The sequence below is a fragment of the Cydia fagiglandana genome, chromosome 2, assembly GCF_963556715.1.
Source record: "Cydia fagiglandana chromosome 2, ilCydFagi1.1, whole genome shotgun sequence".
Classification (NCBI taxonomy): domain Eukaryota; kingdom Metazoa; phylum Arthropoda; class Insecta; order Lepidoptera; family Tortricidae; genus Cydia; species Cydia fagiglandana.
In genome coordinates, this window is record NC_085933.1 from 18,009,545 (window position 1) to 18,297,902 (window position 288,358).

General features: G+C 38.5%; 10 protein-coding genes and 1 long non-coding RNA gene across 24 annotated transcripts in view; 6 read left to right on the forward strand and 5 right to left on the reverse strand.

Annotated features, from left to right (window-relative positions):
* The first annotated feature begins 1,162 nt into the window (after positions 1 to 1,162).
* LOC134677658 (heterogeneous nuclear ribonucleoprotein R-like) lies at positions 1,163 to 49,247 on the forward strand. 10 transcript variants are annotated; one of them, XM_063536155.1, is made up of 17 exons: positions 1,165 to 1,570; positions 1,997 to 2,202; positions 2,485 to 2,596; positions 6,516 to 6,709; positions 17,536 to 17,663; positions 22,387 to 22,628; positions 25,724 to 25,859; positions 26,837 to 26,970; positions 27,206 to 27,277; positions 30,305 to 30,454; positions 31,396 to 31,541; positions 36,690 to 36,784; positions 39,905 to 40,047; positions 40,859 to 40,918; positions 44,269 to 44,419; positions 45,416 to 45,461; positions 48,239 to 48,366. In XM_063536155.1, the coding sequence occupies exons 3-16, from the start codon at positions 2,486 to 2,488 to the stop codon at positions 45,436 to 45,438; spliced, it is 1,785 nt and encodes a 594-aa protein (XP_063392225.1). In that variant the 5' UTR covers positions 1,165 to 1,570; positions 1,997 to 2,202; position 2,485; the 3' UTR covers positions 45,439 to 45,461; positions 48,239 to 48,366. The 10 variants fall into 10 exon arrangements, 9 of the variants coding, with proteins under 9 accessions (XP_063392199.1, XP_063392225.1, XP_063392206.1 ...); XM_063536129.1 differs by lacking the exons at positions 25,724 to 25,859; positions 45,416 to 45,461 and adding an exon at positions 26,061 to 26,196 and having other exon boundaries at positions 1,163 to 1,570; positions 48,239 to 49,247; XM_063536122.1 differs by lacking the exon at positions 45,416 to 45,461 and having other exon boundaries at positions 1,166 to 1,570; positions 48,239 to 49,247.
* A 995-nt stretch (positions 49,248 to 50,242) lies between these two features.
* On the reverse strand, positions 50,243 to 185,867 carry LOC134677630 (dorsal-ventral patterning tolloid-like protein 1). 4 transcript variants are annotated; one of them, XM_063536104.1, is made up of 19 exons: positions 185,757 to 185,866; positions 141,936 to 141,991; positions 141,253 to 141,348; positions 80,203 to 80,274; positions 76,230 to 76,404; positions 74,027 to 74,053; positions 71,733 to 71,944; positions 71,004 to 71,211; positions 69,399 to 69,607; positions 68,608 to 68,743; positions 68,431 to 68,529; positions 67,863 to 68,080; positions 67,226 to 67,454; positions 66,603 to 66,801; positions 65,813 to 66,017; positions 65,229 to 65,358; positions 57,424 to 57,623; positions 54,968 to 55,065; positions 50,408 to 50,509 (listed from the first exon to the last, which is right to left on the reverse strand). In XM_063536104.1, exons 3-18 carry the CDS (start codon positions 141,338 to 141,340, stop codon positions 54,983 to 54,985), a joined length of 2,490 nt encoding a protein of 829 aa, XP_063392174.1. In that variant the 5' UTR covers positions 141,341 to 141,348; positions 141,936 to 141,991; positions 185,757 to 185,866; the 3' UTR covers positions 50,408 to 50,509; positions 54,968 to 54,982. The 4 variants fall into 4 exon arrangements, with proteins under 4 accessions (XP_063392162.1, XP_063392168.1, XP_063392182.1 ...); XM_063536092.1 differs by lacking the exon at positions 54,968 to 55,065 and having other exon boundaries at positions 50,243 to 50,509; XM_063536098.1 differs by lacking the exons at positions 54,968 to 55,065; positions 80,203 to 80,274 and having other exon boundaries at positions 50,243 to 50,509; positions 185,757 to 185,867.
* Positions 153,912 to 155,719, reverse strand: LOC134677570 (uncharacterized). The gene is made up of 2 exons (XM_063536050.1): positions 154,535 to 155,719; positions 153,912 to 154,014 (listed from the first exon to the last, which is right to left on the reverse strand). Exons 1-2 carry the CDS (start codon positions 155,717 to 155,719, stop codon positions 153,934 to 153,936), a joined length of 1,266 nt encoding a protein of 421 aa, XP_063392120.1. The 3' UTR covers positions 153,912 to 153,933.
* On the forward strand, positions 165,524 to 172,665 carry LOC134672906 (uncharacterized). Its single transcript, XM_063530859.1, has 5 exons — positions 165,524 to 165,861; positions 166,163 to 166,618; positions 168,494 to 169,018; positions 169,123 to 169,271; positions 171,071 to 172,665. Exons 1-5 carry the CDS (start codon positions 165,771 to 165,773, stop codon positions 172,085 to 172,087), a joined length of 2,238 nt encoding a protein of 745 aa, XP_063386929.1. The 5' UTR covers positions 165,524 to 165,770; the 3' UTR covers positions 172,088 to 172,665.
* A 12,739-nt stretch (positions 185,868 to 198,606) lies between the features above and the next one.
* Positions 198,607 to 212,217, forward strand: LOC134677719 (T-complex protein 1 subunit alpha). Its single transcript, XM_063536184.1, has 10 exons — positions 198,607 to 198,766; positions 199,309 to 199,432; positions 200,397 to 200,514; positions 200,773 to 200,954; positions 202,100 to 202,364; positions 203,670 to 203,922; positions 204,133 to 204,223; positions 204,638 to 204,830; positions 209,992 to 210,132; positions 210,802 to 212,217. The coding sequence occupies exons 1-10, from the start codon at positions 198,694 to 198,696 to the stop codon at positions 211,030 to 211,032; spliced, it is 1,671 nt and encodes a 556-aa protein (XP_063392254.1). The 5' UTR covers positions 198,607 to 198,693; the 3' UTR covers positions 211,033 to 212,217.
* Positions 212,218 to 213,607: 1,390 nt separating this feature from the next.
* LOC134672915 (valacyclovir hydrolase-like) lies at positions 213,608 to 218,010 on the forward strand. Its single transcript, XM_063530865.1, has 5 exons — positions 213,608 to 213,613; positions 215,910 to 216,167; positions 216,443 to 216,596; positions 217,112 to 217,367; positions 217,846 to 218,010. Exons 1-5 carry the CDS (start codon positions 213,608 to 213,610, stop codon positions 217,943 to 217,945), a joined length of 774 nt encoding a protein of 257 aa, XP_063386935.1. The 3' UTR covers positions 217,946 to 218,010.
* Positions 218,011 to 219,570: 1,560 nt separating this feature from the next.
* LOC134677745 (valacyclovir hydrolase-like) lies at positions 219,571 to 221,866 on the forward strand. 2 transcript variants are annotated; one of them, XM_063536191.1, is made up of 5 exons: positions 219,576 to 219,736; positions 219,822 to 220,079; positions 220,199 to 220,352; positions 220,961 to 221,216; positions 221,655 to 221,821. In XM_063536191.1, exons 1-5 carry the CDS (start codon positions 219,641 to 219,643, stop codon positions 221,752 to 221,754), a joined length of 864 nt encoding a protein of 287 aa, XP_063392261.1. In that variant the 5' UTR covers positions 219,576 to 219,640; the 3' UTR covers positions 221,755 to 221,821. The 2 variants fall into 2 exon arrangements, with proteins under 2 accessions (XP_063392262.1, XP_063392261.1); XM_063536192.1 differs by lacking the exon at positions 220,961 to 221,216 and having other exon boundaries at positions 219,571 to 219,736; positions 221,655 to 221,866.
* Positions 221,867 to 225,460: 3,594 nt separating this feature from the next.
* LOC134677600 (serine/threonine-protein kinase Warts) lies at positions 225,461 to 247,981 on the reverse strand. Its single transcript, XM_063536073.1, has 5 exons — positions 247,653 to 247,981; positions 246,813 to 247,279; positions 237,693 to 239,751; positions 229,147 to 229,433; positions 225,461 to 226,897 (listed from the first exon to the last, which is right to left on the reverse strand). The coding sequence occupies exons 2-5, from the start codon at positions 247,065 to 247,067 to the stop codon at positions 226,472 to 226,474; spliced, it is 3,027 nt and encodes a 1,008-aa protein (XP_063392143.1). The 5' UTR covers positions 247,068 to 247,279; positions 247,653 to 247,981; the 3' UTR covers positions 225,461 to 226,471.
* A 581-nt stretch (positions 247,982 to 248,562) lies between these two features.
* On the forward strand, positions 248,563 to 279,605 carry LOC134677580 (thioredoxin domain-containing protein 5 homolog). Its single transcript, XM_063536061.1, has 8 exons — positions 248,563 to 248,939; positions 249,743 to 249,879; positions 250,649 to 250,767; positions 262,952 to 263,095; positions 263,364 to 263,519; positions 271,718 to 271,908; positions 272,326 to 272,452; positions 278,728 to 279,605. The coding sequence occupies exons 1-8, from the start codon at positions 248,776 to 248,778 to the stop codon at positions 278,872 to 278,874; spliced, it is 1,185 nt and encodes a 394-aa protein (XP_063392131.1). The 5' UTR covers positions 248,563 to 248,775; the 3' UTR covers positions 278,875 to 279,605.
* Positions 279,606 to 279,760: 155 nt separating this feature from the next.
* LOC134677591 (ADP-ribosylation factor-like protein 6-interacting protein 4) lies at positions 279,761 to 282,634 on the reverse strand. The gene is made up of 3 exons (XM_063536067.1): positions 282,288 to 282,634; positions 280,854 to 280,959; positions 279,761 to 280,548 (listed from the first exon to the last, which is right to left on the reverse strand). Exons 1-3 carry the CDS (start codon positions 282,544 to 282,546, stop codon positions 280,419 to 280,421), a joined length of 495 nt encoding a protein of 164 aa, XP_063392137.1. The 5' UTR covers positions 282,547 to 282,634; the 3' UTR covers positions 279,761 to 280,418.
* A 3,402-nt stretch (positions 282,635 to 286,036) lies between these two features.
* LOC134679659 (uncharacterized) overlaps positions 286,037 to 288,358 on the reverse strand; it is a 2,660-nt gene continuing 338 nt past the window's right edge. The window contains exons 2-3 of the long non-coding RNA XR_010100370.1: positions 287,311 to 287,379; positions 286,037 to 287,094 (exon numbers count right to left, since the gene is read on the reverse strand). This is a non-coding gene — a long non-coding RNA (uncharacterized LOC134679659). The remainder of the gene's footprint in view (positions 287,095 to 287,310; positions 287,380 to 288,358) is intronic.

A 288,358-nucleotide genomic window follows, 5' to 3' on the forward strand; every position in this document is an offset into this window, starting at 1 on the left:
CTTACACATACAAACGAAGTACGAAGGCCAGTTTTAAATATGTGAATGTGTCTCGCTCGGCTCGTGAACACATACGGCTTCGATGATCAGCAGGTGTAAGCGAACTAAAGCAAGGGGTTATTGCGATTAACTCTTTTATCCCTTCGTTTCCATATCAAAGAGTAATGAACCTTGTTCTTCTATTGGACGTAGGGTTGCCAGATGGTCGGGATTTGGCGGGATTCTCCCGATTTTTAGCATGTGTTCCCGATTCCCGACAAAGTGTAAACGGTCCCGAAAAACAGCTTCACGTTATAAAACAATAATTTCAAGTTCCGAACTGTCGTCTAGCGAGCGAGCTGACGTAGTGCCAATAATGTAAAATATCGTTGTTTTTAATACAATTACTTTAATTTGAATGTATTTTTTTTTCCCGACTTAAGTCCCAAAATCCCGAAAAATTTATATTGTTTCCCGATAATATCGCCTTTCGATCTGGCAACCCTAATTGGACGACGTCGATTAGTGACCGTGTGATTTTTGTAATTGTAGAATAGCTATGTCGAATTAGTGGTAAAACAAACTTGTTATTTTAACTAATTTACCTACTTAGATAAGTTATAAAATTAAGCTTATAAGTACTTTTTTTCACATAATTATAGAAGATACAGAATTATAGAGTTATTATTAATTAAAGAAGTTACCTAGTGAATTAGTATGGATATCTAGTGCGTAACTTTGTTCAAAGTTATTCAAATAGGTACTTATATCTATATTAATTAACTACCTACTATTTAAAGAGGCATCCATTATTGTGATGTTTCATACTAATAAGATTAAAAAAATTGCGATACCGAAAGAACTTTCCAATTCGCAAATATATTAATTATTTTGCAAGATTCTAGTTGGAATATTTTAGTACATAATAATTTTAGTAAATAAAAATAAAGTAGGTACACTAGGTAGTTTAATGTTTAATTAAATGATCCACTGATCAAGCTATAAAAAAACACTATTTTTATCTATTTTCAGTGTACAAAACTTCAAATAAAGTGACACATAAAGAAACTGAGGTGCAAAATTTTGACCAAAGGATCTATTATAATAACAAAGGACAGTGAATCGATTACGAGTAACGAAGGTCAGAGGGTTTGCGAGTGTGCGTGTATATGCAAGTATGCAGGCGAGCTCGGTGCGGCGTCGCTGCTGCACGCCTGCACCGCGGGTTGCAACACCCTCCCCCCTTCACTCTCGGCTTCTCGCTCGCCGCCGTCTTGCCGTTGCCTGTCTCACCTCGCGGCCGGCAGCCTTGCGCGACGCGCCGCGCTCTTTCACATTCAAAATTATTCGCAACCATTGCAAAAACTCTCTGTGCAATAAAAATATCTTACTCTTGCTGCGGTCGCAAATTAGGCTTAAAACAGAGAGATTCTTTAAACTTTATAAACAAATTAAGTGCCTTTGAAACTTTGAATGCACTCCTCGTTGCATATCCCGCTCGCGTCGTTATGAGAACCCCGTATTGGCGGTCACGTTGACGTCGCGCGGTGCCGCCATATCTGTCTCGGCCACCAACTAGCAAAATTAATAGGTAATTATTTTAGTGTACAGTGTTTCCTATAGAATCATTTGTAAAGTGTTTATGTGAAATGGTGATTTAAATATTTCCGTATAATCTGCAGTGATTCTAACTGGATTCTATTTGGAAATAGTGGCGCGCGCCGGCCGGTTCTTATCGGGTGCAATGCAGTTGCACTCTCAACTTATTGCAGTTTTGCATTCAGCAAAGTTTCATGCGCGGAAAGTTTTTAGTGTTGGTCAATCGCCTCAAAAGAAGTTCTAAAAGTGTTTTATAGTGATTATTCCATCGAAAGTGATGTGTGTAGCAGTTTATAAAGAACTGTCACAATTTACTCTGATGTGTTATTTCGGTCATTGACCGCTGGATTTCGCATCCCCGTTATTGTTTAGGGACATTGTTAAGACTTTTGACATATTACCGATTTTTTGTTTTTAGGCTAAATAAAAAAGTGTCACTTCACTAGAAGAATGCATTGACCCGCGCATTCGCTATTTGAAATTTACCTTCACCCGGATGGAATGAGGAGTGCACAATCCCATTGTTTCACAGTTTCATATGTTTGAACAGCATTTGTTTTTTTGTTTTTCGGACGATTAGAGAATTGTCAATTTCTTCCAAAATTACAAAAATTACAAAACAAGGTAAATATTATTATTTGTCCAAAGTTCACATTTACACAAAGTTACATGTGTTTTTGCTTACGATTTACTATTAGTCAGCACTGCTCACTAGCGTGGCTCATTGGAATTTTGTCATATGACATCATCACCAGACCAGCAATAGAAAAAAATAATTTCTAAGTGTATTAAGTAACTAGCCTATGTACTCAAAAAATATATTTCAAGTACCCACTATTCAATTTCAAGTTCCACAATATTCAGAAACAAGTGTGTTGTGTGTACAAAAGTTTAATAAATGTGCAGAATGGCGGAGGGTAATGGAGAAATATCCATTGAAGAGGTGCCCGGAAAGGACTCCGACATTGGCCGAACACCAGATTACCGCAAACTAATTGACTATGGCTTAGACCCCAAGGTAAGCATTTTATTTTATATTTTTAATTTTACTAGGAACACATTAACTGAAGCCTGTACAGTGCTTAATTTTAAATATGAATATTTTAACTTTTCTTTTGGTAGACTCGGTACACATCGGTATCAGTTTTTGTTGTTCAATAGATATCACACCATGTTTATGATTTTTTATTTATTTACAATGCTACACAGCTAATAAAAGATTTATATATATGTACCTATCAAAATAGTTGCCGATGTAAAATATACAGAGCGCTATTTATTTTCATTCTGTGTTGGCATTCCAGAAAACAATTAAAGAATTTAGAACAAAGTAGGCAATATGTCTGTTACATAATTGGGGCCAAATGTTGTTCACCTTCGCATAATCATTATTCATCACATATTGTCTTATTAGATTCCACCTTTAGCTCCTTCAAGTAGAAACTGTAACTCATTCTAATAAGAATCTAATAAGATTTGTAGTATCCTTATCCTTGGTTTCTTATATTATATAGGTACTATGTTAAATATTGGATTTTTTTGTAAGAAACAAGTAGGTATATATACTCCCTTTATTTATTAAATTTATTTTCATAATCATGAAACAATGATTTAAGTACTTGAAACACTGTGTTGCCACTGTTAGAAATTATAACCTAGTACTTTTTTTTCTTTCACATCTGACATTGTGTTGTTATGTGGCCACTCTATAAATTATGTAGACACTACTGATACCTAATTACCTTATCTTTTGTTATTCAACATTAAACAAATTCCTACCTATTTGCTTTTGAATGGTGAAAAAAATATATTAGTTACATATCTTATTGCCACTTTTTGACAATATCCTAATAACTGTTTTATTTTAAACACAAACCAAAATAACTAGTATCCAAATGTAGTGTCATTTGTATAGCAACTTTTGTTCTGTCATAGGTTGGCAACTGTCTGAATTGTTGCACTATCTCCCTGAGGTATAACTTTCTCTTTGATACTGGGGTTAATGTTTTGACCTCTTGCCTATCTGTTTACCTGTACAACCTCAAGATACTGAAGATTGTTATTTTAAAACAGTTGCCATGTGCTGGATGACTAGAATGTTCTACAGAAAGTAAAACATTAAGATTTTTATACCTAGTGCATAGCATGTAGACTGGGTGCATATGGCATAATCATGTTTTCCTTGTCCGTGCATTGTTGAGTGACAAGACAAGCCTCATGTTGACCTTCAGTGGGCAGCAAGATCTTTAAATGCCAGCTTTTATTGTGGATCATTGAAAATTTCCACTTGTTAATTTAAAGACAACATTCCTTAAGTAGAGGTTGTTGTTTAATTTGGCAGATTTTTTCTCCTTTTTCTTTAGGATACTTAGGGGTAGGGGAGGTATGCATGCGTGTTGGTACTTATATTATGTAGGTAGGCCTAATGAATTTCTTAAAAAGATGTTTAACTGTGACTAGGAAATTATCATTAGAAGTTTACAGTAGGTCCATAGGTAGGTACCTTAATACTTACCAGTATGTAATATATATTATTTAATATATAGATAATTTGTATCTAGATCATCGATTAAAACATCCATTAGATTAGACCATTGTTCTGACTGAATTAAAATAAATTAATATTGAAGGTAAAATAGGTATGTCAAAAGTTCACTTTGACCTCCACTTTTTACCACCAAACGCCATCTAGTGAGGTCACTGAAAAACGTCAAGTAGGTACTTTGGCAGGATTTGTTTTTCAGGCGTTTCGTTTATGTTCCTAGATGCCTAGCTAAATTGTGGTAAACTTTAGTAAGGTGTCAACATTTCCCCTTAATGTACCTGTAAGTTCAGCCGGGGTTAATGCAACTATGGGATTATGGCGTCTATTTCGTTATTTCTCGAATTCGATTAGTCGTAACGCCCTCTATGTGATGTTTTATTCATCATCTAAGTAAGTTGTTTAGTAAAATAACTCAAAGCATAAGAGGCATCGTCGTCGTAAATTTAAGAGTTAGACTCTTGTCGGTGTAGCTCTCTCCATTTGACTCTATCCAGGGCCGCCTCCTTGATTTCCTTATACGATATTACAGGCATAAGAGGCATGCATAAGAAGCAATAATTACCCCGTGGAATTTACTCCGGTTGACTTTATGTATAATTGTTATAAACCCATGCATGATATATACAAAATATATTCCTATTTCATGCATGACGTGATAATTGCGAGTAGCCGTAGGGGTTACTAAATGACCCAATGCTGCAGTGAGGTGTAGACTGTTGCTATTGGGATTATTCCGTAAACGTAACGCAATTTTCTATTAAACACGATACTTAATCACTCGGTTTACATTTCTTTCAACACGCCATGGTTATTTAATCTACCAGTGTTCTTAGCTGTAGGTGTATGTTGTGAATGTGATCAAATTTCTTAGCAAACTGTTGTTTATTGTTACCCCATGAGAATCGGAAATATCCCGTGTTAAAGAGAAAACGGTATTATATTCTAAACAAAATGCTTCCATAAAACGTTGATCAATATACAATACAATTATTAATTACAACTACCTAATTAGACAAACGGCATCAGTGGTTTAGAAGATATATTATCATACCTTTGTGACTCAAGTCCAGGCACGATTAGGTAGCAAAAACATTACTTGCCAATAACCCTAACGCAAATTTATCTTCAAAAAGATTTGTGTTATGAGAAAAACATAGGTAGGAATTTAGTTTTTAACCAAATAGAAAAATGTATTTTTTTTTTAATCTTATCAGGGCGGGGGGTTTTATCGTGAGAAGCATGATGAAAGCTTTATTTTCGAATGAATATGTTGAAAAATATGTACAGGCTCTGAAATAAAATTTTGTGTCTTAAACACTTATATCATTATTATGTCTTCAATTCTGAGATGTACCGTCTAGATTAGGAACCAGTCTCCCAATTAACCCTTTAGTTTGTAGCGGCGACATAGGGTAATTCGCCAGTAACTGGCCGCTCGAAACTAAAAATGAATTCTATTCACCTACCTACATATATGTCAATAGAATACATTTTAGTATAAGGTGGCCAGTTATTAAAAGCTGGCCTACGTAAAACGTTGTACAATACACGTGCGAAAATGTTATTCGTAACTTGTGTCTATTTAAAACACTCCCTTCGGTCGTGTTTCAATTTATCGCCACTCGTTGCGAAATTCCTACTTTTCGCACTTGTATCGTAATATTCCTAATGTACTATTTACCGTTCGTATGGTGCCACTTTACCGCACTAGTGCGACAATTAGCACATTGCGGAACTATGTCGAAAATTTAAAGGGCCATATGTATTGTAAAACGTTACTTGTAGGCACAATACACGTGCGAAAAGGTAATTCGCACCTCGTGTCCATTTAAGTCAATCCATCAATTTATTGCTACTCGTTGCGAATTTCCTATTTTTCGCACTTGTATTCGTAATGTAGGTACCTACTATTATTGAAATGGAATGTAGGTACATCCTATTGTCATTGCACCTTACCTTAGTAGAATTCAATTTGGAACGTATATCTTATTAGCCTATCTACTCTAATTACTATTATCTATCTTATTAGAATTGTCTTAGGATCTCCTAACTAAAGGACAGTTCATGCATCTGTTATTATATGGAGCTATCATTGTTTCCATTGCGTATCTTTGTTTTTTAAATGTAATCAAGGAGCGTCCCCAATTCCACATACAAACAACATAAATAATATTGCTTAGTAGGAGGTGCTTGCCATTTTTATAATAACCGTAAATATACATATATAAACACATTCACTACCAGCGACCCTCTGTTCGTAGGCCCTTTTCGCTACAAAGCGAAAAGCACGTGTTATCGGCTACACTCGTAGCGCGTAGCTCACGCTGGCAGTGAATGTGAAAATTTTTATCATTTTAATTTTCCATACTCAAGGGTTGTTTTTGTATTCCAGGTAGCTGCTAAGCTCGACGACATTTATAAGACTGGAAAGCTAGCGCACGCCGAACTGGACGAACGTGCGTTAGATGCCTTAAAAGAATTTCCATCCGACGGTGCTTTAAGTGTTCTTGGACAATTTTTAGATTCAAATCTCGAGCATGTATCTAATAAAAGTGCTTATTTATGTGGAGTCATGAAGACATATAGGTGAGTTTTTATATTATACTAGATTTATAGTAAATATTTATAGTAGTAAATATAAAGCGGACTAGTAGTTACAGAAACTGAAACAGAGACTGCACAAAGCACATGGTCTTGTCTCCCATATAACCATTCCAGTCGCAGAATCATCAAAGTCGTAACTAAATGTCAGATGTGTCGTAACAGAGTCCACACAATGTGTCTAGAATTGTTTCGAAACAAAGTGTCGTCGCCGTGTGTACACTTTTCCGTAACAAGGTGTCGACACATTTGTGTGCACTTTGCGTGCGGTTTGCGACTAAATCTGACAGCAAATTTGTGACAGCAAATGTCAATATAAAATACCTCTTGAAAACCAAGGTTTGTCAAACTACTATTAGTGTCTCGTGTGCTCGTAAGTAATTCTAGTAAGTCATCATGGGCGATGCAAATGATAATAATCGACCAAAACCATATAAACACCCAACACCCGTCAACCTTTTACAGAAAAGTTTTTAAAGAAATGCAATAAGCTACTTACGTCAGCCAACGAATGCTCAAAAAAGTTGTAGAGGGACACAATTATTGACACTGTAACTTGGTTTGGACAAGTTAGGAGGTGAACATATCAAAAGTCCCCGGCCTTAGCCCTTGAGCGGGGGGAAGAGAGGGGGCTTTGAATGTCCCATTTTCCGGTTTTTCGATTATATCTCGGAAACTATGCATCTTAGCGACATGGCCACTTATACAAAATGAAAGTTAATTTAATTTGTTACAAGTTTATTCAGTCAATTTTTTCGATATGTTGAATAGTTTTTGAGATATCCGCTCTTGAAAGTTTATTTAGGGCTCTCAATTTTATCTTGATATATCTACATCAGTGAAGGTGCTAGGCCGTGTATGGTATCGTTTTCGTATAAATCTTGGTTGCTGAATCCATTTAAGGTATCACATTGAAACCATTCCACAAAATTAAAAAAATCTTTTTAGGGTTCCGTACCTCAAAAGCAATAAACGGAATCTTGCGTCTGTATGTCTGTCTGTCTGAATACACAAAATAGTTCTTTACCTATAGATGACAGGAAAACCTATTAGAAATGTGCAGTCAAGCGCGAGTCGGACTTAATGTACGGAAACCTTAATACGCGAGTCCGACTCGCACTTGGTCGGTTTTTTTTAAACTCCTCTTGACGCTTAACCGCTGAACCGATTTCGTTGAAATTTGGTATAGAAATAGTTTGCGTCCCGGAACAGGACATAGGATAGATCTTATAATCAAAATCATCTTTTGAAGGTGTGAAAAGTGGCGTGGAAATTTGTACGGGAAATCAATAACCGCTGAACCGATTTATATTAAATTTGGGATGGTCTACATCTTTGATTTAGTTAAAAATGATAAAAAAAAACATGACTTCAAACCTAAACTTAAACAGTATTAACTTCAAGAAGTCAATTCTGAATTCCTCCCTACACCTCATTTCACACCTTTGAAGGATGATTTTTGAGATAACTTATTATGTCCTGTCTCGGGACTCAAAATATATGTGTACTAAATTTAAATTAAAACTGTTCAGCAGTTTAAGCGTGAAGAGGAGTTTAAAAGAAAGTAAGTTTATATGTTTTTACTTAGGAATGGTGTCAATGTGATACCATAACTAAATTTGGTACTGCGAATTTATACGAAAACGATACCAAACATGGCCTCGTAGCTTTACTGTTGTAGAAGTCAAAATAAAATTGAGAGCCCTAAATTCTTATTACTTGACCAAACTTGTGTAGAAGGAAAAGGAAAAATAAAAGTCTTCGGCAGGAATACAAGACACAAATATAATTTTATTTTTGCGTTACTATTTCAATCATCAAATATAAACATACCTTGATTATATTATTCTAGTGAGATCCTCACAGATAAACAAAAACATTTACTTAAAAAATTACAAGGTCGAAATGTCACGGAACTTGTGAGAGTAATACGTGAAAAATAAAAACTTTTATGACAAAAAAATCTGGACACAATTTAAGAAGCATCCTATTGCGTCGAGGAATCATCTGTATTTTTGCTTGTTTCATTACCTCCTCGCTTCTTTTTTTGTCATTTGTATTCTGTAGCAATTTGTTAATCTGAAAATAAAGATAACTTGCGTCGTCACGGATGTCGATTTATAGGTTTTAGGGAGTGCAGAATTCGAAAACGATGATCATTTTATAATCCAAGATGGCCGCTACGTATTTTGTCATAAAAGTCGTCATGAATATCGTTTTATAGGTTTTAGGAAGTGCCGATTTCGAAAATGATGACCAGTTTGGAATCCAAGATGTGTGCCGTGCACTTTGTCTTAAAAGTCGTCATGGATATCGTTTTATAGGTTTTAGGGAGTGCAGAATTCGAAAATGATGACCATTTTGGATTCCAAGATGTCTGCCGTGCACTTTGTCATATAAGCCGTCATAGCTGTTGATTTATAGGTGTTAGGAAGAGCAGATTTCGAAAATGATGACCATGCCCAACAAAACGACATCCATGTCGACTTTTAACATAGTGCATGGCCGCCATCTTGGATTCCAAAATAGTTATTATTTTCGAAATCTGCGCTCCCTAAAACCTATAAAACGACAGCCATAACGACTTTAATGACATACTGCATGGCCGCCATTTTGGATTCCAAAATGGTCATCATTTTCGAAATCAGGGCCCCCTAAAACCTATAAAACGACACCCATGACAACTTTTATGACATAGTGCGTGGCCGCCATTTTGGATTCCAAAATGGTCATCGTTTTCGAAATCTGCGCCCCCTAAAACCTATAAAACAACACCCATGATGACTTTTATGACATAGTGCATGGCCACCATTTTGGAATCCAAAATGGTCATCATTTTCTAAATCTGCGCCCCCCAAAACCTATAAAACGACACCCATGACAACTTTTATGACAGTGCATGGCCGCCATTTTGGATTTCAAAATGGTCATCATTTTCTAAATCGGGGCCCCCTAAAACCTATAAAACGACATCCATGACGACTTTTATGACATAGTGCATGGCCGCCATTTTGGAATCGAAAATGGTTATCGTTTTAGAAATCTGCGCCCCCCAAAACCTATAAAACGACACCCATGACGACTTTCATGACATAGTGCATGGCCGCCATTCTGGATTCCAAAATGGTCATCATTTTCGAAAGCGGGGCCCCCTAAAACCTATAAAACGACATCCATGACGACTTTTATAACATAGTGCATGGCCGCTATTTTGGAATCCAAAATAGTCATCGTTTTCGAAATCTGCGCCCCCTAAAACCTATAAAACGACACCCATGACGACTTTTCTGACATAGTGCATGGCCACCATTTTGGAATCCAAAATGGTCATCATTTTCTAAATCTGCGCCCCCCAAAACCTATAAAACGACATCCATGACGACTTTTATGACATAGTGCATGGCCGCCATTTTGGAATCGAAAATGGTTATCGTTTTCGAAATCTGCGCCCCCCAAAACCTATAAAACGACACCCATGACGACTTTTATGACATAGTGCATGGCCGCCATTTTGGATTTCAAAATGGTCATCATTTTCTAAATCGGGGCCCCCTAAAACCCATAAAACGACATCCATGACGACTTTTATGACATAGTGCATGGCCGCCATTTTGGAATCGAAAATGGTTATCGTTTTCGAAATCTGCGCCCCCCAAAACCTATAAAACGACACCCATGACGACTTTTATGACATAGTGCATGGCCGCCATTCTGGATTCCAAAATGGTCATCATTTTCGAAGGCGGGGCCCCCTAAAACCTATAAAACGACACCCATGACGACTTTTATGACATAGTGCATGGCCGCCATCTTGGAATCCAAAATGGTCATCATTTTTGAAATCTGCGCCTCCTAAAACCTATAAAACGACACCCCTGACGACTTTTATGGTATAGTGCATGGCCGCCATTTTGGATTCCAAAATGGTCATCATTTTCAAAATTGGGGCCCCCTAAAACGTATAAAACGACATCCATGACGACTTTTATGACACAGTGCATGGCCGCCATTTTGGATTCCAAAATGGTCATCATTTTCGAAATCGGCACTCCCTAAAACTTATAAATCGACACCCATCTCGACTTTTATGACAAAGTGTTTGGCTACCATCTGCATGCAAGACATTTCTATTATTTTTACGTACAAAAATGGCCCCCTGTCAACTTCCAACCGAGATTTAATCGATAATTTATTCGATTAATGTTCAGATTAATTCAATTTCAATCTATGTTAGGTCGACTAAACTAATCGTGATTAAAATTTGAGGATTAACTTTTTTTATTCCATTAATTAGTCGAATAAACAGTTAATCTATTAAGTCCCATCTCTGACCACGTCATTTTTACACTTTGAGAATATCTGAAAACAAATGAACACAAGGAGCCATTTTGCAAATCCAGTAACTTTGTTATTACTTTTGACAGCGCGTGTCATGTGTCTATGTCGTAGTCAGATCGTATAATCCGCCGTATTACATTACGGCTAGCCGTTTTCAAAAACAGGGGCGTTTTGAAATGCGGCGGTTCGACGATTAGCCGGATTGTCACTGCGATACGTTCTTCAATAAGGCGGCCTACGTTTAGCCGCATCGTACATTGTAGAGTGACCAGTTCTTTCGGTCGCCTACGTAACCGGATTTTGACAATGTTTGCAATTTAATTTATTTCTACCATGGTCCCACCGCACTACATGTGTTTCTTTTCCAAAACATTTTCTTCACAACTTAAATAGACGGAGCCCCGCAAGCGGGGCTCCTATTTCTGGGCGGTTTGCCCTTCGGGCATCTGAAGTTACCTAACGAACCTAACCTAATTACCTACCTACGCTTTTTTCCCCAAAGTGTCATGTTTTCACGGACGTCTCACTTAATCAATAGGTAGGTAGGTTAGGTTCGTTAGGTAGCTTCAGATGCCCGAAGGGCAAACCGCTCAGAAATAGGAGCCCCGCGAAGCGGGGCTCCGTCTAGTTAAGTTGCGAAGGAAATTTTTTTTTTTAAAGAAACAGTCCGACAAATTCCAGATTTGATGGACACCCCAGCGTTTTTCAGGCAGCGCCACGAGTGTTAAAAATGGGAACTAAAAACTGTCAAAGCGGCGGCTAATGAGTCGCTGTATTACATTACGGCTAGCCGTGTTGAAGAACGTATGGCGCCGAATACATTCCGGCGGATTCTCATTCAGCCGCATTCAATACGGCTAATCGTTAAACCGCCGCATTTCAAAACGCCCCTGTTTTTGAAAACGGCTAGCCGTAATGTAATACGGCGGATTATACGATCCGACTGCGACATCTACACAGAGTCGACACAAAGTCGAAACATTTGCGACTACTTTGTGACTGCAATATTTCTCAGCCTTAAACCATATTTATACATCATAATTAACAAGTTTCGTAGTATGTAAAGCATTATTTCTGTTATTTAAGTATAGTATACGCATCGAAGTACTAAAAATGCATCAAATAATATATTTATGAACACAAGCACTGAGAAGTAAACAATTTCATTTCCGGCTAAATTAAAACAATGTGGTGGCGCGTTGATTATATTACACTTAGTTTATCAAATCACTCGAGCAGTTTAATTCCCCATGATAATTTAAGTCCTATTGTAATATAAATGCAAACAATATATAATTACGTCTTGTAATCCGTTTTAGAGATGGCGTATTAATGTCACTTATTTTTATTTAACTATTTTTCCATCTGACAGTTTCCATTTGACAGGAACAAAATGAACGAATGAACGAATGATTTTGGCATAAAGTAGTCGCAAACCCGAAACAATGTGTGCACACGGCGACCACACTTTATGTCACTTTGTGTCATGTGTCGACCCTTCCCCATTTCTGGTAACTGTGTCGACACGGCGACGACTCTGCGACTGGAATTGTGACCGAAACAGACGGTGTCGACACAAGATGTGTCTACACCGCGTCGTAACGGCGACTGGAAATGGTTGTATGGGTGACCTACCCCTAGAGAGTTTTGCAACTCCTTAGGCGCGTGGGAGTGCAGCCTTTTTGGTGATTGACCTCTAAATAGTATACACGATATACTATTTAGAGGCCAATCTTATTAATGAGCAGATTATAGAAAATATATTGCTTACTTGTTGAGTGCTGCATTATGCCACAGTGCATTCGAATTCCTACGGTAACATTACGGTGTATTTGGGGCCTTAATAGAGTGTTACTAACTATATCATTTTGCTGACTATAAAGTACGCAACCTTTATACATAACATAATGCTTCTTTGGGTTTTATATTCATTTAGTATTTCACATAAACTGGAATTACTGGATTACTTAACTACTTACGTACATAAGTTATCGAATCACATAGTGTGCTGCCTTTTTGATCGCAGCACTAAGTAAATGAAGACCCGTTAATCTTGTTTCTCCTAATTTTTAAACCTGGCAACTTGCTCGCTGGATAGATTCCAACTCGTATCGCTTATCTGGGTCACAATCTAAAAAATTGATTTGACACAATATCGCCATCCGCGAAATAAATTGTCAACTGTACATCGTAGCGCCACCTAGTTTAATTGTGTGTAATTAAGTAAGCTTCAAGCTTCATTAATCATCATATCGAACACTCGGTCGATAGCACCAACAAAATGCATTCTGCTCAAATGAAAAATAAACTTGATATTTGGTTCTAAAATAGTCGACGAAAACAAGTAGTGGAAAAATAAATGAATGATGATATTTCCCGCAAAATTTGATACACATCACGTCTTAATTTTTCCGCAACCGCCCGGTATTTAATTATCTGGTGCCATTACATTACAAGCTTTTTGCTATTACACTTCTAAAATTAAAGGAAAGGGTCCCTCATTACAGTGGTGTAATAGGATATAGGATTGACGACATCCCAGCAAACATTTTTGGTCCATATTCCGAAAAAGGCACCTATTTTAGGTCGCACAATTTAGGAGACCAAAATGAGGCACGTCGAATCGACGTCGTGGGCACGTCGAGTCGACATAAATGGGGAAAAAACGCACGTGCCGGCGACGTATTTATTGACGGTAAATTAGTGATTACAACCATTAGGTCAACACTAGGTCATGTTTCCGACGTGGATTCGACGTCGCCACGACGTGCCGCGTAGTGAAAATGTACTAATTTGGTATTCTTTACCACCTTTAGACGTGATGGCGACATATTTTTATCCATATAATTACTCTGCGAGGCAATATTTAGATGAGACGCGATGAAGAGAAAAAGAGACACAAACATTACGCTTATATATTCTTTTCACTCAGAAACAAAATGTCTAACAAGAAAACAACTTTAAGTTGTGCAATGATAATGGCGGCCACTAAGTCATGTAAAATAATTTAGGCCGATTACGCTGATGAAGAACGATGAAATCTAGTGCACAGAAAATTTTTTCGTGCAGTATGTTAGGTTTACATACAAAACTATCGATGGGCTTTTGAAATATTTAAGTTTTCAACATTTTATAAAATCAAAATGCATATATTTGCTTGTAATTGAGTGTTGTAATTGAATATTTGTGTGTGTGAGTGTATTGACTTGATCAAAAATATTGTTTTATTTTGAATATTATCCGGTCGTGTATGGAGTATTGCAGCCACCTGTGGGATGGCTCAGCTAAATACCAACTCGCCGCTTTGGACTCAGTGGAGCGCAGAGCCAGGAGGATGATTGGCGACAAGAAGCTAACGGCTAAGCTTCAAACTTTGGCCCATCGGCGGAAAGTCGCCAGCCTGTCGGTATTCTACAGGTTGCACTTCGGGGAGTGTGCTCAAGAGCTACACGAGCTCATTCCACCGTCCCCATTCTACCATCGGACTTTTAGACGCACGGCCGGTTTCCATCCTTACTTGGTAGATATTCCGCCAATTCGCACTAAGCGCTTTGCTTCTACTTTCCTTATGCGCACTGCCAAGGAATGGAATTCCTTGCCGGCGTCTATATTTCCGTGCTCTTATAACCCGGCAACCTTCAAATCAAGAGTGAACAGGCACCTTCTGGGCGAGCTCGCTCCATCGTAGGCCACGTCTACGCCTCGGCTAGTCTGTGGCCATGAGTAAACCCATGCATAATAATAATAATAATAATATTAGCACAATGAAGTACCGTGCGATGGCACCATTCAAGATATAACAACTTAAATTATGCAATTTCATATTTGGCATCTCGTTATAATGAAAGAAAATGGCGGCACAACCTTATGGTATTGATAGTACTTTACAAGTGATTTTAACTATATGGTCGCAATTTGGTATCTATTTTAAGTAACATTTACCTAAAATTAGTAGCTAAATCGACATAAAATCGACGACCTAAAGGTCTCCGTATAAGAAATAATTACGTCGCAAATACACCTAAAATGTCTTATTAGTACATTTGACCTATTGGTCAGACTTTGCAGTTAATTTTACCTAATATTTCGACTTATTTCCAACCATTAAGTCCCTGACTTCATGGTCCCCGTATAAGAAATAATTACGTCGCATATACACCTAAAATGCCTTATTAGTACATTTGACCTATTGGTCAGGGTTCGAAGTTAATATTACCTAATATTTCGACAGATTTTCAACCATTAAGTCCCTGACTTCTTGGTCTCCGTATAAGAAATAATTACGTCGCATATACACCTAAAAGGCCTTATTAGTATATTTGACCTATTGGTCAGGGCACGAAGTTAATTTTACCTATAATACGACTTATTTTCAACCATTAAGTCCGTGACTTCATAGTCCCCGTATAAGTAATAATTACGTCGCAAATACACCTAAAATACCTTATTAGTAGATTTGACCTATTGGTCAGGGTTTAAGGTTAATTTTACCTAATATTTTGCCTTATTTTCAACCCCTAAGTCCCTGACTTCATGGTGTATTTATGAAGTGAAATTTACGTTTTGTTATCCTTATATTTTGACTTGGAAATAAAAGTGTACAATACGTAAAATAATTGGTGACTTAGGACGTCATTTTCACTTAAATTGGTAAAATCTTCTTCGAGCCTAGGAAAAAATACTTAAAATGTTTGCTGGAATGGGTGCAGCAAACGGAGTGGTCATTAACAGGCGTTCCCCTCTGTCGAAAATAGGCGGCCAATGGTCAACCACATGTATGGACTGACGTTTATCTGACATGACGTACCTATACATTTGATGTGCCCCTCCCCCGCAAAAAACGACAGACTATTTTGTACCGAGAATTATAGACATGGCGTCTCCGTTGGTTATAATATATCCTCTAAGGCTACGGGCTAAGTAGCCGCGGCTCGGCTCGCTGTAACAAGATCATTTTGACGTTCTATTTGCCCTCATGTCGGTGTGTTTGCACCGTTCGTGAGATTAGATTACGGCTGGTCATTAGCCTCTGTATTGCATGATGCAAAACTTGTTTGAACTTATATTCGTCTTGCAGAGGACGATATTTGTCGAGCCTGCAAACGGCTTTGATAACGTCGTATACTTACGTTACGTCTCATTGCGTATTTTATATTGTAACAATTAAATAATACCCACCCTAATGTTGAAAATAATTGCTTATTTATTAATAGCGTAGGTTTTAACGCCCTCACACAGAGATTAGGACGGTTCTATCCATACTTTACATCCTTTTGGTATATTTTATTCGCTATTCGCGGCAGCAATGACATTTTAATTGCATGCACTAAAACGGCGCAGTTTAAAAATAAAGTTCGTGCTCGATTTACGATATGGGAGGCTCGCGACGATCCTATTGTGTTTTGCGCGGGTCACATATCAACGTCAATTCAAAATTGCCGCGCGTAACTTGTGAGTGCGTCTCGCTTTCAAGCGGGATGCTAAAACGAGAGAAATACTTAAGCATTAAAAGTCGATAGGTATACCTGTGCTGTGAGCCTCGAAAAATCAGATTATAGTAGTTTATGTGACTGGTACCTACTTAATGAGTCATTAACATACGAATGTGATGGATTTATTAGATGAACGTGGTGAGTTTTATAAAAAGGGTCACAGGAGTGTTTTAATGCGTATTTATGTACAGTCACATCGAACATTTTATCTACACACATTTAAGGTATACAGCTGTCTATGATGTGTTCAGGAACCGCATGTTACGACCGGCATTGCAGCATCGTTTTTATCACGGAACTCTCGGATATTAATATATGAGGGGTGTCTCTGAAATTTCTTGATCGCATTTTTTTAAGTTCGCAAGTATTGCTGTAGTACTAATTACAGTAATTACAAGATCAACTGCACGTCAATTGGTGGCAAATTGGTACTTAATCGAAAACTATTTTCTCCCATGTTACGCAGCCGTAGTTTTATAAAATCGATTCTGTTGTAATTATGAAACAATAATAACATTTTCACAGATAAGAAATGTGTTGTAACCAATAAGTTTATTTTATGCAGGTCGTAACTTGCGCTTTTTGAACGCATCATAGAGAGTTTATGGTACAATGTGCGTAAATAAAGCTCATTTAGCTATTAATTGTTATGTGCCTTTCTTGTTAAAATACTTTTTTACACGTCTGTAACCAGAAAGTAATTAATATTATGTCTGTCCATTGTAGGTAAACGGTCCAATTATGTGTGTCTTACAACTTTCACTACACAAGTCCCGAAATCGTGAAAAAATAGGCTTTTTCATAAAATTAATTGACGGACCGTCAGACGAAATACCTACATATATGAAGCTACCTCTACCTATATTAACACGCACTATATGGCAGAGGGTTGTAAAAATCCTTTAAGGATTCCTTAGGTACCTATTTCAAAAGGTGTGTGCTCTGCAACTTGTAAATAAGTTTTCTTCATTGTGGTTTCAGACAGAAAAGCCGAGCCGGCGTGCAAGGCGCGCCTGCGCTGGCGCCGGCCGTCCCGGTCAAGGGGCCCGACGAAGAAAAGATCAAACACATTCTGGCTAGGACTGGGTACACTTTAGACGTGACCACAGGTGAGTTACACGGCTTACACCTCACCTTATAAGGTTAAAATTAAAATATACGTTGCTGTCAAGGGACGAAAATTCAAATTATAATAACAACTAAACCTAATGCTTAAAACAGCGAGTATTAGGTTTCTACACAAAGTATATCTAGAGTAGGTATCTAAAGTCAGAGCAGCTCCTGAGCTGAATGAAACTCGAAGATCTTACCCAAACTACAGACCACAATCTATTAGTCTGAACCTATTTCAAGCGCCCTCTATGATGAGCGGTCGGCAGTTTTAACCTCTAATTCATTGAGAATGGCATATAATTGTATACCATCATCTACCTACCAGTCAGTTGATAACAACGCCATCTGTCGTCGTCTGCGAACACCTCTTGCAAGAATCTTATAGGGTTCTTATTGCAGAAATTAGAAATTTATAACTTTCTTACTTAAACTTAAATAACAAACAAATTAAATAATCTAACCATCAAAATTATAACTAGATATATAATTTCTCTTTAGGTATGACAAAAAATCTAATAAGATTCCAATAAGAAAACGTTGTATTAGAAGGTTTGAAAAGTATTCTCAATTGGAGCGTAGTTGTGTAGGTTTTTCGGAAGAATCTAATCAGAATACTTTGAGAAGTTTATACAATTTAATAAATCAAAACTGGACTTTAGCTTGGAGGAACTCACTAGACATTAACCTTGTGTGTATTTGATATAGGGATTACTGGTATGAATCTAGTTAGAAAGAGAAAATATAATTTTCGTTTTATTGGATTGACGTCATTGATGCCAATTGCTCCGCTATGGTTCAGGTAATACTAGCCGTAAAAAAACTTACATGTTCCCTACACGCATAAGGTTTAACTTTGCGCGAAGCGGCGGTGACATGGCGTGTCTAAAAACATAGTTTCACGGAGTCGTAAAATGTTTATGAAACGGTGATTATACTCAAATATCGTGCGATTCGTGCGTAGATATATTGTGATAGTGTGAGACTTCAGGGCCCAGTTTTATAAAGTTACAAGTTACAGGTTACAAGAGTACAGGCTACAGGCACCTGTAATGCACTGTGTACGGCTACAGGTGTTTTATAAATACACATAGATAATTACAGTTGTAAAGCACCACGGTCAATCTCGATTACATGTGAAATTTACAGGTGCGAAGGACATCACTATTTAAAAAAAATGTCTGTCATAGAATTCATAGATACTCTGTGCTCTACTAAATGCTGTGTTATTGTTTGCTGTTAAGTATTGGAAAAATGGCCAGAAATGAAGGAAAAATCGAGTGGTTGAGAGCGGTGTTTGATGCCAAGCATATACTTTTCGGGCCGTTTTCAGATTCAGATTAAGTTAGATTTAATGAAATATTTACCTAATAAGTAAATAAGTACTGTTTCACATTACAATGTATCGTTTCGGTAGTGGCTCAAAGATAAGTACGCTGTGTATCGAAAATTATGAATAGTACACTTTACCATAATGTGAATGCACTATACTTAAATAAAGAGACGAATGCTAATAAATCAACGACAAATATCGGCACCAATCCCTTTCCGTTTCCTAGTAGATAAAATAAAACGAATCATCAATAAAATCAATATCAAACATATTGTCACTTCATTTCCTATTTACTATATATTTCAGATACATTAACAAAAACTGATAATAAGAAAACGAATAACTTTAATTAAACTTAAGAATTACGAGCAAAAGAGCGAATCAGACACACTACAAGTAGCTGCTGTTGTGCTGTTACAGGACTCAAGACGTATGTCAGTTTTTGTTACAAGTTTACCAATCTACACTTGTAATTTACAATATTTTTATAAAACGCTTGTTCGATTATGAGTTTAAACTATTAATCTCCCATATTTTCGTCTATGGTTGAGCTACAGGCACTTGTACCTGTAACCTGTAAAATTGTAACACGCACTGAAAAAAAAACCTGGTACTGGTAACCAGAATCTGGTTAGCTGTACTATATTGTCTTGTTGTATATGTGACGACAGGACACTTTGTAAACATAACCAGACCATTCTGGTTAAATTAAATTTGTTAATTCTACGAAGCGTATAGTAGTAGGTATAAGACTTTTAGTAAACCCAACTAGCCGGTCTATTAATGGTTACTAAATAATACAGTAACATATACGTTCCTGTCCTGTTGTTATAACAAGGTATTTAGTATATGTAACTGAACGATTTGTTCGGTGTACTGGTTTTATATTGTTCACGTTACCAGAACGTACTATGGTAATGGGGCTTCTAAACGGGCCATATGTTCACTGCAATATGTAGCCGGCTACTATTGGTGTCCTCTTACTCACATGTTAGAGAGGGACACTAATAGTTGCCGGCCACATATTGCAGTGAACATATGGCTCGTTTAGAAGTCCCTTCAGCACAGTGGGTTCTGGTTACGTGAACAATATATAACCAGTACACTGCTCTTTTTGTAAATATAGACCTTTATAAGCGTGTGGTTCCACGTTATTAGAAGGTTTCTTAGGTCTTCGTCCATGTTCACAAAACAAACAAGTTTTTAAGTACACTTATTTTTTTACATTTTATTGATCAAATAAGTAACACAATATTACAGTAAAACCAAGGCACTGTGAAACTACAAATTAAAAAAAAACATTTTGTCTCCACAAAGAAAACAATAAACAATCCCTCCTTATCCACATCGGTGCGGGAGGACTTTTCTTTAATCGGAGCCCGTGCTTCATACACCTTAGTAGGTGCGATGACCCGGTTAACTGCGACAGGCTGACCGGCGACGTCAGCATATGCCCGCTGACGTGACGTCGAGGCACAGAACACCGCGGCACATTTCACTGTGTCAGCAACACGCACTTATACTATACACTTGTACTAGTTTACAATAAAATTATGGACAGGATCTACGTAAATAAAAACATCGACCGGCCGCAACGAAAGACGCTGGCGCAATGGCTGTCCAATGATGGCCCCCCGCCCCCCGCGCATACACCGTGGTGTTGGCACAACTGTTTGATTCGTTCAGAATGCAATGCATTATAGTAACCACCACATAATAACTTGTAACGTGTACACTCGTATCTTTATTTTTACATATCGATAGTTAGTGTTACGATGTATATATTAAACGAGACAAACGTTTAATATTTACAACACTTGCATCTTTACATTTACAACGAAATTGTAAGCAGTACTAAATTGCATTTAACTAGAATTAAACAGTGATGTTTAAAAAACAAGTTTTACACGATACAACATTTTTTGTTATTACTACCGGATTTAAGTAGGTATAACTATATTTTTAATTACTATGCGTTCTGGTAGTATTGTAGAAAAATATTTTTTTCGGTGCGGTACTTTTATAAAACGCAAATTGTAAAAAACGGAGGAAGTGTTGCCAGTAAACGCCTGTAAACTTGTAACTTGTAACTTTATAAAACTGGGCCCTGAACTCCAATATTAATGCTTGAATACCTAGTAAAATTGTAAAGTTTTGTATGACAATGGTTTTAATACAAAATAGGTAAGAATAACGGTTTTTGGTACCCATAGTTTGTTAAACAATATCTTATATATTTTTTTTTGTAAGATATTTATTTGAGTACTTTGTTTTTCAACTATCTACTTAGGTACAATTAATTCATAAAAAAAAAAAGATACATACCTAATTAGTTCGTGCAAGAAGTTTTAATAACTCTTTGAGTCTTTGTCCTTAAGAATTGAGATGGGTAACTATTATTTTATATTTCCTAGATAAGCTCTAGAAGATATTTCACTTTTTGACATTATACTTTGGTGCTTAGTTACCATCAGATATATTATCGGAACGGTCAAGGTGCTCATAATATCTAAACATTCACTTTAGCGTTTTGATAATATATAGTGGCTGTTCAGATATTTGTGAACACCTTGCCCGCTCCGATATATCTGATAGTGACTGTACGATCCCCTTCCCCAACTAAGATATACTCTGGCACAGCGACCTTGTCAGTAGAAAAAGGCGGCAAATTTAAAAAAGAAGAGAGACTACCCTAAGAGTTGACTACCCAATAGTTCCCATAGAAACTTTGAATTTCGCGCCTTTTCCTACTGGCAAGTTGGGTGTATTTTAGTATATCACAAGGACGTGGGACATTATGCTATGATGAATTAATAGTACATTATTGTCGAGGCTCGGAAGGAGCTACTTGCAGGCTGAGGATTCGTTTTAAACGGACGACCTTGGGAGTCCGTTTAATTGAATCCGAAGCCAGCAAGTAGCCTTCCAGCCGAGTCATATATAGTGCTTTTCTCAAAAATGGTGCAAGAAATATAAATATCATAGAAATATTTTACAAAAGCAACATTCTTACGTATATATTTTCACAGAACAAAACCCTTGCCGCCTTTTTATTTTTTTTAATAAAAAAATAGAAGTGTATTTTTCTGCCGAAAATACGCCAACCTATTTGAGACAGCTGAATAGTCGCAGTACTAATCATCTGTTTGGCTGTTTAATGGGCCTGTGCCTTCATTTGATATGGCCATTTCAACTTTTAAAAAGTTTGGAACTCGACAAATAATGGAATTTGTATGCAACATTGCAGTCCTAAAATCGAGACTGCAATGTTTTTAACTTTTTAATTTTTGACTGACCATAAACTCCGCGCTTCGCGACCTATTTTTTACACGGCAAAGTCGACTTTGACGTCCATTTTTGAGAAAAAACAATGTATCCCGTATCCCAAGGTCAGCGCAAGTACGGCGGGCCGCCGCCCGGCTGGGAGGGCGGGACGCCGGGCGCGGGCTGCGAGGTGTTCTGCGGCAAGATCCCCAAGGACATGTACGAGGACGAGCTCATCCCGCTGTTCGAGCGCTGCGGCGCCATCTGGGACCTGCGCCTCATGATGGACCCCATGACCGGCACCAACCGCGGCTACGCCTTCGTCACCTTCACCTCCCGCGAGGCCACGCAGCGCGCCGTGCAGGAGGTAACCCCCCACCCCGCCGCGCCCGACCACACTGCTCTATCGTGTCTCGCCGAGGGTCGTAGTCGGATCCAGGGTTTAGTTCCTTGTTTTACGGTGCTCGGCCACTTACGACAACGCACGAATATGTCGATACCCTTGTCCTTACGTGGCCGCTCATTGAATAACGATTCTTGTTTCTAGTGAGACATTAACCTGGACTGGAGGCTACTTTGATCTTTGGGTGAATAATTGCTCAATGATTAGCATCTTAAAACGGGCCACGGGCACCTAGTTTTCACAGGATCGTAATAAGATTTAACGAGCTGATATTGGCACTGAGCCAGCTATAACTACTGAAGCGGTTACTATGACGAACAATCAGTCATATTAAAATACTTAAGCTATAGTACCTACTTACCTCTAGGCACCTAGTAAATAAATTATGTGCCTAATTGAATAAATTGGTATGTTAGAAGCACAGTTAGAAAAAACATAATTTTGAAAATATCCGCTGCGTTGTCCGTAAGAAAACTTTCCTTGGCATCACAGATTAATAAAATGCAAAATATCACCCAAAATCACTCCCTGGATCTTTCTCCTAGGTTTGATGGAACTTGGACGTTTACCACCACTTTTTATAATGCTTCTTACAAATATCAAAATTACATAAATGCGTTCATTTGAAATTGAACTTTATTTGCTTCTGGACAAAGTTGCTTTTAATGGACAAGAAATGAAAACTAAATATCTTTGTCTGGCTCCTATTTTTGGTTCGATGGAGCACGTGTTCAAGTCTATAATTGTTGTATTTTTGTTAGCCCTTGATTTTTGACCGGTGGTTGGGTCCATGTTCGAACGAGCCTGAACTGTCGCTATTGGCATTGTATCGCGTTTTCATTAATCGAATTTTAAACACGGAACGAGGTCAGATTTGATCATAGAAAATGCGATTGAGTGTGTAAAAATAGAGACCGGCGGAGTTGCAATGTTTTTGCAAACGTTAAATCTGACCGCCGCTCTCTAACGCTGCTTAGCAACCGCCAGGGCCTGGCCGTGATTTTCAATTGCAAACTGAGCGTGGGCGAGTCGTCCACTCGGGCGAGCCAGTATAACCGTGACAAGATCAGGGACAGCCATGCGTTATGCAGACGGGCGCACTATTATACCGGTTCGCTTCGCTAGCGCTCGGTAAGCAGTTGTAAATACACCTTGGTCACACCTGCCGAGTGAACGGCGCAGACTGTGTGCCTACTCGCTCGCACGCGAGCGAGCGGGACACCGTGGCGGCCGTCTCTCGCAGGCGTGCGCCGGCGCGGAAGTCGGTGGCATCTGCCGGCGGCACGGCCTTGAGGATTGGCGAACATTCGACCTAGATACCGCGCGGCCGATGACACCGACCTCTCGGCAGTACATGGATGTTACCGAGCACATCTATCCGATAGCAAAACATTCAGCACATGTGTAAATGTATCGCATAATTAAAACGATCTTAATTGGTAACACTAAATTGTTTCACAAATTAATTTCATTCATTAAACGACTACCTTAAAACTGTGATTGGTGAAATGTAAATCTGAAGCAAAATTTATTCTAATTTGACATCTACTTTGCAGGTGACTCGCCGATTGTTTAAGTATAATCCTTGAAAGATAGTTAAATCACTGCACATACCGGCTTGGCGGCCTCGTGTTCCTTGTATATCCTCCAATGTGCCCCCCGGCTGGAAGCAGCGGCCTTATCAAATGCGGGATACATAGAAATTGTCGGTAGGGGGCACCAATATAGCAAATAAATGTCATTGGTTTCGAATCCAAAAACAACTGACAATTTTCTTGTTGAATGAGTTTAACAACTTGATTGTTGTTGGCACGGCATTCTCCTGCCAGCTATGCGGTCGCGGCTGCCGCTCTCGCATTGGGCTTAATAGTCATTTGCGGAAGTGCCGTACTCTTAATATAGACGCTGTTTAAACCATCATCTTATTGATGTGACAGGCCAATGATGATGATGTGTTGAAACCTAATACCATGGATTTTGCATTAACATTATGCATTTTGGTTAGTTTTGTAAAAAATTGAGTTCTCTGAAAAAGACTCAGGTCTCTAACAAGTGAAAAAGAACGCTATTTGCGGTTCGACTTAATAGTACCTGAGTCTAAAAACTGAGTTGAGTCTTAAATTAGAGGACTTAAGGACTCTAGTGTCTCGATTCTAAACCAACACTACTTGAAGCTCACAATTTTTAGTTCCACTTTTTTATGTAACATATAGTACCTATACCCGCTGGCAAGGCTGCTGGTTCGAGCCGCGCAGCTGAGGCCGCCGAGCCGGGCGTCACTTGCAAGACTACTAGTGTTCCATCTGCCAGTATTTTTGCAAGTCTCGATCATTTGCCTGTCGATTATATTCACAGACATTTGGGAGTTTTAGATTAAGCTTCTTCTATCATTGAAAGCATGTCATTAATATCCCATTGACGGCGGCCACTTGCAATGATAATTCGTAGCAAAATATTGAAATGTTTATGTAAGAATGGTTTGTCTTTTCGATTTTTACACGTGTTTTATAAATAAAAGGTACAAAATCAAATGGATGAAAAACTGTCACATTCAAACTAAATACCTAAATAGTAGGTATCGTATTAATGCAAGTGACCGCCGCGTCTATATAATCACTGAATTGTGTAAATGTGCAATATAACACCTATAAACTGATCTAGCCTCGCTTGTCCTGAGATATCATCCCGTTCTTTACCGTGCACCTCGTTCAGTTTTAAGTTGCTTTAATTTATTTTTTGTTACCATCACACCTGTACTCGCTTTTTTTTATTTTCACTCAAACGGTCCACTTCACAGGGTTAACTATTTGAATTGGCTTAAAAACGTTCTCCGACTGAGAATGTAATGTATCTCAGGCTCTCCTCTTTGCTCAGTACAACACTTTCGGCTTATCATCGTCAGTTAACTCATCACGATTGGCTCTAACCGTCATCGCACGTCGCGCGTGTACAAAATTCATCCTCATCTCCGGAGGCGACCGACCGACGGCGAACACTCGGCCCGCCGATACCAAATTTGACCGCTTTTCAAAATTTTTCCCTTGTTATTTTTCCCACAGCTCGATAATCACGAAATAAAACCTGGGAAGACTCTGAGAATTAAGGTTAGCGTACCGAATCTGCGACTTTTCGTCGGCAACATTCCCAAGTCTAAAGGCAAAGAGGAGATACTGGAAGAGTTTGGTAAATTAACAGGTAAAGTGTCACTCGAATGATTAAAGAGTTATAGAGTTGGGTTGAGTGCGTGGGTCGGGGCTTGGTGTGGACCTTGGACGCTTGCCGCTTGTGCCTGCTCCCGCACGTCCCGTCCCTCCCGTCTCCAGTCTCCAGTCATTGCCCGGGCGCAGTGCCATCACTACCCGGTCATTGGCTATTCTCCTCGAATTGTTCTTGCAGCTGAATGATTATGAAATTCGAAAGGGGAAAAAGATTGGCGTTACGGTTTCCTTTAACAATCACCGTTTATTCGTGGGGAATATCCCTAAGAATCGAGATCGGGACGATTTGTTTGAGGAGTTTACTAGGCACGCACGTAAGTCCTTGTCGAATTCATAATAAGTGCTATTCAGATCTGGTTGTGGGGCGGCGGGCGCGCCGGTCGCGGCGCTCTCGCCGCCGTTTGTTCTCAGTCGCGTGCCTGGCCGGCGACCGAGGCCTCCCGCCTTCTTATACTTACACCTGCCTATGGAGCTGCTCCTGCCGACTTGATGCAATCCCGCGGTGTTCACCGATGCGGTCTATCTTTACCGTCTCTGCTACTTTTTATTTGGCGACTACTTTATTTATCGGGTCAGCTCGCCGGTCAGGCCGGCAGGACGCACTGATCTACTGATTATTGACTTCACGAAATAAAATGATAAGTAAATGTATATTATGTATTGTATGCGCAAACTGAGAACAAATTACGTTTGACGGTAGTTGCAAAAGGAGTGTTAACCCGACGATTGGCTTCCGCATCGAGAATGCTCATTTGTAATGACTGGAGAATCTTGCTGTTGTTCTCTAGAATAGTTCTTCAGTATATGTTGTCCTGGAATATCATTTGATTTGCTTAATATTCGTAGTGTTAAAGGAATGCTCCTAAAGCAGAAGGGTCGAGGGCCGCTTGTTGAGTATGAAGTGCGTGACAGATGTTACCCGCATCACGTCTGTACTGACTGTGTATGTTGCAGCGGGACTCGTGGAAGTTATTATATATAGTTCGCCGGATGATAAGAAGAAAAATAGAGGATTTTGTTTTTTGGAATACGAGTCTCACAAAGCGGCGTCCCTGGCTAAACGCAGACTGGGCACTGGTAGAATAAAGGTGAGAATCATTTATTTTGTTATAGTACAGTCAGCCAAGAAAGTGGTTTACCACTTTTCGATTCTATCAATCAGATGATAGAGTCGAAAAGTGGTAAACCACTTTCTTGGCTGACCGTACCTATACCTACTACATAATACTAAACGCAAATACCTAAGCATAATGCGGTAAGATTTTCTTATTCTTGCATCTAATTTTCTTGTTGTTTTAACCGTAATAAAATGTTTTTATTCAGGTATGGGGCTGTGATATTATAGTGGATTGGGCTGACCCACAAGAAGAACCCGATGAGCAAACTATGAGTAAAGTAAGTAAAAATTGTATAGGTATATGTAGTTCCTTTTTTTTTGGCATTAGCAAGAAAGTAAGCGATCTTGACATGTCTTCTAATTGAAAAACGCTTTTTTTTATCAGAAACGATTACTTATGAAAGCCAAAGAATATAAATAATCGTATTAGAGACATAATTGTTACATATTCGCCGTGACTTATTTTTAAAATGTGTTTTTTAAGTAAAAGACATCAAGATTAATAATAATTGGCCAAGCACGAAGTCAAGACTACGGTGTTCAGAGCACCGTACGACACATCCCTAGGTGGTTTTAAGTTTGGATACTAATACAAATTTATCCCATAAGTACATTTTATTGACTAGGAAATAAGAAGGTAATGTCTGGGAGCTCTGGGACCTTGGAGTTTGGACTTTTATTAAAGTCCTCTGGGCTAGTATAGGTAATGTAGAAGTTACAAAGCTTCTACCTTAGATATATTTTTTAGAGATTAAAAATTTTATTTACCACCTTGTCGGGTTGATTGTATATCCATACCAAATTACAGCTTTCTAACACTAACAATCAACCTCATCTTGGAGGTGAAAAGAGGAAAAATCGTAAGTCCCATTTCGGCCAACCGAAATCAAGAACGTTTATATAATATAGGCCTAATACCGTTTATCTAAAACGTTTGGTGAAAGCACATTTCTAGTAGAAACAAATTATTATGAATTTCTCTGTAATTTGTACAAACCATTTCGTAAACTGACATTCCGCTAAACTGTTGTTTTTACATCTTACTAGCATCCATAACATATTGAAGTATGATATTCTTCCACTTGTCTGAACATTTTCATTATTATTGATTCTTTTTTGTGAGAATGGCTTTTCCTGCCACGGCACTTTGCCAATTATTGATTCTTTAAAACATCAAAATAGTTGACAATTTAATATACGTCAGAGTTGACAGGCAACTTCGAGCATGAAAAACTAAATCCGTCAAAAATACTGGGTATACATACAACCTCATAATCTTTGATATAGTCGCAATTGTTGTATTTTAAACTTGTAGACTGGGCAGGCACGACTCAAAAAGGAATAATATTACAATTAAGTCTGTGATTCGGCATTTCTCGGTTTTTGACGTTAGGCTTGTTTCTGACTCAAAATATAATTAACGTAAAGTATTAATCAATTTGCTCATGTTTCATATAAGTCACAGAAATAAGTACCTAATAATAAATGTCTAAGTTTTAGTACAAGTAGGGTAACTGCGTCAGGTTGCCGTCCAGTACCTGTTTCCGTCCACTTGGCGGAGTTGCTACAAAGAATTGCGTATAATTTGAATATAAACCTAACTTACCGGACAATTTTGGACTTATTGTACATCAGTTTTTAAAAGCAAAAATATTTTAGTAGAACTGGAATTCATGAGTACCAAATCTTAACTGACATGTTTGTCACTCAAACAAGTTTGATCAAGATCGGCTTACTTTATATTTCGTCAACTTTACCTTTGTTTCCAAAAACTGTGAATTGTGAATTTTAATTTTTTTTTCGTAACAGAACAGTATCTAGTTGCTGCTCTCACCGATCGGTTCAAAAATATACATACTTTATACAATTAATACATAAATGTAATGGTACTTAATGAAAAGGAATAGGTACTGTTTCGACGAATCAGATACTCTCATTCTACTACTTACTAAAATCTATAGGTAGATGACGCCATAGCTGTTAATAAATATTGAATGACTTTATTATCTCTATTCTATCGCTTTACTAACTCTATGTGCTCTAATGTGAAAAAAAAAACACAACGACAGTGAAGAACGGAATTCTTAATTTAAATTTGAACTGATAAACTCCAATAATAAATATGATTCTTACTGAGCACACTGCGATAGTCCATTGGTTGGAAAGCCCGTTCGAAATTTAAACTTATTTGCTTTATAATAAGGTTGCATTTTGCAGATCTTTTACTCTCTCATACTTATAGTAGGCTATTCAGAAAAGAAAAAGAAATATCTCACAAAAGTAAGTAAGTAGAATTAAACTTTGTATCAAAGACATAAGTCATAAATTTCAATGTCAAAGTTTTAAGTAAGGATCTTTCTTACTAAATTACTTCTTAATATGAATGACCAGTGTAAGCATCAGTTAGCTAGCCCTAAGCAACCAAAGATCAGGCTGCAGTTTAAAAACTAATAAAGTTAGAGTTAACCTGATAATTTTCCCGCCGTCTCCATACTCGTTTTAGTTGGTTATTGACTGGTCAGCTGCCTGTTAGCTATAGTTTTCCCGAAAATCGCCAGGACAGAGGTGAAAATTTTTGTATGAAAACTTGCAACTTTAAATGCATTTTTTATCGAAACTATTGCATTCTAAAATGAAGTCAAAATCAGTCCATCGACTCAATTTTTTGCAAGCTTTCTAATGGTACCTCACACGATTCTTACAATTGAAAATAAAATTCAGCCTACCCCTCTTAATCCCTAAATTTCCCCCTAAAATCAGAAATAAGCAGTTTCGATTTATTCACAGTGTTAGTGATGGTACTTGCCATAACTATTCCAAATTTCAGGTACCTACATCAAACGGTCTTTGAGAAAAACGCATTTAACCGATTTGCAAGACCGAAGTGATCCCATAAGAGCACCGTGAACAAAGTTTTGTACGGTGCTCTAAAAAAACGAACTTTAGGTTTAAAGCAAAATATAACTAGAGTTCGTATCAAAATAGATTAAATCCAGTAGACGTAGTAGGTACAGTCGCCATTAGATATATCGGAGCGGCTGAGGTGCTCAAAAATGATATCGCCTTGACAATAGAGGCGTGTTCAGATAATTGTGAGTGCCTTGGCTGCTCCGATATATCTGATGGCGACTGTACCAACATTTAAGAACTTTTAATACGCGTATTTATTGCCGACAGTTTTCACTGTCACCGACTCAATTGATTACAATACTCAAAAACACTTGTAGTTACTTATTGAAATCAATAAAGCATTTCTGCCGGTAATTTATGGACATTGTTTACTCATATGTAATTTGTTTGTGCAGGTGAAAGTGTTGTACGTTCGGAACCTGACGCAGGAGATCACGGAGGAGTCGCTAAAGGAGCAGTTCGAGAGGTTCGGAGCCGTGGAACGTGTCAAGAAGATCAAGGATTACGCTTTCGTGCACTTCGAGGAACGTGACTGCGCGGTTAAGGTATCTAAGCAAATTTCGACCTAATTAAAAGTTGTTTCTTGTCAATTTAGTTGGCACGCACTAACCTGTCATTCAATACAGTCGCTCAGCAATATAAAAGCGATTGAATATATGTTAAGAAGCTATTTATCAGGAGCCCAACGGTGGGCTGTTAAGGATCATCCATTAATTACGTCACGCGAATTTCTAGGTTTTTGGACCCCTCCCCCCCTCCTTGTCACACTTGGTCACATTTTGCAAATCCCTCCCCACTTGGTGTGACGTCACATTTTAGGCAATTTTGTTTTCAAAGAAATCTGCAAAACTAACTCGGCATTATGTTTTTTATAAAAAAATATTTTTTGTAAAAGAAATATTAGTAATTTTATAACACAAAACCAATTAGGAACGAAAATTACCTACTTCCAAAACCTCATTATTTAAATGTACAGCGAATAAAAAAATATAAATTAATTTTCGGTTACTGATGAATAGTGATGAAGTTAAAATGACGTCACAATGTTTGTGACTCCCCCCTCCCCCATGTCACAACATGTCACATTTTCTTGACCCCCTCCCGCCCCGTAAACGTGTGAGGTAATTAATGGATGACCCCTTAACTTCTATAACTTTGGTTAAGCATCATGGCGTTATATCTATGGCTATGAGTGAGGGCTACGTTGGATGCCAAATGTAGAGGTAACCATATCAGACATGTTTATTTAATGTGAAACAATACTTTGAATGCAACCGCTGCCTATTATATCCGCGACTTTATCCATGGACAGGTATTTATTGAATGGTACCACATGGTCCCCACCCATTACTAGAACCAAAATGTGGTCCTAGGGCCAGTTATTGCTCGTGTTTGCTTAAAAAAAAAAAAAACTCTTTATTTCTACCCTTTAATCTAAACTTATAGTTTCATAAACTTAGTTGTAATCTGTAATAATTACACAAAGGCAATGCAAGAGCTGGACGGCAAGGAATTCGGCGGCGCGCGGCTCGAGGTTTCGCTGGCCAAGCCGCCCTCCGACAAGAAGAAAAAAGAAGAAATATTGCGCGCGCGCGAGCGTCGCATGATGCAGATGATTCACGGCCGCGGCGGGTAAGTTGCCTACTATTCATAATTATAATAGGCTTAGGGCCAGTTGCACCAACCACATTTGGCAGCCTGATCATCGTCAGCCGGCGCGCCCAGGCGCTTTACTATGAAACTTTCCATACATAAAAATTTAGCGAACTCTTTAACAATACGAACAGTTTGGTGCAACCGACCCTTATTCGTGTAGGACCACAAACTGACGAGCCGTCTGCTCGTTTGTCTGCCGCACGCAGCCCAAGCAGCAAATAAAGCGCGCGCGCTAGCGCCGCATGGTGCAAATGATACATGGCCGCGGCGGGTAAGATGCGTACGATGCTTTATATTCGTGGTTTTTTTTTAATTCCATTAATTTTGATTCGTATGAGTAGCACTAAATCCAACAGTTATGTTGTAAAAATATTAATATATTAGCAATTTACATACTGATGTTGTAGGTATAGGTATGTCACACACAATTACCATTTTTGCCAAGTACCCAAGAGACACTATTAAAAACAGTTTTCATTTCATGTATAATCGATACAAAGTACCCGTAAAACGCTGTTGTTGAAGTTTCGTGTCTGCGCCCAGAAATCTGGCAATATACTGAGTCAGTGTGGCGCCGCTGCGTTCCATAGGGCCGACTCCCACGCAGCGTAGGGCACGGGGCGGGGCCACGACATGGCCCTTCGCCGCCCTTCGATCCACTCCTCCAATTGCAGCGGCGGCAGCCGTTGCATCATGTGTAGATAAATAAACATGGGTCGTGTGGGTAGCTCTATGCAACTCTAATCGACTATGCGATAACAATTCTTTACTGTTGGAATTAAGGCGCACGTCGTATTGTGGTTATTCTATTACGGTTGATGTTGTGCTATGAATTTAGCAGAATCTGTTTGTTTTGTTTATGTTCTTAGGCTTTATTTTAAAAGCACACTTGTGATCAAGAAAATACAATGTAAGCCTTTAGGGCACTAAATGGGGCACTAAAACTTTAGGGTATTAAATGTTGACTTCAACTAAAATAACAAATATGTGACGTTCCACGGGAAAAGGTACCTTATGAGGGTTTCTAGTTTCGGAGATATGAAATGTTTTGTAAAGAGGTGAAAAAATGCTCAATTTTTTTTTATTGTTTGATCTGAAACCTTAATGCGTAACGTTTGTTTACCTGTTTTTATTTTTGTTATAAGTTAGTTATAAGCCTAGTAATGTCGTCTCAGAGTTTAGTACAAAAGGTACCTTATGGAAAAAAGGTTGAAAATTCCCAAAAAAACTAGTCAATACGGGAAAAGAAGTTTGGTAGAGAACTGTATTAGCATTCCGCAAAACTAATTTGATAATTTCAGTTCTGGTTGGGGCGCCTAGCAAATATTATAACCGTACATCGACCGACATTACAAATCCAAGTAGCCTGCTATTATACCAAAGTTACTCTCGTCAAGTCTTTCTTAACTAGAATAATCTTCATTTGGTTTGGTCGCATGCAATAAATCAGCCATTGGTTTGCTGAAAAATGCCAATACCCGACGCATTACCTTATGGAATATCTGAGGTCATTGAACCTCAATGCCGCTTGTCTTCAATGGCAACCAAAATATATTATTGATAAGAAATAGACGATTTATACCATCTTTACCCCAAAATATTATTAGTTTATCCTAACTGTTCCATCATCATCATGCCTCATCATGTAACTTAACCACAAGGTACCTTTTCATTACATACAAATTATTGGTCTTTTTTAAGATTATTATGACGAAGAACTAATTAAATTTGTGGCAGTTTAATGTAAATTAATATTTTCTATTCATAAAAGATAAACTTCAACGTGATTGATGTTTTGTAGTGATGTATTATGAGATTTATTTCCATAAGGTACCTTTTCGTAAATGTATGGAGCAAATACTGTTATTGTTATGTAAGTTTAAAGTGGCATAAGGGGTTAAATATAGTATTTAGTTGGGGTTTTAGGATTTATTTCATTTGAATGACAGAATTTCTTTCATATGTGCTCAGAAAAATTGATTGTGTGTTACATTAAAAGTAAAAATATTCAATTTTCTGATTTTATATGAAAAAGTTAATAAATAAATTTTTACCTCTAAATCGGTATTGTTTTTTGCTTAAACTGTCTCTCAGTGTCGTTTTCTAATAGATAAAATTTAAATCTTGAGAGCTCATTGCAATCAATCGTGAAAATGAAATAAAACTTTATTTTCAAGAGATTGGTTAGTATACATATAAATCAGTCGGTATCAAAGGTTTCTATTTGCATTACAGAACAAGTCGCAACGTTTTTTTAATCTCAGATATATAAGGTATTATTATTTGTAGTCAACTATGTAACTTACTTCAGGAACATAGTTTTTTAGGCGGCTAAACTTAAAACTTCTCTATCGTAAAGTTGCTCAATTCACAACATTATTTTCAAAAAATCATATCTCTGTAACTACGCAACTTAGGAGGTTGATCTTTTGTGTTATCGATAGCTTATTTATTGTAGATTACTGGGGTATGCATAACTCCATACCCGCCATAAGGTACCTTTGACCGTGGGACGTCACATATAATGATTTAAACTATGTCATCATCATCATCATCATCTCAGCCATACGCCGTCCACTGCTGAACATAGGCCTCCCCCTTTTGGGGGGTGAATGCCATAATCGCCACGCTTCGCAGGCGGGTTGGCGATCGCAGTCGAGTACACCGAGTTTGAGGGACGCTGCTGCCCGTCCACCGGTGATCTTGGACGTAGTTTAAGGACATACCCGGGTCCCTAAACTATGTATGTACCTCACAGACCAACCCCTATAGACCGAGCTTATAGGACGACTCGCGGTCACCGCACGTATGGTGTATAGGTCAAATATAAGATTGCTCGCGCGCCACTCCGATCAGTTGCGCCCAAGATTACGACCTGTTAGCAGTGTGCACGAGTCTCAGAAAATAAATCGTAAACTATTGAATTTATTCGGAAATCATGGGATATTGCAGCATAAAATGGTGTGGCAAGTCATCTAAGACTTCTACTTACAAAACAGATGGAATAACATCCCACTGGAAAGTAAAATTCATTATTTCATTGAATAATGTTTCTTGTCCGCGGGGTTCATTTTATACTGGTCACTAAGTAGAGGCGCAGTAGTCCGTCCCTTTTCGTCAACTTGAAAATGCAATGTGCTATCCCTTTCCCTTTCGACTAGTGATGTGACGATGATGGTTTCGTCAGTTGCGGAAACTTCGTGCTTCGTCATGCATGCCGTATTGTACCATTTTAGACATAATATGTAGGTAATATGTTTTTAGTATCCTCTAGGCCAGCGGAGCCGCATGTTATAAGATGGACCTGATGATGAAAGACGTGCGAGGGAACTCGGTGTTGGTTTGTAATAGACATATGTTGTATGGGTTTTTTAGAATCCTCTAGGTGAGCAGTTAGGTCTCACGTCACGAGATTGACCTGATGATGAACTTCAAAGAAGTGCGAGGGAACTCGGTGTTGGTTTGTAATAGACATATGTTGTATGGGTTTTTTAGAATCCTCTAGGTGAGCAGTTAGGTCTCATGTCACGAGATTGACCTGATGATGAACTTCAAAGAAGTGCGAGGGAACTCGGTGTTGGTTTGTGATAGACATATGTTGTATGGGTTTTTTAGAATCCTCTAGGTGAGCAGTTAGGTCTCATGTCACGAGATTTACCTGATGATGAACTTCAAAGAAGTGCGAGGGAACTCGGTGTTGGTTTGTGATAGACATATGTTGTATGGGTTTTTTAGAATCCTCTAGGTGAGCAGTTAGGTCTCATGTCACGAGATGGACCTGGTGATGAACTTCAAAGAAGTGCGAGAGAACTCGGAGTTGATTTGTAATAGGCATATGTTATTGGTCCATTTGAATATGTTTTCAATACAATCTTCTATGACCTTAATAAAAGGGACAAAAAAAAAATTATGATATTTTGGCGACACTTTTATTCTCGTATCGAAAGAGATTGCGATTCTGAGTGGAAATAATATAAAATTTCTAAACTTTAAAATTCAAGTTCTGGGTACTTTAAACAAAAATGCCCTAATATGTTAAGTAAAATTTTCAGGTACTTTGTTAAATTACTTAATGAAATATTAAATTATTCAATATAATTATTAAGTAAGTTTACTCTAAGTATACTAAATTGGTAACAATTTTACCACAATAAATTTCGGTATCACTAATAGCAGTACCCACTAACTGTAATGAACATGTCCCATCCCTACGCTTACACGTATCAGCGCGCCATGTTTGAAACGACCAATCGCAACGCCGTGAGCACCCCTCCCGCACCTCACAGTTTGGTGATTTGCGTCGGGAACAAAATGGCCAATATATTAGGTTTCTAGAGGCGGTGTTCTGTGATGTACCTATATTTCGTTTTTTAGCATTAGAATTAAATTGAAATTTTATTAAAACACTTCAAAAATAAGTCACAAAAAATGTGTAACAATTAAAATATAAATCGGATCGTCGGAGGTAAATCTTAAAACTTAAATACGCGATTAAGTCCCGTTGTGTAGTTTCATAATCAAAATATAACCAAATAGCTTTGTTGACTTATAAACAACGTAGTTCGCATGTACAGATGTAGTGCATAATTATTTTCTATCATATTTTTACGGAAACGTACGAACGTGTCTTACTAATTCAGTCAGTCTTGGTACAAAACGTACTGAGGTAGACTGAAGTTGCATGACAAATACGAACGGTATTTCTATAGGTACATCTCGTTCGCTTTACTATGTTAGTACGAGTGAGATTTATAGAAAGTAAGTTAGGTTCACGCTAGCGTTTACATGTCAGTGCCAAATTGGTGGTAGCCACACTGGTAACTGAAGAGTGTGCCTATTTTATGTATACGAGTATGTTCGTTTAGCAATAGCACTAATGTGAAACACTGATTTAAACTTTCACGATTTTTAAACATCATTAAATTGCACAACGGGACTTAATCGCGTATTTAAGTTTTAAGATTTACCTCCTACGTTTCGAGGACGGCGTTGTCCCCGTGGTCTCGGAGAACTGAGAAGACTGGCTAAAGTTGACATCAACGTCTTCTAGAAATACGCGATTAAGTCCCGTTGTGCAATTTAATAATAGCAGTAATGTGATACTGGATGTGTGTGTAACGTCAGATTTGATTGGTGCAGCTGCTCCCCGGTGCACGGCGCGCTGCGCGGCCGCACGCCGCAGCCGCAGCCTCGCCCGCCCTGCTCCCGCGGCGACTACGGTCAGTACCCACCGACACACACTTACATCACCACTGTACTCCCTTCCGACACATGTGACTCTTGCAGGACCAAATCGCACTAGTAGGAGTTTTGTCTGCCAACTATCTATCGGCCCTACTTTATACTCGTACGGTCTATCTTGTTCTGTTAATCAAAAGAAAAATGTGGTATCTATGTATATATACAGAGTTACTGCCTTTCAACTTTGAAAAGCAGTGCGAGATACGAGATATTTTCCAGTATCATCTGGGTGTACTGAGTAATTTACTATCCCTGACATAGAGAGGTAAAGTCTAAGAAAAAAGCATGAGGCTCCATATATACGATGTACATCGTATATATGGAGACCAAAGCCTCATCAGTATATATACGGGCCGGAGACCTAGTGACAAATACCAAATAGTGTTCAAAATATTAAGCAGTTATAAAAACTGGAAACTGATAAATTCTAAATGGGACGAGTATGTATTGAAGAGGTATATAGAGTTCGCTCAATTTCTGTCGCTTTTTAGGGTTCCGTTCCGTACCAAACTAGGTAAAAACGATAGACAGCCCTTGCGGTTTTTTTTTATATTTTGCAGCAGGAAAACAAATCTCCTTCATGTGCTGCTTGGTTCTGTATCACTTGATGTAGGTCCTACGTCACTACAATGTCACACATTATCACACTATATATGTATACACATACTGTTGCTTGCTAAGCACATTGAGATGTCGTTCCCGATATCCCTTATGATAGTTATGATCGACATGATTATTCCCGATGACCGAGCGACACTTGTACATTCTAACCTATAGAATAAAAAAGCGTCCAGATCTGGCGAACGCGCAACCAGCGCGATAATCGCGAACCATTTACGAAAGAATTGCTGTGCTACTGGTCGGTGCTAGTCATTCGTTGGCTCTGGACGCAGCTATAAATAATAAGGAATCTGATACAACGTACTATAAACTTATCAACTAACACCAACAAATTCCCAATTGAGACATAATAGACTGGATAAATACAAAATTATTTTGCTATGTATTAATTTATGTAAATTGGTAGGATAATTTTATTGTATTGATTATGTCAACCAAATTGGTGCCGGTAAAATATTATTTAGAGTTAGTCCAGATTTTGATTACGATTTTAAATGTATTGATTTAACGAATTCAAATTTTGGACTAAAGATCGTGGGTGGCGGACGTTAATATGACTAGTTTTTGCAAGACATTACACATTGGCTGCCATTCAAAACGTGAAAAGTATTAAAAAATTATACCAAAGAAATCTTGGAAGCTAAATTTGACCCGATTTACGATTGTGCTGAAATTTTGCATAAGTTTATGTGAATCGAATGACAATGCAATATTATGATGATATGGAGCTGATCTGATGATGGAGACAGGAGTATGCCATGGGAACTCTGTGATAAATTAACGCAAACTAATTGTGTTTGAGGTTGTTAGAATTGTCTAGATGAGTATTAGTTGCCTGTGGAAAGAAAAGTACCTACAGTCACCGATAAAAGCTTGTGCCAAAAATAAAGTTTTTACCAAGACTTTAACGTTCACTTTCGTAATGAAGGACCTGATACCCAGTTTGTTTGACTTATAAACTTAAACTTCCATAAAACCTCCACAAATTTCGCGTGTGTACGGGACACACGATTTACAGCTCCGTTGACCGCTACTACAAATAATAAACTCGGGTCACGTTCATGGCAGCTAATGTGTTACGAAATGTCTATAGAAATAAGGTACTTGCACCTAATAAGGCCCAGTTTTAAAGCTTGCTCAATTTTTAAATTTAATACTTTTATAAGTGTAAATGAGATTAAATTTCTCGCCCATGTTTGGTTAGTACCATAGACAAAATTGCAAGTTTATATCAAAAATGAAAGAAATAAAAAATTAAATTAAAAGTGGGCCTTATTAGGCGTAAGTAACTTAAATTACAAATAGCGAAAAGATTGCGAGGCTGACTGAAAGTGACCCATGCAGCTTCTTGTAACGTACTTACCTAATATATCGCTATAATCTGGTTTTATGGTCTAATGCTAGTCTGTCTAGCGTGTAGCACCCTCAGCCCTAGCAAGAGATGAGGCAAACGAGGGAAGGACTGGCTCCTTCTTTGGCCTCGCGAACTATCCTATAACACAATTTCCTACAGTTTGACTGCTACGCTGCCGGTGAAATGTATGTATTAAGCATATATTAATATTCCTATTATTTTGATTTAGACACTTGGTATACAATAACACATTTGCCTTTGTTACCTACTTTAACCTTGAATTTTGCTACAAAAAATTGCATCTTTGTCTATTTTACCGGCGGCGGGTAGTTTACTAGTGAGAAGTACACGGTGTGGTCTCCACGCGCACACTCGCACACTGCTATTGTCCTACTAACAACTTGGCCGCAACTTGACACCAGATTTGAGGATTAGTGTTGCCATCCCATAGGAATGGGTGTTACTTTTAAAACGCAGTATAAAGTGAGGTGTATGGTTGCGTCCTTAAATATGTTTCATTAACTTGCGCTATTAATTAGGCTAGATATTATTGACGCCTAAGAATAGAATCGAATTACCAATGCATGGTTTCGAAAAAAAATAGCATAAAGCAAACTAGGCTGATTAAAACGATTTAGATGGAAAGGTGATTAAATTTTACCCACTTGTAATAACAAAATTAACAATCTCAGTGCATGCTTCGAATTTTCGAGACGCATTTACAGATAACTTTATACGGATGTTTAAAATAACTCACGAAAACCAACGGTTTTTGATCTCCCATCTCATTTCACACGCTTTGTTAAGATTTTGGTGGTGGGATAGTTCATCTGCAGAATAGAGGAGATCCAAATAAGCTATTCAAAATTGCTATGTAAAGTTTGTTTGTGGGTTGATTGATGAAGGTTTTGTGATAGAGAAGTTGATGCATGTGGTGCGTGTCCCGTGTGAGAGGGCGCGTCGGCGGCGGGTCGCCGGCGCGCCGTGTGCCTCCCGTCTCGCATGTTAATCTTTTCCCGGTACGAGTGTCGTGGAGGCTCGCTTCGCGGCCGACAACACGGTAGTTTATAAGTTAGCGTTAGTTTAGCTTAGCCTCTAAAAGGCGTGTGTTGTGTGTTTATAGATTATGATTACGACTATTACGGGTACGGTGATTACCGAGGTGGCTACAATGAGCCATTTTACCGGTACGATGAGTTCTATTTTGATTACGCGGGGCCACCGCAACCGTCCGCCCTACGCCAGCCTCCCAACAGAGCGCAACCGGTGGGTCCCACACACACTCACTAATGTTATCACTCTTATTACTAGTCACTAGTCGCTGTACTCATTTATTATACCTTTCGATTTTTGATTTGCAAAATTTTTCTCATCTACTTATTATTTTTACTTGTTTTATTTTTTTGTTTAAACCCGTCCTTGAATGGAGTTAGTGACTCGGTAAAGACGGTAGTGTGTAGGCCTGACGGTGGTGATTGCATTGCGGCGGCCGGAACGCCTGTTCTCTCGAGGGAATGACTGCGGAATTGTATTCGAAAAATAGTCTAATACCTGTGTTTGGAATACAATGCAGCCGTCATCCACTCGAGATGGGCACCGCAGCCTCGGATTTGTCACTGTTTGCCGGGAAAAGTAGTAGCACGGGCGCGGGGTGGCTGGTCAGCCGATCTCACCACCAGGTCTGCATGGCCGCGGCCACTCCGACTAATCTGCCCGCTCCCTCCTGTCTGTCCCGCACCTGCCTCCCGAACGCCACGCTCGTCACTCCCCACCTAGTACTTTGCTTTATAACTAACCCACTAAACGCTTGTCGCTTTACCATCACTCTCCTGCTAATGCGCAATTTGTTTCTACAGTCGGATTGTTTCAAACTCTTATGTCTCTCTTTTGCCGTTAATTACTTACCTAGTTGATACTATTATTAACGTCCGACGTGAGAAACAGACTGCGTCCATTTATTTTGTTAAGGAATGATGTGTGCTTGGAATGCTCGAATAACATTGTAATCATTTCTCGTTGTTGCAACGAGGTAGAGAATATGTTAAGAAGACTTACTGATCCGCTTGGTAAATGCCAGGACGACGAGCTCGGGCTCGGGCCCAACTCGCTTTACTACGATCTGACCGGAGGCATTCAGGTACCCCACAGACCAACACAAATAAAACTAGTGGATGTTTCTTAGACTCGTCGATTAGAAAAGTCGTACCTAGTCGTTGATGTAGTTTACATATTGATATCAGTATATTTACACTATTGAATGTCCTTGCATTATTATCTAGTGTAGGTATTAAGTACTTTTTTAAGAAAGGAATTTACAGCTTAAGTAGGTACCTGATTGTTTCTTTTTATTATGCCGCATTGTAAATCAGCCGCTTTCTGTCACGGAACATTATCATCGAGATTAATAGGTTAAACAAAATACAGGCACATTTAAACGTCATGGCTATTTTAAATTAATAAACCTAATTATGGTTACCATTAATATGTGTGTATACTAAATATCTCGTATAATAAAATATGCGCGCTTAGTCCTACGGAAATGACAGCCGCACTTTAAATGTGTACAGTCAGCAGTAGAAGTTGCTAAGCGGGCAAGGTGTTCAAAATTACCTTGACACGCTCTTATTCTCTTAATAAAGTCGGGTCAAGATAATTTCGAACACCTCGCCCGCTTAGCAACTATTGCTGCTGACTGTATATGAACTTAAGAGGGGGCGTAATGTCAGGAAATTAGAATGAAACAATAATAGGTATAACATTAAATATAGATACCTATGTTGCGCCGCGCGAAACTTGTGACGGAAAATTTGGTCACTGCGTGGGGTTTATCTCAATTAATCTGAAAATAACCATCTGTTTAAAATTTTGTTTGTCAGATCCCTCAGCTATATTCACTAGCTATTCTATACTAAAATTATACTGCTATGGTATGCAGGGTAACGACTTACAATTGAACAAAAAAAAAATAGGTTTTCGTATTTTTCTATCGAGCCAACTTTAACATTCTGCCCTCGCAAATATAGTCGTTTCCGTGTGATATTTTTATGGCATTCCCACTTGATTAAACCGTGTAAATATTCCATATTTGAACTAATTTTGTGTTGGCCCCCTCTTAATATTATTGATTTGGGTATTATGGTATTATGGTAAAATCTAGTGTCTTACAATATTCTGGACGTCTGTTATTGCTTCTCTTATTACTGACATTATTGTTTATTTAGCATGTCAATATAGCTATGTGGTCTGTTTTCGCCAAGACTTTGTGTTATAAATAGTTGTTAATAGATTTAGAAATTAAGGTATACTTTTAGATTAGGTACGAGTATGGTATTTACGACTGTTGTCAATGTCAATTCTATCTATTCTCATTTGTCCTCGCCCCTAATTTCCTTAAGAGATAAATCAGAATAGTCAAGAAATGCATAGGTACACATGTTTATGTACATAGGTATTGGTCGGTCGACTCGCCTATCCTATATATGATATCGATAGTCTCAAGTCTTAAAAATGCTGGCAAATTAGAGTAATACATCATGTATTACAAGTTGCTTCGTTGGTATTTTTGAGGCAATTAGTATCCTTAATTGCATGTCTGTATAATTGGTAAGTTAAGTGATATTGAATACCTCTGTGATATTACAGCGTTTATCGCAACGCTAAGCATCTACCACCTATGCTTTGGCGGACGCTTTATGCCCACAATAAACTAAATTTTTTAGAGGTCTTCAGTTCTAGCAATCAGTAGTATAGGTACAAGTGGAGTGATACTGAGTTATTAGTATATAGTATATATACACGGTGTAACATAAGGAAACCGAATAATTTTAACAGCGTATTCCTGATCATATTTGGAGACAAAAATGTCCTATAAACTTTTTTGAAATTCGCCTAGTTTCAGAGATAGTATTAATTAAAGAAAAAACAAGTTTTTATTGTTAAATAGCGTGAAAGGCCTTTTTGATGGTGATGTTGCTGCTATGGGACGTAGTTTAAATATCCTTAATGATAGATGAAAGTGACAAGTAACACTTTGCAAAAAGTAGTTTTTACGAAAAAATATTGTATAAATCAATTTTAAGTGACAAGTTTACCAATAACATTTATTTTTTATGTACAAATACATTCAAAAAATTGAAAAAACAAAACAAAAAAAAATTTTTTTTTTGACGAAATTGACCTAAACTCATATTACATTTTTTACTTCTTTTGACCTCAGAAATGCGTAGTTAAAATTATTCGGTTTCCTCATGTTACACCATGTATAAAACTGTTCTCTAAAAATATATTTTCAGATAAGTCCATATTTACTACTTAAATTTTGCACGAAGAAAGTAAGTTAATTCTCCACGATGTACCCTTAACTACTTGTTAATCGTAACATTGTTGTGCGCAATTGCTAGTTCAATATGCGTACACCTGGCAGGCGCTTGTGTTAAGCGTGGCTGCCATTAGTATGCATAGATAACCAGGCTTCTTGTTAGTAAATATTTATTGAATATTTTTTATTATTCAAGAGGTATGGTTTCTATATATTTGGCAACCGAACGTAAGTTTAACGGCCTGTAGATGATTGTTGTAGCGTTAAACTTACTGAATAACTTTCAATTCCACTCTCTATCCGTAAAGTACAGTTTTATAAGGGTGATTCAGGAGACGTGAGCAGGACTTACACTGCGCATTTCGTAAATTATAAGCAACTGTTTCGTATCAGTATTAGTGGGGTTAACGTTAATTTTCTAGTCGTGTTGAAAAAAAAAGTTATTAATTTATTTACGACATGCATGGTCACCCTAAATTTAGAATACTAAACTACCGATATTCTGTGTCTAATTAAATGTCATCACTGTCATCACGGTCTGGTTACTTTTGAAAACTCGTATCTCACTCAAGTTGACAGTTTATTTTCTTCGTAATCAAAATGCTGTCATTACGGTTAAAGAGGTTTTATGTTTATTAATTAGGTCTTGTAGGGTGACCATGATTGTACAGAATTGAATTTGCCCTCACCAAAAAGTTAAAAAATAGGAAAAAGTGTGGTTGTTTCACCTAAATACGACGGTGATCGATCAATTATCAGTTACTGAGTGTGCAGGATTAGTCCTGCTCACGTCTCATGAATCACCCTGTATATAAAAAATACTAGTTACTTCTGTGGAATTGAAGTGTTGTTCGGTGAAGATTAGAATCTAAGAATTGAGTCATATATAATACAGTTAGTAAAATCCATAGTAAAATATTCACTATTTGCTAACTTTGCTTCTATATGACTCAATTGTGCAAACTTAGATCTTTATTTTTATACATGCAGTATTAAAATTCAAGCTGTAAGTAACCCGTCTTATTTCTGACGAAAGTCTGATTTACCATCTTCAAATTGAGTAGGGATCAGACTATCGTTAGAGAGATATATGCTTATTACGGTCCTCTGATCGTACATACGGTCAACAGTCGTGGTAGAGTGGTCTGAAGAGCGGTGTGTGTGCGCAGGGGGCTGGGTCATGTGGGACGGGCGGGCGATGGGCGCGGCGCGGGCCGGCGGGCGCGGCTGGGCCCCGTGGTGGTGCCCGGCGCGGCGCGCGTGGCCGGCACACGCCCAGCGCCACCCGTGGCAACCCGCGCGCCAAGCCAAGTTTACCAGGTTAGTCAAATCATCATCACTAACTACATGAAACTACTTGCAACCCAAACGTTCTTCTTGCACTTGGTGCACGACGATGTAGGAGGCAAACCAATCATGACTATTGTGGCAGTAAGACGCTTACATTAAAACAGCGCCTTGCACATTTACCCGAGTGTCGCTTACTAATTCTATTATTATGCTAGAAACTCAAATTTTGGTTTGACACTGTTTTCAATCAAGCTAGATGGAATATCATAATCATCATATCAAAAATTGGCTTCCTAGCAATTTTGGAGTAAGTACCTACCTATTATAAGGGTAGTAAATGAGCCCTAAATGTAGAGTACTGAGATGCCTTTTATACAATATCTACACGTCAATGCTGTCTAAGAAATTTAACCATCAAAAAGTAATTCACTCTTTATTTTATGATACCAAGGGCACAGTTACAGCTAGCTTTCTAACAAACTTGAGTAACAGTTGAAATTTCAATAACTATGACTGCCACTTGAAGGGATAACAATTTGTGGTATCGTCTTGGGTCGTCCCATTCGTTTTTCGTCAAGTTCTTAAATTAGTCCTATTCTGCTTTCGTCACCCATTCTACATTCATCGCAATCGTCGGTGGCTTTCAATGTAGAATGAGTGACTAAAGCAGGATAGGACTAATATGACTTGACGAAAAACGAATGGGACGACCCAAGACGATACCCAATTTGTGATACTGGTATCTATAAGTTCCCAGGTAAGCCATAAAAATGAACACAAGGGCAGATTCATTTAAATTTAAATTAATTTAACTTACGATTTAAGTGTTTTCAGATTTTAAAATCTGTAGGTTTACCCCTCCACCAACGTTTGAAATACAAACCTTGTGTTACTTTTTCTGAGGGGTCCCAAATTTTATATTAGAAAGACAAAATTCTAAATTGAACCTGGCAACATTGGACTCCTCTCTCGGTCAGCCAGCAAAGCCTAAACTTCCATACCCTAAATATGTCCGTTTTATTTCAGCATGTTTGATGGTTTGCGTGTAATCCGGATCGTAGCTTATACCTTGGTAACTATCCCTTCCTGTTTCCTCTTCCCAGTGCTTGCATAAGGAAACTGGATGCCTTACTGTTTCTAGTAAGCTGTATTCGTCACAGCATCTATATTAGGCACAGAATTACCCCTTATTCATAGAATTTTACGTGCCTGAATTAGTTAAATTATGCCTTACCCCTTTCTTACAAATACATAAGTCAAAATGACAGATAAAGACAAACTATTCGTAGCTAATTTGGCCTTATAATGCGTTTATGAATAACGCCATTATTACCGAAATTAATAAGTGAAAATTTCCTCACAAGTATTAAATGGTACTACCTATATCTTGGTTAGCCATATTTGCTGTTCAAATCTTGCATTTCTCGCTCAGTTCTAGGTATACGTGGGTAATAAAGATTCTTCTTCTTCCTCGCGTTATCCCGGCATTTTGCCACGGCTCATGTGGCTGGGGATGGGTGGGTAATACTGAAAGATTGTTTGAAAATATATTTTTGAGTTACAATATATATATGGGTCTGAAATGCATTTTAGGAATGGTGGCAGTTTGCAAATTGTACAGGTATCGAGCGTTTATGTAATTTTAGTCCCAGAAAATTTATGGTGTTTATCATAAAAAGATCACACGAGTGTTTTAAATGCCTACTCGTTCTATCTGCCAACATATCATGGGCTACATAGGAAGCATAAACGTCACATTTACGCCTCGCGCCAAATAACGGCTCCTATGCTGCCCCCTATAGTTCATGCACGGGGCACGCTCCGTATGATGTGTTCAGGAACCGCATGTTGCGACCGCCATTGCGGAATTTGACACTCTCATCAAAAACGTCCACACGACTGATAATAGAAATGAGGTCCAATACAATTCCTTTGTTTTTCAGATACCTATGTTCGTAATTTGGATGCTATTATATCGATTACCTATGTAGTTATTATTACGCAATATTATAGTAATATTTTCACAGATATTTTTTTTCTAACAAATTAGTTTGTTTATGCTGGCCGTAATTTGCGGTTTTTGAATCTATCACAGGGGTTTCATATTAATTTAATGAATCATGAATGATAATCGAGAAGGACGTTTTTCAACAGTGACGCGACGCTCTAAACTAAAATCGCAGTTGTGTGCTCAGTGATAAAAAGAAATAATAAAAATCGCATATCAATCACTAGATTCAGATAACCTCAGGTAGCCAAATGAGTCAAGTAAAAAAACTACATGTACACATATACGCGTCCGTTAACGTAAATCTAAATAAAATAAATGCCCAAATGTTCATACAAAGTGTCCGAGGACAAATTGGAAACAGTTTTTGAGACTATAGAAGCATTCTGTATGACCTACTTCAGTATTTATAGTTACGTTATTACCACATAGAGAAGGTAAATGTGCCAGGAATGAGACGAGAAATGATGCAGACGAATGTTATCACAAAAGGAGACATTGATAAATTAATATAGTGGCTCCTCTACACGATGGGCCAACGTCCGGCCACTCCAAGGGACGCAGCCATGCGGTAGAATGAGATAGCAATATCACTTGCTCCCTCTAACGCATAAATGCCTCCCTTGGAGTGGCCGGCGTTGGCCCATCGTGTAGAGGAGCCATAGTGAATGAGGCGAAAACCGAACAAGTCAAACATAAAGCTTGATCAAAACGGCTGTGTTCTTGAGGAATATGTAACAAAACAAAATATAGGAGCTGTGATGAATGCATAAGAACAATGAACAAACGAATGGAATAGAAAATAAAGATACCAAAAATCAACGATCTTAGCGTTCCTGGCGTTTCAGTCATTTATGGTTGGCATTATGAAACAGTACCTAAATCAGTTTTTTGATGCAAGTATCCAAAGGGCTACCACAAACTAAAAAAAAATATAATCGAGTGATGAGTCCATTATTGTCATTGTCACAAATTTTTTGATCCTTTAATATAGATCTACTTCCTGATATAACATAAAACTCGGCATTAATGTCACTGAATTTCTTCATCTTGTCTTTAGCATTATTTGAATGACCGACTTGAGTCCAATAAGTTTGTGGAAGACCCTTGCATGAATAATTGCCATGTACCCAGTACCTCTACCTTGTTTCCCTTTTCCTGTATGTATAAATAATTAAATGTTTATACTGGTATCCCTTAATTGACCTAGCATTAAATCGGCATAATAATGTGAATAAATAAAAATCTAGATCATTTTACTTCACTTTAGTGTCACGAAGACGCTGATGATGTCATTTGTTGTAAATTAAATTAAAAATGACTGACATGTTTCCTCTGCAAATTAGTTACCCCGTTTTAGGAGTTGACTTTCGTAAAATAGCTTTTTGGCAGTCGGTGATATCATGGCACCTCTAAGATTGTGATTAATTTAATTTTTACGCGTATTTAAGGTGTATTCTCATTTGGCTCCGCTGGGCGGAGATGGGAATAGGTGTTTTCATATAAATCTTTCCCATTTGCCCCAGCGGCGGTCACTTGGGCCGGGCACTTAGGAATACACCGTTCGTTATTAACTCGTATATTTTAATTAAATATTATTAAAATTGACGTTATGCTTACTTAATACGTACATGTCAATTAATATTATGCAAATAAGAAATTGGAGTAGGTATTAATTTAAATATGCGTACTAACATTACGCGTAACGTAAATGCGTTTTAATATAAACATTGACTTTATACTGGTTCGGGAACCTCTGCCAGGTGTTTCAGTGCCACGTTCAGTCATTTCAGATACATGTTATGATCAACTTTGTAATTAAATTGTTACGTTGGCATCAGGTAAACGTAAATTGGACGGGGGTCACCAGAACCAAGGGGGGGAGACGAAACGCCGGCTGGGCGCAGCGGCGGCGGCGGCGTGCGGCTGGGGCGCGCCGCTGGCGCAGCAGCCGCTGCCGCCCGCCGAGCTGAGCTAGACGACCGGCCGTCGCCGCCGCGTCGCGTCGCCGCGTCACGTCGCCTCCCGCCGCCGCACGGCGCGCGAGCCCCTGTCCTGGAGACACTACAAGCTGCGCAGGGGAGCCCTCGTTCGCCACCGCTAGCACGGTTCATGGTTACGTTACGTTTACGCCGATCCTACCCCTCCGTGACGGCGGGATCGATCTACTTTTTTCTTTATATATGTGTTTTTTTTATTTGATTTCAAGTTTTCAATTTTGTATCGCGACGATTCCGTAAAAAATCTTAAAGTAGGACGTTATGAAATGTTTCGAATATAAGTTTCCCGTTATGCTTACGTTTTCAAGTATCATAGTAGCCGTATATGTTTAATATATACTATATTGTAAGCGGCGCGGCCGCGGTTGCCTGTTTGCGGCCGCGCCTGGGTCTCGACCCGACGACTGTCTGTTTTTTTTAATACATGTTATTCAATATATTTTATTTCTGCGAACGCATTTTGCGATGTGATGTGTATTTTAGCAGTAATTATTATATTATAAGGAGTTTGACTGTTGTTTTTTGACATACTTACAACTTAGGATACTTGCGAATGAACTATTGGAATGAACTGGAAAGAGACGACACTAGCAACTACGGCTAAAATAGTAAAACCCCTTCAATCGATAACATTTCCCAACTGTGTTCCTGCTTTAGTTTTTTGCTTTATTTTACATATGTCCCTTAAATATATTAGTGTGAGGAAGTAGTATTGTAAAAGTTCAGGATTCTGTAATCTTTATTGCTGTACTAATTTATATTTCTACCACATAGCATATCCGTACTGTTAGAACTCTGACTTATATCAATCTTGTATCAGTTTAATATGTGGAATAAATTTGCAAAACTGTGTTTGCCTTATTAAATAACTACTTTTTTTTCCTTTAGCTACTACCCTTTAGGCCAGTATTCGATCGGCGTCGATTACTGATTGATCTGATCGATTACTGTGCATCTAGAGTTAGACCAAGACAAGTCTGCAGCGATTTTGATCACACGCATTGCAATGCAAGTGTTATTTTAAACGTCAAACTTCTATGAAATTATGAGTTATGACGTATAAAATAACACTTGTACTGCGTATACAATCAAAATCGTTGCAAACTTCTTGGTCTATTTTATTAACCTTTTGGACGCCAATGACCGATATATTCGCACCGCAGGTCCAACGCCAAAGACGGTTTAATCGGTCACAGACCACAGAGCAACATTAGACCTATGTGCATTTGCATAAAGTTCAATGTCAGTTTTGACACTTCGGTGACGTGGCGTCCGAATGACAGCTTTTGTGTTACACACGGCGTCGAAAAGGTTTTAACCCCTCGTATGCTTAGACACGGATCCGTGCGTGTGAATTTAAATCTATTGTTTTAAATGTCAAGGTCACTTTTTCAATGATTATATTTGACAGGCCGCATACGAGCGGTTAAGACTACAGTGGACGACCGCTTCTTCATACAAACCTAGCCCCATTTTCCTCTCGGGAATATTTTCTATAATATAATGATCCAGAAACGGACCACGTTTGTATGGAGAACCGGTCGTCCCCTTTCCTCTTAACACGTTGGTTGCCCACCAAACTACCACTACAGTATTGCTCTCACGCCCAATAAATATAGCCCAGCCGGCCTAGCCAAGGTTACAATCGCTATCGCTTCAACAACGAAACGCTTTGTGTCTCTCTATCACTCTTCCATATTAGTGCGACAGTGACAATTGCGTTTCGATCGCTACGGAGCGTAAGCGTTTGGCATTTTCCGCATTTTGGCTACGCGGCCTGCCCAGGTCTGTTGTTGAAATTAGTTGTATGAATTTAAAAAGGTGATCTCCAAATAAAACTAGAAATATTTTAAAATCGTGTATTCATCTATCGGTGCGTAAGTGTTCGGCGTCTCGCGCCGGCGCTTCGTCATACCGTGTCGCGAGGCGCAGCTAGGCGCGCGGCGCAGGCTTGCGGCGCCCTCGGCCGCGGTGGCGGGCGCGGCGGCGGCGGCGGGCGGCGCGGGCGGCGCCGCCGGCACCACGCCGCCGCGCCGGCCGCGGCCAGCGCCCCGCCCGCTAACAGAGCCCACCACCACGCGAAGCCCTCCACCGGCGCCTCGCCGCCGCCGCCTAGCGATAGCCGTCCAAACTATATTGCCACATACCCTACGATCACTGGTACACTACTGCACCAAATCAAATGCTCTCACAAGTGGCATTGACTCTACGTCCCTTGTTATTTTAAACTACCTACAAGATACGGTGTAAGAGGGAGTGCGAAGTCACTCTTTACCAGCTCGCATTAGGTATATGGGTCAACATTATTTTCGTTGTTTTGTTTATGACCACTCTGTCACACGTCACGCTTCTATTTTTGCCTTTTATCAAATACATAAAAAAAAGTTCTTTCCAGCTGTAGATTTTATTATAATTCTCTTGAAACAAAAAAATAAAAGCTAAATTCCACCCCAAACAAAAAATGCTCCACACCGTCACATTTTTTGGGGACAAAAACAACGGCCCGATTCGAACGTTAAGATACGTCAATTAATAGATTTAGAAACGATATGGATTAGATGCATGGCACTGTCAAATGTGAGGTTTCTTCAAACAAAAACGCCACACATCACATCTAATCCGTTTCTAGATCTATTAAGTAATTGACGTATCTTAAAGTTCTAATCGGGCGGCAAGACAACGAAAAGACTTTACCCATATAATATAACAAAGGACGGGCAAAAAATACCTAAATGGTATGAGCTCCCCATGAGTCCGACAACCTTGAGGCCAATTAAAATTTAAGTTTTGACTCCTAAATATTTATTATAATTACATCATGATGTAATTTTAATTTGGTTCTCATGCGCCCGTGCGTCTTGCTCGCGCCATTACCTGTTCAGACAAGTACGAGCGAAATGCTCGGTGCTGATAGTGATAACTAAATGACATCATTTAAATATCATTTTGATGTCAACGTATCCTACGGTCGAATTGGTCTAATTTTCCTTTAACCGTTCCCGGTATTCAGTTCACTGACTTGACGTACTATTAAGTACTATATCGTAAAAAATAAGAAGGTAAAGGTACACGTATGGTCCGCCTGAGGTAGGTCTAAGCAGGCTGCACACCATGTAAGGCAGAGTGCATACCTCTCTCCTACACCTGCGCTACACAAATAATTATACCTAATTTTAATTTTACAACAATACTGACTACTGAGACGGTGTAAGTATATGTACTGAAGAGACGCGGTCTATTCGATATGCTGGCGACCGCCACTACCGAACTTCCGATGAGACCAGACAGTCTGGGCCCGATTCGGATTTTGAAATAGACATCTATTAGATATCTTTTAGACATCACCAAGATACGATAACGATATGTTTAAGATCTAACCTGCGCGATTCTGGAGATACTCTTCAAGAGTATCGATTTCCATAGGATATGACTTAGGGTCGGTTGCACCAAACTGTTCGTATCGTTACAGAATTCGCTAAATTTATATATTGTATGGAAAGTTTCATAGTAAAGCGCCGGGGCGCGCCGGCTGACGTTGATCAGTCTGTCACATGTGGTTGGTGCAACGGCCCTTAGAGATCCAATCCACATCTAATAGATATCTTACTCTATCTAACGTAAAAGTGACATTTGTTGCCCGAATTGCGCTGCAAAAGAGAACTAGTTGATATCTAAACTATAACGTATCTAGAATGGATCTAGTACGTATCGTCTCTTGTGAATATCTTGAAGTTCGAATACCGCAGTCTGAACGGTTACATACATAAAGGTTCAAACAGTTGACGTAAAGTAAATGCCACTTTAGATAATATAATCCTTGAGAACACTTTCATTGGGTTCACAGTATTCGGTCGTGAGATTAATATCCGTATAGTTGGATGCGTTTGTAACCATCTTCATCGCGTTCAATATTGATCAATGACGTCAATATTGAGTCAACTTAAAATATAAATAGGTACGATAGTATTATTTTACCGTGATTAACAGAAAAGGGGATTGTCAATTTAAATTAGATCACGTCGTGTAAGTACTTTTTTTGTTGTAACCGGAATAAAATACGAATCTATTATTTTTCTTTCCTGAAAAATAACTTTCCTGAATCACAGAAGTTTCGGGTATACAAACGAAACAACAAAATAAGCTTACACGAGCGATAAAACCAAGGATTGCATTTTTTTAGAAGCTATACGACATTTCAGGATGGTTATTTGATAAAAAAATTGTTTGAATAAACTTAAACAGGTACTTACTAGAAATACTGAAATATTGTAAGGCTTCAAATTAGAGGTTGGTTTATATATAAATTGTTTAGATTGTTTTTAGCGTGATTTAAGACAGCTTATTACAACATGCAACAGAAATATTTTATCTATAAGTTTTAGAGTGAAAGCATATTGTGAAATTGGGAAAGCGATGGTACCGCAGGTAAATGACATACACATGACGCGGCACAAAGCGACACACCACGTTATTTGCTAACTACCAGTACCTACATCACTACAGTATATATATAAACAACTTTAGTGAACTTATGAGATTAGTCACGTATCGACGCGGATACAAGGACAAACCCAAACCATAGAACAAAAGACATCAACGAACGATAAACCGATACCCATGCACTTCGTTTCGGCAGAACTAGATACCTAGTTTGATTTATTATTTCGGTTGACTCGTAGAAATTAGCTTTCCAAATCTCGTATCGTACTTAGGCCACCAAGTTACTGAGTGACTTAACCATTGCACTCGACGAACTACTTTCAAACTGCTGTCCGTTCACGTTTACTCTTCCTAATTATGAATATCATAGTGAATACCGGGTGTGGCCTGTAACACGAGCAAATAATTAAAACATAGATTGTACTCCTCAATCGGTGACACTTTTGTTCAACAACTTTTAAAAATTATGAAGATGAAAATTATGAGTCTAAAACTCCCTATTTTTCATACAAAATAAATATTATCTTCAATGGACGCCAATGCCACGCCATATCATTGTGATTGACGTTGCTTGTCGCGCCTTAAACATAACAAAATTCGCAATACATTGCGTCTTAGAATAAACTTTAAAGTGTAATAAAAATCAAAACACAAGTTATTTTTAAAAGTCGCTGAACAAATGTTGGTCAGTATGAGGAGTACAGCATACAGTTTAATTATTTGATCATGTTACAGGCCACACCCGGTATATTGTCTTTAATGAATATCGGTAAAGCAAATGTATTCAGAGGACACGACTTTTTTACGGCGCACGTCCCGATATTGCGGAAACGCCTTACAGAAAGTTCTTAGTACCTATAAAAGATACTAGTAGGTAACAATTATTATATTATAGTTTAGGTATACAGAAACCCAAGAATCATTGATGTACCTACATGTAAAATGTAGGAAAAATGTGTCCCCGAGTTTTACAGCTGTAAAAAGATGGTGATATGTACGGAGTCATGTTTCGCGGTATCTGAATTGCCAAACTTTAACAATTAACAGTCAGAGTTACCGCATAATATAAGAATCGATACAGATTCGAAGCACAATGTCAACAGTCAATGAAACTTTTATAAATCGCAAATTATAGGACTCATACAAATTAACAGAAAATACTGCTGAATTTGACATCACAAATGGAGTTACCTAAATGTACGAGTATGTACCTAAAAGTACCTACTTATTGCACATTCAATATATACATACCTACTATATAATAAGTTACAAATAATTTAAGAATATTATGGTATACTGACAATTCTTTTTGCGTTACAATGTTAGGAACCTACGAACATATAAAATGCATGAATGACAGACAAAATGTCGAAAATGAATGTGTTACAGCAATGAACATATGTGGCAATGGCACAGAAGGTAGGTACGTTACATTTTTATATGGACATCAGTTAGCGTCGAAAACTTTTAACACATTGAGTGCCGGAAACCTACGGTGCGATTCGGGCTTCGAGCAACACCGGCTTCCAACACGGTGTTGCTCGAAGGATTCGGGAAATGAATAAGAGATTCACTAGATATGATATAGTAAAGATAATATCTCGCATAGCGCCGCAATAATACAATGGCACAGCGGCGTTAATAATAGCGTAAGCGCTAACCGCCATAAGGTACCTTTACCCGTGGGACGTCACATATCTTTACTATTTCATATCTAGTGAATCTCTAATTCATTTCCCGAATCGCGCCGCCGCTCAGCGCGTTCTCTACAAACGCTGGGGTCGGCTACCAGCAGCATAGCGCTACCAAAACGTTGGCAGTGAATGTGTTAAGCGGTGTACAGTAAGAAATAGCAAGCGATGTTTATGACTCAAATAATAACACCTTGAATTAAAGAAACCCTGCTTGCACGGTGTATTTCACAAGGCACCATATTAGTCAAAAACTGACGTGTTAGACTAAGAAATTTTGACAGTAATGAAAATAATGAAACAATAAAGTCCATTTTAAAAATGAACGTACACAACAAATCGAAGGGCACAAAAGCTCTCAAAGATGAAAAGCGGAGCGAGGATCGGCCGGGGCGTGCTTGGGGCGGGCGGGAAGGACGAGTGGTGTGTAGAGACTCACGTGTGCAGCGCCCGGTCAGTGCGGGGCGGCGAGCACAAGCGAGAGCGCGGCCACAAGCGCGCCGCGCGGCGCGGCCAGCCCGGCCGCCGCCGCACCGCCTGCGCACACGCCGCGTCAGCGCTCAGCCCGGGACCGCGCCGTCGAGAGCCCGCTCGGACGCATGCCCGGTGTCCGGTGCCCGGTCTTACTCAAGGCTTTCGCCGGAAAGGAGCGCTTTTTCGGTCGGGCATGCGATCGAGTGGAGCGGCAGCGGATGGGAGCGACTCGTGACAGCGCACCCGCGTCAGAAGGCGCTCGGATGGAGCGACTCTGCCGGCGAGTAGCGGCGCGGGCCCCGGGCCCCATAGTGCGATGACTCAATGCAAGCTTTGTCCCATTTCAATAAAAAACGGTAACGACTCCGAATAAATTGTACTAAAACATATTGGCTCTAATGATCGACTCAAAAGTACAATGAAATAGAAATTTAGACTAGGACAGCGTCACGCGCGAGATCGGAACTCTCCTGAGTCATCACAGTATTCTAGAAAAAGGTAACATAGAAAATTTAGGTTGGCTTAATTATGAAATATATAACGTGTTCATGTTAAAACATTTAGATGCGATTAAAATATCCTATGAAAGGGAGCGTACTTAGTTCGTAAATAAAAATCCGTAATCTTGCAACATAGTCAATATATTCTGCTAGTCCATCAACAATATATATTCTATCGGTATTTCTGAAACGTCGCCTAAGGCCAACTACACCTACCGTACTCTACGCTACGCAACAGCGGTCACAACACCCGGAGACAAAGATTGCATTGAACCACCGATACTGAGAAGATAAGTAGATACAGTGAACATAACATTATTTATGATTCTTTAGAAATAATTAATTATCAATACTACTACAGTGTTGAGATACATCAACATCTTATAATGATAGAGAAGAAAGCAAGAGTAAGCAGCAGCGGAGAGCGCTGGCGCGCGGCCCTGCTCACTCCACGTAAGATTCAACAAGCTACATTAATCGTTATAATATAAATAGATAGATAATTTTATAATTTCCCTAGAATGCGACGACAAATGCAACAGTGTAGATACAATTCATACATAAGTGGGTATGCAAAGTGCGGTGCCAATTCTTAGTTAACAATTAAACTTTACTATTAACATTTTATAAAATCTGTTAAATTATTAAATGTTTATACGTACCTATTGTATAATTAAATATAAACAATACTCTAAATAACACTTTCTTACATAAGTAGGTAAATACTATCTACCGACTTATCCTAGAAACATAGTTTTAATAGGTACCTATAAGGTATCTAATTAATAACATACTTAAGTTGGTGGGTAGGTATATTATATTATTACATCATTTGTGTCCATGTTTCTTGGATATGAATTTCAGTATAGGTAATGAGGCCATTAATGTTCGGATAATATTAATGTCCTCATTTTCCGATATGTTTGATTGTAAGGCCCATAGAAAACTATTGTGTCCCAATAGCATATCATGTATAGCTTTAACGAAGCGGGTTATACCATTAGGTGTACAAATAAAATATCTAAATGCTTAAGTACATAATCCTTAACATCATATTAAAGTTTAATTGGTATATAGTTTGGCACAAATGTATTAGATGTCCCCACCTGAAAGAAACCTGTTCGACTTGTGCAGAGGTAGCGACCTGGAATGCTTCTTATAGTTACGACTTACGCCATTGATCCGGTAGGTATTCCTAACTAGCTGTGGCTAGTAGTAGGTGGTGGCTGTGATTAGTCCCTAGGTACTAATGAAACCGAATCCCTTTTGCCATTTTTAAGTAGGTACCTACTTTTGACAAGGTTTCAATGGAACGTAGGTACATGTGACTAAGTATTGAGAAATTTAAGGATTTTGGTTTTGCAAAATTTTATACATTTGCAGTTTTATATTACTACAAATAGTGTAATAAGAAAACGCTGCGAATACTCCAGATATTAATTAAGTGAAATCAACAAAATTAACACTTCAAATCAACAACACTAAAAACCGAGAAGTCAACGAAGGATAGGTTGAAAAAATATGTGGGCACTTATAGATTGGTCGAATTTCACCTTAACGGAATACCCGAGTACCTATAACCCGCTTCCGACTCGTGCCCAAAGGCACCCTCCATTCCGCAATGTATTGTAAGACATGTGATCTGCTTTTCAAACTATCTGATAGGTAGCTTGAAGAACGTCGAGTATAACTGTTCTAAGTACCTATTATTACTTATATCAGAGAGCTTAAATCAATTGACAAAAAAAAACTGCTCCCGCAAGCTGTTATGAGTGTTATGTAATTTCGGTACCTATTGGATATGAACTACTTTAATCGTATTTGTAGTTAAAACGCGGAATCGGTGAGAGCTCTGGGCGCTCGTCGGATGGTCACGGGCCGTGTAGTGAGTGTGTATGTGTGTGGCGTGTGGGATACTAACAGTGCGGAGCGCGGTGGGCGGGCGTGGTGGCGCAGTGCTGCAGGCCGGAGCAGGCGGCGGCGGGCGGCAGGCAGGCGCCGGCGCACTCGGCCGGCCAGGCGCCGGGCGGCCGCGGGCACGCGCCCGCCTCGGGCACCGTCACCTCCGTCCACACGGCGCGCCAGCCCGCCGCGCCCACCGACTTGTCCGCCACTATGAACCTGCACGAGACACAACACAATACAACATTCACCACGACAAACGGGGGTTGCATTTTACAAGCGTATCACTTTTTCAACAGTTTTGCAAATGTTTGCAGAGTTTGAAAATGTTAAAAATATTGGGATTATTTCTCAACTGATACTGTTAGAATAGAGAGCATTGAGCGAGCTTATTAGTTTAGGTAATACGAATTACGGAAGGCAAGACAATATATAGCTACGTATTTTGTAAGAAAATTGGTAGTTTATTTTTGAAAGATTATGTAATGAATTTCTAGTAGCTCATACTGTGCCTATGTACATAATAATCGGCCAAGAACATGTCGAGATGCTCAGTGTAGGGTTTCGTTGTTACCATTTTTTCAAAATAGGCCAAACGAGGGCTATTAGTACGTATCATAAGGGAGTACCGAGTAGCTTTGTACATTACGTCTTTTTACTAAGAAAAGAAGTTTTTTTGCAATAACTCACAAACTACTAAACCAATCATGTTCGCTATAGTTTTCATTGAAAGTATTTATTAAGCTCTTCTTTCATAATTTTTTTCATATTTTTTGGACCCGTGGTTCATAAGTTAGAGGGCACATATATTTTTTTTCTTTCGGAGCTCATATTTCCGAAAATATTAACTATATCAAAAAACGGTTTTCGAAGACCGATATTCGTTTTGAAAGACCTATCCCATACTATCGGTAAAAAGCAAAAAAAAAATTTCAAAGAACTTTTTGTATGGGAGGTGGGAGGTACCTTTTTATTTTAGCGTTCTGTCGCCAGTGGCGGATTTGCAGTCTTTGCCGCCCTAGGCCCCAAGCCTTGTAGCCGCCCCTTTCTCAGCATCAACACCCATCATATTGATTACATTTAGATCAGGCAACAAAAAGATATTATGTGTTCCGTACTCCACATCGGATATCTTCATTGAGAGAGTAACGCGATCGTTGACCAATGATGCCGCTAGCGTCTATGTAGTCGCTCCGCCCCACGCCGTGACGTAGTTCCGCTTCCACTTCCTGCGAACCGTTGCTCGCTTCCCGCCACTCGCCACCGCCATGTCATTTGTTTCGTCGACCGTCTTGACCGATGGTCCGCAAATATTTTTTGCGTATATTTTTGCAGCATGGTGCTTTAACATTTCCGATCCAAAGCTCGGTCGATTAAATAGTGAGATATGGCAGAGATCGCCACTATTAGTCTTTTGGCGGTCTCGCGATCGAAGTCATCGAACGGTGCTTTTCGATTCTACCCACTTTTTTCTTGCTAAATTAATTTTCACATTCCATGCTGCTAAAATCGTTACCGTTAACTCGCATTTTCGAGATCGAAGTAGGAAGTGCGTCAGTGGTTTTTGTTAACAAGTGGTAACAAGTCGCTCCGCATCGGAGAGGGAACGTGCGGTCATCGTGCCTGCGGCGGCGGCGGCGGCGCCCGGGCGGCGCGGCGGCGGACGGCCTGCGCGCGCTGCTTTCGGGCGCCGCGCTTCGCTGATAAGGAGGTTTGGATTGTCTCGAACCATCCGGTGAGCCAGTTTAAGATATTCTAATTTTATTGGCGTTCAGAAGCTACTTCGTCACTCGCGGAGGGTTCTCAGGCAGTAGCCTGGGAGTACCTCGTGTTGTTAGTTGCGGCGCGACCGGGGCGCCCCGTCCCCCGGCGCGGGGGCGCGGGCCCGCCCCCGCCCCCGCCCGCGCGCGCCGCGTCTTCTGCTGTCGTCCAAGGTGACTCCGAGACACCGCGACGCTGCGGGCCACGGTGGACGCCTCCAGTCCGCAGGACTCGGAGAGACGTCACACGCCCGCTCCTGTTGCTGCAGTCGCGGTGCGGACGCCTCCAGTCCGCGGGACTCCGAGAGACGTCACACGCCCGCTCCTGTTGCTGCAGTCGCGGTGCGGACGCCTCCAGTCCGCGGGACTCCGAGAGACGTCACACGCCCGCTCCTGTTGCTGCAGTCGCGGTGCGGACGCTTCCAGTCCGCGGGACTCCGAGAGACGTCACACGCCCGCTCCTGTTGCTGCAGTCGCGGTGCGGACACCTCCAGTCCGCGGGACTCCGAGAGGCGTCACACGCCCGCTCCTGTTGCTGCAGTCGCGGTGCGGACGCCTCCAGTCCGCGGGACTCCGCGAGACGTTACACGCCCGCTCCTATTGCTGCAGTTGCGGTGCGGACGCTTCCAGTCCAGCGGGACTCCGAGAGATCCGCGTGGCTCTGCGAGACGTCACACGCCCGCTCCTGCAGCTGCGGGCGCATCGCGGGTGGATCGCGCCAAGGTGAAGGCGGACCGCTTCTGCGTCCCGACTGCTCGAGCGGAAGGAAGGTAAGTTACGTGTAAGCAGTGGAAATGCTACGAGTACAGCGACGATCGCCGCGTTGGTTGCCGGCCGTCATGACGTCGCTGGTGACCTACGCGCCGGTGGTGGCCACCACGATGGCACCGCCGAGGGCAACAGCGTCGCCGTGATGATGCGTGCAACTACGAGCCTAGCCATCGGCGCCTCCCGTGCCGGTAACGTCCGTCACGCGCACCGGCGCCTGTCGAGCTGGCCGCCACGACGGCGCCTCTCGCACCTGAGCCTGGCGACGGTGGCCGCCATGATGGCGCCGCCCGCTCGATGACACCGCCTGCCCCCCGAGCTGGCCGCCACGATGGCGCCTCTCGCATTACGCATCGACGCGGCGGCGGCGGCTGCCACAATGGCGCTGCCCGCCACGATGATGCCGCCCGCCACGATGGCACCACCACCTGCGCACTGGCGCCTCTCGAGCTGGCCGCCACGATGGCGCCTCTCGCCTCACAGCAGTGCCTCCCAGACCAGCCAGCCAGACGGCGACCGCCTCATGCACCGGTGCCTCCCGAGCTGGCCGCCACGATGGCGCCTCTCGCCGCACGCACCGGCGCCTCCCCGCCACGATGGAGCCGCCCGCCTCACGCGACAACGCCTCTAGAGCGGGCCGCCACTATGGGTCCTCGCCTCACGCACCAGCGCTTCCCGAACCAGTGGCGGCCGCCATGAGCCGCCCGGCCTCAGGCACCGGTGCAACACCCCCCCCCCCCCCCCCAGCCGGCCGCCACGATGGCGCCCCTAGCTTCACGCACCGGCGCCTCCCGAGCGGCGGCGGTTGCCACAATCACGCCGATGCTGTCCACCGATGCTGCAACTACGACGATGTCGTCCCTTGCTCGCTGGGCGCCACAGTATCAGTTTTGTCCTGTCCACATGGTTCCATTGAGGTACGCAGGCGCCTATAGCTATGGTGCAGGTATAGGTATGGTATGGTACAGCACGAACAGACCGCTAAGCTCTTGGTTTCGGTTAAAGAATCCTCCGGCGACGGCAGACAAGGTCGTAAAGAGCCCCGTCCTAGCGCGGCTCGACTGCCCGGAGTTGAAAGCGGTAAGATATGTCGATACTCAGAGGAAAATACGTCGTGTTCCCGGGCTTCATAAAGGTGCTGGTCGACTTCGCTGTGTCGCTTCGAAGCTCCTACGACTTCTCGAGGCCATGGAGTGGTCCAACCGGAGAACAGCTAGCGACAAGGCCCTGTGCGACCGCTCGAAACCGAGGTGAAAGGCATCGAAAAGGTCTGCAGACTTCACATAATTATCTCTGCTTGCTCGCGCTCTCTAGCTTAAGTTCCGTCTTACAAAGACGAACTCGTGCGAAAAGCCATAATAAACAAAATGGGACAAATAAACCCGCTGCGCCTGAACAAGCTTGAGTTTCCGGTGCTAAGAGAAAGGGGCCAGGAGGACTCCAGCAGTTTCCATCTGTCTGTATTCGACTTTATCGAAACAGTTTTGTTACGCAAAGCGCCAAAATCGATTTTAGACTTGATTTCATCAGTTCGATTTCCTTAAAAGCATGCTACTAACTCGATGCCCTATACTAACTCGATATAGGGTGTCTCTTCGGATAAAGCGAATTAGACCATCACGCTCCTAGACATCACGTGGGACACGCGGCACAACACACCGATTGAAAGTTTTCTTTTTCGCGACATACAGGCCTGCCTTGCTGCAGAGTTTCTCGCAGAAATGAGACTCAATGCCTTCTGTTCAGTCTCAAATTCGCAAACTTTAGTTCATGGAGGAAGGTGAAGCCTTCGCAGTCCCCAGCAACACGGAGCTGCCGAAAGCCTCGCACCACTTTCTTCCTCATCTTATGCAAGCAGTCCGTTACAATCTCCAATATTGGTAGACAATGTACGAGGTAAGGCCCTTTCAGCGAAGAGTAACCGTTAACGGGCCGCATCTGCAGCGCTGACGACAGAAGTGTAAACATACAACCGCACCGGTACAGTATACATAAAACGACGGCGACACTACATCCCTTCCGTTACTACGGCTGTCGCAAAAACTGCTGATGCCAGCAGATCGTCTACAGGTCGCGCTGGTTGCTTGCTACTTGCCAGGTCGGTACAACCCCCGAGGGCAACGGTTTATCAAGAAGTCACTGCGCGCCCGAGTGGCAGCTGCGCCCAGCAGCCGCCGAGACTGTCTTCACCTGACAGGCGCCTTGTTGGCCGGCCTCCGCTTTCGAGAGCCCTCGCACTGTGCCACGGTATTTCTTAACAGACTCATTGAACTGCTACCACGACCTTTGACAGCTGCCTGTGAGACTTGGCATGGATGTCTCCACCTCCCAGCCTAGTCTGTGTACTGCGACGGCGTGATAAGGAGTCTTAAAGCAGCTGTGGTAAGCTTGCAATTTACTGGCGGTCCTAGTGAACACAACGTCAGACCGCCCTCCCTTACGAGTCAACGACCTTAAGAATGAGGCGTAGCTCCTGTCAGATAGGACGCTCCAACACCGAGCTGGCGGGATCAGGAGTGACGTCCGCTACTGGCGTGACTGGCGCATGCATATAACATGCCAAGGTCTAACGCTACGTAGCGAACGAAACGCAACTGTCACTGTCTCACTAATATGGAAGAACCGGATATTCCCGATTCCGGTACTGTGTTTGTATAGAAAACAGTAACGGGAGCCCCTAGATCGTCCCCTTGTCTAGGCTGCATGTACGGCCACAATGTAGAAACGGTCTTTATGGTGCATCAAAAATAAGATCAACTGCCAGGTACCTCTATCCAGTGAAGTAGCGAGCTATCTCAGACGTCTATTTCTATTATCCATGTTAGCTTTCAGAACGATACTCGTTCATAAGCCTCTCACAAGTGCTGTGTATGAACCACTATCGGACACTATGCCTTCTTCCAACGCCATTAATAGCGAGACCAGCGCCTCCCAAAGCACCAGCTTGGGACGCGAGACATCTACTTGCCCTAATTTAAATAGCCCTACAACGTTAGGTACGTTAGAAGAAGTACGATAGAATAGCTACCGCACTTTTGCTGTTAGCATCAGGCAGCAGGGTCAATGACCTTACTCTACTACACTGTAGCCCGGGCAATTACATAGATAACTTTAACGCTATTATTTTGTGTCCGAAATTCTGCTCTAAACCAGATAACGTGTCTTACCGACTGGACTCTTAGAAGCTCCGGAATAAAGTATAGACCCAGTATAAGTAGGTAGTCTGGGTACGTCACCTTGCGAGAATTACACAAAATGTTAGGGGACACTTCGCTTATTTCTTTCAGCCACAGTCTCATCCAAGCCGGCCTCGCCTACGATTGCTTTTGATCCACGATGTACTTAATAACTAAATTGGCTGGAAAGCTATTCACTTAGCGATATTTTCGCTTATGTTAATTGGGAACATGACTCGCCGAGATTCTGCGGATCGGATGCGATTTCGAATGAGAATTCTGTTAAACCAGTTTAACGTCAGATTCGAACCTGAGATTACAATTTCAATTCTCAATTTCCTGTAATTCACATTATAACGAGTCACTGTGATTTCATGGGTTGCAATATGGTGTATACATATTTATTCGTTCTCTGAGTTCTATGACAGTAGGTGTAGCCCTATCGCTTGCGCGCCCGCTAACTCGCCACCAGGAGATAATAAACAGGTCTCAATGAAGATATCCGATGTGGAGTACGGAACACATAATATAAAAATTTTACCTTCCAATAAAATTATTATTATGTTTCCTATCCACATCGGATATCTGAGTAATGCCTTCCTGGCAGGCTACTAGGCTACTTTTATGCCGACGGTACTTCTCCTCAACAATGACATGGCGGTGGCGAGTGGCGGGAAGCGAGCAACGGTTCGCAGGAAGTGGAAGCGGAACTACGTCACGGCGTGGGGCGGAGCGACTACATAGACGCTAGCGGCATCATTGGTCAACGATCGCGTTACTCTCTCAATGAAGATATCCGATGTGGATAGGAAACATAATAATAATTTTATTGGAAGGTAAAATTTTTATATATTATAGAGGGAAATGCTTGGGACACATTTTTTACTTAGTAACTTTTTTGGACTCTTTAGGAGGTGAGGTGTCAAAAGGAGGGGGGTTTGGTTTGAAGGTCACATATTTCGGTTTTTCCTTGTGACATGAGCATAGGAACATAGGTTTTACGAAAATAATAAGCAAATACTTATTCATTTTAAGTGACAGTTTTACCAATAACATTGACTTTTTATGTACCTACAAAAACATTCAAAAAATCTAAAAATGAAACAGAAGAAAAAGATTTTTTTGCCTATTTTCTTGAATAACTGCTAAACTATTTATCCTAAAATTATAAAAAAAATTATTTGAGATTCTTACGATGAGCTCTTTAATTTTATATGTAACATGATATAGTTTGAAAAACTTTATTTTTAAATTGTCTGTTTTACCCCCCAAAAATGGCCTCCATATTTAATATTAATTTATTTTCGTTACACGTCCATCTTTGGGTCACAAACTTACATATGTGTGCCAAATTTCAACTTAATTGGTCCAGCAGTTTCGGAGAAAATAGGCTGTGACAGACGGACAGCCACGAGTATAAGGGTTCCGTTTTTACCTTTTGAGGTACAGAACCTATAAACGGGGAACAAGGCGCGAAGGCGTCAACAATATGCGAAATAGACGCCACACTCGCGTTCGCGGCTTCGCGCCGCGATTCGCGCACAAGTGTGGAGGGTCCTCCAAATATCGTAAAAATTGTAGCTTGTAGCAAATTTAACCAACTTTCATTTTGTGTAATGATCATGTCGTTATAACGCACAGTTTCCGAGATATAAGCGAAAAACTGAAAAATGTAACCTTCAAACCTCTCTCTTCCCCCGGCTCAAGAGCTACGGCCGGGGACTTTTGATATGTTCACCTCCTAGATAGTCCAAATAAAGTTAGGTACAAAGTCAAAAATTGTGCTTAAAGCATTTCCCTCTATAAGTACCTTTTTTTGAGAATTCGTTGCCTGGCTTAATTTTGAGTTATTTTTTGTTATCATCAGAGAATTTTTTGTCACAATTTGCCGCCCCTAATATCTTGCCGCCCTAGGCCCGGGCCTACTGTGCCTTATGGGAAATCCGCCACTGTCTGTCGCAATGCATGATTTATGAATCCATGCCAAATTGCAGCTTTGTAGCACTAACGATCACGGAGCAAAGCCTCGGACAGACAGACAGACCTGGCGAAACTATAAGGGTTTCTAGGTGACTACGAAATCCTAAAAAGGATTAGGTATATCAAAGCTCGATACTCACGAGAGGCGAATGGAGTTGGACGAGGATAGGTACTGCCAGCGGTCGCCGGGCGCCTTCTCCCCGCACAGCTCGAGCGGCGGCCCCGGTGACTCGTACCAAAGCCGCAGCACTGCCGCCGGGCAACCGCGCTCTGTCGTCAACCAAGTACATAATACATCACCAAAATTACCTACACTATTTTGTATGTTAAGCGCTGGTGGCCTAGCGGTAAGAGCGTGCGGCTTGCAATTCGGAGGTCGCGGGTTCAAACCCCGGCGCGTACCAATGAGTTATTCGGAACTTATGTACGAAATATCATTTGATATTTGCCAGTCGGTTTTCGGCGAAGGAAAACATCGTGAGGAAACCGGACTAATCCCAATAAAGCCTAGTTTCCCCTCTGGGTTGGAAGGTCAGATGGCAGTCACTTTCGTAAAAACTAGTGCGGTGTGCCTACGTCAATTCTTGGGGTTGTCAAGCGGACCCCAGGTTCCCATGAGCCGTGGCAAAATGGCGGGATAACGCGAGGAATAAGACTATTTTGTATGTTGATATTGATCTCATTTTAGCGACCTGTGCCATGTGTGCGGTGTGTCAGAACTTACCGGTAAGATGTCCCTCCACAGCGAAATGGTCAAAATTGAGCAGCAACCGCTTGCCGGGGCGAGCGGTGACGAACCAGTTGCAGACGCGGGAGGCGGTGCCGCGCGCGGGCGGCTCGTACGGCAGCGGGAACCGCGGCGACGTGATCGCGCCCCACTCGGCGCCGGACACGTTGCCGCCACAATCGCCGAATATTGATTTCGCCGGCTGAATATATCAAACCGACATATTATAATCTGTGACTCACTGGCATATTTCATAAGTTTTTGGAAAAAAAAACATTTTTGGTATAAGCTTTTATCGCTGACTGTACTTTTCTTACGACAGATAACTAATACTCATCGAGACAATTCTAAAAACCCCTAAGACAATTCAGCCACCCCCTGTCTCCATCATCAGATCAGCTCGATGGTACCATAATATTGCATTGTCATCCGATTTACACATGCATGCAAAATTTGAGCTCAATCGGAAACCGGGAAGTGGATCAAATTTAACTTGCAAGATTTGACTACAGACAGACAACGGGGCAGGTAGAAGTAAATAAAAGCTTGTAAAAACGTACGTTTCTGACTTGATTATTAAGCAAACAGCCTTTTAAAATAAAATTAAAACATGCAGAGCAGTGACTTTAGGAATTAAGATCTACTGATAATCTCAGCTCAATTAATGATTGCTATAACTACAGCAAGTAAGAGACCTCAAAGACCTGCATGGAACACCCCTATGGACGAGAGGAAAGACTGTGAGCAAAATGTCTGTGACCATAAAGATCGAAGTTAGCGCCCTTACCTCAAAAACATATCTCGCTTTAAACCCGGAAGCGACGTTCTCCGCGTCGGTGTGCAGCGCCAGGCGCAGGCCGAGCGCGCCGCGCGGCGAGCGCAGCGGGCCCGGCGTGGCCACGCCGCACCAGCGGCCCAGCGACACGCGCGACCCCTCGCGCCCCGTCCACCACGCCTCCACCCAGTCCTCCGTGCATGTTGCGCCGCTGTTCAATGTAACACTCTTTAATACGAGTAGATCTCATGTTTTAATGCTATCTACACCTACGATGCAGCATTTGGCTATTTGGAGGTATAATAACTATAGCAATTATTATTAAATTCGATGGGGTAAGATTGGGTGTTTTTTATTTCGTTTGACACAGTTGCTGCTGAAATGACGGTCGGTGAATTATTTAGGTTTTGGTATTTCGAAGTTAAATGGGAAATTATGCAACATAAAATTAAAAAAGAAAATTAGGATTATTTTTGTCATTTCAGGTTTAAAGTTGAATTTCCTATATGTTTAGATAATTAATGAAACATACTAATTGGGGTCAAGATTAGAGCTGATAGGTGGAAAGATAGCGCAGATTCAGGTATGAGGGATTAACATTCCTCCTAACTTATATTAAAACCATGAGCACACACCCGTATAGACCAGCCGTGGCATTCCAGGCGTCGGCCCTCATCTTGAAGTGGTCGAAGACGACGGTGACCTGCTCGTTGGGCGTGGCGTCGAGCGTGTAGGTGCAGTTCATGCGCGAGGGGTAGTTGGAGGGGTAGCGCGGGGAGTTGAACTCGCCGCGCTTGCGAGCCTCCGAGCGATACGTGAACGCGCACTCGCCGGTAGGCGCCGCCGTGCCCGGCACGCGGTACTCTGTAACATGGTGGCGGATAAAATTCTAAATAATTCATCAGTTTCATCACCCATGTCTACTAACACTACGACGTAATGCGAAATGCTCGAGATATATTTCATCAGAGATGTGGGTGACTCAATGAATCTTAACGCATTCACTGCCAGCGCGTTTTACGCACTACACCTGTAGCCAATTTTTTTCGATTTTTAGCGAAAAGCAGGTAGAAACAGAGAACCCGCTAAGCGGGTCGCTGGCAGCTGGCAATGAATGTCTTAACACATTCAGGGCCAAGAACCCGACTGTCGGGTACACTGTTCGTAGCGACTACATACGGCGAAACCGTGGCTACGCGCTACGACCGTAACATAAATTTGTTAAACTCGACGACACACAAATTCAAAAGAGAATGTGCTACGTTTACAAACCAGTCTCAAATGTGTATTTGGCCTTGAAGCCCCTGCCCTGCAGCTCGCCCGAGCTGAAGACGAGCACTAGGCGCGGGCCGTCGGAGGTGAGCAGCGGCGGGTAGGGCGGCGGGCCCGGCAGGGTCTCGCCGCACAGCTCCGCGTCGTGCTTGTCGTATGAGTCCGTGGCCTCCTGCCCGCGCAGGTACACCTTCAGGTACCCGTCCGAGCACGCGCTACTGCACACACCAACATCGACACATCAGCGAGCGTTCCAATCACCATACACTTCCTGTTACGCCGTAAACTTATCAAGTACAATACAGGCTTGGTGAATTTCACAACTGCATACCTACGTTTTTATACAATCACTTTGCCTTTGCATTCGGTGGTCAACGGCATATGTGATGCGTGAATTCGAAAATTAATGATAGAAAAAAAATATTGCACATTTATCACATATACATTAAAATTTTCGGTGTATCCGATTGATTCAGAGTTTCTGAGCATATTTACTTAATGCTTTAGACTGTTTTTTAAAAGTTTAGATATATAGGTTCAAAAATAAGTGTATGCACTAAAAACTTACTCTGGTTTAGGCTTGTCCGATTTTGGTATAGAAAAGTTTTGAAACTCCAGTCGCACCCGTTCCAAGTTTTGTGAATCTTGCATACCATATATAAAATATCTGCAAGGAAAATATTTTAATTATTAATCTGTTAAATTTATACACATTTGTCTCAATTTGCTACATTATTTTACTTACCTACAAACAACTTTTTGTATATAGGGGAATGGATAATTTGGATGGTACACGAATCCGGAAGACTCCTTCTTACTGAGGATCTTCTGGTCGCACTCGGAGCCCCTAATGTGCTCGGCGTCGTGTTTACTTATAAAATCTGTCAACATAATACATAATCATCATTAATAACTTACCTGTACCTGTCGTAACGTCAAAAATGACTTTAATCAACCGTTAAATTGCTTCTCATAAAGATTTGGCAATAAAAGAGTGACATGTGCGCCAAATTGTACCACTACTTCTACAACCTTTAAATAACTTGTGTAGGTAATGTGTAAGTAATCGAATTATCGAACGAGCGAATAAAGCAAAGTTCTTACATTCCAATTGGAAACATCTGTCAGCAAGGGGCACATCCGTGCATTTCAAAGGTATTTTAGCTTTTCATCGAGATATTCGAGACGAACTACTAAGTACTTGGTTAGTACGAAGATTCTTATAGTTGAGAGTGGACAGAATAAATAGTTACAGGCAGATACTGAAGCAAAGGCTCGACTTGATTTTATGGGCAATCAAACACTACTTGATGAACTAATGTGAGGGGATGAGCTAAGCCGTAGCACGTGGTTGAATTTTTGAGCTATGTAGTGGAAATCGTATTAGACGTTGGATTACAGTTATAGTGAGAAGCTAACGCGGTTATTACACTAATGTGGTGTGTGAACATGACACGCCCTACCCTACGTATTTTCCCACTCGTGACCGCGCGGATCACCAATGCAAAGACTCACTAAAATAATCAAAATACTGACCTAACTTAACAAAACTCTCAGAGAACTCGAAGATTCCCTTGAAGCCGCGGTTCTGCGTGTTGGCGGAGCGCGGCAGCGAGTAGAAGGTGACCAGGAGGCGCTCGTCGCTGGAGTAGAGCACGAGGTTGCGCTGCTGGCCGCAGTACGTGCCGACCACCGCGGACGTGTTGTCTGGCCCGTCGTACACCCGCACCCAGTCGAATGGACAACTACAGGCAATTTGATTAATATGTGACGTCCCACGGGTAAAGGTACCTTATGGCGGTTGGCGCTTATGCTATTATTAACGCCACTCCAATATTATTGCGGCGCTAGTTGACGTAAGCGCCAGCCGACATAAGGTACCTTTTGCCGTGGAACGTCACATATAGGTACCTACATGAAGTAGAAAGACTGAACATTAATTAGTGGACTAAAATGTTTCGTTGAATGGCAGAAATAAGTGTGTACAGGAAGAATACGTTTCAAATCATATGTAGTTGTACAATAAGTAGGGAGGTCTTATACCTACTTATACAGCTCATTTTATATAGCGCTCGTTATGGCAACCTTTGGATGCCGCTCCAGAATCGATTGTCAATTTAACAAATTGGGCTACCAACGCATTATCGTAATTTGAGAGTCACTATTTGCTTATGTAGAGGACACGATATTGATAGCAATATCACCGCTCGACATTTTAACTTAAGTTTAACATTGTATTTTCGCAACTCGAAACTATAACGCTTATACAAAGTGTTACAAAAATAGTGTGCATATTCGGTATCGTGTTCTGATTAGGAAAAAGAAGAAGAAAAAATTTTGATGCGATATAATTTTGGCCTTTGTATTGCGGGTTTGGAGATTTGGTCGACTTGGACGACCTGCCCCAGTAAGAAAAAACGTTCGATTGAAAATAGTTATTTGTACAACAAGAGATCAAAGTTTGATATTTCTTCGAGTGCTTATTTTGAGTCCCGTGCAAGCGAAAGAATCTATAATAGATTCACGAGCGTAGCGAATTTAGAATCTTGAGCGTAGTAAGGGATTCAAAAGCGCACGAGATGTAAATAACTTTGATCTCGTGTAGTACACAAAATTTTTCACCCTAAGCAGTGAGAACATACCTAGAGGGACAGAGATAATAGAACCCAAGTATATCGAACTTGTATTAGACCCCGCATGTTGAAATGACATTTGACTATAAAAGTCACTTGAATGACATTTTGTCTCACTCAGTGAGCAAAATGCGATTTTGCTCACTCATAATGTCTCACTAAGTGAGCAAAACGCGATTTTGCTCACTGAGTGAGACAAAATGACTCAGTGAGCAAAATCGCATTTTGCTCACTGTTTTTAAGAAGCAAAGTACCAAAGTTGTTCGAGCTGCTGAGGTGAAAAAAATCTTGTACTACTTTTCCTCATCAGTACACGATACCGAATATATGCCCTTAAACGATCCCCATTGTTTTGTGAAGCCTTGTATTTTTCGGCCATATTGTTGAAAATAACATAGTCATGATTGTTCGCTTCCGATAGCTGATGAGATTTTAATACATACCTATATCAGAAAAGCGTCGGGTACTCATCGAGTTCTAAGTATGGTTGTACGTAATATGTACTCACTGAGGCCCGCCGAAGAACAGGTCGAAGTCGCGAAACTCGAGCCGGATGCGCTGCCCCGGCTGCCCGACGAAGTGGTAGTTGCAGTTGAGCTCCTTGGGGTACACGCCGGGGTACGTGGGGGACAGCAGCAGACCTGTCTTGCGCTTGCTCGCGTCGATGATGAACGAGCACATGGTGTTCGGAACCGGCGTGCCGATCTCGAACTCCGCTGGAGATGACAAAAGTTCATTGGTTCGATTGCTAAACCGCCCACGCAATATGCTTTAAAAGTGCCAATGATGTACAGAAATGACAGTCATATTTTCGGCAAAATACAGGAAAGGTTTCATAAGCTCCTATTTACTTTCTTAAGCCTTATAAGGGCTTAAAATTACATAATATTATGTACTTATACATTTTTCGCACAGGAGATCCGCGATCAGTCTCTATCGAATAGGTATAACAGGTGGCCTAGCCAAGGTGACAATCGCTATCGCTTAGACATTATGTCTCTCTATCACTCTTCCAAATTGGTGCGACAGTGACAGTTGCGTTTCGATCGCTACGGAGCGTAAGCGATCGGTATCTTGGCTACGCGGCCAGCATTATAACGCTTTCTCTACCAGCGCGAGCTAAGCGCTTACGCTTGTAGCCGATAACGTGATTTTCTCGCTTTATAGCGAAAAGCTCCTATGAACAGAGAACCCGCTTAGAAGATACTGACAGTGTATGTGTGAAGGTGGTACTCACAGGCGTTGATGAACTGGTAGGAGCCGGTGAAGAGCGAGGGCGGCGTGTAGGGCTTGTCGGTGTAGAAGGAGAGCGCCACGGCGCGGTGCAGCGAGACGCGGCGGCGCGGCGGGATGGGCCCGCAGTACCGCCCGCCGAACGCGGAGTTCACCAGCTCGCCCGCCTCCAGTGACGCCATCTCCGAGTATATGTCCATGTACTCGTGCATGCATCTACGTTTCATAAACGGCTTTTTTATGGGAAATATACAACTACTTTAATAACAAAACTTCCGTGAGACACAGACATATTAAATATTTTAAGAACGGGTCACTCATGTATTTTAAGTCGTAAAACGCTCAACATGTTTCACTCCGTACCGAGGAGTGTCATCAGGAGCTTGCGTTTACGGTGACGGACCGGCGCACGGGCGCAGACTGCGGGCCGCAGCTCTCCGCGCCCGATGACTCGGCGCAGGCGCCGGTGGCGGCAGGGGGAGCGAGAAACTACCCTCGTTTATGGCATTATTGTCAAATGATGGGTTGCACACAACACTCACTATAACATATACGTCATATAATATATACGTCATTCGCTAATGGTTCGTCCATACTCCTCGTCAAGCTCCTGATGACACTCCTCGGTACGGAGTGAAATATGTCGAGCGTTTTTCGACTTAAAATACGTGAGTGACCCGTTCTTAAGATATTTAATATACAACTACAAATAAAGACTGCACTGTTTTTCCAAAAGTTCAGTATTCTTTGATTTTTATTTTTTTTGATAGGTAAGAGCGATTAGAAGGGGACTAAAGATATGGCGCCCCGCACACAACTTGAAATAAATAGCCACTACTGTGTCAATCTCTCTGAAAATATATTTCTGTTTATTATTTAATTAGATAACATATTGTTTATCATATCCCTCGGCAATATACTTAAATTAATACACGTGTATATGTAACGATTATGCAACTGAAAATTAGACATGTCTTTGTGATTCTTTTTCTATCGGCTAACTTTACCCTTTTCCGGTTTTGGTCTGCCCTTGCAAATGTAGTCTAGTTTTTGTGCATTTTTATAGTATTTGCCCTTGATTAAAACATGTTTTAAAAATTCTGTATTAAAACTAGGTGCTACGTTCGAATCGAAATATATAACTTTATAACGAAAAGCGGCTACGAAAAGAGAACGCGCCCAGCGCGCGGTTCTCTGGTAGTGAATGAAAAACATTTCAAATAACTCGACCGAATCATTTGCGACATGAATAAAAATAAATGTCACGACCAAAATGTTCTCATTGGCAGTTGAGCAGAGATCTAAACGACAGTGGGATGGATGAAGATTTTCAATTTAACTATTACCGTTACCTATATCGACCCTTGACTTAAAGACTGTCCGGTCTCTACCAGAGGCCTCGAATCTGATCCACATATTTTAGGAATAGTGTTAAATAAACGAGTATCTCAGCCAAGGTCGCGCTGTTTGACCCAGTTCCCATCCGAGACGGAAAACATGTTTGCGTCGTCTTTATTTCCGCCAAGGGTTACCTACGTATTAATAACTCTGAAATCTTTTCTCGATCAGAAATGGAGAAATATTCATACCGCCGATATTACTCGGGCCCGAATAAAAGAATAATAATAGAGGAAGCGCGCTTCCTTCGTATTGACATGGATATTGTGTTACGCTATCCTTTATGCCTATGTATAAATCATAAAGCATTTATTACAACAATCATAAGTAATACATATAAATGTGTATATACAGAGTGATTTATGAGACATGAGCAGGACTAATCCTGTACACTCGGTAACTGATAATTGATCGATCACCGTCGTATTTAGGTGAAACAACCACACTTTTTCCTATATTTTAACTTATTGGTGAGGGCAAATCTAATTCTCTACAACCATGGTCACCGTACAAGACCTAATTAATAAACATAAAACCTCTTTAACCGTAAAGTAACCAGACCGTGATGACAGTGAAAATGTTCAATTTGACACAGAGTATCGGTACCTAGTTTAGTATTCTAATTTTAGGGTAACCATGCATGTCGTAAAAAATAATAGCTTTTTTTTTCAACACGTCTATATAGAAAATTAACGTTAACCTTGATCACTAATACTAATACGAAGCAGTTGCTTATATGTAATTTACAAAATGCGCAATGTTAGTCCTGCCCACGTCTCCTGAATCATCAAAGAAATGGCTAGTAGTGCCTTACATAAACCATAATTTTATATGGTGCATGTATCTAAAATATCTAAATAAATATAGGTGAATCTTGTGGTGAATCTGTAAGGTACTTACGCTGGTAGCTCTCCCACCGCGGCGCCACTGAAAACATAAAAATAATACTTAGAAATTTATGGTATAGGTAAATAAATAGCAGTTAGTATAAACTATGTTATATCTGATATATGTAATGCATTCCGGACAGTATGACATGCTGCGAAGTTATAAACGGCTATTACTACTAGCTGATGAAGTGCATATTTCAAATGATAAAAACTGTTAAGGAAAATTATAAGATATTAGATGTACCCAAATTAAAAGGTTGGTACATAAATTAGCATTTATTAATATAGTCTTCCCTGAGACACATATGGAATAAACACACATGTAGAGTACCATTTTGTACCATTTGGAGTTGAAACTCTAAGTCCATGGGGTCCCAGCGCGTATAAGTTGTTCGCATAAATTTCGAAGCGTCTGGTTGACGTACCTAACTAGTGACTGAAGAGCTGGCGGCTACCTCGCACAACATATCAGCATTGCGATACAGCGAGGAAATGCCGCCAGCATCCTTGGTACAATGCCTCTAGGGCCTATTTTAGATTTAAGCTAATTATTAATTTCTTTTAGTAATTTCACTGTATATATATTGTTTGTAAATAAGTGATTTACCATATGGAATTTGAAAAGAACTGCATCAGTATCGCACAAAATGTTAGTATTTTATGCTGCGGCTGCCGATCCAAGAATTTTAGATAGCAAGTTTTGAAAGAGCTTATGATATTTTGTTAAAAACATCACTGGCATATTTTGCAGAATAGGTATTCGACGTAAAACTAAATGAATAACTTAAACTGCATCTCGTTGCAGCTCTGCATTTCTGAGAGCGTAATTAAAATGTCTGCACCTAAAGCCAAATCGTAGACCACACACCAGATGAGTAGTATCGACTATATGATGTATAAATAAATAAAATAAATAAATATTGGGGACATCTTACACAGATCAACCTAGCCCCAAACTAAGCAAAGCTTGTACTATGGGTGCTAGGCGACGATATATATACTTATATAGATAAATACATACTTATATACATAGAAAACACCCATGACTCAGGAACAAATATTAGTGTTCATCACACAAATAAATGCCCTTACTGGGATTCGAACCCAGGACCATCGGCTTAGCAGGCAGGGTCACTACCCACTAGGCCAGACCGGTCGTCCGAATATACGTGTTATGTGTGTGGGAAAAGATAGGATTGTTGTACCTAATTATACAGCAAACTACAGCTAGGTTGGTGGTATGTGTAGGCAATCAGAATCTGACATTTTGTTCAGTGCTCCAGAGCTGCGAAAGTAAGGTGTACTCACATTTTATTTTAACTTCTGTTTTTATATTACAGATACTGAAATGACAGTTCGATTGCACAATCAGCTATCCAATCATTCTGGTTTTATCGTGGTTAATTTTCACATTGATATAGAAGAAATTAATTTATTATATAAATTCTGATATAAAAAAAGACGAGTCATCTGTAGAGATACCCGGCCCAGGGGCCCCATCCGCTATACAGAGTTCTATGCAAGGAGGATAGCACTTTATTACAATATAAGAGAAGAGTTGTGAAATGTATTGGGTCCCATAGGAACCGTGCGCTTTGGAGGGTCTGCCTACATGTACCTAAATTGCCAAAGCAAGTGCTAACATCTACCGCTCTCGTCGGTACGTTTCCTTATGCATAGTAGGTTCTGCCTTCTTGTGAGCTACATCGGAAGCATAAACGACATATTTACGCCTCGCGCCAAAAATCTGACGCTCCCTATATTTCATGCACGGGGCCTATACATCTCTATGTGATGACACCTGTCAACCTGCCTTTCGTGATTGAAAAATATTAATGTAAGGCATACGCAGAGACCCAATGGCAGTAGGAGAATCCGAAAGGACGCCGAAGTTGAAGAACTAGCTGCTGAACCAAACATCATTGGTATGACAAAGGAGCAAAGCCTTCGGTGGCTCGGCCATCTTGAGCGAATGGGAGGTGATCGGGCGGTGACAAGAGCGTTAGAGGGAAAACCGATAGGACGCCGCCCGGTCGGTCGACCTAGGTATCGATGGGCGGATGTGGTGGACGCTGATCTGCGCGAGCTCCGGGTTGAGAACTGGCGAGAAACGGCACAGGACCGGGATCAGTGGCGAGCAGTCGTGTTGGAGGCCAAGACACACTTTGAGTCGCTGCGCCAGAGGAGAAAGTAAGTAAGTAAGGCATACGCACTCGGGGGGCTTGCCGCGCAGATCGAAGGTGCGGAACTCGATGAGCGCGCGCTGGCCCGGCGCCGCGAGGAACGTGTACAGGCACTGGCGGCTGTGGTTGTTGGGGTTGACGAGCTCGGGCGCGTTGAACGTGCCATTGGTCAAGCCGTCGCGGCTCACGAACGTCTGGTCGCACTCTGCAACACCAACATACAGTTTTCATTTCTTCTGTTCGAAAAGATCACTTCAAACAAACGGATTGAACATTATTTTTGACATTGGGCTTCGGGAAAATGGTTTTTTCTTCCCTGCAGGAGGGATGAAAAGTAAAGTGTGGTGTAACCCTTGCATCCCATTTTACTCTCGAACTATAGACGGTTGTAGAAGAAGTAACATCACATCTCATGTTCTTTCAACCCTGCGGTCACATTTTTTTACCCTTGGCTAAACAACATTGTGTCTCAACTTATCACTTAGGTACATTTCTGTATAACATTTACCGTATACATTCAAAAAAGTTTAGGGCTCAGCGAAACATACTTTAGGGATTTCGTACGTCGTAAAATAGTATTTAAAACTTATGAACAAATATTAACTCACATTTTCGTCGGGTAGTTGCACAAATCTGTTTTGACATTTTACTGAGACATCCGTTAGCCGCGACCACTACCAAAATAAAGGTAATAAAATAAATTCGCGATAGACCCTCTATAAATGTGAGTTAGTATGTCGTAAGTATAGGTTGTCAAAAAAAGTTCTTTGTCAAAAAAGTTATGATTATGAATCACCGTTTCTATTTATCAAAAGGGGCACGGAACCCACTTCAAACTCTCGGTCCTCCGCCTCGGGCGCGCTATTAAAAGTTCCATTAAATAACACTCCTTAATGAGGTTTTTAAACGCCTAACACGGGAAAAAAGTAAGCGAGAAACAGGCCGCAAGTACCGCGTCTTCCAACGTCGAGGTTTCATTAAAACTTTTCATCATGCCACCGGGAAAACAATTTAAGTACTTAATGTGAATATTTTAAATGTCGGTTGAGAACAACCGTACTCGTAAGAGTTGCACTAGTTTTAAGCTGCATGGGTCATGTGATGACAAACAGGTCAAACTTTAGTAGTTAAGTAGGTACCAACCCTACCTACGTACAAGTCCTGTACTAGTGGTATCCAGAATTAAGTATAGGCAGGGTATAGGTTACAAAAGGGATACAAAAGTCACTATCAGTAGAAATAAATTGATAACCTATTTGTAGTGACAATTGACGAATGAAGTTAAATAATCTGTACGTTAAATTCTGCGGCATCTCAAAAACAAATGAAGTTGAAAATTGAATTTTCAGATAAAGAATGTAAGGTATATGTTTGCATTAAATTTTTATTTGAGATACCGCTAATTGGCTTAATAGACAATTTTGAATAAAATTTTGAGGGTCAGCGGGAAGTGGGGCGTAAATACGAAAAGGTAATAATGCCGAAAGACCTCTTTAAATGCGAGGTGTATATTTTTCCTTTGTTTGCGGAGTCATTTTGTCCCGTAAATGGTTGAAAGACGAATACTTACATTGAGTTTCCAGAGAGTTCAGTGTGTACTATACTAAAAATCATACCTATCAACTCTTTAACGAGTGGATTATTTCAGTTTATGTCCTTAATTTCAATGACAAACGAAAAAGAACTTTAAAAAGAATAATATACAATACATAAGTCGTAGCATTTTTCCAATCGTATAATCTTTACTGAAAATGGCTGCGAAATCTATCTACGTTACAAATGTTTCATTACAATAAATATTGACGGCGACTGTTCGATTTAAGTTGTAAAAGGAGACTCACACGCCGCACGCACTTATTTAATTGAGTAGGTATAAATAAATAAAATACAATTGCTTATTGTCTTTTTCGAAAAAAAGACACGTTTAACTAAACGTTGACCGATTAAAAATGTTTGAAGTTGTTTAACATGAAATGCGACTCTACGTTGCTCATTTAATATTTCCACAATTCAACTGTAACTAGCCTCATGAAGGACGCTACGCTACGATATTTTACGCTAGGATAGATTGCTACTTTGCTAGAAGACAAAGTGCGAGTGCTCCTGACAGAAGACCATTAATTACTAGACAAAGCGAGCGTAAGTGGTTAATTTACATGTTAGAGACAATGATAAGCGCAAGAGACTTTATCTCACAGTATTAAAAGCTATTGTTCAATGGCTGGTAATGTACCGTTGAACGCGACGTGGCATAGTGGAGTGCACTGTTGGGTAAACCTTACCCTACCCTCACTTGCTTGAAACTTAAAGTGGAAAGGTGATGTACTGATGTATACGATGCTACCTCCAATATATACAATTGTGCGGGCAATTCCCTATGAATATAGTTCTTGTCACTGTTGCCATGGTTACGTTCTCCTGGACCACTCTTAAAACCTTCGTTTTATGGTATTTCGATTCAACAAACATGCATTTATATGGTAGTTATAAGCATGTTAGAAGAATCTGATACAATTTTTTTCCTAACTATGCTACTTTTGTCCCCTGGTTGACGGGATAAAATAACTACAAGAAATAGTTGATCCACGCTACGCCTAATACTAGGGCCAATGTATTGCTGTTTTCAAGTAGGTGTTATAAGTTATAATTCGACAATAAAATCGTATTAAATTATAGTGAAAACTGTCAGTAAAAAGTGGCCGTCGGCTTAATTCAGCATCGCGCCGAGCTTACTCAGAGCTGTTAGAGCAGCCATTAAAACTTCTCTAAGCGCGCGCCTCGATTAGCAAGTTCCTCGGGATTTACAACTCCGGGTGACGGAAAATGTATCCAGTGTGCTAATAGTAATTATCTGGCAAATATGTTTTTACCTATTTTAACCTTCAATAAAAATAGTATCATGATTTTCTGGTTACATCAGCAGTACCATTTCACCAATTGTTGGTTTCCGACTTACTCTAGTAAATTCACTAATTACCTACTATAAAAATACCCAAAACACTATAGGTATAATATCCGTCCGTAGATAAGCCAGACGCACGAAAGTATACATTATGAAAGCAAACGTCAAGCGTTATCTGGTGGTTGTGCAGGCGTTAATCTATGACAAAGCCCTCATGCTAAGGCTGGTTGGGGGCACGGGTAATCGGGTATTGAAACAAAAGACTATGTAACACAATGGGCCCGTTTCGATTTCGAATGCCATTCGTTTTTAAAGGACTATAAAAATACGAGGTGAACAAGCGGCCAAGTGCCAACATTTATCGAAATGGAATGTTATAATAGGTATGTAAGTACCTCGGTGGGGTGCCTATGTACCTAATAGCGGCCCGCAAAATATTGTGATGTGTGATATTTTCCATTTCCCTAATCTAATGTGTACCTTGCTGCCGAATGACGAGCTCTATACCTTATTATTAATACTTTTAATGTTCATATGTACTTATACAGGTGAGGTTATTTACTAAATATATATTAAATTATTGTGCTGATATATTTTAGAGAATAATAGGTTTTTTTAACAAAGGACATCTAATTAGTGCTTGTGCCACTTAAAGTAATATCATTCGTGCAGTGTACCGGGGTTGAGGGAGCATTCAATTTTACGCTATAATAGGATCTCTTTCTAAGATTTAAAGGTGAAATCATGATTGAGGTTAGCAGTTAAGTGTAATAGACATTTGACTATCGGCCTTCGGCCAACTTTAATTTAATTTGTATATGAATAGCAATAAGTTAAGTATTTAGTAAAATTATAATATTTTAATATAAGTCGCTTGTGGGCTAACTTTTAAGTGTTTTATTAATATTTCAACGTAATCCAGCAAACCAGATAACCGGTTGGCAAAAAAAGTACTAACCGTCCAACTGGGTGAAATGTCCGGTTGACAGGTTGGTAATAGACGATCGCTATCAGCTAGCAAAGTTCTTGTTAATTTCAAATTTGAATGTGTATAAGAGACCTTATTACATCGTTCTGGATAATTATTTATGGAAAACGTACTTGGAAGTTTAGTAGGCGAGGGGTCGGCGAGCGCGGATCTGGTCGAGAGCTCCAGCGACTCGCCCGCGACCACTGCACAGAAACAACACCACGCGTTAGAGTTAGAATGCTGCTCGCGACCACCTAACGATTCCTGCTCTCGCGGCCCGCTTCTAACTTTAAGATACGTCAATTAATAGATCTAGAAACGATATGGATTAGATGTGTCAGTGTCAAAAGTGACGTTTTAGTGTGAAGAAACGTCACATTTGGCGCTGACATATATAATCCATATAGTTTCTAGATCTTTGGGGTGCGAGGCGGCAATCCACGCGACAAGGCATTTTTCAATGAAGCACGAGCACAGCGATACTGTCATCGTGAAACTAGACTTGAAAAATGCATTTAATTCTGTCGAAAGGGATGTAATTCTACAGCAAGTAAAACTTCGCACCCCCCACCTGTATCCATTTCTTTTTCAGTGCTACGCCTTTAAAAGCAACCTTTTTTATGAGGGCACTGTAATCGCCTCACAGGTCGGAGCACAACAGGGCGATCCATTGGGGCCTCTCGTATTTTGTCTGGCAATCCAAAGTCTGATAGCGGCATTAGAGTCGCCTCTGAATGTCTGGTACTTAGACGATGGGACCTTAGGAGGTGACTCTGATGTCGTATTTAATGACGTTGCCAAGCTTTTGCCAGCACTACGAGCTATTGGGTTGGAGGTGAGTTCCTCAAAGTGTGAGTTGTATGCTTGCAGCCCCCTGGCGTTAAGCACCTTGTCCAAATTTGAATCTTTGCTGCCGGGCGTAAAGCTTATTAGTAAGGCATCTTTTGGTCTTCTTGGTGCGCCAATTTTTCCTGAAGGTGTAAGTTCGATGCTTCAGGCAAAGACATCCGCTTTGGGGTCTTCCTTTGAACGTTTAAAGCATCTATCGGCGCATGTATCTCTTACGCTACTGCGTAACTGTTTCTCGATGCCGCGCATAACTTATTCTCTGCGGACGGCGCCCACTTGGATGTTTAAGCAAGACACAGAGGACTACGACACCGTGCTCAAACAGGGTCTGGAAGGTCTATTAAACATCCAATTGGTCGATGAACAATGGCACCAAGCAACACTCCCCATTCGGTATGGGGGTTTAGGTATCCGTCGTATGCATGACATTGGAGTTGTCTCGTTCCTTGCTTCCTCTCATGCTTCGGCGGGCCTTGTGGCGAAGATTCTCTCCATGAACAGTGGCAACATCTGCCTTCCTTTCCTGCAGGAGGCCCTTGACGAGTGGTCGACTCGGTCGTCTGGAGGGACGCACCCGGACAACCCTGCTTCACAGAGACTCTGGGACGACATCTTGTGCGAGCAAACATATTCGCAATTGCTGGCTCAAGCGGGCAGGATTGAAGATGTGGCTCGGCTTAAAGCGGTGGGGCAACCTGAATCAGGGGCCTGGTTGCAGGCACTGCCTTCGCCACATTTGGGGACCCTACTCGACAACGACACCCTGAGAGTAGGAGTCGCCTTACGGCTGGGTTCCAAGGTGTGCGAGCCCCATCGCTGTATATGTGGAATGGCGGTGGAAGCGAATGGGCACCACGGCTTGAGCTGCTCCCGGGCTGCAGGGCGGTTCCCGAGACACCATGCGATCAATGATTTGATACGTCGCACCATGGTCTCGGCGAACGTGCCTTGCATTCTGGAGCCTCAAGGCTTAAGCCGTACAGACGGGAAGCGCCCGGACGGCTTAACGCTGGTTCCGTGGGCCAAAGGCCGCTGCTTGCTCTGGGATGCAACCTGCGTGAGTACTTTTGCGCCTACTCATGTTGCTCCCGGTAGCCGGCTGGCAGGCGCAGCCGCGGCAAATGCCGCGAGGCTCAAGCGATTAAAATACGCCAACCTGGAACCAGCGTACGATTTTGTTCCGGTCGCGGTGGAAACTGCGGGGCCGTGGTGTTCGGAGGCCAAGAGGTTGATTAGAGACTTGGGGCGGCGTCTACGTGACAGAGGAGGCGATCCCCGTTCAGGCTCCTATCTAGTCCAACAGATATCGCTTGCCATCCAGCGCGGTAATGCCGCTAGCATCTTTGGCACTTTTGGGCTGGGTGGGGGTCGGAATGGGGCTGATAGTGTAAGTAGGATAGTATATTAGTAATATGTTTAGATTTTAAGTTAGGAAATTGCATGTAAATTATTTAAGTAGATTTTAAGATTGACTTTGTATTTGTATTTGATGAATAAATATTATTTGGTTTCTAGATATATTAATGTCGTATCTTAAAGTTCGAATCAGGTCGTTGGCGTTTTAACACTCTAACGCGCTTAAGCTCTTTTACTATTTGTAACCTTTTTCAAAACTACTTATCTATTTTCAGACAGTTCAGTTGATGCACGGTAATAAATCTATCTATCTATATATTTATATATATAGATAGATGTCCTGACTGACTGACTGACTGACTGATTCATCAACGCAGAGCCGAAACTACAAAAGCCAGAAAGTTGAAATTTGCACACCAGATTGCATTTATAAAGTGTACAAGAGATAAGAAACGATTTTGAGAAATTCAACCCCTAAGGGGGTTAAAAAGGGGATGAAAGTTTGTATGGGGTTAAAGTTTTCTTTTAAGCGAGGAATTTGAAACTTCGTAAAAAGATATATTATTAAAATAAAAGAAAACTAATTTCAGCGTTATTGAAAATTCATCCCCTAAGGTGGTGAAAAAGGGGTTGAAAGTTTGTATGGATATCAAAAAAAATTTCAAGTGGTGGACTTGAATCTTTGTATTTAGGGATATTATTAGAAGACAGGAAAAGTAATTTCAGCGTTTTGTAAAATTCATCCCCTAACAGGGTTAAAAAGGGGTTGAAAATTTTAATCCATTACAAATGCTTTGAAACTTCGTAGAAAGGCATAATAGCCGATTACAAAAAAAGTCATTGCAACGTTTTTTGGAAATTCAACCCCTAAGGGGGTTAAAAAGGGGATGAAAGTTCGTCTTCGGGTGCAAATTTTATTTTAAGCTAGGAACTTGAAACTTTGTAAAAAAGTATCAAATTCAAATACAAGAAAACTAATTTCAGCGTTTTAGAAAATTCATCCCCCAAGGTGGTGAAAAAGGGGTTGAAAGTTTGTATGGATATCAAAAAAATTTTCGAGTGCGGGACTTGAATCTTTGTATTTGGGGATACTATTAGAAGACAATAAAAGTAATTTCAGCGTTTTGTAAAATTCATCCCCTGACAGGGTTAAAATGGGTTTCAAAGTTTAAATCCATTACAAATGCTTTGAAAATTCTTAGAAAGGCATAATAGCCGATTACAAAAAAATAAGTAATTGCAACGTTCTTGGAAATTCAACCCCTAAGGGGGTTAAAAAGGGGATGAAAGTTCGTCTTCGGGTGCAAATTTTATTTTAAGCAAGGAACTTGAAACTTTGTAAAAACGTTTTAAATTAAAATGCAAGAAAACTGATATCAGCGTTTTTGAAAATTCATCCCCTACGGTGGAGAAAACGGGGTTGAAAGTTTGTATGGATATCATACATTTTTTCGAGCGCGGGATTTGAATCTTTGTATTTGGGGATATAATTAGATGACAATAAAAGTGATTTCAGCGATTTGTAAAATTCATCTCCTAGCAGAGTTAAAATGGGGTTCAAAGTTTAAATCCATTACAAATGCTTTGAAACTTCTTAGAAAGACATATTAGCCGATTACAAAAAAAGTAATTGCAACGTTTTTGGAAATTCAAGCTCTAAGGGGGTTAAAAAGGGGATGAAAGTTCGTCTTCAGGTGCAAATTTTAATTGAAGCTAGGAACTTGAAACTTTGTAAAAAGGTATTATATTAAAATACAAGAAAACTAATTTCAGCGTTTTTGAAAATTCATCCCTATGGTGGTGAAAACGGGGTTGAAAGTTTGTATGGATATCATGCATTTTTTCGAGCGCGGTATTTGATTTTTTGTATTTGGGGATATTATTAGAAGACAATAAAAGTGATTTCAGCGATTTGTAAGATTCATCCCCTAACAGGGTTAAAATGGGGTTCAAAGTTTGAATCCATTACAAATGCTTTGAAACTTCTTAGAAAGACATAATAGCCGATTACAAAAAAAAGTAATTGCAACATTTTTGGAAATTCAATCGCTAAGGGGGCTAAAAAGGGGATGAAAATTCGTCTTGGGGTGTAAATTTAATGTTAAGCTAGGAACTTTAACTTTTTGGAAAAAAGGTAATAAATTAAAAAACATGAAAACTAATTCAAGCATTTTTTTAAATCATCCCCAAGGTGGTGAGAAAGGGGTTGAAAGTTTGTATGGAGATCAAATATTTTGTGAGTGCGGAATGCGGAACTTGAATCTTTGTATAAGGGCATAGGTACCTATTATGAGCAAACGTCGGACTATAGGGGGCAGTTTGAGGGCAAGGTAAGGTTTACAAAAAAATCTTAACTTACGTGTATTATAATGTACCTAGTATTTGTAACATAGTTAAATAAATTAGTTACCCGTTATCATTTATTCATCTTTAACACAAAATAGAAAAGTACAGAAGTCAATCACATGTATGTACTTTACTTTTCATACCTACGCTCGGCGGTCGCTCTAGGGTTGCGATTGTTGCGAACTATGACTTATGCACAAAAAACTATCGTGGTAGTGGCACTCGTATCTATCATATCGTATCTCGTATTTAGTTGTTCGATTTATTGTTGAGGATGAAACGGGAAGAATGGAAATATAAATTAATAATAACATTAATAACTCAAATAGGTATTTTAATTTTAATGTCATTGTTATATTACAAATTTGCCACAGAAAATATCTTGCGATGATTCCGAGATTGGCGAAATACACGATTATTATATTTTTAAGTGTAATAAATTCGCATTCTCATGTACAATGTAATAAATTCGCATACGCATTCTCTCTGAAACCACTGGTAGCTTAAAAAACGACAATTCACCGTTTAATGTTGAATTTAAACAACCGTCCACTGTACAGTTATAATAACTTTTTGTTTTGTTTCTCCATTATTGCACTGCACTCGCACTGGTCCCAACCTGTCCGAGATATAGTGTCCGTGAGCAGTGTCTATGTGTGCGTTGCTCGAGCGCGCTTTGTATGTAGATTGATTTCTGTACCTATTTGTTTTGTGTCTTTAATGTGTAAATACTCTTTGAAGTGATGACTGATAGCAGTGATAGCCCACTGAAGTGGCCACTTAAAAAACAAATAAATAGCTGACATGCATCATTATGACTGTTGTTCATACTTATATTTGTTGGTAGAGTGCCGTCTAATCAATAGAAAGATTTGCTTTATTTGTTACATTATAAATACTAGGTAGGTACCAAATACTAAGTACAAATACTCGAAAGTGAATTGATTGATTTGCGAACCTTACCTATCATTCTGACATGCCACGAAAATGCCCGCTGGAGTCCGACGTATGATTATGAGAATACAAGAAAAGTAATTTCAGCAACCAACATCAAAATCCACTTGACTTAAAACTTCATACAACTTGCTAAAAAAGAAAAGTACCTACTTAATTTCAACATTTTGGGTTTTAACAACAACAAATTATAGGTATTAAAGATGTAAAATGTTGAAGATAAGATTCCACGCGGACGAAGTCGCGGGCAACAGCTAGTCTTGTATAGCTCGATGAAACTGCATGGCCTAATATAATACCATATAACGCCAAGTGTCATTTGAAATTGTGGGTCGTTCAACTCAAGGCGTTAACTGGTTGGAACGTTATAATACTTATAATTGATTCCCTGATTCCGCGCCTTGCGAGTAGATATATTTGGCATCTAGTTGTAATAAATAATTGTAATTTTAATTTAGAATAGAATTAATTGGCTAGATGATGACGTTTTTATTAATAAGTATCAGTAGATACAAATAACTGATTTGCAAGACCGAAGTGATCCCATAAGTGTTCCGTAAACAAAGTTTTGTACGGAACACTAAAAACAGTAAGTTAATGTCAACCACACAATCTACGAGAACTTGATTAACGCATTCAATGCCAACGTTTTCGTAGCTCTACACTCGTAGTCGTAGCCGATTCCAGCGTTTTCCCGCTTTGATGAGGGAAACAGAGAACCCGCCGAGCTGGCTCTCGGCACTCAATGTGTTAATACATAATACTTACTATGCTTGTAATCTATTCAAGTATGTATAATATGTATGATAAAGGACAGCTCAAACTTAGGGTATAAATTATCGTAGCGCGCAAAGTATCAAGGAGTTTAAACTGGCAACAATTTATAAATAAGCGAGTGAACTTGGACAAAGTTTAGGCGAAGTCGGGACTAAGGCCGAGGCCGGCTGCAGGTGGCCTCTTTGTCAATGAGAATTTAATAAAAGCCGTCCAACTGTTTTACTTAATTAGTTTCAGTGCATAAAAGAGGCTATTATAGAGGGTGATTCATGAGACGTGAGCAGGACTAATCCTGCACACTCAGTAACTGATAAATTGATAATTGATCGATCACCGTCGTATTAAGATGAAACAAGCACACTTTTTCATATTTTTTTAATTTTTGGCGAGGGCAAATTTAATTCTGTGCAATCATGGTCACCCTACAAAATCGAATTAATAAACATAAAACCTCTTTAACCGCAATGACAGCATATTGATTACGAAGAAAACAAAATGTCAAACTTGAATGACATACGAGTTTTCAAAAGTAACCAGACCGTGATGACATTCCATTTGACACAGAATATCGGTAGTTTAGTATTCTAACAGTAGGGTGACCATGCATGTCGTAAATAAATTAATAACTTTTTTTTTCAACACGACTAGAAAATTAACGTTAACCTCACTAATACTGATACGAAACAGTTGCTTATAATTTACGAAATGCGCAGTGTTAGTCCTGCTCACGTCTCCTGAATCACCCTGTATACAAAAATAGTACATAGATAGTCGCATGCCTTTTGTTCCGTTAGATATAGTCGTACTTAAGTATAGATTTAGTGAACTCGTTTTCTCAACTTGAAGACTAACCCCCTGATTCATAAAACTTTATGGGCCTGATTTACTAGTTAAATTATGTTTTATCCCTTTCAAAATATCCCGTCAAAATGACAGATAAAGACAAACCATTCGTATCGAATCGATATGTCCCCTTAAAAGGCTTGCTACACGGTCGCCGACAAGCCTTCTAACCGTCTGACCTTGGTCTGTCCTTGGTCAGTTTTGGTCAAATTTTGTTGGTAACAACTGTCTACACGGTCCGGGACCGGCCAAGGCCACGCGGTCTGGGGGCTTGTCGGCGACCGTGTAGCAAGCCTTTAAAGAGGAAGTATGTCGTCCACATATGACTGTAATATATTTTCTAACAACTTTGTTAAGTTAGCGATACTCAATAACATTGAATCCTTTGAGCCTAACCCAGCCTGCATGCCGCCCTTCCGGTCCGAGCGGGCGACTATTTCCGTCGCCACAAACAACATTAACCTTTAAAATCTACTTCTCTCACATAACAACTATTTATTTGCGAATACCCTACATTCAATTGTGTACGTATTTATAACTAGGTATTTATTTATATATATTTAAAATAAGTACATAGTAACTTTTTACCACGTTGATAAGTAAAATCACCCTTGTTCAATCGGCTTATAGCCTGGTTTGTCGGTTTTTTAAGAAAATTAGGAGGTAAATGAGAAAATATAGGTAGTATAATATTTTGGGGCATTTCTCAGGAGGGCCGTTTTTACGTGTCCGGGGCAGTAATTGATTGAATTTACTGTTCAATAAATCTGAATTAATTTAGGCATGATCTTCAGCTTATATTCTGTCTGGGACACTATCAAATTATTTATTTATTATTTATATAATACAAGAAAAAGATATTCAAATGCCAAAAATGATGTTCGGTGGGCGTGTCCCGCACCCAGATTTTATGAAACAAAAAATTATTACTCAAGATGGGGCATTAGATCGGAGTTATTATGGGTATTCACGCATAGGGTATTAGTTAGCTTATCATATTCTTTATATCACAATAATATGCTTGCTCAACACATTGAATAAAACCAAATTTACGATGTGTCCCGGGCTAGTGACTGATATCGGTGTAATTTGCAAAACATGTCAGTACTCCTTCAAAGTTGTAGACCAGGAACTCAGTGTCTCATACATAGTATGCTTTAGTTGTGCCTTAACCGTTAAATAAAGTAGAGGTACAGTCACAGTACAATAAAGTGATTTTTTAAACGTTTTTCCGTCCTTCGCTGGGTTTGGTCCTATGTTTTTTTGAGATCGGTGGTGCAATTTCCTCCGAAAGTTTTAGTGCAATTATCGTTATGTAAGTGATTAAGAAGTCATTGAAAGTACGTAAATCCACCATTATTACATCTCCTCTGTATCGTTCATGCTATTTCTGTAATTGCTAAAAAGCGATTAATTTTGATATCGCTGGTGTTGATTTCCCTGGTTTCGGTGGATTTTTTGACCACCGATATCAAAAAAGTGATCACTGAATTCAAATCCTGCTTTGTAAACTAGTTTGTTGTACTAATTTATCATGTCTAAAAAGTGAAAGATACGTTGTACAAACGTAAAATTATGTTTGTAAGTAAATTATGTCATAGTAGGTACACAAAATCACTAGTTCACTATGAGTAGTTTTTTAAACCAGAGGTATAGACCCAATGTTTCTTTCTCTGTCTTGATATTCTTTTCCAACCAATTAAGTAAACGAACATATCGTTGTCCTCTATATCACCGGAGGCCCTACACCTCGATACCTTTAAACATGTCAGCCATGTTAAATAAATGTAGTCAATTAGATCCCACTTCTTTTAAAATAACTTGTGTATGTAAGTACTATGCAAGGTGAACCCAAGGGACAGGATGTACAGAACAAGGGATTAAAAATAAAATAGCATTCTAATGTCGAGATCGCTTCAAAGGCACTGAGCGTACCTACTGATCGATATTTCTAAAGGATAGCCATAGACACAAATTGAAGACAGCAAATGTTTTAACAATCCTCAATGTCTTATGTCTTTGTCAACAACTTTGTTACAATTTAGCTCAAGTGTTTGAGGGTGCTGGAGATCATAATTAATTGGTAATTGGATCTTCAAGCATTACTCTACTACTTCAAATATTATAGTTTTAAATTGACGGAGTTCACGCTTTTAAACTCTTTTATTAAAAAAATACTTGTTTTCCGTATTGCATCATATTGCTTTATAAGTACATTAAATATTTAATGAGCATTGAACACCACTCAAGAGTGTATTGTTTATCGGGTGCAGGTAACATAAGTTTTTTTTAGATGCGTGTGCAGTCGGATTGCGTGAAACAAACATCTTCTCCTTCATGGATATAATAATGCAATGAATAAATGATTATAATTTGCGAATTTGTGGTCGACAATGTCGACATGTCTGAAACTCGTTTCAGGACCACACATCACCCTATTATATGAGGCCAGTCATATAGTGTGGGATATCTTCTAGAGATGTTGATTTACAAGCCGTAATTTAATTATTTTAAAATCTTGAGTCTATATCTATTAAATTTATGTAAGCTTTCGAGATCATTAGCCTTGTTACATCGCTTATCAACAAATAGGATTGAAAAATATGATTAAAATAATTATATAATTGAGATATAAAACCTAAATGTGATTTTGGTGTCAGCATTATTGAATTCGGTGACGCAAATTGATTTCAGTGCCTGCACATGATTTCGGTGTTTTTTTATATCTCAAATATCTTGAAAACTATAAGGTTCTAATGGAGGCCTCCACTACCAATATTTTTTATATTAAGGGTAGATTTTAGGAAATAAACTCGCATATTATATAAGTTAAAAAAAAATTTTGGCACCGAAGTCAGGCACCGAATGTCATCTCTGAGAATCGCCCTTTGACACAACGATATGATTTTTTCTTCGACCTAGCGTTTTACCGGCCTAGCGCTACGGTCCGCTTGTAATATTAATAAATAAATATAATTGGCCCCATCGTAGGAGTAGCACGGTAGGTAGGATACGTTTAGGTATGTTCATAAGTCCAAAAGTATAAGTATCTAATTGTTAGCACCTTGTGTAGGCACGCTAGCGCGTGGTTCCCGGCGGCGGTTCCGGCGCAAGCAACTTTGTTCACATCCTGTATAGCCTAGGTACCTACTCCGACGACTGCTGATTTTTAGGGTTCCGTACCCAAAGGGTAAAACGGGACCCTATTACTAAGACTTCGCTGTCCATCCGTCCGTCCGTCCGTCCGTCCGTCCGTCCGTCCGTCCGTCCGTCCGTCCGTCCGTCTGTCACCAGGCTGTATCTCACGAACCGTGATAGCTAGACAGTTGAAATTTTCACAGATGATGTATTTCTGTTGCCGCTATAACAACAAATACTAAAAACAGAATAAAATAAAGATTTAAGTGGGGCTCCCATACAACAAACGTGATTTTTGACCAAAGTTAAGCAACGTCGGGCGTGGTCAGTACTTGGATGGGTGACCGTTTTTTTTTGCATATTTTTCCGTTTTTTTTTGCATTATGGTACGGGACCCTTCGTGCGCGAGTCCGACTCGCACTTGCCCGGTTTTTTTTCAAATATGCACAGAAATATTGTCACTGTCAAATATTGTCAGTACGCTTACCACTGCTTATTTCATTGAATAATACAAGCAGAAACTTGAATTGAAGTCCCTATAGGTTATAATAACATCAATATTTTAGAATGCTTAAGTAAAGATTTTCGTTTTAGGTACTAGATATACCAATCGCTTGGTTCGCTTTTTAGCGATAAACTTAAATACCGCGTGCTCGTTTGTTACATAATTCTAATTTTCTGTATTATTTTTACGTATTTATTTTTTAGGTATTTATTTTTATTTTACTTAAATAATGATGCAATAAGCAATATGAATATATTAAATGATACAATAAGTAAATATAATATTTCTTTTTGTATATATGTTTTTCAACAGTTTTAAAAAGAACCTGAATCCGATTGTTATAAAATCTATAATTAATTGAAACCAGCAAGTAGATTTTACAACTTCCAATCTTCATTGTTCTATTTAATAGGTATTAAAGAATTCAGCTTGATTGGACAAAAACGATTCAGCAATAATTAATAATCTTTCGGATAAGTTTCATTTCAGCTTAAAATAATAGAAAAGGTAATTCATCATGAGTTAGACATTCTTCATGGACTGTGCTGAATGGAGACCGAAAATGAGCTTTATTGTAACGGGATAAGACTGTTAATTAAAGCCCATTATTTTCTAGAGCAAACTGTACCAAGTTACTTAGTTACAGTTAGGGACTGTTGGGGTTGTTGGACAGTTGCCGATTACAGGGAGATAGATGTAATGGTCGAGTCTTGGATCAAAATGTACAATGACGAAGAAATTGTGCCAATTATTGCTCGAGCCAAAGTTTACTAATACATAGGTATGATAATTAATAATTAGCAGATAATTAGCAGTTATGTACCGAATTATTTAACGAAAATTATAAATACATTTTGAATTATAGTTTGGTACGATCTGAGTACCTATATAGGTACATGTCGTGGCCAGGATTATACAATCATTTGGTCGCATCATGAAAAAGTCAAATCTAACCTGACCAAATCATGAGGTGATCAATTCTAAAATGGCATTTCATGAAATGACCAAATTCCATCAATTCCATGATCCGGCCATAACATATACTTACTTACTTACTTACTTACTTGGCATTTATCCCAAGTAACACAACGTAGCTGAATATTGTTTGAATAATAGAGCATGCCGTACTTAATGCCGAATAAGGTAGCTGTATAACAGCTGAATAAGCGTTATACAGACGTTATACAGAAGGTTTGGGCGCAAAGTGGGCAGTGCCCACGCCGCTTATTTCTGAATAACAGTAATGTAATAGCTATATAAGTGTATGCCCACACATTGAATCGCTGAATAACACTTGTATAGAGGCTGTCAAAAGCTTATATACCGCTTTTAAACCAAAGTTATCCAGCTTTGTACACAATGAATCAGTTATTCACACGTTATGAAGCTTTTGGTTCCAAAGTGCATTTTTACAGAAAATATATTCAGATATTTGTGTTAAATCAATGATTTGTCTTCCATTTTAATTTGTGAACTCGTGTCAAAGTGTAGTTTCTGCAGTGAAAACTTACAAAATAAGGAGGACATCACCCATATATTTATTTGATGTTTACATAACTTCAATTTCATTGCGCATGCGACTTTACTGTTAATATATATATGCATTTTATTTAAAATTTTAAAGCGCCGCGTAAATAATGCACCGTTTCAAAAGTAAATATAGAAAATTTACTACTCCACATTTAAATTTGTAATTTTTCTGCGGTGTTTAGATATTTTAGTGATAGAAAATGTACTTTACAAGTTATGCTACGATAAAACTAGTTTTATAAATGAATAAAATGGGTTTTTCAGTTCATTTTCAATTCCTATATAATTGTAGAGGTTAGAAAGTGAGCAACCGTAATGGCGTCCGACTGTGCTGAATATAAGCTGCTGCCACAGCTATTATTGTGCTAATTTCTGAATAAGCATTCACATTATTCGCGTTACTAAGCAACATGTTAGATAATAATGGTCTTAACACAACAAGTTTTGAATAACATCAGTATAATAGTAATTGTTTTCTCAATCTTAAAGCCTATTAGGGTTCTATACACAAATAGTAAAAACCACATAGATCCTCACTACTTTGATGATAAAACATTATAGGTATGTAACACGGGCAATATTCAATCCTACTTCCCACTAATATTATAAACGCGATATAATATATAAGTTATATGATAAATCTGGGGGCACGGCAGTTTACACAGTTATTTTTTCCGTTATCAGTTCCGACAAATATGTAGTAGGTAAAGGTAACGCAAAGATGTACGACGTGAGTACGAAGATGTATATAGTATGAGTGGTATGGTTACGAGTATGGTATGAATATGAATATGGTATAGGTGCGAAGGTGAGGGTATATCATTCATTCATTCATATTAGTAGCGGGTATCACGGGTATGAGTACAATTAAGTATAGTTTGATATGGGCAGTATTGTTTAGGTATGAGTACGAGTACAGTGTGGGATGGGTATGAGTAGACCCACTTGAAAACTAAAAACAGTCTGTTCAAAATCGACAGGAGAATCGATTTCGCTATGAGGGTGATTATTTTATTTTTCTCATACCCAGTCCAGTCTACAACTTTTTAATGCAACAATATGAATAACTAGCATTTGACACATTGTTTGCCAACTAACAACAACCTTAAATGGCCATTGGTAAACTTTATCTCGTTGCAGTAAGGTATGAAAATGGTCAGTTAACAGTGTTTACGATGGTAACTAGCAATTGTTTTACGTCATTAAAAGTAGAGATGCAACGGATAGTTGTTTGGCCGGATTCCGGATATCCGGCCTGGACACTGGCCGAATATCCGGTATCCGGCCGCCGGATATTCGGCCGGATAGTAAAATAGTGGCCGGTTAGGCCAACCGGATATCCGGTGCATCTCTAATTAAAAGGACTATGCATCTTGTGTAAAATAACCAATCGAAGAGAATTGTTAAGAAAACTAAACCTCGATTTTTTTAATAATGGTTGGATTAAAGAATATGCGTATTTATTCTTGATGCGTTCAAAATAAAATAAAAACACGATCAAGCTCAAAGCAATCAGACTCAAGTAGCACTGTTGACCGTGTATAAAGCTACGGAACCCTCTCCACTGCGCACTTGTTGATACTAAGCAGTAGTTTGAATAGCGCTTCTCATTGCGTTCATTTTGCAGCTTTTAGCAAGAAAATATAGTATATGTGTACTAAAATCGCTATAACTTAACTATAAGTGTTGTTTTAGTATTTATTATTCAGACGTTATGACAATAAAAGCCATAATTAACCCATATATGCAGCTACTGAATAACAAATAATATGTGGATTTTATTACAGCTTCCAGTAATAGCGTCCACCTTTATTCAAAAACTAGCGTGTAAACAGAAACTGCAACCGCTTTTATACAGTTGAAAGTCCTCACCGACGCTTCTTTTCAGCATTTAGTATCCACTATCACATTTTTCTTAATATTGTCTGCTTAAAATCATACAACACAGAATATATACAGCTAATTGCTGCTAATGCTGCTATTATGCAGCTTTTAGTAACCACAAATGCTTTAAGCTGAATAATGTCTAAGTAACTGTGTAAGAAATAAGTATTATTCAGCTTTAATATGCAAAACCGATACTATGCAAAATTTATTCAGCATTTATTGGTATAAAGGCCCCACTAGGCCCACATATTTTCTTATTCCGAATTTAGTAATTTCCACCGCATATACACAAAATTTATGCAATCTTAATTTGAATAAGATGATAATTTTACTCTATTATCCTGCTTGTGTGTTACTTGGGATGTCCCTTAATGTAAGAAATAAATAAATCAACCACTCTTAGAATCGCTGCCGCGTTATTCTCTGATATGGAATCACGGATCACCGGGATAACATAGATTTAAAACCATGTTTAACGGTAAGTTTATAAGTAGCAAATTTAGTCACCATTCGATCTGCCATATAACCCTAATTGGTAAGAGGATCCCAGCATTCCCAGCGCTCGGGTAACACGGCAAGTATGCACCTCCCGAGCGACGGGAAAGCTCTTCAGACCGCCTTGAACAATAACGATAGCTAACATTTCCTATTGAAGGAGACATATTATTTCCTATTGTTTGATATCCCACTGCTTATTCGGAAGATTATAAATATTCTGTTTTTCTTTCACATAGACACAAGAAGACACACTTAAAAATAATATAGAATACAAGAAAATAATAATAACATAAAAAGACAATCGCAGTGTGGAAAAATAGCCCAACGAATAAGTAGCTGTTTAACTTGCTGGATAAAAGTACGAAACCTTGTAATAAAATGTATTTCGCCACACCAGCTCGTAAAGGCTTTCGTTATACTTGACAAACTTATTGAGAAAGATGCATTTCCCACAATAGTGGCAAATTAACTAATCTAATGGCTCCTCTACACGATGGGCCAACGCCAACCACTCCAAGGGACGCATTTATGCGTTAGAGGGAGCAAGTGATATTGCTGTCTCATTCTACCGCATGGCTGCGTCCCTTGGAGTGGCCGGCGTTGGCCCATCGTGTAGAGGAGCCCTAACGCAAATATTAAGATATTTCCTCAAGTTGGCTAGTAAATTGTATATTTACCGAAATCGTATCCAGATCAAATTCATGACCTATTGTTACAGCACGCCTCATAGTAAAAGAGCTGCACTTGCTGACGATGGTATTTCGCCACAGAATGGCAACAGCGCACCGGAAGCCGCGCCATCTTGATTGTGCCGGATATTGGAGTGCCTCCCGTCGTGTAATTGCCGAGATATTGCTTCTATCTCCAATACATGCTTCAGTACATTCGAAATGCCTGATAACGATTAGTTTACAATTATTTTGTGTGAATGAAAATAGCCAGCAATACTCTAGAATATAGGTACAATGCCCATATCACGCCTAGCGTTTTGTTTACCTAACACCCTTGTGATTGACAAATATAGAGATGCATTTACTCCAAATCAATTAAGTATAAAATATTTCTCATACATTTAGCTTTGGTACGGTGCAGTGCCAGCTCTGCTGTCATCCATACAATTATAACCATAAAACGCAAAATTGTATTGAGATGACAACTGTTACCGTTCCCAAGCTATGAGACAATACTATACTATAATGTCATCTCATCTATCACTAAGGCGAGGCGTGTGCCGCCGCATCTTTGTGGCTGTATGTTTATTACCATTTTTTAAATGAGAACATGCGTTTTATTATGTCTCTCATATTACGAGTATTCAAATATTTAATAGGTCCAGATGTGTTATGTGTTTATGTTTTTCTTATTATTATTTATAGGTGTAATTGTCCATCCAAAATGCTCCATAATCATGATGACTGGATGGGTTACATGACACTACCAATTTTGCCAGTTCATATTAATCATTTGGATAACAATATGGCTTTTCTCGGTTAATTTCTCTAAGTCTAATGCCATGGTATGGGTCGACTCGGCCGAAGGGACATCGACTTACGAACCCTTTTTACTTCGCTGTGACGTGCGGGATATTAATCGTTCTACCTTCTAGTTGCCTTCTTATGTTTTAAGAGTAACACTGTATTTTGTTACTGCTATTTCTATTTATTTCCTATTTCTATTCAAATCCGTACGTGGTTAAGCTCGTAACTTGTTCTCGCGAGGAAGCGTAGGGCAAAAAATTGCCCTAATTTTTTTTAAAGTTCAGTGTAAAATACGAAATCGCACAATTATACCAAAACATCAGTTGCGAATTACCAAGTAATAATTAGTTCGGTACCCACAACATGAAATAGAAAATGTTTTCCAACTAAACTCGCAAAAACTAACTATTACGAGTACTTTACCCTAAGAAATACCTTAATTTGTATTTAGCAGTTAACACAACAAAACGACAAGACATCCAAAATGAAAACTAAAGAATAATCTGTATTTATTATCCCTAACACAAATAAACTGCTTTTAGAAAGTATTAGCGCAAATTAATTCTAATATATCTTCAATTAGGTACGAAATATTAAAATATATAAAATCATGGACCATAATTATCAACGCAAGAAATAGTTAATTAAACCACCATCAAAACCAATATTAAATTTTTGAATCGCCAGCGAAATTCAAAAGGTAAATGTTAGGCGATGAAAGGTCCATCCCCTTTTATGGTTTAATCTTTATCTGGACCCATTCAACCAAAATAATTTCGGGCACCAAAAGATCATCATTATCCGACCAGATTTTTTCCATCAGAAGGGATCTCTGTGAAGTATTTTAAGAAATCTAACAGGATTAAATTTTGCGCCGTAGTTGCAGAACTGAAAATTTCAATCAATTACTTTGTAAAAAACATTCTATCAACGTAGCGGGTGAAGGAGCAACCGTTTTAATATGTCGGCTATGTTCATAAGTAGGTATCTACATACTTTAGTATCTTTGCGAGGATACTGTAACCTTTAACTTTACGCGTTGTCCATAGGTACAACGGTCGATGGCGGTCAAAAGGTTAAATAGAATGTCACTTGGGACGTTACAGCCCCAAACCAATTTCAACTGGAGTCGAACACTCGTACTGATACAGAAACACACAAAGAGCAATAAAAGCTTCGAGTGAAAACTGCGAATTTTCAGATTAAGAATTAAATTACCTACTGAAATTATAAACGACAATATTTAAATTGCCATTTGCAACTACGATAGCTCATTAACGACTTCCAAAACCGGCGGAAAATACATTTTAATTATACGCGAACATTTGTCTACCTCAGCGTCGAGATCTTATTTTAGATCTGCGATTAAACCTTAATCGATATCATTTACTTCAGACAGGGATTATCGGCCTGACCTCGCGAACATCGGCGGCAATTTGTCACTTGACGAACTAAAATATAGGTTGATCTAAAATGGAAATAATTGACATTGAATATTCATAAGTCATAACTATAGGTATGTTCGCATCACTGTTACGACCGCGGACGTTGATTGCATAAACAGAAGGTCGGCCATTTTGTTGGCGCACATGCCGAGAAGGCGACGATATTCATTAGTGAAATGTATCTGATATACTAATTGCGGATGCCTGCCTGAGCCTCATCTGTGACTTTCATTTCATGAGTTTACTGGAAATGAAATTAAAGGTAGGTTTTGAGGACTTCTGCGAAAATACATCGGCTTATCATACCTCATACTCATACTCTTTGATTGGACTTGTAGGATGTTCATGATTAGGATGTAGGATGATTCTTACCTGAAAATAAATGAAAAATTATTGTATATTTTTGTCTCTGTCAATATGAACGATTAAAAAAGTAATATGTTGCTGGTGATTTAGATTCTAACTCTAAGCTTTACGAGAATATGAACTGTTGAAAATTAAACTCGTCGAGTAAGCGGACATAACGAATCCACACAATTGGTTGCCCTTTTGTAAACAGATGGCTTTAGAGTGGCAATATTTTATGCAAAGCAGCCAGTTGTTAGGCCCAATACAGATTCCTGTTTGAAGAGCGATTGTTTTCTCCATAATGCCACCGACATTTGTGTGAAGCAAGGTCCGTCATAAATCTATCAATAGTCCGTAAAAAGTTAACCTTATTATTTCTAATTTACTAACATTCCCGAATATCAGTCCGAAGCATAAAGATAGGTATAGATACAAAAACGGGTTAGTACAATCACGCTAACGCGTTTACTTAGAGCGCGAGAGCGGAGTTTTACAACGTTAATTTCATTCATTACCTACATGTGAAGTGCTACGCCGTCATCGCCTACGTCGACTGATTTCCGTAGCTTAGCTACGCGACAGAGTAGCAGTGTTGGGCATTGTAAATACGAGCGATTCAAACAATAAAAATCTCATTGGCTCAACATTGATTATTTTAATTTACATTAGTTTGCAAATTCGATTCACACTCAAAAATAATCGCAAGTTTTTAAAAAGTTGAAATGTTTCATGAAAGAAGAACCTAATAAACTGAAATAACTTGGAAAACACACCTTGCTTACCTAAGCATAATAGCAGGACCATGTGGCATTGGCTGTTACAAAACGACGGGATAATGATAGAATTTATAGGTTCCATAAAGGGTAACATACAACGATAGCACCAACTCCTTACAGCTAACATAATAAGGTTCAGAATGTATCCATTGTTGTATGAAGCAAACAATGGAAGAGATTGATGGCAACGGCGTCGAGTTTACGACATGCTCCAGCCTTTACATTCCCATTGCTTAACGAGTCCAGGCAAGTCGAACGAACGGACGAAACGGTATACTTGATTTATATTATAACAACTAAACGTACGTGCGTCCGAGTGGCTTGCACTCGGTAGGCGATTGGGATCACCCCTCATAGTTACTGAACGCCCACGAATACAACTTGTGACATGTTATACGCTAAATTAGAATTTACGGTCCATACTCTGCTGTTTGTCTTTCGGAACTACAACTATTCCACTGTCTTTGACTTCAAGCTGTACCTATTTAAATAGGCAAACGCGCTTTATATTGATGTCGCCTGATATACGGGCGTGGGTAATTAAACGGTACATTATTAAGCTATATTTATTTGTTTAACAAGGGGGCAAAGTTGTTGTTTAACCGCTCGTGCTAATATTGATACCCGAGCAAGTGAAAGATTCCAAAATTGAAGATTCCAAGATTCGAAAAATGGAATCTTGAGCATTGCGAGGGTTTCAAAGCACGAGGGTTAAACAAAATTTGCCCCCGAGTTAAACACAGAATTTTTCACCAGACCAACCCGAAGCAAATATTAAATGTAAAATATCAAACAAAATCGAACCAAAAAAAACCAAATGAATGTTATTAAATATTTATCATCCAAAATCATCATTTAAAACTCAATTTACCAGCAAACATAAGAAAACAACTCAAAATTTGCATTTGATTACTTTGCCTCACATGTGAATAAAATGCAACTTAATTTGCTATCAGATTTTGAAGTGCAAAGTAAGCCTTTCCGAGCTGGTGTGGTGAAAAAGTCTTTGTTAAGCCATCGATATTTTTGTTTTTTAAGGCGCTAGAGCCCTTCAAAAATGGCCAAAATGGCCAAAATGGCCTAATTGACTACGCCGCAATGAGAGGCGTAGTATTCAAAACTAATATCAATTAGTCAAAAAAGCAAAACGGTCCGACACAGATAATTTCAAATTCATTTAGATTTCCAAGTTTGGATTGGTTAAGTTTTGGAGGAGGAAACAGTCGAGTACGAAACCTCGATTTTTGAGATTTTTACGCGGGATTTTTCGCCTTGTCCTTATAGCACTTCTGCCCGAATAACCACCCCGAACCCGAAACCACAGCGGCGACGCCCGACTAACAAAACGGGGACTTATTACCGAACTTTGAAATATAACAACCGAGATGAGCTGGAAGTTTTGCGGAAGTAATAAAACTGTAAGCCTTAATTTCCATGGACTGCATACTTACAAGTTTGTTACTGTCCAATGGGCCTACTTTTGATGACAATGACTGCATTAGAATTGTACCAATCAAAATACAATGTGTGTTTTTACATATACATGTGTATGTTCTTTTATTTATTTATTCTTTATTGGGGCTTTATTTTATCTGAAGGACGATAGTCGAGTACATATAATAAAATATATTATATCTTCATAGCATTTTATTGTAGGTTTTAGTTAGTCAAGCACTCGATTTGGCAGGGAAAAACTAGGTTTTGATATGATATTTATTTATTACACATAGGTAAATTTGGCCGCATGGTACTTAAATACAAATAACCCATTATTTCATCAACAATCACAAATTAATCTTATAATTATTTAAAATCAAGTTTCAATCCGCCCTTGATTGAAATGTCAACAGAAGTCGAGTCACTGTTCAACATACGACCATGAGAGCTCTCGTTGCACCTCGTTAGCGGCCGCTGAATTATTTATCGGAAATGTTTCAGGTGTCGCGGGAGCTGGCTTTAGCAAAGTTTGCGCGGCTAACGATGACACGTCGGATGAAATTGGCAGCTTAGGCGGTCTTTACGTTGGATGCGGAACCGCGCTACTCCAGTGTGCAAGCGGGGTATCGCTATTCGCTATACGAGTATACCTGTATAGTGCTGCCTTGCTCAGACACCGGACCAATATCCGCAATGTAATATCCGCGTTAGTCCTGCAAGCTCAGTAGCTTCCAGGAATTAAATTGACATAACAGCAACACACCCAACTAACAAATAATATCCATTAGTAGATTTTATCTTGTTGCAGAAATGTTTACAAAAGGGTAATGCGTGTCAACGTTTGTATATCTGTGTGTAGGTACTAGGTATACCTATTAATAACTTATGTTAATTTGTGTCTCACATTTCAAGTCGTAGAGAGTATATGTACCTATGATATTCGGTACATTAACTACAAGCTTCTAGTTTAGATATCTATTCTACTTTCACTGGGGTGGGGTGGGTTGACTGGGGTGTGATTGAATAGTACAGTCAACGGTAAAAATATGGGTGTACAAATCATTTCAAAAATATGTCCCATAACTCTTATGTCAGTGAATTAAGAACTATGGGACATATTTTTGAGTAAGTTGTCTACACCCATATTTCTACCGTTGACTTACCTACCTACATGTAAATATGTAAGTTACGTATATTGAGTAGATAAATGCATTGATCAGATATAAGGGGTCATCCATTAATTACGTCACACCAATTTCTAGGTTTTTTGACCCCCCCCCTTGTCACACTTGGTCACATTTGGCAAACCCCTCCCCCCCTAGTGTGACGTCACATTTTTTCTACGAAATCGCCAAATCGAATTAAGTAAGTACCTAAGTATTATTAATATTTTATCAAAATATTTTGACGATATAAATATTAGTAATTTTATAACCCAAAACTGCTTAGGAAAGAAAATTAAACGATTAAAAACTATTTTCGTTTTAAAAACTTGTTATTTAAATGTGCAGCGAACTAAATAATTTAAATAAATTTTCGGTTACTGATGAAGTTAAAGTGACGTCACCAAGTTTGTATCTCCCCCCTCCCCCATGTCACAATATGTCACATTTTCTTGACCCCCTCCCTCCCCCTAAACGTGTGACGTAATTAATGGATGACCCCTAAATACCCTTATAGTATTTTTGTCTCTTCATCCCTTATATAAGCAAATTACGACATTAATTTTCCCAAATAATGTAGCTCTCAAGGTACTAATAGGTATTAACGTGCGCGGCAGAATACCGGTAAAATGATAAATTTGATTTATCATTACGCCGGTGAGCGTCGCGCCCCTCCCAAGAATCATTCCAATGTCATACCGAGTACAGGCGAGGCGAACGCTCAGAAGTATAAGTTACATTGTTTTAGCACGACTGAATGATAATTATGACAATGGCTTTGTGCTCTTTATTTAAATTCAACCACCACTTGCCTAGTTTAGAAAAACTTCCGAATTATCTTATATTAAAGTTCAAGTTGTTATAACAGGCCATTAGTAATGGTAACGGTAGCCAAGCAGTCATCGTAAACTAAACTCCGACGGGGACATTTTTTTCCGTGACGTTTCTTAAACAAAGGATGCCCAAAAAGCAGCGGTGCTGACAGCAGGCCTGACCGTCGCCACCCTCAAATATGATTCCGAACAGGAATTTATATATTATATTATCGTATACCTTCCGGTAGCAGGATAAAAATACGGTTTAAATCACAGTTTTAAACCCGATTGGAGCGGAAAATGAACCTGGATTCGTTCATTCATTCGTTCTTTCCGGCTGTAACACTCAGTGATCTGGAGTGGTTTCATGCTCTACTACTTGTTTTGTTTTCCATTCAGTTTTACTGAACTGGAAATGTTCAGAGCCGTAGACATTCTTTAGGAACTTAATGAATGGAAATGGGGAATTTTTAATTACGTACGAGATGTTTGATCGCTGGTTTAATCTTTACCCTACAAACGATTATAAAAATATGTGAATAATGTTTCTTTTAGCAAATTACAAAATCCTCTCTACATTACGTTTCTTCTAAAGCTAGAGACTCAATTATACATCTAAAGTCTAGACGCTTATTCAATAGCTACAAGTTTTAATAATATGTATATCTGCGAGCGTCTATTCACTCTCGTCTCGTCTTAGGTATTTGTTCGTATTATAAGTTACATAAAATGATCAATAATTTTAATCTGAATAGGTATCTACGCCTCATAATATCCATTTCAAATTGGTTACATAATGTTACGTTTATGAATAGGTACGTCGTATTAAGAAAACAATATCTGGGAGACCGAGCTTCGCTCGGAAATTATATAAAAACTGAAAAATGCGCGTTTTCCTAGTGATAAGACCTAGCTAGATCGATTTTTCGCCCCCGCAAATCCTCCATAAATAAATAAATATACAAGAATTGCTCGTTTAAAGGTATAAGATAGGGTAAACAGTATGGTATACTGTTAAGCATCTCACGAATGTCACCTGTAACCATATTCTCATAAAAATAGGTAGCAGGTTAACTCTAATCGAGTTCCAGTAGTAACGCGTGGAGAGCGGCGAGTGCGGAGTGAACGGTAATCACTCGCGACGCGAGCGCACTCGCGCGGAGTACACTTGCGTCGAGGACTGCGCCACGGCCGATTTGTTTACAAAAAACATTGGTACCAACGAGAAATTTTACCCATCGATTAATTTATATACTTATATGCTCGTAGACTAAGTTCAATGACATGTGCAAGTTGGAAAACATTCTCAAAAATTCCGAGGTTACTGGAAATCTTTCATGAAAAAATTCTCATGCAAGTTTCCACTTAGATAGTTTCCGTTCCGATTTATTAGGTAGGCTGTTTCATTTAACATTTACGTCATTCATTCACGAGGATACTGAGGCCGATTCTGACTTCACTGTTATTTAACTAGAGTTAGACCAAAAAAGTCTGCAGAGATTTTGATAGCCCACACAGTTCAAGCGTTATTTTAAACGTCAAACTGCCGTATTCGAACTTCAAGATATTCACAAGAGACGACACGTACTAGATCCATTCTAGATACGTTATAGTTTAGATATCAACTAGTTCTCTTTTGGAACGCAATTCGGGCAACCAATGTCACTTTTACGTTTTCTTGATCTAACTCTAAATTTTAAACAGCCTCACGGTAAACAAATAATTGAATTTCCGAATGTCTCTTGTACGGTTGGTCATTATTCATTAATTAATTTTCAAATATATATGGTCAACTGACGGAAACTCTCCTTACGGTTCAATTCACCAGTTTTTATCCTAATATAATGCGTTTCCTAAATATGCGTTTTCCATTATCTTATCTGGCATCTTGAATATAATTCTGTTTAAGTATGTATTAGATACTTATGTAGGTACATAAAAACAACACGATGTATAGAAGCCGATTAAATCCTGATTCAACTCATTCACTGCCTGCAACCCGCCAGTAGTCGCTCAATCCGTAGTCGCTTTTCGCTACACGCATTTTCCATGATAGCTCGTAGCTTACGCTCGTAGCACGCGCTGCCACAACGAGAATGTTGTCAATGATATTTGTATTTATATTGTATGCATTATTGTCGTTTAGATACCCAATAAGAAGCAACCGCATCATCAGAAGCGAATAAGTGATGCGCTGATGCGGCGCACAAGGTCGAGCATTGTCGCGCATCTTTTGTCTAGCGGCCTCGGTTAATGGGTCAACAGCCCTCGCGATTAGCGCCGTGCTTGTGTCAATGTCGATGGTCCGCGATACTGACACGCTCGCCTTCTCGGCGGACCAACAGTTCAATATCGTTGGCGTGACTCATAGAAACAACTAAATTTAAACTACGTATCGGCCCGATTACAAAGTTAAAAACCGAACGAAACATTAAAAAGACTCGGGTCTCATTAATGTTTCGTTCCGCTTTTTACTTTGTATTAAATCCTGTATTTTTCAATAAAACTCATGGCGGTAATTACGGGTTGTATCATATTGGATGATCAAAAAGTGATTTTAGCGCAACGTAGTCTCAATTAATCAAAATAAATAAATGACAAATGGCGTTCGAGAAAAACCGCAGCCAAAATACGGAGTCTAATACAATAAGCCCTACCTTATTCAGTTTAAACTTTTGCGAACTGTCGAAACTTTTTAGTCTCTCACCGCTTGGGAGATTTAATATCGTCGCCACATCGCACGTCACGTACTCGCTGTGTGGAGAATACGTAACTTGTCTTCACGACTACCCACGTAGGATGAAATTACAATATATCATACCCACTTACGGTAATTCTCAAGAAGAGAACAAGAAATGAGTGGTTTGACAGTATAAAACTCTATCTATACTGCAGTTTCGTAATTTAAACAATATAAATAAATAAAACTGCAAAGAATGTGTAATTAAAGCATTATTCAGGATTTTATAAGTACCTACACTTGTATGCAAAATTGAGAAGAGTAAACTAACAGAACTGAGATTTTTTTTATTGATCTAAATATTTCATATAATAAAATATTTCAATAATAATATAGGTGTTAGGCAAACGTCCATTTTTATATTAGGTAGGTAAGTCATTCGACACCCTTCCTGTGGAAGGGTGTGAGAGGTCTCGTCCGCATTTAATGGCTCCTCTACACGATGGGCCAGCGCCGGCCAGTCCAAGGGACGCATTTATGCGTTAGAGGGAGCAAGTGATATTGCTATCTCATTCTACCGCATGGCTGCGTCCCTTGGAGTGACCGGCGCTGGCCCATCGTGTAGAGGAGCCATAAGCTTTGGTAACTGCTTCCAATCGCGCCCCACCGTGTAGCCTGGGGCGGTCAATCACCGTCTTGGTATGGACGGCTGTGCGTCAAGTATGGGCCAGCTTTATCGCAACCGGCCGTTATCCAAACCCGCGACCCCTAGCCCGGTGTTACCATTTTAGCGGGCCCGGGTTTCGTGGCAATGAAGGCGACCGGCAGCTTAGATTGGCGTTGTGCATCGTGCACAGATTGATCTGTGACGATTGATTTGTCCGTTGACGGACAAATAATTGTAATCTATAACCAAATATTTAGATCACCCGGAACTGGGTCATTGGAAAATAACGACGCAGCGAAAAATGAGATGTAGCGCAAGATGACGGTGACAACACCGTGTTGTTTAGCTCTCGCATTCGAGGGCTCTCCGGCACCAAGGGACCTCATTGTGGCATTAGGCAGGGTGATAAGCACAGATTACTTCGTCTTGGTACAGTCGAAGAATTTAATTTCCGAGCCATTTCGTACCTTGTAACAGTGACAACCAATGTGAAAGTTGCTAGAGACCTCATACTATTGCCACTGTGACAAAGTACAAAATGGGTAGGAAATTTAATTTTTTGACTGTATGTACATGATTGACTGTTGTGACTTCTTATTAAGCATTGTTCGAATCGGGTCGTATATCTTTAATAATGTACCTACATACATTTATATTTTAAGAAACACGTTACCCTTGCTACGAGACCGTTGTTAAAAGGATTTGAATGAATATGGCATTACAAAAAAGATGAGATCGCAAATATTATCTCAAAAATATCACGTTATCACAGACTCTGCTTATTAATTCGACAGAAAAATCGTAGCAAAAATTGGTACCTAAGGCATTTTATTGAGTAAGTACCTAATATGTAAGTAGACTCCGAAATTAGCTGACAACGATATTGGAAAGATGGATACCATTTACCAAGTTATGGCGCTTTTGGCGCTATAATATAAATTATTAGATGGCTCTTTAAATTCGACTGTCCAAACAAACAAGAGATGAAAACAGGTAAGGTAAATTGACTGCGGGCTATGTTTACATTGTTTACCTACACAGAATGAGCCGATTGTTATTGTAATTCGAAAACGTGCCCGTAGGCCTCCGCGCTACCCCCTGGCTACCCCGCTACATTGTAGCAATCATCGCCCACTCCTAATAACAATCAACGAACGAATCAACTTATTTCAGGCCAATTTGTGTTCTGGTTATACGATCTCGTGTATGATACTGATCGGTCAGTGTCAATAGTGACTTTCTTCAGTATCGAATATCTAAAACTCGGATTGGCCTGTTTGTTACAATACACCAAATAAACCAAGTCGTTAAACCTAACCTAATCTGTTGCAACGACAATAAAACATTATTTCACAATTGAAAGTGTCGACCAAAACTTGTTCTATAGTACAGTGCATATAAGTTGCGCAGTAAAATCAAAGCAAAAATAATGTACCTATTTTCATCAACCTTTCATCAAAAACCCTCAAAAAGTACACAAAGAGCCGCTAAATCGAAAAAAACACGGTCGCGTAACACAGTGTATAGAATGAATGAGAGGGTCATCCGGGTTGTACTATGAAGAAAGAAGTTACAAAGCGACGGTCTCCAACGTCCCATTTTTCATATTGAGCCGTAATTATATCCAAATATGTCTGTAACATACTTATATCTAGCACATTAGCTACTAAATACAAATATAGGCCATGCAATTTTAATGCCAAAAAATAATTTAAAAAAACCCGCAAAGTGCTTGTCGGGGCACGTACATATTATGAAGGGTTATATAAAAACGTCACATACAAACACAAAAAAAAAATATTATTTTACTTATCGAAACAAACTCACTCAATCGATAATGGTCAGAATATTTTTTGTGATAAGTATTTTTTAAGATTTTATTATATATTTATTGTTAGAGGGTCCACCCTATATATAAATAAAGTCTGAATTATGTATTTAATATCCTTATTAAATACATAATTTAGACTTTCTACGTGATTAGTGATTATTGTCAAAAGTGGTTACTTAATTTAAAAAAATCAGTTTTAGTTAGGTACATGTAGTTAGTTACGTATAGAGTAATCTAAATATACGGAAGAAAAAGTGACCAAGGCCTCCAGTCCTCCACGATTGGGTCTTTCATATACGTCATACATGACGTCTATTCGTTTGTACCAGTGAAACATCATTAAGGTTTTTCAAGTAGATTTCAGAGCGAAGTAACGAGTATAAAAGAGATGGGGGTGCGAAATCTCTTTCATTGAGTCGATGCAAGGATTGTATCTCAAAGCCTTTTGAGGAGCACCGCTTATCCATCTTATGAATATTTCAGGGTAATAGGTTCGCCGATACGCGGGCACTGACAACGCGAACGCTCAAGAGCCCACTGACTGTAGTGAGATAGGGTAGGTACAGTACACTTATGTAGGAACTCTATTCACCTATATTACGACTTGTGCTAATGAAATAGTAAAAGTCAATCCTACCTTCATTATTGCTTCTTTTCTAATCTTTTAATGTTTTCAACGCATTTTCATCAGTTGAACCGGAATTCCACATAATTTTTCTGATAGCTCGTGACATTGCAAGATACGAGTAATAACATAAAATTGATCATAAGCAGCATAGGCAAGCCCCTTTTCATATTTTAATACGCTTACGTCAACGCTTTTTAAATAATTAGCCACTTTTCATTTTAAGGCCACATGACTGCCATGTCCTAAGCTGGCATTAAAACAAACCGAAATTATGAGAACCTATTTAAATAACAATATACCTAATTACCTACTAACCACCTTCGTCCGACCTTCGTCTTCAGGAATAAGCAAACCGATAATTCTCAATAATTATGTACTCGTAATATGAAAGTACACATTCCTATGTCTTATATAACAAGATGGGTCAAGAGAGACGACAGGCGGACGTAAACGTAAAGCAATGCTGATGCTGCAACAAGACCGCCTATGCAACACACAACGTCCCGGACCATTTGCGAGCATGCTTATCAAATGTTTCTTTACACTATATGTTCACTACTTGATACTTAAAGTAGTTTCTAGAACTTTGTATACAAGGATGTAAAACACTAAAAATATGCTCTATTCAAGTACATACATATGTAGAGTACTTGTTTTTACTTTTAAATTACCTCCATTGGGAGTTAACAGCACTGAATGAATGTTCAAATTGTATTTAGATACTTATAAGCAACGTGAATGCTTATCCTTACCTACACAATAAGTTCCTCCACCCCAGATCCCGAAGTTTCTAATTACGCCGAAGTCAGCAATCTCCACACCAATCCCGATCTTGCTAATTTGACCCCAAGCCCTTTATACATATTTGAGGTAAACAATAGAAGCTCCAATATGTTAAGATCAAACCTAAAGTTCCCAAACAGTTAGGAAGGGTATGCAAATCGAGAGGTAGGTATATTTGAGAGGTTAACAATTAGCTACATGCGTGATTTTATTTTAATTTTTCAAATCATTATTTACATCGTTTGAACACCGGAAAATATAAAAATTATTTTATAAAGTTTCCCATTATTTTATTAAAAAATATTTAAAATGTTGAAAAATTTTGAGCGGTTGAAACGCTCATAATTTTTGGCGCGAATTCTCGATGACGCGATGACGTCACGCGTTGGACTCGTGAACTAACTGACGTTTGTTATTATTTACTGTTCTATGAAACTTATGCAAACAACTCCGCTCTTTCTGTGTTTATTCGTTGTATTGTTGTTAATAACATGGAAGAACCTAAAAAAACATTTTATACTTCTAATTGGTATTGTTTAGTACCAATGTGTAGAAACACTACCATGAATGCACCCGAGAAAACATTTCTTGATGTGGCAAGAGATGCGAAAGTACGCAAACGATGGTGTAAACTTATGAAAAGAGGAAAACTAAACCCCAAACTACTTTTCATTGTTGTAAAATTACAACAATGTTGATACATACATGCTCATAAAACGTTACTCGTCCTTTGCGTTTTCAAAGCAAAATATACATACAAAGTTTATAGGTTATTTATTATGGTAACTATACATTTGCTATCACTTTAAGCTTTACACACACACACACACAGTAAAATTCATTATATTATTATATTTACATTTCAGCTTTCTTTCCTTTCATCTCAGCGGAAACGAAATTTTTATTGTTGGCGAAATATGCAGACATCATGAAAGCATCTATGTGTGGTAGATTGTCCGATTGCGCTTTGACAAACCCGCTGTCCGTCATCGTCTCGGTGGCGTCGTTTTCTTTGATAAATACTTATATTTTCTATTTCACTTAAATTTCCACCGCTTTGTTGTTTGGATATTTTGCATTGATAAAATTGAAATGGCGCGCTTTGAGTATCCCGTGCGCATGACAATGACATGTTAGATGACAGCACTAACCGTTCAGACACTTACAAAGTTTCATGGTTATAAAAATTATAAATAAAAGATATCTTTATTATTCATGTTTTCAGAAATATCACATGCAGTGTATGGGATCTAATATGGGGTCACATGCTTAATGCGTAAATAAAATGACACTAAACTCAACGAGTGACGTCACGTGACGTTTCGACCAATGGCGTTGCGTTTCGCGGGCAAATTTTTGTACTTTTTATTTATTATTTTAAACAATTAAATGATAATTTAATAACGGAAATGCATTTGTAACATGATATAATAGTAACAATCATCCGAATAATAAATATTAGATTGAAATTTAAACTTCATGCATGAAGCCAATTACGCGGTGTATGTAGCTACATATTACATGGTAGGTACATGTTTTATCCTGTAGAACATATTAATTACTTATAACCCACGTAGGTAATAAAGTCATTAATATTTTCTTAATAAGTAATTAATACATGCCGAGATAGCAATGCACCGAGGAGAAATTTCTTAAGTTGCGAAACTTCTATGAAGAAGATTCTCTGGAACTTAAATTTAATAAACAATCTAATCTAATATAATAATAATTTAATGTATGAAATATGTAGTAGTATATTAATTATATATATTCTAGTATATTTATTTGTGTATTCTATATGTAGTTTATCAGAATTATTAGTTGTTCGTTGTTCAGTTGTTTTCCAATGCTCTAATAAATGCCTCTGTTCTCCTTGCACCATTTTTACATGTCTCTGTTTGGCCCGATGGTTGACTGGTAGAGAATGCCATTAGGCATTAAGTTCGCCATTTGTACATTATTTTTATGTTTTGTGCAATAAAGTTTAAATAAATAAATAATAAATAATCATGTCAAGACCGACGTAGACACATGCCATTTTAAATATTTCGCCTGCCCGCTTTACAACAGTAAATGATGTGGTGTGGCGTGTAATATTATATATTACACAAAACGTTAAAGTTCTCATGGGAACATTCTCACAGAGAACTTTCTAAGTTTCTTTCATGTAATTTCTCTGAAATTTCCGAGAACATTTCTGCAATTTGTACATTGCTATGCCGAGATCGTTGTAGTTGTAGTGTACGCTATCACTAAGCTGAAAACATATTAATTAAGTATACATTTGTCATCAAAAATAAAATGATAAGAATGTGAAAGAAGGTTTTTAGTTAGGTACTGTTAGGTACCTAGTGTGTATTTCAGCCAAAACGAATGTGGTATCTTTATTAGAGAAATAAATGTCAAAATAACGGATGAGGGACTCCCAAATCCAATAAGGCAGACAGACGACATGGCTTGCGTTTATTCAACCGGACGTTCAACTACCTACATAATTATTACGATGAGATATTATGTTCCTAATGTAGGATATACCGGATGTGGCCTGTAACATGAGCAAATAATTTAAACATAGATTGTACTCGTCAAACGTTGACACTTTTGTTCAACAACTTTTAAAAATTATGAAGTATTTAGACTCCCTATTTTTCATACAACATAAATATTATTTATCTTCAATGGACGCCATCGCCACGCCATATCTTTGTGATTGACGTTGCTTGTCACGCCTTAAACATAACAAGATTCGCAATACATTGCGTCTTAGAATAAAGTTTAAAGTGTATTAAAAATCAAACCACAAGTTATTTTTAAAAGTCGTCGAACAAATGTTGATCAGTATGAGGAGTACAGCCAACAATTACATTTTTGGCTCATATTACAGGCCACACCCGGTATACCTATCATGTATATTACCGAGTGGCGCCACTCGCAGTTGTGGTATCTGAGTCCTTGTTTGTACCTTGAATCGACAAAGTCTTGAAGTTCCGATAGGTACTTTGTTTTTATAAGAGTTGGAAAGCGATGACACTGTCTTACTATGTAGTTAGTAGTGTTACAATCCAAGCATATAAGTTCACTTCAATCATTTTTGAAATTAGTGTCATTCATCCTATACTGAGTATCCTCTTTTGATTTTTATTGTACCTTTCTGATGAATTAATGATAGTAAGTTTTTTAACATATCTATTACGTTCGAACCCGCTTAATACGTTCCCAATTATTACGATTTCCTAAATACGCTATTTTACACTGGTCCTTGCAAATTATTTTTATACATTTTATCATGTTTAATAGGTTTTTCCACTTGAGACGCCACGACGTTAGGGACTCTACGAAATCTTCATTTATAAGCGGATTTCACTGTATGCTATGTTACTAATACAGATTTAATACCGAACCGAACCAGTAAACAATTGCGTGCAAATTCGGGGAACAGAAAGAAACGTGCATTTAAACGTTACGAATAGGTGCGCTTTATATATATTTAGTTATTTAGTTACTACTACCCAGGGTTGGGCAAAATACTGGCTTCCACGTATTTCAAATACAAATTACAAAATACATTTTTAAAAGTATTTGAAATACCAAATACAAACTACTTTGGTGACTGGTATTTGAAATACAAAATACAAATTACAGTGTTTAAAATAATGTATTTCAAATACAAAATACAAAATACTTTTAATTCTTTTTGTCTAATCGTTTAGTTTGTTTAACGAATATCCTTTCCTAAAAACGTATAGGGTCATTGCGCTTGTTTTCGTCCAGCTCTAGTTTTCATCCACTTGACGAAATTTGAATATAAACCTACATTGCTGCAAATAGTAAATTAAAAATGAAATATATTATTTGCCTATCTGTCAAGTGGTCGAAAACTAGAGCATGGACGGAAACTACTGTAATGACTCTATCCCCTGGCTGTTGACGAAAAGTTCCGCGCAGAATAACTCGCGCATGGTACATATTTGCCCTCGTACAAGTTGTACATTATATTTTAAAAAAAAACGTTCCATTTTAGGATCATAGAATTTAATAAAATGTATTTTGTAGAAATGTATTTTGAAGCTTGAAGTATTTGAAATACAAAATACAAAATACATGTGAGTGCAGTATTTGAAATACCAAATACAAAATACTTTTCCAGGTAGTATTTGAAATACAAATACAAAATACTACAATGTATTTCAAATACGTATTTCAAATACATGTAATTGAAATACTGCCCAACCCTGCTACTACCAATAAATCCCTTCTTTTTTTTCATGTTCCCTCATAGGTGAAATAAAAAAAATGTGAATTTACAACTAAGCATTCTTGCTCTCTAAAATTCCTGATATTTTTAAGTTACCTACTTTGCATCGTTGGACCATCGTGGAGCATGAGACCATTGTGAAGCCACAAAAATGCCATATTCTGGTTTCTCCCTACACGTCACAATAACATTTTGTCTACCCTCAAACCAAGAATGAATTAATACTTAAGTACGTAAATGGAGAAAATAGCCGATCGTATCCATTCCACAACCTTTTACGTAAAAAATATTTTCCCAATTTAAACGTTAACTTAATATCCGGCATATCAAGTTTATTTATAGTCCTATCGACACTGTATACACAGAAAAGCAATAATCCAGGTGTTTCGACAACTGGGTAGAGTAAACTTAAACTGACGTTTATTTACTTGACTCACGAGCTATTTTAGCGTAAATTCAAGCTCTAAATATTAGATGAAGCCAAATTGGTACACGAAGTGCGTGAGTGCCTATATGCGGAAACGTTCTATTTCCTTTCAATTAACTACACGAAAATGAAATATTAATCTAATTTCCACACCCATTGTGCACGTTGACTGTAGTTCCTGTTACTGGAACTTCAGTGAACGTTAAAATAGCTGGAATACTCACGATCACTATATAGGTACTCGATGGCCCCTTGCCCTGGAGGTATACAATAGGGTGGTCCACAAATGTATGAAAAAAAAAATTGTTTTATTTTTTCAGGCTCCACCAGTGTTTTCTTATTCGACTATGAACGAAACTTATATGTACCAAAATGGAGCCTTCTAGGACAACGTTTAGAGGTTGCTATGATTTGGAAGTAGTAAAATTCACTGAAAAGCGTAGTACCCGCAACGGCCAATTTCAATAGTACCTAATCTTAACGAGGTTTACCCTAATTACCCTGTTTCGTTATTTGTTTCATTTCTTATTAATACTTGCGTAAGTGAAAGAAGTATTTTTTGTTGTGCTTACTTGCGTTATGATATATTAAGTATCTGGTATAAGTTTATGATAAATCGATATGCGTAATTAATTGCATGGACCGTTTGAGAACTAGTGAAATATGGCATCGACTAGTAGTTCCGTATCAACTAGGGCTAAAACACCAGCAATATTGGTCTAACCTAGGCACATGCAGGCAGGCGAAGGAAGCCCTCCCGACACTCAACCCCAATCTGTCGCGGAGGCTTCGACAGCTGAAGAGACCACAGCTCCGGCTTTTAGCTGGGGCAATAACTGGACACGCCTCATTTAACAAACACCTATTAACCCTACGTGTTACAGATAGCCCCTCTGCAGAGCATGCATGGAGGCAGAGGAGACAGCCGCCCACGTCATTCTCGAATGCCCGGGGGTGGCAAAATACCGGGCACAACACCTCGGCTCACCGGGGTCTCTCCCAGAAGTCGTCGGCAACATTAAGGGTCTGCTAGGCTTCTTGGTGGAGTTGGGTTGGCAGGAATAGTGCCGCCATCCCATCACGCAAAATAGGCGCAATAATAGACGTCGAGTTGCGGAAAACAAGCCCGCGATAACCTATAACCTATAACCTATCAACTAGGGCTACAGCGGCAGTGTGGTTAATTGGAAAACCAACAGAATCAATATCTCATGCGAGACCTCCGTCTAAAGGTGATGTGCTCAGAAGATTTCACTTTCATCATTTAGAAGAGAAGAAGTCCGTGAAACAAAGCATTAAAAATACGGTGAAATCTGTTCTAGCAATTTGGGCAAAAGCCAGGATTCCCACGCAAATAATTGACACTGCAGAAGGAACATTTAGAAAGCTCTGAGATGCATACAGCCTTTTAAAAAAATATATTAAAACTGATTTAGTCATGTCGTGTTAAAGAGGCGCTGTTTACATCTGATCTTTTAGAGCTTTTTAATATAGCTGCAAAAGACGCTTTAAACATAATGCAAAACGAAGAAGATAAGATATTTCTCACCATGCAACGAAAAGATACAACAAGCTGTAGTATGGCTGGCACAGATGTAGCTTTAGCAATGGTCGAGAGAAATCTGAAGCATTTTTAGTAAAAGACCCGTCACACTGGCACACTGATCAAACTTATGTCGATATGCAGAAATTGCAGAAAAAGGTAGGTACAACAAATGAAAGTTGTAAATGACTGTGCAGAAAGAGGTATTGCTTTGATCCAAAAAATTAATTCAAGCATTACAAAAAACGAAGAACAGAAGCAATACCTTATCCGCGTCGTCGATCTGCATAGGAAGAAATACCCCGTAGCTTCAAAATCTAACATCCTCAAAATAAGTTCTGGTGATAAGGATCCGAGTGAAGTTAGTAAATAATTAATTAATATACTAGTATAGTTTAATGTTATTTCATGTTCTTTTTTTTCATGTTCATTTTCATATAAAAATGTCTAATTAAAGTGTGCTCCTTACAAAAATGTCTACTTTTTTCTGTACCTACATTCCAAAAAAGCGTCAAATCATAGCAACCCCTAAACATTACCCGATTTCTCTAAATTTTTATACAACGCCGTTTTAAGTCTAATCAAACGAAAAGAAGCTGGTGGAGAAAGGAATTTAAAAAAAAAATTTTTTTGGACCACCCTAGTATACAATAAGCACATATATACAGCAACCTGTGAGAGCAACTAATCCCCTTTACATAATGTGACACACTTTATTTTTACTACCAGATCTGGACTTCCACAGATTAACAACTGCCAGATACCCGGATCAAATAATGAAGAAAACATAGTTATAGCAAAGTAACTAAAGGTACTTTGCTCTATAGGTATTTTAGGAGGTTAGCTATCAATCTATACTAATGTGGTTAAAACTGTGTCGAATCTCTATTTTACAGGTGTAGGTTCATAGTTACCTACAAGACAATCGAAACTAACGTACTTATTCAAAAAATATATTTTCTTTGCAACAAGGCGACCACGCTAAGCATAAAGTTTTATTGCAACGATATTATATTCATCGCTGTTTAAAAAGTTAATGAATGAGGAACGCTGGCCCAGCCGGCAGGAGCCGACGAGAGCAGCTTGAAAGTGTTAATTACCTACGCACGACGCTCTGCCGTATTCGAACTTCAAGATATTCACAAGAGAGAACACGTACTATATCCATTCTAGATACGTTATAGTTTAGATATCAACTAGTTCTCTTTTGCAGCGCAATTCGAGCAACCAATGTCACTTCTACGTTAGATAGAGTAAGATATCTATTAGATGTGAATTGGATCTCTAAGTCATATCCTGTGGAAATCGTTCAAGAGTGTCTCCAGAATCGCGCAAATGTCAAATTTGACAGGTTAGATCTTAAACATATCGTTATCGTATCTTGGTGATGTCTAAAAGATTCTAATAGATGTCTATTTCAAAATCCGAATCGGGCCCGCTGATGTCGCTGATCTAGCGGATAGCAGCCTCATTATCATTATTAAGGATATTATCCTCTCCTGAGTGCCTAAGCCTCTTGTTTGTTTGGATTATGCGATGTTCTTTGTCTCCTACCGTACAATATAAACGGGAGTACGATGTAAAACCGGTCATGAAAGCTCTTCATAAGCTATTTGATTTCGTCAAACGATTGCAAAAGGCCACAAACATGGGATAGAAACTATTTACTTTAAGAAAGACGATAGATTTCTTTATCGGTTATGCACTTTTAAATAACACTATCAGAATTATATAAAATGTGTATACGTAAGTAAAACCTTTCTTAATGAAAAAGAGTCCGTAGTCCTTTCACGAAATATTTAAGCAAGGTAAAAAACGCATTAACGGTAGGTACCTATATAAACTTTACTTAACCAATATAATATAGGAAGGGTGGCAGAGATTGATCGGCGTGTCGCCGAGTATGACGCGGTATACACCGACCACGCCATAAAGCATTTTTGCCCACAAAGCTTTTTAAACCCGCATATTCGGCCAAGCAACGCAGATTTTAGGGCGCGTATTTACCAACGACCCAGCATTCTGACAAAAGGGGACAAAACACTAAATTCTTTGTAATCCTAATTTATATTTCAGTAAACATGTCGAAAAAAGTTTCTTCGTTGTATGTTTTTTAATAAAATGACTAGAATGCTATTAAAAATTAAAGAATAACATTAAATATCTCAAACACGAAAATTGATAAATAATGGACAGTGTTGTAACCGTTAAGTAAAACATCCCTTTGAATCGTCTTCATTGCAAAATGATTCTCAGTAAATTAAACAAATCGCTAATAGAGTAGGGCGATAATAAGAAGGCAAGCGGGTCGAGGATCGTAACAGAGTAGGTAAATTAATTAGACTAGACTTGAAGCAACACCCCGCGCGATCCCCGCCGCCAATCTCCGGTTTACTTCGCAGGCTGGGGCCTGACTCAAAACAATAGATTTGCCGCGAATAAAAGGAATCCAGTGGAAAATAAAAAGGTGAGAAAAGAAAAACTTTTTTCATTTTCCATTATAGGAACAACATTCGAGATGGTTTTATCTTGTACTCCCCTTTAACAACATTTTAGTAGGGTGCTAAAAGGTATTTTATCAGCTTTCTCCGTCACATGTGATTTTAGTTTTCAACCCGAGGCATCACAGTAACACTATTATTATACTAGTAGTACATACTAAAACCAGATATAAAAATAAAATCCCGTAAAATGTGCTGATAGCACAAGCGTAGATCTCATGTAAGTACCTAAGCTTTGACCGTCCTCAGTAGGTAGGTAAAACACACCCAACTTGTGAGGAGAAAAGAACTCGAAATTCTATGGGAGATAAACTCTTCGCACGTACATATTTTAAATTTTCCGCCTCTTTCTACTGACAAAGCGGCTGTGCCAGAGTATATTACAAAAACAACAATGAATTTACCTCTCGTCCGCCTCCGCTAGGAGCCGCCCTTCGCCTCGATGTTCTGTCCGACCACAATGATGAGGATGATGAAGACCAGCAGCAGCACCAGGATGCAGCAGATGGCGACTGCGAGCATGGCCGCGTGCTCGCCCAGCTTGGTGGCGCCCCGCGCGGCGCACGCGCGCGCCGCTGCAAGCGTCGCCCCGACAACTGGCGCGCTAATGATACCGACTAACCACTTGTATTTCGAAAACCAAACCCTTTTCACTCTTTATATATATTTTTATATATTTCAATTTTAAATACCGAAGTACTGTTTTGATAAAATCTATTCTTTCTTTTATTGTCGCGTTTCTACCACACCACTTTACAGATAATATATCGGTTACTTTTATAGCTCTTTATACACGGCATACTCATTAATGGACGGTAGGTACGATAATAGATTCTTGACAGATAGTATCGGGATTTGCTATCAATACAGACAGAAATCATAAATTATCCAACCGATACCAACTGTCAGAAAAGTTACACAGAAGTTTTCATTTGGACACCTCATTAACATTCTATACGAGTTATATATTACCTATACGAGTAAAATACCTACTCCTATCTACCTATTTACTAAATGAGACCGAGGAACTATTACAATGATTAGGTATTCAGAAATTAAAATGCGCTCAGCGTAATTCAATTTCGCCTGCCATTTCCTCGACGGATGTTGTGCGTCGTGATCCCAATTAGACGGCTCGAGACTCGAAGAACAGCCGCTATAGGTCATTAAGATGGTTGGTATACGCTCGTTTTCACGCCTTGAAAACCTGCATGTACTGTTTAAAGATAGGTACTGCCTGTTTTGAGGCTAGAACAAAATTCCTCACAACGTCGCGTAATTCACGTTTGGTTTGCCATTCATTTTCTTGGGGTATTATGTAACTCATAAACACTCTTGAAGTGGATCTGGTCGCGATTATCGTTAATAGAAATCCGCAATGAAACAATGTGTCCTGTTTTAGTAATGCCAGACCATAGTCAAATATACCTATTTTATTATAGTTTTATATTTATTCGTTTTTTAAACTCGGTTGTTTTTGTGAATATTTATCTACAATCCATTGTAGCAATTTTCATTTCAAAGAACTTAGCGCTACAGACACGTTCTAATTATTCATAAAACGAGAACAAGGAATCATCAGCCGATTCTCATTTTCTCATTCACGGTCGAGTGAGTTCAATCTGAAACAGCGAAACTTTATGGTAATGCGCTGGCCGCCGAGATGCTCGTAGACAAACGCAAATGTTTTTTTCTAGGGGTCGATAAAATCAATAAACAGCCGAGTGAGAGTGACAAATGGCCAGTGACAATGCCAGTTATCTCTATAAGAAAGTTTGTGTAGTAAACAAAGATAAAAGCGAGCAGGAGTGTCGGAAATAAATTAAATGTTGTTGTCCAGAGTCGTTTACAGATTTGTTTCAATTAAATAAATTATTTTATGGCTTAGCTCAGTTATCATAACAAGAACGTGATAGTTCATTATGTAGTTAATATATTTTTCTCAAAAATGGACGGCAAAGTCGACTTTGCCGTCTAAAAAATAGGTCGCGAAGCGCGTAGTTTATGGTCAGTCAAAAATTAAAAAGTTAAAAACATTGCAGTCTCGATTTTGGGACTGCAATGTTGCATACAAATTCCATTATTTGTCGAGTTCCAAACTTTTTAAAAGTTGAAATGACCATATCAAATGAAGGCACAGGCCCATTAAACAGCCAAACAGATGATTAGTACCGCGACTATTTAGATGTCTCAAATAGGTTGGCGTATATTTGGCAGAAAAATACACTTCTATTTTTTTATTAAAAAAAAATAAAAAGGCGGCTAGGGCTTTTTCTGTCAAAATATATATGTAAGAACGTTGCTTTTGTAAAATATTTCTATGATATTTATATTTCTTGCAGCATTTTTGAGAAAAGCACTATATATGACTCGGCTGGAAGGCTACTTGCTGGCTTCGGATTCAATTAAACGGACTCCCAAGGTCGTCCGTTTAAAACGAATCCTCAGCCTGCAAGTAGCTACTTCCGAGCCTCGACAATAATGTACTATAAAACAAGACATATGTAACACACGTCCTGGAAGATGGATCTATGATAGACAATAAACCTTAATGTTATTTATTTTCGGGCCGCACAAATTTCCACGATCCGATTACCGTCGTAATATCATTACGTCCGTTACCAGGGTAGATGCTGTCAACCGCCACCGGCATTTCGCGCAGTCATGCACATGCGTCCGCAATCATATCAGTCTAATTCAATTATCACTTTTAGCTTTTAGATAAATTTCTCAACTAGTGGAGCCGAGCTACATAAATATTATTAGCTTCATAATTTCAAGTAACACAAAAGATAATATTTATAAAATTGCACCTACCCGAAGTTCAGATCCAGGGGGCCGATTTTTGAATTTCGAGTGCTTGATTTCGTGATTATCCCGTCAAAATATCTTTACTATTAGGCATTTAAAGTCCTCTAATAGAATTGAATACAACTAGATTCCCTATATATATTGCTCATATATCAAAATTTAACAGTTCGCCGTTTTCCACAAACTTTCGAGTGAGGAAATCGAGCGCTCGATATCCAAAAATTGGCCCCCTGGTTTCGAAATATATTTCAAAATTGCCAAGATTGTGAAAATTTGTATCACCAATGTTCTTTCACCTCTGGGTACGCTAAAGACAAAATAATATGTGAACGCTTAGGCACTGGTCCCACCGCGAGCTAGTAAGCTATAAGCTAGCTCACCGCACGGCGAGTAACTATAAATATCGCCGTGTCTCTTTTATTTACACGGGAGTACTTATCTTTTGTTCGTGTTTATAGCCGATAGCTCATAGCTTACTAGCTCGCGGTGGGACCAGTGCCTTAATCTGCTAACGAGCCCACTGCGAGTTGTTTATTAAGTAAATAAAGCGTGCTGCAAATGTGAACATATTTAATATCTAATGAAAACAGCTTGGGTTAATTAACATGAGCTCAGCAAATTTTGCTAAAAGTTTCGCGGTTACAGATTCATCTTCTTCAAATAGACATTTTGTAAGCTTAGAGTAATACACATATGTAAGGAACCTAATTATACCTACATGGTATATTTAAACGTAAGTCATTAGACTTTTTGATGTGATGTTTTAATAATTTGTAGCCGCCTATAGGTATAGGTGAGTATACATATATCCTTACTGAATGGTAACAGCTTCTCACAAATTGACTCGTACGTGATACGAATATATACAAGTACTTTACGAAAATATATTCATTGTGAGATGAGAAACCGATTCAGTTCTAGACGAGATGGACCATAAAATTATTCACTCATTATGTAGGAGAGAGTGGGTCACAGTGAATCTTTTTTTTGTAAAAGCTGTAGATGCGCCTAACAGAGATGTGACTTAATTGAAATACTTGTATTTAAAATGCAAATACAAAATGCAAAATACCTATTTTGAATTTTGTATTTAAATACCTTTTGAAGAAAACTATTTTGTATTTTATTTGAAATAGTTTTTGGGACCTATTTTCTATTTTCAAAATACAAAATACTTTATAGTAGGTAGGTAATGTAGGTAGGAGTTACAATCTCTTCTGATGTTACAATCCTGGCAACTCATTATTTTAATATGGAATCTGTTTAGTAACGACGCACATGACCACAAGCGTAGTGAGTGGTTAAAAAGTGGAATCTTGAGTGTTGCGAGTGTTTCAAGGCACGAGAGGAGAACAAACTTTTCTGCCCTGGTGAAACACAAACGAGACGTTTTCATCACACTAACGAGATGCATTATACTAGCTGTAAAACATTACAAATTAATGCTTTAAAAGTTGGCCGTTAAAAACCATCATCCATACATCCTACCGGTTAATATGAGCAAACAACTAGAAATTTGCACTATAGATAGAGGATTGATTTCAAAGAATAAAGAGAGTCTTTTCAACTCGGAAATTCCGAGTAAGTAATACTTTTTAATTCAGACTAGGTATTCACTACTCAGAGTACCTTTTATCGCAAAGTATTTGTATTTTTAAAAAGTATTTTGAAAATACCTATTTCGTATTTTGTATTTAAATACAAATTCAAAAACTATTATGTATTTTGCATTTGAAATAGATGCATCAAGGGAGTATTTGTATTTTGTATTTAAATACTTTTTATAAAGTATTTTTCACATCTCTGGCGCCTAATCTAAGCCTGGATGAAAAAAGATGTAAGGAAAGCTAGAAATAAAATAAGAAGAAAATCAAATAAAAGTGGAGAAAGATTCACTGTTACCCATGTGTGGGTCCCCGACAGTACGAGTCCCTCTTGCTGTTACGATTAGCTATCACGTTTTTGTATCAGTAGGTACTTTATACAACTACATGCTTCAGTTTTTTTCTTATTTATCCCTGGTTTTTGCTCCTACATTACAGGAAACATGTAAATATGTCCAACAACAATGCCTCAAATTTCAATGTAGGCTTTTGCGTTTTCAACAACAAATTATAATCATTATGTACGGCCTCGATTAAGTATTAACGGCGCAATTCGGGAAATGAATTAGAGATTAACTAGATAGGATATAGTAAAGATATGTGACGTCCCACGGAAAAAGGTACCTTATGGCGGTTGGCGCTTTCGCTTTATTAACGCCGCTCCAATATTATTGCGGCGCTATGCGACGTAAGCGCCAGCCGACATAAGGTACCTTTTGCCGTGGAACGTCACAAATCTTTAGTATATCGTATCTAGTTAATCTCTAAGTCATTTCCCGAATCGAGCCGTAAGTATTTATAGATGAGCCATTAAGAAACCTTTCCCCGTAGCCCGCTCGCAGAGCGCCACGGTAAAATCCTTTAACCATAAACCTGAGTGAGATTATAAACGAAACGGTTATTAACAATAAACCGTGTCCTCAGGCCGTATACTCCTAATTGGCACTCGGTGGTGGGTAATTAACGCAAAGTGCGTCACCATAACTTTCGTAAGTAAGGTGCGTTTCTATTTCATTTAAAAATCTATTCTTAATACCGAAGAGAATATAATTATATTCTGAAGTTAGATACGCGTCAATCAATAGGCCAGTTTTTCCAGCAATATTATTAGGTATAAGACACAGATTAGAAAGAAAGTATAACTCTAACAATTTTTAAGTTAATATTTCGCTTTTACTCAAATGTGACGCAGTTGGCAAAGTTATATTAAAAGGGCAAAGTTTTAAACTGCTACGGTATTATTAGTTCCAGTGCCTTTTTTCACAACATAACACGGCATTTTTTAGACAATAGCTAGGTATAAGAAAAAAATAAATAAATAGAGCACTGAGGATTAAATGGCACCCATTTACATTTTTAGATGAGGTATTTTGGAGAAGCGGGGCTTCGCGCACTTGACTTGTCACTAAGTTGTATTTGCGATGTAAAAACATATACAGTGCCAGCCACTTGAATAGCCTCACTCACAAAAATTAATATTTCTCATAGTAATATAAAAAGGAGATATACATTAAACATTAAATATGGAATAAAACAAGAAGCCTAGTAATAGTAAATCAAAAATGTATTGTTATCTAATCAAAGTTTTAAGAAATAATGTCAAACAAATAATTGGCCCTTCCACTTGAATAGCCTCACATGCTAAAAGATACTGTTTAGTTATTAAAACTCTTTCGTTTAATATTTTGTATACCTTCCATTAGACCTTAATTAATTCGAAAATACGATTAGGTAATGATTCATATAAAGAATGTGTGTAATCCAGAGAATCCCAAACAGTGTAAATAGCTTGAATCAGTTCTTCTTTATTACTAAACGGTCTTCCGTTGTAATAAACTTGCCGAGACAGCCAACCCCAGGCATTTTCCGTGATATTCAGACCACGGACAAGGATGGCCAATCTAGAACTTCAATCTGGTTTTCTTCAAACCACTTTGTAACTATGGCTGACGTGTGTATGGGAGCATTATCATGCTGAAAAAACATTTTTTTCTACCCATTACTTTCCTGATCTTACTTTATGTTTCTTTTAATGAATTTAAATACTTTTCAGCATTTAGTCTTTCGTCTACCACAATTAAATCAACAGTACCATAGTAAGAAATTGCTCCCCAAACCATCACCGTTCCGAGAGTTGAGTGATGACGTGATAGTACTTTCGGTTCTTTCCTTAGGTCATGAAAATAATATTTTCTCAAAAATGGACGGCAAAGTCGACTTTGCCGTTTAAAAAATAGGTCGCGAAGCGCGGAGTTTATGGTCAGTCAAAAATTAAAAAGTTAAAAACATTGCAGTCGCGATTTTGGGACTGCAATGTTGCATACAAATTCCATTATTTGTCGAGTTCCAAACTTTTTAAAAGTTCAAATGGCCATATCAAATGAAGGCACAGGCCCATTAAACAGCCAAACAGATGATTAGTACGGCGACTATTTAGTTGTCTTAAATAGGTTGGCGTATTTTCGGCAGAAAAATACACTTCTATTTTTTTATAAAAAAAATAAAAAGGCGGCAAGGGCTTTTCTCTGTGAAAATATATACGTAAGAACGTTGCTTTTGTAAAATGTTTCTATGATATTTATGTTTCTTGCACCATTTTTGAGAAAAGCACTATATATGACTCGGCTGGAAGGCTACTTGCTGGCTTCGGATTCAATTAAACGGACTCCCAAGGTCGTCCGTTTAAAACGAATCCTCAGCCTGCAAGTAGCTACTTCCGAGCCTCGACAATAATGTACTATTAAATCCATCTGGACCATCTAGATTAAACTTTTTGCATCACTAAAAATCACATTTCGCCACTCGGTTTTCTAGGAAATGTACTTTTTAGCAAAAGACAATCGACCCGCCACATGTTGTTCGCGCAAAGGAGGTTTACTCATGATTTTTTTCGTTTGAGGTGGGATGATGTTCTAATAATCCGTCGAACTGTAGAGAGAGATGCTCTAGTATTTATTCCACTAGCTATCTGCCTGGCGGTCTTGGTGGAATTTGAAGCAGAGCGTAAAATAAGTCCACGTTCTCGATCCGTAGTGGCAAATTTTGTGCGTCCTTTATACTGGTGGCCGTAATTTTCCTTATTTTTAACATAATCATTAATAACTTTAGGGCTACGATCTATTTTTTTAGGTATCTCACGATGGGATATTTTTTGAGTTAAATAAAAAATCACCTTTTCAATTTCTAAACTTGTAAGTTTCTTACCACGTCCCATAGTCACAAAAACACTGTGTTTATCGCGTTACTGCAGGTACATACTTAATAGAATGCCTTCTGTATTATCTAATCTTAATAAAATAAATTTGAAAGCGAAACTTAAATGCCCGGTTTGGACGATTATGTTACACTGAGGCTATTCATGTGGACGACCCGTATTAGCTCTTGCGTCCACAACGTTTCGTGCGTAGACAAGTTCAGACTTGTTAATGTGTCGTTCGATAAACGTCAGGGCGTACAATTCAAATTTAAGATATATTGATAAAAATTATCACGTAATAATTATAATACTCACAATATATAGGTGAGGCTATTTAAGTGGTTGGCACTGTATTAATAAGAAATTTTATTTTGGATTTAATATTAGTCACAGTGTGCTTATAGTTCTTGATAGTACATTAATTTTAACTGCGTTATCACGTTATCAGTCGCATAGCCGGGTTTCGGTGTGGCTCATTAGTTTTGATATAACTTCCAGCTCCAGCCAGCATAATCCACAAACGGTATTGATTTATTGGTTAGCGAATCCTGCTGTTAACGACCAGCAACATTAGATTAGCGCCGGAGTTATAACTAATAGGCTATGAGGAGTATGAGGCCGAGAAACAAAATATCAATAATTTACCTACTGACAATTTTATTTTTAGTAGACTTTGGCTAATTATGAGTAGGTAGGTTATGCTATATTTAGGTATTATATATAGCTGGTCAAGCAGATCTTGTCAATAGAAAAAGGCGGCAAATTTGAAAAATGTAGGCGCGAAGGGATATCGTTCTATAGAAAATTTGAATTTCGCGCCTTTTTTTACTGACAAGATTTGCTTGACCAGCTATATTTTTTAATTCCGACGAATCGCCCATAACGAATGGTTAGTTAAGTAGACAGTGGACAGTGGAGAGAGAGTTTAATTAATTTAATTTAAACTTCAACTCCAAAATCGGTCTTGCTCATTTTGGTTGGTCACGTTTGTATTAATGAGTTTTGTCATTAATATTATCTTACTAGGTGACTGGTAATGTTTCTGCTTCTACTCCTGTCACTTAATTCTTCTCAAAAAAATACACCACGATGTACAATTTTATGTTGACATTTTGTTTAGTTGCTGGGTCTCATTAGTCGAAGACTTGAACAAAAGCAGGCTAAGAACGCCGCTGGACAAGGCCGAGGGCCCTCGCCGCTGCCCGTAATTGTCTTACCTAAATATAAAACAATTCGCCGTAAGTAAATACGACAAATGTTCTTTTCATATTTTATTTTATTTACTTAAATTTTATTACGCTACTGGTTGGACAAATTTAAGGCTATCTGTTATATTTTGGTTAAAAAGTCGATAAAACCTGTTCTCATGTCTCATTTTGACATTTACGATTTTTATAAAGAGAAAGAACTCACTGTGCATTTGGTTTTGTTATGAAGGGGATGAAAATATAAAAGGTTAAAGGAAAATTTATAGTGACAAGCGTTCTAAAATGTCTACCTACATTTATTATTGTAAATGCTGTGTCAATGTTTCACACGAACACTTCAAATTATAGGTGTACTATCCAGAAATAGACATCGATCTTTCTAAATCTAGCTCCAAACGGCCCAATTCCCCCGTCTTCGTAACACATAATATATGTACGTCTATTTACAAGATATATTACACTGACAATGACATTGTCAAAAATATACCACTACTTCGTATTAAGGCTCCGTATGTTCGTGTTTTTTTTCTCACTCTCACTGAACGTAAGCGTGAGCGACATGGATGTTCATGCGCGGGACCGCGAATATCATATTTTGAATTATATTTTTTGTACGTTTAAATAAATAGAAAAGCAATCGCTATGTTCCCTTAAACATGATATTGCCGATGTTTAGAAGCAATATTCATATTTTTAGCTTTAATGTAAAAAAAAATCCGTCGAGCGAAAGTCAAAACTCAGGATTCGAATCAGTAAAGTACGAGGGGAAAGGCCTCAAGATTGTTAATTAAATTTTGGCAGCAGTATTGTGATTTAAAAAGCGCTACGACTTTTCAAAAACTCCGCTCTCTGAACCTACTGCCACCTAAATAAATCAATCTAGTGCTGATCAGGTCAAGGATCAAAATTCCTAATGTATCAACACACATAGTGGTGACAAGGGTTGACAGTCAATCGTGATGCTGCCCCGGCCTAGTCCGAATGTGGTCGAGCAGCAAATTAAATTGGAACTGTCAATAGACAATATATAGATAGTACTGCGCCTTGTCTACGTTAATAACTAAATTCAATCCATATGAATGGAAATTGAGTAAGATTTGATAGATTGAAGGTCCTGCAAATTGTAACAGGTTGAACCTTTCCTTGGTTAGACCATGTAGACATTAAATTTACATATCAGTCTAAAGGGCTCCCCCAAGGTCTCCACAACGACAACGACCAGCCTGCTGTGCTCTGTTCTTACGGCGCGATTCGGGAAATGATTTAGAGATTCACTAGATATAAAATAGTAAAGATATGTGACGTTCCACGGCAAAAGGTACCTTATGGCGGCTGGCGCTTACGCTATTATTAACGCCGCTCCAATATTCAGCCGGGGCAATGGTATCTTTTGCCGTGGAACGTCACATATCTTTACTATTTCTTATCTAGTAAATCTCTAATTGATTTCCCGAAACGCGCCGTAACTAATATTTTTGCGACCTTTACACCACCTCTAGCTGCCACGTAGGGAGGGGGAGTCTTCGTATTAATATCTTTCTGAAGACGTAATTTCCAAAAGAGAATACATAACAAATTCAGAATATTTAGTAAGTATCTCATTTTAACTGTAATAATTCTAGTTTTCTTATAACATGCGATATTTTGATAAGTCATTGTAAAATATAATATTTAAATCTTTCGCGTTTTGATAGACCCTATAGGTACATGTATATAAATGTGAGTTAATATTTCATTGTAAAGTCAAATTATTGGACTAATATGTAATAAAACTAAATCAGATATTGCCTCTTACTATTGATAGTTAGTTTTTTATATGTATGTTAAGTAATAGGCATTGATGACTTGTCACATTGTAATTATTTAAATGGTTATAATATTATGTAAGTTGGTATTTAATTAAATATTGGTTATAATTTTTTTCGTTGTTGTCGTAATTCCAGTATATATAAAAATAAGATGTCAAGACGTATCCAAATGTTTATAAATAAACATTAATTGAGTTAGACCAAGATAAGTCTGCAACGATTATAATAGCATGCGCAGTGCAAGTGTTATTTTAAACGTCAAACTTCTGTGAAATTATTATATATGTAATAAATAAGAATAACATTTGCACTGCGTAGGTACTTATGCTATCAAAATCGTTGCAGACTTTTCTTGGTCTAACTTACCAGAGTGCCGTGCCAAATAATTAGGTACTTACAGTCAGGTTTTAAACATTTGATTAACAAAAACGGTTTTTTTTTAACAATAACACTAGCAAATAACAACTATTTATAACTTGTAAACCACAATAATGATCTAAAACTACTATTTGAAATCGATTAATTATACGAACGTTACAAAAAATTCTATAAATTTTAAATGTACAGTTTATTTTATTTTATAAATGATAATTTTTATTCGATTGGCAAGTACACGGCTGGGGCCACAGTCGGTCTAGGCGGGGTGCGGCGCCCGCGGGGTCCTGGCGGGTACTGCCGCGCCGCGGCCTGCACGCCCATCTGCCTCTAGATGGATTAGCCGAAAACACCTTTTCCCGCCTACATGCATTATTTTAAGGCTTAAAAAACACCCGAAAGGAGGTAAATTACTACACGAAAGCGGTCATGGTGTTTTACTGTTACTTAAGTAGGCACCTAGTAAAACTACGTGCATAAATAATAGACCCTTTTGGTTTAAGAAGTAGGTCCATAAGATTTATTGTTTATAAGGAGTTTCAGATGAGCGATCGCTGTTACGGGAAACTTTCTATTTTGGTCAGATTGAAAACTTTTTGACTTTTAAATAAACACTTGTGCCGAGAAAGAGAGGGAGGTAAAGACAAACAAATTGGCACCGTAGGAGCTTAGTGTACACTCTGGGTGGAGGCTCGGCGGGATTAACGATAATGGCCGGGATTTGGCGATCACGACCTCTAACGTAATGCTAGATTTGGACCCACATGTAATTACATCTTATATTTTGACGTACAAAAAGTGAAGTTAATGACTTTTTCTACACATACGCTCATATAAATCCGCACACAATTGGATTTATATTACTATTTGACTCGCTCTGCAACCCAAACGCCTTATCAGATTACATTAGAAGTTCCTAACTTATAATGTAATATCTAATGTGATCTCGCTCGCGCTTATGTCAGTACGAGCGAGATGCATAGGCAGTAAGTTACAAACGTTAGCGTATAATTATGTTTTTACATACCTATTAACTTGTTTTCGGTACGTAAAAAGTAATTCCAAAAGTTGATGGAACCATGTTAATTCCACAGGATCCGGCTAACCGGAGATGATCTCTTAATTTTTTCCGCTCCGCTGTATCCTCAAATGAATCATCGTTTCAAAATAAATAAAAGATAATCTGGCTTTCAGAATTCCTTAAAGGTCTTCATCCACAACAATAGAGACGATCCGCCCCTTGAATGAAAGTCCGCATAACAAACAAGGCCTATAAAAAGTCCGTGAATAACATTCGGTGCCGCAAGTCATTTGTAGATTACAACTCAATCACGAACACAATCACACTTTTCCTTTCGAGGACACCAAGCTCTATTCGACAAAGGAAGTAAATCTGCTAACTGTAAGATTTCAGACACTTGACTAATAAGCTATGTATTTATCCCAAATTCTTGCGGAGGTTTATATTCTCTTACCGCCAAAAATATTTAAATAAATCTCAGTGCTAACTATTAGCGTCCCGAAATCACGCATTTTGATACGCGTTGAGGGTTCTTATCAATCTAAATGGCGAATTAAATTTCACCTCTACGTTATTATTGCCAGAATATTGCCTCAGTTAGTACGCGGGCTATTAACTAGGAATTTATCGTTATAAGGAATGAAAAAAATAGTGGGAGGTGGTGAATAACTGAGACTCGAAGAATGAAAATGGATGAATGCTGCAAAAGAATGAACTGTCGGAATCCGGCTGACGGCTGACGGCGCAGCGGAGAAATGTACTTATAGGTAGGTATACTCGTACAGAAATAGGATACGTTTTACCATCATGTACAAACCTGAAGAAGATTTAAAAGATTTTCTTACAAAGATTGTAACAATGCTTATGATAGAACAATCACAACAACGCTTATAGTTACTCGTACATCTTTAATAATATACCTGTACAAGGTTTTATTGAATCTTACTGGAGTCAGTTATGTAACGCTGCCATACATGACCCAAAAAATTTTTATTAAGCTATGAGCTTCATCACATCTGATATTTGAGTAATTCTAAGCATTTCTAGCCTGAAGTGGGGGGGAGGGTGGGGTACAAAGACGGCCGCCATCCGTCATCTTTAAAAAAAATCTACTCTGATCCTGGTGGGTACTAGGGCAAGTTTGGTATCATTTTCGTATAAACCAAAGACGTAGAATTCATTGCTGATATTTGTTTTTTCAATTTCATAGTAATTTTACAAGAAAAACGTAAAAAGGTGAAAAATTTGGTTGGAGATTTTTGCTACGCGGAGCCGAAACTACAAAAGATAGAAAGTTGAAATTTGCACACTAGATTACATTTATAAAGTGTACAAGAGATAAGAAGCGATTTTGAGAAATTTAACCCCTAAGGGGGTTAAAAAGGGGATGAAAGTTTGTATGGGGTTCAAGTTTTATTTTAAGCTAGGAATTTGAAACTTCGTAAAACGATATATTATTAAAATACAAGAAAACTAATTTCAGCGTTTTTGAAAATTCATCCCCTAAGGTGGTGAAAAAGGAGTTGAAAGTTTGTATGGATATCAAAAAAATTTTCGAACGCGGGACTTGAATCTTTGTATTTGGGGATATTATTAAAAGACAGGAAAAGTAATTTCAGCGTTTTGTAAAATTCATCCCCTAACAGGGTTAAAAAGGGGTTGAAAGTTTGAATCCATTACAAATCCGAGTAGACACACATTTCTTATTGCCTCCCAGGCTTGAAATGCTTAGAATTACTCAAGGAACATATGTGATGAAGCTCATAGCTTAATAAAAAATTTTTGGGTCAACTTTATAACTGCTTCCGCTAATCTCCTTCCTTTGGAGGTTCATTCATTACAATCTTAGAACTTGGTACCTACTTACAAAGGACCCCGCAGCAAACATAAGGAAAAAGTGGTTTCAGTTAAATCTCACGAAATTTTAGTATGATTTTATTTTGGCTCTCCTGATTATTTTTTTGTATGGGCACAACTCTCTCAGAAGTATACTTTTAGAAATATGTTTGCTGCGGGGTCCTTTCAAAGTAAAGTTACTTACGATAAAATCGTATAATAATTATAATTATTACGAAAGGTAGAATCCGATGAATTGTTGTCATAAGTATTTTCCAAAATCGAGTTGAAGTTGAATTATTGTGAAAAGTACTTTAGGCTATATTACCTACACACTCCAATATCATATTTTTCGAATAAAACTCGGGTGATTTTGGTTCGTTTGTTACCTACAAGCGTTAAGACTACAAATGTTCATAAATGTATAGCTGCAAGAGAACACGATGGATATTCATTACGTGACCACATTTCATACGTTATGAAAATGTATTATCATAAATATTTAATATGGCACAAACCAGCTAGACAGCCTTATTATCACATATTTTACTTCTCAACGATCCTATAAGTAGTTTCAGTATCCGATCAAATTATTTTAGATATACAAATGCATTTTATTAAGTATTTTATATATTTTTTTTTAATTTACGTTTACGTTAACAAAATACGTTTTTATGAAAAAATAACAATAACATTTTAAATAATGCTGGAATATAATTTTTGATTGAATGATGCATTATAACACATGTTTTTAAAGGTTAAGGTTTTTAGTTTGCATTATAAAGTTTGAATTGAAATCTAGGGTGAGTAATAGTACATTGTGCAACATGGGGCGTAAGTTGAATATTGCAAACGAGAGTAAGTTAAATCGCGACGGCTTGCCGGAGCGATTTATAGACTCGAGTTTGCAATATTATTACGCCCCGAGTTACACACAATGATTTTCATCGCACTTGCGATAGAAAAATTAAGTATAAAGACAAAAAACTGTTAATTATGGCACTAGAAACTTCATAACTCCCTAGGGAGAACGCTTTTTCTATAACTCCCGCTAAACCTGCGTGCAATTCCACATTTACTGAACGAGTGTGATGAAAAGTCATGAAAAGTTTAGGATGAAGAGTACGCTTGACAATGCTTCGCTGCTACGCCGGAGAGGCCGAGGTCGCGTAGCGGGCGCTACGACATAACTCTGCCGGCGGGAGTTGTTTATCAATACACAACACACTTGTGCGACAAATACAAGCTCTCTGTTTTCTCCTTCAAGCCTTCAATGGTATTCGAAATATTGGTAGGTACTGGTAAGCATAAAATTATTGAATTCATGAATGACAATGAAAATGAATGTAGTAACACTTATATTAAACTAGCTGTAGCCCGCGACCTCGTCCGCGTGAAATCTTATCTTCAACATTTTACATCTTTAGTACTTATAATTTTCATATCCAAGCAATGTTGAAATTAAGTACTTTTCTGTTTTAGCAAGTTGTATGAAGTTTTAAGTCAAGTGGATTGCTTTTCTTGTATTCTCATAATAGGTACCTATGCCTTTATACAAAGATTCAAGTTCCGCACTCACAAAATATCTGATCTCCATACAAACTTTCAACCCCTTTCTCACCACCTTGGGGGATGATTTTCAAAAATGCTTGAATTCGTTCTCATGTTTTTTTTTAATTTAATACCTTTTTTTTGCAAAAAGTTCAAGTACCTAGCTTAAAATTAAATTTACACCCCAAGACGAACTTTCATCCCCTTTTTAACCCCCCTAAGGGATTGAATTTCCAAAAACGTTGCAATTACTTTTTCTTGTAATCGGCTATTATGTCTTTCTAAGAAGTTTCAAAGCATTTGTAATGGATTCAAACTTTGAACCCCATTTAAACCCTGTTAGGGGATGAATTTTACAAATCGCTTAAATCACTTTTATTGTCTTCTAATAATATCCCTAAATACAAAGATTCAAATCCCGCGCTCGAAAAAATGTATGATATCCATACAATCTTTCAACCCCGTTTTCACCACCATAGGGATGAATTTTCAAAAACGCTGAAAATTGTTTTCTTGTATTTTAATTTAATACCTTTTTACAAAGTTTCAAGTTCCTAGCTTCAAATAAAATTTGCACCTGAAGACGAACTTTCATCCCCTTTTTAACCCTCTTAGGGGTTGAATTTCCAAGAACGTTGCAATTACTTACTTTTTTTTGTAATCAGCTATTATGCCTTTCTAAGAATTTTCAAAGCATTTGTAATGGATTCAAACTTTGAAACCCATTTTAACCCTGTTAGGGGATGAATTTTACAAAACGCTGAAATTACTTTTCCTGTATTCTAATAGTATTCAAGTCCCACACTCGAAAAAATGTTTGATATCCATACAAACTTTCAACCCCTTTTCCACCACCTTAGGGGATGACTTTTCAAAAACGCTGAAATAATTTTTCTTGTATTTTAATAATATATCTTTTAACGAAGTTTCAAATTCCTAGCTCAAAGGAAAACTTTAACCCCATACAAACTTTCATCCCCTTTTTAACCCTGTTAGGGGATGAATTTTACAAAACGCTGAAATTACTTTTATTGTCTTCTAATAATATCCCCAAATACAAAGATTCAAGCCCACCACTCGGAAAAAATTTTGATATCCATACAAACTTTCAACCCCTTTTTCACCACCTTAGGGGATGAATTTTCAAAAACGCTGAAATTAGTTTTCTTGTATTTTAATAATATATCGTTTTACGAAGTTTCAAATTCCTAGCTTAAAAGAAAACTTTAACCCCATACAAACTTTCATCCCCTTTTTAACCCCCTTAGGGGTTGATTTTCTCAAAATCGCTTCTTATCTCGTATACACTTTATAAATGCAATCTGGTGTGCAAATTTCAACTTTCTGGCTTTTGTAGTTTCGGCTCTGCGTTGATGAATCAGTCTGTCAGTCAGGACACTTGCATTTATATATATAGATAAATAAATATTATAGGACATTTTTACACAAATTGGCTAAGCTCAAGAAAGCTTGTGGTGTATATTCTTAAACTTCGTTTTTGTATCAAGAATAAGTTTTTGGCATAAATTTCGTTTTTAGGGTTCCGTACCCAAAGGGTAAAACGGGACCCTATTACTAAGACTTCGCTGTCCGTCCGTCCGTCCGTCCGTCCGTCGGTCCGTCCGTCCGTCCGTCTGTCACCAGGCTGTATCTCACGAACCGTGATAGCTAGACAGTTGAAATTTTCACAGATGATGTATTTCTGTTGCCGCTATAACAACAAATACTAAAAACAAAATAAAATAAAGATTTAAATGGGGCTCCCATACAACAAACGTGATTTTTGACCAAAGTTAAGCAACGTCGGGAGGGGTCAGTACTTGGATGGGTGACCGTTTTCTTTTTGCTTTTTTTTGTTTTTTTTTGCATTATGGTACGGAACCCTTCGTGCGCGAGTCCGACTCGCACTTGCCCGGTTTTTTTTTGGTAAAAGTTTTTACCGCGAACTGCACTTTTCAATTTAAATTTAAAAGCTTGCTCCTAATTTTTTTGGCGGAAGTGAGACGCACGGACGAAAATAACACAATTTTGACATCAAAGTGTAATTTCGATTTATCGAATCACACTGATGATATGATATACCTACTAATGTTAAGTTTGTACAGGACGTGGCCTGAAATAAAAAAAAAAACAGATAATTGGAAAAGAATTATTTAACTACACTTAAATATTCTCAAGTGCCTGTTGTATAATATAAGATGTATAATCTAATACATTTAGTTTTAAGTCATACAACCATTATAGCTTCTGCTCGAAACTTCATATCAGTAAAATGCTGATTTCCGTAAAAAAAAACCTACCCTGTTCTTCTTTCCCCAAGGACCTACTCCATCCCAAAGTTCATATAAATCGGTTCATCGGCTTATATAAGTGTAAAAAGGTGAGACAGAGAGTATGGGATGTATAATATTAGTAGGGAAGTGATATTAAACTAATGCGTTTGTCTTAAGAAATTTGAAGTTAAGAAAATCTTAATCTTACGACGATGAGAAATGTATTTCACGCGAAGTGAAACGAAGCGAATGATTACCCTATTACGCGTACACGACCAGCGGGCATCTCGTGTCTCAGAGACGGTTAATAACTAATTTGATATTAGCCAATTTGGCGGCTGAAGTAGATACCTCGCGGTGTTATATACTCAAGGGACCATTTACTTAGTTCTCGTTAGTTCACATCAAGTACTTAGAACGGCATTTATAAGCGTAAGGTAGAGCAGACGTGCTTGCGGCGTTGTTTCCTTTTTAGGGCCACCCCACATTTAGCGTCTTTCGAGCGTCGGCGTCTGGTCAACGCGATGGAAAATGATGTCACCGCGCAGTTGCGTCGACGTTGCGTCGACGTTGCGTCGAGCAGCGGCCATAGAGTTGTAGACGCCGACGCTCGAAAGACGCTAAATGTGGGGTGGCCCTTAGAGCACCGTACAAAGCTTTGTTCACAGTGCTCTTATTAATATATAAAAAAGAAATGGCAGCACTTTCGGCTAAGATAAGATGCCAACCTTAAGTACAGAAAGTAGTACAAACTACGCTGAGAATATTCGTTGTTCGAAATAGAATAGTAGCGGCTACGTTGGGTTAAAATAACAATTTTGCAGTTCCAGGCAAGGACTCCGTTCAACAATATTGTCTTAAGCAGATCTTGCACCAAAGATTACTTTCGAACTGCAGTAGACAGATGCATCCATTTCCAAGCCGCTTTGATATTCACCCTTCATACGTATACATTTCCGCAATTCGCATTTGAAAGGACGAGAATTGTCAAGCAAAAAGGGCGTAGGTATTTGGCACAGCGAACTGGTAGACGCCCCTCCAGTGGACCTATATACAATCGCCATCAGATATATCGGAGCGGCCCAGGTGTTCACAATATCTGAATACGCACTCTAAGGCCTTGACAATGAATAGAGGCGTGTTCAGATATTTGTGAGCGCCTTAACCGCGTCGATATATCTGATGGCGACTGTATTTACAACTTAAAAATCTTGTAGAATGGGAGCTGCGCGAGTTTGGAGCTGGTGAAAGCTGGCGAGGGACTTCGGAAGACCGAGCTAATAAGTGGCATAGTCTTGTATCGGAGGCCGGGAAATATTACGTGCCGATAGTTTTAATTAATATACGATATTTAACTTAATTGTTTTTTTACGGCGTCAAATCAAACTGCCGTATTCGAACTTCAAGATATTCACAAGAGACGACACGTACTAGATCCATTCTAGATACGTTATAGTTTAGATATAAACTAGTTCTCTATTGCAGCGCAATTCGGGCAACCAATGTCACGTTAGATAGAGTAAGATATATCTATTAGATGTGAATTAGATCTCCAAGTCATATCCTGTGTAAATCGTTCAAGAGTATCTCCAGAATCGCGCAAATGTGAAATTTGACAGGTTAGATCTTAAACATATCGTCATCGTATCTTGGTGATGTCTAAAAGATGTCTATTTCATAATCCGAATCGGGCCCAAAACTACGAGAATATTTTGTAACAGTTTGACCTCGATATACCTATAAGGCTAAAATGTGAGATAATTGTATTAGGAACCAGAATCCATTATAGGTACCTATATGAAACGAGGAATTTTATCTAAATTGAATCTTGGGTGTTCCAACTGCAAACTACAAGTAGAATTGGAATACCAATGGAGATTAGTCCATTACTTCGATTAGTTACTGTTATACATGTATAAACCTGTGTAAGTGTAGGTACTAATAGAATAAGCTCGTATATAAATGAACATTACGATATTGCATTTTACGATAACCATTGATAAAATATAAAAAGCGTAATTCCGCAATTTTTTTTTTGCAATTAAAACACGAGCTCTCATTTAGCTATAACATCTAAGTATAATTACGCCTACGACGTTGTAGAAATGTAAAAGCGAAAAAAATGAAAACTTGTTTGGAGGACTTCGTAATTATGCAAATGGACGGACGCAACAAAAGTGCTAAAGGCAAGTGAAAGAAGACTGGCGGCGCATATTCTTATTACGCTACGTCTTACGTAGGCGAACAACGCGCGAACGCGGCGCGGCGCGGCGCGGCGCGGCGCGGCGAAAGCGGCCGCCGCCGCGCCGCGCCGCGCCGCGCCGCCTGACATTCGCGTGCAAATCGCGCCGCACCGCGTTCGCAACGAGATCGCTTACGTAGGACACTTCTATGGGCATCAAAGGATTGATTTCGCCGCGCCGCGCCGCGCCGCGTTCGCGCGTTGTTCGCCTACGTAAGACGTAGCGTTAGTTACCCGAGCACGATTCTCGAATTTCTCGATTCTTGAGGTCTCGGTATCTGTAATAACGAATGTATCTATGCGTAAACTGCCGGCCTAGCCAAAACTCGCTGTCGCTTCGACAACGAAAAGCATTATGTCTCTCTACCACTCTTGCACTCTTCCATATTAGTGCGACAGTGACAGTTGCGTTTCGATAGCTACGGAGCGTAAGCGATCGGCATCTTGGCTACGCGGCATGGTTTTGCAAGAATATTCGACTGGCATGGGCTCGGTAAAGGATTGGAATAACGCCGCAGCGCCGGAGCGCAGCTTCCACGTGGTGCGGCGTCCGGGCGTGGAACCTACTTACGTACACAACTCCGCCGGAGACATGTCTAGGTATAGGTATATGTGCACTGTACACTTAGCTGTAGTAGTCTCGCATATGTACAAGCATTAAAAATTATCTACCATATTTGTAGAGCCATTCAAAAGCGTTTTTTTTATATGTTGGTTGTGTATTATTAATTTGATTAAGTTTCTTTTGAAATAAGGGTAGGAAAGAGGTAATGAAGCGAATATATCTACTAGTAAAAGAATATCTAATTTTATATACATGTACGTACAGCCTTTTACATAAAACAGACATTTACAAACTGGGTTATTCGTCAAAGTACTTACTAAAACTACTTTAACTTTTTTACACCCACACGTCATGTCCTTCCAATTCATAATACGAATCCTTATTGATCGTCTTACCTCGGCGAAACAGAAATACGACGTCGGCCTATATCGGAAAGAGATAGTGATAATGCCACAGTGAGCCGGCCCGAAGGGTTTCCACTTCGCGGTCCTTTCCGGGTGTTTTAATTTTGGGACGGGTTTGGGTTCGTGTCGAATGTCGATCTTCGTCTTATCGGGGTGCACTGCGTTGGACATAATGTTATTTCATTTGTTACTGTTTGACATACCTACCTACCTACTATTATTTTAGTGTGATGGACTGATGGAATATAATAAACGGCGTGAAATTACGCAACTTAACAATTAAAAAATATGATGTATGTACACAGACAAGACATCCACCAGACTGAGCATAGTCGCGCTACCCCCTCTGCCACGCATACGGTAATTTTACTCCATGTTCGAGTCGAAAGTGTCTTTGTGTGACGTCCGTGTCTTTGAACGGACCAATCACGGCACGGAACTTTGCTCACCTCGTCCCGCGCACCCCCGCATTTTTGGCATCATCGGTTGCATGAAATAATTGCTCTAAACTCGGTCTAGAGGATTCCTAGTCTATGTGTACGTAGAGGTAATACGACAAATATTTACAATATCAGGCCAATTCGAACGCACACATAACATTAGAATAATAGATATTTGAATAAATAATGTTATTTACTTATCGTACATGTACATGCCGCGTGTATAAAATATACATGTACGGACATATGGACAAGTACGAGCAAATGCAAGATATTTGAATGTCATCAGTCAGAAATGGTCAGCTCGTCGATACAACGTTTTTCAGGCTACGTAACAATCCGATAAACTTATTACTCGCTTTTCATTGATCAGAACATCGAGCGGAAATTAAATTTTAAAATGTAATTGGCTGTTCGAACGAACGGCCCTGTACTCTTTATCAACTAATTAATAATTTACTGCCGGCCAGTCGCACTTGTTTAATGTTAATAGTACAATCTACTACTAAACTAAACTTAAACACTTAAATATTAACTGAGATGTTTTATCGATATTTAAGTAACAATTAAAATGTGATATATTTAAGTATAAGTATTATACCATCATACAGTGTGCAAATCCAATACGGGCGAATATTTAAACGGTGATTAGCATACGACCTAAAAGTATATTGAGATGTTTTTCTTAAAAATGCAATATAATATGTAGGTACCCGTATTGAATTTACACAGTTTCCCCTCTGGGTTGGAAGGTGAGATGGCAGTCGCTTCCGTCAAAACTAGTGCCAACGTCAATTCTTGGGATTAGTTGTCAAGCTGACCCCAGGCTCCCATATATGTGTCTGGCAAAATGCCGGGATAAAGCAAGGAAGATTGGATTTAGGTACACACAGTAGGTATAATATCGCGTGCCATATATACTGCGTGAGTAACTAAGAAATAATACAATCAAGTAGGAAATACTTTATATTTCTGAATGCGCATCCTGCTTATTGTAGGAAAGGAAAAGGAAATAAATCGAGCATCATAGCTCTGCGTAACAATGTACAATGATGAGCTATTGTATGATAGATATGTGTGCCTTATCTTAATCCTGCAAGAACAGTTTTTTAGACCCGCACAAATGCACTGCTCAAATGAGTTAACGAGTATGTATCCATAATTCTCAAAAAAATAATTATGGCACAATAATATCAACATAACTTTCTGAAATTTATATAAACTTTTTTTGTCCAACTATAGGTTCCTTTACTTATTTATTTATCACTTATAACGTTTGTATATAATAAACCCAACTGCTAATAACAAGTCCCGAGTATATCTCGTTGTTAGGTAAGAAGGACCCAATTTGCGAAAGCTGAATCAATCAAGCCGCTCATAATGTGCGTATATCGACCCTTCGAAACTGCAGATGTGCCGATCAAACGAGCTCCGCCAAACCACTCTTTTTACCTTTTACAATTTCATATCAACGGATTGTATACTTTATCATCAGTTCATACAGTTCAATTTGCGATACAGTTTCATATATCACATAATTGTTTGAGTCTACATTTCTGGCGTAAAGCCTCCTCCACACTCGTGCGCGAATCGCGGCGCGAAGCCGCGATTCGCGCACGAGTGTGGAGGAGGCTTAGCTCGTAGCGAGTGTTACTGCAGAAATATCTAAAGCAGGAATATATTCAAGTTAAATTTCCATATCACACAAGCAATTTAGCGTTATAGTTTGGCAGTGATCGCATTTTTAATCAAAAATATATTGCCCCATTTAGTGAATCCGCCATTATAATATACTGTAGAAGTAGGACGACAAAAAATTTGATTTTCCTCAATATAATTAGTTCAATAGTCAATAGTTATGATTGTTATGAACTTATGAATTTGATTGGACTATAGATCTATTCAGACAGTAATGACACAGAATAACTAATAGTACTACCGTAATGGTAATGATTTGTAATGAAATGGTTATGGATATGATCGGTCAACTATCAACAGTGACATTTATGGTTAAACAAACTCTATCTGAATAATCTTCCTGGTTTGTTTGACACTTTTACTTTTACCCAAAAGTTTGCTAACCCCTATCTGCGATAGTTTATGATTTTCCCCAGCAAGATTTTCGAGCGAGTGAATTGAGGTCAAAGAGTAAAAGCAACTGTCCACTTTTCATGATTATTATATGGTTGTTAGAAGATATCTTGAAAAATAATTATTTATCCAATAAATTCATGAATTTTTACAGTAACGTAGGCTTTTTGTAAGCTGTTACGGGCTAAGAAGTTAGGTGGATCAAAATGTACATATGTCTCGCGAGGTATCCGTTTGAGGCGAACAGACTAGTTGTATTTATTATACCTATTTATAACAGCCATGTAAGAACTTACCGCTTGTGACTTGAAGAGTAGCGGCGAAGAGACATAAGAGTGACAGCGACAGACCTCCCAGCGAGTTGTGCCAATGTGCCGCGGCCATACTGTGTCCTAAAAATAATGGCAAAATAATGAGTAAGGGACCTAGGACCTAGGTATACTACTTATAAATAGGTACTTTTGAGTGAAGCAGGTGAAAATACTATAATATAATTTCAGAAACAAAATGAAACGATTTTCAGTAAAGTCATCCGGATTAACGAGCTTGGCATGAGTTCTTAATAACATAAATTATCCAATTTGATAAATAAAGGAACATATTTTAAAGTCAGTCGGGGTATTCGAAACGGTTTAGTATCAGAGCCATCTAGTGAAAATCGAGCGTAGCGTGTGAAACGCCATCCGGTGGGTGGCGATGGAACCACTGCGGAGTACCGCGGAGGCTCGTTTTGATCGGATGTACACATTGCTGAAAGCAAAGATGAAAGGTTTCCTTTGAAGTACTAGGGAAAATAACTAGATGGCGCTAGTGTAAACAATAAGTTGAAATAAGTCTTATTAAACAAGGGGAAATTATAAGTATTATAAAATTTTACATTTAACCAAATTAAAAATTTCCTTTTAAAATTTTGTTATGAGTAAAAATAGTGAGAAATTGGGGAAATTTAATAATAATACCTGCCCATCATATAACTCACCATATCGTCAGCATATGTGTTTGTTACGCGGCCGTCCGCTGCTCACCGCAGATTACCTGCAACCAAACAACAGTTTTATTTACCAGTATTATTGTTTAAATAACGTTTTTTATAGTAGGTAATAATATTTTCGATAGGTATAGCAAAGTCTGAACTGAACATTCTACTGTCCCTCTAAATAGTTACGTGTATACCACAATACTCTTTCTACAAAACAATAACGCCAAATGGCCAAAATTGTTAACGAGAGTAAAACTTGTTATTTCATTAGTTTCAGTATTAGTTCACAGTTCACAGTACTTAGTGATATAAGAAAATAAATCATGTCTCTTAGCCATACGGAGCAATATACCAATCCCTGCACTACTGCGTTGTAGAACACCCGTATGAGTTATGAGCTGTGATGCGAAGTAACTTATAGCAGACTGTTGTACATTATTTATAGTGTCTACATAAACGTCAATTTATTATGAAACTATGACAATTCGGGTTAATGGCAGGGTGGCAACTGTGCGCAGTTTGTCACTTCAAAATCTGTGCAGTGCATAATTATCTTGGACGGGCTCTAGTATTGCATCCAGCATCGAGGCATTACAAAGAGTTTTATGTAATATCTACACTATCTACAGTATACACCCAATTGCAAAATTGTATGACTACTTAATGAATGAATTCATTCATATATGTATCCATGATCCAGGACCCGGGTATGTCCTTAAACTGCGTCCAGGACCCGGGTATGTCCTTAAACCACGTCCAAGACCACCGGTGGACGGGCAGCAGCGTCCCTCAAATTCGGTGTAAGTACTCGACTGCGATCGCCAACCCGCCTGCCAAGCGTGGCGATTATGGCATTCACCCCCCAAAAAAGGGGGAGGCCTATGTTCAGCAGTGGACGTCTTATGGCTGAGATGATGATGATGATGATGTATCCATGCAAATTTTGCAGCTCGCTTTACAAGTAAAAATAGGTATACATACCAGAATAAGGTCAAAAATTAAAATAATATTGAGTGTGGTGTAAAATTTTCCGTATAAAACGTCATTTTAAATCTCTTCCTGTGATTTTCAGATATTATTTCACGGTTAAAACGCGTTTTTTGGCGTAATCCTTTCAGAATTTTAAGCGCGGTTCACAGTATATCTGCCTGTAGTATCCTATAGTACCCGCAACTTACGCGGGAAGTATCCCGTGAAATGCTGGACTCGAGAAAAGTAATCAAATTCGCACTAATCTCATTGCGCGCCGAGCTTAAAGTTAACGAGGATTTATAAAGAGGATGGGCGAAGAATTTTTTCATTAAAACATCATAGCTTGCAGATCATCTTTTTCAACAATGAAAGAGTGGATTTATTTCCAATAAGCGTCAGGATTCTTGGCGTCTAAAAAATTATATTTTTCTTAATGAGCTTAGTAGTGATTATGAAACCTTAGAGAAAATGTTGACCCTTTTGCTATTAAAAATATAATATTAAAATTCATACGTATAGTGCCTGTTATGTTGTTTGGCATTGGCACAATATGCAATTCCATATAGGTATCATGAAAAAAAGACTTAGTGCACCAGTACTACTGGTGGACTGTCCAGTAGGTACCTCCAAGCAGTATTATGTTCTTCTAATCACCGCAACTTAATTATTGATTATCTTCATAATGGATTGCAATAGAAGGTCAACAGAAACCCGGTGTATAAACTATAAATCGTGACCTAAGTATATACACTGGTCACGATTTTCAGGGCGGATGCCGCAATACATTTGAGGGTGTGCTTGCGCATGGGGCCAATTCTGATTTCACAATTTGTTGTGTTTGTTATTGTTTGATTTGATATTGTTACGATACGACATTTTTAATCGACGACTTTGAAATATCTCCCATCAATGCATCTCAAAGGCATTATTAAGAATAAGTGAGGGCGAGATATTTAATGACACTATACGTCCCAGTGCATTTCACACGCGCCATGGTCATATTATAACAAAACCTTAACAAATCAGTATCGGCCTCCGTATCTTAACATAACGTGTGCTACGGGGCTACGGCGGTCAGAGTTCTAGGCTGGGGCTTTATAGAATAAAGAAGAAAAATGCTACCTACGGGTGCTCCACATCCTTTACCTACTAGCAGATTTTCTCGTCTACTCGGAGCATTTTCTGAGAATCTGTACAAAAATAATGTTTTAGATAAATTCGCAATAGAACCGATTATAACCCTACTAAGTCGTTTGAAAACATGTTTTAAAATTATTAAAATAATTTATTTGTTTTTCACTAGTGGAACCCAACTTCATCTACGCTAGCACACCATTCCTTTAAGTTCACAAATAATTTGATTTAAAAACAAAGACACTCGTTGCAGATTAATCAGCTATATTTTGGGGACCCAAATAAACTTAATTTTGCCTCATTTGAGAATTTGAATAGCCAATAAAAAATCAAAACAACCACTATCAGTATTGGAAGAAAAACCAACCGTCAACGCGCCCTGCAGAGCTCAAACAATGATTTATTCCTCCCAAAGTTGATTTCAAAAGGGCCGCCGGCGGAGGGACTTTATAAAAAATTGAAGAGCGAAGACATCGCCGCGATAAGAGTAGAAATAAATTAACATGAAAACGCGATAAATATTGGAAAAACCTGCGAAACTCGATCCCGCCTTCATATAAAATTAAAGCTTCGACACGGCCCAATAAATTGAAATAAGGCATGAAAGCTTTAACAAACAAATCGGCGAAAATTAGGTCGCTCAAACAGACATCGCAGCTATATTGGGCGCAATACAGAAACTGTTCGGAATCCGGAGCCATTGGAGCGCAAATGATTTACTGTTTGATGCAGTCTATCAGATTAAGAGGAAGATGAATTCTTCTTACTTAGATTTTCAAACTTTATATATAAATACACTTTTACGTAGTAATTGTAATAAAATTCAGCCTATTTTAGATCCCACTATAAGGCACAGGCCTGCTCTAATGCGCGAGAGGCCTCCGGCTATATAGTCACAACGATGGCCGCTGGATTATTTTGTTAGATTAAAAAAAAAACAGGTAATACACACATACACATAACAACGTTACGGTAAAATTTTGTTTGCTTCCATTGCCTAGTGTATAATTACATTATTTCCAGTTTGTGTCCACTCTCTACAGTATATACTACAGCTGCAGCCAACGAAGGACCGCAATTAAGGCTCCTCGCTAATCCCGCTGCACAATGGCGCTCTCATTACACGCACACCGAGATCTATTGTCTTTAGAATTAAACCCACCGCCAGCTTCAGGAAGCCCCTGTTTTAATTTTGTCTCCCTACTTCATTCAGGACCTCCTCCAAATATTTTTACAAGGTCGAGTCTCTGCCTGTGCAGCGGTAACTATAGCAATGGGACTTCAACCAACTGGATGGTAGGACTGGACTGGGGAAAATCTGGGGCCTTTTTGTGATCATACTCTCATCACACTCTGGAACGTAGGTACACATTCCACACCATATACACTTGAGATTAGTCGAGGGGTTAAACCAAATCTGGGGTTTGAAAACTTTACGTACGAACAGTTTACCGTAAGGACAGACCGGTACTTAGTTCTAGCTTCGTTCCTGCGTTCACTTCAACACTGTGTTGTGCGTGCTGCGGCCACTTTTCTTTGGGGGGAACATTGACAACGAGTACATAAAAACCATAACATAGTAATGGTTGCTTGTACCTATACTATCGTAAATATAATGTAACAGTATGTTAGTGTTGAGCTAGCTATTATATAATAGGTATAATGTTTAAAAAGTTAGTGTACATATTGTTTTTTTATTGTAAGTGAAATTGGATTAAATCAACCCTATGAGGAAAGTGGAGGCGACCTCCAGAATTGGGTCATCTAACAAGGCTCAAAGACGCCCTTATCGAGTCGACGTTACGTGACCGCGCGAGTCAAGGACATTATTCTGATGCTATCTGCGGCCAGTGTTGCCAACTTGGCATAATTGATGCCAGATCTGGCATATTTTCACTTGCTTTGGCACCTAAATTTTCCATTTAGCATCTGGCATATTTTTTTGCATAATTTAGTCTAAGCCAAGTTTGCACCAACTTGGCAGCAACAATATGCGCCATCGCCTTATGTGGTTCATATTTTCATATGAATTTTGACTTTTGTGGACGGATGGACGTCGACGGACTATATAAAGTTGGTCAAGCAGATCTTGTCAGCAGAAAAAGGCGGCAAATTTAAAAAATGTATGTGTTTTAAGTATCTAATTACAAGTTGACATTTTTGCATTTTTTTTAGCATATTTCAAAAGACATTGGCATAATTTTGGCATAATCTAGACATTAGTCTAGCATGTTTTCAAAATCCGAGTTGACAACACTTTCTGCGGCTCGCGAGAAGCTGCGGTGCTTTGAGTTGAGTACCTATACAGTATCCTCAAATAGAGGTTTGTTTTATGGGTCAGTATAAGATTAGTTCGTGACGTGAGCAGCCGCTTTTTAAAGGTAAAATAAAAGGTAAAGTAAAATGTGTGCAACTGTTACACTGGAATCAATAAATGAAATTAGATAATATAAGGGCGATTGAAATGCGATTAAGGAAATGCTGACTGGTTCGTCCTGTTTTGAATCGAACCCCGGTATTACATATCCTATCAATTCGCCGCTCCAATTTTAATGATAGAATGGACCATTAAACGTTTTGTAATTTTTAGTGTTCCGTACAAAACTTTGTTCAGGGAACACTTATGGGATCATTTGTCGGATCGATCGATCGGTGTGGGATCGATCTTGTTAAGTAAAGGAACTTAACTAGGAAACTCAAGCTTCATGTCAGCATGTTCCAAAGGACCGCTAAAAATGCATTTGCGGTAGCGGACAGAAAAGGTGTCTCATTTCCACGCTGTGTTAATTCAGGTTTAGGGATACATGAAGTAAAAAGGACTCGCAAAAGCTGAGAGCTAGATCATTTTATTTATAATATTCATATTCATATGCGTTTCGGTCTTTATACGAATTGTTACGCTACGTCTTACGTAGGCGAACAACGCGCGAACGCGGCGCGGCGCGGCGCGGCGAAATCAATCCTTTGATGCCCATAGAAGTGTCCTACGTAAGCGATCTCGTTGCGAACGCGGTGCGGCGCGATTTGCACGCGAATGTCAGGCGGCGCGGCGCGGCGCGGCGCGGCGGCGGCCGCTTTCGCCGCGCCGCGCCGCGCCGCGTTCGCGCGTTGTTCGCCTACGTAAGACGTAGCGTTAGAGTAAACATACTACCAAAAGTAAGTAGGTAGTATTATCTATTCTGCGCTGCAGGCGGCGTGTGTGAAATATTCACCGGCGATCCGCAGCGCGCTCTAATATTCATAAAATGGACCGCGACACTCGCAAGTTCGTTCACTTTCAGCCCCTACTTTTAGGGTCCTTTTATGAGCGACCCATTTTCGACGCAAATATTTGCGTCCCTATATATCATTTAACAGACAAATAAAAAGGAACCCAACCCGGAACAAATGTATCGCCATCACAAGTGTCACTAACAATAAGTCACAAAATCTATGTATTCATTCCGTTGCACAAAACTCATAAGTCATAAGACGTGCCTACAGTTAAATTGTAATAAGTTAACAATGAAACATTTCAACAATGCTTCAGTATTCCAGTATAATGCCGATACCTAATCATCAATGATCGTAACTTTTACAGCATTTTTGGTGTAGCGGAGTGGTGTTAACGGAATCGGTATGAACAATTTGAACCCTAATTATTAATTAGCATTAATTACGTTAATATTAACCTTAATTTACTATTAACTTAAGGCAAAAAAGATCTTCAGAGAAGAAGCCAATATTTAAAACATACTGTCTGTCCACTATCATACAATTTATGATTTTTATGACAAAGTAGAAAATCGAGAGCAAAAACCATTTATCAATCTTAAAGTACCTAAACGTAAACGCATTTTAATAAATTAATAATGCACGATGTTCGACGTTCGTAATGAACTTCAATACGAAAGACCCAAGCCCTATTCTAGTTTGAAAGGGCATAAAATTCAATCCAGGAAGTTTCCCGAGTATGGGTACCTAATGTGAAAGGGAAAATTGGAAAGCGTTCGCAGGGTAGGCTCAGGAGGTGAATTTAATTAAAACATTACCCATAATATTAACTTTTGACGTAAGTGAGTTAATGGAGTTTCTCACTTATGTGTGTTAACTGGCACACCACGCCCACAACGGCAACGGCAAATAACACTCGAAAACTCAGCTTTAAATTAGATTGAGTTTTTATAAATAAACATGCTCGAAAAATATTAATAAGGTGGAGAAGGCCGGCGTCGGTATAATTTATGGGTAAGGAAGGCTGACATAGGAAAAGAAGGGGGTATTTATATACATACTTCACTGAGACAGAGTCAAAAAGGAAGAGCTTTGCTCCTACTGCTCTATCGACCTCCTGTAAGTGGAGCATGTCATGTGTACAAACGCAAGAATTAGAAGCAATTAACCCTTAAATGCATGATTTTTTCTTTTTGCCCGAAATTTATATATGTATCACAAAATTGTTTGCCGATTCTAGGAAAAATAGTAAAAAAAATATAACTTCCATTTTCACTGCGAAAACGGTGTTAGAAGTTGAATTGGCTAAATCATATTTAAGTATGTAAGTGTGTTATTTTCAGTAGGTACTTAATATACATATAAATGATTTTTTTTACTACCATTAGAAAGGTAAGTACATTACACTATTTGTGATCTACCTATGATAAAGTTTTAAAAATAAAATATTTACATACCCCGAAAAAACCGTTCAAAATCACATACTAAAAGTTATCAACTTGTGGATTTTTCCAAGTTTGCTGACTTTTCGTCTTAAAACGAATGTAATTTTTATAAATTAAAAATATTGCGTAAATTTAACCCTTAAACCATCACCCTATTACTTGACGTTTGGTACAAGCTGTCTAATGGTCTGTAGACATTTGACAACACTATGCATTTATGGGTTAAAGAACTTGTAAACTGGCTTTCCTAATAGACGGTCTTCCCGACATTTACCTCAAACGTAAATGAAAGAGCATAAATATAATAATCATACAAGATACAATTTTACAGCCATTGGCCTACTAGATTTTGTACTACAAATATGATTTTATCTTGACCCTTTTGATAGAAATCTACTTTTTTGTAAAGCAAGTTCGCATTGATTAAACATCCCATTACAAGTTAACTGTTTTCTATGTCGTAACTTTGAAACTCGAAAGAAAAACCTGAACCACAAAGTAGGTAAACTAGCTCTAAAAGAAGTTTGTTTAATTTCCTGTCCCCGTGGTATTTGCGGACGGTTCCGCTGCTGCCCGTAGCCGCAGTTTCACAAACTATTAACAAGTGTATTAAAGGTCATTGACATCAAAAACAACGTTAACTATGTGTGAACTAGAAATAGGTATCTCGTTTGTTTGCTTGCAAGCGTAAACAAGTACATAAATAAAAATAAAGTATAAAACCATAAGGAGGTACCTATCTTTTACCAAAGTTGGAGCCGACAGGCTGTAACATTCCGTCTTCGAGCTACACGCAAACGCAAACCAACTCGCTAGTAAAGTGCAGTAATTTAATTCCTCGGGCAAGCAAGCACTGACAAATGTGCTTACTCCTCGACTGCGGAGTGCGAACTGATAACAAAACACCAGTTCACCGAACAACATAAATACAAACAATAATAATCATTTTCTCCAATATGCTCGGAAATGTTCACCTTGTTGTAGCAAAAATAGTAAGTACGAGTAGTTCTTCATTATGGACTAACTTTAATTTGTAAAATAATCTAGGTATATCATTTTATTGCACCCTGTCGGTACCTACTGTTTTAACGGACGGGAACCTCATCAGTGTCATGGGACGAACGCAGAGGCAGCACCCGCCAGGGTGCGAGGACAACTCCCAAGAGAGTTGACGGAATCTAAAATGAACTAAGCTAAAAGCGACATCTAGGATGGCTCAAGGGCAACACTGGTGAGGGCGGAGAGGTGTCACAGGACTTTAAACATAGCCAACTCGTCATTTACATACGTTCGCAGCTCTTGCGACTCCACTCTGGGCAGCCGGCTAAGGCAAGCCAGACGCAGAGAATCCTGTCCCCACCCATCCACCTGCACGCACGCACCAAGCTCCCTGCGTTTTATTTTAATTTATTATTAGAGATATTAATCGGACTTTCTGCCTTCATCAAGTAAATTCATTGTGTTTGTCTACTCAAATTATTGCGACAAAACTTTCAACTACCCAGTCCTAATTGGCATTTGGCAAGCGGCAGTGCCAAAAACGATTGCATATTATGAACGAGACTCCAGTGCAGCCATCAAAGATAAGTTACTTGTTCGGTATCGTCTTGAGTCGTCCTATTCTGCTTTCGTCACTCATTCTACATTCGTCACAATCGTCGGTGGCTTTCAATGTAGAATGAATGACGAAAGCAGAATAGGACTAATTTAAGAACTTGACGAAAAACGAATGGGACGACCCAAAACGATACCACTTGTTCTTATGTTGACATTTAATAATCTGCTAACCTTAACCCGACAATTCACTTTGTGGTTTGGTATCGGGTTGCGCTAATTTCGTCTTACCTCTGTCAGCAAATGCGAACACAAATCAAACGAAGTTTTCCTTATTTTGAACTAGCTGTTGCCCGCGACTTCGTCCGCGTGGAATCTTTATCTTCAACATTTTACATCTTTAGTACCTATAATTTTCATATCCAAGCAATGTTGAAATTAAGTACTTTTCTTTTTTAGCAAGTTGTATGAAGTTTTAAGTCAAGTGAATTTTGATGTTGGTTGCTGAAATCAGGGACCGTATAACCGGTTTTATTAAATACCTGTATATAAACTGTCAAACGAATACCGGTTAAAATGTTATACCTATATTCGAATTAGAGGTATTGCTGTCATTCCGTTTTTGTCTTTATCGCTAAACTACACTAATTGACATAATGAAATACCGGTATTCATTAATACCTCAATAATAACAGGTATTCAGTATACCGGTAATGGTTATTGTCTACGTCACAAGGCGGTTAGCCCGGACTCCCGTGGTCGCGTTCCGATACTTCTCTTTCCTTTGGTGCTCGTTGCTGGTGAGGAGCGCCTCCACCGCTCCGGTGTGACGCCTCGCGTGGTCCGGTAGGAGCTAGGCCTTCCAAAGCCTGCTGTGATGCCGCTGAGGACCCTGGCCGCTCCGGCCTGGGTGGTTCGGGTAGGTGTGGCGATGAAAAGAAACTCAATGTTTCACATGCACGTATATTTTACGTTAATCTACACTTATTCGTTCGTACACTGACGCCTGATGCGTGACAATCGTGACACGACAACTACTATTCTTAGAAAATAACTATACTGAAAACACACGCGGCGTGGTCAATGGCTGCGGCCAAGTCTAGCTTCAAACCCGGCAGGAATGCAACCTACGTGCGTTCGCTACAACGCTCCGAATCGTCCTGGTCCGGAAATAGAATCCATCGATATGAAGTTTTACCATAATGAATGTAGTGACATACCATTTAAGTTACGCTTGAGCCTCTAGGAAATTGGCCTACGATTATTGCACACGGCACATGTGAAAGGTGCTTGCACTTGGCGTAAACATTCCTGCGGGGGGGAGGCCAGAGTTGAGCTGATACCTTGAAGCACAATGGATTAGCTAGTCTAACTTACAGCACTATCAAACATTGACCACAGCAAAGTGGTGACATGAAAGAACAAGTAACCAACTAAATACTTATAAAGAAACAGTACCTAGTACAGTTGCAATTAGAAATCAGTGAGTCATCTTGATATAAATAAATTCAATTTAAACAGTAGGTACCATAAGTTGTTAACATGTGACAATACCAAAACATAACTTATAAATTAATACAGTTAAGTACACTCTACTGGTAATTTACACAATTTGACAACGGGCCGGATTAAGTCGCCGCCCTGAGTTTTTAATTTAACTGATCGTACAATATCATCTGCACCTTTAAATAATTGAATCACTCTACCTCTACGCCAGTGGAGAGGGGGTGCAGTTTCATCCTTGATTAATACTAAATCATTTAAAGCCATGTTAGGAACATGATTGTACCATTTGAGTCTGGTTTGCAAATTATTAAGGTAAGTAATATGCCATTTAGCCCAAAAGTTTTGTGAAATCTTTTGTAAAGACTGGAAATGTGATAAACATGCTACATTAGTGTCTTTCCACGGGTACTCAGGTACCGATAGCAATGGTTGCCCTATAAGAAAGTGGCCCGGAGTGAGTACTTCCAAGTCACATGGGTCCTCGGATAAAGGAACCAGAGGCCGTGAGTTAAGCACCGATTCTACTTTGGTAAATACGGTTGAAAGACCCTCGAAGGTCAGTATGCGGTCCCCTAACTCACGCTTGAGTAGGTTCTTACTACTCTTGACTGCGGCTTCTACCAAGCCTGACATGTGAGGGGCACCAGGAGGATTGAACTCCCAGCGGACACCTTGGCGACGAAATTCCTCCTGGAGGACAATTTCGTTGTCAAGTAAGAACTGACTAACCTCCTTGAGGTATGAGCTAGCACCTTTGAAATTTGTACCTTGATCGCTCCTGACTAAGGCGGGCAGCCCTCGTCGACTGACAAACCGTGTGAACGCCGCAATGAAGGCCTCGGTGCTCAGCGACGAGACGAGTTCAAGATGTACGGCTTTCGTTCCTAAACATACGAAAACACACAGATAAGCTTTGAGTGATTTAGCATTTCTGAGGTGACTACTTTTGACCCAGTAGGGACCGGCAAAATCGGTTGCTACTCCTGAAAAGGCACGAGCCGCCGTGACTCGGTCCGCTGGCAAATCTGCCATAAACGGGGCCTGCGTTGAAGCGTTGAATCTGAAACACGACATACAGCTATTGATTACGCGGGATACCACACGTCGCGCCGACGGGATCCAGTAACGTTGCCGGAGTATATTGATGAGTGCGCTCGTTGAAGCGTGACAATAGGTACGGTGATAATGCTGCATCAACATTTGAGTCCATTTATGGTCTTTAGGTAGAAGGTATGGGTGCTTAGCATCGTAACGTAAGCATGAATGCCGCAGTCGCCCTCCGACGCGAATGAAGTGATTCTCATCTACGAAAACGCTGAGTTTTTGAAGTGACTTGCAAACAATCTTGCCTCCTTTCAATAACACGATTTCATCTCTGTAAGCATCCAGTTGAACGTACTTAATCCAGTGGTTCATTGCCTCACGATTTTCGTCGATCGTTAGCGTAGGGCGAACGTTCCGTTGCGCTTTCGGCAAACGAACGTTCTTACAAAATCGCAATACGTATGACGTCACATTGATAAGCTTGTTGAACGAACTGACTCGTGATAACAGAAACTCCTCCCATGACTTCTCGGCCGGCGTAATGTGATGTAACTGTTTGAATCCGGGTAAATCTGGTGACATGGTGACCGGCATCGTCGGCCACTGTGACTCATTCGTCATTAACCATTCTGGGTTCCACCAAAGATGAAACCCGATGAGGTCCTTCGCCGTAGCCCCCCGCGATGCGACATCGGCAGGGTTCGACTCCGATCTGACATACCTCCATGTCATAGGTCGGGTTGACTGTTGAATATCTTGAACACGGTTACCTTCAAAAGTCTGTAGCACATGAGGCTTTGTGTTCAACCAACATAGCACAATTCTGGAATCTGACCAAGCATTTATGCGGTCAATCTGAACTGATTCCTCGTATGCCGCTGCGACGTGGTTTAATAACTTATAAACCAGGTGAGCTGCATTTAACTCGCTCTTCGGAATGGTTTGTTTGACTCTCCTTGACGCTACGCGAGTCTTAGCTATCACTAACCGTACTAGTACATTCCCTGACGCGTCCTCAGTCCGGAGGTACACGCAGGCTCCGTAGCCGAGCTCCGACGCATCTCCAAAGCCGTGGAGGGAGTGTGACACCGCACCGGGCAGAGTGACGCACCGCGGAATCTGTAGCTGACTCAAGTGATGTAGATCTTGAATGAGTTCATTCCATTGAAGGTCTTGAGTATGGGACAGTGGCTCATCCCACTGTAATCCATCTGTGAACAGTGATTGTAAAAACAGTTTGAATCTAAATATGATTGGTGCGCAATAGCCACACGGGTCATACAGTCTAGCTATGGTACTCAATATGCTACGTTTCGTCGTTGGTTGGCCCAACGGTATGTTGAGTTGATACGACATGGAATCTGACATGGGGTTCCACTGTATCCCTAATACCTTTATGAAACTCTTGTCGTCAGTGTCAAACTGACGAGGCATCTCACAATGCTCCTGCGGAAGATCCTGTAATAATTCTCTGCGGTTAGACGACCATTTGCGTAACTCATATCCAGCGCTCCGCATGAGTTCTATGAGTTCTGATTTGAGTTCTTGGGCCTCGGTGAGTGAATCAGCCCCAGTGAGGATGTCGTCAACATATACATCTCTGCGCATGATATGAGCAGCCGGTGAGTCTGGATGCTGGGCTTCCCAGTCATCAGCTAATCGAAGTAAGGTCCTTATCGCGATGAAAGGACTGGAGCGTAGTCCGTATGTATTGGTATTTAACTCATATACCTGTACATCCTGCGACGGATCCTCGCGCCACAGAATCAGCTGATAGCGCCTATCGCTGGGGTGTATCCACGTTTGCCGGAACATCATTCTGATGTCGGTCGTGAAGACAACTTGATGACGTCTGAAATTTAACAATATTTGAGTGATATCATTTTGAAGCGGTTTGCCTGAGTGAAGGCATTGATTGAGCGATACTCCGGTGCTTGAGTTAGCTGCAGCGTTATATACGACGCGGATCTTTTCGGATCCCTTTTTGAAAATTCCGTGGTGGGGTATTACATAGTGTTCGCTCTCGAAATTAAAGTCTGATTTGGACATATGACCAAGTGCCTCATAGTCCCTCATGAATTCCTTATATTTTTCAGCAAATACTGGATTTTTGGCCAGCCTGGCCTCCAACGAAATCAGTCTACGCATGGCTAGAGCCCTAGACTCGCCCAGCTTGGGTCGGTCTGCCCGCAGCGGCAACCGCACCATGAATTGGCCATTATCTAAACGTTGAGTAGTGGAGGTATACAACCTTTCACATTCGAGGTGTTCTGGGTGTTGCGGCCGCTCCTCGGGGGGCTGCTCCACTCTCCAAAACCTTTCTAGGACGTCCTCGAGCCGAGTAGCATGGATGCCGTAGTCCTCTACTGATGTCCCGGCGGTCGGTGTTGTTAATGATGATGGGTAATTCCAAGTTGCCCCCATCAGCACGTGACCGAAGCAGGTGCCGTACGCCTCAACACCTGGAATGTTAGTGAGTATCTTTGAACCAGTGTATATATAATTGAGCACATCCGTTCCTAGAATGATGTCCACATCCTGCGATTTATCCAAGGCAGGGTCAGCTAATTCAAGTTTTGATGAATCCAAATGAGTCCTGATCTCAGTATCATAATAAGGTATGTTTCCCGTAACCCTGTACATGACTGTAGCTACTACACTGATGATAGGCACTGTTTTCCCGCGTGGTTTGAATACAAGCTTAGCAATCGTGCCTGGCACATTTACCTTTATGTCACCTACTCCAAAAATATTATTCCCAGTAAACTGTTGGTGTACTTTGAATCTTTCTACAAATGATTTCTTCACTACGGAGCACCCCGCTCCCGAGTCAAGCAAAGCCCTAGCTTTAACATAAGACCCATTGCCTGATCTGACCATGATCACAGCTGTAGGAGAGACACGAATTGGCGCCATTCGTAGTCTTTCCTCCGGTGCACCAACAGTGGCCTGATCTCATTGTTCAGGCTCAGGACTGCTCCGAGTCCCGAAGCGCAATGAGTGGAATGACTGCTGCGCCGCTTGAACACGCGCGCCTACCTTAGCCCTCGGTATATGACCGGTGGGAATCAGCTGAGCCGGCTGAAGCGCACTATGAGGTGACCCTGTCTCCCTCCTTTGGGGTTGGTCTGGTACTGACGGCTTGGGAGACTGCGGCTTCGCAGCCCTCGGCGGAGATGTAGTCCGTCGCTGGGGAGACGGCCACCGCTCCGGCAGCGTGACTGCTCTCGACGTGCTTGGCGTGGCAAGCGGCATGACCCTTACCCGATGGACAGCTGCTTCAACTGCCATGGGTGGGGCTCTCCCCGCTGCACCACCATCGCACAGCAGTGAGTTGTGTGCGGACGACTCACACTGTGCGCACCAGTTGCGCTGCATGCACTCGCGTGCATAGTGACTGCGCAGGCATCTGAAGCATGCGCCTGACTTCCTAGCCCAGGTCTTCCGCTCCGAAATCGCCAGGTTAAGGAACTTCGGGCATTTGTACAAGCTGTGCTGGTCACTCGAGCAGTATGAGCAAAGAACAGGGGGTGAATTCACCTGATTGGTCTCTTGTTCGATGGCGAAGACCCTCGCTGGCGGTCCCGGTTTCCTGGTAGCTTGACCCGACGGCCCCGCTCTTCCTCGTGCAGGTGCGGAACCACGCTGCGCAGTTGGTTGCTCCACCGCTGCTGGCGAGACCGCTTGCTGAACCCGGCACTGCTCCTCCAACAGCGCCAGTAGCTGCGTGAGAGTGGGCAACACCTCCGGATTGCCACCGTACCTCTCCTCGTATAAGGTCTTGATTCTGTTCGGTAGTTTCTGCAAAATTATAAAAACCAATAAGTATGACCACTCCGTGATTGGCTGCTTGAGCTTCTCAAGCGCCTGGACTGACTCCCGGAGCGGGTCATAGAAAGCTGAGCGTGACCCTGCACTCCAGTGCGCCACTGAAGGCAGGTTCATGATTCGGCTAATGAATGTATCCAACAGCAGCCTGTTATTCTGATACCGAGCCCGCAATAACTGTAAAGCTACCGCGTAGTTGGGTCCGTCCATCGGAAGGTGCTGTATAATGGACAGCGCCTCCCCTTGCAACGACGACCGAAGATAGTAATGTTTCTCCGCGTCGGAGATGTCCCTACTATTGACTAACGACATAAAGAGATCATAGAAGGAGAGCCACTCTGGCAGGTTGCCACTGAAGGTGGGCAGCTGCACAGAGGGCAATTTGACTTTACCTGCCTGTCCACGGGGTGTGTGTGACTGGCCAGCCTCTCCAGCCGACGCCTCGTCTAGCTGGATCAGCAGCCGGTTAACCTCGCTGAAGCACTCCTGGTATTGAAGTCGTTCCTCCTCCTCGAGCTCACCTTCGTAGGCCAGCAGTGACTCGTGGGCCTTGACGTACTCAGTATAAATAAGATCAAAGTGCCGCTTCGCCACCGACGCGGCCATGCTGTCAGGTCGTGATGTGACCGTGCCAGCATAGTCGGTCAACATTTGGTACTTGGTGCGCAGCTGCACCTTGATTGACTTTAACGACATGACGTGAATTTACTTTACGATTAATGAAAGACACTAATTTGTGACACTATTCGACTAACAGTTTACAAGTTAGGTGGCTTTGGCTTTACCTTAAAGTTGGATTTTATATTGACGATAACCTAATTAATCTATTGGCGACACTTGACGTTGACAGATAATTCTAACCTAAATGTCCCAAACTGACGTTTGCCGCGAACCGGAAATGTCCTTATGCTAAAGATGGCCGCACTCCGCACTGTACGGTCCCCGTCCGTTGCCTACGCAAGAAAATGGCGGCCGACGCCTTCCCTTTTATTACGATTTGATTTGATTTTTTCGCACTATGCCCAACCGCACCGGGCTCCGTTTCCACTGAATTTAACGGCAAAAATGAATAATGCTGACACGATGAGTACTTGAAGCGATGATTACGCTACCAATGCGATGTACCGCTGCGGTGCTCGCGTTGATGACGATGGCTTTCAATAATATCGTGCTGTAATTCCTCCCCTCTGATGGGAACACCAAAAAATGTCTACGTCACAAGGCGGTTAGCCCGGACTCCCGTGGTCGCGTTCCGATACTTCTCTTTCCTTTGGTGCTCGTTGCTGGTGAGGAGCGCCTCCACCGCTCCGGTGTGACGCCTCGCGTGGTCCGGTAGGAGCTAGGCCTTCCAAAGCCTGCTGTGATGCCGCTGAGGACCCTGGCCGCTCCGGCCTGGGTGGTTCGGGTAGGTGTGGCGATGAAAAGAAACTCAATGTTTCACATGCACGTATATTTTACGTTAATCTACACTTATTCGTTCGTACACTGACGCCTGATGCGTGACAATCGTGACACGACAACTACTATTCTTAGAAAATAACTATACTGAAAACACACGCGGCGTGGTCAATGGCTGCGGCCAAGTCTAGCTTCAAACCCGGCAGGAATGCAACCTACGTGCGTTCGCTACAACGCTCCGAATCGTCCTGGTCCGGAAATAGAATCCATCGATATGAAGTTTTACCATAATGAATGTAGTGACATACCATTTAAGTTACGCTTGAGCCTCTAGGAAATTGGCCTACGATTATTGCACACGGCACATGTGAAAGGTGCTTGCACTTGGCGTAAACAGTTATCGTATTTAATACCGGTATTCATTGCACTTGATCAAAGAGTAACCAAAAACTTTGCGACAAGAGGTTAAAGTTTTTGTTAAGTAAGTCCTCATGCTAATATTGATCGCTGTACAAGCGAAATATTTCATAATTTATGAGCGTAGCAAGTGGTTCGAAATTGCGACCGTTTCAAAGCACGAGGTTAATGAATGAATTAATGAAAAGAATTAACCCCAGAAAACATTTCCATATGAAATATGAGCGCCGCGCCGGCGCGCCGCCGCCGCCATCAAAATTTTCGCGCCGCCGCCGCCGCCAAAATTTTCGCGTCGCCGCTGCCGACACTGCGCTATCGCCGTGGCATCGGCGTGACCTTGTTAGATACTAGAGTCTGTCTAAGCTAACTTTGCACCGATTTGAACAGAACAAAGTGAGGGAGTGTTATTATAATATAAACGTCATATTTTCATAGAAATTTGACATTAACGATGTAAATATCATCGTTCATCGTTCACACGTTGTCGTTGCAAATGCTATGCAGATTAGTTTGATCGGGAATTTATTGCTTTTATATAAGGTGCTAACAAATTAGGTACCGATATTTTAAGAGATGGTACTTTATTATATAAAAACAATTAACTTTAAATAGAAACCAAGAAAACTTTTCATATCATATTTTTGTTTTATTTACCGAACAAAAAAATAAATTAGAATTATATTAAAAAAATAATTAAAAATAATCATTACGTGCATTTAACCACATAAAGAAAAAATACATAGAGTGCTCATGCTCACTCCATACATCAGTTTTGGTACCAAAAATACTATTCTTTTCGTAGTCAACATCTAGTATCGAGTAACGGAATTATCAGTACTGCTACTTGACAATAGATGTTGCACCGACCGAAATGTCTAATGCTCAACAACTTTCAGCGAATATTAAACAAGGATTAACTGGAACTTATTTTCAACTCCTTCTGCTTTAATATTAGTTGTAAATAGTTGTTCAATACAATTTTCGTGAGTCGCGACATTTGAGACATCTAGTATCAAGTAGCGGTACTGATAATCCCGCTACTCGATGCTAAATGTCAACTACGAAAATAATAGTCTTTTTGGTACCAAAACTGATGTACGGAGTGAGCACTCTATGCTTACTATATTTGTCTATGATTTAACTGACAAGATGTTTAACACTTTCTGTTTTGTCAACAATTGTTTGTGTTAAATGTCATTATCATCAACGTGTCATTTCATTTATCAACGTGAAGTGGCCAGTTAAAAAGAGGACTCATTTAATTATCTCATTAACAGGGTGTTTTTACGTAGCAAATTTGTTTTCCAATTTTCTCAAAAAAACATAAAACCTAAATGTTTCATACTTAAATATATTCCAGGAGTCGAGTATTATCAGCTGTAAAAATATTGGTAGCTAATTTGTTAGCACCTTATATTAAGTTCGGATATATAAATTTTTTGGCTAATATATATTAGACTGCATGCTTTCTCTTGTCTATGCTTAAGCTAAACATGTGGCAGTAGTTAGCGATTCGGTGGCCAGGCAATGTCAATGAATAAGAAATAGGTGATATGGAGCCTAACCTACTACGTCTATTCCAGAACATATCCTCAACAATTGCATGTAAAGGTATGAGCACGATAGTTGAAGTCACGCACACAACAACAAAATCATGTAATGACAGTGAGATTTTGAAATTAATATTCTTTTTAGGGTTCCGTATTTCGTACCAATATCAAGTTGATATCAACTGTAAAAAAGTTTCTTGAAGGTTTTTTTTATAGGCTTTTAATATCGTACGTTTAAGTCGCATTCACTCATTGATTCATTCATACTATTTTTGCGATTAGTAGGTACTCTGTGCGAGCAGTGTGTGTAATCATTCACCTCTCCTGGCGATACGTACATAACTAACCCTAAATAACTATTATATTTGACTATAGCTACCCGCACTGACTTCGCACGGATAACACAAAACCTTAACAAATTGTACACCTAAACTAAAGCTTCCTCAAAAATCTTTCTATTGATAGCTGAAATCCGCATGAAAATCAGTTGAGTAGGTTTTGAGTTCATCGTGAACATACATTCATATAGTTACAGACAGACGCGGCGGGGGACTTTGTTTTATAAGGTGTAGTGAATTAGTGATAGATTCAATTAACAGTAACCTCACAATATAAAGATGTTCATTGTGCTGCTTATCTACAGTTCATGGCATGAAAAACTTTTTTCCTACCATAATTCAATAAATAATCCTTGAAATTAAAAGGTTTGAATTATCTTCGCATAAACCAAGTTTTCAAGGCTACGCCGCCGATTCGCCGCCACCGCCAACCAATTTTGACCGGCGAACCGTCGCCGGCTAAATGCCTATCGGGCGGCGCTAGACGTGCGCGCCGGTCGAAAATAATTGGGCAACGGCGCGCCACCTAAAAATCCACGGCGGCGGCGTGGAATTTTTCAACTTTTCAATATTAAGACGTATAATGAAAAGTCATGCTTAACCCTTAAATCGACAAGGGAAAAAAAAATCTTAAAAACTGTGTTAGTATCATTTTTTTGGGTGTTATTATCTTATTAGGTATGTGGTTGTTTATTGTAGAAAAATCATGAAAAAAATCTATTTATAATAGTTTCGAAAAAAACATAGGTATGACAAATATGTTGGATGTTGCCAGGTTCGGTGTAAATAAAAAGATACGCCGCATAATGAAAAGACGTCTAGTATTTTGGACGTTGCCGAATATACAGTACTTTATATGCATGAAGTTTTTTTTTGTCAATATCATGTTTTTTTTAAATTAATATAGAATAATTGCATTTTAATTATAAATACACTTACTGATAATGTCAACTTATAAACTAAAGTAAAACCTATTATTTTTATATTTTTCCAAAAAGTTTATAGCTCGTAGGTGGTAAAATTTTACCAGTCATTGGCGTCATTTTATTAACATTAAATCAAACTTAGCGGGGTATCGTAGGATGCAGCAACATCTGAACAATGGTATACAATAATGCATGTAATTTTATCAATATTTTCGTAAGAAATTTCTTAAATGAAATCGGGTCTGTCTCTTGATGTCTTGATGAACGCACAGGAAAAAAAATCCGTAATAATATTTTTTTATCTATTTGGTTCATTACGTTGTAATACGACAAATAATGACTTAGTATGGTGTTGGTGCGACATAAAATAGTAGAAATTCAATTATATAACCAGAAAAATTCCGTAAGTACGTAATTATTGCCATTTTTAAGTAAGTATTTTACGTCAATAATGTGAGAGTTACGTACTCGTAGGAAGTGGCGCCCGCAATAATTTTCAACTATTTCTTATCGGACTATAACCTATTACATATTTTAACGCTGCATAATACTGTCTTATAAAAAAATATTCGGCGCGAATTTTAAACTACCGGTGGCGGCGGCGGCGCGCGGACTCCTTATGGCGGCGGCGCGCACGTCTAATCGGCGCTCATATCTTTGAGATTATAAACTACATACATAATAAAATACATTTAAATCAACAATAAAAAAACAATTAAAAGAATCAAATGAACGCTATTAAATATTTATCCATCAAAATCATCACCTAACAGCTAATTTCACCAGCAACATGAAAACGGGCATTCTAAGATCCGAATCTTAAGTATTTACAACTTTACAAGCGGGCCGGACAATGTCCTTGACGAGTAGCGAAGGAACGAATCGTGGTACTACTACAACCGGTATTGGGACTTACTTATTACCGGTAATAGCTTTAGGAGTAAACTATCAAATAGTGGTATTTGTTGTCAATTGGCTAAACCGATAACACTATTGAATACCGGTATTCGAATACCTCTATTCGGAGCTTAAGTGATATAAATACCCAAATTCAAATTACACCGGTTATACCTCAATAATAACCTGTAGTCAGAATACCGGTAACGGTCCCTGGCTGAAATTACTTTTCCTGTATATGCCCTTATACAAAGATTCAAGTTCCGCACTCACAAAATATCTGATCTCCATACAAACTTTCAACCTTTTTCTCACCACCTTGGGGGATGATTTACAAAAATGCTTGAATTAGTTTTCTTGTATTTTAATTTAATACCTTTTTACAAAGTTTCAAGTTCCTAGCTTAAAATAAAATTTGCACCCGAAGACGAACTTTCATCCCCTTTTTAACCCCCTTAGGGGTTGAATTTCCAAAAACGTTGCAATCACTTTTTTTGAAATCGGCTATTATGCATTTCTAAGAAGTTTCAAAGCATTTGTAATGGATTAAAATTTTCAACCCCTTTTTAACCCTGTTAGGGGATGAATTTTACAAAACGCTGTAATTACTTTTCCTGTCTTCTAATAATATCCCTAAATACAAAGATTCAACTCCACCACTCGAAAATTTTTTTGATATCCATACAAACTTTCAACCCCTTTTTCACCACCTTAGGGGATGAATTTTCAAAAACGCTGAAATTAGTTTTCTTGTATTTTAATAATATATCTTTTTACGAAGTTTCTAATTCCTAGCTCTAAAGAAAACTTTAACCCCATACAAACTTTCATCCCCTTTTTAACCCTGTTAGGGAATGAATTTTACAAAACGCTGAAATTACTTTTATTGTCTTCTAATAATATCTCTAAATACAAAGATTCAAGTCCCGCGCTCGAAAAATTTTTTGATATCCATACAAACTTTCAACCCCTTTTTCACCACCTTGGGGGATGAATTTTCTAAAACGCTGAAATTAGTTTGCTTGTATTTGAATTTGATACTTTTTTACAAAGTTTCAAGTTCCTAGATTAAAATAAAATTTGCACCCGAAGACGAACTTTCATCCCCTTTTTAACCCCCTTAGGGGTTGAATTTCCAAAAACGTTGCAATCACTTTTTTTTGTAATCGGCTATTATGCCTTTCTAAGAAGTTTCAAAGTATTTGTAATGGATTAAAATTTTCACCCCCTTTTTAACCCTGTTAGGGGATGAATTTTACAAAACGCTGAAATGACTTTTCCTGTCTTCTAATAATATCTCTAAATACAAAGATTCAACTCCACCACTCGACATTTTTTTTGATATCCATACAAACTTTCAACCCCTTTTTCACCACCTTAGGGGATGAATTTTCAAAAACGCTGAAATTAGTTTTCTTGTATTTTAATAATATATCTTTTTACGAAGTTTCAAATTCCTAGCTTAATAAAATACTTTAACCCCACACAAACTTTCATCCCCTTTTTAACCCCCTTAGGGGTTGAATTTCTCAAAATCGCTTCTTATCTCTTGTACACATTATAAATGCAATCTGGTGTGCAAATTTCAACTTTATGGCTTTTGTAGTTCGGCTCTGCGTTGATGAATCAGTCAGTCAGTCAGTCAGGACACTTGCATTTACGTAGGCAACTCTGAAAGTTCTTAGAAAAGGCTACTTAGAGATCATATAACAAAAAGAGGCATATTATTTATGAAAATATAACTCTTTATACTTTTTTTGAGGTATATGCAATTTGGTCGTTATCTGTGTTTCAGGATTGATGGCAATTTGGAAATTGTACGTCGAGCGTTATTCCAATTTCGACCTAAGAATTTTTTCGTATTACTATTTATAACGATTTTCATTGTGGGCTCAGCCAACAACAGAGTTACAGTAGGCTTCAGTTATAGTTTCATAATGAAGCCTAGTTCTTGTACGTCTGTTTATTTTTTAAATTACACATTTAATCGCTTTTTTAGTTATTCAACGGATGATCATAGAGAAGCATGTCATTCAAGAGTGACGTCAAAAGTTTACATCGCGCAGTTGGGCGGTTAATAAAAAATACTGGCAAAAAATTGTATATCAGTAGTTTTTGATATCCCTCAGTATTCATATGACACTGTTAAAAAAATCTTGCTTAAATTATTTTGTGTCAAAAAAGCTTGAATCCCGATGGGTACCTCATGAATTTCATACAAAACCTCCGAGGACCTAAAATCGCCATATAAAAAAGACATTGGAAGAATGAGCTGTGTGCGCTTCAGGGTAATCCTATCCTAATGAAAATTTGTACGCGTGGTCAGAAAGAGATAAAGCACGCATTAAAATAAAGAGTAACGTCCTAATTACTTCAGCTTTTTCTATTCTAAACACTTTCAGTTTGCCCCTCGTATATATATAGATAAGATCACTTTTATTTTTACAACACAATACAAGAAAGACAGCCACAACATAATGTTGAAACGTAAAAACCAAGAGAGCAGTCAACCGCAGATTTCACATACGTATTTTATTTGCCCCGCGGCTGCTTTTGACAATCTTTCATTACTCGTATAACTCGTATGTTAGATAGATCCTATTGAAGCTCGTTTTGATTCAATCTGCTTATACCGGTTGTGGCCTGTAACACGAGCAAATAATTAAAACATAGATTGTACTCCTCAAACGGTGACACTTTTGTTCAACAACTTTTAAAAATTATGAAGTATTCCCTATTTTTCATACAAAATAAATATTATCTTCAATGGCCAGCGCCATCGCCACGCCATATTATTGTGATTGACGTTGCTTGTCATGCCTTAAACACAACAAAATTTGCAATACATTTCATCTTAGAATAAACTTTATAGCGTACCTATCAAAAATCAAACTACAAGTTATTTTTAAAAGTCGCTGAACAAATGTTGGTCAGTATGAGGAGTACAGCCTACAGTTTAATTTTTTGCTCATATTAAAGGCCACACCCGGTATAAAGCACCGGTAACGTAAATAAGTAAATTTGCTAATTTTACGCTTTAACTGACGTATTTTTAGTCACTCGCACGACATAATTAAGAGAGCCCAGCAGTGGTATCATGGTCGCATTTTTATCAGTTACATATTTGTTAGAACGTGACAGGCCTGGTGACAAATGATAAAGAACCGACCATCTTAAGCTTCGCACACACTACACACTGCTACGGCGTAGCCCGTAGCAAAATTAGTATTAATATGCAAGGGATCTACGATCGATTGATCTACAAACAGCAACACTCCTAACTGTACACCTTATTACAAAAGACATAAGGTCCACCGATGTATAGTTAACAGCGTGGGCGATGGTATAGTGCGACATAAAATAGTAGTTTTACTTCAATATTGCATCCTCCAGATTTAATTACCATGTAGTCCGTTTTTCGACATACTGCATCGTCACACAGTTTTAGAAATTAAAAAAGAAGACATTATGACCATTCGATTACTCATTCATTCACCGACCGGTCAGTCGCAACCAATCTTGTTCATTCGTTTTTCGTGTGCAGCATCGTCAACATCGTATCCTGTTATAGTTGATCGTGAATTATAATTACACATTAAAAACTGTACGAAACATGGGAAAACGTAAACACAAACATAATGACAAGGATATTCGTCGCAAAATTCGACGTTTGGAGGATAAATTGCGATACAATAGGCGCAAAGGTAAAACTACCCGTTATTTTAACAATTTTATTGATTTGTTGTTTTTGTTACTTTTCCTGTGAATACGTTTCGTAAATTAAGTAATGTCTTGAAGTGGTAACACGAGATGTTATCCTGACAGATAATTATTTGTTTCTTGACGTGGTAATACGAGATATTGCCCTGAAACAATAACTTTTGTGCTCCTTAATGTGGTAATACGAGATATTGCCCTGGGCCAATTATTGTATGTACCTGCTTTCTTAAAGTGATGATACCGTGATATCGTCCTGAAAGTAACAATATATTATTATTATTTTAGATATGGATCGAAGATCTGACTCCTCGATGTCAGGTTCATCACAAAGCTCTTACTATGATAGACAATCACCAGATGTCGAATATGTTGAAGGCAGAAATAGCGAGTATGGCGAAGACGAGATGTTTCGTGAAGAAGCCTTTATGGAAGACGAGATTCATGATAGTACTCGCGGCTTGGCATCTCAAGTGCAGCCAGTGATGAACAGCCGCATAGCGAGCCCCTTGCCTCAGATCGCAGTGGCGCCAGCGCCAGCTCCAGCGACAGCGCCATCTTTGCCGCTAATACCTACCGTACCGCCGGAACATGCCGCTTCGGTCCAAACTAACCCCGCTCAGTCTGTACTAGAGCTCCCGATACACGTGTTACACGCTGACACGGGTACCCGTGTTCTTAAGCCCGGCGGGCTTAAGAACCCGAACTACACGAACCCGCCCGGATTCGGAAACGTTTACACGGGTACCCGTGTACACGGGTACACGGATACACGAAATAACGGATCTTATTTACCCGCCGGTTCGACCCTTCACTCTCGTGTAGCGGAGATTCGTGCTATGAAGACATACGATTGAATATGTGGGAGGTTAGGAAGATTCGATTACCTACTTTGCAGTTTTACTGGATTGATTGGTAATGTCAATAATAGGTCTAGTAGTACACTTTGTTAAATAATCATAAGATTAAAATTAACAATATCTTAGTAACCGTTCACCTCATTGATAGGTATTTAATTTTCTTCATTGATGTAGTTTTGAATAATTAAAGTAAACCTAAATGATAACCTAATAAAAAAGTAGACAGTTATGCTTACTGAAACTACAACGAACGGAATATATTATATTTTCTTTTAGCAAAATCAAATTTTGCTCACTGTTTTTAGGGCTCCGTACCCAAAGGGTAAAACGGGACCCTATTATATATCAACAAGTTCTTATACAAATATATATCGATCTTCAATCTGCAAAATGTTTTACATACTACTAGAGCCAAAAAAAGTTACATAAGTGTATGTATATATAAAAAATTAACCCATGTATCCAAAATCAACAGATTCTTATACAAAAATATGCCTATAATTTTAACACACAATTTGATAACATGCTAGGTATTTTTTTATTGGTGTCTCGCTTGCTCTTTTATTACAATTGTAGTTAGGTATAGGTCAGAAAAAATTACCACTAAATAACATTCCGACATAAACAGATAAACCACGTGCTTATCAATTGTAACAATGCGATGCAAGTACGACTCTGGCGGCACATCTGTTATCTCTAAATGCAAAACGTGTGAAGTGTTATTTTTACCTTTAAAGCATTTTTATCCTTATGATAAGACTATAGAGCCGATAATATAATGAAATTTTATGGTATCTCATAGCTGTTTTTCTACTGAGTGCATTCTTTTTAAGTGTCGATGGTTGTTAAATGCAAAAAAAGTTAGGTTAGCCATTATTTAGTTAGTGTATTTTGTAGTCTATTGTTTAAAGAAATAGAGTCGTTAATCTATAAGTACTAACATTTCAAGGCGGTTATAATCTGCTTTTACTACGAGGCGGTTATCCTAATTTGTGGTTTACCACTCAATGGTATTGTATTCTTGAGACTCTTTGAGTAAACTAGCTCAGATCGCTTGATTCACACTATACTAAGACTCTGCTGTCCGTCCGTCTGTCACCAGGCTGTATCTCACGAACCGTGATAGCTAGACAGTTGAAATTTTCACAGATGATGTATTTCTGTTGCCGCTATAACAAATACTAAAAACAGAATAAAATAAAGATTTAAGTGGGGCTCCCATACAACAATCGTGATTTTTGACCGAAGTTAAGCAACGTCGGGCGGGGTCAGTACTTGGATGGGTGACCGTTTTTTTTTTGCCTTTTTTTACATTATGGTACGGAACCCTTTGTGCGCGAATCCGACTCGCACTTTCCCGGTTTTTTTATAAGTAGCAAAGTACCCTTGTTCGAGCTGCTGAGGTGAAAATCAATTATATTGTACAACACATATCAATCACATTGAACATCCGATAAAATAAAACTGCTAAACAATCGGAGCTCCTGAACCTGAATCTTTGTTTTATTTATAACTTTATACATTACTTCAATCTCCGCTACACGCCAAAGACGGGTTAGGCCCGCGTGTATTTAAGGTCCGTTTCGCCGTGTACACGGGTACACGGGTACCCGGATACACGGATGTTAATTACACGTGTACCCGACTACACGTGCAGAACGGGTCAGAAAACCGTGTACGTGTAGTTCGGAAACGGGTACCGAACACGTGTACACGAAACCCGGACACGTCCGCGAGCCCTAGTCTGTACTACCCACAGATATAGATAAATCTACAACCGCACTCCCGCAAGAGATCCTATGTATACTGGGAGAGGCAAAAAAGCTAGACGAACCACTCGGTGAGTGTATTCCTGATGAGCTCTCTGAACGCTGGGGGAAAATATTAACGGACGGGCTGGCCAAGGAAGTGAAGCAATCTCTCGTGGATAAAATACTGATGCCTAGTAATTTTTTACTAGCCCGAGCGCCTAAGTTAAATCCGGAGGTGGCAGCAGTCATTAATGAATCAGCAAAAAATCGTGACATGCGTTTAGAAAAAGCTCAAAATCAACTGGGCCGGGGCATCGCTGGACTTGCCAATTTAGCAAATGATCTTATAAAATCAGAGTTGGATAAACTTGATATCATCAAGAAAATTTCGGAAGTTACCCAAGTCCTGCTAGACCTTCATTATGAAGAATCAATCAACAGGAACAAACTCCTAGTTCCGTTGTTAGATAAGAAGTTCTGGAACACAATAAAAGGGGTTAAAAGAGACGAATATCTCTTTGGTGAAAAACTGGGTGATAAAATCAAAAACTCCAAAGATATAGAAAAATCGGGTCAACAGATTAAAAAACCCTTCACATTCAACCCGGCGTTCCAGCATCGTAAGCAAGCGGCGCAGCCGGGAAACGCGAGAGCAGCACCAGCACCGACGACGGGCAGATACTACGAGCCTCAGTCCTCGACGTCGGCGAGGAGGACGACTTCGAGCCAGCGTCGCGGGCGTCACTACTCGAGCAACAGGGCGCACGAGCGGAGCCGGCGTTAGAGGTACCACATGCCGGTCGCATACAATATCATTATAATAATTGGTTATTAGTCACCGACGATCCGTCGGTATTATCTATTGTACAAGGATATAAAATTCCAATTGCCTTGCCGATTTCACAAAGGACCGAACCCAATAACCCTCCCTTTTCAAAAAGGGAAATGGATTCAGCAATAGCTAAATTAATTGAATTAGGAGCCATAACGAAATGTAATGAAAATACCCCTGGTCAATTCATTTCGCCTATATTTTTGACCCCAAAACCTAACGGTGATTTTAGGTTTATCTTGAATTTGAAAACATTAAACAAGTCTGTTTATTCTCACCATTTCAAAATGGAAGATATTCGCACAGCTATTAAGTTAGTATCAAAAGGCGCCTACATGGCTACAGTTGACCTAAAGGACGCCTACTTTCTGGTCCCAATACATCCATCGTATAGAAAATTTTTAAGGTTTAGATATGAGCACCTATATGAATTCAATTGTTTGCCAAATGGGTTGAGTTCAGCGCCCCTTGTCTTCACTAAGCTATTGAAACCGCTTCTATCCTTACTGAGAAGTCGCGGACATATATTAGTAGCTTACCTTGACGATATCTTGTGTATAGGAAATACTCGAGAAGCTTGCAAAGACACGGTACATGTTTTAATAGAAAATTTGGAGAAACTTGGTTTTGTTATCAATTTCGAAAAAAGTATTTTTACTCCTGCTCAAAAGTGTAATTTTTTAGGTTTAGTAATAAATTCACAAGCCATGCAATTACAATTGCCTGATGATAAAATATTAAAAGTCTCAGAAATGGCAAAAAATATGCAAGCTAAAACTTATACAAGTATACGTGACTTTGCAAAGTTCGTAGGTACACTCACGGCCGCTTGTCCTGCAGTGGCGTACGGTTGGGCGCATACAAAGCTTTTTGAACGCGAAAAATTTTTAGCCCTTCAAAAATCTCACGAGAATTACGATTCACAGATGATTCTCAAATCGTGTTTACTGGATGATTTTAAATGGTGGTCTAATATTGCGTCTAAAGCTCAAAATAAGATGCAAAAAGATACTTATCATTTCGAAATCTTTACTGACTCATCTCTCACCGGCTGGGGAGCAGCTTGTAACGGCGAAATTACTAGGGGGCATTGGTCGGCTGCCGAAGCTCAAAATCATATTAATTATCTCGAGCTTTTGGCAGCCTTCTTAGGCTTACAATCATTTTGTAAATATAGTCGTGATTTAAATGTGTTACTCAGAATCGATAACACCACTGCTATATCCTATATTAATAGAATGGGGGGTATACAGTACCCCCATCTAAACAAAATCACAAGAACGATATGGGAGTGGTGTGAACAGAGACGTATATTTATTTTTGCGTCTTACATTAAGTCACGTGACAATACCGATGCCGACCAAGCCTCTAGACATACCAATATTGACACAGAATGGGAACTTAATTATAAAAGTTTTCAAATCATTCGTAATCACTTGGGAGAACCTAACATAGATCTATTTGCATCTCGTCTAAATAACAAATGTCGAAGATATGTTTCTTGGAAACGGGATCCCAGTGCTTACGAAATTGATGCGTTTACCTTTTCATGGCGCAATTACTTTTTTTACGCCTTCCCTCCATTTGCGCTTGTTCTAAAATGTCTTCGAAAAATAGTCGACGATGGAGCAAGGGGTATCCTGGTTGTCCCACATTGGCCGGGACAACCATGGTTTCCGTTGTTCCTGTCCCTAGTCAAATCAGAAATTATCTATCTGACACCTAATAAAAATCTTTTACTGTCACCTTACAGAGAGTGTCACCCCCTTTGGCGCAGCCTTACCCTGGCGTGCGCAGTGTTATACGACAAGCCTACGTAAAACGCGGCATACCGGATGATTGTATTGAAATAATGTTACAATCTTTATCAAAGAATACTCTTACTCAATATAATGTAGGGTTAAAACAATGGTTCGAGTTTTGTCAGGTGAATAATATTGATTTGTATAATGGTTCTGTAGCTGACATCTTAAAATTTCTAACAGAAAAGTACCATGCAAACGCCAGCTATGGCACATTAAATTCCTTTCGATCCAGCTTATCCTTGATTATGGATAAAGACCGATGTAATAATGATTGTGTTTCGAGGTTCCTAAAAGGCGTTTTCAAAAGTAAACCGTCCTTTCCTAAATATAATTCTATATGGGACCCTAATTTAGTCTTGGATTACCTGTCTGGTTTCTTTCCTAATGAGTCGCTAACGATAGAAAATTTGACAAAGAAATTGGTAACTCTTCTCGCGTTGTCAACGGGACAACGTGTGCAGACGTTATCTTTAATAAATGTTGCAGATATTCAGATACAAGAGTCCCGTATTGTTATTGTCATTAATGAGATTATTAAAACATCTGCGCCTAACAGACATAATCCAAGACTGACTCTACCCTTTTTTAAGGAAAAGGCCACTATTTGTCCAGCATCAGCATTATCCTGTTACATAGAAAGAACGTGTAAATTTAGATCCACTATAAACTCGAACAAATTGATCTTGACAATCAAAAAACCTATTCACAATGCTAGTCCCCAAACTATCAGCCGCTGGATAAAGCAAACGCTAAGTAACAGCGGAGTGGACACCAAGACGTTCACCGCTCATAGCACCCGGCACGCCTCGACGTCCTCAGCTAGCCGATCTGGTATTTCCACTGATATAATTCAAAGAACAGCGGGGTGGTCGGGAAATTCTCTTTGTTTTGCCCGCTTTTACAATCAACCACTAATAAATACACAGGAAGATTGTATTTTTGCTCGAGCTGTATTAAATAGTTGAACTAGGTTCATTATCATAATTGATTAGTTGAATAATCTGTAATTATCATTAATATGCTGAATAATATTGAAACATTATTTCTGATTAACTTTGTATACCTACAATTGCATAATAATAATAATAAACTTAAATTTATTAATTATTATGTTGCCTTTCATTCTGCAACCAGCGCTAAACATCTACATGGTAATTAAATCTGGAGGATGCAATATTGAAGTAAAATTTATGGTTAAAAGAACTTACCTAAGTGAATTTCAACCAAAATTTTACGAAATATTGCATCCGAGAGATTTAATATCCCGCCAACCCCAAAGAATAAAGAACCCCATGATGCAGAATAAAAGTCAGGGCTAAGAATTATAGCTCTAAAACAAATGAACAAGATTGGTTGCGACTGACCGGTCGGTGAATGAATGAGTAATCGAATGGTCATAATGTCTTCTTTTTTAATTTCTAAAACTGTGTGACGATGCAGTATGTCGAAAAACGGACTACATGGTAATTAAATCTCTCGGATGCAATATTTCGTAAAATTTTGGTTGAAATTCACTTAGGTAAGTTCTTTTAACCATAAAAAATGTCGGCGGCCGATCGTAAGATCAGGCATATCGTGAAATTCTTAGGCATATCGTGAAACGTAAAAATCTTTGACTCGTTCCCTGAGTCGACGGAGCCCCGCTACGCGGGGCTCCTATTTCTGGGCAGTTTGCCCTTCGGGCATCTGAAGCAACCTAACGAACCTATCGTGCCTCTATATTGGTTTAATGTGACTATCGTCAAAACATTACACAGGAACATTACGATCTGCCTGATCTTACAATCGGCCGCCGACAGAAATAAAATAAAATGGGACTAATAAAATTCCATACTAAATTGTTGTCATTTTACGTCAAAAATGTTGGCACCCTCAATAATTTTCTACAATTTCTTGGCGGACTATACTAGAGGCGCATCATGAGCGTCACGTAAAAAAAAAAACATTTTTTCCACTTTGAAGATGTTCTGAATTACACGTCCTAAACATAAGCACAATTTGTTGCATTTCGGTAGGTTCATATCATTTTTACAGCCGCGTTTAAAAACGGCGCGTGACAAGTTTACGAGCCAAGATACCGGCCGTAAAAACCACCGATACCTACACTCGATCTTGGCAGAAATGCGGAACATGGAAAAGTAAGTACATAAAACAATTTATATATATACGATGTCTTTGAAATGACTTCATTTGTCGCATTAAATTATTAAAATATCTGGCAGACCGAGCTTTGCTCGGATAACATATAAAAACTCAAAAATGCGCGATAAATCGATTTATCGCCCCCAAAATCCCCCATATAGCAATTTTATCGAAATCGTTAGAGCCGTTTCCGAGATCCCTGAAATATATATATAAATAAATATACATATGAATAAATAAACAAGAATTGCTCGTTTAAAGGTATTAGATAAGAAATTTTGCTTCCAACAATGGTAAAGAACGTTTTTCTTTGCCATGTGTCATAAAGTTTTACGTAACATAAACGAAATTGTTGCGTGAATTGTCAAGCACATATCACATATCACAGATCACAATAAAATTTTAATTCCTGGATTTCCTGGTAATAGGAAAAAAGTGACCATTATTTGGAATTAGATATACAACCTGATTCTAATTTTGATAAACGTCAAAAATTAGATCCGATCGTATCGAGATCTAATTTTTGACATTTAATAATTAGAATCAGGTCGATAGTCAGAAGAGCGAGAATCATTGTATTTTTCAACCTAGAAAATGTTTAATCGTACTCTCGTAATAGGCAATGTAGAGGAAGTTTACGATATCACTGTAGCAAGCTATTCAACGCGGATCCAGCGGTATCTGCAGTATAGGAGCTAGTTTGGTACGCTTTAGATAGCACACATTCCCCTTCTAGCCCGTCTCGCCTGCATTGTGCATGCCGTGGCAGCCATGCATTCCGCGATAAGACTTTGGCCACGTATTCCCATCGCTTATGCAACGCGACCTACTTGAATGTTCTGGCTGACCAGTGTGATAATGACCTCGAGATCCGTAACTGTGCCTGGTAGGAGAGCACTCTTACATTGGGTTTGCTGAACAGTCCAGTAGCCCGCCCTAGGTAAGCGTATAGAATATCCCTGTACCGTGCAAGTTGATTGCTTTAGCGCACCCGCGCGGGATTTTCCCTTTTTGTCCCACTTTGAAAACAACACAGGGCTATAAAATAACTGCCGCACCTCGCATAACTATTCAATAACAAGCTCATGTTAAATTGGAAAACTGAAATGCGAGAACAATTGAACGGAATTTCTAATGTAAAGTGTCATTCTATGGAACTTGCTGACTATGTATACAAAAGTCAATAGTAAATTCATCATTCAGAGACAATTTCAATATGGCGGTTTGTTTACTTAGTTAGCAAGTTCCATAGAATGCCACTTTAACTACTACTGTAAATGTAACTTAATCGTAGCAGAAACGTATCATTTTCTGCACACCTTATAGAATAACAATTACCCTCTTTCAGAGCATGAGAAATGAAGAAGTTTTATAACTACCGACACAAATCGGGCAAATAAGATCATTCCTTGCATTTCAGTTCGTAGACTTGCAAATAGCGCAAATACCGTTACATTACTCTAGCTACGTTCCTAGTTTCATATCGTATTTATGCAAATGCGTATAAAAATAGATTAAGTATGTTCTTACTACTCCAATACTTATACACTTGAATTACTGTGAAGGTACTCCAATTCACAAGAGATACAGAGGTGACTCGAGTTTATTACTAACTGCAATACCAAAGTGCAAGCTGCGGCTAAGGCGATCGACTGCAGTGAGATACAATCCAATAAGCGCGATTGCTACTGGGTACATCGATACCGTGTGGACCGATAGGGGTTTATTTGTGGTAAGTAGCCTAGCAGTCTAGAAGTAGTAGGGGCGCTAACCGGACGATAAACCGCAAACCGCAACGCTTATAATGTTGATTAGGTACATAATGCTTATCATATAAATTGAACATGTTATGGAATACCTAGCCACACTAGTCAAGAGAAAGAGTGTGCATTATGTACTATGCAGTCTGTTGCATACTTACGACATTGTATTTGGTGGGTCATAATTTGAATAAGTATTTAAACTTACTTTAAATAGTTTGTATTGAATCAACATATACAACAACATTCGATTTGAAAGAGCTGAGAATGGCATTAGCATTACATATATTATATGAAATTATTGTACATGTAAATTGTTTAAGAAATTCTTGCGTAATTTTATCGTATGATACCCGAAAGTAAATCAGAACCAATACCAAGATTTGTACAGAACACACTGTACCTACATATACTGTGCCATGCAAAAATGTTTGGAATCCAATAAATGTACAGCCCTCTTTTCTCCCGTGCCACAAGATATTGTGTGAAAATTTCGAATTTGTTCCAGATCGGACTTTACCCTCTTCTCATGTTCGTTAGGTATGTACAATAGGTACAATTGTATATTAAAAGTAGATACCTCGGAACTCTTTTTAAACAAATAGCTACTTGTAAGGTAAGTAATTTATATTTTTATATATCGCCTATAAACTGAGTTAGGTATTTTATTATACATATCTACAACTACCTACATCGATTTTGGTTCATTACAAAGGTCTTGAGGAGGTGTTTAGAACAGGAGGCGGGTCAGCAAGTTATCAGTAAAAGGGTAAACTTAACGAAAAAGACAAACAAACGCGTCGTTGAAGAGTTCCGTTCTGGTTTTTATCAGCAGTTCCAGTTGCACTTCATCAAATAGCACTTTTTTGAATGCTATGATTGTTGCAAATGCTTGATTTGTTGATGAAAATCCAAAAATCGCTATAATATTTGAGGAATGTCCTCAATTCCTCCCGAATCCCATCATCAGAAAAATGGAACCAACTTGGAATTGGAACTATATATATACCTACTTTTGAACAATATAATAATTTTCAAACACAAAGATCTTGATAGTATGATTTAGAATCTATATATATAAATGCAAGTGTCCTGACTGACTGACTGACTGACTGATTCATCAACGCAGAGCCGAAACTACAAAAGCCAGAAAGTTGAAATTTGCACACCAGATTTCATTTATAAAGTGTACAAGAGATAAGAAGCGATTTTGAGAAATTCAACCCCTAAGGGGGTTAAAAAGGGGATGAAAGTTTGTATGGGGTTAAAGTTTTCTTTTAAGCTAGGAATTTGAAACTTCGTAAAAAGATATATTATTAAAATACAAGAAAACTAATTTCAGCGTTTTTGAAAATTCATCCCCTAAGGTGGTGAAAAAGGGGTTGAAAGTTTGTATGGAAATAAAAAAAATTTTCGAGTGGTTGAGTTGAATCTTTGTATTTAGAGATAATATTAGAAGACGAGAAAAGTAATTTCAGGGTTTTGTAAAATTCATCCCCTAACAGGGTTAAAAACAGGTTGAAAATTTTAATCCATTATAAATGCTTTGAAACTTCTTAGAAAGGCATAATAGCCCATTACAAAAAAAACCGGGCAAGTGCGAGTCGGACTCGTGCACGAAGGGTTCCGTACCATAATACAAAAAAAAAACAAAAAAAGCAAAAAACAAAAACGGTCACCCATCCAAGTACTGACCACTCCCGACGTTGCTTAACTTTGGTAAAAAATCACGTTTGTTGTATGGGAGCCCCATTTAAATCTTTATTTTATTCTGTTTTTAGTATTTGTTGTTATAGCGGCAACAGATATACATCATCTGTGAAAATTTCAACTGAGATACAGCCTGGTGACAGACGGACGGACGGACGGACGGACGGACGGACGGACGGACAGCGAAGTCTTAGTAATAGGGTCCCGTTTTACCCTTTGGGTACGGAACCCTAAAAAAGTGATTGCAACGTTTTTGTAAATTCAACCCCTAAGGGGGTTAAAAAGGGGATGAAAGTTCGTCTTCGGGTGCAAATTTTATTTTAAGCTAGGAACTTGAAACTTTGTAAAAAAGTATCAAATTCAAATACAAGAAAACTAATTTCAGCGTTTTAGAAAATTCATCTCCCAAGGTGGTGCAAAAGGGGTTGAAAGTTTGTATGGATATGAAATTTTTTTTCTATTGCAGGACTTGAGTCTTTGTATTTGGGGATATTATTAGAAGACAATAAAAGTGATTTCAGCGTTTTGTAAAATTCATCCCCTAAGGTGGTGAAAAAGGGGTTGAAAGTTTGTATGGATATCAAACATTTTTTCGAGTATAGGACTTGAATCTTTGTATTTGGGGATATTATTAGAAGACAATAAAAGCGATTTCAGCGATTTGTAAAATTCATCCCCTAACAGGGTTAAAATGGGGTTCAAAGTTTGAATCCATTACAAATGCTTTGAAACTTCTTAGAAAGACATAATAGCCGATTACAAAAAAAAGTTATTGCAACCCCTGAGGGGTTTAAAAAGGGGATGAAAGTTCGTCTTTGGGTGTTAATTTAATTTTAAGCTAGGAACTTGAACTTTTTGCAAAAAAAAGGTATTAAATTAAAAAACATGAAAACTAATTCAAACATTTTTGAAAATCATCCCCCAAGGTGGTGAGAAAGGGGTTGAAAGTTTGTATGGAGATCAGATATTTTGTGTGTGCGGAACTTGAATCTTTGTATAAAGGCATAGGTACCTAATTATGAGAATACAAAAAAAGTAATTTCAGCAACCAACATCAAAATCCAATTGACTTAAAACTTCATACAACTTGCTAAAAAAGAAAAGTACTTAATTTTAACATTGCTTGGATATGAAAATTATATGTACTAAAGATGTAAAAATGTTGAAGATAAGAATCCACGCGGACGAAGTCGCGGGCAACAGCTAGTTTGGAAATAAATAGTATGAGTCTCGGTTCATTGACACCCTATCGATACTAAACTGAACTCTATTAAATGGCACATGATGACATGTAGGCGCAGTCACATGTCACATATCACGTGCATACTGTGTATGTATGAGACGAGCGGTTCATCAGTTAGGTATACATTTATCAGGACGGAAGCATCCAATGATTCTGTTAGTAGGTACGAGGTTACGAGCACATACCTAAGACCTATTATTTATAACTAAAGATTAAAGAGTTGTAACAGTTAGGTATTAAATTACCTACATTTGCATGTGTACCTAACTTATTTTTGCCTGCCAGGCCACTAGGTCAGGAAATGAATGCTCAAAAAACGTTGTAGAGGGAAATGCTAGGAACACAATTTTTGACTCCGTAGCTTTGTTTGGACTAGTTAGGAGGTGAACATATCAAAAGTCCCCGGCTGTAGCCCCGGTGCTGGGGGGTAGAGGGGGGTAAGAAGGTCGAATTTTTCGGTTTTTCATTGATATCTTGGAAACTTTGCGTCTTAGCGACATGACTACTAAGACAAACCGAAAGCTGATAAAATTAGTTACTAGTTTTATTCAGTCAAGTTTTTCGATATCTTGAATAGTTTTTGAGATACCCGCTCTTGAAAGTTTATTTAGGGATTTTATTTTTTTCTTGATATCTACATCATTGAAGCTGTTAGACCATGTTTGATATCATTTTCGTATAAATCGGGGGTGCTGAATTCATTTATGGTATCACATTGACACTATTGACGACCGGTCTGGCCTAGTGGGTAGTGACCCTGCCTGCGAAGCCGGTGGTCCTGGGTTCGAATCCCAGTAAGGGAATTTATTTGTGTGATGAACACTAATATCTGTTCCTGAGTCATGGGTGTTTTCTATGTATATAAGTATGTATTTATCTATATAAGTATGTATATCGTCGCTTAGCACCCATAGTACAAGCTTTGCTTAGTTTGGGGCTAGGTTGATCTGTGTAAAGATGTCCCCCAATATTTATTTATTTATTTATTTATTTATTTATTTATTTATTCCGAAGTAAAACCAAAATTTAAAAAAAAATATATTTTTTTAAATCCCTCTTCACGCTTAAACCGCTGAACCAATTTCATTGAAATTTGGTATAGAAATAGTTTCAGTCTCGACACAGGACATAGAATAGTTTTTATAACCAAAAGCATCTTTTGAGGGTGTGAAAAGTGGGGTGGAAATTTGTATGGGGAATCAATAACCGCTGAACCGGTTTAGATGAAATTTAGGATGGTATACATCTGTGTTTAGATGAAAATGATACCAAACATGACTTCAAACCTTACCTTAAGCAGTATTAACCTCAGGAATTCAGTTTCGTCGACGAAGTTGAATTCCCCCCATACTCCATTTCACAACTTTAAAGGATGATTATTGAGATAAAAAGTATCTTAATGTCCTGCCTTGGGACTCGAAATATCTGTACACCAAATTTCAATTAAATCGGTTGAGCGGTTTAGGCGTGAAGAGGAATTGAAAAAAAAAGTTATTTGTTTAAAGTTCATATGTTTTTTCTTAGGAATGGTGTCAATGTGATACCAAAAATGAATTCAGCGCCCCCGATTTATATGAAAATGATACCAAACACGGCCTAGCAGCTTCACTAATGTAGATATCAAGATAAAATTGAAAGCCCTAAATAAACTTTCAAGAGCGGATATCTCAAAAACCGGGCAAGTGCGAGTCGGACTCGCGCACGAAGGGTTCCGTACCATAATGCAAAAAAAAAAAAACAAAAAAAAATACGGTCACCCATCCAAGTACTGACCACTCCCGACGTTGCTTAACTTTGGTCAAAAATCACGTTTGTTGTATGGGAGCCCCATTTAAATCTTTATTTTATTCTGTTTTTAGTATTTGTTGTTATAGCGGCAACAGAAATACATCATCTGTGAAAATTTCTACTGTCTAGCTATCACGATTCGTGAGATACAGCCTGGTGACAGACGGACGGACGGACGGACGGACGGACGGACGGACGGACGGACGGACAGTGAAGTCTTAGTAATAGGGTCCCGTTTTACCCTTTGGGTACGGAACCCTAAAAAAACTATTCAAGATATCGAAAAACTTGACTGAATAAACCTTGTAACAAATTTTATCAGCTTTTGGTTTGTCTTAGTAGTCATGTCGCTAAGACGCAAAGTTTCCAAGATATGAGTGAAAAACCGAAAAATGAGACCTTCTTTCCCCCCTCTACCCCCCAGCACCGGGGCTACGGCCGGGGACTTTTGATATGTTCACCTCCTAACTAGTCCAAACAAAGTTACGGAGTCAAAAATTGTGTTCCTAGCATTTCCCTCTATACCTTCTTATTGCTTGGCCTACACTATTTGCCTGCTAATAACATTATTTCAATTGATTAGTAATATCGTAAATATAGTTAGCATGGGTGGAACATAGACTAGGAATCCTCTAGACCGAGTTTAGAGCAATTATTTCATGCAACCGATGATGCCAAAAATGCGGGGGTGCGCGGGACGAGGTGCCGTGCCGTGATTGGTGCGTTCAAAGACACGGACGTCACACAAAGACACTTTCGACTCGAACATAGAGTAAAATTACCGTATGCGTGGCAGAGGGGGTAGCGCGACTATGCTCAGTCTGGAGGATGTTTTGTCTGTGGGGTGGAATTACAGTGAAGCCTTCTGTGAATCAAACGAATCAAACGGACAAAAACGTGAGGTTTTTCTTTTTAATTTTAGTTGTCCGACTATCTGTTTCCTCATGAATAAGAATCGTACGGCATTCCGTGCAACAGAGTAGAATTATGAAGACGAGTGATCTGTCCACCTGCGAGAAGACTTGACGGTTGCCCAAATTTTCAGTAAGTACCACATTTCTCATGCGTCAGTTATTCTTCTTTTGTTGACGCTACATAGATTCAAAGTAATGACTCATTATCTTTATTTTAATAAATTATTTTCTAATTAATGTTAAAATTTATAAATTTAATTTCCACTGCAATAACAAGAAAAGACATGTGTCAAGGGATAGTTTAACTTAGCATATAAATACGATGGACCCGCGCTAGATACGTGGCATAAATATTAGATACCGAAGCATCGCGGGCTTTCAAGTAATCTTTTCTATCTAATAAAGGAGCTAAATTTAGAAAACGATTCTCTTCGAGCCATCGCATACTAAGGGCCCCCCCACATCTGGCGTCTTTCGAGCGTCGTCGTCTGTCGGCGCGGCGTCGGTCCAGCGCTATGGAAAATGACGTCGCTGCGCAGTTGCGTCGACGCTGCGTCGACGTTGCGTCGACGTCGGCCATAGAATTGTAGACGCCGACGCTCGAAAGACGCCAGATGTGAAGGGGCCCTTTTAGTAGGAACCTACGTTGAAACGTTATTTATTTACTTGGTATAGCCGCATTTTACTTGTAGATGAATAGTTATTTGTACAACGAGAGATCAAAGTTTGATATTTCTTCGAGTGCTTATTTTGAGTCCCGTGCAAGCGAAAGATTCTATAATTTAATTTAGAATCTTGAGCGTAGTAAGGGATTCAAAAGCGCACGAGAAGTAAATAACTTTGATCTCGTGTAGTACACAAAATTTTTCACCCTAAGCAGTGAGAACATACCTAGAGGGACAGAGATAATAGAACCCAAGTATATCGAACTTGTATTAGACCCCGCATGTTGAAATGACATTCGACTATAAAGGTCACTTGAATGACATTTTGTCTCACTCAGTGAGCAACATCGCATTTTGCTCACTCATTTTGTCTCACTCAGTGAGCAAAATGCGATTTTGCTTACTGAGTGAGATAAAATGACTCACACTGTTTTTAAGAAGCAAAGTACCCTTGTTCGAGCTGCTGAGGTGAAAAATATTTTGGGTTTATTTATAATGTAACTATGTATATTTATTTATTATACAAAAGGTTAATGGTACATAAATAATCATACAAAATAACTTAAATAAGTATATCTAAATATTAAAATATTTTAATCTAAAAGACCTCCGCGGGCTGTACCGGGTGCAAAGGTGCCCATGAATAATTAGATTCATGAAAGTCATGAACAAACCGAATAGAGGACTTCTGTCAAGTGAATCATTAAATATTAACATATGAATAGATTCTTTTTTTCAATTTAATCTTGTCCCTGTGGGTGAGGTAGTAGGATAGTTACCCCGGACTAACCCAAATGCTAACTAGCGGCTGGTAGGTACTATAAGACAGACGCAACAGTTTCTCGCATAAATTGATTAAAATTAACCTGTCGGTCTAGCATGAGTTGCGTTCTCGCCCGCGACCCCGTACGCGTACATCTAGCGCGACTTCAAGTATGGACTCGCGCGTGAGAACGCAACTTACGCTAGACCTGCCTGATTCAAATACATGGAACGAAAGTTACCTAACTTCCATAACAAAAAAAAAGTTACCTAACTTGATTATTTTTGAATTCTAGCTTGAAGTGTAATTATAGGCTGGAAAAAGGCATGGCCACTTACGAATGAATTCCATACATAATGTACTTCAGCTCGGTGTACAAAAATGGTCAACTCGGTGCAAGATCTAGATTACCCGTCCCTTTCTTATTAATACAGTTAGAATAAGACGGTAGTAGCCTATCGCGATGCTGTTAAATATTACAAGTAACGCGCATGTTGATCGAATCAAAATTGTACTTAAAGCCGTGCAAGAGGTTAAACTTAATAAGTATAGAATTTTATTTTAACCAATCATAACTTTTATTGACCAATCACATTTTTTTTAATAGGAGGAAATAATATATTGGATAATATTCAAAACCGCGGACGGGGTATATTTATGGAGAAGGGATAACGTTTAGTATTAATATGTGACAGTCATACGTAGGTCACTCGATAAGTTTTGAGATGCTCGAAATTTGAAAATGGAACGCACCTGAATTATTATATGTTTTTAAAAAGCAAATTTATTAAAAAATAGAACACAAGTTGCCGATTCGCTCCAATTTAAAAAATGAATATGATACAGTCATTTTTCCAAAACGGTTCCCGCGTTTTTTCCTTGTAAACGATGGAGCTTAACCGCGAACATTTGCGTGCTATGATATTTTATGATTTTATTTTTGGTTTATCTGAACAATTGTGTTTGCAACGATTGCAGTCAGCGTTAGGAGATTCTGCTCCTTCACGGGCAACAGTTTTTAGATGGTTCAACGAATTCAAAAGGGGTAAAACCAGCCTCGAAGATGACCACCGAAGTGGTCGCCCGCAAACAGCAGTGACTGCAGAAAACGTGTGGACTACTGAAATGTTGGTGCGAGAAGATCCACGAATAACATACAAGGACAAAGAGAAGATCCTAGCGGTCAATTCGGGGGGCGTTAATATAATCCTACATCAATATCTTGGAGTGAGGAAGCTCTGTTGTCGTTAGATCCCGCGTTTGCTCTAACAAACTGATGAAGTTGCGATTTCTGCCTTATCGGATCAAGACTGGCAAAAATGTTTTCAAAGTTGGTTTAGATGAATGGAACTTTGAATATAGAATGATAGACCGGGAGATAGTGACACATTTTACTGGGTCATTTGTACCAGTATGGCGGTTCGTCAGGGGTCTAAGCACGTAATGAAGGGTAGAAAAATGATGGTCATAGCGCTGGTACCGGCGGCCCAATCGCGTGGGCGTTAGTCGAACGTGTCGGATAAAATACGAGTGTCGAACGATTTGTTCCACAAAAATCCTCGTATTTTCCGATAGTCCATAAAAAAGAAGTAGGCGGTAGCGTAATGCCATACTTCTCCGGTGTGACTTACAGCCCGCCATACTGAGGCGAACACATTAATTTAAAAAAAAACAATTCAACCATTTGTGCCAAGCCAATTTTTGCACAGGTGATCATCGTCGAGCAGCCATTCATGGACATTAGCTTGGCACAAATGATTGAATTGTTTATTTTTAATTAATGTGTTCGCCTCAGTATGGCGGGCTGTAAGTCACACCGGAGAAGTGTGGCATTACGCTACCGTCTACTTCTTTTTTATGGACTATCGAAAAATACGAGGATTTTTGTGGAACAAATCGTTCGACACTCGAATTTTATCCGACACGTTCGACTAACGACCACGCGATTGGGCCGCCAGTAACAGCGCTATGACCATCATTTTTATTTCGTTCATTACGTACTTAGACCCCTGACGAACCGCCATACTGGTACAAATGACCCAGTAAAATGTGTCACTATCTCCCGGTCTAGATATGATAGAGAGTATTTTGAAAAAAAATAATATATATAGTGCTAATATCTTGAATAGTTTTTCTGTATCTCAAAACTTATCGAGTGACCTACGTATACACCTGTCAACAATGTACTGATAGCTTCGCCCGTCAGTGAGGTGAGTGTAACATAAAATCGTCATTGATGTTACGTTAATAATAGGTTGTGTAGTAAATTTAAGTTAGCTAAATTGGATCTACAAAGAGCCTACTCCAAAAATGGTTTACAAATTTTGAGGAAAACTTAGATAAATACATACCTACATTGGAACATATAACCAAAGAGAATTTGAAATAGAGAGTTACTGTCATTGTAAATTATGTAGCGACAGTACATTTACTGCCATTTTTTGACATAAGATAAAATTGTTACAACGGCATTTGACTTTGATCATTATTCTTTCACTAATATGTGTTAACTTGTTAAATATTGATATTAACGCCATCTACGCGAGAGTAGGCTCAAGCTGCAAAGGTATGGTGCAATCATTTCGAGCGATGGCGCCATAACCTTTGGCCTTTAACAAATTAACCCATATCAGTGAAAGAATAAGGATCAAAGTCAAAGGGCGTTCTAACAGTTTTAATCTTCTGACAAAAGATGGCAGTAAATTTACAGTGGCTACATAATTTACTTTGACAATCCGCCTCTATACACTCTATTCTCTAAATTCTCTTTGATATAACTAACATTATAAGTTAAATAAAACCTACAATCGACGTGATTGTAATTCCTATGATGCCGGCGTAAATGTTACTTTTGAATAGCCAACGAAATTTCTCACTTCAGAGTTCTCGCTTATCGTTTTTCTATTAAGAACTTATTTCATAAATAAAACATCGAAAAAGCTGAGTTACCCACTTATTTCCATAAGATAAGCTTTCTCGAGATTATTGGAATGGGCTTCCTGGAAAGATGCGATATATTAATCAATGTCGAGATGCCAAACGGTAGCCGGAATGTCTATTAGGAACAAAATACCGAGTAAGTTATTTGAAAACTGTTGATAATAAGCCTTTTACGATTTTACTTTTAATCTTGAATACATTTTTTTCGAATCTAACACAATTACACATTAGGCGCATTGTTGAATGAGAAACTAAAAAGCGAATCAGTTTTTATTAGAGGACAACTATATAACCAGGAATAAAACTAGTTTAGGCAGAGCAGGATAACAAAACCACAAGAACAATTGCCGTATTAAACATGTCAGTACCTACTACCTATCATAAAAAGGCCTAATCGCTCGGCGCAGCATCCGCAGCTGAATGCTAAGAAAACTGCGACAACATATCTAATTGTCTCCAGGCGCGGTCTCAGAGCAGCGCGAAAATCAATAGGCATGTCTTCGAGATGGCATCTGCACTTCACGGTTTAGCCGCTCGTGGGACCCAGTGTTTTATATAATCTAAGGGTTTGTTGACAGTGGGTGGGCCGCATCCTTATCAGCCGCGCGTCGAGGGCTTACCACGCCCTCGGGATGCTGTGCCGTGGACCAGGGCCCCGTACGCGGTTTTGGTGACTTAAAGTGTGGTGGGTGGTTACGTAAGGACTTACCCGCGTGAGCGAGGTGCCAGTCGGGGCGCCATTGGGCGCGTGGCGGCGGCGCGGGGCAGCGACACGAGCGGGTCCGGGCGCAGCGACGGGCGGCGCGCGACTGACGTTGCGTGCGGGGCGCGTGCGTGCGCTCGCCGCGCGCCTGCGCCCACTCACCAACATTTGTTTTGCTCTACCGCGGCCACACTACAAAACCCTAATGTGCCGATGTAAGAGAACTTTTATCCTCACACTTCGTTAGGATATTACAGGCATGCTTGCGGGTAAGCGGATGTGAGCTGCAACAAAATTGTTCAAATTGGAAATTTCTATTGAAGTGTATACACTTGGAAATAGCAGTGAGAAATACTAACAACTCAATAGGCAATACCTATAAACGCTTGTCATTTGACCTTACTTTCATTTCTAAAGCAATTTGTTTTCCTATCTGATGCATAGCGCAGAATAGATGTATGTAGCTCTTTTATCTATTTCACTGCGTAACTCGTCAATCGCGTAGCGCTACGCCGTAGCGCGTAGTATTTATTTTCCACTTTGCTGTGAGAACTCTCCGTAGCACTTTGTAACGATGTTGCATCCGGCTCGATTCGAGAAATGAATTAGAGATTATATGATATGAAATAGATGTGACGTTCCACGGCAAAAGGTACCTTATGACGGCTGGCGCAATAATATTGGAGCGGCGTTAATAATAGCGTAAGCGCCAACCGCCATAAGGTACCTTTACTCGTGGGACGTTACATATCTTTACTATATCCTATCTAGTTAATCTGTAATTCATTTCCCGAATCGCGCCGATCGTCTACAGAGGCCGATCTGAAGATTTGAACTAGGAAGTCGGTTCCAATTTAACATTTTGTTATGGTTTTGAAATGCTTTTGATACGACCTTAAGAAGTTAAGATTAAGCATGGCGATTGGCGCGCATTTCACGCACGACTTTCACCTCGTTTCGTATTCACCAATCAGCGTGAGTGATCTTCAAGTTCTCAAAACAAGATCAAAATCGTAACAAACTATTAAATCCGAATAGGGCTCAAGTACGCGCGAAATGCACGCGTAAAAAGTACGTTCGAATTGTCCTCACAGTTTTACTATCGAATTGCAACAATGTAGATTTCCCATATCAAGGATCGTTGTATTATTCATGATCATGAATGTAAAATCAGTGCATTAAATCTGCAGATATTATAATAGTGCAACATCAACATCAACTCGAGGACAATGACTACTATTCAAATTATCTTTTGAACAATGATGATGATGAATGATGAGTAGCTACCTAGTATAGCAGCAGGCGCCGCGCTGCATGGCCGCAGTGTGAGCCACTGGATCAGGGGATAACGAATCGCCCCGCGGCAATGATCGCTCGAGCCAGGCACACTGCTGCCTAGAATACTTACCCGACACAATATTCCAATACAGGCTTCGTCACCATACAGATAGCTCATCCACCTCAGGTTTCGTCAAAATAACATGTATATACTTTCACATATCGACGCTTATCATGAATATAGGCATAAAACAAAATGAGTAAAAGATAGAATATTAAATGCAATAGCATTTCATTTTGAGTTGTGCCACTATTCATGATAAGCAACGATATGTCATCCGCAACACGCATCGTCAAATTAAGAGAAAATTGGTCATTACACACAACACAATAACAAGCCATAAACCTATATCCTAATCCGGTAAGTACCCGGCACAAACGTCCCCAATATATTCCAATAATAATATACCTAAGTAATATATTCCTATTGTGGATAAGTATGTTTATTTTTCTGGTGCTTTCCGAAATAATTACATATTAAAATAACAACATACTTAAGTATTAGGTACAGCTAATGGTGTTTCGGATAAAGCCTTATATAAGCAGCAGTTCTATGTGTAACAACAACTGTCGAGTATTTTAAAGAAAATGAAATATCAGTTTTGCTATTTTTTTGTTTTGTTTTGACAACCCAACGTGTTGACGACTTTTGAAATTGTCATGTCAAAGTTTACAAAAAAACTCTTTAATTAATATATTAAAACCTCCATACATGAACGCAATTATAAGGACGATAATAATCAGGGTAGCTGCCTCAGTTTTTTACCCCCGTACCCCCCGTACCACGACATGCCTTGTATATACGCTTGTACCAAGTGCGTTAGCGATATGAGTACCTACCGAAGATTGAGTGTACCGAAATCCGGTAGTTAAATTAAACAGTTAATTCACATAATTATGAGTTGCTAATACACGCAAACAACTGCTAATTCATCATATTATCAGTTTTCATAAATGCCCGCATGCCGGTAACACACTGTATATATATTTACTAGTCCCCAATGTAAAGAAAATCGAATGCTAGTTCTTTCACTATCTTTGGTACACTTTAACCCACTTATAATCGTTTGTCCTTACCTATCTGTCATTTTGACTTACGTATTTGTAAGAAAGGGATAAAACATAATATATTAAAATAAACGTGTAGAGTTTTATGAATAAGGGGGTAAATCTTGCCAGCAGTGTGCGCCGCCCGCGCCTTGATCCGTCGCCGCCAGGCCACGGGCGGATCTGGCATCTATCGCTTTATTAGGATTGTTGATCGCTAAGGCGTGCCGTAAATGACAAACAGGGCACCACCTAACACTTTCCCGTAGGCACTTTAGGCCCTCAGCACACGAGACGTAGGCGTAGGCGTATCGTAGAAACGATACGAGTACGAGACGAGAGGCGTAGAGTTCTGGGTTCTGGGCACCAAGCTTAGCGTAAGCGTGATCGTTCTGTTTGCATACAAGTTCTTCACGCATAGGCCACGCTTACGCTTGTCGTAATGACGACAGAGATCTCACACATACCTACGCTACGTACGACTACGTGCGGACTTGTATGAGATTGCTCGTAGCGCTCTCGTTGTACGCGCGTATTACGCCACTCTTACGCTACGCTTACGCCTACGCCTCGTGTGCTGAGGGCCTTAATCAAAGAATACGCCTTAATTACACTGTCGGGTTTATTCGAGTCACGTTGAATAAAGTTTTGACAAGAGGTATGCTAAGCAATCTAAGCATAATTAAGTATGTACAGTCACCACACGGGATTGTTATGGCATTTAGGGTTCTTGCTAAATTGGAAATTATATAGCGTAGGTACTTACAAGTTACTTCGTAATTAATTCTTTATCATGTGAACCGATTACAATAAATATAATAAACACTCGCAAAGGTGGCAAAATTGCAAATTAGTTACGAAAAAAAATGTTTGATAAATAAAAAAAAAGTTTTCAAGATAGAGGCGTGATTATAATGATTTTTCCGGTAATATAAAATACATAATAATAAAGAATGTTATGTAAATATTTCATGACCTTTTATGGTATTTTTTTACATTTTCCTTTATAAATCATTTTTTTTACTATGAAATACATTTTTGGAGTGTACAATTTAAGCTCTTTCAAACGACACCCCACTTGACCTAGTCACAACTGTCACAAGACTTTGAAATTTTGCCATAGTTGATAAAAATAGGTACAATAAAAAAAACCGGGCAAGTGCGAGTTGGACTCGCGCACGAAGGGTTCCGTACCATAATGCAAAAAAAGGCAAAAAAAAACGGTCACCCATCCAAGTAACGCTACGTCTTACGTAGGCGAACAACGCGCGAACGCGGCGCGGCGCGGCGCGGCGAAATCAATCCTTTGATGCCCATAGAAGTGTCCTACGTAAGCGATCTCGTTGCGAACGCGGTGCGGCGCGATTTGCACGCGAATGTCAGGCGGCGCGGCGCGGCGCGGCGCGGCGGCGGCCGCTTTCGCCGCGCCGCGCCGCGCCGCGTTCGCGCGTTGTTCGCCTACGTAAGACGTAGCGTAAGTAGGTACTGACCCCGCCCGACGCTGCTTGTCTTCGGTCAAAAATCACGTTTGTTGTATGGGAGCCCCACTTAAATCTTTATTTTATTCTGTTTTTAGTATTTTTTGTTATAGCGGCAACAGAAATACCTACATCATCTGTGAAAATTTCAACTGTCTAGCTATCACGGTTCGTGAGATACAGCCTGGTGACAGACGGACCGACGGACGGACGGACAGCAGAGTCTTAGTAATAGGGTCCCGTTTTACCCTTTCGGCACGGAACCCTAATAACACTTTCAATGTGCCTGGGTTAGCATTGTTCATGACTATTCCAAATTTCAAATCGACAGCTTACTAAAAGTAGTTCTCGGGATATTTAGCGATGTGACAAACAGACAGACTGACAGAGTCGCACCACAAGGTTCCTTTTGTGCCTTTTTGGTACGGAACCCTAAAAATGGTCGGCGTTTTGGGTCACGTGACATATAAATAATAAATCTACGATTTTAAATGTTAAATTAAAAATAAATTTCATGATTTTAAAAACATTTTACAAAAAAAAGAAAACCGACTTCAAAAAGGATGAATGTGCCTGGGTTAGCATTGTTCATGACTATTCCAAATTTCAAATCGACAGCTTACTAAAAGTAGTTCTCGGGATATTTAGCGATGTGACAGACAGACAGACTGACAGAGTCGCACCACAAGGTTCCTTTTGTGCCTTTTTGGTACGGAACCCTAAAAATGGTCGGCGTTTTGGGTCACGTGACATATAAATAATAAACCTACGATTTTAAATGTTAAATTAAAAATAAATTTCATGATTTTAAAAACTTTTTACAAAAAAAAGAAAACTGACTTCAAAAAGGATGAAATAATAGTAGATTGTTAACCAAGGGTTGAAAGGCACCCATTTCTGTCGAGGTAGTTTGGCGCTCGAACGCAGTGAGAGCGCCAATAGTCCGAGACAGAAATGGTGCCTTTCACCCGAGTTAAACACTCTACTTTTCATATCGAATGCGAGGAAACCAAAGAAGACAAGGCAATTCCGCAAAATCAGTAATTGAAGTACCTAATAGATCTACGGCCATGATTTATTTTCCTTAGGACTTACTTGTAATCGGAGACTTTACATGTGTTAAGATTAATAACCCCTAGCGAAAATCATTTAGATTGCAATATTTACGAAAACACACATTTTTTAACAAACTGAAATAAGTTAAACATGATTTGTTCATTATATGTAGTATGAAAATCAGCGGGTTGCCTCTTACTTTTTAATTTTATACTTTTTCGTTCTAAAAGCTGCCACAGACTGCCGGACCGCACCGCGACCTTGGTGCGCCGCACTACGTAATAACATAATAAAAGTATTTTAAATATAAAATAACAATTTAATTACGGCTGGTCGACGCCTCGGGGGACCGTAGGGCTGGTGCTTACCTCTCCCAGCGCATATCGCTGGCAATACAGAGAGGTAACGCAGCCAGCGTTATGGGCTCAATGCCGCAGGCAGAGATTTTAGAAGGTGTATTCTCTTTATAACTTCTTTTTATTTTCATATATTTTATTAGTATATTTTAGTTTTTATATAATATTATAAGTATTAGTTTAATTTTTAAGTAGTTATATTTTAATTTTAGTTTAGTTTTTAAATCTTTAATTTATAGTTAGTTTTAACGATGTTGTAAAGTATTAGTTTTTAATCTGCAGTAAATAAATATATTCTGTAACAAAAAAAAATTTAATTACTAATATAAGTAATTTTTATCTTTTATTTTATATTATTTTCATGAATATAGTGCTAAATAACATTAAAAATCAATTTAATATCATACAAACGTTTAACTGTGGCTGTATAAGATTCTGCCTTTGCTCAGTTACGCAAGTGTGAGGTTTAAAAAATATTTTTGGTGTATTCCATTTGGTTCCCGTCTTATGAAATCGAGTAAATAGAATTCAACAAAAGAAATCAAGAATAATTTGTTTTTAACAATTCACTTACATAATTTTTATAAAAAAAAGGATCAACGTGGGATTAGTAAAATTAAACAAATACCAATTGTTCCAGGCGAGCAAATAAAGACACTATTTTTCCATTTTGTTTCCACCCTGTTTTTTGTGGGACGGGGACGCAGAGGAGTACACCACTTTTCTGCACTAGAGCATAAACGTATCACTTTCTGCGCACCTTTTAGAACAACAACGACCCACTTTCAGAGCATGAGATATGAAAAATATTTTTCATATATTGTTATTCTAAAAGGTGTGCAGAAAGTGATACGTTTATGCTCTAGTGCAGAAAAGTAGTGTACTCCTCTGCGTCCCCATCCCACGAACAATTGGGTGGACACAAAATGGAAAAATAGTCTCTTTATTTCCTCGACTGGAACAATTGGTAATTGCTTAATTTTACTAATCCCACTTTGATCCTTTTTTTGTAATAAATGATGTAAGTGCATTGTTAAAAACAAATTATTCTTGATTTCTTTCGTTGAATTCTATTTACTCGATTTCATAAGGCGGGGACCAAAAGAAATACACCAAAAATATTTTTTAAGCCGTACACTTGCGTAAATGAGCAAAGGCAGAATCTTATACAGCCACAGTTAAACGTTTGTACGATATTAAATTGATTTTTAAAGTTATTTAGCACTATATTCATGAAAATAAAATAAAATACAAGATAAAAATTACTTATATTATGAATTAAATTGTTATTTAATATTTAAAATACTTTTATTATGTTATTACGTGGTGTGGCGCACCAAGGTCGCGGTGCGGTCCGGTAGTCTGTTGCGGCTTTTAGAACGAAAAAGTATAAAATTAAAAAGTAACGAGGCAATCCCGCTGATTTTCATACTATAATGAACAAATCATTTTAAAATTGCTGCAGTTTGTTAAAAAATGTGTGTTTTCGTAAATATTGCAATCTAAATGATTTTCGCTAGGGGTTATTAATCTTCACACATGTAAAGTCTCCGATTACAAGTAAATCCTAAAGAAAATAAATCATGGCCGCAGATCTATTAGGTACTTCCATTACTGATTTTGCGAAATTTCCTTGTCTTGTTTGGTTTCCTCGCATTCGATATGAAAAGTAGAGTGTTTAACTCGGGTGAAAGGCACCATTTCTGTCTCGGACTATTGGCGCTCTCACTGCGTTCGAGCGCCAAACTACCTCGACAGAAATGGGTGCCTTTCAACCCTTGGTTAACAATCTACTAATCCTTTTTAAGTCTACATATGCGTTACCAACTGATATGTTAGAAGTCGGTGCCAAGCCAACTTTTGAAGCATACCATGATTTTGGTGCGATTCGATAAGGATGTACGTTGATTGCTATACACGACGACAATGAACGTACTTTATGTAGGTACAGTCGACGTCAAAAATATGTTTACACTTTTCGTCTTACCTATTACAAAGGAGTAAGGTGCAAAAGTGTAAACATATTTTTGACGTCGACTGTACCTAAGAACACACCTCAGAACACACGACCAAACCTTCTTGGCACAGTCCGTACCTTGTTTGTCGGCACGCAAGCGTGGAATTAGGACTGAAGTTATTTCCCGTCCCTTATTCAGAGGACTATATTTCAAAATATAAAACAATTCAAGGAATTTACTTTCTTGCCAAATTTCACTTAAAGCGGTTCAGTTGTTTAGCCATGAAAAGGCGACAAAGAAGCAGACAGGATTACTTACACATTTATAATATGTAGTTATTACTACAGTTCTGGTGGGATTTATATTCATAAAGCTGATTATTTTTGACGGGTATTGTTACTACTTGGCTTGGCACCGACTTCAAACATATCAGTTGGTAACGCATTGACTTAAAAAGGATAATATTTTATTTCATCCTTTTTGAAGTTGGTTTTTATTTATCCATTTTTAGTTTTATCGTATTGTTAAGAGCGCGACGCATGAATGAAAAACAACATCATGATTCATGATTAACACAAAATTCAGGAATTTTCTCGAGTCCGTCTGGGAAATTATAATTCCTGTCGCTACACTAAATCCACAGCGCGCATCAACCCCTGATCCATGTACCCCTCGGCCCTGAACCAGCAGCCCTTCAACCACCATTACCCGACCCCTTAAACCCCGACCCCTTAACTCCTAACCCTAACCCCCGATCAGTAGCCTTACCAGCTTACCAAGAGTTTGACATTGATTTATTCGCTAGCGTGTGTGTAACTTACTTTCTTTGCATCTCGCTCGTACTGACATATTAGTGCGAGCGAGATGCATAAAAAGTAAGTTACGAAGACGTTAGCGTCGCTAACTTAGCGAATATGTAAATGTCAAATTCGTGGTAAGGCTACACTTGCACTACATCAAATTGGCGGTGTTCGGAAGCAAATGCTCGAGTTAATTTAGAAAACACCGAAATCACTTTACACGTGCCTTTAAAAACGGAGGAGTTCCCTCAATTCCTCATGGATTCCATCATCAGACCAGAACCAAAAATAATACGGAAACACCTTGGAGGCAACTCCTTTCAAACAAAAAAAGAATTACTCAAATCGGATCACAGGTGCCGGAGTAATCGCTGAACATACTACATTTAAAAAATCATCATCATTATCATCGAAACAATCATCATCATCAGGTCTACTTCATCAAAGTGGTGGTTTTCGGGAGAAAATGCTCGAGTTGCTTAAGGAAACACCCAAACCACCATGCATGTGCCTTTAAAAATTGAGGAGTTCCCTCAATTCCTCATGGATCCCATCATCAGAACAGAACCAAATTAAAATGGGACCAACTCGGAGGTAGCTCCTTTCAAACAAAATAAAAAAAACCGGGCAAGCGCGAGTCGGACTCGCGCACGAAGGGTTCCGTACCACAAAGCAAAAAAAAAACGGAAAAAAATGCAAAAAGAAAACGGTCACCCATCCAAGTACTGACCACGCCCGACGTCAAAAATCACGTTTGCTGTATGGGAGCCCCACTTAAATCTTTATTTTATTCTGTTTTTAGTATTTGTTGTTATAGCGGCAACAGAAATACATCATCTGTGAAAATTTCAACTGTCTAGCTATCACGGTTCGTGAGATACAGCCTGGTGACAGACAGACGGACAGACGGACGGACGGACGGACAGCGAAGTCTTAGTAATAGGGTCCCGTTTTACCCTTTGGGTACGGAACCCTTAAAAAGAATTACTCAAATCGGACTACGGATGTCGGAGTAATCGGTGAACGTACATAGAAAAAATAAAAAAAAAAAACAGCCACAACCGAATACAGAACCTCCTCCTTCTATGAAATGGAAAACTAATATAACATACAGTAGAGTCCGTTTAGTAGTACGACTTCGCATATAACAACCAACCGCTTATAGCGACGATTGTCGCATAAGTAAGTATTAATAAATACAAAATGATGTAAGTAATTATTTTCATCAAAAAAATATATTACAATTAGCATTTCGTTTAGTAGTCATATGCCTTATGGGAATATAGTTCAGAGCCGGAAACCGCTACCAACTCTTAGTATGTTGTTGGGCATGGCATTAGGTCTCCAAAACTGCCGGGAGACAGCGGCGCCGGCCATCTACTTCAGCGGAATGACGTCATCAAAATGACTCCCGTTTCGTTGCGAATATTGCATATTGTACCCAAACTATGCATGGCACATAATTGTGTGGGGTATTGAATGAAAGCCAGTTAAATATGATATATTTCATTTATACAGTGTGTATCAAAATATTCAGCCGTTTAAGAGCCATTTGCAAAAGAATCAAAATGATGTAAAAAAATATTCAATTATTTGGGTTTTACAACCAAACCAAAAGTCGGACGTTAAAGCAATGTATTACAAAATTAAAGACGACGTCTGACGCCATACGTTGATATCAATCAAGTCAAAATTGGGCCAAATATGTGGAAATTATTCATCAAAATGTAGATATTTGCCCATACAAATGCATTAAAGTTAAAAAAATCCAAATTGGTCATTTTCAGGATAATCCGCGTAAGCTTCTAGTATGATATTAGCAATATGACTTGGGTCCTAAAACTGCCGGGAGACCATCTTTATTGTCCCCCAGTCACGAATAATGACGTCATACAAATAATCACTGCCGAATTTCGTAAAATGTAAATTATAGCTATACTATGAGTCACACATACATGTGTGTTACATGTAATGAAAGGTTATTAAATTTAGTATGATTCACCTAAACATTGTTTGTAAAAAAAATTACGGTTTAAGAGCTAGAAACAAAGAAATACCACTTTTCATGGAAAAAGTAGATGTATATCAATTTTATAGCTAAACTAAAATCGTCAATAAAATGTTGCGTATAATATTAAAAAAACAGTTATTCAACTATATATCTCAATTTAAATTTTACATTTCCGACAAAAACTGTGGAAGTTCTGGAAAAAAAACTAAAGCGCCCCAACAATTCTACCTTAATGCGCTCATATTATGCAAAGAATAGTTCTAATCATCGAGTATTAAATGAATGAACATTACATAAAATACATGAAAACGACATTATCGAATGGAACCATAATTAAAAAAATAATAATTTACTTGATAAGTAAGCAAAATACTGTTTCTTTAAGTACCTAATCTCCTCCTTTCAAAGTCGGTTAAAATGTGGCTTTTGTGACCTGGGTTACAAAGACAAATAAATTGACACCTCATTTATCAAAATCAGTTCAGTTGTTTCATGTAAAAAATACATAATTACATACGTAGATAGCAGTTCCTGCTGTAGTCGCGGTAAATATTAATATCAAATAGACTCTTATTGTCATGGCCTAACGCTACATTATTAGAGAAATGTAAAGTTACATGCCAGTAAGTAGGTACATGCCTAATACAAAATGCCTTATCTCGGTAAATGTCATATCAGTTCACTTAATGCGATACATAATTATATATTTAAGCCTCGATTAGCCTTATACATATGTATGTATGTATGTACATACATGTATGTATGTACATACATACATCACTGGCTCAGTGACCCAAAGAGGATCTTGACCTCTGACACAAAAGAGCGTCACTCTGCCCTATTCTGCGCCACTTCGCGCCAGTTGGGTATTCTTATAAAAGTGGAATCTTGAGTGGTGCAAGGGTTTCAAGGCTGAGCTGAGAAGGCTGGCAGAATTTTCCTTCTGATCCTCCGAAATACAGGTCACCCCTCTGGTCTGCTAACATCTACGGCCTGAGGGTTTCAACGTTAGATGCCAAGCCACGCCAGGCCATAATCGTAAAGGTCTAATTATTGAATTTTAATTTTTAGTCCGACTACGGCAGAATTTGCTATCTATGCGTGCATGTGTAGGTACCGTTTGCATGAAAGTACTGAACTGATTTTGATAAATTAGGTGTCAATTTATTTGTCTTTGTAGCCCAGGTCACAAAAGCTACATTTTAACCGACTTTGAAAGGAGGAGATTAGGTACTTAAAGAAACAGTATTTTGCTTACTTATCTAGTAAATTATTATTTTTTTAATTATGATTCCATTCGAAAATGTCGTTTTCATGTATTTTATGTAATGTTCATCCATTTAATACTCGATAATTAGACCTATTCTTTGCATAATATGAGCGCATTAAGGTAGAATTGTTGGGGCGCTTTAGTTTTTTTTCCAGAACTTCCACAGTTTTTGTCGGAAATGTAAAATTTAAATTGTGATATATAGTTGAATAACTGGTCTTTCAAATATTATACGCAAATTTTTTTTGACGATTTTAGTTTAGCTATAAAATTGATACATATCTACTTTTTCCATAAAAAGTGGTATTTCGTTGTTTCAAGCTCTGAAACCGTACATTTTTTTTTACAAACAATGTTTAGGTGAATCATAATACATTTAATAACCTTTCATTACATGTAACACACGTGTATGTGAGACTCGTGGTGTAGCTATAATTTACATTTTGCGAAATTCGGCAGTGATTATTTATATGACGTCATTATTTGTAACTGAGGAACAACAGAGATGGTCTCCCGGCAGTTTTAGAATCCAGGTTATATTGCTAATAACATACTAGAAGCTTATGCGGATTATCCTGAAAATGACCAATTTGGATTCTTTTAACTTTTATGCATTTGTATGGGCAAATATCTACATTTTGATGCATAATTTCCACATATTTGGTCCAATTTTGATTTTATTGATATCAGTGTATGGCTTGAGACGTCATCTTTAATGTTGTAGTACATTGCTTTATCGTCCGACTTTTGGTTTGGTTGTAAAACCCAAATAATCGAATATTTTTTTACGTATTTTTTATTTATTTGTAAATTTCTCCTAAACTGTTGCATATTTTGGTACACTTTGTATAAATAAAATAAAGTTTATTTAATTGGCTCTCATTTAATATCCCACACGTGTATGTGCTATGCATAGTTTGGGTGCAGTATGCAATATTCGCAACGAAGCGGGAGTCATTTTGATGACGTCATTCCGCTGAAGTAGATGGCCGGCGCCGCCGTCTCCCGGCAGTTTTGGAGACCCAATGCCATGCCCAACAACATACTAAAAGTTGGTAGCGGTTTCCGGCTCAGAACTATCTCTGCGACCGTTTCCCATAAGGCATGGCACTATAGTACGACGTCCCCCGGTTAGTATGTACGACGTAATATCAGCGGTCCCTTGGTCGTCGTTATGTTATTTTGTTAAGGCATATCCAGATTAGTCAATTTTTCACCAATCTGATTCAGGAATGCGGACGCTACCAATTTGGCTCGCCGAATTCATCCGCCAATAATGACCGATATTACCCATAAAATGAGGTACGGACGCAAGAATACCAATTTATGAGGCCAGTATTTTCGTTTCGGGGCATTTTTTTCAATTTAGAGGGCTCTAATATCACCATAAATCTAAAATAAAATTGTAGTTTGACGCATTGACGCCAATTTCATTTCTGATCAAATCGACCGTTTTGATCAGTACCGTCTGGATACCGCTTTATGAAAATTCCCCTATTTTGCATTTGGCAATGTACAACTCATGTGTCATCGATATTTTTTCAGTTGATAACATTGCTCACTCTTCCAGAATTGAACTGTGTGACGGGCGAATTGTTTTAGAGAATTTTGTGTTAAATTTCAATAAAAATGTCCACAATTGCCGCTCCTTTATCTGTCGCAGGGACCAGAAGCTCTGGAGCTCCGGTCAGGACACAAAATGGTAATATTGAATGTAGAATATGTGCAAACACAAAGCACACGAGGTATCCGGTAGATCACATGCAATGCTGCATTATGGTTTTAATTTTGTGATTTTCTTTTTAACTGTTGTAATTTATTTTAGAAGACACATGATTTTTATTCAAAAACTTGATAAAGATTACGATAATTCTACAGTAGCTTGTATACTATGAGTTTATATTCACTCGCAAGGAAATAACCTATTCTATGTAAAACGAAGAAAAATCATTTAATTTGTGCTTTAAATATTATTGGTAGGTACATTCAATGTCAATCTTAAAACCTAGTTAACAATTTACTAAACGATGTCAAAGATTACAATACAATACAATTCAATGCAAATCCAAAAATCACTAATTAACATAAAATTTAACTTTACATTTTAACAATGCTTTAAATGTGATATTATTTTACAACTGCCTTTTATTGACAATTAGACACGAATCTTGTTTTGAATGTTTACATTTGCATAAGTAAAAAAACAATGATAAACATTCAGAGTCGAATGCTTCTTGTTTTCAGTAAACGCCGCAGCCGCGATAGCAAACATAGTGAAGAGTTCATTGGGTCCTGTGGGTCTTGACAAGATGCTGGTGGACGACATTGGAGATGTCACAGTCACAAATGATGGTGCTACTATTCTGAAGTGAGAACTACATTTAATAATTCAATTTTGTGAAGGCAAATGGACATTATTGGTGAAATGCTCCATAGGTGATAAAGTTCCATAATATTTTATCTATGCTTGATTGTAGTATATTATTTCGTAGGTGTCCAAAAGAAGTAATTGCATATTTATAACAGTGACTACTTACTTGTTACGAGTTTCATGTCTAAATTCTGAATGATATTTTTAAAGGGAAGGGGGTTGCGCACACCCGACCTGCATACATTGCTGTCATCGCCATTGTCAGTAGCTCGGTACATGTCAAAGGCCATTGAACCACTGTCACTTTTGTATATATTGTCAAGTGACCAGCAAAAGTCACTGTCTAACACCATTGAAATTATTGGACAATAAACCGTGTTACAAGTGTAATAAAGTGCATTGTTACTTTAATTTTTTGATAGTAATTAGTGACTTTCGCTTGTCACCCGATGATATGTAGTTTTGTTTTATTGTATATGAAACAATTTAATGCGCAACTGAAAGTGCAATGGAAATTCTCATGTTTTATTGCTGTGCATTCAAAATAGAAAAGTACAAGTTAGTCATAGTTGTACAAACAGCAAAACTCTTAATTGTCCATCAGTGGACCTTTTTGCAAAAGGCATAAGGTCCACTGATGGACAATTAAGAGTGTAGGTAAGGGCCCCCCCACATCTGGCGTCTTTCGAGCGTCGGCGTCTATAATTCTATGGCCGCTGCTCGACGCAACGTCGATGCAGCGTCGACGCAACTGCGCAGCGACGTCATTTTCCATAGCGCTGACCAGACGCAGACAGACGCCGACGCTCGAAAGACGCTAGATGTGGGGAGCCCTAATGGTACTATAAAAATAAAAGAAATTTAATTGATCTTGTTAGTACCTATAATATGCCTGTCTGTCTTTGTACTCAGTTGATCAATGTAGGATTAATATTTAAATACTTTAATTAATGTGTGTTAGGATGTTGGAGGTGGAGCACCCAGCAGCTAAAGTGCTGGTAGAACTGGCACAGCTGCAAGACGAGGAAGTCGGAGACGGCACCACATCTGTTGTTATTATTGCTGCTGAGCTATTAAAGGTAATATTTGTTTATCTGTAAATGTTACGCCTTTACTTCTTCCATTAACCTAAATTAATTTTGAATCAGACACCAACATTTATAGACCACCACCTTGACATTATTTTTTAGTACTATTTCAAAGTTGTTTTCCGTAATTTTGTCTCTCCTTTCTGGCCTTTGTGTTGCTTAATACAGTTAGTTCCATTTAGAGATTTAGTAAACATCTTAAGTATTTAAATATGTAAGTATTTTAACTTATCCTATGATTGAAACCAGAATGCAGATGAACTAGTCAAGAACAAGATCCACCCTACAAGCATAATCTCGGGCTACCGGCTAGCGTGCAAGGAGGCAGTGAAGTACATCCAGGACAACCTCACGATCACGCTGGAGTCGCTGGGCCGCGGCTCCATCATCAACGCTGCCAAGACCACAATGTCCTCCAAGCTTATTGGAGCGTATCCTTTTTTATCAACAGGTTTGAAATGATGCATCCTGTTCCCGTATTTACTTTTATTGAAAGCTCAATTACTTTGTCAATTAGAAACAAGACATGGTAGATAGATTTTTCACCTATATAAACCCTATTATTGTAAACTAGCGACCCGCCCCAGCTTCGCATGGGTTAACAAATTATACACAAACCTTCCTCAAAAATCACTCAATAGGTGAAAACCGCATTGAAATTCGTTCAGTAGTTTTTGAGTTTATCGCGAACACACAAAGCGGCGGGAGGCATTGTTTTATAAGGTGTAGTGATATCGTCAAAATCTTTATAAGGCCAATGTTGAGTATTCAAGTAATTCGATTATAAAATATAACTGCGACATTGGCGTACAAACTTGCTTACTTCTTCTGTAAAAAACAATATTTGAGTGTTGAACTTTCATAGAAGGATTGAAAGATATAAACAATAAATGCAAATCATAGTAACGCAATATGAAGCATGTTGACACGTCATAATAGTTATTTGTTTTACAAGGGGGCAAAGTTGTTGTTTAACCGCTCGTGCTAATATTGATACCCAAGCAAGCGAAAGATTCCAAAATTGAACCACGAGCGTAGCGAGTGGTTCGAAAAATGGAATCTTGAGCGTTGCGAGGGTTTCAAAGCACGAGGGTTAAACAAAATTTGCCCCCGAGTGAAACACAAAATTTTTCACCACACCAACCCAAAGCAAATATTAAATGTAAAATATCAAACAAAATCAAGCCAAATCAAATCCAAATGAATGTTATTAAATATTCATCATCCAAAATCATCATTTAAAAGTCAATTCTACCAGCAAACATAAGAATACAACTCAAAATTTGCATTTGATTACTTTGCCTCACATTTTTTTTTTTTATTATTGTGAATCAAGAAACAAACGGTCATTTACATTAATGCGTAATGGTTTAACATTGCATCTTAAGGTTAGACCTACAGTTTCCTTACATGTGGATAAAATGCAACTTTGCTATTCGTTTTTGAAGTGCAACGCTGTTCAAGTGCAAATTCTTTCCGAGCTGGTGTGGTGAAAAGTATTATGTTTTATGACAAGTTTCCCTTAAGTATCTAAAAGAATTTATAAACTTAATTAATGCCTTAACCACTAGACCAGTGACGCAGACTTCTTCTCAGAAATAGTAGTGGACGCGGCAATGGCCATCAAGATCACCGACCCCAAAGGCAACGCCGCGTACCCCATCAAGGCCGTGAACATTCTGAAGGCGCACGGGCGCAGCGCCCGCGAGAGCGTGCTGATCAAGGGCTACGCCCTTAACTGCACCGTCGCGTCGCAGGCCATGCCGAAAAAGATAGTTAATGCCAAGATCGCCTGCTTAGACTTTTCGCTGCAGAAGACGAAGATGAAGATGGGTGTCCAGGTCAGTTGTCTAGTTTGAGTAGCCGCAAGTTAAGTCACACATTTGTGTAGGTTTTCCGCCTTGCTTAATCCTTCTGCACCAATATACATGGTTTTCCCAAAAAATTCAAATATATTCCAATTAATTTAGCTTTGACTTGTCTAAGTCACATTTACCGAAAGTCCAATCTAATTCTGTACCTTAAATTGGATTACTAAGGTTCAAATTCTATTGAAGTGTATGTGGTCAATTAATCGTACTATGCCTGGGATAGGGTTAACTAAGAACCTCCCCTTGAAGAGGGTAAGAGCGTAAGAATTTAATTTCAAAACTAGTTACTTACACCAAAACTTTAACATTGATCAATAAATTGTGATACAGGCTTTTTATGATAATATAATACGTAGGCAACTCTGAAAGTTCTTAGAAAAGGCTACTTAGAGATCATATAACAAAAAGAGGCATATTATTTATGAAAATATAACTCTTTATACTTTTTTTGAGGTATATGCAATTTGGTCGTTATCTGTGTTTCAGGATTGATGGCAATTTGGAAATTGTACGTCGTTATTCCAATTTCGACCTAAGAATTTTTTCGTATTACTATTTATAACGATTTTCATTGTGGGCTCAGCCAACAACAGAGTTACAGTAGGCTTCAGTTATAGTTTCATAATGAAGCCTAGTTCTTGTACATCTGTTTATTTTTTAAATTACACATTTAATCGCTTTTGTAGTTATTCAACGGATGATCATAGAGAAGCATGTCATTCAAGAGTGACGTCAAAAGTTTACATCGCACAGTTGTGCGGTTAATAAAAAATACTGGCAAAAAATTGTATATCAGTAGTTTTTGATATCCCTCAGTATTCATAGGACACAGTTAAAAAAATCTTGCTTAAATTATTTTGTGTCAAAAAAGCTTGAATCCCGATGGGTACCTCATGAATTTCATACAAAACCTCCGAGGACCTAAAATCGCCATACAAAAAAGGCATTGGAAGAATGAGCTGTGTGCGCTTCAGGGTAATCCTATCCTAATGAAAATTTGTACGCGTGGTCAGAAAGAGATAAAGCACGCATTAAAATAAAGAGTAACGTCCTAATTACTTCAGCTTTTTCTATTCTAAACACTTTCAGTTTGCCCCTCGTACTATTGTGTATTAGGAATCACTACCTGCAATAACTATAATATGTAAAAATTGCCTACTCCAGAGCACACAGTCGCTGTGGCCGAAATCGGTCAGGAGGTAACTACTCCCCTGGTATGGGCATTTATCTGTTTATAAGATCGTCCCCAAATTATTATTATGCTATTAACTCCAGGTGTTAGTATCAGACCCGGAAAAACTTGAAGCCATCCGAGCTCGCGAGCTGGACATCACGAAGGAGCGGCTCCAGAAGATCCTGGCGACGGGCGTGAACGTGATCCTGTGCACGGGCGGCATCGACGACCTGTGCCTCAAGTACTTCGTGGAGGCCGGCGCCATGGGCGTGCGACGCTGCAAGAAGACCGACCTCAAGCGGATCGCCAAGGCCACTGGCGCTACCTTCCTCACTTCACTCACCAATATGGATGGTTAGTAATAATTATAAAATCGAGCAAATATATTTTCAAGTAGGAGCCACCAGGGCAAAATAAGTTGTCTGTAAGTTTTAATGCACTACTTTTTAAAATTTTCATTGGCCAATAGTAATCTGTGCTGTGTCGAAATCTGTATTTACTTTTGAATTTCTCACATTTCTAATGGGTAACATATTTTTGTATTGATTAGTGTAAAACTTTCAGGCGAGGAGGTATTCGAGCCCAGCATGATCGGAGAAGCTGCCGAAGTCGTACAGGAACAGATTTGCGACGATCAGCTCATTCTTATCAAAGGGTAATTTACTTTCAATTTTGACTTTATTAAATTCGCTAAAACTATTTTAGCATATAAACATATTTTTAAAAATATTTATCAAAGGGTAATTTACTTTCAATTTTGACTTTATAGTGTGTAGTTAATCTTTAATAACATTTTGCAACTTTATAACAAAACACTAAAACCTATAAATAAAAAATTTGCCCTAAGTCATGGTCCGTAGGTAGGGTGCCCATTTTGACTTTATTAAATTCACTAAAACTATTTTAGCATACTGTGTAGTCATGCCTCGGGCGAAGTGGACCCACTCGCGGCTGTAATGTCTCGAGCGAGGCACGTTTCCACGTCACGCCAAATCTAGGATACTGTTTCTTACGTCAATCAATGGCGTCAATCAATCCCCTTATGTGTAATATATGTATTGTATGTCAGGCCGGCGGCGCGGACGGCGGCGTCGATCATCCTGCGCGGGCCGACGGACGCGTACTGCGACGAGATGGAGCGGTCGGCGCACGACGCGCTGTGCTGCGTGCGCCGCGTGCTGGAGTCCGGCCGCCTCGTGCCCGGCGGCGGCGCCGTCGAGGCCGCGCTCTCCATCTACCTGGAGAACTTCGCCACCACGCTGGTGAGTGCTGCTACCCCGTGTTCCCAAGCTGACTGTCAAAGTTCACCTTGAATGAGCGTTTAAAAACTCGAAAGTTATGTCCTTATCCATTATTTATGTTACCTTGCTTAAACCACAATATCTGGGAGACCGAGCTTTGCTCGAAAAACGTATAAAAACCCAAAAATGCGCGTCAGAGATAAGACCTAGCTAGATCGATTTTTCGCGCCCAAAACCCTCCATTAAATCCTTACTTATAGGATTAACCTCATGAAAGTTATTGTCCATAAAAATACGTAGGCCTAGCAATATGCCTTTTTTGCTACCTACTCTGATGTTATGTCATAATCATAAATAATCGCATATTCATTAAGTTTTACTGAACAGACATACAAAATGTCAAAACTACCGTACCGTAGCGTACGTAAACTATTGTACCTAGTAGTATGGTATGTAAGTGTTAAATTTATGATCAAATTAAGATTACAAACAGAAAGAACGCATACATACTTTCTATAGTAAAAGTAATTGTTATAAATTGTTTTGATATACATAAAAAGATATAGATGGTACCGCAACAGTGATACCGTTCAAATAATATAATAAAAAAAGAAAAAAAATAGTTTTGTGGGTAAAAAAAAGACCTTTGCAAAATTTTAAGTATCCAAAATATCAAAAATGGGGGAAAAGCTTAACAGTGAATACATCTCACATAAGATTTTTAAAAAATAATTGTAAATTATAGTACTTAAAAGTATAATATTAATTTAAAGTTCCATAAATGCAAGTTGCCAATATTGCAACGAAATTGTTGGATTTACGCCAAATGGTACTAAAACAGTTATTTTTTTTGTACATTACGCCCTTTTTCTAATAAAATAAAACATAAAAAGAGGCGTAAGGGACGCTTTTGTTAAAAACAGTTGTGTTTTTTGGCGTAACGGACATGCTATTATCGTAAATAAGCATTGTATTATAAGTTCAACCAATCAGTTTAAAAGAGCTCAAAAAGTTAAGAATAAGCCACATACAGGCATCAGTTTATTCAAACAAACAAAAAAGTTATGATTTTTTTTCTCCAAACAAAACTGTTTTTTGGCTCTCCTGAAAAATCGCGTTTTGTCCGTTAAGCCCTTTGAGCCTACGGTAGTCGATATGTTAGAACCTTCGAGCAACACCGGCTTCCGACACATCGGAAGGGAGGGGCCCAAGCGATATCTTAACATGCAAATCATTCTGCCATTTTTCGCGGGGGGGGAACGTGCACACAGTTCCACACACTTACATACATAATCCAACCTGTAATGACGACACAAATACATAGCAAATAACACACTACACAGACAAATCTTGCACACCTCGATCTGTTTTTGTGTACGGACGAGTCACAAGTGTCATAACCTGTCACAACACGCACGCTAACACATTTGAATTTTATTGCTTTTTGAGAGATGTGCTTGTGTCGACATAGTAATATCGAAATATTATCGATAAGTTAGGGCATTTATCGTATTAAGGAGGCAAGAATAAAGGTAACTAATTGAAACATTTTCAACCTAAAATACAGTATTTATTACTTTTTACAGGCCTATAGCACATTACATAATAGTTCTTACGAAGAGATACTTATTTCTCAAAGAAAACGCAAATAGTTTCCAAAGTTGCGAAATTTTCTATACGGAATGTTCTCAGAACTTACATTTTACGAACCATAAAAATTATTCAGAAAGTCGCTGGACACCGCCGTTATCAATTATTCTAACTGACTGTCTTAAATATTTACGAGTTTATTAAAATAATACTAATAGTAATTTTTTTGATAATTCTCATATCCGAATGTTCTCATTGGAAATTTAATTTAAATTCTCATGTAAGTTTCCGGAAATTCCCGAGAATGTTACTGAATTTTTGAGAATGTTCTGCAACTTGTACATTGCTACTTACGGTGCAAATGCAATTTGGTATTAATTTTGGAATTTCATTCTCCACTAATTTTCTCCTCCTGTTCGCAAGATTTTGATAATCCGATGTTTGAAAGTGCACTGCAAACTGTGCTAGTTCTTTTGGGATCCCAGATTCGCTTATTATTGCAAAATTCTTTCCATAGAGTCCTTAATTTCGGATTTTTGGGGAAGCTGTAAACACAAAAAGTGGGATAAGTCACGACATCATGAAAATAACAATGTTTTCATCAGTCTGAAAGATAAGATAGTCATAAATAGCAGACCAAAAACACATTGGGAAGCTCCCAATGGGAGCTCATAGCTCCTTGGCTCAGTGGAGGGTTTCGAAGCCGCTAATATAACGAAAAATATGAAAACGGATTATATCGCTTATAGTGAATTTATAATACATCCCGACGTTTTCAACCCTTTACAGCGTTTGTGGTCAACGGGTGACAGGGGGTAGTTTTATTTCAAGAGTAGGAACTATCGCGGTAACCGAGGACAATATTTTATACTATAAATAGTTAAATACGCACATGGGTACCCTTCTCGACATTGTGAGAAGGGCACTTTTGTCTGCAAATGTGCCATGCATGTTGGAACCTCCAGGCTTAAGCCGGTCCGATGGCAAAAGACCCGACGGGCTGACACTTATTCCGTGGGAAAAGGGTAAACTTCTCTACTTTGGTATGCCACGTGTGTCAGCAATTTTGCCGCCTCGCACATTAGCAGAACGGTCCGGACTGCAGGAGCGGCGGCTGAATTAGCGGCATTTCGGAAGCGCGATAAGTACACGGCGCTGCTGACCAAGTATATTTTTGTCCCATTAGCGGTGGAGACGTCTGGGTATTGGTCTGCCGAGGCCAAAATATTCTTGAGCGTATTGGGGCAGCGGTTGAGGGAGAGAGGTCACGACCCTCATTCCGGGTTATTCCTGATGCAGAGGCCTATGGTCTATCGCAATTCAGCGCGGCAAGCTGCCCACCTTTGCGTCTGGAAGAGCGCGGGACGAGTTGCTTGACGAAGTTGTGGCTTTGTTTAGTTTTAATTTAGTATATAGTTAATTTTAATGTAATTAGGGTTCCGTACCCAAAGGGTAAAACGGGACCCTATTACTAAGACTTCGCTGTCCGTCCGTCCGTCCGTCCGTCTGTCACCAGGCTGTATCTCACGAACCGTGATAGAATTGAAATTTTCACAGATTATGTATTTCTGTTGCCGCTATAACAACAAATACTAAAAACAGAATAAAATAAAGATTTAAATGGGGCTCCCATACAACAAACGTGATTTTTGACCAAAGTTAAGCAACGTCGGGCGGGGTCAGTACTTGGATGGGTGACCGTTTTTTTTGCTTTATTTGTGGTTTTTTTTTTTTTGCATTGTGGTGCGGAACCCTTCGTGCGCGAGTCCGACTCGCACTAGCCCGGTTTTTTTGAATGTACCTACCCATTGTTTGTAACCTTTCAATACATAGGTATTAATAAAATTCAATTCAAATGAATTAATATTATTATTATTTATTTTTTTAATATTTATTAAAAAAAGTTTAATTTATAATAATAATATACAGGTTTAATCGCCTTCATCGCCTGTAACTGAAGAACTAGTAAAAAAATCATCTATTTAATGTTTTACTATTTAATGAAATATATGTACACTTCACATAAAAACTTCGAGCAACACCGGCTACCGACACGTCGGAAGGGAGGGGCCCAAGCGATATCTCGCCGTACAAATCTTTCTGCCATTTTTCGCGGGGGGAAAGGTGCACACAGTCGCATTTCTCACACACTTACATACAAAATCCAATCTGTAATGACGACACAAATACATAGAAAATGACACACGTCAAAGACAAATCTTGCAAACCTCGATCTCTTTTTTTGTACGGACGAGTGACTAGTGTCACAACACGCACACTAACACATTTTCGTTGAAGTATGTCATTGTATTCTGAGAGATGAGAAGTCGGATTTGTCGCTCGACCGATCCGCAATTTGTACTGAGCGAGCAAAATCGATAAATCCAACAATTACTTGAGACTAAAATATAATAATTGTATTTAAATGTAATTTAACGTATGATATGCAAAAAAAATATTACATGTGAAATGTAACACTTTCTTTTTGGAAATTTGATGTCCCCGACCTCTTTTTATAACAAAAAACCGAGCAAACAGGCATTTTTGTGCAGCAGTGTTCACGCGCGCGTCTGGACTCGGTCTAGTGAAAAATCCAAGTGCAACTAGTTTTATTACCCGCGCTAGATTAGATTGACGCGCTAATCTTGTACCTCGGCAGAGGGGAAATAGTGCGAATGCCGCCTCCCTTCCGTGTTGCTCGAAGCATAAAAACCATAATAAAAATTTGTCTAATCCGAACTATTTTACAAGTAGACGACCTCATTCAAATTTATCGACACAAGTTATTTTGTATAGAGGTAACGTAACTAGCCCGATAAGAAGTCGGATTTGTCGCTCGACCGATACGACATTGTACTGGGCCTACTGCGAACCACGTTCGACGTGTTGCCTCCCTGTCACATTTACGTATGAATTTACAAGTGCGACAGAGAGGCAACACGTCGCACGTATTTCGCGGTAGGCCCTCTGGACCGCGAAAAATCGATAAATACAGCAATGACGTGAGACTAAAATATCATTATTTGGTGTTTAAATGTAATTAAACGTAATAATATATAAAAAAAATACTTACATGTGAAATGTAACAGCATCTTTTTGTAAATTAGACGTATTCGACTTGTTTTTGCAACAAAAAACCGAGCAAACAGGCTTTTTTGTGTAGCAGTGTTCACGCGCGCGTCTGGACTCGGTTTAGTGAAAAATCCAAGTGCAACTAGTTTTATTACCCGCGGTAGATTAAATTGACGCGCTAATCTTGTACCTCGGCAGAGGGGAAATAGTGCGAATGCCGCCTCCCTTCCGTGTTGCTCGAAGGTTAGAACCGTTTCCGAGTATAAATAAATATACAAGAATTGCTCGTTTAAAGGTATAAGACATACTAAACAAATAAATTTAAATAAGTTAAAAACATGCTTTTGTTATATCTAAAAACTTACAGAAGCAAACTAATTAAAACATTCACGTGCACGTAACCTTAAAGTGTCTCTTAAAGATGGGTGTAGTTTAAGCAAATCGAGACACAGCCTTATAGAAATTCTATTTGTAAAACGTCTAACTTATCGTCAGCCATAATCCGATGTTGTTTCGGCAGAGTTCCCGCGAGCAGCTGGCGATAGCGGCGTTCGCGCAGTCGCTGCTGGTGATCCCCAAGACGCTCGCCGTCAACGCGGCGCGCGACGCCACCGACCTAGTGGCCAAGCTGCGCGCCTACCACAACTCCTCGCAGACCAAGGTACTCTACCTAACCTTAAAATATAGTTTTAATGCTACCTACGTTTGTATGAGTTCTTGAATACTCGATCCTATTTGAGGCTAGTGATTAACCTGTGATCTTCCAAACCGAAACAAAAAAACTTTTTGAGGAGTATGATTAACAGTGATCGGCACGACCCGTGCCGCATGGTGTCAATGACCTCAATCATTATGTTAATATGGATATTCCCCGGGATTGGTCATAAACGCAAACAATAGAAAACACGATAGCGACCTTCGACATGCCAGGTAGGGAAAAGGATTTTTATGCACTTCAAATGATTAATATTTTAACACTTATGTACATATTTTATATGAGTGCACGTAATATTTTACGCAGTATAAAATAAAACCAACGTTTATATTTTCTTTAATGAAAAATGATACATTTTATTAATTTATTAAATATTCTGACTTCTATTTACAAATACATAACTCTTAATTTTTGCTAATCATGTCATGTCCATATTATTATTTCCTCTTTGAATCCCGCGGTGCGTCACGGGTCGTGCCGATCACTGATGATTAAGCAAGTTATTATAAATTCTCAAACTGTACAAACGTGTATCTATAGGCCTGTATAAAACGAAGTACAACAAAACAGAGCCCTAATTTCTTAACCCTTACTAAATAAAAGTATGTTCGTCAGGTGGAACACGCGAACCTGAAATGGGTGGGTCTGGACCTGACGGAGGGCACGCTGCGCGACAACCTGGCGGCCGGCGTACTGGAGCCCGCCATCTCCAAGGTCAAGTCGCTCAAGTTCGCCACCGAGGCCGCCATCACCATCCTGCGCATCGACGACATGATCAAACTCGACCCCGAGCAGTCCTCCGGGAAGTCCTACCAGGACGCCTGCAACGCCGGCGAACTCGACTAAACCACGATAAGGGCTCTTTCCCACTTATCATCCTCGTTGCGGGTAGTTTTCTGCAAGGTCCTGTTTTAGTAGTGTTACGTTCTATTATTAGTAACGTTCACACGAGCATTCTGTTTGTAGACACTGCACGCATACTACAGAAAACTGGATCCTGCAGAAAACCTTACCCGCAAAAAACTGGAAGTCAGTGGGAAAGAGCTCTAACGGTGCATTCGATGTATTGTCTCGGTCACTCTTAATTACAAGGGATTTTTTGCATAAGTTATACAACTGTCGTCATCGGATATATTGTACGGTATATTTTCTACGTACATGTTCATATATTTCTTGATGGCGACAGTACTTCAAATGGCCGATATTATCATCTGCTAGTATTATGTTTTGTTCATTCAGAGCCAGTTAAAGGTGAGCTTTATGTTAGCCCTCAAATTTTATGTCGGGCATTACATGGGCATCATGTCCCAATTTCCTCTGGCGGGCATTTTAGAAAATCAATGTTGCTTTCCTAACAATTCAATTGCAGTAGACTCCTACTTACTTTGCTTTTATGAGTTTAGTATCTCAACTAGATACAGGAAGTTTGAAATAAAATCGGAAGTATTTTTGTACAAAAAATTACTGAGATCATTATGTGAATATTGATTACAGTGTGCTTGAATGATTAAGATGCCTGAATGTGTTGGGTTTTGTTTTGTTTAAACATGTAAAAATCACATGTAATTTGAATTTGAGGATACAAGTTATCAGGGTTTACATTAAAATATCCTTGATTCCTTTTCACTTCATGTATTGATGTTGATACTACCCAGGATTTAAAAATACTAAAAAGTACCAAATTTATATTAAATAATAATAAAATAAGGCAGGACCATGTATATTTTTATTTCAGCATCATCTTATTGTTGTAATGACAATGTCAATTGTGTTAAAAATGATATTAAATATTATCAGACAGGTATTTTAAATAGTCCTATTTTAATTTGTAATTGAATCACAATCACAACCACATATGTTCAGGTTGTGTATCTGAAGGTATTAACGCCAGTTTTATTTATGTCAACCAGTTTTATTTATGTCAACCAGTTTATGGTTGTATTGCTTTCACTTAATGCTAGATAATGTTGCTAGAAGTGTCTTATGTACTACTTAAACAATAAATATAATTTTAATACTAGTTATTTATAATTTCGTTTTTATTGTCACACACAATACCTACACTACCTAGCATTTTTATGTTTATGGCCATCTTTGCCACCCCTATACATCAGGGTGTCCCAAGACTATGGGATATCAAGGGAAAGTACCTTAAATATTGTAGATAGGATATTTTGCTGAAAGAAGACATTAATAATTTAATTTAAAAAACAATTTAAACTGCATTCGTAGATTATTAAATAATTACATGGTTAAACCGGGAATAGAACCCGCTACACGAGAAAAAAAATCACCCTGTAGCTTTATCATACCGATCGAAAGCCTTCATCATAAGGATAATTTTTTGCTAAATAACATAGTGTCAGAAATAAAAAGAAGGCCATGAAATTTAACATTTGGTGTGAAATTTAGCGAAAATAATCAAAAGAGTGCGACTTTGTATTCAACAGAATGGGACTCATTTTGAGCATTTGATAAATTAAAAATGTTAAAATTCATGGTCTTCCTTTTATTTCTGACACTATGTTATGTAGCAAAAAATAATCCTTATGATGAAGCCTTTCGATCGGTATCATAAAACTACAGGGTGATTTTTTTCTCGTGTAGCGGGTTCGATTCCCGGTTCAACCATGTAATTATTTTAAAATCTATGAATGCAGTTTAAATTGTTTTTTAAAATAAAATAATGTCTTCTTTCAGCAAAATATTCTATCTACGATATTTAAGGTACTTTCCCTTGATGTCCCATAGTTTTGGGACGCCCTGTATATATCTGAAGATTACTGGACATGGAGGCCTACCAAACTTCCAAAATTGTTTCTTTCCATCATCTCAGTCACTCCAATACTATAGTTCGTTTTTATTTAGCATTACAAATAAGGTAAACAATCTTGATGTGTCTTTTAATATAATAATAAATTATATTATTCTGCTTTCATAAGTAATAGTTTTTGATTTTTAAGAGGCGTTTTTCAATTAAAAGACATGTCAAGATCGCTTACCTTCCTGCAAGTTCCTTTTAATGCTAAAAAAAACGAGCTATACCAGCCCGATAACAACGGAGAGGAAACAATTTTGAAATTCATGGAACCCCTCAGTTGATAAACGTTTGCCACACTGTGCTAGCCTCCATTTTCACATTTTACCGCTAAAATCGACAACTCTTAAGCCCCCTCCACACTAGTGCGCGAATCGCGGCGCGAAGCCGCGAACGCGAGTGTGGCGTCGATGTTCGCAGACAGCGAAATCGACTCCAGACTCGCGTTCGCGGCTTCGCCCGCGATTCACGCGCACAGTCTGTAGGGGGCTTTAGACTAAGATCGGAGATATTAAGATGGGATTCCACCAGTATGCAGCACAAGCTTATTCAGTACAAAAAAACACCGTTAACAATATTTATAGTACACAATATGGTGTTACTATGGCGGTAAGCCATAGTGCGGTAACTAGCACTATCCGTGCGTATGTCGAAAATTTAAAGGACCATATCGACGCTTAAGAATCAATACTGTCTAACAAATAATTTAAAATTTAGACAATTATGGCATGCTATTCGTTATTTTTTTCTGCACCTAACTGCATTAAAAGGTAAAAAACGTCAAAAATGTTACTTACAAGGAAGGGTACCCAACTGTCCGACTACGATTTCATTTATTTTGATATATGTTATAGAGTAGTGTAAAATATAAAAATTTATGTAGTCGCTCCGCCCCACGCCGTGACGTCAGTGGCGTAGCTAGAGGATATGGCGCCAGGGGCAGGCACTGAATTTGCGCCCCCCCCCCCCCCCCAACGAAAGGGTTACCTTTTCACTTATTAAAGTTTACTTTTAATTGAGACAAATAAGGGTTTTTTTTAGTACATCGGTGGCTAACAAGCTTACGACCCACCTGATGGTAAGCGGTCACCGCATCCTATGGACGTCTACACTCCTGAGGCGTTACATGCGCGTTGCCGACCATTTTAAAACTTATACACTTATTTTTTGGAGATCTGCTTAGACTTAAAGGTTCAGTATCGCTTGTGAGTTTGGGATCGTAGACTATTCATAGGTACAGCGCGCCTTTGGGCTGATTTGAAGGGTCCACGGTGGCATCCAGATGCTCCTGCCCAAAGGTGACAGCAGTACTCAATAAATGCGATCTGTCTACCCCAGAGTAAAGTATCGCCTCCCTTTATTGAGCACACCGAGTTTTTTTGGATACGAGCGCAGCCTACCCAGCAAGGTGGTTACGCAATTATTGGACGTCACTGATGGAGATGTTCAACACCGAGGCTCCCAATAACTCCCTGACATGGGAAGGCTTGTGCCTTGAAAAATGAGGTTTTCTTAGCGCTAAACGCGCAAAATTGAGTCTTGGTGGGATTGAATTGGACTAAATTGTCCCGATCCCACACCGAAACTCTGGATAGAATGTGCTCTCAATACCTGACACAGGTTTTTCACGACATTCTAGTATCACAGAACGAGCGATGTTAGCACGGCATGTCTTATACAAGGTGGTCCAAACCTTGACGTCCATAATTTTTATAAATTCCTCACGCTGTGGGGTTTCACAATATGTATGTTAGCCGACGTTTCGTAGTTTTCGAATTATGATTTTTATTACTTTTGCTAAGAAATTCCGGGGTGAAGATTTAACTTACAAAAAAAAACTATTGAACTTTATTGAATGTTTCTTTTTGTAACATAATTCTTGACAAAAGGCGCAGTTGCTTAAAAAAAACAGCATCCGCACTTGGCGGTCGTTGAACTAGTAGTTGTAGGTATGCACGTTGCGGTCGTTGTGCCAATTTTTACCACGGCATGCGCTGCGATCGCTTTCTGTACCCCCACCATGCACTTCGCACGTAGCCAACAGGTCTAGACGGTCTGCGCTCATATCGGTTGGCCGTAATTTAACTATATCATCAATGAAAATGTATGTCATTGATAACGCATTGATATGGGTCCGAGAGCTGGTAGACATTTTAGGGTAGGTATTTGAGAAGATACCGAAAATTTGTAATACTTAAGTTCAATTTACAATAAATTTGAATACTTACCTACTTGATACCTACTTAATTAAGTTTGTAATATACCTACATCACAATGATCAACTCTCATTCATTTCATTGTGATTAACATCTGTATTTACAATTTATAGATTGTAATAATGTGGTACGTTCCCCAATAAAAAAAGAAAAATATATTACCATTTAATTTTTACATTTCATATCTAGTGAATCTCTAATGCATTTCCCGAATCGCGGCGTTTGCTCGAACTTAAGGGTAGGTAGCTTATCTCAAACACCTGCCTACTCTGAAATGTCTACGGCTCTCGGACCATGATAAGCTTGTCAAAACTTGAAGTTCAATGTGCTATCGAAGTAGCACAGTAATAGGAAAAGCAATAAAGATAAAAGTGCATAAATTCATATAAAAGCAAATAGGGTTTCCTCCTACCAGTCAAATCAGTTTCATTTTTAGAACTGTTATAACGATTTGCTAATACTTAATTTATTTTAAATTCAGGAAACATCCTATTATAATTAGAAATGACAATGAAATTAAATCGGTTATTATGTCCTTTTATCCAATTGAATAGTAAAAAAATAGCTAACAGTGTTAAACTATCAACAGCAGCGGCAGCGGTTCCTAAAGTAAGTTTTGTATATAATTACTTTATTTTATAAAGTTTTTAGCAGTGATCTATAAAAAATTAATCTATTGAGTTTTTTAGGAAGACACCGTCAAAGTTGGAAATTGGGATATACATTATTTAATAGTTGGTAATGGTCCACACACCGTACTTCTGGCTCCCGGCGCGCTTGGTACAATATGGACGGACTTCAAACCGCAAGTAGAAGGCTTCAACCGCGAGAAGTTCACGGTCGTAGCTTGGGACCCACCCGGCTACGGGAGGAATAGACCACCGATCAGAGATTTCCCAGTTGATTTCTATGAAAAAGATGCTGATTATATCTATGAATTTATGAAAGTAAGTAATCGCTTTTTTTGCTCCTACATCGTTGTTGTTAACTTAAAACTTAATAAAAGCGGCCTTCGTTGTGTAACATAGTATGCAGGTGACTGTACCAGAGCGGCTACCGCGAAAACCGAAATTCGCAAATAGTGGGGATCTTTCTCTTTAATTTACTCTAATGAAGGCGTAATTAGAGTGACAGAGAAAAATCCCCGCAATTTGCGAACTTCGATTTTCGCGGTTATAGCCCACTAACACGTTATTTCAAAATGACTCCTTTAATATTTTAGGCATTGAATATACCCAAGTATTCTGTGTTGGGCTGGAGTGACGGAGGCAGAGCAAGCATGATCCATGCCGCAAAATACCCAGAGGCAGTGCAGAAGCTGGTGGTGTGGGCCACCACCTCACACATCCTGCCCCATGAGCTAGAACTGTACAGGAGTAAGTTTAAAGCCCGTCACAGACGGAGCGATAATATTTATTCATATACCGTAAGATACCGAAATATATTATATCTTAAAGTATATAGGTATAGCTAAACACCACACGACAACGATACCAAAATAATTATATTGTATACTTACAATATACCCGCCCCGGTTTGGCACGGGTTAACAAATTATACACCTAAACCTTCCTCAAGAATCACTATTCACATGTGAAAACCATGAAAATCGGTTCAGTAGTTTTTGAGTTTATGGCGATCTGTCCAATATCATTGCGTCTCACTTTCTCATAATGCAAAATATGGTGCAAAACACACATGAGACAGGTGGAATAGGTACCACCCTAATTTAGAACCTTGCACTTGCTTGGTTATAGGTCTTTCTTTTCCAAACTATGCATAAAGGGCTATTTGGCTTAGATACACCAGAGTCATCTTAGCATCGAAACTACTGAGCCAATTTTGATAAATGAGGTGACAAGTTTAATTATTGTTATTGCCAACATTTCAGAAACTAGAGACATCAGAACATGGTCAGAGAAAATGAGGAAGCCTATGATAGAAGAATATGGTGAAAAGCTGTTTGCCAAGTACTGGGCGGAATGGGTCGATGCCATGTCAGCCGTCTTCAAAGCTAACAATGGGGAGATCTGCTCACAGCTACTCAAGGATATTGTGGCCCCGACCTTCATACTTTATGGCGAAAAAGATCCTATGGTTGATAATATGCATGTGTCGCATTTACATACTCATATAAAAGGATCAAGGTAAATTAAATAAGTAAATTATAGCAACTTTACGTTTCAACCATCGCATAGCCATCTCGCTGGTCTAGCGCTGGGCCAGTTGAAGAGTCTTCGCCATCGCCATCTCGCTGGTCCAGCGCTGGGCTAGTTGGAGAGCCATTGCCATCGCCATCCCGCTGGTCCAGCGCAGGGCCAGTTGAAAAGTCTTCGCCATCGCCAAATCGCTGGGCCAGTTGAAGAGACTTCGCCATCGCCATCTCGCTGGTCCAGCGCTGCCATCGTGTAAAGAAACTATAAAATAGCTCTGCAACGATTTTGACAGCACCGACTGTGCAAGTGTTATACGTGTATGTATACGTCATAATTTCATAGTAGTTTGACCGTTTAAAATAACGCACAGTCTGGGTTATCAAAATCGCTGCAGGCTTATCTTGCTCTAACTCTATTCTAAATCGATTCTAAATCCATCAACAAACTAAGTACTTGTTTTTGTTTTCAGAATTCACTTGTACCCGGACGGCAAGCACAACATCCATCTTCGCTACGCGGAAGATTTCAACCGCCGGGTTCAGGAGTTCCTACTACTACCTCCCGAGTAACGGATTTCGTATATTTGTATTATCTAACCTCTGCAGGTTGATTATGCCTAAGTTTAAATTCTTAACTGGGGTAACTCAGAATTTCTCAAAGAGTTTGTACATTTCGATCACCTCTTAGATTTCTATAAAAATTGGTATGCTGGTAAAGTATACGAAGCTGGACAACTTCCACCACTTTTTTGAGAAATGCTCAACTATACTCTGTATCTTTAGGTATTTAAATAAAAGTAAACAAAATCTACCTTCAAATGCTTCAATGGCTCCTTAAGCCAGTTGAGGGTAGATGAAAACATTACATGACCAAATAATGTAGGTTAAAGTCAAGTCGTTCAGTAACAGATCCAGGCGGTTTTGTATTTGGTTGGTTAACCATTAAATGTTATAACTACCCGAAAATTTACAAATTGTTTGTTTACTTTTATTTACTTAAATACCTAAAGATACAAGACTATAATGAAAATAGGTACCTACCTACTACAAAGGCAGCCTTGTAAACAATAGTTTAAGCTAATTTAGTTGTACTACTTAAGTACCTATACAAGCAGCGGTGGCCGACTTTCAATCTGGAGGTCGCGGGTTCAAATCCTGGCTCGTACCAATGAGTTTTTCGGAATTTACTTACGGAATATCATTTGATATTTACCACTAACTTTTGCGTTAAGGAAAACATCGTGAGGAAACCGCATACATCCGCGAAGGAATTCAAAGGTGTATATAAAGTAGCCAACCCGCATCATTGGGCCAGCGTGGGGACTATAGCCTAAAACCTCTCGTGCTTGACAGGAGGCCTTTGCCCAGCTGCAGCAGTGGGACTTATATAGCTATATATAGGCTAGATTATCATTAAATTTTATTTTTATGAAACTAAGATTTTCATTTTAACACCTTTGTAACGTTTATCCAGCTTATCCTAGTAAGCTACCTAGCCTGGGCTATAACCGCGAAAATCGAAGTTCGCAAAATGCGGGCATTTTTCTCTGTCACTCTAATTACGCGTTCATTGGAGTAAGAGAGAAAGAATTTCGCGGTTTTCGCGGTAACCCCTCTGGGCCCATAGAGGTACAATAATATAGAGATGACACGGGGGACGGGCCAAACAACCGAACGAGATGCACTTATGGAAATTTCAGTCAAGTGATTATATTCTCTTTGATGTTGACGCTTGGAGATCGAAATGCCGACTGAGGTCCGAGGTGCGATTTTATTATTGCAGTGCTCGCGGGGCCATACAACTTCGTATGCTGCAATTCACTTATGCGACAATCGCGTCGCGAGCAGTCGCGGAAAAATGTAACAAATCACAATTTTAAAATCGCTGCGATTTTTTTGTCGCATATGCGCGCACTGCCATATAAACACAAAAAGTCGTGGTTCCCGCTTGGCCTAAAGCTCTATAGCCCCCTCCAGACTATGCGCGTGAATCGCGGGCGAAGCCCCGAATGCGAGTGTGGAGTCGATTTCGCTGTCTGCGAAAATCGACGCCACACTCGCGTTCGCGGCTTCGCGCCGCGATTCGCGCACTAGTGTGGAGGAGGCTTATGAAATTTTCTTTTTGTCGGTTCAAGCAACCGGCATAGTAACGGAACGTACTTCTGATAAGCTTGTCAAAATTTGACGTACAGGGCACAAACAAGAAATAGCTGATAAATAAAGATAAAAGTGAAAAAAAATACAATAAATAGATAATAATCCGAAATGTTAATAAAATTAAACAGGTTTTTATGTCCTTTTATTCGATTGCATTATCAAAAAATGGCAAGTAGCGTTAAACTGTCTACAGCGGTTCCTAAAGTAAGTTTTGACTGTAATGTTTGCTGTGTTTAATTAAGTTGTTAACAATGATAATCGAAAACATTTAATATTTTCCAAATTTTAGGAAAACACCATCAAAGTTAGAAATTGGGATATAAATTATTTAATAGTTGGTAATGGTCCACACACCGTACTTCTGGCTCCCGGCGCGCTCGGTACAATATGGACGGACTTTAAACCGCAAGTAGAAGGCTTCAACCGCGAGAAGTTCACGGTCGTAGCCTGGGACCCACCCGGCTACGGGAAGAGCAGGCCACCAGTCAGAGATTTCCCAGTTGATTTCTATGAAAAAGACGCTGATTATACTTATGAATTTATGAAAGTAAGTAATAATTATCTTTTATTCTACTTCTCAATTATTTGACACTTGACAAAAGCTCATTGATAGCATATTATAAGCTACATGTAATATGTAGCTTATACATAGTTATTACATTTTAGGCATTGAATATATCAAAGTATTCCTTGTTGGGCTGGAGTGATGGAGGCATTGTAAGCATGATCCATGCCGCAAAATACCCAGAGGCAGTGCAGAAGCTGGTGGTGTGGGGCACCAACTCACTCATCTTGCCCCATGAGCTAGAACTGTACAAGAGTAAGTTTAACCTCAAAGAAAAGAAGGTTTAATAACATAGAATTAATGAAGTACTTAAATAAATTTTATTCTAGGTCTTTTTGTCAAGTTGTGTAGTGCCACTACACAACTTGACAAAAATTGTACAACAAAAGCCTAACTAAAATGTACGTAAACAGCCAGGTCCACACAGAGCGGGCATACGAGTGAATTAATATCCTCGCGCACAAAACTGCCAGTGTAGACGTGCCTTGCGCGCACCGCCTTGACCGAGGCACGTCTACACTGACTGGCTAATCATTAACTTTCATAATGTCCACAGAAAAGATGTCAGTTTTCCTGAACGTTTCCAGAGTCCCATTAACCACTTCATTTTTTTAACTGCCTTTCCTTCAAGACATCTTAAAAAACTGTAATTGTTATAAGCATGAGGACTTGTATTGGGCATTTTGTGCAGTAAGATCAATGTGGCTAATTCCATCATAGGGACTATTCCGTCCACAAGCATATATTGTGCCCTATTTATTAAGGTCTCTTTTTGTCACAAAGTCATCTTAGCTTCGAAACTACTGAGCCAATTTTGATAAATGAGGTGACAAGTTTTATTATTTTTATGGCCAACTTTTCAGAAACCAGAGACATCAAAACATGGTCCGAGAGAATGAGGAAGCCAATGATAGAAGCATATGGTGAAGAGCTGTTTGCCAAGTACTGGGCGGAATGGGTTGATGCCATGTCAGCCGTCTTCAAAGCTAACAATGGGGACATCTGCTCACAGCTTCTCAAGGATATTGTAGCTCCAACCTTGATACTTTATGGCGAAAAAGATCCTATGGTGGATAATATGCATGTGTCGCATTTACATACTCATATAAAAGGATCAAGGTAAATTAAATACTTATACGATTTAATACTTGTTCAGTTAGTTTGTGAAAAAAAAACCGGGCAAGTGCGAGTCGGACTCGCGCACGAAGGGTTCCGTACCATAACGCAAAAAAAAAAAAAAGAAAAAAGCAAAAATAACGGTCACCCATCCAAGTACTGACCACTCCCGACGTTGCTTAACTTTGGTCAAAAATCACGTTTGTTGTATGGGAGCCCCATTTAAATCTTTATTTTATTCTGTTTTTAGTATTTGTTGTTATAGCGGCAACAGAAATACATCATCTGTGAAAATTTCAACTGTCTAGCTATCACGGTTCGTGAGATACAGCCTGGTGACAGACAGACGGACGGACGGACGGACAGCGAAGTCTTAGTAATAGGGTCCCGTTTTACCCTTTGGGTACGGAACCCTAAAAATAAAACTTTTCTTGCTTTCAGAATACACTTGTACCCGGACGGCAAGCACAACATCCATCTTCGCTACGCGGAAGATTTCAACCGGCGCGTTCAAGATTTCTTACTACTACCTTCCGCGTAATAGGTCAAGAAATGAATGCTCAAAAAACGTTGTAGAGGGAAATGCTAGGAACACAATTTTTGACTCCGTAACTTTGTTTGGACTAGTTAGGAGGTGAACATATCAAAAGTCCCCGGCTGTAGCCCCGCTGCTGGGGGGTAGAGGGGGGTAAGAAGGTCGAATTTTTCGGTTTTTCATTGATATCTTGGAAACTTTGCGTCTTAGCGACATGACTACTACTTAAGACAAACCGAAAGCTGATAAAATTAGTTACAAGTTTTATCCTGTCAAGTTTTTCGATATCATGAATAGTTTTTGAGATACCCGCTCTTGAAAGTTTATTTAGGGATTTTAATTTTATCTTGATATCTACGTCAGTGAAGCTGTTAGGCCATGTTTGGTATCATTTTCGTATAAATCGGGGGTGCTGAATTCATTTATGGTATCACATTGACACCATTCCGAAGTAAAACCAAAATTTAAAAATACATATTTTTTTAAATCCCTCTTCACGCTTAAACCGCTGAACCAATTTCGTTGAAATTTAGTATAGAAATAGTTTAAATCTCGACACACGACATAGGATAGTTTTTATAACCAAAAGCATCTTTTGAGGGTGTGAAAAGTGGGGTGGAAGTTTGTATGGGGAGTCAATAACCGCTGAACCGGTTTAGATGAAATTTAGGACGGAATACATCTGTGATTTAGATGAAAGTGATACCAAACATGACTTCAAACCTTACCTTGAGCAGTATTAACCTCAGGAATTCAGTTTCGTCGACGAAGTAGAATTCCCCCCATACTCCATTTCACAACTTTAAAGGATGATTATTGAGATAAAAAGTATCTTATGTCCTGTCTTGGGACTCGAAATATCTGTATACCAAATTTCAATTAAATCGGTTGAGCGGTTTAAGCGTGAAGAGGAATTAAAAAAAAAAGGTATTGGTTTAAAGTTTATATGTTTTTTCTTAGGAATGGTGTCAATGTGATACCAAAACTGAATTCAGCACCCCCGATTTATACGAAAATGATACCAAACACGGTCTAGCAGCGTCACTAATGTAGATATCAAGATAAAATTGAAAGCCCTAAATAAACTTTCAAGAGCGGATATCTCAAAAACTATTCAAGATATCGAAAAACTTGACTGAATAAAACTTGTTTGAACAAATTTTATCAGCTTTTGGTTTGTTTTAGTAGTTATGTCGCTAAGACGCAAAATTTCTAAGATATAAGTGAATAACCGAAAAATGAGACCTTCTTTCCCCCCAGCACCGGGGCTACGGCCGGGGACTTTTGATATGTTCACCTCCTAACTAGTCCAAACAAAGTTACATAGTCAAAAATTGTGTTCCTAGCATTTCCCTCTATAACTTCTTATTGCTTGGCCTATAATGCATTTCGTATATTCGTACTATCGAACTTCCACAGGTTGATTATGCCTAAGTTTCTATTATTAAGTACCTGGGGTAACTAAAACAAGTCTGTTGTAAACATCCAGTCAAGAACTTAAACGCATAAAGCAGAATTATCAAGCTGGCGAAAACTTACGTAGAATTATGCATTTAAAAAATGAAAATAATATTCACATAGTTAATTTTTTCCCTCGTAGAGTGCCAATAATCTTTAAGGCGATATGATTCGACTGATCAACGAATCTGAGGGGGTGAGGTGCGCGGCAAACCGTGAAGCCCCGCCCGCGCGTCCCGACCCGCTCGACGAGCTCGTGAGAGCGCGCTGTGCGCGGCGGCGATAGCAAACGGGTCACAGTATAAGGATCTTATGATGGCAGTATTTTAACCATACCGTGCAAGGGTCACGTTTTTATAGTTTTTATTGTATATGTATGTATTTTTTTCATTACGTGTTTCTGATCATTATATTTAGAATTATTATTTTTACAGAGCCATGTGCACTTATTATTTAGTGATCGGTAACAACGTTTTAATTTAATGGCAGCGTAGTAGAATTAAAGTACCGAAAGGTAATAAACATTTTTAAGGTGACGGTCAATTAAGGTAAGGTATTGTTCATATAAAGGTAAGGTATAGGTAGGTAGGTAGGTAGGTAAGGTAGGTAGGTAGGTAGGTAGGTAGGTAGGTAGGTAAGGTAGGTAGGTAGGTAGGTAGGTAGGTAGGTAGGTAAGGTAGGTAGGTAGGTAGGTAGGTAGGTAAGGTAGGTAGGTAAGGTAGGTAGGTAGGTAAGGTAGGTAGATAGGTAGGTAGGTAAGGTAAGGTATAGGTAGGTAGGTAGGTAGGTAGGTAGGTAAGGTAGGTAGGTAGGTAGGTAGGTAGGTAGAACCTTAATCAATCGGGGTGAGAGATAAGCATTTTACTCTTAAATACGACAACCTGATAAGAAAACGCAAACATAATCGAAGTTTGTATACTACATTGTAAAACAATGGTTGAGTAGAGAGTAATTTTTTTTATATGACAAATGGTATTCGGTTTTTGAGTATCGAGGCAAACCTAAATAAAGAACACTATTCAATAAATTTCAGCAAATCGCTTGAATACATCCCGAAAAACAATACATTAAAGAAAAATTTTATATTTATATAAATTTATGATTATGATGATGAAATTGCACGCTTGACGGGCCTGGCACGTTGCATGCGATCCAAAGCCGGGCGCCTTCGGCACCCTCATACTAAAAGCGTAACACTATACATCCCCATACTGTGTCAATCCAAATAAATAATTTCTGATTTTCAAAGGAGTCAAAGAGCACGAAGGAATATAATCATTTTGCAGATCTGACGTAGGTATATCAGTAAAGGTGAAATACTGTAAATATATCATACTTACATACTCACAATTATATTATATAGGAATATAATATTATTTACCTACATTGAAATTGGTTGCTGACCTAGTGAAAATACTGAAATATTTTAACTGTTGATGTAGTAAAGCTAGGCGCTTTCAAACACCTCGTAAAGTATTAGATGCTTCTGTTATCAGAAAGTGTGTTTTTATAGCACTTAGTGACTTTTTCTTACGTTTCATATGCTTTGTTTCCCATTGTTTGTAAATGGTAAAATCACGTGACCGCGCGGAACACACTGACGCAGGTCCGTCCTCTACAAGCGCTGCCGCGCGACTGAAGAGGGCGTAAGTGCGTTCGCGAGTGATGGCGCTTGCGGATTTAGTAGGTATTGAAACATAGAAATTATTTTAATGATGTTACCGAGACAAAGTGATCCAAAACATCTAGATTATCTTATTACCTATACATTTATGTAAAAAACAAGTCAAAAAAGTTTGTATTGTAGCTCTGGTTTTGATTTATTGTTAAAAAAAGGCGTAACTTTGGAATTTTTTTCTATCGAGCAAAGTTTATCTAATCATGTTTTTGAGATCCAAAACGTATCTGCCAGATCCTTAAGTATAAGATATATTTTTTTCACAATTTTAAAACATTGCTTCTTATATTTCTAATGGATTCAAAAAACTGGTTCGCTTAGCTCCTACGGAAAAAGCACGCCTTAATGTTTATTATTTAAGCGTACTGCTGTAAAAAAGTTAATTTATGCTAATCATAATCAAATAAATATGTTATTGTTAATTAAAATGAAACAGATTCTCATTTTACCTTTGTAACACCTATATACCACAGAATAAACTGCTAAGTCTTAAGCCCTAAATTAAAGTTCTGTTAAATTAAGGAATATTGTAAAAAGGGTTGATTAGATTATGCACATACCAGAAAAAGATTTAACAAAGTTCCCATACTTTATTTTCATTTACTTATAAGCATGTTTCATTTCAGAATAAAACAATTTACATTCAATAACACATAATTTAAGTTGACGTGACTTGCTGGTTTATACCGTACTGTACATGAACATGTCTACATAGACTCGAAACAAGCATTATATTATTGTATTGCTAATCACACCTCGTTTTGTTCTATTTTTATGTTATTATTTGCGACTACTAGTTAAAATTGGGATATTGTTAGTGAAAACGAAATCCTTACTTATACATTGAACGTTTTACAGTTTGACTGAAAACCGATAGTGCATCGCGACTTGCGCCGCCTGCCGTGCGTGTACGAGCACACAGCTTCAGTAATAAATACGTATTGCACTCTCCGAGCGACGCGGTCACAGAACTCAATTTGCAGCTTAGTTTGTTATGAAATTCTATCAAAAGTATGCACACCTAAATATCTTGTATGTAAAAATCACATTCAGTTATTAAGGCACATTATATGAGCTGTCCCGTAGGCTAGACTGGAAGCACTTCTTGTATACCAGCATTAACATTCGACTCGGTTCCACATGTATGACTTTGCCGGGTGGCAGTTTACAATTATATAAACAGACACTCATCTTTAAGCGACCTAAATATATACTTCCATAAATACATAAGAAAATATGTCAATGTCAAATCATTCGCTAATTCAAGTAAGCTTGTTCTTATCTCATAAATAATTGCTCTAGTTACAAAAATAGTATACATCGAATGGAACGGCGCGAGTCGAGTCGGGCCCGCCCCGCCGTCCGTCCGTTACATATAATACAGAAATTAGATTACTCTTACAAATACATAACGATACAATATTACAACATTATCACCGGGATTATTAACAATACGGTTTTAAATTTTAAATACGTTACATTCATTACGTTACAAAAACTATCGTTTTAATAGAGAGAGTCAAAGGCACACACTTTTGTAAAAATATCGTACAAGTTAGTCTCAGCGTCTCTGTGATCACTGCACGGTCAGACGTAGACGGGGCCCTGCGCGTCGTCGTCCAGGTTGATGCGGTTCGTGTAGGGCCCGCCGTCGTCGAAGAAGCGCCGGAACGTGAACTCGAAGAACCCGTGGAACGTCTTGCCGTTGTCCAGCAGCTCGCTGTCCGACTTGCTGGAGTCGGCCGACGAAGTGGGCCGCAGCTTGTCGGGGTCCACCGGGTCGAAGTTGGACGTGTCGGTGGGGAACTCGATGCGCGGGATGTAGGGCGCCACCTGCCGCCGCAGCCCCTTATCGAAGTCGATGGACTGCAGGAAGGGGTGGTTCTTCACCTCGGACGCGTCCTTGCCGAGCCGCGTGTCCTGCCCCGAGCACAGCTGCAGGATCAGGTCCGCGCTCTCGGGGCTCAGGTTCGCCGCCTCCGGGATGTGCAGCGTGCTCTCCCAGTTTATCACCTGCAAACGGACAAACAACCGTTATAAACTGAAACCGTTGTTATACCTTCGTAATTATGCCATTTGTAGGGAATGCAAATCGGTTATTTTTTGTATGGAAATAATCAGTTCTTAACCGAAACCGCGGTTATTTCCATACAAAAAATAACCGATTTGCATTCCTTAGCCATTTGGTTCCCCTAATAACAAATATACGTTTAATTTTGAACTTCCTCCATCTTGTCTCGTACAAGCGGCACGTAGTTCGCTAAAGTATCACAAAGAAACACAGACAACAATAGGAGATGAGTCTTGAAAATAAAATGTATCTTAATTTTGCCTAGAATTAGACCAAGAGAAGTCAGCAACGCTCTTGATAGCACACGCAGTGCAAGTGCCATTTATACGTCATAATTTCATAGAACGTTTAAAATAACACTTGCACTGCGTGTGCTATCAAAATCATCGCAGACTTGTCAAAACAAGTAGAGCAAAGGTCTAGCTCTAATTATAATCCCACCAAAAACATTCTGTAAAAAACTAGCCAAGTCTCGATGGAGCTGCTTGTTTATCTCTAAAAAGTAATGAAATCTAGACAAAGTCGTGCCAAGTCTAAGGTTCCTTACTGCGATTTCTTTATTATTATAGTTAATGTTGTGTGACTTGGCCGTTGAAGGGTACACAAGGGTACAAAACCAGGTGCTCCATGACACCATTGCACCAATCTGTCGCCAGAACCGCTACCCATTGACGATGGAAAATTGCCACTTGGAAAACGTTGATTCAATAACCAGTCAATTGTAGGCTTGATAAAGCTGCGTATTTCAATAATACTTATGTATGGGCGAGCCTGAAACAAACACTTCTTTTTGGTGCAATGGCAGATTGGTGCAATGGTGTCATGGAGCACCTGGTTTTGTACCCTTGTGTACCCTTCAACGGCCAAGTCACACAACATTAACTATAATAATAAAGAAATCGCAGTAAGGAACCTTAGACTTGGCACGACTTTGTCTAGATTTCATTACTTTTTAGAGATAAACAAGCAGCTCCATCGAGACTTGGCTAGTTTTTTACAGAATGTTTTTGGTGGGATTTCACTTCTTTTTGTAGAAACGTGGGCATATTGATTTATTTTATTAGATTTTCTTATTTAACACATTTTTTTTCTTTCTAGGAGTAGTTTTTTTATTATTACAAATCTTTCTTTTCTTTTTTTCCGGTTCTGATTCTTGTACAGTAGCAACAGTTTTTCGTATTGCCCTTTCATTAAATCTAATAATTAAATAATAATCAGTAATCCGTCACTAATCATCATATAATGACTTGGCAATCGCACATAATGCTTTACTCGTACCATACTCGTAAATATGTGTAATGCTCAAACTGCAATTAGCGCTAGCATTATGTTCAATTAGAATTATTTTTTTAATAGGTGACGATGATCCTTTTGTCATTATGCAGCCGTGCGATGGCCAAGTCATTATACGTATTACAAATTAAAGATATCTTATTGATACGGTTTTAACACCCCCTGGCACTGATTAAAATAACCGACTTGGTTTCACATTACATCTCAAAACTTTTTTGTAGTAAAAGCGTTGCGAGACTTGCACCTTTTTACATGTAATGTTTTTGATGGGATCTCATCTCTTTTTGTAGGCAGTCCTTCTTTACGGGTACTCATACCCATACTATGTATACACATATTATAACTAAACATATCTTCATTCATACTCACATCGTACATCGTAGTGTACCTTTACTTTACTTTATCTACTATTTGTAGGAACTGCAACAGTAACTTTGTAATATCATATATTTATATAGGATTACAAACTTACTTATGCAGTTCTTAGATCTTTAAAACGTGACTGATATTGCAATATTTTTAGGTTTTCCCTTTATGTGGCCATTAAACCCTAACTCTGTACCAAATTTCAGCTCTCTGAGTTTATGGGAAGTACTAGTTCTATTCTGATGATCATGAGTGAGTTTCATAAATGCGAAACTTTGCTTTCGCTTAACTTCGGAACTAAATGACCTACAGACTTGAAATTTTGGATTTTAAGTATTTGATTATAGCTTACTAGATGACCAAAATTTCTGCGTTCTGGTCTTATCCAGAGGTTCTCAAATAGGGGCCTGAAAATGCGGCGAAATGGTTCCAGTAAAGGATGGTACGGCAGTGTTTGCTTCGCGCTCGACTTGGCGGGGGCACTGCCGTGCCCCCCGATGCGTAGGTCGTATAACGAAGTATAGATGCGAACCTTTAGCTGCGTCTCAGCGGGCGTGGCCGCGAGGAAGGGCGGCGAGCCGACCAGCATCTCGTAGAGGATGACGCCCACCGACCACCAGTCGCACAGCTGCGTGTAGCCGGCGCGCGTCAGCACCTCGGGCGCGATGTAGTTGGGCGTGCCCACGAGCGAGTGCGCCAGGCAGCGCTGGTGCTCGCGCTTGCGCCGCCGCTCCAGCGGCTTCAGCTGGTGGCAGCGGCACTCGCTCAGGTTGCTCCACTCGCCGTCCACCGGGTCCATCGAGTCTTGCCGCCCGTGCTCTGCGAACGTAAATACATATTACATTTTTAGAGAACAATCTTACATACGTCGACCTAAAATAAATTCTAATAGATACAGTATCAACCGTTAATTTGGACCTAAACTAAAATTATTTTAATACCAATGTCTGTTCTGGATAAAAGTGTTGCATATTTTCAACAAATATGATTTTGGCTGTATCACTTTGGACGTGCACTGAACAGAGTGTCAGGGTTTTTAGAAGCCTTACCTCACCACTAGAAGCTAAAAGTTTGGAGTTGTAACTTGTAGCTACAGCATATGGTGGCTTGTAGCTACCTATACAGCAGAATAAAAAAAACTTCGAGATAGGCCTTTTATTAAAAAGACCCCAGTAGCTCAATAGTGGGACCGGATTTTTGCACTAAAAGTTTTGATAATTCTAAAGTTGAAAAAGTGATACTTATCTCATATGGGACATATTTTTAAGCATATTTGCAGTATACGATGAAAAGTTAGAACGAGCATTAGATATAAATTAGGTATTTATATATTTTTAGTAATGTTTTTTTAATATTGAATTAAAGTGCAATGTTTAAGTTCCATTGTTAATAATATGTATGACGCTTTATAATGTAAAATTATTAGAAATTTTTTTAACGTGCTTCTTTGTCAAACTACAATTAGCTTATTATTTTGTCGATATTGAATTAAAGTTTAATAAATCCACAACAACATATCTAAATTTTAAAGTTAATAGGCAAGCTAAAAAATTAGAAGAATAAGATATATGCTTTAGAATTAATATACGTTTTTTGTCCTATAATATCTAATATTGAATTAGAGTCTGTAAAAATAAGTCTATTACTATAAAATAATATACGCAGCCATATTATGGAAAGTAAGAAATTTCTGTGTGTAGCTTGCATTGTAATAGTAAAATCTAGTTAAAAAGGCGCGAAATTCATACATACGCCGCGCTGGTCCGTCAGTCGCCGGCGCGGCGGTCGAGAGCCTATCATAGCCTACCTATACCTCGCCCCTCGCCCCACCTCGCGCTCAGTAACACTGTCTGTCTTTTCTTATCATTCATTTGTTGGTTTACCGTGCACATATATAAATTAGATGCGGACATTACGTGAAATTAAAATATCTTTTTACGTAAAAATACCTACATCTGGTCAATCAGATCTTGTCAGAGGCGGCAAATTTGAAAAATGTATTCGCGAAGGGATATCGTCCCATAGAAAATTTGAATTTCGCGCCTTTTTTTAGTGAGAAGATTTGCTTGACCAGCTATATTTCATTATCTTGACTAACATTGTAATAAAAATGTATAAGATATTCACAACTATTTTTTACTATACATAGTTTGTCAAAGGACTGTCTCATTTCAAACATAGACAAAGAGAATCATCATACTATCTTTGACTTACACTAGTACTAGCACCCAAAAGAAAAGGATGAATATAGTTTTTTGTTTTTATTTACTGCCAAATTGGTTTGACCAACTATACCTATTTCTGGTTCCTATTGTCATGTCCTGTCCTATTCAACGTCAATATCATTATTTGTATATTATAAACCAACTGCTCAATATTACACGGTATAAGTACATCCTGAATATACAATAAGGTAAGTGGCCTCACTTACCTTATTGTATATTCCGTGTGGGCCGTATATGCCTATATACAGCCCACCTTAAATTAAAATGTTTTTTTTTAATGAACAGGATATGAAGCATGAAAAACTCATTCAAATAGGTTTCTCATTTATTTAAGTTTCTTAATTATACCAAAATAGTTATAAAAATATTACGATACTCTTGGAATGAAGGATAGCATACCTTTTATAAAAGTCCTATTATGGGCCTTATTGAACACTAGCAGTGTATTACTTAATCCCGTAAAAAAGAATCATTTTGACAGTAGGTAATAACAGATTTTATTGTTTTTAACTTAAGAGTTATACATATACAAATAACAATATTTGATACTTCATATCAGGAGGATTTATTTATAATAAGTGAAAATAATTATTTTGGGCCTTAATAACTAAAGATATAAAAATTGGCTAGTTTACGCGAAAATAGTGGGTAACTAAACATAAATCTTTATTAGTTACAGCAGTATCATCTTTTAACATCCGGGGGCACGGAAGTGCCCCCGCCAAGACGAGCAAAGCGCAAGGGCACTATCTACCTTTTCTCGAAGCGCTTTGTCTTTTTTTGGAACCCTCATAACTTGGGGTTGGATTATACCAGATAAACAAAGTTCTCGGATTTATAAGCATATCAATTGCATAGCTCTTTTACTTTAGATTTTATTCATATCTAAAAACTTCGATTTCGTCACTGACTCACTCACTTGAAGATCATCAATACCGTTTACTTCCTGAAGTCCTCTAAGAAGCTGAAATTTGGTATGTAAGATAGTTTTAGTACACAAACAACAAATAAATTCAAAAACTTGAAATTTTGTATCCCTAAGGGGACGAAGAGGGGGTTTAATTTTGTATGGGGAATCAATAATCACTGAACCGATTTATTTGAAATTTGGTATGTAGATAGGTATTGGTATGGGGAAGGATATAGAATAGATTTCAACCTCAAAGTTTACCCTTACGGGGTGAAGGCAGATTTCAACCCCAAAGTTTACCCTTACGGAGTGAAGGGTTTATATGGGGAATCAGTAAGAAGGACATCGTGTAACAGATGCTCCCAGATACTTATTTCAGGATTTTTAATAGTAAATCACCCCAACCCTTTAAATTAGGGGATGGAAGATTGTCATAAGCAACTTACAAAAATAAGTGAAATCCCACCAAAACCATTTTTATGTAAAATGATGCCCAAACGAAACCATAAGGCTCGCACAGTCAAAAAGTTATCAGATCTCTTGCCAAGCTTCTAACTCTACAAGCCCTCTAACTTTACTAGCTCTACACCAAAAATGGCTTGGCCGTTTCGTTTCTACAAGAACTATTGTAACATGTAAGTATAATACAAAAACCGCCCAAATGCGAGTCGGACTCGCGTTCCAAGGGTTCCGTACATTACACAATTTTTAACAATATATTTTTTTTTGAGAAAAGTGAGTAAAATGCCAATAAAAAACCCGTAGGGATCGGAAAACTAGGTACTTAAGTCCGACTCACGCTTGACTGCACATTTCTAATAGGTTTTCCTGTCATCTATAGGAAAAGAGCTAATATGTGTATTTTTTTCATAATTTTAGACCCAGTAGTTTCGGAGATAAGGGGGGAGGGGGGAATGGTCATTTTTTGTATTTTAAATAACTTCTTAACTATTTATTTTAAAATTCTAATATATCTGCGAATCTCAGATATAAAATATATCTGAGATTCTCACAATGAGCCCCTTCATTTGATATATAACAAGATGGTGTTCTGCCTTTTCGCAGAACTATTTTTGGCAGAATTTCATTTGCCAACCAACATTTCGCCGACGTTTCACTTTGACAACTAACGATCAGCAAATTTTTGTATGACAACGTTTCAATTGGTAGAATTATTGTAAAGCAGATTATTATAACGCCTCTAAACTTTTGGGAGACTTATCATTTGTCAAATCTTTCACTTGGTCGAACAACTCTTGGACGAATAACGTTTCGTTGAAGCTACAGTTCGCTTTTCATACATAGGCAAGTTACCAAAAAATCAAAAATGGCCGAGTTGTTCGACTTTTTATAATGTATATTTTAATATTTGAAGCCAGTGGCAGCGAGCGAGCGAAGCGAGCGAGCAAGACCTTCCGGGGCAGAGCAGACTTGGATATGGTTAGGTTAGAAGACTAAGGCGGGAGCTTTGCTCCCCCCTTAGTCTTCGAGGTTATTTTTTTTTCAACAACCTAAAAAACGTAATTACACAGCAACTTTCGGGTCAAATATCCCAACTTTCGTGTCAAATATCTCGGCCATTTTTGATTTTAGAGAAAATTTATTCCTACAAAACGCCCCCCTTTGGCACAGTCTGACCAAATGAAACAATTGGTAGACAATAAACAACTAAGTGTATATTATGCCAACTAAAACATTCTACGACATGAAAGTTGGCATTTTGAAAATTGGCATTATAAAATACAGACCAAACGTTTAGTTGGTAACTGTGCGGTTGGCAAATGAAAAAAAACCATTTGATAAGTTGGGAAATGAAAATTCGGCGAAATAAAATTCCGCCAAACGTGAGTTGGGAAGTGATAATCGGCCATACCATTTTCGGCGATAAATAAGAGAACCAACAAGATATAGTTTTTTTTCTTCTATTTATCATTCATCTCAAAAGTGACCCCTTTATTTGAATTTCTGTTATTTACTTTACATGTATGTCCTTGAGTTATAGACTTACATGTGTATACCAAATTTCAACTTATTGGTGCAGTAGTTTCGGAGCAAATAGGCTGTGACAGACGGACAGCCAGACACACGAGTGATCCTATAAGGGTTCAGTATTTTTCCTTTTGAGGTACGGAACCCTAAAAAAAATGAATTTAATAAATTTTTCACCTTATGCCCATGTGGCGGTAGCGAAACAGCCAAGCCACATATTCTGACTAAGGTGTAGAGTTAGTGAAGTTAGGGCTTGTAGAGATTGAAGCTTGGCTCGACAAGAGATCTGACAACTTTTTGACAGTGCGAGTCTTATGGTTTCGTCTTAGCAACAATTTACATGAAAATGTGTTTGGCGTGATAATTTTTTACAGTATAAATATTTATTCGTAACAGTAAGTATTATATTTTAACATAATTATTACAGTACATCTGGTGCTACATTACGACACCGGTGCTATAATAAGCACATTAAAACACTCCCTTTGGCCGTGTTTTAAAATTCGTCACTCGTTGCAAAATATCTATTTTTCGCACTTCTATCGTAAATACCTTCCTATGTATTAACAAAAAAAAAAGTCACTTGTAAATAGTGGGGTCCCTTTGTTTCCCATAAAGTTTTAAGTCATAATGTATTGTTTGACATATTATCGTTAGTCATTCAGTTAGTCATAAAACTGATTTTCCTAAGGTTATGCTATAGATAGGTTAGGTTAGGTTAGGTTTGTTTTGTGGCAATCCTGAAAAGTTACGCGTTTCTGAGAAAAACCAATTATGACTAACGAAAATTCTGACAATCAATACATTATGACTTAAAACTATTTGGGAAACAATAGAGACCCGTAAATAGTCACTGCCTTTAAAAAGTATAAGTGCCTCAATGTTATTAGACTTTTTGATTCTTTAAAACGTCTTTAGGTCAATAAAGCAAGTGAAAAATTATTAGAGTTAGACCAAGAAAAGTCTGCAGCAATTTTGACAGCCCACGCAGCGCAAGTGTTATTTATAAGTCATAATTTCATAGAAGTTTCTTCAAATCGACCTTATTAATAAGAGATTAAAAATATTCAAAATTATCTTAAAATATTTTAATCTAATATTTCATCTCATACGTTCAATAAGGCCCGGGACTGGACCTTTTTACCTGCACTGACAGTGGGCTTTCTTAGCAACAAGTACAAATTCAGAATAATTGGGAATAATAGGGAGCAACTGCTATTTTTGAATGCTGGGCCTTGTTACCCGCCGGGCCTCATATGCCTGCACCTCACCTACCTTATTTATTTGTTTTACAAGGGGAAAAGTTGTTGATAAACCGCTCGTGCTAATATTGATACCCAAACAAGCGAAACATTTTTTTTTATTAAATAGGAGGCAAACGAGCAGACGGATCACCTGGTGGTTAGCGATTACCGCCGGCCATGGACACCCGCAACACCAGAAGGGTTGCAAGTGCGTTGCCGACCTTTAAGATGGAGGTCTTTGAAGGTTTGAAGGTCGTATCGGACAGTTCATTCCACAGTTTGGCTGTGCGAGGCAGGAAGTACATTCACAAATTCAAACATTCTAAAATTGAACCACGAGCGTAGCGAGTGGTTCGTAAAGTTGAACCTTGAGCGTAGTGAAGGTTTCAAGGGACGAAGGTTAAAATTTTCACCACATCAGCTCATAAAGGCCCTCTTGATTGTTCGGAACGGATAAGAAAAGTGGCATTTAATTTGATGCAAATTTTGAGTTGTTTCAGTAGGTAAATTGGATCAGTTGGTTGGTAATATTGACGTTAAAATGATAAATATTGAATAACGTTAGTTTGAAATTGATTTTATGATAAAGTAAATATTAGCGGAGATGATCGCTCTTAAGAGCCCTTCAACATGCACACTAGCGCCACTGCTAAATAATCGTGATTATTTAAATTTCACGAAAGATATTTAAAAAAGGGAGCCGCTACGGACTGTATTGTGTATTTAAGTACCTTTTGAATACATCATACTAGTTTTTATGTTGCTGGATTTGTCAATCTATGCGTCCAAAGTAAAAACGGCCGTTTTTGTTTTGAGTTCCTAGATTGACGAATTCAGCAACATAAAAACTAGTTTGATGTATTCAAAAGGTACTTAAATACACAATACAGTCCGTAGCGGCCCCAATCTTTAAATACCTGTCGTTAAATTTAAATAATCACGATTATTTAGCAGTGGCGCTAGTGTGCACATTAAAGGGCTCTTAAAAAATATATGTCGCTAGTCATTTATAACCTAAAAGCGCCAAATTACGCAAAATTATATTGAAATGACACCTGTGTATTGAATTTGAAGAATACTTTAACAAGGGTAGTTATCTGTATGACAATGCACCTAAAATAATTTTCAAATGTATCTATTATTTCTATAATCACGATAACGAATTCTACGTAAACGAAACCGCGGGCAATCCCTAGTATATAAATAAATAAATAGTATAAAAATAGTAGTATAGAAATAAATAAGGGAAGGTAAGTTTGCATTAGTGTACTGTGTAAAATAACTATACTGTGTTCATCTTTATTTGCGTTATTTGACATCTGTCACTCACAACAGCAATACAACGTAAAATGTCTTGCACATCGAAATCACAAAGGAAAACAAATGCAATGCGAACGTTTACGTTCTACGTCTTTTTTTTTTTAATTTTAGGGTTGGCCGGACACCACCGTTATGAATCGGTAGTAGTCTAAGTAAATCGATATGAATTTTTCATTTTTCTTTTAATAAAAGTAAGGAAAAGGTGGATAATTAACTGTAAATATGGATATATTTATCGTCACCTAACAGACAACAAATTTGACACAGAAATAACATAAATAAACTTTAAAATAGATCCCCAGTTAGTTTAGATTTAGACGATGGGTGCGACCTACTCGGTCGGTGTATTAAATGCATTTACCTTGCGGGAAAACCATATAATTCTAGCTTTATTTCAATCTCAAATAAAAATTCATTATACGTCACAATTCGATACCTCAGTCTACGTGCCATCCAATCGTAATCGCTTGCTGTGACAATCGATTTGGGTTAGTTACATCTCTATATACGTCAGTCACAATGTGTCAAATAACGCAAATAATATTGCATACAGTATATTTACCATTGATAATAATTTTATAAACGCTTTGCGTATTTTTAAGGGCACCGCGCTAACCGCTAGCCCGCGACCGTCGATCGCTGCCTCCTGCCACGGCGCACAGCGCGGCGCGCGAAAACGCCGCGCGTTTGAAATGTAACTTAATATAAGCTCGGAATGCATACTTACGTATCAGTATTTAGTGTCGCCGTGATTTTATATTTCTAATCTTTTGTGTGAGAAGTAAGATCTTTATTATGACCGTGTAATATTATCTCTACAAACTTTAATTCAATATTGGCTATACTGCTTAACCAGAAATCAATATCTAGACAAGCACATTGTCTATATTTCTAACTTTTTACATGTATACTAAGTTGATAGATAATATCGTAATTTTGCAATATCAGCTACTCTAATTCTGTATTTGCATAATAATTCGTGTTTTTACGTTCACCAGAAAGCAGCTGTTCCAGATTTCTAAAAACCGAATATTGTGAATAAATTAAAGTGATATTGAATATGTTAAAGTTTTTTGTAACTTTAATTTTATATTTACATAGTTATTTAGCAAAAATTGAAATATTTAAATATGGCCGAACGCTCCACCTAAAATTTTCTAACTTTTTACATGAATGTTATTTAACATGCTTACAATAACATATCAAAAAAGAAAAAACTTTAATGTTATCAAAACCCATTTTTGTTCCACCGCTGGTCTACAGTGGGAATTGGAGAAATGGCCGTCCAGGAAATTAGGGTGGCGTCTGGATTTTTGTCAGCATATTAAATTTTTTCATAAGACAACCCTAAACTTGTAGTACTGTATGTTAAACAAGGTAAATTCCTTACCATTCCTCTGGTAGTACTTGGAGTTGTGCGTCCAGCGGAAGCCAGTGCAGAGGCCGAAGTCCGTGAGCTTGATGTGGCCGTCGCGATCGATGAGGATGTTGTCCGGCTTGATGTCGCGGTGGATGAAGCCCATGCGGTGCACGCTCTCCACCGCGCACGTCAGCTCCGCGATATAAAACCGCGCCAGCTGCTCCTCGAAGATGCCCAGCTTGATGAGCAGCGACATTAGGTCCCCTCCCGGGATATAGTCCATCACGAAGTACAAGTTGTCCTTGTCCTGGAAGCTGTAGTACAGTTTCACGACCCACTCGTTGTCGGCCTCGGCCAGGATATCCCGTTCGGCTTTCACGTGCGCCACCTGATTTCGCTTTAGCACGTCCGCCTTTCGCAGCGTCTTCATCGCGTACAGGTGGCTCGTATCTATTTTCCGCACTAGCGCTACCTCGCCGAACGCCCCCACGCCTATAGGCTTGATCTTAGTAAACATAGACTTGTCCATTTTAGCTCGCTTCAGCCGGATGTAGTTGGACTCCTTCTGGCTAAGCATCTTTCGCATCTGATACTGCGCTTCGACGCTGAGCCCGATTTTGTTCATCTCCTTCTCGAGCTGCAGCCGACGGAACTGGCGCTGTTTGTAGGACTTTACGATGTTTTCGACGTGCTGCTCCATGAAGAACTTAAAAGCTTGCGGAGAGTAGTTCCGCACCTTGCAATCGCGGCGCTCGTCTTCCTTTTCCTTGCTGATATTCCGCCGCTCCGGGATAGGAGACTGGTGCCGAATTTTCTTCGGGGGCGCCGCCGGACGTCTCTCCGTCGATCCGTTCGAACCCTTATCGGATCCCGACGCGTGAGTGCCCTCCTTCAGCAAGTTATTGGTACAATTCTGGTTGGGACATTTGCCTTCCGCCGCCTGCGACGGCTCGCCTTTTGCGTCACAATCGGAGAACTTCTTGACTAGCGCCGCATGGCCCGCGGGCGCGGAGGGCGAGTCGGGCTCCGCCGCGCCGTAAGGAGGCGGCGGCGGCGGCTGCAGGCCGCGCTGCGCCGCCAACGCCTGCATGGTGATGGCGTAGCTCGGCGGCTCCGTCGTCGGCACGGCGCCCGGCGACGGCGGCTTGGGCGCTAGCGGGTAGCTGGGCGGCGTCTGCGAGGCCTTCTGCTGGATGGAGGAGGCGTAGGAGGGCGGCGGGGGCGGCGGCGCGGCCAGGGCGACGGTCGGCGGCGCCACCGGCGCGATGGCGGTCTGCAGAACGGGCTTCTGCACCTGCGTGCTCTTGACGGACTGCATTATGATGGGCGGCTGCACGGCGTGGCGCGCCGTCCACGGCTGCACAGGCGTGGGCCGCGTCATGCCGCCGGCGCCCGCGGCCGGCGACACGGTGACGGGCGACGGCGAGCCGGCGGACGTGCCGCCCGAGTAGATGCCGGAGGAGGGGCTCTTGCGGTAATCCTGCGACTGCGTGGGACTCTGCCGGTTCTGCATCGACACAGAGTAGGAGGGCGGCGGCGGCACGCCGGCTAGCGGGTACGGGGGCGGCAGTTCTGCACCCGTCTGATAAATACTGAGCGCCTGTATTTGCTGCGTGAGCTGTTGCTGGGCCTGGGGACCGTTCTGCACGACCATGGGCTGGCGCGGCTGGACGGGGCTCGTGCCGCGCGCGGGCGGGAGAGGCGGTGCGGGGGACATGCGCTTCATGAGCTGCTGCACCGAGGGCGGCACGGGCGGCGTGGAGGGGCAGCGCGGAGGAGGCGGCGGCGGAGGCTCCGAGAAGCCGGAGGGCGAGTACTGCCGGGACAGCTTCTCGTGCGGCAGCGGAGGCGCGTCGCTCTGCCGCGGGCTGCCCGAGCGCGAAGAGCCGGCGCCCGAGTCCATGGCGGGGCTCCCGCGGTGCAGGCTGATCTCGCGCTCCAAGCTCGGCTTGCGAATGAGCTTGGTGCCGAGTGCGCTGAGATTATTGCCCTTGAGGACTCCATTGAGAGGCTCCTGCTGCTTCGATAGGTAATCGATGGCGGAGTCAATGCGGCCGCCGGAATATTTGAGGGGGCGGCCTGCTGGATCCTGAAACACGAAAATAAATTGAAGACTTAGGGAAACACAAATTTAAATATCAGCAATAATGTGCTGGTAGTTTATCGGCCCAAAAAAAATTTTCAAAAGTTTAGTCAGCATTTTTTTCTATGACATAATGAAAATGTAATTTATGTCATTAGTACATGTACAATATACGGGACGCACGCTAAAATCGATTTTTAGAAGAAAATTGTTTTTCACTAATATCTAGATATCCGGTTGCGAACTGTCAAGTGAAATACGTGTTACTCTTGTCTCGACAATTTTAATCATTAAGTGCCGTAAAACCTAACGACTCTGTGAAAATATTACGGGCAAGCACAAAAGGATTCACCAGAATAAGGAAAAAAGTGTTAGAAGTGGAAAACGCGAGTGATCTTTACGAAAAAACAGCAAAAAAAGTGCAAGTTCATATATATAGCTATAACTACAAAGCTGAGATTGACATTTAACAGCTGGGGTTGCCACACGCAATTATCAAAGACTTCCGACAGCTGTCAACAGCAAGAAAAGCTTACCTACCAATTTACTTTAGATCCTTGCAAACAGAATGGAATCGCAAATTTTGGAAACTCTGCTGGCGAAAATAAGGGAAGAATTCGATAAACAAACGGGCAGAATCACAGAAAGTGTCACTAAAAACATCTCTTCCACTATGGACGAGAAACTTAAGCCGCTCATACAGGAAAACAAACAACTAAAAGAAGAAGTCGTCGTTTTAAAATCTAGATTACATTACATGGAAAGAGAACAAAAGAAAAATAATATAATTATGTACGGCATCGAAGAAACAGAGAATAACCACGCACAACTTTTGGAGAAGGTGCTCGAAATCTTTAATAGTGTTAGTGCCAAAGAAGACACTGAAAAATGGGACAAGTGGGAAGTAAGCAATGTTTGCCGACTAGGAAAGCCTGACAAGGACAAAATAAGACCTATCCTTATATCAGTCACCCTAGTGTGGAGAAAAATAGAATTGCTCAAAAACAAAAAACTTTTCCCTAAAAATGTTTACATCAGTGAGGACTACACTAAAGATATGCTGAAAAAAAGAAAGGAGCTCAGAAGCCAACAACAGGAACAAATAAAAATGGGAAAAAATGCTTATACAGTACCGGTCAAAAGTTTAAGTTCACTCTGCGAAATAAGGTTATCATATGTAATTATGCTCAAATATAAAATATGTTTTGAATTTCAAACGTTTAATTGTTTCCACGACTACCAAATAACAATAAAAATACCTCTTGGAGGAATCGTTTTATGTTATTCGGAAAATTTGATCCATTTAATATTTTTGTTCCGTATTTCCTATGAGATTTCGTGAAGTTAGAAATCATTTAAAATGGGTCGCAAAGCCGATTTTAGTGTCGAAACTCGTGCTGTTATTGTAACTCTGTCAAATGAGGGCTACACGACGCGGAAAATCGCTGAAAAAATGAAGGTTTCTCAAACCGCTGTCGTGAGTACATTGAAACGAAAACAAAAAACCGGTCTTAATTGCAGTCGATCTCGATCAGGTAGGCCAAAAGTCACGTCTAAAAGCGAAGACCAATTTATTTGCGTGCAGAGCAAACGCCAACGTACTCTAACTGCTCCAGAAATTTGCGAAGAACTCAACGCCACCCGAGAACAGCGAGTATCGGTTTCGACAGTGCAACGGCGTCTGCGAAACTATGGTCTAAAAGGTCGTATTGCTGCCAAAAAACCCTTGTTACGTAGTCAGAATAAAGTTAAGAGGTTGAAATGGGCCCAGAAACACAAAAACTGGACGTCTGAACAGTGGTCTAAAGTTTTATTTTCTGACGAATCGAAGTTTGAAATTTTTGGAGGGAGACGTCGTCAATATGTTCGACGACAAGTAGGCGAACGAATGATAAAGCAATGCGTGATGCCAACAGTGAAGCACGGTGGAGGATCAGTTATGGTCTGGGGATGCTTTGCGGGTGATAAAGTTGGTGATCTCGTGAGAGTCAATGGCATAATGGATAAGAAAATGTATCATAACATTTTGCAACGTCACGCTTTTCCATCTGGAAAACGGATTGTAGGCAGAGGTTTTGTTTTCCAACAAGACAACGATCCCAAGCATACGTCGAAGTTGTGCAAAAACTACATTTCATCCAAAGAGAACCAAAAAGAATTAAAATATATGGATTGGCCTCCTCAATCGCCCGACCTCAATCCGATTGAGTTGTTATGGGATGAATTGGACAGGAGTGTGAGAAAAATGCGGCCAACTAATAAAGAACAGCTTTGGGAATACCTATACATTTGTTGGAATAAAATTTCGACATCAACACTGCAAAAACTAATTACGCGAATGCCGAAAGTGTGTATGGCAGCATTGAAAGCAAAAGGCGGATATTTTGAAGAGTCTAAAGTTGGCAAAAACTGATCTTTTTTATTTAATTGTGGTTTTAAATTAGAGAATTACCTTTAATTTATTATGTAATAAAAGATTATTAAATACTTTTATTAGTACATTGTGTTATAGCTTCATTTAACCGAATTTACAGAGTGAACTTAAACTTTTGACCGGTACTGTATTCGCTTCGACAAACTGGTCATAACAGACAAACCTGAAAATAATCGCGAAAAGAGGAAACGTATTAACTCTCTTTCACCTAAAAACCAGCAAACTGACCAAAAAGAAAGTGACTTAAGAGAAGAACCAAAGCGAACAAATAGAAACAGCATGAAGGACTATTTGTCAAGACCAATGACCGAACCAAGAACCGAAACCACTCCAAAAAACTAATTAGGAACAACAACCACAACAACCGGAAAACCAACAATGTACCAACAAATATACGTAGCAACTTCACTAAATGTCCCCCAAGCCGGCTGGTCACCGTGGGGGCAAGAGACCAAAACCCTCCAACGTCAAATAAATTATACACCAACAAAAACATGAAACAACCTCATAAAGAAGATATAATACACATTGCAACCTACAACACGCTATCCTTAAGAACTAATGAGAGCCTAACGGAACTAATGTTGGCCTTAGAAAATATAAATTGGTCTATACTGGGCCTGAGCGAAGTTCGACGCTTGGGCGAGAGAATTGAGGACCATGGCCACTTTATATTCTATTATAAAGGAGAAACGCCAGGTTTATATGGAACAGGATTCTTAATAAGAAAATGAATTTAAACCACTTATTGATGAGTTCATTGGCGTCTCAGAGCGTATTGTAATACTTAATATAAAACTACCCCCGAAGAATGAAAAGTGGTCAATTATTCAGGTATATTCTCCTACCGAACAATCAAGCAGAACAGAAATCGACACCTTCTACTCCACGCTGCAACAGGCAATAAACAATCACTCACACAACAACTTAATAGTAATGGGTGATTTCAATGCAAGAACAGGGGCAAAAGGAGAAGGAGAACAAACAATACTGGGCCCATACTGCTCAGGCAAAAGAACAAGAAATGGGGAAAAACTTATACAACTGGCATACGAAAACAACTTAAAAATACTAAATACCCTATACAAAAGACGGGAAAGCAACAGATGGACATGGATATCTCCGGACGGCCAGCACAAAAACGAGATAGATTTTGTACTAACAAACAAAAGTAAACACTTTCGAGACTGCAGAGCTCTAAATAATATTAATTTTAACAGTAACCACAGAATGATCACAGCAACGTTACAAGTAAACACACTAAAAAGTAGACCCTTTAAAGCAAAGCAAACCGACAGCATAATACTAGAAAATACAGAGCTACTAAAAGAAAAGCTAGAGCAGTTCATTGAAAAAACGAAGAATCTAGACATACAGAGTAAATACAACAAATTCCAAGAACTTCTCTACAGCAATAAAAACGATAAACTAGAAAACAAAGGCGACAGGCAAAAATGGATGACAACCGAGACTAAAGAACTGATAAGAAATAGAGCAGACCTTATATCCAACCCTGAAAAGACAAAAACTACAAAAAAAGAAATAGCCGAAATAAGCAAGAAAATTAGAACACAGATGAGAAAAGACCGTCAGAGACACAGACTGAGACAGCTGGAAATGTGCATACAAAGAACAGGAGGCACTAAAAAAGCAGCAAAAATACTTTTGGAAAAACGAGACTGGATACCAAACTTAATAAATAAAAATCGTAAATGCGAAAAGCGACGCCCAGAAATAATATCAATAGCCACTGAATTTTTCAGAGAATTATATTCAAGTGAAAGTACTACACAGACAACAACCCTATCAGGAGACAGCAAAGTACCAGAAATACTATATGAAGAAATAGAAAAGGCTGTGAAAACTCAAAAAACAGAAACAGCTTCAGGATCAGATGGCATAAGTAACGAGTTCCTCATCCTAAATAAAAATCTCCTAATACCAATTCTAAAACACCTCTTCAATGAAATCTTACAAAAAGAGATAATCCCTTGCCAATGGACAACATCATCTATAATACTTCTACACAAAAAAGGTGATAAAAATAACATCAACAATTATAGACCTATAAGCCTATCCTCGAATATATATAAAATCTTCGCTAAAGTTATACTCCAAAGAATAACCAATAAGCTAGAGGAAAGTCAACCAAGAGAGCAAGCGGGCTTCAGGAGCGGGTACTCGACTGTGGACCACATTCATGTCATCAAACAATTGTTCGAAAAAGGCAAGGAATACAACATAACATTCTACTGCTGCTTCGTGGATTACAGTAAAGCTTTCGATACAATAGAGCACGAGAATATCTGGCAGGCACTCAAAAACCAAGGTATCGAAAATAAATACATCAGAATACTAAAAAACATTTACAACAACAGCAAGGCCACAATAAAACTAGAGCAGGAAGGCAAAGAGATCAGAATAGAAAGAGGCGTACGTCAGGGGGACCCACTATCGCCGAAACTCTTCACAGCCGTCCTAGAAGAAGTCTTTCGCCAATTAGACTGGGAGAAATGTGGACTATCTATTAACGGTGAAAACCTTTCACATTTGAGATTTGCGGATGACCTGATCATACTCTCATCATCAAGTGAGGAATTGCAAATAATGCTGAATGACCTAGTTAGAGAAAGTGGGAAGGTGGGATTGGTTATGAACACACTAAAGACCAAGGCTATGACTAACGACAAGCAAAAACCTATTCTCATCAATAATAACCCAATTGATTATGTCAATGAGTACATCTATTTAGGCCAGATAATCTCTCCGGTAGATCTAACCTCAAAAGAAATAGATAGACGTATTGGAAATGCTTGGAAGACATATTGGAGCCTAAAGGAAATAATGAAAAATAAAGATATCAATGTAACTATCAAGCGGAAACTCTTTGATACCAGCATACTTCCTATACTTACTTACGGCTGCCAAACCTGGGCTCTCACTAAAACACACATTAGAAAGCTAGAAACTTGCCAAAACTCCATGGAAAGAAGTATGCTGGGGAAAAGACTATCGGATAAAATAAGAATAAAATCCATAAAGAAGATCACCAAAACAAAAGATGTCACAAAAACAGTAAAAAAGTTAAAATGGAAATGGTCAGGACATACAATTAGAGGCAAAGAAAAATGGTCGAAATCGATAATGAACTGGTTCACAGGCCATAAGAAAAGGAAAAGAGGTAGACCATTTAGAAGATGGGTGGACGACATCAAAGCCACAGCAGGAACCACATGGACGAGAGTTGCCAAGGATAGAGAGGAATGGAGAAGGTTGGAGGAGGCCTTTTGCCAATAAATGGCACACAGACAGAAAAAAAAACGCAAGAACTGTAGAAAATAATGCAATCTACTGTCTGAAATAAAGGATTATTACATTATTACAATATCTAGATATTAATCTAGGTTTAGGGGGCTGAAATTTTGTACATGATAACTAATGTGAAGGGTGGTGTGACCCATAAAAATTACAAGTCAAAACTCAGTGGGGCAGAGTCATTTAGCTTATCCTGGCACGGCTTTTCGGCACCTTGGATGCACCATTACCAATACAAACACCGAGGAGGTGGTGGTAGAGGAAATCAATATTTGCATCTAAAACCCTCCATAAAGGGTTGGTGCCTTCTAAGCTTCTCAGCAGGAATACTAAGGTATGGATATACATATAAGACCGTTATTCAACTAAACCTAATATGTAATGGTTGTAAGGCCTGGATACTAACATGAAAAGAAAATCAGCTCCTGAGTAAAGAACGACCTTTAGCAGAAAAAAAACTGGCCAAGTGCGAGTCGGACTCGCGTTCCAAGGGTTCCGTACATTAGACAATTTTTAAAAATGTATTTTTTTATGTGAAACGTGAGTCAAATCTCTTTAAAAAATCCGTAGGGGTCGGATCAAAAACTAAGTAATTAAGTCCGACTCACGCTTGACTGTACATTTCTAATAGGTTTTCCTGTCGTCTATAGGTATAGACCTATTTGATGTATTTTTTTTCAAAATTTTAGACGCAGTAGTTTCAATCTCTTTCATTTGATATGTAACATGATATAGTTTGAAAAACTTTATTTTTTAATTTTCTCATTTACCCCGCAAAAGTGGCCCCCTTGTTTAAAATTCATTTGTTTACGTTACATGTCCGTATTTGGGTCACAAGGGTTCCGTTTTTTCCTTTTGAGGTACGGAACCCTAAAAAGATCCTAGGACATATCAAGAGAAACTTCTAAAAAAGGTAGAGAGAATCTGGCTGTCAAGCAGGAGTACTTGGAAAAACTGACTGGTGGAATTTGATTGATGAATAATTACTCTGTACCCCAGTCATGTCAAACCACATACATTTTGTCAAAATACTTCACACATCATAAGTCACGCTTTAAAGGTAGTAACCTAGTTAAAGTTTAAATGGCCTTATTGATGAAATTTTACACCTGTTATTCATGTCTACAACTAGGCACCAGTGTATATCCATAGCAAATGCCAAGCCATATTTCTATGGGCCATTTAACTATTTTGTTCCTTAAACTATAAGACATATCATGGCATGGAAATTTGGAAATAAAGGCTTTTTTATTTATTTATTTTATAATTCATGCCATTACAAAAAAACATTAATAATGTTAACAACATGTAGCCTTACCTCTTCATACCCAGAAGCAATAAGCTGGCTGAGTGTTTGTGGGTGTACATTGAGTTCCTTGTCCAGTCCATTGCCAGAAGAGGAACTGAAACCGGAACTGACACCCGAACTGACTGTGCTTGCCGCAGATGAACCAGGTGGCTCTGAGCTTCCAATATTAGCGAAAGGTAATAATGAATTTCTAATCTCGGCGAGCGCCTTCTGGTGATACCCGGAGGAGCGCGTGGCCGTCTTGCCGGGCGCCGGCGGGTTCATGGCGCCCGAGCCCCGAGGCTCTCACCCCACCCCACCCATCACATCTCCACCCCGCACCATGGATCACCGGATACAGTTCTCATTACCACGGCTGTTTAATCTTTAGGCTGATAACCGTTCACAAAACTCAAACAAAGCAGTCTTGTTTGTTTATTACTTTCTATTAACTTTGTTGACAGTCTTTGTATTCAATCTAGATGCCTTGTATGAAGCTGAAAATAAATAAATAAATATTTTATAGTGACTACTGCTCTTAGCTGTTTATTTAGATATATTTGAGTCCAATTTTAGAAAGACCAAAAGACTAATGCAATGTAATGATGTAGTTCATCACAATAAATATCTTATAAGTATTACTTCACCAACACAAATTAAGTTGAATTGTCATGGGATAAATCCTCATCAGAAGGCGATTGTAAATAAACAAGCACTAGTAATCGCCCAGTACCTGTTCGAGGATGCGAAACTACAAGAATGCTCAACACAAATCATTCTTGACAGAGCTTAGGAATTCCAAAATTAGAGACACTTATATATCAATAAACTACATATCAACGCAAGCATTATTTGACAGAAAATAATTACCTGGCGTTTTTTTAGTATCTGCAAATCCAAATGAGAATCATAGACGTCATAATCCCGTAAAATAAAAACGATAGTCGAGAGCTCTCACATTACCGATGACATCTTTCTGGTACGCCACGTATATTATTCACAATATTATCATAACACAAGTTTTCAAAATCAGACAAATATTGCACGCACTTTTCCTACAGCTGAGGAATTATGAAAACAAAGAACTCTAAAACACAGACATGCAAGTTGGCAAACCATACAAAGCGACCATTTTGAAGAATTACCACATTCTTTCGTATGTTCGTAAAAGCTACGCTATCTTGACGTTCAGAGTTGCTACTAATTATTCAACTTATTTTCAATAAAAGTACTAAGGGGACTACTATTCCGTATTGTTTGGGCAAAAAATCTGAATAACAGTAATAATTACGAAAATTATAATTTTTTATAATATTATTTGATGTTTGAAAAACAAAAAGTTTAATTTTAATAATATCTAATGAATAACATTATAGAATAAGACTATCTAAGAGTAAAAAAAATTAAGAATGAAGAAATTAAATATAACATTCACAATTATATTTATAAACTCCATCCCAAAAATAATTAATTTATTGTATTTACGAGCTTTTTATATTTTTTTATATACTCACAAAGTTCAAGCCTATAAAAACAATCTACTACTACAAACGTCCAATCGTAGGAAAGCTTTAAAAAAGAAAGCCAATCGAAGAAGTTGTACTCATTCGAAGAAGCCAATCACTATCCAGCAAGGTAGTGAATTATTAAGGTAAATGGAAACTAACTAGTGACTGTTTGAGATAATGCTATAAATGTTGGTTTTAGGGTATCAAATGACATATCTGCCCAACATTGTCAAATGGATTGACATTTGATACCATTTTCAATATTTTCATACTGATGTGTCAAATACTGATTATACTGTGAACATTGTGAATCTATGTAATCTCGATTCTTTGCCAATTAATGCGTGCAATGTGTACATTCATGAATAGATATATTTAATTTAATGATATAGTTCAATCGAATACCATCATTGTACGTGTGAAGTGAAAATGTAGCTCTGTCATGTTCATTATTTAATCGTACATTTAACGTCGTAATAAAAATAATGTTCCGGCTTAAGAACTTCGCTTCTTTACTTCTAGTCTATTTAGTGTTCGTTCCTAATTTCGTAGCACCTGAAGATGGCACGGTGTACGAATACGATCCCGAAAGCTTCCAGCGGCAGATTGAAGATATGAATGGAAACTTTATTATGTTTTACGCACCTTGGTAAGTGATTTGGAGGAACCTGAATGGTTTTCTAAAAGTCTTGTCTCGCAGGTCAAATACTAATCCTTAATTTGTTTTGGATACAGTACTATCAGCTTTACAACATGAATTCAAATCAATGATTTTTGTAATTCTTTATTTTATAGCATATACTTTGAATATAATTAGATGCCTAGCACAAGTCTTGCCAGTAACAGCAGAATAAATAATCTTTTATAGAAACTCTTTTCTATAACTGTGTGTGTGTGTGTGTGTGTAATTAGCCTTAACAATTTTAAAATGTTTTGTGGTAAATAGAGTTATTTAATTCTGGTAACATGAGTAGTTCCATTTCACCAAATAGCACTATTTATATGCAAATGCTTGGATTTTAGATATACTAAAAAATTGCTATAAGTGTCTGTAAACATAAGAGTTCAAGAGTTTCCTTAATTCCTCATAAGGTTTGAGTAGTTCCCTCCATACCTCATCAATCCCATCATCAAAACTAAGTTTTGGCATGGGACCAATCTGGATGTATATACTTTCAATCTAAACATAAATTTGCAAATTTGTTATTTGAATTAACAAACATTACAAAAAACATACTAACAAATTGGGACCCTCCTCCTTTTCAAATCTTGAAGTTGGTTAAAAACTATACTCACTACTCACCCCTCTCTGTGATTATAATTATAATACTATCATAAAAAAGACAGTAATCTTCTCTTCTCATGCTTCCCTGAGAGAGAGACATGCATAACTAGGATGACTAGACGTAAGATTGTGAAAGTTGATCAATCACCTTTATTTTGATGTTATAGGTGTCGACATTGCACGGACTTCCAGCCAATGTGGGCTGAGTTGGCAGAGCTGGTAAACACCAAGGAATCCGAGTTTGCCATTGCCCAGGTTGACTGCACTAAACATGCAGGGTTATGCCAAGACAATGGCATCACTGGTAAGTATGGTTTGACCACTGGCACTGGCACACGAGGCAGAAGCGATTTAGTAGCCATATAAATGCGCGACTGTCGCGATTCAGCATCGCTTCTGCATTATTGCAAACGCGCGACTGCATTGCTTCAGCATTGATACTAACATGCAGTTGTTTCGCGCGACATCAGGTATAGGAAGAGTGGAGATGTATTGTATCTCGAGCAACTGTTTTGATTGCAGAATAGCCGGGTTCACACAAAGTGAGCATACGCGCGAGGAAATTGCGTATTCTCGCTCTGTGTGGACCTGGCTAATCTCTGCAAAATGTCGCTGCATGCTACCTCACTTAGACCGGTCAAATCAACTTTTGTGGCTCTTAGGCATTCATATCATAAAATTGACTACTGTGGTCTGTGGTCGGCTCTTGTATTGGTCCCCCTGGTCAGACCAAAGTGGTCAATTACTTTCAAAATGAGGTGTCAATGATTTTAATTCTTCTTTTGTTAGTATCCTGCATGTGAGGTGTGCAATAAAGAGTATTGTATTGTATTGTATCCTGCGGATCAAGAAGAAAACAAAAGCCATGGTTGCCTCAGCATCAGTAGGTCTACAAATGTTGTTAAATTTGTAAACCCACAAAGGCATAAACTATGAACTTGAGCATGTTTTTTAATCATCCACATTAAATGTCATTAGAAACAGTATGACAATTAAACTTAGGTATTATAATTCACAATATATAAGATGTTTGACCATATTGTCTTAATTAACGAAAGAAACACCATGTACAGGCTACCCAACACTTTTGTACTACCACAAGAACTCATTCCTACCAGTGGAGTACAAGGGCACGCGTGACCTGCCCTCTCTCACCCTCTTTCTCAGCGAAGTCTTCAATGCTAAATCTGAGGTAAGTACAGGTAACTCAGACACAACAGACTAAATTGTTGAAACTACACCAGCTCGTAAAGGCTCTCTATATTCTTCAAAAACTGATGAGAAAGTTGCATATCCAAGAGTGGCAAAGTAATCCAAATTTTGACTTGTTTCCTCATGTTGGTTGGTTGAATTCACTTTAAAGCAGCGGTTTTATTAAATATTTATGTAATATAGACCGGGAGATAGTGACACATTTTACTGGGTCATTTGTACCAGTATGGCGGTTCGTCAGGGGTCTAAGTACGTAATGAACGAAATAAAAATGATGGTCATAGCGCTGGTACAGTCAGCAGCAGAAGTCGCTATACACTCCAGGTGCTCAAAGAGAGGTAAACGTTTAAACTGTCAAAAAGTTGTTGACTGTCATGGTAGCATTTACTTGTGAGCGCTCAACATGTCACAAATATCTTAACAGTCGCTATTCATTAATTTCTACACTTACAACAAATCATTGATACCTTAGCTGTCAAAAAACCACTGGTATCTAAGCGGTCAACGTGTCAAATATATCTGAACAATAAGGAAAAATAGACGTTTAAAGCATACATGTATGGTCGTATATTGAATGAATAATAGCTATGCTAATTTCAGGTAAAGCGTTTTGACAATCATCGAAAGCAGTACAGTCTTGTCATCACATACATCTATCTCACGTTTTGCCCTTCAACCATTGACAGTGGTCTGTCAGTCAACTTACTGCAAACTATTTCTTTTATTGAATAGAATCATCAAAACGAAGAAGTGACACACAGCGAAAGCTAACTGAAGCCGAATTTAGAGCCAAATGTCAAGACACGTTGTGGTCTTGTTACTAAGGCGTTTGCTTTTCAAAGCAGAGACCGCGGGTTCAAATCTCAGTCGGACGCACCTAGAAATTACAGCTTTTTTTTTGGGTTTCATTTCTATTATTAATTTGTGGTTTTATATTAATTTCGCATAAGTTTATATGTTATTGAAGATATTATGTCACATGTAGCGTATGTACGACTTTCTAACAGGACGTTGTAGGTTTGAACCCGCAGTGCCGTTCCTTAGATTACTCCTGTGCCGAATGCCATTTGATGTTTACTGCTAGGTTATACTAACAATAAGTTCAAAGATGTATCAGGACGAAAGGCCAAGAAAGAGACCCATTAATGTTTAGATCATACTGGACAACTTTTACTATGGGACCAACCCCGATAACGCGGAAAAATAATTGGAAGTTTTATACATTTTGCTGTTCTGATGTTGAAATTTTCTATGGGAGAGTAAATTTTTTTCCGGGGTTTCGGGGTTGGTCCCATAGTAAAAGTTGCTCAGTATGACCTAAACATTAATGGGTCTCTTTCTTGGCTTTTCGGTCTGATACATACTGTATATAACTCCGTATACTCTATCCTCTCTGCTAAGTTGTAAAAACAAAATTCGTCATTCCTCCAACAAAATAAAGAGAGGAGTCATAGTTGGATATGCTTAACACCTTTACTGCCCGTGCTTCTCACGTGGGGCCAGGGCTAGCCTCTATTACAAAGCCATAAGGTATACATGTCAGATTGGGACAGTGAACGTGTTACGTTTCAATTCTATTGTTTTCTCCTTCGTTCTTTGATCGATTCGGAGCATCGTATTTTAGTACTATATAGTATATTTTAGTACAATAAGCGGGCTAAATAAATATATTAACATATAATATGCTCTACGGTTTGGAAGAACGGCCGCCTATGACAGTTAAAATAAAAAACCGATCATTCTCGTACATAGAACCTACCAAAGAATATACATAATACTCAGAACCTACTTATTTATTGTCTAAGTTTGACACTTGACGATAAAATACTTCTTTAAGAAAGGAGGTGTCAATTCGTAGCTGCTACAGTATTTTTTTAAAAGTTAAACTGATAAAACATTGATGCTTAGTTACCATTGAAATAACAACTGCTTAGCAACTGGTGGCACCCTGGCTGCTGACGTACGTGATTGGCAGTGCGTGTAGGTATTAATGACAGCAGCTTGAATTAGGATTGTTCATTTTTTTTCAAATGTTCTATTTCGAAAACCATTTCGAGATATAAGGTTTTTAAACAGTTTCCGACATTTGCTGCGATATAATAATTGAGGATTGAAGATATTTCAACAAATATCCTTATGACCTTAGTTTGACCTTCTCCTGGGCTGAATGTAAAGTCATTGCATAATAAAAGTTATCGAACCATAGTAAATAAATCCATCACTCACGTATTGTCAAAGTTATCATTGTCATCGATTGTCATAACAAAATTTTTCAGTTAAACCGCTGCGCTTGTTTGTTACAATTTGATTTATAATTAATACCTAAACAGTAGATTTCATTGCTTAATAATATATCAAAAACCTTGTTCCTATGTGTGGGAATGATTCACAAAAATAATAGTTCGAATCCACGAAGACCTACGACGTGAAAGATGGTGCCGTGAATTAAACTTGGAATACCTACCTACTTCACGTGTTACACACAGTATTGCTGTGAGAATCACGTCGATGTAAGTATAAAATTAATATTAATTTACTACAATTGTCATGATTTTTAAATATTTGTTTGATTATTTGGGTATTGACAAGTTTAATGTGACAACACTGGCATCGTGCTTCCTTCTCTGTGGTTGAAAAAAAAAAAAAACATGGTTGACTGACAAGGTTGTGGACGGATTGTAAACCGATTAGAAAAGTAATATTAAGGAGAGCACTGTTGATAAACTAATGTTGAATAAATAAAGTTTGTAGCAAAACAACTGGTGAGTTTCGTTTCATCTCAGAAGTGGTGCATCCCACGTAAAAGGAATAATAAGGTATGTGCAATGGATCTTTATTTTATTACGAACTATTTTATTATGCAATTAAGCATTTTAATTTCTATTGATGTCCTAAAGTTAGCAAGTACGCCGTATGATACGTAAACATACAATAACGAAAAGTAACCAATTTCTAATTGAAATGAACATTCATATCGAATGTTTGTGAAAGAACCGTTATGTTGTTTGAATTTTCATATTTTCGCAATCTTATGATTATGATCAATGAAACGAATCATTACTTGATATTTTCGAAATGTACAGGAGTAACAAAATTGGAATGCTTGTAAGACCTAAGGAAATATGTACATTATTACGAATTTGTAATTTGACCCTGACACATAGACTGGGGGTCCTCTAGACGGAGCTTAGGGCAGTTATTTCATGAAACCGATGCTGCCTGGCAGAGGCGCTATTGGGCTCAGTCTGGAGGATGTCTTGTCTGTGCTGTGACATAAGCAGTGTTTTTCTTTTTTTTTTTACAAAGTATTGAACATCAGTAAGATAAATAATCATCATTGATAATAAGTATTACGTTTTCTGTGACAAGAGTATGAATTCAATTTTGTCGTGTCCGACACATTTATGGTTGGTCGGGCGGATCTTGTCGGGTGGAGAAGGGCGGCGAATTTAAAAAAATGTACGCACGAAGGGATATCGGTCTCGGAGAAAATTTGGATTTGGTTTTGGATTTGGATTTGGATTTGGATTTGGATTTGGACTTGGACTTGGACTTGGATTTGGATTTGGACTTGGACTTGGACTTGGACTTGGATTTGGATTTGGACTTGGACTTTCACATCATGATGATGATGATGATGATGATGATGATGATGATGATGATGATGATGATGATGATGATGATGATGATGATGATGATGATGATGATGATGATGATGATGATGATGATGATGATGATGATGATGATGATGATGATGATGATGATGATGATGATGATGATGATGATGATGATGATGATGATGATGATGATGATGATGATGATGATGATGATGATGATGATGATGATGATGATGATGATGATGATGATGATGATGATGATGATGATGATGATGATGATGATGATGATGATGATGATGATGATGATGATGATGATGATGATGATGATGATGATGATGATATTTTCTTTATATGCAGGTATTAAGTACAATGGATGGAGAAGATGAAGGTGACACGCTGCCAGGTACGCCTCCTAGGCGGCGACGGTCACGGAAGAAGGTCAAGCGGAGACGGGGTCCGTCTTCGCCTGATGACGGTCATGCAAAAAGGAAGGAACGTAAGCGAATAAGGAGTCCCATCTCTTCGTCGGACTCATCCGATTATCAACCTAAGCAACGCAAGACTTCTAATAGACTGTCAATGGAAAAGGTACTGGATATGTTACTAACTTGGAAAACAGAGAATAGTCAACATCCTAGGCTGGGTAACAGTAACATGAACAATGTAGTCCCGGAATTCAATCCTTCCAACAGGGCTCAAACCATTGACTGCTGGCTACGGAAAGTCAATGAATGTGCCCAAATATATAATTGGGATGAAAGGCAAGTTATTCACTTCTCACTCCAAAAGCTAGCTGGCTTGGCAAGGAAATGGTTTGAGGCCCTGCCAACAGTTGTTTATAGTTGGGAAGAGTGGCAATGTAAATTGAGAAAAGCTTTCCCAAGTGAAGAAAACTACGGGAGGCTTTTAGAAGAGATGTTAGGCCGGACTTCTCGTAATGATGAAAATCTGCGGGAATACTTTTATGATAAGCTTAGTCTGCTTACTCGTTGTGAGATCCAAGGTAAAAAGGCAGTAGAATGCATTATTTATGGAGTCACAGATAAATCAATTCGAAATGGTGCTCAAGCGTTAAACTGTTCTGAACCCGAAGACTTACTACATTACTTGAGTTCGCAAAAGACACAACCATTTAATCCACCATACACTAGTAAAATTCGAGATAACAATTCACAAAAGGATAACACAACGAGTAATGCTAAATCTGCTAAATTCTCTAGTACGATCACATGCTTTAATTGTCATTCCCAAGGCCACCCTTATTTTAAGTGTACAAAGCCGCAAATAAGGTGCAGGCGCTGCAACAGGGTAGGGCATGATCTTGACGATTGTAAACTTGATCCATTGAAGGTGAATACTACTATGAAGCGAACTGACAGTACAGCTGAAAAGAAAATTTTGAAAATAAATGTTACCTCTAAACCAAATGAAAAGTTTTACAAACCTGTTTTATGTAACGATCAGAGCTTTGTAGCATATGTTGATTTTTGTAGCGAATGTACGATAATGAGGAAAAGTGAGGCAGGAAATTTAGGACTGGCAAAGAGTTTTGATAATGTACCGGTAATAAACGGATTCGGCCCGAACGCAGTGGTGCCTCATTATAAGTCGCGAGTTAGCTTAAAAGTTGATGAAATCGAGGCATCGGTTGAGGTCTTAGTGGTAGACGATGAATGGATGAGTACCCCATTGATTGTTGGTCAGACTTTTACGGAACTGCCGGGTCTTACCGCCCTTAAGGACCATAAAAGTCTGGTTTTCTATATTACTCCTAATGAAAATCCCTTTGACAATGACACCGAGACCTTGAAGCTGCTTATAACTAATTCGGTCGAAGTCTCTAAAACATGCTCAGTCCCGGTTCATGTTGAATCTAACTTTACCGGAGATATTTACGTTGAGGGCTATACCACCTGTGAACCTGGTAAGGAGTATAGACTATTGCAAGGTGCCTACCATATTCGCGACGGTAAGGGCGAAGTAGTAATTTCAAACTTGGCACAAAACTCAATTAAATTGGAACAAAACACGGTTATTTCCAGATCGATTCCTTTTATTGAAAAAGAAGCTTGCCAGGTCAACAGGATTACTATTGACGTTTCCCAGTTGGAACCTCTAAAAAAATCTGATATTAAAACAGGCACAGAGCTAGATGACGCGCAAAAGGACAAACTCTATTCAATGTTACAAAACTACCGTGATTGCTTCGCTTCAAGCTTGAGTGAGATTGGCTGTGCGGTCGACATGGAGATGAAGATAGAGCTAACAGATAATAAACCAATAATATATCGTCCTTACCGCCTATCTCACTCCGAGCGTGAGACGGTTAGGGAAACCGTAAATGAACTTTTGCAAAACGACATTATTGAGGATTCTAATTCTGATTACTCGAGCCCTATTTTGATCGTAAGGAAAAAGACTGGAGAGCAGAGGCTCTGCGTTGATTTTAGGGCCCTTAATAACAAAACTGTAAAGGATCGTTTCCCCTTGCCTGTCATTGACGATCAAATATCGAATCTTAGTGGCAATAAATTTTTCACGACTCTCGACTTAGCATCCGGCTACTACCAAGTCCCTATGGCTGAAGGTAGTAAACACCTTACCGGATTCGTCACTCCAGACGGCCATTACCAGTTCAAAAGGATGCCTTTTGGTTTGGCCAACGCACCCGCTATTTTCCAAAGAATGATTAATAAGATCTTGGGAAACAAACGGTTTGAATATGCGTTGGCCTACCTTGACGATGTTCTTATACCGTCTAGGAGCACTGAAGAGATGTTTCAGCGGTTAGAGGAGGTTTTGAAACTTTTTCGGCAGTATGGTTTGACGTTAAAGCTTTCGAAATGTCGTTTCTTCGACACTCAAGTCAGCTATCTCGGATATGACGTTTCTGCTGATGGGATACAACCCGGGGAAGCCAAGGTATTGGCGGTAAAAGAGTTCCCTAAGCCTTGTAATGTACATGAAGTCCGTCAATTCCTAGGCTTAACCGGCTACTTTCGAAAATTTATAAAGGGGTACGGTGAAATTGCTCGCCCTTTAACCATGTTGTTACGAAAAGAATCCACGTGGCAGTGGTCAGAGTCGGAGCAAAAAGCTTTTTGTACACTGAAAGAAATGCTTATAAGTAGACCGATTTTAGCACTTTATGACCCAAAATTGGAGACCGAGTTACATACTGACGCCAGTTCTTTAGGAGTAGGGGGTATTCTAATGCAGTGGCAAAATGATACTCGCACCCTTAAGCCTGTTGCTTATTTTAGTCGACAGACTACTCAGGAGGAGAAACATCTGCACTCCTACGAACTAGAGACTCTGGCTGTCGTATGTTCACTAAAAAAATTTAGAGTGTATCTCTTGGGTATCCACTTTAAGATTTATACTGATTGTGCCGCTCTTAGAACGACCTTGACCAAAAGGGACTTAATTCCTCGGATAGCTAGATGGTGGTTACAAATAAGCGAATACAGTTTCGATATTGAGTATCGCCCTGGCGTTCAAATGTCCCACGTGGACGCTTTAAGCCGCAACACAATTTTACCAGCAGAACCGGAGGATAACCCCTGCGTTAATATATATAAGATAACACAGGAAAATTGGTTGCTGTCCTTACAAATAGCTGACCCAGATATTTCCCGAATACTTAAAATTCTCAAGCCTGAAGATGATCAAGAATGTAAGGACGTTCGTAAAAATTATGTGGTCAAAAATCATGCCGTGTATCGAAAGATTGACGATCAGTTGTTATTAGTTGTGCCACGTAGCGCACGGTGGCAGATATGTCGCGCTAATCATGATGACATAGGTCATCTGGGCTATGCAAAAACACTTGAAAAGATAAAGTCCCAATTTTGGTTTCCAAAATTACGTAAATTCGTAAAGAAATATGTCTCCGCGTGCCTGGAATGCGCGTACCATAAAGATTCGGCATCAAAGCAAAAATCGGGTCACTTACATCCAATTGAAAAGGTTCCTGTGCCATTTCATACGTTGCACATGGACCATCTTGGTCCATTCGTGAAGAGTAAAGACGGAAATGCCTACATACTGACGATAGTCGACGCGTTTACTAAATACGTTTTTGTTAGAGCAGTAAAAGATGTCAAGACAAAAACTACCATTAAGACACTAGACAGGTTATTTTACGACTTTAATCCTCCAGCCAGGATAATAACCGACCGGGGATGTTCATTTACATCAGCCGCATTCAAGTCATATTGCGATGGACTTGGAGTTAAACACGTTTTGAACGCAGTCGCTTGCCCCAGAGCTAATGGCCAGGCAGAAAGATTTAACCAAACGATTCTTAATTCGTTAGCTGCACAAAACTCATTTGGCCATGAGCGTGACTGGGACAAGTGCCTAGGAAAAATTCAATGGGGCATTAATAATACGATTAATGCATCGACACAAAAAACTCCATCGGAAGCTATGTTTGGCTTGAAAATGCGCGATAGTTTGACAAATAAACTTGATATACAAAACAATGTAAATCGCTCAGACTTGATTGAAATAAGGAATTCTATTAGTAATAATATTGAGAAAGAACAAACTAAAATGAAACTGAGATATGATAAGCACAGGATACCTGCAGCTAGTTACGCCGTGGGAGATTTAGTAAAAATTTCACGTAATAATTTTGATAATAACGGGAAAAGCACAAAGTTGTTGTCAAAATTTATAGGCCCTTACAAAATTACAGAAAGTCTTGGAAACGATCGATATAGGATAACAGATGTTCCAGGGTTTAGCAAGAAAGGGAAACTCTACACCACCGTCATATCAGCGGACAGGATTAGACCATGGATACATATCAAAACTCTTGAATTACATGACAGTCACAGTGATGAAAGCCAGGATAAAAATAGTAGCGATAGTAATTGATAAACTATTACTATTAGTCTCCATGCAAGGCTCTTAATCGTTGATTAGCTAAAAGCATAAAAAAATAAAAAGTGATATAAAATATACATTCAGTTGATTTTGTGTGAAATATAATTGAGATTATTACTTTTGGATTACTTATAAAATAATATTAAGTAGTGTTCCTTAAAAGCAGAAATGTTGTTGTATTGTTTTTCATTGTGACAATATTGATCAAAAGCAGTCGAGTGTCATGATTTTCGATTAAGAACGATATCGTGCGCCAGGAGGCAGCACGGTGCCGGATGGCCGAGTGTCATGATTTTTAAATATTTGTTTGATTATTTGGGTATTGACAAGTTTAATGTGACAACACTGGCATCGTGCTTCCTTCTCTGTGGTTGAAAAAAAAAAAAAAACATGGTTGACTGACAAGGTTGTGGACGGATTGTAAACCGATTAGAAAAGTAATATTAAGGAGAGCACTGTTGATAAACTAATGTTGAATAAATAAAGTTTGTAGCAAAACAACTGGTGAGTTTCGTTTCACAATTAAGTATTTAAAAGCGCACTTTATTGGTAGGGTCGTGGTATCTATTTATTTTCTGTGGTAATGTAGCCAGAGTATCTAAAGGCAAACCGTTAAACAGAGATGGTGCCTACTAGAAAGAAGGAATATACAAGAATACATAGCCGTACTCAAAATTCAGCCTGAAACTGCTTTAAAAAGATATAATTTCTAATTTCCAGGTACATGTTGCAGTTCAAGCTGCTGATATCATGTTGGACAAGACTTAATAAAGAGTTGTGAATAATAAAACATGTTTTTGTTTACCTACTTTTTTATTAATTTGGGAAATATGTTATATATGTTTCCAAAAAAAATTGTAACTTTACATTAAATGTATGTTTATCATGTTCTGCACGAGCATCTGACAATGATGGCTTCTTGTTGACCATCCAGAAGAGAAGTGTATGGTTTGTTATTTACTCTGTTCCCAGGCATTATTTACGGTCGTAAAGTATTACGACGATTAATAATTAATATGACGTTCGTTTCAATACAAAATGCTCAACTTTGTTCTGGGCCCAAGTGCAGTTACATATCTCACAGCTGTATCTAAATAGGAATCACGATGACCTGAAATATTCGGATATAATTAGCAAAATTGGCATGTTCCTAATATAGTAGTATAAGTACGTAGCACAATATCCAAACAATGGTGACAAGCCGGTAGAAAGCACCCACTGGGTGCTAAGCTACCTTTAGCAATGGACGCTTGTAACGATTTTATGAATCCAATCTTCTTACAAATCGAATCAGTTAAAATATATATGATGTAGGTAACTTACATTTGTATTTTTGCTCCCTTGATTTCAGCCAAGTTATGGTTGGAGGATGCTATATGGATACATACTCCAATAAAACTAAGTTATATTATATAACTTCGGCAGATTTCTGGAATCAGCTTTCTCAAATTTATAGCGTAGGTATTTTGAAATTAATGATTCAAAATAAACGAGTTTTCCATTCCAGACGATTGTTATTTATAGAAACACGTGACACTGACATTGTCGACAGGTGACATTACAATCAATTGACAATGACAACTATTTTTTTTAATGCTTGTTGTTGCTTGTGCATTATCCTAATCAGCCGATGACATGTAATTTACGAGAAGTCGTATCTCATATTTTCAATAAATTATAAATATTCAACCGAGCCACGAATTACTAAATCATTCAAATTGGTATCTTAAATTAACCTATATTTTCAGAAAATAAAATAAAAATGGGGGTCTAAAAAAAATGAACAATCCTAATTTGAGTGCTTAGATACCACTGACTTTTTAACCGTTATTGACATTGTGATTAAATAAGGGTGTATGTGTTAAAGAAAAACTCAGAAGTTAAGATATATGTGACGAACTGAAAGCCTACGCTAAAATGACAACTTAGATGTCCTTATTTTTGTGACGATTGAAGTGTATATGTTTTCTTGGACACCTTGCCCGCTCAGGTATATCTGCTGCTGACTGTACCGGCGGCCCAATCGCGTGGTCGTTAGTCGAACGTGTCGGATAAAATACGAGTGTCGAACGATTTGTTCCACAAAAATCCTCGTATTTTTCGATAGTCCATAAAAAATAAGTAGACGGTAGCGTAATGCCATACTTCTCCGGTGTGACTTACAGCCCGCCATACTGAGGCGAACACATTAATTAAAAATAAACAATTCAATCATTTGTGCCAAGCTAATTTTTGCACAGGTGATCATCGTCGAGCAGCCATTCATGGACATCACCATGCCATACTTTTCGGATGGTTCCAAATGGCCGCCATACCGCCGCAAAGGAGTTAATTTTTTTTTTATTGCTAAACGATTTGTACCATCTTGTAATTTTTTTTCAAGACTCTGTGTGATCATAAATGGAAATCTCATAATGCCATACCTGTAGGAGGTGGCATATGTGTACAATATATTTTTTTTATTTCAAGTATGGTGCCCCTTTTTCCCCCTATTAGAAGTATGGCAAATATAATAATGGTCACATTGCATCATATAATTTCCAAAAATCCAAATGCCATACTGGTACAAATCGTCAAAAAATTGTTTTTTGTTTTAAGTCTTGCCTTAAGTCTCACAGTCGTCCGCCCCGTAGTTATAATCTGAAATATTTTTTTTTAGGTATAATTGTATCCAAACAAACAGAATATGATGATGCCATGCTGTAAAAAATTAGTTTACGTATACATAGTCGTATTTTTTAAACGTGTCGATTAAATAAGTTTTTCAAGTATGGCAGCACTTTTTGCCCCTACTATAAGTATGGCAATTATAATAACGGTCACATTTTATCAAATACTTTCCAAAAATTTAAATACAATACATGTACAAATCGTTTAGCAAAAAAAAAAAAATTAACTCCCTTGCGGTATGGCGGCCATTTGGAACCGTCCGAAGAGTATGGCATGGTGATGTCCATGAATGGCTGCTCGACGATGATCACCTGTGCAAAAATTAGCTTGGCACAAATGGTTGAATTGTTTTTTTAAATTAATGTGTTCGCCTCAGTATGGCGGGCTGTAAGTCACACCGGAGAAGTATGGCATTACGCTACCGCCTACTTCTTTTTTATGGACTACTTATCGGAAAATACGAGGATTTTTGTGGAACAAATCGTTCGACACTCGTATTTTATCCGACACGTTCGACTAACGCCCACGCGATTGGGCCGCCGGTACCAGCGCTATGACCATCATTTTTCTTTCCTTCTTTACGTGCTTAGACCCCTGACGAACCGCCATACTGGTACAAATGACCCAGTAAAATGTGTCACTATCTCCCGGTCTAATAGTGTCCATTTCGATTTGATTGTTTTACGGTCAGTATTTACTATGGTGAAAAAGTGTGTGTTCACTTGATAGCAAAGTTTGTTTAACCCTGCTTTGAAACCCTCGCAAAACTTATGATTCCAATTTTCAAGCCCAATTTTGACATCTTTTGCTTTATACTCGGTTATAAATTTTATCATGAGGGGTTAAACAACAACTTTTTCCCCTCGTGAAACAAATACTTAGGTAACTATTGTTTGTAGATTACAAATTACAATTAATAGGTAGAAAAAAACAGGTGCATTATTATTATTATTTTATAAAAAGACTTTCTGTTGCTTGTTTTAGGAGTCTAATGCTAAGAAAAGCCAGAGTAGTGAAGTTAAATTCTACAGCGGTATGGCACATCTTACAGATCACAATATTGAGAAGTTTGTGGCCAAAGGGCAACACTTCATTATGTTCTACGCGCCATGGTGCCAGGCTTGTCAGGTATAGTGGTATTAATATAATTTCATTTTTATTGCAAAATTAGCTAACAAGTATTTATTCTCATTCATCACTTACTAGTGAAATTAGAATTACACTCACTGAATAGTAGATAAACAAATAATAAATATTAATCTTTGCCATAAGTAATGCAGCTGAATATAAGAATTCCCTTTAACTTATTTCAATTTTAATTATAATACTTTCGTGAGACTCGAACATATATCAAACCGTTTAAAATAATTTAAACTTATTTCAAATTGTTTCTTAGAGATTGGCTCCAGTGTGGGCGGAGTTGGGTGCGCATTACGCGCACAACGAGTACATCCAGATCGGCAAAGTGAACTGCATGGACAACGAGCTGACCTGCGCCACCTTTGACATCAAACAGTACCCCTACCTGCTATGGATCGTGCACGGACGAATTGTGAGTACACTCTACAACAGCGGTCGGCAACCTTTTAGCAGCCAAGGGCCAAATAGTAGTTACCGAAGTTGACGCGGGCCGCACGTTGTTAATATTTATGACTTTATCAGACATTGTCGTTTGTCAATATTACCTACAAAATAGCCAGGGAGGCTCGCGGCCAATATTACATACAAAATAGCCAGGGAGGCTCGCGGCCCGCAAGTGAGAGGTTCGCGGGCCGCTTGTTGCCGACCGCTGATGCTCTACACTAAGGGCTTTGAAACTTTAACTTACACATCTGTAGGTAGGTAGTATGTGAATGTATAGCTCAATAGTGGGACCGGATTTTTGCACTATAAGTTTTGATAATTCTAAAGTTGAAAAAGTGATACTTATCTGATATGGGACATATTTTTAAGCATATTTGCAATATATGATGAAAAGTTAGAACGAGCGTTAGATATAAATTAGGTATTTATATATTTTTAGTAATGATTTTTTAATATTGAATTAAAGTGCAATGTTTAAGTTCCATTGTTTATAATATGTATGACGCTTTATAATGTAAGATTATTAGAATTTTTTTTAACGTGCTTCTTTATCAAACTACAAATTAGCTTATTATTTTGTCGATATTGAATTAAAGTTTAAAAAATCCACAACAACATATCTCATTTTTTAAGTTAATAGGCAAGCTAAAAAGCTAGAAGAATAAGATATATGCTCTAGAATTAATATGCGTTTTTTGTCCTATAAGATCTAATATTGAATTAGAGTCTGTAAAAATAAGTCTATTACTATAAAATAATATACGCAGCCATATTATGGAAAGTAAGAAATTTCTGCGTGTAGCTTGCATTGTAATTGTAAAATCTAGTTAAAAAGGCGCGAAATTCATACATACGCCGCGCTGGTCCGTCAGTCGCCGGCGCGGCGCTCGAGAGCCTATCATAGCCTACCTATACTTCGCCCCTCGCCCCACCTCCCGCTCAGTAACACTGTCTGTCTTTTCTTATCATTCATTTGTTTGTTTACCGTGCACATATATAAATTAGATGCGGACAATACGTGAAATTAAAATATCTTATTACGTAAAAGTACCTACAGCTGATCAATCAGATCTTGGCAGTAGAAAGAGGCGGCAAATTTGAAAAATGTAGGCGCGAAGGGATATCGTCCCATAGAAAATATGTGTTTCGCGCCTTTTTTTAGTGACAAGATTTGCTTGACCAGCTATATTTCATTATCTTGACTAATATTGTAATAAAAATGTACAAGATATTCACAACTATTTTTTACCATACATAGTTTGTCAAAGGAATGTCTCATTTCAAACATAGACAGAGAGAATCATCATACTATCTTTGACTTACACTAGTACTAGCACCCAAAAGAAAAGGATGAATATAGTTTTTTGTTTTTATTTACTGACAAATGGTTTGAGCAACTATACCTATTTCTGGTTCCTATTGTCATGTCCTGTCCTTCAAGGTCAATATCATAATATGTATATTATAAACCAACTGCTCAATATTACACGGTATACATCCTGAATATACAATAAGGTAAGTGAGGCCACTTACCTTATTGTATATTCCGTGTGGGCCGTATATGCCTATATACAGCCCACCTTAAATTAAAATGTTTTTTTTTAATAAACAGGATATGAAGTATGAAAAACTCACTCAAATAGGTTTCTCATTTATTTAAGTTTCTTCATTATACCAAAATAGTTATAAAAATATTACGATACTCTTGGAAAATATACCTTAAAAGTCCTATTATGGGCCTTATTGAACACTAGCAGTGTATTACTTAATCCCGCAAAAAATAATCATTTTGACAGTAGGTAATAACAGATTTTATTGTTTTTAACTTAAGAGTTATACATATACAAATAACAATATTTGATACTTCATAACAGGAGGATTTATTTATAATAAGTGAAAATAATTATTATGGGCCTTAATAACTAAAGATATAAAAATTGTCTAGTTTACGCGAAAATAGTAGGTAACTAAACATAAATCTTTATTAGTTACAGTAGTATCATCTTTTAACATCTGGGGCCACGGCAGTGCCCCTGCCAAGACGAGCAAAGCGCAAGGGCACTATCTACCTTTTCTCGAAGCGCTTCGTCGTTTTTTGGAACCCTCATAACTTGGGGTTGGATTATACCAGATAAACAAAGTTCTCGGACTTATTAAGCATATCAATTGCATAGCTCTTATACTTTAGATTTTATTCATATCTAAAAACTTCGATTTCGTCACTGACTCACTCACTTGATGATCATCAATACCGGGTACTTCCTGAAGTCCTCTAAGAAGCTGAAATTTGGTATGTAAGATAGTTTTAGTACACAAACAACAAATAAATTCAAAAACTTGAAATTTTTTATCCCTAAGGGGATGAAGAGGGGGTTTAATTTTGTATGGGGAATCAATAATCGCTAAACCGATTTAGTTGAAATTTGGTATGTAGATAGGTATTGTTATGGGGAAGGATATAGAATAGATTTCAACCTCAAAGTTTACCCTTACGGGGTGAAGGCAGATTTCAACTCCAAAGTTTACCCTTATGAATGAATGAATGAATGAAAATCTTTATTTCAGGCAACTAGTGGCCCATACATAAATACCTTAAAACTAGCATACATATTATAAAAATATATTTTAAAACTAAACACTACAAATCACATTATGGCTGCGATGCATTACGCAACCCCAATAATAATATTTATGGGGTGAAGGGTTTATATGGGGAATCAGTAAGAAGTACATTGTGTAACAGATGCCCCCAGATACTTATTTCAGGATTTTTAATAGTAAATCACCCCCAACCCTTTAAATTAGGGCATGGAAGATTGTCATAAGCAACTTACAAATAGAAGTGAAATCCCACCAAAAACATTTTGATGTAAAATGTTGCCCAAACGAAACCATAAGGCTCGCACTGTCAAAAAGTTATCAGATCTCTTGCCAAGCTTCTAACTCTACAAGCCCTCTAACTTTACTAGCTCTACACCAAAAGTATGTGGCTTGGCCGTTTCGTTTCTACAAGAACTACTGTAAATATAATACAAAAACCGCCCAAATGCGAGTCGGACTCGCGTTCCAAGGGTTCCGTACATTACACAATTTTAACAATATATATGTGACGTTCCACGACAAAAGGTACCTTATGGCGGCTGGCGCTTACGTCGCATATCGCCGCAATAATATTGGAGCGGCATTAATAATAGCGTAAGCGCCAACCGCCATAAGGTACCTTTACCCGTGGGACGTCACATATTTTTTTAGAGAAAAGTGAGTAAAATGTCTTTAAAAAACCCGTAGGGATCGGAAAACTAAGTACTTAAGTCCGACTCACGCTTGACTGCACATTTCTAATAGGGTTTTCTGGCATCTATAGGAAAAGAGCTAATATGTGTATTTTTTTCATAATTTTAGACCCAGTAGTTTCGGAGATAAGGGGGGGGGGGGAATGGTCATTTTTTGCGTATTTTCTTAAATAACTTCTAAACTATTTATTTTAAAATTATGAAAAAATATATCTGAGGTTCTCACAATGAGCCCCTTAATTTGATATATAACAAGATATAGTGTTTTTTTCTTCTATTTATCATTCATCTCAAAAGTGACCCCTTTATTTGAATTTCTATTATTTACTTTACATGTATGTTCTTGGGTTATAGACTTACATATGTATACCAAATTTAAACTTATTGGTGCAGTAGTTACGGAGCAAATAGGCTGTGACAGACGAACAGCCAGACACACGAGTGATCCTATAAGGGTTCAGTATTTTTCCTTTTGAGGTACGGAACCCTAAAAATAATGAATTTAATAAATTTTTCACCTTATGCCCATGTGGCGGTAGCCAAACAGCCAAGCCACATATTTTGACTAAGGTGTAGAGTTAGTGAAGTTAGGGCTTGTAGAGTTTGAAGCTTGGCTCGACAAGAGATCTGACAACTTTTTGACAGTGCGAGTCTTATGGTTTCGTCTTAGCAACAATTTACATGAAAATGTGTTTGGTGGGATAATTTTTTACAGTATAAATATTTATTCGTAACAAATAAGTATTATCTTTTAACATAATTTTGACAGTACATCTGGTGCTACATTACGACACCGGTGCTATAATAAGCACATTAAAACACTCCCTTTGGCCGTGTGTTGAAATTTGTCGTTGCAAAATATCTATTATTCGCGGTGTACTTTCGTTTCGGCCAAATACATTTCGCCAAATTTCACTTCCCAACAAACTTATCGCAATAGTTTCATTTCCCAAAGGAACCTTTAGCAAAGTTACACTTCGCATATACAGTGAAACCTGGTTAAGTGGGACCTGGATAAGTGAGAAACCTCTATAGCTGGGACTCATGGTGCGATCCCGACACTTTAGCACTGAATTACCTCTGTTAATGAGAAAACACGAACCTCTATAACTGGGATTCGTTATTGTGATTTTATAGTCACATTTACCTCTATAACTGAGACAGAGAGTGTATTTTACCTCTTTAACTGAGACTATATTTATAAGATTACATTTTCCTAATTGTTTTTTGGAATTTTATAGGGAATTGACTTCTGTATCTGAGATAACGTCAATCTATGACCTCTCTAACTTGGACTTCATTGAACAATTTCCGTATTCTTACTAACTCTTAGTCAATCCACAAATTCCGCATTTGCCTAATTGTGTCTAAACAACTTCAAGTTTGATTTAGTTAATTTATGTAAGTAGTTAAAACTATCGAAACGAAAACTGAAATTTTGATAAGTAACACGAAAAAATAAATTTTCATTTATTAAATTTCTAATACGCATTGAAGTCCGTATCAAATTTAATTAAATTTTGAAATATCTATCCTTTGGAGAATCATTCAAAATTAATTCAAAGAAATATTTAAACAGACTAAAAAAATATTTAGGGTCAAGTATTATTTTACCTTATTTATTTTTAAATATACTCTATTCTCACCTATTAATGGAACCCCTCTGTAAATGAGACAGAAATTTATTTGTACCTGGCTAACTGGGAGCCTGGGTAAGTGGAAAACCTCTTTAAGTGAGACAAATTTGCTCGCCCCTTGAGTTCTCACTTATCCAGGTTTCACTGTAATTTATTTGGTCAAATTATCATTTGGCATGATTTTACTTTGTCAAATGTTATTAGGACAAAAACTTATTTAGCAAAGGTTTTTTACTGTCTAATATTATATTCCAAAAAGATGTTTGGTCAAAATTGACACTTCGCAAATTTGACAAATAGGCATCTCTATTTAAATTTGTACTTTTTGTTATGTTAATATAGGTACGTTAAATTCTACGTAATTTGGGTGGGTTGGGTTAGGTTTGAAATGCGATCCTCACAAAACGGAACCGCTATCAGAAAAGTGGGTTAGGTTAGGTTAGAACTGTGTCCCTCACAAAATCGAAATGCTAGTAGAAAAGTGGGTTAGGTTAGGTTAGAACTGCGATCCTTACAGAAACGAAATACTATGTACTAGAAAAAGGTCATCGAAGTGGAATAATTAATTTAATAGAATAACGAGATGTAAAAAATTTGCTTGACATTTTAAACTAAAATGTGGTTTAAATATTGGTGGTTTTTTACTATTTTTGGGTTATAATGATTACTTTGGTGTTATTTGCTTTAATAGAATAGCAAGATGTAACAAATTTGGTTGTCATTTTACATTAAAATGGAGTTTTAATTTGAGTGATAATTTACTACATATTTTTGGCAGTAAGAATGTTTTTTTTTTGACGTTACATTTTACTATGTATATGTAATGATCAGTTAAATACTAGACAAATAAAATTCTGCAGCCTCCACTTTATTGGTATGTAAATTGTATGCCATGCAATATTTTGGGACATACCTATAAGTTATCTTAATGATACATTTGACTAAATAATATTTGGTAAAATGAAACTTGTCCAAGTAATTATTTGCTAAACAATAACTTGCCAAAAACGACTATTGCTAACTGAAAATTTGCGATAAGTTGTTTTGCCAAACATTTTTTTGGGAAATGATAATTTGGGAAACATAGTTTGGGATGTGATACTTTGGGAAACGATTTTGGCCCATTCGTTAGTAAACCATTATTCGCACTTCATCCTAAATACCTACATATGTATTAACAAAAAAAGGCACTTGTAAATAGTTACTGCCTTTAAAAAGTATAAGTGCCTCAATGTTATTAGACTTTTTGATTCTATAAACGTCTTTAGGTCAATAAAGCAAGTGATAAATTATTAGAGTTAGACCAAGTAAAGTCTGCAGCAATTTTGACAGCCCACGCAGTGCAAGTGTTATTTATAAGTCATAATTTTATAGAAGTTTCTTCAAATCGACCTTATTAATAAGAGATTAAAAATATTCAAAATTATCTTAAAATATTTTAATCTAATATTTCATCTCATACGTTCAATAAGGCCCGGGACTGGACCTTTTTACCTGCACTGACAGTGGGCCTTCTTAGCAACAAGTACAAATTCAGAATAATTGGGAATAATAGGGAGCAACTGTTATTTTTGAATGCTGGGCCTTGTTACCCGCCGGGCCTCATATGCCTGCACTTCACCTACCTTATTTGTTTTACAAGGGGAAAAGTTGTTGATAAACCGCTCGTGCTAATATTGATACTCAAACAAGCGAAACATTTTTTTTTATTAAATAGGAGGCAAACGAGCAGACGGATCACCTGGTGGTTAGCGATTACCGCCGCCCATGGACACCCGCAACACCAGAAGGGTTGCAAGCGCGTTGCCGACCTTTAAGATGGGGGTCTTTTAAGGTTTGAAGGTCGTATCGGACAGTTCATTCCACAGTTTGGCTGTGCGAGGCAGGAAGTACATTCACAAATTCAAACATTCTAAAATTGAAGCACGAGCGTAGCGAGTGGTTCGTAAAATTGAACCTTGAGCGTAGTGAAGGTTTCGAGGGACGAAGGTTAAATAAAATTTTCATCACATCAGCTCGTAAAGGCCCTCTTGATTGTTTGAAACGGATAAGAAAAGTGGCATTTAATTTGATGCAAATTTTGAGTTGTTTCCGTAGGTAAATTGGATCAGTTGGTTGGTAATATTGACTTTAAAATGATAAATATTGAATAACGTTAGTTTGAAATTGATTTTATGATAAAGTAAATGTAATCGGAGATGATCGGTCTTAAAAAATATATGTCGCTAGTCATTTATAACCTAAAAGCGCCAAATTACGCAAAATTATATTGAACTGACACCTGTGTATTGAATTTGAAGAATACTTTAACAAGGGTAGTTATCTGTATGACAATGCACCTAAAATAATTTTCAAATGTATCTATTATTTCTATACTTAACACGATAACGAATTCTACGTAAACGAAACCGCGGGCAATCCCTAGTACATATAGAAATAAATAAGGGAAGGTAAGTTTCCATTAGTGTACTGTGTAAAATAACTATTTACCATTTATAATAATTTTATAAACGCTTTGCGTATTTTTAAGGTCACCGCGCTAACCGCTAGCCCGCGACCGTCGATCGCTGCCTCCTGCCCCGGCGCACAGCGCGGCGCGCGAAAACGCCGCGCGTTTGAAATGTAACTTAATATAAGCTCGGAATGCATACTTACGTATCAGTATTTAGTGTCGCCGTGATTTTATATTTCTAATCTTTTGTGTGAGAAGTAAGATCTTTATTATGACCGTGTAATATTAACTCTACAAACTTTAATTCAATATTGGCTATACTGCTTGACCAGAAATCAATATCTAGACAAGCACATTGTCTACATTTCTAACTTTTTACATGTATACTAAGTTGATAGGTAATATCGTAATTTTGCAATATCAGCTACTCTAATTCTGTATTTACATAATAATTCGTGTTTTTACGTTCACCAGAAAGCAGCTGTTCCAGATTTCTAAAAACCGAATATTGTGAATAAATTAAAGTGTTATTGAATATGTTAAAGTTTTTTGTAACTTTAATTTTATATTTTCATAGTTATTTAGCAAAAATTGAAATATTTAAATATGGCCGAACGCTCCACCTAAAATTTTCTAACTTTTTACATGAATGTTATTTAACATGCTTACAATAACATATCAAAAAAGAAAAAACTTTAATGTTATCAAAACCCATTTTTGTTCCACCGCTGGTCTATGTAGCAAATGTTCTATAGAACAGGCGCTAATGAATGAATTTTCGTAGATGGGAGTAGCCAACGCCGAGACGCTGGAAGACCTAAAGGCCTACGTGGAGAAGATGCTGCTGGCGGAGAACCACGACCCGGAGAAGTTCATGAAGAAGAAGAAGGCGTTGCCCGTCGCGCGCATCTCCGAGGAGACCTTCGAAATCTTCATGGAGAAGGACCTTGTGTTCGTCAACTACTTCGCTCCCTGGTGGGTGATTGGTCTTTTTTAAATAATAGAAAAGAATGGTAGACTTTCTATGAGATCTCGAGACCGTCGAGATTTTTATGAAGAAGCCCTGTGGACTAACTACCGTGTTATTACACTGACTAAAACAGGATAAATAGAAGAAGGCGTTCTTATCTCCAAGAAACCTTTCGAGATTTCATGCAACCTCGTGGTCGTCGCCCTTTGGGCGTCCGCTAGCTGGCGCCGTTGCACGGAGCGGGTTAACGAAAATTATTATGAGCAACGCTGACTGGCGCGGACGCGTGCGACCGCTACGTCCACCCACGCCAGCTAGCAAACGCCCGTTTCCTGGCTAGCCCTTTCGAGATCCCAAGAGTGTTTAGTCAGTTTCAATAGCGGCTGCCAAATGTAATGTAATGTCGTATGTGTGTGTTGCAGGTGTGCGCACTGTATGCAGCTAAGCCCGCTGTGGCTGAAGCTGGGCGAGCGCTTCCAGAACGAGAGCCGCGTGCTCATCGCCGACGTCGACTGCGTGCGCTCCAAGCCCATCTGCGAGACGGAAATGGTACTAGAGCCTTTATAAGTTCACTTTTTAACCTTTTGGACGCCAATAACCGATATATCCGCACTGGAGGTCCAACTCCAAAGACGGATTAATCCGTCACAGACCACAAAGCAACATAGACCCTACGTGCATATGCATAAAGTTCAATTTCAGTTTTGACACTTCGGTGACGTGGCGTCCGAGGTACAGCTTTTGTGTTTGACACGGCGTCGAAAAGGTTAAAGGCCTATCAAGTTATACCTAAAAATTATAGTTACGTTACTGAGTTTATGCCAGAATTCTGAATTTTAACAGGGCCCTTATTGTGAAAAGTGGGGCTCTATTTCCCTGTCCCTATTAGCAATATTGGTTGGTATGATTTAGTTAATTTATGTAAGAAATAAAATTTTTATTAAGGTCAAGATTACATGATCATCAAAATTATCAGCATATTTATGTAAGTAGTTAAACTCGCCGCGGAGTCGCTGCAATCTATGTGGATTATCTACCTTCTATAACTGGCTGCAAGTTTTAGTTACACGTCTTGCCGCTGGGGGCGCCAAGACCTACACCAAAGAAAATTAAGTGAATTTTATTCCGCTACTTGCCGTAAAGTCGCTGCAAGTCGTACATAGTTCCACTATTAGAAAACTTCAAAGTACAAAATGCGTTGTGTAGCCTGCCCAAACCCCCTAACAAGTGAAAGCGAGACATTGACATGTGTTGGATGTAAGGACAAGTACCACTATCAATGTCTATGTATAACGACTGCAACGTTTAGGGAAAAACAACACGAACTAAAGCGCTCGTGGCGTTGCCCATCATGCGAAAACGTCACGACGAGGAGAAAATATGACACAACACCAGTTCGGAGTACATTAGGAAATATACAAATGAACGATACAAATATGTCAGTGGACAGTATCGTGCTGGATGATCACGAACAAACACCCGGGGACACAGATACTGAGTGCTCTCCCCGAAACCGAAATCCAAGCACCGTCTTAGAGCAAATTACCACGATTTTGAACTCAAGATTGACGGAATATAACAAAAGTTTAAACTCAAAATTGGAAGAAGCCAATATGCTTTTAGATTTGAAACTGTCCGAGTATAATAAAAACCTAAAAATATCTATACAAACCGAAATAAATAAAGCAATTGAAAAATTAAATGTGGATTATACGGGAAAATATAATACCATCTCAGAGCAACAAAAAGTTCTGACAGAGAAACTCCATGTAACAAGTAATAAAATTATTGCTCTTGAACAGGAAAATAAAAAACTTCAATTAGAATTAAAAGAACTAACGGACCGACTCGAAAACTCTTGCCCGAATAACTCTGGCAACAACCATAAAAAAATTGTACTTCACGGTTTGGACGAACACTACAGAGAAAGAGAGTCAGAGTCAGACATATGTCATCGTATCAGTAATATGTTCGCAGACATATTGAATATAGACATAAATGGATACATTGAGTCAGTGAAACGGATAGGCAGACCTGGCAGAAACTGTCGACCGATAATTATTGAACTCCTAAGTTGTCGCATGAAGAAATACATAATTGAAAATTCAAATTATTTCAGGAATAGCGGTTATGCCGTTTCAGAAGTTATGAGCAAGGAAGAGTTGTTGAAAAGAAAGCAACTTAAAGAATACATGATCAATGCGAGGCGTGAAGGCAAATATGCTATTCTTCAAAATAACAGGCTGTTTGTAAATGGTGAAGAAATAACTCTGCAAACTCAGTGTAAGACAGAAACTCAGCCGCGTACTCAGACAAAAAATGATAACGGAACTAAAACGCCAAATAAGGATGACACCTCACAGGTCGTGAAAAAAGGAAACTCGGGAAATGTATTGGAAACAAACAAGGAGACCCCTCATATTCCAACTCCAAGTACGCGTGACCATTCCTTTCGCTGACAAAAAGCCACAAAATTTTAGTATATTTCTTCAGAACCTACAAAGTATAAAAAACAAAATGGAATTACTTGAAAGCTACTTACATGAAAATGACTACCAGGTAGTCTGTCTCACAGAGACCTGGATCTCAGAACAGCAAAAGGACATTATACAAATAAGAGACTACACTTTTGCCGCAGCCCACTGCCGAAGTAAAGGAAGAGGAGGAGGTGTAGCTATCCTTACTAAAACTAGAATTCAGTATAAAGAGCGGACGGACGTATCGGACCTATCAATAGATAATGTAATAGAATGTTGTGCTGTGGAACTGGAACCTAACATAGTACTTATAACTCTATATAGAGTCAGTCGCGAAATGGATGTATTTTTTGATAGTTTGTATAAAATACTAAGTAAATTTAAGTACAGGAATAATTTGCACCTAGTAATATTAGGAGATTTTAATATCAATGTATTTGAAAAATCTAAGGATTCCTGTAAGTTATGTAATATAATGTCAGAACACAATTTATTCCAACTTGTAAACAAACCGACTAGAGAAACACTTACGAGCTCTACGTGCATTGATTTAATATTCACAAATCGTAAGCAGTACAGTATATCTGTTGTAGACCACGGCATTTCAGATCACAAAAGTATAATTTATACGTTTGCTATAGGCAAGCCCCCCTCTATACCGCAAGTATATACGAAAAAAAGGCTTTTTACAAACAAAAATATAGATAATTTCAAGTTAGCATTACAAGATATAAACTGGCACAATTATCTTATGAGGGAACATGACATCAATTTAATTTATAATAACTTTAACCAAAAATTGCATGAATTATTAGACATACATATACCGCAAGTAAATATTAAACTAAGAAGTAATAATAACAAAGTTAAATGGCTTACAAAAGGCTTAAAAACGTCTTGTAGGCATAAAAGATTATTAAAAACAATGTTAAACCAATCGAAAAGTATCATATTAAGACAGCACTATAAAAAATATAGAACGACCCTGAAGAAATGTATAAAAGCTTCAAAAAGACTAATTTACGAAGAAGAAATGAGAAATTCAAATAATAAAACTAAAACGATGTGGAATATTGTAAATAATATCACAGGAGCTAAGCCGAAAAAGAATCTTAAAAACCTTACGTTAACACACCAAAACACTACCATACGTTGTCCCTATGCTGTAGCAAATATGTTTAACGACTATTTTGCTAGTGTAGGTGAGGCATCTTTGCTGTCGGAGAAGCCTGGCCGACCTGTTGTAAATCCTGCTATAAATACCATGTATCTTAGCCCTGTTACTGAAAAAGAAGTCAGCGCCATAATTAAGGGCCTACCAAACAAACACAGCTTCGGCTTTGACAACTTGCCATCAGCTATCATAAAAAAATGTAGCGACGAATTAACACCAATTATAACTGACTTAATCAACAAATCATACGAACAAGGGGTTTTTCCGGACAATTTAAAAATAGCTGTAATCAAACCAATTCTAAAGAAAAATAGTGAGAAGGAAAATCCCAGCAAATACAGACCAATTGCTTTACTTCCAGTAATATCTAAAATCTTTGAAAAAACAATAGCTAATCGTATATATAATTTCTTAGAAAAATTTAATATTTTAGATGACAACCAAAACGGTTTTCGTAAAGCTCGCAGTACTACCCTCGCGGTGTATAAATATGTGAGTGAAATATTGAACTACATTAACGAGAAACAATATGCGATAGGCTTGCTCCTCGATATGACCAAAGCGTATGATAGAGTGTCCCATAAAATCCTATTAGCGAAATTATATGGAGTTGGCATTCGCGGAAACGCACACAAATTGCTGCGGTCTTACTTGAGCGACAGATCTCAACTAGTAGAAATCCCATACTATGACGAAGAGACAGGGGAACTCAAAAATATTAGATCTGAAACGCGAACAATAAATTCATCCATACCACAGGGAAGCGTTATAGGCTGCATTCTGTTTATAATTTACATAAATGATTTGCCCAAAGCCCTAAAACAACATAGCGTGCTCTTTGCAGATGATGTGTCCCTACTCTTCAAATGCCCTAAAAACTATGACATTGAATATGAGATTAAATCGACGCTTACAGACGCAAAACAATGGTTGGAAGACCACTGTCTAGACTTAAACCCTAAAAAGAGCAAACTGATACAATTCAAGCCTTATCAAAAGCTATCTTTGGACCTAACAAACTTAACTAATGAAATCGGAATAGAAGAAGTAAACGAAGTAAATATTAAAATGGAAATTTAATGGAATTTTATTTAAATTGGAAAGGACATGTTCAAAATTTGAAAACAAAATTTTCGCGTTTCGTCTACGCACTAAGTGTAACAAAAAGAAGCACAAATATCGAATGCGCTCGCTCCGCATATTACGCCTATGCCTACGCCTGGCTTCGTTATGGAGTGATCCTTTGGGGACATAGCGTAAACGCTCATGAAATGTTTGTTGAACAAAAAAAATGCCTGCGTATTATTATGAATGTTCATCTGCCAGAAAGTTGTAGAGACCATTTTATACAATTGAATTTCTTGACTCTACCATGCATATATATATATGAAATTAGTATATTTGTAAGGAAGCACATATATATGTACGAATTTCAAAAAAGCGCACGACGCCAAAATAAGTTAGCTGCCCCAGAATCGAAACTTAACATCTACAAGCAAGGGCCATACTATCGATCAATAACAATTTACAATAAAATACCAGAATTCATAAAGGCGGAAAACAAACTATGTATGTTCAGTAAAAAGCTGAAGACATTTCTCATCCATAAAGCCTATTACTCAATTGAAGAATATATGACTGACATTGCATGATATTAAACTTTTGTACATAATTATAGATACTTACCTATTAGTGAAATAATTATTTTTTATTTTTTTATCTAAATTTATATTCTAATTTTCGTTTAATCTTTTTTGACATTTACTAAGTTATTTTATTGTGAATTATGCTCCTTATTAACTTTTTTTGACATATTGCAATATAAACTGTTTTACTTTGAACGTGCACCCGTGTGGCGTTAAAAATAGAAATAAGATTTTTGCTTGTCAATAGTATTGCATAGAAAAAAAAAATCCTATATGCATGACGTTTGTACCTAAAATTTAGTATTTAAGAGATTTTTGCAATGCCCTGACAGGGTATCATGTACCACCTACTTTACAAATAACACCTAAGTATTGTAATGTACCTGATTATGCAAATAAATGAAATGAAACTATCGAAACGAAAGCTGACACGAAAAAATAAATTTTCATTTATTAAATTTCTAATACGCAATGAAGTCCGTATCAAATTTAATTTAATTTTGAAATATCTATCCTTTGGAGAATCATTCAAAATAAATACTAAGAAATATTTAAACAGACTTAAAAAATATTTAGGGTCAAGGATTATTTTACCTTATTTATTTTTAAAGATAATTACTAAATACCTTATTAACCACCTCTATAACTGAAATATACTCTATTCTCACCTCTATTAATCACATCTGGAACCCTGGAACCCTCTGTAAATGAGACAGAAATGTATTTGTACCTGGCTAACTGGGAGCCTGGTTAAGTGGAAAACCTCTTTAAGTGAGACAAATTTGCTCGTCCCTTGAGATCTCACTTATCCAGGTTTCACTGTATTAATTTTTATTTTAGTCGGTACAGTCAGTGGCAGAAGTAATAGGTATACGGGTTTTTCTCGGTTTAGGTTTCTATAAGCTAGCCTAAGGGTGGAATCTCATCTGTCAGCATCTAGCCGCATTTTATATATGAGAAATTGCTCATTAGTATGAAGATGCGTACGCATGCGGGAAGGTGAAAGCATGCGTACGCATCTTCATACTAACGAGCAATTTCTCATATATGAAATGCGGCTCGATGCTGACAGATGTGATTCCACCCTAAAACTGTGTTTCCACCAGAGATGTGCGAGACTATGAAATGTTTTCCTCGCTCAGCGTGCAGTGACTATTGGTTCTTAAAAAACACAGATGCCTCGCTACGCATACTTGCACATCTCTCTGGTTGAAACGCAGCGTTATGCCGGCTACACACGTAACTATAAATCGTAGCGATTAATCTGTGCAGTCCGATTTGCGCAGTTTTATCTACCATGTGTATGACAAATCTTTACGATAATCGACAACGACTCGTCATACACACGGTAGATAAAACTGCGCAATAACTAAAAAAAAAATTTCAACTGTCTAGTGTCTGTCTATCACGGTTCGTGAGATACAGCCTGGTGACAGACGGACGGACGGACAGCGGAGTCTTAGTAATAGGGTCCCGTTTTACCCCTTGGGTACAGAACCCTAAAAACGATGTCATTGTATGTTGTAGATAAACGGACTGCCAACGCTGATCTTGTACAAGCACAAGAAGATAGCGCACGTGGAGCACGGCGCGCGGCCACTGGAGAGCCTCGTGGGGCTCGTCACGGAGCACCTCGCCGCGCCCAGCGAGCCCCCGCCCAAAGACGAGTTGTAGCCAATATTCACTCACCAACATTATTGTTATGTAAAATTTATGTTACAAGACTATCGCTAATTGATTTACTATTAACCTTTTGGACGCCAATGACCGCGGGTTCAACGTCAAAGACTGATTAATCGGTCAAAGACCACAGAGCAACATAGACCTACGTGCATATGCATAAAGTTCAATTTCAGTTTTGACACTTGCGTGACGTGGCGTCCGCGTGAGAATCAATTTTTTGTGTTTGACACGGCGTCGAAAAGTTTAACCCTTGAAGTCCCAGCCATAGACAATGTCAAAAATATCTCTTAAGTTTTTGACTGACTGTTCTTTAAGTTGGTATTCCACCTGTCCAATATCTTGATCACATTGGTGCATTACGTCTCAGTCTTCTCACTAAGCAAAAGATACAAATACACATCAGGCAGGTGGAGCACCCTCACATATATTTTGTATTAAATCGCGTCCAAAGGACAGAGGTATCTATACTATCTATTTTGTAACTTCAGGACTGGAGTGGTTAAGATGCGTCCAGAATTGGCAAAACTTGCGCTCTGCACGCGCGCTTTACACTCGCCTCATACAGTTCAAAAATACACACGACTCGTTAGCAATATTATTGAAAATCGTTCGGAAATGGCACGCATCTCGTTTTTACTCTTGAATTGTGAATTTTACGTAACATTAATTATGTGTTCTAGAAGCGAAAGATGTAAGTGATATATTAAATTATTTCATCCAAATTTATTCTTATTTAATAACAGTACTGCCCCCTCTCCCCACCCTCTTGACTGTACATAAGTTTTGTTGACATGTTATTCGAGATTGTATACGAATTTTTATTTACACTTACCGACTGTTGGGTTGGGATATAAAAGGAAGTAATTAAATTCATAACTTAATATTTATTTATTTAATGTTAGAAGATAGAAGAGTGCTTATGGAATGATTTTGTGATTATTACAACATTTGTTAGGAGTATAGGAAAAGGTAACTTCGCATTACGAAATACCTGCACCTGCTATACTTAATAAGTTGCGGTTAATACTGCATTTCACTGCAGTGCAGCAGAATAGTATATTGTATAATATATAGATTCAATAGCCAAGAGTGACCTTTCCTTATGTTACCTATCTATTGTAGAAGCTGAAGAATAAACCCCGATTTCGTTGGTTGCTCTTTGCTTCTCCATGCCCAACTAATTCTATATGGTATAAGGTTCTTATTAACACATTCATTACCACTAAGTGCTACGGATTACGCTCGTAGCGCGTAGCCACGGGTTCGCCGTATGTAGCGCGTAGTCGCTACGAACAGTGTACCCGACAGTCGGGTTCTTGGTGTTGAATGTGTTAAGAACAACCCCAAATATGTATAATAATAAAATATCTGACCATAAAATTAGTCGTGGCTAAAACTGCTGCTTCTCTTTTTCTAACTAGCACAACTATGGTGATATTGGTGATACTACAAAAAAAAAACTAAACATAGTTTATCACAAAAACACTCCCGTAGGTGGACAAAGTTACTGAAAAAAAGAAAAGGTATAAATATGGCTAAATCTTCCTGTCAACAGTGTTTGCTTGGAAGTAAGCACCATCAGCCTGTGTGGCCTGCCGGTTGATCTGCCGGTGGCGGTCTCGGGAGACAATCTCCTCTAACACCTCACCATCACCTTTTATTAACCTGAAAACAGGATACAACTGAGAGACAGCAATATATCATCTTAATATCTACCATGCAAGAGGAATTTACTACATAATTTATATCAATAAGTTATGAATCTGGGGCTAGTTTTGTTTGAGTCCATGAAACCTTTGAAAAATCCAAGGAAAAATGTTATCAACATAAGATATAAGCCTTTAGTTTAGGCATTAAAAGGATGTATTAAACTGTAGCCTCCATGATTTGTTAATGTGATCAGTCTAATTGCTCTCAGATAAAAAAGTATAGGTAGTAATAAAGTTATGGAACTGGAATGATAGGATAACCTGTATCGGCCAGACTCCTCATCCAGCACCCGGCGCACAACACTTTGCTTCTGTTCCCATTCCTCTTTTGTCATTGGTGCCATTGCTCTAGACTTCTCCATTAACTCTAAAATTAGAAATAGCGGAAGCAGTTATAAAGTTGACCCAAAAATTTTTTATTAAGCTATGAGCTTCATCACATATGTTCCTTGAGTAATTCTAAGCATTTCAAGCCTGGGAGGCAATAAGAAATGTGTGTCTACTCGGATTTGTAATGGATTCAAACTTTCAACCCCTTTTTAACCCTGTTAGGGGATGAATTTTACAAAACGCTGAAATTACTTTTCCTGTCTTTTAATAATATCCCCAAATACAAAGATTCAAGTCCCGCGTTCGAAATTTTTTTTGATATCCATACAAACTTTCAACTCCTTTTTCACCACCTTAGGGGATGAATTTTCAAAAACGCTGAAATTAGTTTTCTTGTATTTTAATAATATATCGTTTTACGAAGTTTCAAATTTCTAGCTTAAAATAAAACTTGAACCCCATACAAACTTTCATCCCCTTTTTAACCCCCTTAGGGGTTGAATTTCTCAAAATCGCTTCTTATCTCTTGTACACTTTATAAATGTAATCTAGTGTGCAAATTTCAACTTTCTATCTTTTGTAGTTTCGGCTCCGCGTAGCAAAAATCTCCAACCAAATTTTTCACCTTTTTACGTTTTTCTTGTAAAATTACTATGAAATTGAAAAAACAAATATCAGCAATGAATTCTACGTCTTTGGTTTATACGAAAATGATACCAAACTTGCCCTAGTACCCACCAGGATCAGAGTAGATTTTTTTTAAAGATGACGGATGGCGGCCGTCTTTGTACCCCACCCTCCCCCCCACTTCACGCTAGAAATGCTTAGAATTACTCAAATATCAGATGTGATGAAGCTCATAGCTTAATAAAATTTTTTTGGGTCATGTATGGCAGCGTTACATAACTGACTCCAGTAAAAGCAGAGTAGATAAATCAACATTGTTAATAAATTCTGATGTGTTGAAGATACAATACTATATGAAACCTCTTCATTGCACAACCTCAAAATTTACAAGGAAACAAATAATTTATATAAAGACGGTGGTAAACAACAGGCAGCCTTATCAATAAGAAGTAATCTCTTCCAGACAACCTTCAGGTAGTGGAGAAATGATAAGATAATGATTGTTTTCGTAATTATTAATAATGATCAAAATATTTTTAATTGAAAATCTGCGAAAAGAGGCTAAAATTTTCAATTTTTCAAGTAGTACAGTGACAGTACTTATCCGTGATACCTTAGTACTGTGACTTATACGCGTAAACGTCCTTACGGAGAAGAATCTAAACTTATAACTGCAACAAGTTTATTCACTTTGGTAATTCACCGGAGAATAAAAACTACTTATCAATCAAACATTACCTATGGGTATATCAGCGGCCGCATCTTGCTTACTGGTCGACGTTTCGCGGCTCCGGCTCTTGCTGCGCTGTTTCTTCTTCAACTTTTTCTTTTCCTCCTTTAACTTCTTTTTAAGAATTTTCTCTGTCTTCTTTTGCTCTTTCTTCAATTTTTTCTTTAACTTGCGAAGTTTCTTTTTCTCTTGTGAGGAATCCGAACTGCTCGAACTAGAACTGGACGACGAGGATCGTCGACGTTTTTTTGACTTCTTTTTTCCCATAGCTAATTATTTATAATAATATAATAAAAGAAAGCTCATTTATTATCACGCTTTTTACTGAAACTACTGACGACCGAGTGAACTGAAAGAAAATTGAAAAACCAATTGTCAAACTCAAAACTCGTATTATTTTGACACTGGCATTTAGATTCGTTTCGTTTTTGCTTGGTAATTTCTTAAAAGACATTTCTTGGAATTTTAATAAAATTTTACTTCAAGGTTTAACGATACCTAAAATGAACAAAAATGCTTTTATTCTTTATTGTGGTTATCAGATCACAATTTTATCGTCACGCCCCAGCAGAAAACATAGGGAAAGTTCAGATATTTAATTAAAATACATAAATAGGGTAAGTGCGTCAGTTTTCCGTCCGGTGTCAGTTTCCGTCCACTTGACGGATTGGTAAATAACACATTTGATTTATAATTTGCTACTTGCGAAATATAATTTTTATGTGGATAGTTAAATTGTTTACATATTAAGGGTGCAATAAGTCCAAATTTGTGCAGCAATGAAGTATTATACTCAAATTTCGTCAAGTGGACGGAAACTGACACCGGACGAAAACTAGCACAATGACCCTACGTACTAAAATATGTGTTCCGCAATAATTAAATTATTTTATTTTATTAGCATTTCAATTATGTATCTATATGTTTAACGAAGATATTGAAGCTTCAATTAATCGTTATTTCGTCCCGCTGTGTCGCGTTTATCGATATATAACATGATTAAAATCGAATTTTCACATCCCTAAAAGACCACACATATACGTTTTTACGCAACATACACAACTTGATTTCACCTAAAAAGGGGACACCTTGATTTGAAGTCCATCTTATCAACAATATGGTTGTCCTTTTTTGACAAATGGCATTTTTAAAAGAGCAAGGAGAGAGAAATGATACTAGTTGCTCCGCCCTCAAAGAGAACAGACAAAGTTGGGGCCTTGGGCACACATAATATACTGGGTCAAGCAGATCTTGTCAGTAGAAAAAGGCGGCAAATTTAAAATATGTAGGCGCGAAAGGATATCATCCCATAGAAAATTTGAATTTCGCGCCTTTTACTACTGACAAGATTTGCTTGACCATCTATATATACCATAGACCTATAATATATAGAGACGGTGTCTCAGCGAGCTGTCACTGTTGCCACTTTTGTTTAGTGTACGATTAACAATGAGGCCCACCTTGCTGTAGCCATGTCGATAAAGTCATATCGATATACTATCGACATTTCTTGCAATTTTAATTTTACTTCAAAGGCTTAACGATACCTAAAATAACCAAAAACGCTTTAATTCTTTATTGTGGTTATCAGATCACAATTTTATAGTCACGCCCGATAAAATCTGTTAAAACACCCACGAGGCGTGGCGGTGAACGGTGGAATTTGTACTGTATATAAAACTGTAAATTTTATATAAAACTGTAGTCATTATAGTTGTATTGGGGCAGTTATTATAATAAGTCATTGGACAGTCCAACAACAGCTTGATAAATCACAAAAGTGATTTTAGTGTATTTTTGGACTGACTGCTAGTTTCCCCGCCACCACGTCAGCAGGGAACCAAGGGAAAGTTCAGATATTTAATTAAAATACATAAATACCTCCTAAAATAGGTGTTCCGCAATAATTGAATTATATTATTATATTATAATATATTCATTATCCATTAGCATTTCTATTATGTTTATGTTTAACGAAGATATTGAAGCTTCAATTAATCGCTATTTCGTTCCGCTGTGTAGCGTTTATCGATATATAACATGATTAAAATCGACTTTTGACATCCCTAAAAGAGCACACATATACGCTTTTACGCACACATATACAGCCTCGGCGCATCAAGAAAAGAAAGGCAACACTTGATTTGAAGTCCACCTTGTCAACAGTATGGTTGTCCTTATGCCATGGCAACCATGGCATTAAAAGAGCGAGGAGAGAGAAATGATACTAGTTGCTGCGCCGTGAAAGAGAACAGAAAGCAGCTACATATTAATAATCTGTGCAGAAAACGTTGGGCCCTTGATATATACAAAACTGTGTTGCCAGTATTCATTTACTTCCCTCAAAGTAGGGGGAATTTAACAACATGCTTACACTTCATAATGTCATGCGTTCCGCCTAAACGGTATGAGTTGTAAAAGAGGCGCGCGGGTGAGTGGGATGGAGGTAGAAATTCTTCCTGCGCTATCAAAATGTAAATAAAATCCCAAATCAATACAAAAAAACTTTTTCAATAGGTACGTAATAAACAGCATTAGTACATAAATTTACGTAAGAAAAAAATAGCTATTATCATTTCTATCTATGAGTACTGTGTGGCCACTTTCAATGCCGATTATTTCGTTTCCTATCACAGGTACAGCTATGAACATTATACGTACATGATGTACCTTTTAGGTTATAAGTTTCACCAAATTATTATCATTATGCCACGAATTTACATGCTCCCCTGTCGCTGGAAATAGATGATGACCAATAAGTTTTGTTAATGTCTGAAGCGCAAATTTTTTCTCAACATTGAATTGGCCAGGATTTTCCTTAATGTGATTCCGGAGATAAGATTCGGCAACACAGCAAATATAATATACTTCTTTCGTTACGTAAAGTAACCCGCCTTTATCCCTTAAGGCCACTACTTTGTAAGACCACAATTTTTCTTTCGCCAACATGTTATCAGTGCAAAAATCACATTTTAACCGAGTGATTATGTGCCGTACGACATATCCCGCTAAGTACCTATGTAATTTTTGTAGGCTGGGTCGTCATATAAATATGACATCATATCGATGTCATCTTGCATTTGCACTTGCACCGGCTGGTTATTGATTTGTTCATCACCATCATCAAATCATTCTGAAAGTGATGTCGAATTGATGCACTTTAATGCCGATGAACAAGTCAAAATAGCTACATCTTATAGTGGAACGCAGTTTCCAGTTGATCCAACTTGTAACTCCATGTGGCACATTCATTTCGGGTAGCTGCCCTTGAAATCCAGCGCGTTTGGGTTATCGTTATGCCGGGCCCAGTTTTATAAAGTTACAAGTTACAGGTTACAAGAGTACAGGCTACAGGCACCTGTAATGCACTGTGAACGGCTACAGGTGTTTTATAAATACACATAAATAATTACAGTTGTAAAGAACCACGGTCAATCTCGATTACATGTGAAATCTACAGGTGTGAACACATCACTATTTAAAAAAAAACGTGTGTCATAGATACTCGGTTCTCTACTAAATTATGTGTTTTTGTTTGCTGTAAAATATTGATTACTGGAAAAATGGCCAGAAATGAAGGAAAAATCGAGTGGTTGAGAGCGGCGTTCCATGCCAAGGATATACTTTTTGGGCCGTTTTCAGATTCAGATTAAGTTAGATTTAATGAAATATTTACGTAATAAGTAAATAACATGTAAATAAGTACTCTTTCACATTCTTACATTAAAATGTATCGTTTCGGTAGCGGCTCAAAGATAAATACGGTAAATGCACTATACTTAAATAAAGAGACGAATGCTAATAAATCAACGACAAATATCGGCAATAATCCCTTTCCATTTTCTAGTAGATAAAATAAAACGAATCGTCAATAAAATCAATATCAAACATATTGTCACTTTATTTCCTATTTACTATATATTTCAGATACATTAACAAAAACTGATAAGGTGCATGGAAAAGTATGCATGCCCTGGCACAATCGTTGGCGTTGGTGCTTAACAATAAAGAGTAAAGTTTAAAATCTCTCAGAAAACGAGTCTACAAGTAACTGCTGTTGTGCTGTTACAGGACTCAAGACGTATGTAAGTTTTTGTTACAAGTGTACCAATCTACACTTGTAATTTACAATATTTTTATAAAACGCTTGTTCGATTATGAGTTTAAAACTATAAAACTCCCGTATTTTCGTCTATGGTTGAGCTACAGGCACTTGTACCTGTAACCTGTAAAATTGTAACACAGTACTTTTATAAAACGCAAATTGTAAAAAACGGAGCAAGTGTTGCCAGTAAACGCCTGTAAACTTGTAACTTGTAACTTTATAAAACTGGGCCCTGTTATAAATTGTTTTCGGGTGCGGGAGACACGTGTTAAATGTTTGTCGGACATAAGTATATGCTCGAGGCGAGTAGAAGTGTAATGTGAGGCAAAATTTCCTAAATTCTGGAGTATATTTTGGCATTGGCCATTTTTTTCCTGTATTTTTAAAAGCTATGCTGTTGTATAGCTCTGCAGCATAAACATTTTCAGACAGTATGTTACACAAATCGTTAAGAATTGATATACCTATCTCTCGTTGCGTAACTTTTTTAAAATATTTTTTAGTGATTCATTTTGTTTCTTTAAGCGGCGTGTTTTTTGTTGTAGGAGTTTGATTTTTTTTGTCAGTTTGCGTTGCAGTATCACTTTCTTCTTCAATTTTTGTCGCAGTGAATCCTTTTCCTGAGAATCGATAATTGTTGACAGTATAGAAGTCGAAGACAAAGACGGTGATTTGAGGTGTGTTTTATTAGTGTCGTCTCGTGAGGTACCCTGAAAAATATACTTAGGTATAATTACTATAGATGGTCAAGCAAATCTTGTCAGTAGAAAAAGGCGCGAAATTTAAATTTTCTATGAGACGATATCCCTTCGCGCCTACATTTTTCAAATTTGCCGCCTTTTTCTACTGACAAGATCTGCTTGACCAACTATATATACGAAATAAATAAGATCAAAAACATTCAAACGTTAATTTGAAAAACATACCGATTGTGGTGAACTTGAATTGCGCTGTTTCAAGTAATTACAATTGTCGCTGATAAAAACAGGTACATCCTGAAATGAACAAACAAATAAACGAAATTATATTATGATTTAACTAATCTATACTTTAATATCATCAACTTAAACATTAACCCGTTATTCGTAAAACTTTACGGGTCTAATTTACTTAAATTATGTTTTATCCGGTTCTTACATAATCTTCGCCTTATAAAATTCTGACCAGAGATCCACATTTAGGAGGATTCCTTCGGATCCGCAGTTATACATTTTCAACACAATCGGACACAAACTATAATCTGGCACATTCACTTTCAACCCTTCGCGCCTCCTACTAGGTATGTCCGAGCCATAGACTTATAATATATAGAGACGGTGTCTCAGCGAGCTGTCACTGTTGCCACTTTTGTTTAGTGTACGATTAACAATTTAACACCACCTTGCTGTAGCCATATCGAAGTCATCGATAAACTATCGACATTTCTTACAATTTTAATTTTACTTCAAAGGTTTGACGATATCTTAAATGAACAAAAACGCTTTTATTCTTTATTGTGGTTATCAGATCACAATTTTATCGTCACGACCAAGCAGGGAACCAAGGGAAAGTTCAGATATTTAATTAAAATACATAAATACCTACTAAGATATGTGTTCCGCAATAATTGAAATATTTTATTATATTCTAATATATTTATTATTCATTAGCATTTCAATTATGTATATGTTTAACGAAGATATTGAAGCTTCAATTAATAGCTATTTCGTTCCGCTGTGTAGCGTTTATCGATATATAACATGATTAAAATCGACTTTTCACATCCCTAAAAGAGCACACATACACGTTTTTACGCACACGTACACAGCCTGGATGCATCAAAAAAGGCAACACTTGATTTGAAGTTCACCTTGTCAACAGTATGGTTGTCCTTTTTTGACAAATGGCATTTTAAAAGAGCGAGGAGAGAGAAATGATACTAGTTGCTGCGCCGTCAAAGAGAACAGAAAACGTAGGGGCCTTGGACCGAGCCTA

Excerpts from the sequence above, each read along its gene's own strand:
- LOC134677658 (XM_063536129.1), top strand. The coding sequence starts at position 2,486 with ATGGCGGAGGGTAATGGAGAAATATCCATTGAAGAGGTGCCCGGAAAG. Across the intron at positions 17,664-22,386 it reads CACTTTAGACGTGACCACAG|GTCAGCGCAAGTACGGCGGG; the intron begins GTGAGTTACACG and ends CCGTATCCCAAG. Across the intron at positions 31,542-36,689 it reads ATGATTCACGGCCGCGGCGG|ATTTGATTGGTGCAGCTGCT; the intron begins GTAAGTTGCCTA and ends GTGTAACGTCAG.
- LOC134677630 (XM_063536092.1), bottom strand. The coding sequence starts at position 141,340 with ATGGCCGCGGCACATTGGCACAACTCGCTGGGAGGTCTGTCGCTGTCA. Across the intron at positions 68,744-69,398 it reads TGAGAGTTTTGTTAAGTTAG|ATTTTATAAGTAAACACGAC; the intron begins GTCAGTATTTTG and ends TTATGTTGACAG. Across the intron at positions 68,530-68,607 it reads ATACAAAAAGTTGTTTGTAG|ATATTTTATATATGGTATGC; the intron begins GTAAGTAAAATA and ends TTTTCCTTGCAG.
- LOC134677570 (XM_063536050.1), bottom strand. The coding sequence starts at position 155,719 with ATGGCGCCAATTCGTGTCTCTCCTACAGCTGTGATCATGGTCAGATCA. Across the intron at positions 154,015-154,534 it reads ATCCGTCGCAGGATGTACAG|ATGGATTACAGTGGGATGAG; the intron begins GTATATGAGTTA and ends CACTGTTCACAG.
- LOC134672906 (XM_063530859.1), top strand. The coding sequence starts at position 165,771 with ATGGGAAAACGTAAACACAAACATAATGACAAGGATATTCGTCGCAAA. Across the intron at positions 166,619-168,493 it reads ATTCGGAAACGTTTACACGG|ATATAGATAAATCTACAACC; the intron begins GTACCCGTGTAC and ends TACTACCCACAG. Across the intron at positions 169,019-169,122 it reads TCTCTTTGGTGAAAAACTGG|CCGGGAAACGCGAGAGCAGC; the intron begins GTGATAAAATCA and ends CAAGCGGCGCAG.
- LOC134677719 (XM_063536184.1), top strand. The coding sequence starts at position 198,694 with ATGTCCACAATTGCCGCTCCTTTATCTGTCGCAGGGACCAGAAGCTCT. Across the intron at positions 199,433-200,396 it reads GATGGTGCTACTATTCTGAA|GATGTTGGAGGTGGAGCACC; the intron begins GTGAGAACTACA and ends AATGTGTGTTAG. Across the intron at positions 210,133-210,801 it reads ACAACTCCTCGCAGACCAAG|GTGGAACACGCGAACCTGAA; the intron begins GTACTCTACCTA and ends TATGTTCGTCAG.
- LOC134672915 (XM_063530865.1), top strand. Across the intron at positions 216,168-216,442 it reads ATATCTATGAATTTATGAAA|GCATTGAATATACCCAAGTA; the intron begins GTAAGTAATCGC and ends TTAATATTTTAG. Across the intron at positions 217,368-217,845 it reads ACTCATATAAAAGGATCAAG|AATTCACTTGTACCCGGACG; the intron begins GTAAATTAAATA and ends TTTTGTTTTCAG.
- LOC134677745 (XM_063536191.1), top strand. The coding sequence starts at position 219,641 with ATGTTAATAAAATTAAACAGGTTTTTATGTCCTTTTATTCGATTGCAT. Across the intron at positions 219,737-219,821 it reads TGTCTACAGCGGTTCCTAAA|GAAAACACCATCAAAGTTAG; the intron begins GTAAGTTTTGAC and ends TCCAAATTTTAG. Across the intron at positions 220,080-220,198 it reads ATACTTATGAATTTATGAAA|GCATTGAATATATCAAAGTA; the intron begins GTAAGTAATAAT and ends ATTACATTTTAG.
- LOC134677600 (XM_063536073.1), bottom strand. The coding sequence starts at position 247,067 with ATGAACCCGCCGGCGCCCGGCAAGACGGCCACGCGCTCCTCCGGGTAT. Across the intron at positions 229,434-237,692 it reads CAAGTACTACCAGAGGAATG|AGCACGGGCGGCAAGACTCG; the intron begins GTAAGGAATTTA and ends TTACGTTCGCAG. Across the intron at positions 226,898-229,146 it reads CCGCTGAGACGCAGCTAAAG|GTGATAAACTGGGAGAGCAC; the intron begins GTTCGCATCTAT and ends GTCCGTTTGCAG.
- LOC134677580 (XM_063536061.1), top strand. The coding sequence starts at position 248,776 with ATGTTCCGGCTTAAGAACTTCGCTTCTTTACTTCTAGTCTATTTAGTG. Across the intron at positions 248,940-249,742 it reads ATTATGTTTTACGCACCTTG|GTGTCGACATTGCACGGACT; the intron begins GTAAGTGATTTG and ends TTGATGTTATAG. Across the intron at positions 271,909-272,325 it reads GTCAACTACTTCGCTCCCTG|GTGTGCGCACTGTATGCAGC; the intron begins GTGGGTGATTGG and ends TGTGTGTTGCAG.
- LOC134677591 (XM_063536067.1), bottom strand. The coding sequence starts at position 282,546 with ATGGGAAAAAAGAAGTCAAAAAAACGTCGACGATCCTCGTCGTCCAGT. Across the intron at positions 280,960-282,287 it reads GGCCGCTGATATACCCATAG|AGTTAATGGAGAAGTCTAGA; the intron begins GTAATGTTTGAT and ends TTCTAATTTTAG. Across the intron at positions 280,549-280,853 it reads GAGGAGTCTGGCCGATACAG|GTTAATAAAAGGTGATGGTG; the intron begins GTTATCCTATCA and ends TCCTGTTTTCAG.